The sequence below is a fragment of the Alligator mississippiensis genome, chromosome 1 (assembly GCF_030867095.1).
Source record: "Alligator mississippiensis isolate rAllMis1 chromosome 1, rAllMis1, whole genome shotgun sequence".
Lineage (NCBI taxonomy): Eukaryota > Metazoa > Chordata > Crocodylia > Alligatoridae > Alligator > Alligator mississippiensis.
Window position 1 is genome coordinate 13,996,137 of NC_081824.1, and position 288,358 is coordinate 14,284,494.

The 288,358-nt window shown below is 43.8% G+C and overlaps 2 protein-coding genes across 7 annotated transcripts; both read left to right on the forward strand.

Moving 5' to 3' along the window:
- The first annotated feature begins 85,177 nt into the window (after positions 1-85,177).
- On the forward strand, positions 85,178-208,445 carry CD2AP (CD2 associated protein). Of its 5 annotated transcripts, XM_059729022.1 has the most exons (18): positions 85,178-85,285; positions 114,260-114,420; positions 137,756-137,909; positions 146,082-146,182; positions 153,075-153,195; positions 157,098-157,285; positions 162,678-162,783; positions 171,859-171,953; positions 177,004-177,108; positions 184,733-184,769; positions 185,336-185,398; positions 188,887-189,046; positions 189,849-189,991; positions 199,786-199,901; positions 200,853-200,942; positions 202,869-203,050; positions 204,479-204,542; positions 206,016-208,445. In XM_059729022.1, exons 1-18 carry the CDS (start codon positions 85,282-85,284, stop codon positions 206,055-206,057), a joined length of 1,932 nt encoding a protein of 643 aa, XP_059585005.1. In that variant the 5' UTR covers positions 85,178-85,281; the 3' UTR covers positions 206,058-208,445. The 5 variants fall into 5 exon arrangements, with proteins under 5 accessions (XP_059585005.1, XP_059585002.1, XP_019336114.1 ...); XM_059729019.1 differs by lacking the exon at positions 114,260-114,420 and having other exon boundaries at positions 85,191-85,285; XM_019480569.2 differs by lacking the exons at positions 85,178-85,285; positions 114,260-114,420 and adding an exon at positions 121,751-121,780.
- A 6,179-nt stretch (positions 208,446-214,624) lies between these two features.
- ADGRF4 (adhesion G protein-coupled receptor F4) lies at positions 214,625-240,021 on the forward strand. Of its 2 annotated transcripts, XM_006265334.4 has the most exons (9): positions 214,625-214,786; positions 219,112-219,221; positions 220,585-220,621; positions 220,845-220,999; positions 225,883-226,146; positions 229,426-230,793; positions 231,379-231,420; positions 231,522-231,581; positions 239,313-240,021. In XM_006265334.4, exons 2-9 carry the CDS (start codon positions 219,135-219,137, stop codon positions 239,316-239,318), a joined length of 2,019 nt encoding a protein of 672 aa, XP_006265396.2. In that variant the 5' UTR covers positions 214,625-214,786; positions 219,112-219,134; the 3' UTR covers positions 239,319-240,021. The 2 variants fall into 2 exon arrangements, with proteins under 2 accessions (XP_006265396.2, XP_059585013.1); XM_059729030.1 differs by lacking the exon at positions 225,883-226,146.
- The last annotated feature ends 48,337 nt before the right edge of the window (positions 240,022-288,358 follow it).

Consider the following 288,358-nt stretch of genomic DNA (forward strand, 5'->3'; position numbering starts at 1 on the left):
TTGAAGACTGCCAGCCCATTTCCAAAAAGAGCATAAGAGCTATCCCAGGGATCTATAGATTGGTTAGTCTGCCATCAGTGCTAAGCAAATAAGCAAATGGTTAATTGGGAAATACAAATATAATTAATGCCAGTCAGTGTTGTTTCGTAGCAAGTAGATCTTCTCAAAGAAGCCTGTTATCTTTTATTGACAAGATTACATATCTGGTTGATAAAGGCAGCTGGGTTGATTCAGCATGCATGAATTTCTTCAAGACACTTAATTTACTACCCCATGAAACCATGCATTACATGGAATTAACAGCATATGTTAGATAGATTCAATCCAGCTCACTGACAGACCACAACACGTAGTTGTTAATGGGGAGACATCAGCAAGTGGGTCTGTTACTAGCAGGGTCTTTCAGGGATCACTTCATGGTCCAATGCTGTTCAGTACTTTTTCAGTGGCTGGATGATGATATGAAATCTTTGCTAGTTAAGGTTGCAGATGACACAAAGATTTTGGGGGGTCAGATTGATTGCGCTTTCAGAGAGATCTGAAGCACCTTGTCCTATGACTGCAGTCCATCATAATGCATTTTAACGCAGTCTAGCATACATGGCGACAAAGCGTGCAGAATGGATGTCTGTCTTGGAAAGCAGTAACTTAGAACTTGGGAGTCGCAGTAGGTCTCAACGTGAATGCTCAGCACAGACCTGCCAGGGTTAATATAGTTATAGAAGCAGAGGGATCCGAAATAGAAGTAGGGAAATAATTTTGCTTCTGTACACAGTCCTTATAGGATCACTCCTAGCATACAGGCCAAGCTCTGGTGTCCACTCTTCAAGAAGGATGTTGAAATAGTGGAGAGAATTCAAAGGAGAGCCATAAAAATGGTCCAGGGGCTAGAACATAAGCTTTGCTGTGTTAGGATTAGGGAGCTCAATCTGTTCCGTTTCTCATGGGGAAGATGAAGAGGAGATTTGATCAAAAGTGTAGGTACTTCCACCTGGAAGAGAGGTCTGATTGGAGGGGGAGGGAGCTTTTCAATCTTGCAGACTAAGGCAGAACAAGACCCAAAAGGAGGTGAAGTGAGATCAACTCAACCTGAAAATGAGGCTGTTTTCTTAGCAGGAAGATAGCAAACATAGCTCACCCAGGGAGGAGGAAGATGTGATTTGAAAGTTTTCCAAAATGCATGATTTGATCCAACATCCCAGAAAAAACCCTGCGTATGTTGAAGGTCCGACCACACAATCCAAATAGACCCCAGGCTCATTAGGTCAAGGAGAGATGGCTGAACCAAGCAGGGCAGGCTGATTAGCAGCCAAAGAGGAAACTCCTGAGTAGATGGGGAGCCAACAGACGGGAAGGGGTAGAGCTCCAGGACACATAAAACCAAGGCCTGGGAGCAAGCAGGCCAGTCACGCGGCGCAGGCTGCAGGGAGAGGGTCTCATGTGCAAGGGGGCTGCAGAAGATGGGCTGACCAGTGCCCAAGCTGCCCTGGAGAGCGGTGAGGGGGAAGTTATGGCTTGTGGGGAAGTGGTGACCCAGTGTGAGTAGGACTTTTGTTATACAGCTGTTGTGTCTGTGTTTAGGTTTTGACTAGTGTAGCAGGCTTGCCGTTTGGAGCTTGGGTTGAGTCCCAGGCTTGAAATCTTGCTGTTTTGGTTGGTGGAGCTCATCCCCCAATCAGGAGGCAGCAAGAGGAGTTCAGTCACGCCCCTTTCCTGAGGGGAGGGGGAGAGGAGTCCCTCCTCCCCCCCCAGTGGACCTGATTGAAGACTGCAACACTCATGTCAGGAAAACTTCAGGGGCGGAGCCCTGGAGCGTATAAAAGGAGCGGGGTGCCCAGCATGAGGGGAACGCATCCGGGAGAGAGGAGAGAGAGGAGCAGGGCTTAGTGGAGTTGAGGAGAGCTGCTCAGCAGGGCGAAGCAATAGCCCAGAAGCGCCCCTGAAGACGCTGTTGACAGGGAACGGCGGACTGCTCCAGCAGCCAGGCTCTCGGTGTTCAGCACGGCGCACGGTGTCCAGACCTTGGGAGCTGTGTGAGGCGGCTCAGGTCTGCAACCTTTGGTGTGTGGCCAGAGACACACTGCACAGGCTGGTGAATGGAGTAGGACCTCTGGAGCGCTTGGGCAGCTCAGGTCCTCAACCCCCGGAGCGAGGCTGGGAGCTCGGTGCAGGAGGCACTGCACAGGAGCGGAGCGAGCCTGGTGCTGCACAAGGCAGCCCAGGCCTTTGACCCGTAGCAAAAGGTTGAGTCCAGAGAGCCAGACAGTGCTCGGGCTAATGAGCCAGCAGACAGGCCAAGACAAAGGCCCCAGAAGCCCTGCATAGCGGAGCCCTGCTCCAGGGGACAGCGATACACCTCCCCCCCCCCCCCCAGCAAAAGCCCATCACAGGCGAGACAGCAGCCTGGCACAGAGGACGAGGACCACCCTCCAGGCCTGGGAGCCGTGAGTTGCAGGGAAAAGAGGATTCCCACAGGAGAGGGGACTCCCCCCTGGTTATTTAAGGGCTCCTGAAAGGGGAGGTCCCACTGAGAGGGCCCCCCTAAAGTTACCAGCTTCTTAGTAGGGCTTGGGAAAAGCCCAAGGGCATTGGGGTTTCCCCTCAGGATTGAGTTTATCTTTGGGGTTTATCTGTCTCAGAGCACATACTTACCTGTGACTTACCTGTATCTGGAGCACTGGTATAAGGCGTTATGTTATTTACCCAGAGGGTACTGTTTATGTTACTGGTTTAGATATCTTATAAATATATATATGCATTGTACATATGTTTGTATCCATGCTCCTTTCCCTTGTGATAAGTGAATGTAAATAAATGTGTACATAGTTAAGTCCCCTGACTGCTCTGGCCTGGGTCTATAGGGACGGAGGGAAACTGAGCGCTCTGCAGTTCCCACCCCACAGCACACCTGCCAGCTAACAATCCCCTTCAAGTGGAGAAGAGGAGTATACACCCGAGTTACCTGGGCTACACTAGGTTACTGGAGGACTGGGTCATGGCTATGGGGGAGGCTTGGAGGCCCTGGAGGGGTGCTTCACCGGTCACTCAGTAATGGGCAGCCTAGACTGGAGTCAGGGACCCAGAGGGCTAGCACAAAGTGACAATAGCTGTGATGGACCAGGGCCCCAGAGGGCTGAAGGAGCTAGCCAGGGCCAGGAGAGCCAGTAGAGAGACTAAAGGCCAAGAGAGGTGGAAGCCAGACTAAGGCCAGGGGCCCAGGGGGAAGCAAGCTTTCCCAAAGCCAAGGGCTCAGTGGGCAAGGTGGGTTGCATAGACACGACCAGTGGGCCCACTGGACAACTCAGAGGAACAATTGGAAGGCATGGACATGACTACAGGGATGGAAGAAGGCCATGAATATAAGGCAACTGGTGTCCTGAGGCACTAATAGGGCTAGGAGGTTCATAGCATAATGCCACAGGGGCAAATTGGAGCTAGAGTGGGCTCAGGCTGGGGCCCTGGGGGCAGGCTCCCAAACCCTTATAGATAACATCAAGGCACAGCAGGTGAGGTAGAAAGGAAAGTACCCCAAGGAGCCAGAGTGGGGACAGGGGTCAAGTGGCCACCAGGGGATGTCACAGCCACCCCTGGGCCCTGATCTTGCCACCGGTGACTATAGGAATCAGATGCCTGGTTCCCCATTGCCTCACTTCTTAGATCACTTCCAGTTACTAATGACTACCTGTTACTGTTTGCCATGTTCGGCCGACGTGCGCTGGAATGGGTTAGGAGTACACTGCACATGTAATCGGTCCTATAGGTTTATGAATGATGGTTGCAGATGAAACCGAAGAAAGGAGACTGGGAATTTTAAATGAACTCATCGTTGCCCTAAGTGCTCCCAATGAACCCATTGGCTGGCTGGCTGACTTGATGTATGTTTATAATACTCTGGCTCCAAAAAGAAGCAAACTCTGGGCTACATCCTGTGAGATGTCGTGCTCCCACTGGAATCAGGGGGGAAATGAGGGATCTCGGGACCAAGGAGCAGCGCTGGTCTTTTGGTTACAGATTTCCCGTTAAAATTGTATAGAGAAGCTCCATATCATCTGGCCCATGGGGCTCCCCAGGGGTCCACAAATTGGGGGGAGGGGGGCGGGAAGTGGTGGCACCACTCCCCAACTACCAAATTTCTAGACCCCTGGGGAGCCCTTGGCCTTGCATGCTGGATCAGGCATCTGATCCCAGGATGCAGGGCTGGACTTGGGTGGTGCTGGGCCCCAGGGTCTAATCCCAGTGCAGGGGACCAGGAGGGTGCCAGGCTTCTGGGACCCAATGCTAGCATGTTGGGGTGGGAAAGGATGGTGCCAGCATCCCCTCCTCCCCAGGGATCAATTTTAGCATCCAGGGGTGAGAAGGGGTGGCACCAGGTCCCTGCTGACCAATCCCAGAGGGAGGGAGCCATTCCAGGTACCTGAGACCCAATCCCAGAGCTCAGGGTGGTGCTGGGCCCTAGGGCCTGCTCCTGGCACTTGGAGCAGTGCTGGGTTAAAGGGCCCAGTCCTGGAGTGTGAGGTTCAATCCGGCCCATGGACCAACCCAACCCTATGCATCTGGCCCCTGGGGGCCAAAAGGTTGAGCACCACTGGTATAGATCTTAAAACAGCTGATCTCCCTTTCACAGAAGATAGCCCCATGTTAAATAAGGGGATTTGACTTTGACCCTAATAGTGTGAAACATAGACTCGTAACACTTTGAATGGGAAGGGAACTCCAGATGTCATCTGGACCAAGCCTTGCTTAGAAGATCATCCCTGTCCAAAATGTCCCAGACAAATGTTTGTCTAACCTAAGACTCTCCAATGACCGATTCCACCACCTCTGTAGGGCGTCTCCTCCGGCACTTTACTGACCTGACCGATTAGAAAATCTGTTCTAAATTCTAATTGAAATCTCCCTTTTTGCAATGTAAGCCCCTTCCTTCGTGTCCTGCCCCCTGCAGAAACAAAGAATGATCAAATGGCATCCTGTTTACGGCAGTCTTTTTCATAGCAGAAGACTGCAATCAAATCCTCCCACAGTCTTCTCTTCTCCAGTTCTTCCAACCTTTCCTCCCACATCTTACCTTTTAGACCTTGAATCATTTTTGCAGCTCTCTACTAGACACTTTCCAATTGGTCCACAGCTTTCCCGAAACGCATTACCCCAAACTGGATGTAACAGTCAAGGTCAGAGGTCTCCCTGATACAGAATAATGTTGGTTCATAGCTTGCTGAGAGGTGCCTGAGTTGTTATTACTAAAATCAGTGAGAGAGAAAGATGCCAGCACCCCTGACGGATGCTGGCCTTATTTTGAAATCTGAGGACCTATTTACTGTAGACAACAAAATAAAGCATTTCCCCCATTTTGTACTGAACAAACAAGTCTATGCCTCTCCTGTCACTGAAGAGTTAGGAAAATCTGGGTCATGCATCTAATTCTACAAAAAGAAACAAAAGACCGTTCTGCCCCTGATGGCTCCCCTTTTTATGGATGCTGTAGCAAATCATTGTGTTTCTCAGCTGATTCAAGCACATCATTAATAATGTATTTCAATGACACTATTCTACATGCTGATACTGGGGAGACGGTAAAAGAAGAGCGACAGATAAAACTGCTCTTGGAGTTTCTGTTTCATGCATCAAACTTGTACATTCCCACTTTGCATTTGAGATTTGCTGCAAACTTAATCAGTGGGGATCTACACAGTGCAAACGTTTTACTCATAACACATTCTTCCATCTATTTCTGGTCAGCTCATTTAATAATGATACATGCCACAGAATGGAAAATGTGGTGCTCTACGATTTATAAAAGCCTCCTTAGCACATGTATAATGTAAATGTCTCTAAGGTACTCATAAGGGCCGGGCAATTCCCGTAAAGTGATAAACTGGGGAAGGGGAGAGGCGGGAGGAGAGAGAGAATGGAGAAATCCTTAATGCAAAAGTGGCCTGAGCTATGTAGGCTGGTGAAAACTGGTCTACTGCTATTTTGAATCCACTACTGTCTCTTGTGGTCTTCTTCAGTTGTAAGATCTCTGGGGCAAAGACTCTGTATGGTGTGCAGCACCATGGGATCCTAGTCCCTTTCTTGGATGCCCAGGCACAACAACAGTATACATCATTTCAACGGAGTAATACTTGTTTACACCCATGGGGCTCTGGCCTTTAATTTGGACTGGGTGAGGAACAAGAAAAACAACAAAAGAAGATTTCTTTAAAAATAGGTTGAAAAAATTGTCATGAGTTGAAGGCAGAAAAATGCACAGGGAACCAGAGCTGGGAGAATGGATCCTGGAAAAGAATAAATGTGGTTCTGCTTTGTCTTGGTCAGTATGTGACACAGCAGCTCTCTGAACAAAACTAAAAGGAGAGACATGATGAAGCAAACATCACTGCCATTATCTTCTTGGATTGTCAGGCACAGTCCAGCTGAGGGAGACCGGTTCCTGTGACCTAACTGTTTTCTTCCCAGCATGTCAACTAGTAAATCATCCCTGCATTTACAACAGAAAGCATCAATCCAGGGCAACATATGGTCTAAGAAAATAATTATCCTTCTTTCTGTTCCCATCTGTCAGCTCAGCAGCAGTGATGGGGCCGAATGAAATCTTGCCACTCATTTGGTTTCTAGGGTCTAGTGTTCAGCAAGTGTGCATCCACAGCTCCTTGGGGCATATGTACACATGGGCAAATCCAAGATCGGGGCAGCCCCACATCCTCTTCAGCTATGTAATGCGTGCATGGTGAGCTCTGAGTTCATGGGCTGTTCAGTGTGGCTCCTGCCAGAGCGCTGAGCTGGCATGCTGGATGCAGCAAGCTCCCAGAGCTCACCAGCTGGCCGATGCAGGTCCTACCAGAGCTGTCTGTGGGAGTGGAGGCTGATAGGACCTGCACTAATCAGCCCGTGAGCTCAGAGAGTTCACTGGGTAGGTGCACAACCAAAGCAGGATGTGCCTGCAATACAATACCCCCTGAATATGTAGAGCACCTAATATTTTAAGACAGTCTCCTATCTAAGTGCCAGGTGGGCATTACCTCCTGTCTAGCTCAATAGTCTGACTCCCCCACCTATGCTCATGTATTTCAGGGCTTTTATACTAACTACCAAACACTTATATCACAGAGCACTTTACAAAATGTAAACTCAGTAAGGTCCTCATTCTGCACCCTCTTGATCTATCACTGCCACAACATCTACATGCAGACATTAGTTCAGAGTGCAAGAAGTGCAAGTTGCACTATCCTCTGAGTCACGTGTAGCCTCTTATTGCAGAACCCACATCTCTGAGTGCAGGGATGCTACTTATAGGGGTAGCAAGAGTCTCAGCATCTGGCCTAAAATTCGCACACGGGGTCAGATTCATTAGCAACTTGACCATCATAAATCCTGCCAGAGGTTTCTGAGGTTTCAGGTGAAGGGCAGGCTTGCCACTTGAGTTTCATGGACGCTCAAAAGGAGGCAACACTGGGCAAGGAGAGGCGTGGCCCGACTGTCCACAGTTGAACACAATTCCTTTTTCCTCTTCTGGGAGGCAGTAACAATTGCATGATCATTTCATCACAATCTCTGTTTTCATGGGCCACTGGAGAGAGGAGTCAAGATTGACAACCCTGGGCAATATCACCCACTGCCAAAACAAAGACAATTAAATCTGTCCTTAGAAGAAGAATAGCAAGGGCACTGCCAGCTTCCCACTTTTCCTTGCCAATGTACCTGAGCTCTGCTGTAGAGACGAGACACTGGTTCAGTCTGTGACCGTGATCTTTCACTTCCTGGCCTGGCTGCTGATGCTGTATCTGTGTGCAATGCGGTAGTCACAGGTGCATCAGACTAGGAGCTTCAGACCACTACATCTCACATCGCCGGCAGCAGCTCAAGTTGAACTGGGACTGGTGCCTTTACATATCCCATTACCAATCCCCCTAAACCCACCATTTCCCGAGTTGTTGCTTGTGCTCCTCCTATGGTTGTTCTACAGTCTGGTATAACTGAAATATTTTTGAGCAAAGTGCAAAGTGGGAGGTGCATCTACACATACTATTACCATGTGGCAGGAAACTCCAGTGCATATCACACCAGAGGTTATTGCTCCGAGGCATGCTGTTTGAACACGTACCCAGGACCACAGCACATTGAGCTGGGTTGGAGCAGCCCCAGATGGCAAGGGGGCTGGGAGGTCAGCCTGGCAGCCCAGGGCTGCTCTGACCAGGCTCAATGTGCTGCGGAGGGGCTGGCCAGGGCATGAGGGTGCTCCAACGTGGGGCTAGCCAGCAGGCAGCCCCAGCACTGAAGCACCTTGTGCCCCAGCCAGCCCCATCAGTGTCTACACATGCCTTACTGCGGAGTAAAAAACTCCACAGCAGGGTATTTCCAAGTACTACCCCGCTGTGGAGTTTATTAGTTTCCTGTGGCCTAATAGGGTCTCAAGTGTAGACGCAAGATGTTTTCTGCAGATCTAATTAGTCTACTCTGCAGTAAATGTCTTGTGTAGATGCCCCAGAAATGACCAGATAAAAATAGAGAATGATCTTTGGAAGTTATATTCTGCTAGTACAACACTGACATCTGACTCGAACGCCGCAGGTGAGAGAGAAAAGAGAACGCTTCGAAACAGCTAAACACAAGGAGTGAATGATGATGGCAAAGAGCTGGTGAGCCTGCATGCAAACGCTGCCATCTGCATCCTGATCAGTTTGTTGACAATCTCTGGATTACAACCAAGGGAACTAATAGATTCTGCAAGGCAGATCAAAGGGGCCTCTTTAAGGTTTCATCTCCCCGTGCTCCAGCTGCCATTTTCAAACAAGATGATGTCTGGTAAGTGACAAACATTTTCATTCTGAGATATGTTTCATTGCAGCCCCCTCCTCCTCTGCTCACGTTGTGTACCATCCTGCTAATATGCCACTTCTAGGAAATTGCAGGCACAACACAAGGAGGAATTATATCAGTAATGATGCAGTAGATGGGTAGTGCTTCAGATGCAGCTATTATCTTTTAGATAGATCCAACTCTTCACAGCACATAATGCCAAAAGATCATTGGAGAAGCTTGACAGACTAGTGAATGAGGGAACTCGGCCTTCAGACACAGGACCTTTTGGTCATTATCGTACTTTCTCATTCCCCTATAGCATGGTTGTGACCTTAAGATGGATGGCTGATAGCTGCTAATGGGAATATTCAATTCTCTTTGGGACTGCTCCTTTTTGCCCAGGTATTTTGACTGTTGACACCATCTCTCTCCTCCTCTCCACTTGCTTTGTTCAGAGGCCCAATCTTTTGAGATTATGGATCGGACCAGAGTTGAAAGGCATCTCAAGGGTCGGCTAGTCCAACCCCCTTCACAGCGGGGTTCACTGAAGGTTGATTTTGCTGGACGCTTGTTAACTTTGTTTTGATAAGGGAACTGATTTTCCAGTAGAGCTATTTCATCCAGCCTCCAGGGCTCCCAGAGGGGCCAGGAATTTGGGACTGGGGAGAGCAGGGGCTGGGCCTGTAGCTGAATCCTCAGCTATGGAGCCCTAATGGGCATGTGTGTTGGCACAAGGAGAGTGATAGGCCTGTTAACCTCCCCCACCCCACAACACCACTCACCCCTTCCCTGTTGCCGTTGCTACTACATGCCATGCCACTACCACTGCTCACCCTGGCACTGCCGCTTGCCCCTCCACTGCCGCCAGTTCCAGATGTGACCTGGGAGGCCCCTGGCAGTCTGGTTTCAACCTGAGAGAAGCCCAGTGGTCTGGGTCCAGCCTAGGGGCGCAGATAAGTTTGATACCCCTATTCTGGACAAAGCCAACATGATAGCTCTCATCTATCTGGACTTTTATAAAGCATTGGACTTGGAGACATGTAGATCAAAATTAACTGGAGAAAATGTGAATTGACAGAGGAATTAAAAGGTGGTTAAGGAGTGGCTTTGGGGGAGATAGAAGTGGTTGCAAGGGGAAGTACTGGGCTAGGGGGAGGGTTACTAGTGGACTTCCTCAAGGCCCAGACCTGGGAATGATCTTGTCTATTATTTTAATTAACAATCAAGGGACGAATGGTAGAACTGTGATGATGACATAAAGGTGGGAGGCATTGTCAACAAAAAGGAGGACCGGGATATCATACAGGAATTGCTGCATGACCTTGATGGCTGGAATATTTGAAATAGAAACGGGATGACATTTGGACTGAAGGGCGAATTGTTAAGAAAGTGTAGTAAGGAAAGCAAAGGCAAAAAACCCCCAAACAATTATCAAGAGATGAATGTGGCAAAGGACATTAAAGGCAACAAGAAAGGTGTCTACAACAGATATAAGGAACAGACCAAGGAAGCAGCAGGGCTACTGTTCAATAGTGAGGTTGAGCTGTTACCTAAAGATGCAAAGAAGCACAGCTGCTCCATGACTACTTTGCCTCAGTCTTTACAACAAAAATAAACGGCAACTAGACAGCTAACTGAATTAATATAGACACAGAAGAAGAGCAAAGAATCAAGGAAAGAGCCCCTCAGATAGCTTTAGATGAATTTGAATGGATCTGCAGGGCCTAACACAATTCATCCCTGGGTGCTGGAGGAACCAGCTGAAGAATTGTCAGAGGAACTGTCAATAATATTTGGAGAGTCATGGGTGACAAGTGAGGTCTGGTGGCAGGCTGAGGTAGTGCTCATCTTTAAAAAGGGGTCAGAACGAGGAAAATTACAGACCAATCGGCCTGACTTCAATACCTAAGAATTTAGTCAAGCTAATTATAAAATGGTTAATTTGTAAACACCTGGAAAAAGAAAGGGTTATCATTAGCGGCCAACTTGGATTTATTAAGAAGAAATCATGCCGAAACAACTTGATTTCCTTCTTTCACAGGGAACTAGTTCAGTGGATTAAGGGAATGCAGTGGACATAATATACTTGAACTTTATTAAGGCATTTGAGACAGTCTCACATGACTCTCATAAGTAAGCTGGAGAAATATGAGTAGATAGAATTATCTTTAGGTGGATACATAACTGGCTGAATAACCAAAGCAGAGTAACTATGAATGGGTCAACATCAGAATAACAGGAGGTTTCAAGTGGATTACACAGGAGTCTCTTCTGGCTCTGATGTTGTTTAATATATTTATTAATGTCTTGGATGCCGGACTAGAGAGATTCCTGACCAAGTCTGTGCATGGCACAAAACTAAGAGGCACTTCCAGACACTGGAGGATAGTTGGAAAATAAATATTTTTTTATAACGATTTAAGTTGGTCTAATAAAAGATATCAGATTCACTCAAAGAACCTCATCTGCCTAGATAGTATTAAGGCTCTCAATAAATTGGAGAACTGGTCACTGAACAACCGAATGCAATTCAAGAGAGACAAGAATAAAGGGCTACATCTAGGGAAGAAAAACCAAATGTTCAAATACAGAATAATTGGCTGGATGGTATCATTGCTAAGAAGGATCTGGAGGAGAAGATGGATCACAGGCCCAATGTGAGTCTGCAAATGTGCTTTTGGGCTGCACCAGGAGGAAGTCGATGTATGTTAGACATGGGGGGGTGACAGCACTACTTTACTTGGTGTTGGTCAGGCTTCAGCTGGGGTATTATTTGCCATTCCAGGCTCTGCATTGTAAGGAGAAGATACAGAAACTAGAAAGCAGCATCAAAAGGCAGGCAACAAGGATGAAAAAGGTATTGGAATGCAGACAGGAGGAGGAAAGGCTGAGAGAGAATGATGACGTTTAGGCCAAAGAAAAGGACATTAAGGAGGGGCATGACAGTGCTTTCCACATATTTGAAAGCCTGCCATGAAGAAGAATGAGGACAACTCTTCTCCCTGACCCCAGAGAGCAGGACACAAAGCAATGGGTTTATACTTCAGCAGAGCAAATTTAGATTAAACCCCAGAAGAAACTTCTTAACAGAGGGAGGAAGACAATGGACAAGGAAGCTGCAGAATCTCCATCGGAGGTTTCCAAAAAGAGACAGGATAAGCACCTGACTGGGGTGGTTTAGGAATTGTGCATCCTGCGCTGAGCTGGGGCTTGGACCAAATGACCCTGGAGATTGCTTCCACCTCCATGAGTCAGTGTGAGCGGAGACTCCTTTGCTCCAGATGAAAGACCAGGAGGGGTAGACCGACTTGATTTAAACATGTGCCCAAAAGTTGTATGCAGCCTCCTGAGACCAGAGTTGTTGAACTGGGAAAGCAGAATATATGGGATTGTTTTAGAGAGACAGCAGAAACACCTCCTTTGGTAGGAAGGAGATACCAGACACCAAGCAAGATCGCAGTGTATCACTATTGAGGTTCCTGCCAAGCCTATGGTTCTATGATGTTATAGAGGACAAAGGCACGTGGGGACTTTCAAACATTCCTGCTATAAACTTGGATCCCATTAGTTGGAAACAACAAGGAGGTAAAAAACTTGGGGGGGGGGGGGGAAGGCAGGTACTGGTTGATCATGTAATGATTATAAGCCACCAAAATAGACATGACAAAAGTAATGTGAGGCTCTGATGTACCAGCAGAGATTTCCTGCAGAGAGAGAGAAGTATTAATATCATTGTACACATTGGCGATGCGTAGAGGGTGCACGCGGGCACATGTGCACCCCCTGAGCTTGGCAGTGCAACCCCTGCAAAAAGTGCCACTGACACTGCCGGTGGCGCCTGTGGGTGGCGGCCGCTTGCCCCCCACCCCCGCTGCTGGCACTGCCAGCGGCATCTGCGGGCAATCCCAGATCATCGCTGGCCCCGATCACCACTGGTCGGCATTCACCACCACCCCCACCACTGCCGACAGCACCATGGCTGCCTGTGGGAGCTCACCGCTCACCACCACCATGCTCCTGCCACTGACAGCGTCACCTGCGGGAGTTCATCGTGCGCCCCCCCCCCGCCTCTGGGGGCACACTGCATTCATGTTCGTGATTGTACAAGGCTCTGGTAAGATCTCATCTGGACTACTGGATACAGGTCTGGCTAGCCATGTTCTGGCGAGATAAACTGAAAGTAGAAGAACTCCTTAGATGATCAGGAGAATGGAAAGCCAGTCTTACGAGAGGAAGAGCTTGGATTGTTTAACCAAGCAAAATGAAGTTGCAGGGGATATGACTGCTGTCTATAAATACATCTGGAGGACCAACAGGAAAGCAAAGAACTATTTAATCTAGCGGACAATGTTGACACAAGAACAAATTATTGTAAACTGGAATATATTTAGGCTGTAAAGTAAAAGAAGGCTCCTAACCATTAGAGCAATCAGGTTGTGGAACAGCCTTTGAATGAGTAGAGAAGGCAAAAAACTTAACTGCTTTAAGATGGGGGTAGATGCGTTTAAGAAAGAGACTGTAGGATGTGGCTCCTGCAGCAGGAGGAGACCAGACTCAGTGACCCAGGATATCCCTTCCAGTCCTGCTTTCTTAATGCCATGAAGAATATATGAGCAGAGGCAGATCAGTCCAGAAAACACCAGACCTGTCCCAGTGGCACTGACTCTTCTCACTTTGCACTTCACAGAAACCCTTGTTTGGGGGGCAAAAGTCTTTGTGGGACAGGGGGCTGTGACCTACGATGTTAGACTGAGCTGCATGGCAACTTTCACTCGATTTCTGCTTGGGAACCCCACTGGAAAATGAATGACAGGCTTAGATCTACACTGGTTTCCTCGGGACTGCCTCCATGGCAGTTAGCTTGGCCCTGACGTTGCTCTCAAAATGCAGCTCCCAAGAAGTAGACCTTGCCCTGGTTCGAGTAGCCAGGCCGTCGTGCTCCCTTTGGGCCGGCTGCTTGACATCACACCCACCCACCCCACAACCAACCGGGCACACTGGGAAGGGGCGACCCAGCCCATGTCAAACAGCTGTCTGATTGGCTTCTTGAGCCTCAGGCATTTGCTGGAAGTTATCTGGGCATCGGGGTATCCATGCTCATCCCCCCCATAACTCCGTGCTCTGCTGCCAGGCTAGAGCAGCAGCCTCTACTGTCGCTTGCCTCTGCTCTGTGCTTCGGGGGTTAATGGACTCTGCTCTTTTCCTGGTGTTTCCCATTCCCTCCGTTCCCATCCCGCAGGCTGTCCCTGTGCCAACTGCTTTGATCAAACCCCTTTCCACCTCGTTTATTCTTTTTGCCTCTGGGTATTCTCTATTTACCATTCCTGATGTTTTGTGTATTGCTTTAGGGCCTGCCTGGCTGCTTTTCCTCTGCAGCTGACGGGACCCTGTGATAGGCAAGCTCTGTTCCAGCGGCATCTGTCAGCCGCTGCTTTTCTCTGATGCAGGAATAACCAGCTTTCACCTGCCATCAAGGCTCACAGATGAGGTGCATGGCACTGTACAGAGCAGAGACAGCCCACGGCCTGCACCTCTGTGAATTCTCACGCGCTCCCAGATCCCATGGATGTTAATCAGTGCAGAGATACCAAGAATGATTCCCACCCACGGGGATGTTTTTCTTCTCATGGGACCAGGTGCTGGGGGTAAGTCTAAACCACATCCTCCGCAGGCCTGCGGAGGGACGCTCCCTGGCCTGCCCAAATCTGGAACGTGGTGCTAAAGCCGCTCCCCAGTTGCCCTCAGCAGTTGCTCTCAAGCACAGCTGAGACACAAGCCTCCAGCGTGGTCATTTTGGGACTCTACAAAGCAGCTTCACTGCTCTGTTTTTGGGTTTGGCACATACAAGCACGAATGGGTCAGTGGGGTGTGCCTGAAAGACTCCTGGGCATGTTTGGGATCTGGCGCAGATGCACCCTGAGAGACAAAGCAAAGACAACAGCTGAGACACAGAGCAGTGACCAAACCACAGGAGGAAACATCACTGAGATTTTTGCATTGAAGGACAAGCAATGACAGATGTAACCTAGACTCATACTGAACCTAGGAGCACACAATCTCCTCCTTCCAGGCTGTGGATGGCTCTTACCAATGGAAGGGAACTCTCCTCCATGCCTAAATACTGAAATAAATTAACGTTTCATTGCAGTTTTATGTGGTTTTCTACACTGCAGTATCCAAATGTTTCATGATCTGTAATGTTTCAGGGATGTATTTGGTAGCCGTGTTGGCCTGAGACAAAAACAAATGCAAAAATCTAGAGCTCTTGGTTCAGAGATGATACCTTTTATTAGACCAACTAGGAAATTACAACAAAAACATCTTTTTCTGCAAAAGCTTTAGGGCTCAAAGGACCTTTAAGCCCAAAAGCTTGCAGAAAAAAGATAATTTTTTTTCAATTTCCTAGTTGGTCTAATAAAAGGTATCATTTCTGAACCAAGAGCTCTAGATTTGTATCATTTCTGAACCAAGAGTTCTAGGGCCAATGTGCTCCCCATTTTCAAAAAAGGGAGCAAGGAGGACCCAGGAAACTACAGGCCCGTTAGTCTTACCTCAGTCCTGGGGAAGCTCTTTGAGAAAATTATGCAGGAGCACATCTGCGAGGGACTAGCAGGGGGGATCATGCTTAGGGGCAACAAACATGGGTTCATTAGAGGCAGGTCCTGTCAGACCAACCTGGTGGCCTTCTATGACCAGGTCACAAAATCCTTAGACACAGGTGTCACGGCGGACGTAGTCTTTCTGGACTTTAGGAAGGCCTTCGACACTGTCTCTCACCCCATTCTCATTAAGAAATTAGGTGACTGTGGTGTTGATGTCTACACAGTCAGATGGGTCACCAATTGGCTGGAGGGCCGCACACAGAGAGTGGTGGTGGATGGGTCATTTTCAACCTGGAGGGATGTGGGCAGTGAGGTCCCCCAGGGCTCGGTCCTCAGACCCGCACTGTTCAACATCTTCATCAGTGACTTGGATGAGGGGGTGAAAAGCACCTTGTTCAAATTCACGGATGACACTAAGATGTCAGGAGGAGCGGGCACGCTGGAGGAGAGGGACAGGCTGCAACTAGATCTGTACAGGTTACAGGGGTGGGTGGATGAGAACAGGATGGGTTTCAACACTGACAAGTGCAAGGTGCTGCACCTAGGGAGGAAGAGCCAGCAGCAGACCTACAGGCCGGGGAACTCCCTTCTTGTCAGTGCAGAGGCAGAAAAGGATCTTGGAGTCATTATTGATGCCAAAATGAACCTGGGCCGACAGTTTGAGGATGCGGTCAGTAAGGCTAACTGCACTTCGTCATGTATCCACAGATGCATCACGAGCAGGTCCAAGGAGGTGATCCTCCCCCTCTATGCGACATTAGTCAGGCCGCTGTTGGAGTACTGTGTCCAGTTTTGGGTGCCGCACTTCAGGAGGGATGTGGACAGCATTGAGAGGGTCCAGAGAAGGGCCACCCACATGATCCGGGGGCAGCAAAGCAGGCCCTACGAGGACCTGAACCTGTTCAGCCCCCACAAGAGAAGGCTGAGTGGGGATCTGGTGCCCATCTACAAACTGGCCAAGTGGGACCAGCAGGCAATGGGAGAGTCCCTGTTCCCCCGAGCACTACCGAGAGTAACAAGGAATAATGGCCATAAGTTGACCGAGAGTAGATTCAGGCTGGATATCAGGAGGCACTAATTCACAGCCAGGGCGGCTAGGATCTGGAACCAACTTCCAAGGGAAGTGGTGCTCGCTCCTACCCTGGGGGTCTTCAGAAGGAGGTTAGATAGACACCTTCCCGGGGTCGTTTGACTGCAGTATCCTTTCCTGCCCATGGCAGGGGGTCAGACTTGATGATCCGCTCAGGTCCCTTCTGACCCTACCAACTATGAAACTATGAAACTATTTTTGCATTTCATGAGCTGTAATGCCTTTATCCTCACAACCCCTTGAGAAAAGCTATTACCTCTACCGCCTTTTATAGTCAGGAAACCGAGGGACAATGAGAGCAAGCCCTAGATCCTTGAAGGTATTCGGACCCTTCACTCCCAGTTAAATCACTGAGGGTTGAGCAGTGAAGTACCTTTGAGGATCCCACAGCTCTGGAGCGGCAGCATCTGGTAGACTGACAGAGAGATAGAAGGTGGAGGCTTCCCTGAGGATTGGGACATAAGTCATTTGCTGAGGTCAAACAGGAAGCCTATGCCAAAGCAGGATTGCAAGCAGAAGAGGGTCTCCAGCAGCCTAGGTTAATACTCTGATCCCTAGGCCCCCCTTCTGTTCTGCTGAGATGGCAAGATAAGTACTGGCTGTGTCCACATTGAAGGAGGAGTGTACTGCAAAGATAACTGCTGCTGTATCATATGAAATGCAGCAGCTTTCTGGGGTATGGTAAGGACAAACTGAAGAGTTCAGAAACTCTCGTCCCACGGGATCCTGAGGAATTGGCAGGATTCAGTTGCATTCTCCAAAGTGCTGCGTACACAGCAGCCCCTGGAAATGAAATGGGGCATAAGCTTCATTTGATTTTTAGGGTTTCTTTGGGTCTGCCGGTCCCCTCCTCTAGTTACCATGAAGTCGAGATGCCTTGACTCTTTATTTTCCTCAATTTTCCTGCCAGGGTGAGTCCACCCAACAGCTTGTCACATCGAAATAGAGTCCTCAAGCCTGGCAATCACTCACACCGCCCATGGACCTTCTACTTTGCCTATACCAGTGGTTTTCAACATGTGGTCCATGGACCCCTGGGGGCCTGCGTACTACATTTAAGGGGTCCGTGAAAGATGACTGTGATCAATCAAATGTATGTGAATACCTACACTTACCATTTAAAGGGCCCGTACTTTCATTTGTCATTTCCAAAGGGGTCCACGCCTCCGTTCAAAATCTTTCAGGGGACCACCAATGAAAAAAAGTTGAAAACCACTGGTCTATTCTGATAGCTGGCTCTAGTTAAGGCTTATGCTCCCTGGAGTTCAACATGGAAAGGACAAAGCTTCCTGGAGTCCAAAGGCAGGTATGACTGAGAAGACATACATGTTCATTCACCAAGTTGGTACCCAACATTTCTCTCAATGAGCTCCTGCTCTTGGAGGCATCTCAGTAGATCTGATGCTAGATGTCTGGTTAAAAGAGCCTTCTCTTTTCAAAGCCAGTATACTTTCCAAGGGCTTCTAGCTTCGCGAGGTAGGAGGACCCCTTAGCAGGGTTCACCTGCTTTCTTGTGAGCTGTTACCATACCACCTCACTCTGACACATAATTGTGTACACAGACGTTGTCTTCTGTCCCTGCTACCACCAGGCATGTGCATGGATCTGCCATGTGCAGAGTAAAGGGCACCCAGCGCAGCACACCTCTAGCTGCTGCATGTCCCAGAAAGCAAGGAAGATGCTGCTCCCTTTGGCTTCCCTGGGGACAGCACAGCTGATTCATTTGCAGGCAGGGACAGTGCCAGCTTCTTCACGGATGAATGCTATGGCACTTCTCACATCTCTGGAGCAACAGCATCTGACAGACTGACAGACAGACAGAAGTCTGGAGGCTTCTCTGAACCCAACCTGAGCTCCGAGCCCTTTGGAAGCGTGCCTGGAGCGAATTCGTATGCTCTCGTATCCCAACGCATCCGGCACGAAGGAGGCTATCTGCACAAAGCTAGGAGCAGTTGCATCCAGCAGCATTCATGCAGAAAAGTGTGCATGCACCATGATCCCCCGTGGGACCGTGCACCCACTGCAGCAGGGAATGAGAATAGACTGCGTGGTGGGGTCTGCATGGGGTTTGGGGCACCAGCAGTAACAGGGTGCAAAATGGGTGACCTAAGTCTGTTATTAACAGCTCTTCTCTTCCAAGCCTAGGCAGCCTCTGTGATGTTCCTGACCGAGCTGCCAGGATAAATGGCCTTGCTCACCCACTCCCATTCTGTACACATTAAACCTTGCAGGAGGCAACGAAGCCACAATGGGGGCACCCCTCTCCACCACAGCCTAGCTCTGTTTCCAGGGGGCCTAGAGCGACATCAGGTGAACACCCTGAAGGAGGCTTCGCTGCCTCTTTCTGGGTCTGGTGCATGCAAGGTGCCATGGGCAAAGTGTACTTCTCAACAGCACAGTCGGGAGCACCAGGGAGGTGGACTCAGTGCAGCCAGAGTTCTTGGTTGTACCGAGGCTTCCTTGAAAGAGAGAGGTCTCCAGGCACAGACAGAGATGGAAGCAGGCCTGTTTTTCTTGTAGCTTGTTGCCCACCCAAATACATGCCTGTTGTTTGATGGCTTCTGAGTGGCCGGCTTCTGCGGGGAGCCCCCGGCCACATGCCACATGGGGTCCATGCCTCCTGGGCCATCTGCTGTGCAGACCGCAGGCCATATAACATTGGCCCCCTGATGGGGGAGGCAGAGAGGTTGCCTACCCACTAGGCTTTTATTGGGGCCGTCATCAAGCTACAACCAAAACAGGCCTGTTTCCATCTTCGGCTGTGCCTGGAGATCGCTCTCTTTCAGGAAAGACTCGGTACAGTGCTGAGCAATCTGGCTGTGTCCATAGGCCTCAGTAGTAGCAGCAAGAAAGCAATGGGGAGAACAGAGCCCAGAGTTATTTCATCAGCAGCCGTATGAAGCCTGTGGGCCCCAGTTCCACGGCTCTGTTATATGAACCCAATATGAAACCTAAGAGGAGGCAAGACTTCTTGTGGGTGCTACCTTTTATTGGACCAACTGCATGGCTGGAAGAGACTTATATCCTATAGACAGATAATGTGTAACTTCCCTGTTTAGACAAGCCCTTATCTGGGGCAGATTTCTGTTCGCCGTGTTTCATACTGCATACAGCAGGCAGGGAGTGCAGCCTGGCAGCTAGGACAATGGCTTGGTGTTCAGGAGACCTGGCTTCAATTACCTGCTTTGTCACAGACTTCATGTGTGACATGGGACATGTTATACATGCATACTTCTTCCTGGCTTTGAGCTCGATCAGACCATCTAGCCTGACCTCTTGTATGTCACAGACCCTATAAATGTCACCCTTTTACTCCTGTGTTGAGCCCAATAGCTTGTGTCAAGCTAAAGTAAAAGTTCCCCAAAGGCATCCAGTCTTCAGGAGCTCACGTTCAGTGTCTTCTATACTCAGGTCCCTAAATCCTTCCTGGAGTCACAGCTTTCCACTCAGTAGGCATGGCCTGCTTTACCTGTTCCTACATATATCACTTTGCATTTGACAGTCTGCATTGCAAATGTTGATTGAATGGGCTCAGGTGACCTAGTGATCCACAGCACTTACTAGTCACTCTGTCTTGGAATAAGCATGTATTTCTCTGCTGGTCTGCCATCTGCACATTTTATCAGCAGTGATTTTATAATTACTTTCTGATCATTGATGAAAATGTCAAATCCCTTCGCCTCTCTATGGATCCCTGTAAAATCCCACTAACAACACTCCCATTCATTTGAAGCCCAACCAGCACGTGGGCGTTAAAAACGTCTGCAGGCCTCCCTGAGCTGAAGACTGCTGCTGAGCTGCCAGGCCCATATGGACTGAAGCAGTCACAGCTTGGCAGGGGCTACTACCAACATCACCAGCCCCGCACCCTTGAGGCTGACCCTGGAGCAGAAAGAGGGCTTGCAAACCACAGAGCCGATCTGGAAAGAAAGGGGCCTACCACCTTGCGGGCTTTACAAGAGACTGTAGGCTGCCCTGGGGTGGGTGCTGCCAAGGGGCACCCTTTGGCTTTCCCTTAGACAGGGAATGGGGTGGTATTTTTAATTGAATTGTGCATTTCCTTGTGGGAAAGGGGATAAGGAGTGAGTTTGGAAACAACTGCAGGTGGGTATCGCTTTGGAGAGACGGTAATGGGGGCACTCCCCTATGCATAGGGCAGGGGAGTGGGAGTGGATAGAGGTGGGACGGAACATAAGCAGGGGGGAATTACTGTTTTCTTTTAGGAAAGTATTGAATGTGGGTAGCAAAGAAAATGTGTGTTGGGGAGAGAATGCACTCATTGATCAGGGGAGGGAGGGGTGAGATAAATTGCCTCTAAATTCAAAGGGTTTCATGGGGTGTTTTGCTTTGCTTTCTTATTTTAATATTTTATTCTGCTTTTATTTATTTAATCTTTTATTGTCAGCTGCCTGAGCCTTTCTGGGAAGGGCAGCATACAAATCTAATACATAAATGAATGAGCAAACAACTCAGTGGTGATTCCCGACTGACTGATTCCACGAGCTGTCAGCCAGGCTAATCTCCTCCTGCACGATCCGGATTTCATGTGCCCCAAACATTCGGGAGCCTTCACATCAGTGGTTTAGATTTGGGCCCCATCTCTAACTGCCCTGATGTAAACCTACAGTGCAAACGGCTGGTGTGCAGCCAAAGCCTGGAACAAGGCTGTTGAACATAAGAGCAAACGTTTCCCTTGGCTGCTTTTTTCCCTTCACAAAATGCACTGGTAATCAGGCTGGGCGAGCAGCCGGCGATACGGTGCTGCTGGAAATCTCACACGCGCATTGGTTCCCCTGTTGCTAAGCACTCCCTGATACTTCTCTTGTGGCAGCAATCCAGCCTTTGCACAGCAGAGATGCTCTTATTACATCCCGAACGCTCGCTTGGAGCCACCTACTCACAGCGACATGCTGACCTCAGCTCTTCTGCTGTACAGGGCTGGAGCAAACCCTTCCCCAGCTTCGTTCTCCTGAGATACCACCGGCCATAAAATTCACGGTTTACAGATGCAGCTCCATGCACCATCATCCCCACCAGCCTGATGTCATTGAGTCTGTACCTTTGGTGCTTGATTGGGTAGATCTGCTGCACAAGATCCAGCAGCCATTGGAGGTACCCAACTCTTTTATATCCCAGTGATTAGAGCAGCTGCTCAGGAAGTGGGAGACCCGAGTCTTGGGCTCGTCTCAACCTCTAGAGCTCCAAACCCACATCTCCCAGTGCTCAGGAGATCGGGTTGTCCTGGGTTTTGCTCCCAGAGCTACTTATAGTTTGCCCTAAACCAGCGGTGCCCAACCTTTTGGGCCTGTGACCCAGATGAGTGGTCTGGCATACAGGGTCATGGCTTGATCTGGCACATGGGACTGCGGTCCATTCTAGCATGCGCGGCCAGCAGCGTTCCCTCTAAGCTGTGCGGCCGTGCAGGCACACCTGACAGCATGGCATGAGTGTGCCTGCACGGCTGCACACACCACACAGCTTAGAGGGAACGCTGGTGGCCAGGTTATCTGGCCTGCAAGCCTTAGAAATCAGGGGCAGGGGATCAGTGGCAGTGTTAATTGCCAGCATTCCCTCGCCACCGTTTCTGGACCCATGGGCTAGATCTGGCCTGCAAGCCAGACGTTGAGCAACACTGGGCGCGTCTACACATGTGGCGGACTGCACAGTTGTTACTTGCTTAACCAAGTATTAAATGACTGAGCATGTAACACCTGCACAGTCCCATCACTGCATGGTTATTTTTAGATGCGACTGCACAGTAGTAATGAGCTACTGCGCAACAGCTTGTTACTACTGCGCAGTAGCGTTGCTGTCATGGTTCGTGGTGCAATAGCTCATTGTTACTGTTCTAACTGAACTGAACTAAACAGTTGTTGAATAAGAAGTAAAGCCCTGGACTTTCCTCATCACTCAGCGACAGTCATGCCCTACACATCTTGCATGCCTTCCTACACCACAGCTTCAGCAGGAGGGGTGGGATTGTCCCCGCATCACCTTGCTTCTGGTTCATTGGTTAGTGCTCTCTCCTGGGAGGAGGAAGATGGAGAGTTGAGCACTTTCAGGCTGAGGAAGGCCTAGACCCACTCCTTAGGCAAGTGCTCCATGTACTAAACCAGGGGTATAAAAGATAACTTAGCTTACCATTAAGATAGCTTAGCTTATCATTCAGCCCATGGGGCCGCTGGAGGGGCCAGGTGAGCAGGGGCAGGACCTACTGCTGAATTGCAGAGTATGGAGACACATGCTCACAGCAGAGGGGCAAGTGATGGCTGTGTTACCTCCCGTGGCTCATGAAACCATGGTGGTTAAAGACACCGCCACTGGCCCTGCTGCTGGAGGTGGGTTTGGATATAAAAATGCAAGAAGTGCCAGTTACTGGGTCAGACCCTAGGTTCATCTTGCCCAGTCTCCTGTGTCACACAGTGGTGGAGAAAGGATGCTGAAAGGGAGAGTGAACTGGGTCTGACCAGGGTTTATCCCCCGCTTCTCTCTCACTTGCAGCCTCCAGCATTTAAGGTCTAAGAAGTCCTGATTCAGAGGCTGGATCTGGCCTATGAGGAGCCCTGCAGTCGGGATCCGGTCAAGGTGGGGCCAAGGGAGTTTGACATTCCTGTATAAAGCTATTAAAAGAGTGAACCTGTCCATAGAAAGATGTTTTCACTGACCTGAAATGTTTGACAGCATTCTTACGTTCCACTTTGGCACAACTCCCCCACCCCCATCAAAATCATGGCATTTCCCATAAGATGAAGGCTACTTTCCAGACAGCTCCAGAGGCAGGACTTTCATGCACGAATATTCATGTGGGAACATTTATTTTCAGTTTCCATCAACTTTTCTGCCCTTAAAATCCAGCTGTGGGAATATGTGGAAAGAAAATACCAAGGGGACTCAAGCAGGAAGAGAAAGTCATCTTATAAAGCTGGGAGACTATTTTAATGGCATATTTTTGCTGCGTTCACTAACAATATGTCCTGACCTTTCAAATGAGTCTGTGTGGACACGGCAATGATCCCCTGTACATTGAAGTCCAAGTGATTCTGTGTGTGGGAGGTCTGTCCATCTCAGACGTGATTTTCGGTTGGAAGTTGGAAGCCATGCAAGCAGCAAGCCTCTTTATAGTCAACTGAACATGCTTCAAGCCAAATATTGACAATTTTCTGTGCCTCTTTTGTTCATGAATCTACTTTAAAGAGAGGTATACAGAGGTATTGGATCTTGGTGGGTGCGTCTACACATGGCTGCAAGGTGCTGTTGTAACTGCACCGTCATTTAAGACTTCCTTTTGGAAGTCCTAAACGACGGCACAGTAACAGCCTGTACCGAGCCATGCTGGCAGCACACGGGTTTTTTTCACTGCTATGTTGCTGTTGTGATACACTATAACGGGGGAGCACATCATTATGGTGATGTAGCTGCAGTGTCACAGCTATGGCGGCAGCATCTCATGTAGTGATAACCAGCAATGACCTCGAGCTGAATGAGGACACTAGCCTTTTCTGAACTTTGAAAATATGAAGTGATGCCCTGAGCAGAGGGGAATTCAAAGCACTATAACATTCAACAGGAAGAACATTTTGCAGAATACTTCCATCCTTTTAGACGCTGGGAAAGCCTGGATTCCCTGGTGTCCGGGCTGGATGTGGGTAACAAACAGTTTCCATGATTTCAAAACGCAAATTCCCCAGCCTTATTTTCCCAGGACAGATTTTCTCCAATGACTTTGCGTGAAGCCTGCTGCAAATGGAGAAGCACAGAGAGCAGCATAAGCATTGTACACAGGGTACCAGTTCTACTGAGTTAAATGCTTGTCCCTCTTAAAACGACTTGTATCCCGGCCTAATATCTGTAGAGTGTTGTGGCAGTTAAAGGTATCATGGGTTGCGAGAGAGAAAATACTAAACCTTAGTAAAGAGCTGTTGCCAGATATGAGAAAGGCAAAGCAGATTGGATTCTCTAGAGGCTCCCAACAGCAATCTTGGAAAAGGGGATGATAAAACGCTCTGTTCTGAGTCTTATTTTTTGCTGCATGCTAGAAGGCAGCTGTGAACTTAACCAATTCTGTGCCTGATAAAGGCTATGTCCACACTGCCATCACAAGTGAGACTGCCTCCTGCATAAACACACCTGCACCAGCTTTATCCTTGCTGCTTTGGCTGCCTATAGCAGTGTCACTGGGGCAACATCGGCTTCCACTGCCATGCAGTTTTACCCCGGGTCCCAGGCAGGCTTGTGTCTACATGTGCTGCAATCACCCCTCTGACTGCCGCTTAGATAAATCCTTGGATGAAGTTGTCAGACTAAATGTGTGTGGCAAAATCTGGGGCTGAATGTCAAAAGGATGCAAGTGTCAGGGTGTGCAGCACAAAACCTACTTCAGTGAGGAGGCATTTATTAAAGATTTGCTTTACTAAGGTTTAATATTTTCTCTCTTGAAACCCATGATACCTTTAAAGATTTGCCCCTCAGGTTTCCACTCAGATTGAATCAGACCTTTCTGGGCTTCACTGGTACAGCAGGGAGAGTCCCCCCCCTGCCAGGAACTAGATGGTGTGCGGAGACATCTAGTGACTGATTGCTGCATTGCAATTAAAAATAATATGACTGCACTTGGTTTTTACTCGGCTGCATTGGAGGAGCCTTGTTTTCCAGCCTCACAGATGAATACGAGGAAGGGAGGGTGCACACTATTTATTTTGTTAGCTGTGCGGCACTGGACACAGGTGACTACCGCTCAGCTACCCCAATGTGCGTCCTTCTGAATCAGAAATTTTTAACTCCCATCGCCTTGAGACAAACAAGGTTCTTTGGGTAAATCTGAAATCTTTTATTAGACCAACTCAAATAGTTAGAAAAATTCTTCTTGGCTAAGAACTTTTCCAATTATTTGAGTTAGTCTTGTAAAAGAGATCAGATTTACCCGAAGACCCTTCTCTGCCTATGTCTTTACACCAACATGGCTACAACCTACACCCCATCACCTTTAGAGGTGGCAACTTGGTGCAAGAGCAAGGAGAGAGAGAAAGTCAGTGCCAGAGGCCTAATTAACAAGTTTTTCACCCTGGGAAAAACTCCCCTGGGCCTCTGGTGGGGGAAAGCTGAGTGCTGGAGAGTGGCGGGGAGGGGGAAAGAGTGATAGTCAGTCTTACCTGTCACAGGGACTTCAAGACCCCCCCTGCTGCTACTGCTGTTCCCACACCCAGCTGTGGTATGAGGTTGCACCAACCTGGTTCCTATGGGTGGGTGTGCAGGGCTGCTCCTGCCACAGCAGACTTGGAGAGAAGAGATATCACTCCAGCTGTAGCCCCGAGGGCAGGCCAGGAAGAGTTAAACGCTCAGAGGTCTAGTTATGTGGAAGGTAAGAGACTGTATCACAACTTTTGAGGGCTGTTCAAGAGCATCCTGACTGGATTCAAGTACCATAAGATATCTGAGTGCCTTAACAAGTGGACCCAGGATGAGGGGGGACCATTTGGACTATTGCAGAAAGGGAGACTGGGATTGCACTGGCAGCATGTGGTACTGAACAGGAAAGGTAGGTGCAGCAAAAGGAAAATGCCTTTCTTGCGAAGTCTTTGTCCCGGGATCAGCCCCTCCATAGACAACGTGTCAATGCTGAGCCAGGTCAGAACACGAAAAGAGAAGAAAACTGGTTTACAAGAACAAAAAGATGTTTTTAAAGTACAGGTGGTTGCCATTATTGAAACCTTTTCTAGGTAACAACTGGTAGGCACAAAATAAACAGGCTATTTCAGTATAGGAAGCCAGAAATTATCGAGATAGGACTGGAGAATGGGACCCTGGCTGTGGTCATGGTTTTGGATGTGGACAGGGTCATGTTCAGAGAGGCAGTGCTCAGGGTCCAGCCAAGGATCCTTTTAAACAGAAACAGAGCAGCTGGAAGAGCAGTGCCAAAGATTTCAGGGGATGGTGTTGCTGCTGTGGGGTCCAGGAACTGATAAATAGGAAAATCATTGGTAGGAAGCAAAGCAAAAGAAGCGACATGGTTGTATCTGCCGTGGTTCAGAGTCAGAACTAGGAACAATGGTGACAATGACTCTAAAAACAGAGGCAGGTACATAAGGGCACCCTGTGGGGTTGTCTCATGTCCTACTTACCTTCAGCTGATCATAGCACCCCTTAGGGACAGTTAGGGTTGACCCACTGTAACTACCATAATAGTAGGCACGGAGGGTAATATGTTATCAGACAGTGGAGCTGAAACCACTATGATGGGGTGGTTAAAGGAGGACACCAAATAGAGAAAAATTCAAGGAATAACCAGAAGACTTGAAGATGTGGCTATAGCAGAACCACAGCCAGTACAACTCAAAACCTTACAGAAATAACAGTCTTGCTAATGCCCTAAACTCATGTGACACAAAGTATGTCCTGGAAACACAGAGTGCCCCAGAGGTGTGGCATCCTGGGAGACAGTCTGGGTAAGGTAGCTGGCACCAGTAACGTCCTGGAGCTGCACTTCCAGGAGAATTTAATATGGGATCAGTGTTCAGGAAGAAATCCCTGGGGTCTCTGTGCTAGTACAAATAACGTTCATTTGTGATTTGGCAAACATACAGCCTCCAGAGGAGGGAGGCTTTGCCCGTATGGGACTTCTAGTAAGATCTGGAAAATCTCCCCAGCAACTGAGATCTGGTTTACACCAGACACCCTAGGTGGGTCCACCACTTCATGCAATAGTTAGAGGGAACCTAGGCAAAATCTAAGGTAGGTTGTGGCTGCGTATGAATACTTGCATTTGCTGGACAAGGATCCCTGCGCACACAGGCAGTCCCAGTCCCAGTCCCAGTCCCAGAGGAGCCGGTGGAGCCCATTCAAGAAGTGAGCGTTGCCCTTGTAACTCAAGGAATGGTAAAGCCAACCACTCTGGTCTGCAGCTCCCCAGCTTGGCGAGTCTGGAAACCAAACAATGCCTGTCATTTAACAATTGACTACTGAGCTGTATGAAATGCTTGCTACAATCTCTCCTCAAATGAAGCGACTGTTAAAATCTCTCTTCAAATTAATTGGTTCTTGGTTTTGGGTATCTCACATGGGTTTTCATCCCTACCACTAGTCCAGAATGTCAATGCTGCACTGCTGTTAAGTGGGGATGGATCTAGTGTCTGTGAGAGGCACAAAATCTTGTGGGTGATATCTGTTATTGGACCAGCTGCACGGCAAGGCAAGCTTTCAGGTATCGCAGTACCTTTCCTCCGGCTTCTGGCAGAGGAACAGACACAGCAGAGCAACCTAACAAAGGGAGCAAAACCTTGTTTAAAACCTCATGTGTAAACAAAAACCAGATAAAAGAGAAATTATCAAGTAGCCAACAGGCAGGAGAGATACAGTAAAACCTGATAAAGAAGGAACAAGACTGTTCAAGAGGGTCCTTATCACTTGTGAAGTGCAGAGGTTAACACTGTCAGGTGGATTATATAAGGGACCATAAAGTCATTGTTTATGTTAAGTCCCTGGTACTTCGCATCCTAAGTGATTGCTGTTCCCACGCTTGTCTTGCAAAGGTGCGGAGGTAGATTTCCTTTCAGCGCAAGACCTGCGAGGTCAGACAGCGAGTGATTTTTTTTTTCTGTGAAAAATGTTCTTCTAACTGCAATGTTTCTGTCCTTTATATTTTTTTGGGAGGGTTATGATCATTCACTCTGGTTCATAGTTTTTGTGTGTTTTCACCCACATTGTTGTCATTTGGGGCACATATTCATCATGCGTGGGCACTTTTGTCAGAAAGGTACAAAAATTTCCCAGCTATTTTTCACATGAAGGAGGCACTTAAAAAGTTTTTCGCTCCCAGAACACCTTATTCAGAATGTAGACGTGGTTCTGGTTTAGACACCATTCAAGCAGGAGCTTCAGGAGGATTTGGATGATGTGTTTAACTGCACCAAATCAGCTGGGCTCAAACTTAATGGCACTAAACCCCAGTTTATGTATTTAGTTTATCTGCAAAATCTACAGTTAAGTTTTCTAGGGGTAAATACTGGGTAAGGAAGGAAGGAAAATTGACCACAATTGTTCATGCCTCGTTACAACTCTCGTAACCCCAACTGACAAGAGGGCATCACAGTCTTTCCTTGGCATGATACGGTTCTGTAGGGATTTCACTCCATTGTATACAGAAGTTGCTAGCCTGCTGCATGAGTTAATAAGAGCAACTAATGATGATTGGAAAGACAAACGAGGCTTTCACTAAGCTCAGACGTATTTCAGGAAGCCCTCCAGTGTTAGCAAGCCTCGATGAAACCCAGCCTTTTTTCTTGTCTCCCAACAGCATTGGAACAGTAATAACTCAGAAGTGTGGAGAGCGAGACAGACCTGCTGCTTTCTCCTCTTGGCAGGTGCAAAGTGTTAAGCAGAAGTATGGCCGGTGTGAGAAAGCAGTGGTAACTGTATATTGGGCTGTACTTAAACACAAGTATTTAACCAGGGGACAAATAGTTTTTGTGATGAGCCATCACACACTACCCTAGGGTAAAGTGTCACAGGACATGCCAGCAATGAATGGATTGTGAAGTGGATTATAGTTCTGCAAGCAGAAATCATTAAGGCCGTCTAGCCACTCCCAAGGAATAGGTTTCAGGTGTGTGTAGGAGCTTAGGAATGTGAAGTGAGTATATCAGTTATTTGTCACCTAGCATTCGCAGGAATGCATGAAGATAAAAGTACCAATGGATGAGTCAACAATGTGCCCTTGTTGGATGTTCCCACGAGAATAAGAAAAGACTTTCTCTTGTGGCTGCATGGATCTATCACTGGGAGTCTTCCCCAAACAAACAGAGGCTAAGGAAAGATCAAGTGAAATGGAATGGTGGCCTGAATGGAAGGAAGGTCATATAAAAATCACTTGGACATATGCTTCACTTGTGCCCAACATGATGGTGCAAACCATAAAAGAAGGGGTGTTTTAATGAGACTGGCCCCAGTGGCCCATAGGAAAGAATCCACACTGGTTATACTGGTGAGCTACCTTTAACCTCTAGAGGAAATTAATATATGCTGGTGTTAGAAGATCCATTTTCAATATGGGTAGAGGCATTGCCAACTAAGAATTGGTCCACATTAACCATGGGTCAAAAATCCTTGTGTTTCTGGTGTTTAGTAGATGTAGATTCTGGCAGGAGAAATGGTTTTGTGGTAAATGCAGTTAGGTAAATGCATGAACTGCTGGGAATTGATTAAAGGTTCTACGTTGTCTCGTAGGGCCTTGTTACACCTTCTCCTGTGAGGTGTTGTCTACGTTGTCTCGTAGGGCTGTTACACTTTCACCTTCTCCACGTTCAAATATTGATGGGTGTTAGTGCCAGCCTGAGTTTGGAGCAGTCATACTACAGGCCAGCACAGTTGCTGGCCCCAGCCTTCCCTACCCCACCCGGGGAAGCGTGCTGTGTACCAGAATGCGTGTGCACAGGGGTTCCCCGGGGACAAATAGCAGTGGCACATATTGGGCTGCTGCTGTTTGTCTCCAGGGAAACGTACATTCCCACTCATGGGGATATGTCCTACAAGGTGCTGCTGGGAAGGCCCATGGCAATTTGGGAATCAGTAACCAACCAGTGCCAGGAGACCTAGTTGCTCTCTGAGGCATTGGTCATATGCCTATCGCAATACCTCCTACAAGTTTGAAAGGCAGTTGTCACCTAGGACCGTGATATCAAAGAACCACACAACGGTATTAAAGTAAAGGGGATCTTAGAGACTATCAGGTGGGTGACCAGATAATGATGCAAAATAATATCACCCTTTCCCCAGCACCACATACAGTTGTGGACAAAGTAGGCCCCTCTGTATATCTAGCCTTAAATGTAAGAGAACAAAGGCATGTCTACATGTCACCCTATGGTGACGTAGAAACGTGTTACATCTCCGTGTGGCATACTATGGTGATGTAGTGATCATGTGGGTGGACATGTGATCAGCAGCTACATTGCCATAGCAGTGCGCTCCCCGGCATAGCACGCCACAACAGCAACGTACTGGCGAAATCTAACCATGCACAATGCGCACCGCGCAGTACGGGAGGTTACTGAGTACTTCCAAAAGGAAGTACTAAAGCACGGTGCCATAGCAATGCCACCGTATGGTGATGTGTAGACACACCCCATGTTACCAGATTTGCCCATCACTTTGGGGCGCGCTCATTTATTAGGGGTACGTTTCTAGGGTCTTTGTAATTCTGTCAATGTGCTGCTTATGTTACTTGTGTTTCTATATGGAGCTGTATCTGTCCCTTCTGCAAGTCCTCACCCCCAATGGAGCTATCTTGCAGGATTCCATTTCAATGGGGCTGGGTTCCTCCAACCATTGAATCAGTCAAATGCATCCACACACACGTCTGACCCAGGTGGGTTGATCAGCACGTACAGGCTGACACCCTCATATGCCAGGGATCAGTTCATTAAGGGGACAATAAAATGCAGTTGGACACAAGCACACAGGTGAACAAAATACCTCTGAATCAGGCTGGGTGTCCAGCTGACACCCTCATGGGCCAGCATTCAGTTCATAAGGGCACATCTGAGCCAAACTGGGTCAATAAGCCTGTACAAGCTGATCCCCTTATGTATCTCAAACTCAGCACGTCCCAATCTTTTGCCCTAACTGTCCTAGTAGTGGTAGCCTCTTGCTGAGCAGGCCCCACAGTATTTTTGGGCTTCAAAGGGATCTTTGCCTTGGGTAAAAGAAGTGTTGCTGCAGAGCAAGTGGGAAAGGAGAAGTAGAGAAGGAAAAATATACCTGGTTACCACCAGTTTGACTATAAAACTTATTTATTGCTAAGTACATAGATAATAGCCATGTAAAAACAAACAAAAACAATGACATTATTACCCTGGTTCAATTGAGTATTTGGGGAAACCATACTGGGACCGGGGAATGTACAGCCCAAGATGCCTATTAAATTTTTCTTCTGCTTAGTTCTGGTTAGGTGAGGGTGGGGGGAGAAAAAGTCCTTTGTAAGTCCAGCAAGCTGGGTGCCAGGGCTCCAACAGAAACACAGAGCTGACAGATAACACCCAACAGTAGGTTCATGCCAGTCAGATCAAAGTTCCCAAAAGTAAATAAAAGAGAACCGAGTATTTTTTTTCTCCTTGGGTTTTACAGGACAAGGAATAGTCCTGAAATCCTTTGACCTTGCTGGGATCCTATGACCCCTGCTGACTTCCTGCCCCTGGGGCAGGGGGCTGGACTTGATGATCTCCCGTGGTCCCTTCCAGCCCCAATGTCTATGAAATCTATGAAAGTGGCACCTTAGCCCAAAACTGATATTTGTAACTTGTCTTTCAAGTGAAGTAGCTAATTCACCTGACAAAGCATACTGGGCAAATTCTGCACATGGACTCTGGTATCATGCTTGGTCTGAACTAAATGACCAAACCCTGGCAGACATAACCAGCCCCACAAAAAGGGAACAGAAGTAATCCTAACACAAGAACTGTCTGGAGTGCAAAAGGACCAGAGAATCAGAGAACCTTTGCAGTGACAACAATAGTATCATGGGACTGGATCAAGCATAACACAACTTAGACACAGGAAATAGCAGCTCCAGTAAAACACAGCAAATCTGGAGCTTACAAAGCTAACCCACCAGTCACAATAAAAAAAAACACCCAGGGAAACTTAGTGTTGTTGGCAAATGAATATGCTCTCAGGCAGAGGTTGTGCAGAAGGTATTCAATTAAAACTTATTCATCAACAAATTGTCATTGCAACTCCACATTTGTGACAGGATAAGGGAGGGAACAAGCATATCACAAATAATAGATCTAGTGGTGACCCCAAACAACCTAAAAATAAGACCTGGATTGCTTGGGGGAGAAATGACTTTCCCATGTATAACCAGTATAGTAGAAAATCTTGTATCAGATAAGGGAGTAGATTGGATGCACCAAGCAGATGATGTTAGTACACCCAGGACTGCAGTAAGTTTGTAGTCCCAAAACAATGCTTATTCCTACAGATTGTAGAAAACATGAGTAACTTTTATGAACAGTAGTAATTCCTCCCCTAGTCAAGTAACTGCTTCCCTTCTTCAATTCATAAGCACTCAAGAAAAGGCTGAAAACCTTGATCCCATGACCTGCTAATGGGCTCTAACTATGTCCAACTAAAAATGTTTTGCCAGATGGATAGATATCCCAACAGTTGTGGACTTTACCAAGTATGAGTTGTCCAATCAGTGCCCTATGCTATATCAAGAGTGGTATACAAAGCAAGTTAAAATGGAAGTTGCTGCATGGTATAACTAACTAGGCAAATCCTTTAAACAGAATTACTATACTTTTTTGCATATAGCATGTAACCCCCCCCCCCCCCCAAAAAAAAAAAACAACAAAAAAAAACCAAAAACCAGGCCCACCCCCAAACTGGGATGCATGTTAGCAGGGAATTTTAGCCGATTTTTTTTAATGAAATCTTCCGATTTTCCCTAGCAGGAAGCATCTGTGACCACCTGAGAAGCATCTGAGACACTGCCCCTGCCTTTGTTTCAAGGTAGTTTGCATCATCACAGATCCTCACAAGAGGCGAGAGGCTCCGTACCAGCTATGAACTGCCTGCCCAGAGGAGTTTTCCATTTATTGACCTCTCTGTGAAATCCTATGAAATATGAACTTTCATTTCTACCCAGAGCTTTTACCATCTTTTCTCCAATGCCTGATGGTGTTTGTGCCCAAAAGCTTGCAATTAAAGACATTTTTAGTTTTGTAAAAATCTTGTTGGTCTAATAAAAGATATCATCTCTACTATGAATCTTAATTGCTTTTTGCTCTAGACTAATATGGCTACAACCTGGATACCTGTTAGCAGGGAAACTTTTCTTCACTGAAAAAGTAGCAAGCCTCTTGAGAGATACTGTGCATGCCAGACAGCTGCAAAGATGGGAGAGACCTGTGTTAATCCTCTGACAGCCAAACCTATTGGCTGAGCACCGTAGCTTGTGCCTGAAGCAGCAAGTGATAGAAGTGGTAGCATGCTGATAAGGCTTGTGATATGGAAACAATACTTTATTTACATGGGAATTTATATAAAGAACAACTTAGAGTAAAGAAATAACAGTCTTGCTACTGCCCTTGCAAGGCTCTGGGGCCTAAACTTGTGTGACACAAAGTAAGTCTTCCTGGAAACATAGGTGCCCAAGAGAAGAGATGTGGCATCCCAGGAGACAGTCTGGGTAAGACAGCTGGCACCAGGAACTCCCTGGGGCCACACTTCCAGGGCACTCTGTGTTCCCAAGAGGTCTTATTGTATGTCACGCAGTTGGACATGACTGGAAAAATCAATTTTTCTACACCGTCTTCCAAAAAAAAGGTGCATGTTTTATTTGGGGCCATGTTGCATGTGAAGAAGGAAGAAAATACAGAAGAAAAATAAATGTTTTAGATGCCCCAATGGGAAGAACAGGTCTGGAAACATCTATATGGACCTCTGCAAATACTGAAAGGCTAGACTGAGTGAAGCCATTAAAAAAGAGGAAGATAAAGGAGTCTATTGTTGAATCTAATTGCCACTGCTATGGAAAATGTCCATGTAATGGCCAATAATTTAAAATGGATCAATTTTACTGCTAATAGTATTATATACAAAGTATGGAAGGTAATGATGTATCTTTACCAGTAGCATATATGATTTATGGTAATCAATTAATCACCTAAATCATGAAATAAAGATCTAGAAATGGGACAGTAGTCACAATTAATCAACAGCACTTGGGTTTTAGAGCAATTATAGAGAAAAGGGGTGGTAGCTTTGCAGAGTAAGCACCTATGGTTGGCCAAGCTGAAAACAGCCAACAGGATGAGGCCACAATTGCTGTAAGGCTGGGAAATCTCTGATGGGATGGAAAACCCCAAAAGGTACTTTATGCGAGCAGTGTGGAGATACTAGTCCATAATACCTTAAGCTGGGCACTGAAGATAGCCTTGGGGTTCATCAGGCACCTGTGAAAAATGTCATCACTCTGTAAACATCTAAATAGGTACAGCACCTAACCCGCACTGATCTCGGGCTAACCTGCATAGGTGCTTTTGACAACCCTTTGCCTATGTGGGGCCAGGGCAGACTTCAGAACTGATCCTATTATCTCCTGCTCCTACTATCCTCCTACTATCTCCTCCTGTTATCACCTTCACCAGGAAACTGTCCTAAGTGTATGTTTGCAAGGCTGGTACAGTCTTCCAATATACTAGGGATTTTTTATTGAGACGTTCAGGGCTTTATTTAAAGCCTTGATGTCACATAATTACATGCAAATCTCAGCCTTCATTGAAAACACAAAATCTGAAGCCATTGACCCAAAGGACACAGCCACGTCAAACTGAAAGGGACAGCAAAGAAAAAGAGACTTGCATTTTAGTTAATGATTATGATTAGTTTTAAGACAATTTAATAATCATGCCTGTCTTGTGACTAAGTGCTTGGCTGCTAAAGTTGGCCAGGAGAACTGTAAAAAAAGAAACATTTTCTGTCAAAACTGCAGTTCTGCCGCAATGTGTTTCAATTTTAGAAACCATCTTAATTTTATCAATGTTTCGTTGCAGAGAGGTAGTAAAAAATGAATTTCAGCTATATCAAAACCCACTTTGACACTGCTGAAGGAAACATGATGTCTGTTTTAGGGGTTCTGCTGGTTGCCTGTTAGGGACCAAGGAGAATTTTCTGCTCTTTGATTTATTGTATTTGATTTTTGGGGATACCGTTGTCAAGGGGGCTGGACTCGATGATCCTCCGGGGTCCCTTCCAGCCCTAGTGTCTATGAAATTTGGCCGGGGGGGATATATATTCTTGGTTTTTGTGCTGTCATCCCTCTGAAGCATTGGACTTTAGCCACACCTAGAGGAGCTAGGGTGTGCTTTACTTCACAGGTACTTGACTTCAGGATCTTGTTCAGACATTCAAGATGAAATCAACTGCCAGATTTGGGAACAGGGAGAAATGTTTTCCCTAGGTCAGATTGTCAAGGACTGTGGCCTTTTTCCCTATGGCCTTTTATTTAAAATGTGAAATCCTTCATGAAACAGAGTTCCTACCCTATCCACCGCTTCATCGTCTAGTTGTTTTTTGGTTAAGAGCTGGTTTTATAGGACCATTCCACCAGCATATAGCCATCTTCTGAGATCCCAACACCATGGTATCCAGTACTGCCAGGAGGCCTCTTGTCTGACTAATGACTAGACATAATCCCAGTTTGGAGTGCTGCTGTGAATTCAGCTGCTGGCACTATGGCTGAGCTAACATTGAACTAAAGACAAATATGGCAACCTGGTTCTAAAAATAAATGTCCCTCTGGAGAAAGTAGCAAGGGTTACTGGAGAGCTTTAAAGTATGGCTGGACTATTGCACTATATTTGAATCACCCAGTCCTGCACACAGCTATGGGCAGCTCTTGTTAAAACCTACAGAAAGGTTGAAGCATGATCATAATTGCTCCGGAAATGGAATCTGTCTCAAGGCACAATGCAGATATCTGACCTCCTTTCTATCAGAAAATGAGACGTCCGTTCACCTGGGGTAGAACTGCTTCTTTCGACCTCTGCAATGGGTTGTTTATAGCATCTCCCTTAGTCTGTTTAATAATAGACTAAAGACGATACGTACATTTCTTTGTTTTTATGCTATAGTTTAGCTGGGCAGACCCTACATATTCTCTTTTTTCCTCGGGGGGAGGGAACTATTAAAATGTATTTCTATAATCCTTTATCTTTCATCACAGTGGTACTCAAACACTTAGATGCATTCTAATATTCTCCCAGATGCTGGTTGATACCTTCTGCTGGATAGTTTCTTTATTTAAGAGCTTTTTTTTTTTTCCTTACAGAATAATGGATACCAGAAATAATAAAACATCGCTGTGCTTTGAAAATGATAGAGATTCAGAAATTCATTTTCATTCTGGAAATTCTACAGTTCCGTTACAAACTATCTGAAGCACAAAGATCTGATGCAAAAAGAGCTAAATGTTCAATTTTCTATATTTTTACGTTGTCCAGTACAAAAGGGGCTGAGCAATAGGACCTAATCCTTCACAGGAGCTACAGGGTGCCATTACTATAAAACAATAAAAACAGTACAACAAACAACAATAAAACATTAATTCTCTCAAATGAGCACGTGTAATGCATCACATTGCACATTCCATGAATAACCATATTTCTGCCCATTGCATAGCTGTCCACTTCTCTTTAGCAGGGTTACGGGACTGGTCCTCTACATCTATACATTTTGGAGCCATTGAACATCAGGGTATAAAATGCTACCACTAGTGCCAAGGAAGAATCTGGTTTTTGTGGCCTTGTACCAATGGAGATGTCGACACAAGGTACAAGTCAGAGCAGTGGAGAATCAAACCCGCAAGTCCAGATTCTTAGTCCTCTTCCAGCATTACCAAGCAATCAGCATGGCAGATGACTTGGAAATTCTTGTAAGCGCAGGAATCCCGGGGCAGTAAAGCTGTGACGTAGAGTCAACTTCCTCCACACTGTGCTCACACAGCCCCAAACACAAGAGGACACATCTGAGAAGAGGGCAGAGCAGATTAGTGCCAGCTATTTCATTTTAGAAAATGGCTCCTAATGGGGAAACACAATCTGTTATGCTAAAAACTCAGAAAAGAGGAAAAAGGGAGTAGCCCCTATTGTCCCCTAACTGCTAAGATGGCAACTGGCCTGGTACGAGCCTTTGCAAACTCTTTGCTTCCAGGCTTTCAGACCAGGGACAGCCTGGTCCCTAGAGAATACAATCCTCAACCTTAAGAGGATATCAGCACAAAGACTCTTCAGCGAACCAGTATCTTCACTAGAAATCCTTTAGCAAATGATGCATCCAAGAAGCTCACCTTGCCACAGGGTTGTAGGGGACGGTGGGATGAATTTAAGACAACATCCTCAATAATTATAAGAAATGTGTAATTTTGCATGTATGGAATCTAATTATTGGGGGGGGGGTCATCTTAAATTCAAAGTCATCTTGGATTTGGGTAAAAGCGGTAAATATATGTGCATACCTGCCAACATCTGCCAAAGTCAAGGACATGTTAGCATACATAATTCAGAACTGGCTTACTTTGACTGCCAGTTAGTATTTGTCCTCTCTCCACACTGTGTACACACACAGACCTCCCCCCACCACATTCAATTAGTCCTACCCCCTCAACACATCAGTTGCTAATTAACTTTATAATTCCCTGGGGCTATTCATTCTGCTCTTATACACAGGATAATAAACAGGAAGAAACAATCTGCACATCCCCTCCATCCCTGAAATCAGCTGTGCTCCCTGCATATATATATATATATATATATATATATATATATATATATATATATATATATATGCTCCAATCAACTAAGCTCATCACAGTACCAAGGCACAGCACCCTGGTTGAGAATCACTGCTCTGGACTAAGAATTGAAAATTAAGAGGGATAGGCTTTATTTTATGAATATGCACTCAAAAATAGCAGTGTAAATGTTAGGCTGCAATGTTATATAGTAATGGAGATGCTAAAAACAGTACATTCTTTCTGTGAATGTTCCTTATAATAGCAGCAGGAAGGATTTGAGAAAGTCTGTCTAAATGCACACATTAGCAGTCTCACTACCTAACAGCTTGTATTTTAAGAGTTATTTAAAACTATTCCAAATGGTGCTTAAAATGGGCTGGCAGGGGACTGAAAGGGTTGTGTGAATTAAAAAAAAAAATTCTATCCTAATTGTGTTATTATCTGCCATTTAAGCTATCTGGGGAAGTTCATTAAAACTCCATTCAGGGTTTTGAAAGCAAAAGTCTTTGAACTAAATCACATTAGGACATTTAATCCAAAAAAAGACAAGTTCTATTACTTACAGAAAAATCCTGAAAAGACTGAATTCTGCTCTGTGCTACCTAATTTCTCAGGACCTCTTATTTACAGAAATGATGCTCAAATAATTAAAGATTTGAGGATATTGCTGATTGCTCTGTTTCTGAGATCTGTATCATTAGTCAGAGACTAAGAATGCTATAGGTTTTAATTGTTGTATATATTGTATTAGTTGGATGCATGAATATGGCTTCCTTCCATATAATGTGGACTGAATCCATACAGAACCATTCTGCCATGTAATGTGTCTCAAAGGATAGGAAAAGACACTGCATCATTTTTCTGCTGTTCTTGGGCAAGTTGTGCCCACTTTGTTCTTAGGCAAGTTGTACATGTGTTTGCCCCAGAACAGAAACATCTTGGGATTGGCATGTACACACACCACCCTTCTAGTCAGGGTTTAGCAAGTGGCTGAATGCACTGCACTTTTCTGCTGTTGAGTCAACGATGCGACCCCAGGATAACTGGTCTGTAGCAGGGAACCAAGGGCTCCTCTTACCTTAAGAAAAAGTTTGCAGCAGGCAGCGGAGCAGGACCTAGGTACACCACAACAAGCAGGCTGACCATTTAGCCTAAAGGGAAACCCCTGTCCTTAATTAGGGTCACCTGACCAGAAGGGACTGTGCTCCAGAGCACATAAGCCCAGCACTAGGAGCAAGAAGAGTCAGTCTGGCCCTGCAGGCAGCAGGAAGAGGGGCTCCTGAGCAGGATGGCTGCAAGAGGGGGGCTGCTCAGCACCCAACAAGTCCCTGAGAGCTACAAGTAAAGGAGAAGGGCGACTTATGTCTTGTAGGAAAGTTGAAACCCAGTAAGGGGAGAGTTGTTAGATAGCCAGTGGGCTTGTGTTTATATTCCTATTAAAACCAGAGAACTGAGTGTGGCTATCAGGGAAGGTTTAGAGTCCATGAAGGAGTGCCTGGTGGGCACTTGGTAGCAGGCAGCCTAGCCTGGGGTCAGGGAACCAAAGGGCTAAGGCTGGTGTGATGTGCTAGGCCAAGGCCAGGAGAGCTAAGACCAAGGTCAGACAGCCTAGCTTGGGGTCAGATGGCTGTGAGCTGGTGCAGGCTGAGGCTAAAAGAGCTAAGGCTAGTGGGAGCAGTTTGACTTAGGGTCAGGGACCAAGGGTAGAAGACAGGGGCAGCAGAAGCAACCTGGCCTGGGGTCAGAGGCCTGGAAAGCTGAGGGCTAAGAGAAGGATACAGCCTCTAAGCCAGGGCCAGGGGCTCAGAGAATGAGGCCAAAGCAGGTTTAAGCCAAGAGGGCCAAAGCTGGGAGAGGGATTAGGGCCAGCGGCCCAGACAACAGGAAGAGCCTTGCCATGACCAGGGTCCTGGCAGGCTGATTAGAGTGTGAGTGGAAACAGCCCAGCCTAGTGTTAGAGGCCCAGGAGGCTGCGGCTAGGATAGGGCTACAGCAGCCAGGTGAGGGCCAAGGGTCCAGAGCAGGAGGCTAAGTCTACAGCAGGAAGACCAAAGCTGAGCAGGTGTGAGCCAAGGGGGAATAAAGCCTGGAAAGGGGTGGATGCCTAAAATAGGCAGAAACCAGACCAGGGCCAGGTCCCAAGGAGAAGAGAGCCTTGCCAGGTCCAGGGGCCCTTCAGGCTAGAAGGATTTTTGTTGATTAACAGCCAGGCCCACCGCAGCTCATGGACAATTAAAGAAACATCTGTAAGGCATGGGCATGACTGAAGGAGTGGAAGGCGGCCATGACTAGCCCTTAAGGCAACAGATGCCCTTAGGACACGAATGGGGCAGTAGGACCACACTTCACGTTTGAGGGGAAAGATTGAGTCTGGGAGGGATCCACTGGGTAAATAATAGAAGAAGGCCCATTCTGGGACTCTGGGTCAGCCTCCCTTGTTGTAATCAAATTATTCCATCAAAGGCACGGCAGGAGAGAGGAAAGGGAGGATACCCCGAGGTGATGGAGCAGAACAGGAGCTGTGTGACCACCAGGGAACATCATGACTATCCCTGTCCTGTTACATGGTCAGATGCACGTCCTGGGATCAGGTGTTAAGTCCTGTAAAGCTGTTTAGGATTTATCATAGGACAATGGACCTGGACATCTGATTGCTTGCACTTTGTCCTGGGAAAAAATGGTCAATCCCTACCCTCTGGTTCCACAAAGAAAGGGTTAGTAGATTCAAGGGAACAGTGCTGCGAATGTATGGAGGAGACTCTTTTGCCCTGACCACATGAAATTCCTTCCACTGGGAAAAGAATACTGGCATCTACCATGTGCTAGGGATAGGGCCTTTGTAATCCTAATCCATATCTGATAGATGGGTTTTGGAAGTAAAGATCACTCTCCCATTGGTATGGGTGAAAGGAGGGCTGGAGATAGGAATAGGGGTAATCAGGAGTCCCTACAGGGGTATTTCAGCATTAATCATTCTATTGGGTTTAAACAACTTTTGGGTTTAAACAACTCCCTTTAAAAAAGGGAGGAGGGAGGACCCGGGCAACTATAGGCCCATCAGTTTTACCTCAATCCTGGGGAAACTCTTTGAGAAGATCATCAAGGAGCACATCTGCGATGGGCCAGCATCGGGGATGATGCTCAAGGGCAACCAGCACGGTTTCATTAGGGGCAGGTCATGTCAGACCAACCTGACAGCCTTTTACGATTAGGTGACAAAAGCATTGGATACAGGTGTCGCCATGGATGTAGTCTTTCTGGACTTCAGCAAGGCCTTTGACACTGTCGACCACCCCATCCTCATTAAAAAACTAGGTGACTGTGGCATCGATGCCTACATGGTCAGATGAATTGTGAATTGGCTGAAGGGTTGTACTTAGAGGGTGGTGGAGGATGGGTCATATTTGACCTGGGGGGAAGTGGGCAGCGGGGTCCCCCAGGGCTCGGTCCTTGGGCCCGCACTGTTCAATTTCTTTATCAGCGATTTGGATGATGGGGTGAAAAGCAACCTGTTCAAATTTGCTGATGATACCAAAATTTGGGGTGAGGTGGGCACGTTAGCAGGGAGGGAAAGACTGCAGAAAGACCTGGACAGGTTGCAGGGGTGGGCTAACAAAAACAGGATGCGTTTCAATACTGATAAGTGCAGGGTGCTGCACTTGGGCAGTAGTAACTGGCAACACACTTGTAAGATGGGAAACTCCCTTCTTGAGAGCACAGAGGCAGAAAGGGATCTTGGAGTCATAATTGATTCCAAGATGAACACGGGCCGACAATGAGAGGTCACGATCGGCAGGGCTAACCGGACCTTATCGTGCATCCACAGGTGCATCTCAAGTAGGGCCAAGGAGGTGATCCTCCCCCTCTACATGACACTGGTCAGGCCACAGCTGGAGTACTGCGTCCAGTTCTGGGCACCCCACTTAAAGAGGGATGTGGACAACATTGAGAGGGTCCAGAGGAAGGTCACCTGCATGATCTGGGGACAGCAGGGCAGACCCTACAAGGAGAGGCTATGGGACCTGAACCTGTTCAGCCTTCACAAGAGAAGGCTGAGGGGTGACCTGGTGACTGTCTATAAACTCACTAGGGGGGACCAGAAGGGTTTGGGGGAGACCTTGTTTCCCCTAGCTCCCCCCGGGATAACAAGGAATAACGGCCACAAGTTGTTGGAGAGGAGGTTTAGATTAGACATCCGTAGGAACTACTTTACAGGTAGGGGGGCTAGGATCTGGAACCGACTTCCAAGGGAAGTGGTGCTGGCTCCTACCCTGGGGGTCTTTAAGAAGCGGCTTGATGCCTACCTGGCTGGGGTTATTTGACCCCAGTTTTCTTCCTGCCCAGGCAGGGGGTCGGACTTGAAGATCTACAAGGTCCCTTCTGACCCGACTTCTATGATTCTATGAACTTGTGTGCTCACAAGTGAAATCCTGTGTGGTGAGTTTGGGGGATGGGGGATGGGTAGGAGCAGATGGGGAGCCATCAGATAACTATCAGAAGTAATTAAAAACAGTGGAGGCTTGGAAATAAGCTTTGAAATTTGAATGCTATGGGTCATTGCCTGACTCAGGGGAACTGCAGGGTTTTATTTTTGTTGAGCAAAGCACCCGTTGGAGTGTTTTAGAAAAGAAAGGGAGTTAAAAAGATATAAAATACATTGTGTGTGCGCTAATCCAAATTATACATCATAGAGGAGGAAGTGCCTCAGTTGCTTTTTTATAGATGTCAAGCAGCTAGAAAACAACTTAGCTAGAAATAGTTTGGTCCCTGAACACCAGGAGGTGCTAGTGTTTCAGTAACAGATCTTCATACGGAGAAGCTAGCAGTATCCCAGGGACAGAATCACCAAAGTTCCCTCCAGAAATTTTTCCAAGCTTTCTTGACTTGCTGCATTTTAAAAATAAGAGCCTTTATACCACCTTCAAATGCTTTTACTCAATGCTAATGCAAGTGCTAATTTCTCCTGTGTCTCTTTACCATCTACGAGCATGTGTGTGTAAAAACCCAGAGACATCCATTAGGATTCTTTAGATCAAACAATACAACTTCCTCAATAGCACACTAACAAAAACAGCCCGATCACTCCATATCTGATTTCAGTTGGGTGTAAACATGTTTCTTCCTAACATCAGTCCTGCTGCTTCATTATTTTTCTTACAAAGAGATTATTTAGTGTGAACAATGAAAGGAAAATCCCACTTCCCTGGGACTAGCCATTACCCATAATATAAAACCTCGACCTTTTATATTCATGCGTTCCTATTCTTCTCCTAGACCAAAAGGCTGCTGGAGCCAAACATTCCCAAGAAGAAATGAAAATAATAATTATAAAAAAAAAAACCCCAAACGGCCAAACACTCAGTCTTCTGTCTTGTGCCAGTGCCCTGCTCTCTGCCTGAGTTTTTACCAAGAAATAAAGAGATGATCCAAAACTGAGATAGTTTATCTTTCTAGTGAACCAGAGACTTTACAAAGAAAAGAGAAGCAGCAGCATAGGTGAAAGGGCACTGAGGACCTGTTAGATGTGGGAGGGGACCACACACCTAGGTGCCAAAGTGTGCTCCTATCCCACCTTACTCTAGCCCCTGAAAAACAGTTAATGAAAAGGTGGGTGTGTCTTCCTCCTCCTCAGTGCTTATTTGTGAATCCATCTTAAGGGTAGGGTGACAGTGAGTTACAAAGTAGTTGTATTAATGGACTTTTCAGGACTTCAACAGGGTGTAAGAGCCAAAGCTACAGCCAAGATTGGGGATTTCAATTGAGGTGTGCCTGTGCTCCTGCTAGGAGCAAAACTGGAAGTTCCTGGCTAGAAGGTTTTTCCCCTCTGCTCAGGGTCAGACTGATCGCCATATTTGGGGTCAAGGAAGAATTTTACCCCATGGTCAGATTGGTATGGACTGTGGGGGTTTTGCCTTTCTCTGTAGCAGGCATATGACCCTCTACTCAGGACCTCTTGAGCATATATTGACAACATTTTATGGAAGCAGGACATTGGCTTCCATGGTTCCCCTCCCTTACCTGTGGCAGGTTACGGTGTTAGGTCTGTGTTGTGTCAGGGGTGAGGGAAGTCTTATGTAGAATTTAGTTTATGGTTGTGTGGGATGGGTTGGATAGGGATGATCCTGCCTCAGGCAGGGGGTTGGGTTAGCTGACCTCTGGAGATCCCTCCCAGCCCTGCTGTTCTATGACTGTATGAGAACTGCACTTAGGGTGCATCTACACATGCACTTTAATGCATATTAGCCTATTTTAATATGCATTAAAGCATCACAAGAAAAGTGTTCTTTAACTAATGCATATTAAAATAGGCTAATGTGCCTTTTTCTAGTACCTCACAAGGGAGGTACTAGATTTAATGCACATTACCTATGTTGGCTACAAATGTCCAACTCGGGATCCTTAAAATTCTGGTTTATTAGGCGGATTGAAGCACTGTAATGAAGTTAAATCATAAACCTTGGGGCTGGTCCCCCCCAGACACACACACACACACACACATACAGTAGCAAGCTACAAGAGTCAGGTATACCTATCCCACAGGTGCTGGAGTCTGCCGTCAAGGCTTCCTTCAGTGTGGTGTTATCTTCTAGAAGGGGGTTGCCAGCTGGTCCTTCTGGCTGGACAGGTGAGGTGCTGGTCAAGTTGGAGATCAAGAGGGCGCCGCTGAGGGTCACTTTTCACTGCTTTTTATCTGTCCTTGGCAGACTTTGGTGACTCCCCAGTTTTCAGGTTTGCCCAATCCAGGGGTAGTTGACCCTTGTGGGACTCCCCTCTCGGTGGCTACTGGATGGCATCTGTCAGCCCCAGGGGTCGTCCACATGTACGTGCAGGTTTGGGAGTCCATTGCTGAATTTTGAATAGGGCTCTGGGAGCAGTCGATCTGGAGATATTCATCCCAAAAGTTGGTCCCCGGTGTTGAATAACTCAGACCAGGGCTTCTAGCCCTTGAACAGTGATGTTTAGAGATGTCCCAGTTGCTACATTGTCTTCTATTGATTTCTTCCATTGGTTGATCTGCGGTTTTCCTAGGTGTTAATTTCTGCCTGCTACTGTGTTACGCATTCAATCACTGATTCACTCGCTCTTTCAGAGGCCTGCCTGATACAGGCAAGCAGCAGTTTGACTCCTGCCCTTGTTAACATTGTTACAATGTACAACTTACTTCTGAAACTAAACACATTTAGTTGAAAGGTGAGGAGTATAAAATACAAGCTACAAAAGTAATGCCTTGGCACACAAATAGATAAAAATACCAAAATACATGGGGAGATACAAAATGCACGTATACAAATTTTAAAACACAATTCCTTATCTTAAAGTGAAAGAAAGGGGAAGGAAGAAAAGGTAGAAGAGGAAAAACATACGCATAGACAGCAAAGTCCCACCGTTCACGCAGGTTCCTATCCTGTGTACAGGACCTCCACCTGACACAGGAGGTACACGGTCCCACTAGGGGGAATGCCTTACTGGATCTGGTATTGGCAATGGGGGATGATATGGTAGGGGACCTACAGGTCAGTGGCCATCTCGGGGACAGTGATCACCTAATAATAGAATTCTTCATAAGATGTCGAGTGGGTAAGGTAACTAGTAGGGTGAAAGTGCTAGACTTTAGGAAAGCTGATTTCAAAGAACTCAGGCGATTAGTCAAGGGCACACTGCAGAGTAGGAGTTTTGAAGTGATGAGAGCCCAAGAAGGGTGGCTGTGCCTTAAGGAAATGATCCTTCAGGCACAAAGGGAGACAATCCCGATGCGAGGAAAAAGAGGGAAAGGGGCCAGGAGGCTTCCTTGGCTGACCAGAGAAATCCAGGGTAGCCTATGGGCCAAAAGGGGGGCACATAAAAAGTGGAAACAGGGAGAGATCGCCAAAGAGGAGTATACCTCCTCTGCTTGCGATTGTAGGGAGGCAGTTAGATGGGCCAAAGCTACCATGGAGTTGAGGATGGCACCCCAAGTAAAGGACAACAAGAAATTGTTTTTTAGATATATAGGGAGTAAAAGGAAGGCCCAGGGAGGAATAAGACCCCTACTAAATGGGCAGAAGCAATTGGTGATAGACAGGGGGAAAAAGGCTGAACTTCTCAACGAGTTCTTTGCCTCAGTGTTCCTAAGCGAGGGGCACGACAAGTCTCTCACTGGGATTGTAAAGAGGCAGCAGCGAGGCGCCAGACTACCATGCATAGACCCTGAGATGGTGCAGAGTCACTTGGAAGAACTGGATGCCTTTAAGTTGGCAGGCCCGGATGAGCTCCATCCGAGGGTGCTGAAGGCACTGGCTGATGTCATTGCAGAGCCACTGGTGGGAATATTTGAACGCTCGTGGCGCACGGGCCAAGTCCCGGAGGATTGGAAAAGGGCCAGTGTGGTCCCCATTTTCAAGAAGGGGAGGAAGGAGGACCCAGGCAACTATAGGCCAGCCAGCCTCACCTCCACCCTTGGCAAAGTTTTTGAAAAAATTATCAAGGCTCACATTTGCGAGAGCCCGGCAGGGCAAATTATGCTGAGGGGAAACCAGCACGGGTTCGTGGCAGGCAGATCCTGCCTGACTAATCTAGTCTCTTTTTATGACCAGGTTACGAAACGCCTGGACACAGGAGGAGGGGTGAATGTCACATACTTAGACTTCAGGAAGGCCTTCGATACGGTATCCCACCGAACACTGGTGAACAAGTTAAGAGGCTGTGACTTGGATGACTACACAGTCCGGTGGGTGGCGAATTGGCTAGAGGGTCACACCCAGAGAGTCGTAGTGGATGGGTCAGTATCGACCTGGAAGGATGTGGGCAGTGGGGTCCAGCAAGGCTCGGTCCTTGGATTGATACTCTTCAATGTCTTCATCAGCGACTTGGACGAGGGAGTGAAGTGTACTCTGTTCAAGTTTGCAGATGACACAAAGCTATGGGGAGAAGTGGACACGCCGGAGGGCAGGGAACAGCTGCAAGCAGACCTGGACAGGTTGGACAAATGGGCAGAAAACAACAGAATGCAGTTCAACAAGGAGAAATGCAAAGTGCTGCACCTAGGGAGGAAAAATGTCCAGCATACTTACTGCCTAGGAATTGACCTGCTTGGTGGAACGGAAGTGGAAAGGGATCTTGGAGTCCTAGTGGACTCCAAGATGAACATGAGTCAGCAGTGTGACGAAGCCATCAGAAAAGCTAATGGCACTTTATCGTGCATCAGCAGATGCATGACGAATAGATCCAAAGAGGTGATACTTCCCCTCTATCGGGCGCTGGTCAGACCGCAGTTGGAGTACTGCGTGCAATTCTGGGCGCCGCAGTTCAAGAGGGATGTGGATAACCTGGAGAGGGTCCAGAGAAGGGCCACTCGTATGGTTAAGGGCCTACAGACCAAGCCCTACGAGGAGAGACTAGGGCACCTGGACCTTTTCAGCCTCTGCAAGAGAAGTTTGAGAGGCGACCTTGTGGCTGCCTATAAGTTCATCACGGGGGCACAGAAGGGAATTGGTGAGGCTCTACTCACCAAGGCACCCCTGGGGGTTACAAGAAATAATGGCCACAAGCTAGAAGAAAGCAGATTTAGACTGGACATTAGGAAGAACTTCTTCACAGTTATAGTGGTCAAGGTCTGGAACGGGCTCCCAAGGGAGGTGGTGCTCTCCCCTACCCTGGGGGTCTTCAAAAGGAGGTTGGATATGCATCTAGCTGGGGTCATCTATACCAGCACTCTTTCTTGCCTATGCAGGGGGTCGGACTTGATGATCTATTGAGATCCCTTCCGACCCTAACATCTATGAATGTATGAATATTCAAAGAGGGGAGAGCAAATGCAGGCAAGAGGAAAAGGGGGCTTTCTGCTACACCTAAAGTGCATTAATGAATGTGTAGACACGCCCTTAGGCACCTAAGTGAGCTTAGACTCCGGATAGATGGAATAGAAGCTGGCTCTATATCTCTTTAACAAGGCAATCAGAAGTGAAAGAGAGAAATGTGGCATAGCTGGTTGGAAACAAAGGGGTGTCTTGTGTAACTCTTACTCATGCCCTGGGTTGTTCAACCAGGCCAAGACCTAGGAATGAGGAACATGGTAATGACAATGACTTCCTGTGTGATCCTTGCCAAGTCTCTTCACCTGAATGATTCAGTTTTCTGTCTGTAAAATGGTAATAATTAATGTCACCCACCTCACTGAGAATCATCTATGATGGGAAAAGGTCTCTGAATATGAATACTCAGTGTGAGAATTAATGGAAAGTGAATACTGAAAGGTTTAAACTTTGATTTTTAGCTCATATAAGCCACCATGCATTTGGATGCCTGTTTGACCTTTTATGTTTCTGTTCTTTAACTTAAAAATCTGATGCAATGTGCTTCCTTTCTGTTTTAGAGCTTCTTCTTCTTGTGTTCTTGTTGTAACTGTGGCAGGGCAGCGCGGGTGCCTGAAGGGCCTGAAGCTAGCAGCCGACAGGTGATTGAAGAGAGCAGCCATTTTGGATCTAGGTTGCCCATATAAATAGGGCATTTTGCTACTGGAGGCCAGGCAACAACATAGCCCAGCTGCAGGGCTGCTGGCATCATCTGGAGGTAAGGGAGGAGCTGTAGGGGATGGTCAGGAGGCTCCCAGTCCTGGGCATGACCTAAAACTGCACCCTGCCGGGACTGGGTGGCCTGGTGGGGCTCTCAGTGGTGCAGGTGCCCCCAGGAAATGCCAGGCCAGTTATAACCCCAGTGAAAGGCAGGTAGGGGGCGCCTTAACCCTAGCCTTCACCTTTGGGTGAGTTTGCGTTCCATCGGAGGTAGTTGGGGCCAGGCACAGCTATGGCCACCTGAGCCCTGCAGTGGTGTGAGACCCTGAGAGGGAAAGTTGGGGCCAAGCATGGCTACGGCCACCTGAGCCCACTGGGGTGCAAACCCCCATGGCCCCAGTGAGGGGGTGGTCTGAAGCCCCAAGTGAGAAGGGGCAGAAATTAGGACCCCAGTGAGGGGGTAGCCCCAGTGAAGGGGGCCAAGAGATGTAGCCCCAAGCGAGGGGCAGTGTGGTACCCCAAGTGAGGCAGCAAAGTTGTGGAGCCCCAGTGAGGGGGTTGCCCCAAGTAAGGGGCGGAGATCTGATAGCCCCAGTGAAGGGGGCCAAGAGTGGTAGTCCCAAGCAAGGGGTGGTGTGGTAGCCCCAAGTGAGGGGTCAGAGTTGTGGGGCCCCAGTGAGGGGGTAGCCCCAAGTAAGAGGTGGAGATCTGGAGCCCCAAGCAAGGGGTGGTGTGGTAGCCCCAAGTGAGGGGTCAGATTTGTGGGGCCCCAGTGAGGGGGTAGCCACAAGTAAGGGGTGGAGATCTGGAGCCCCAAGTGAGGGGGGTGATGTGGAGCCCCAAGCAAGGGCAGTAGGCCCAGGTAAGCTTTCGGACACCTGAGACCGAGGTTTGGGCCAGAGGCCTAGTGAAAGGAGGGCTCAACCCCAGAGTGAGAGAGGCGAGTCCTGACCCCAGTAAGTCCTCCACTGCTGGGAGGCTGGGTGTGGGTCAAATGTAAGATCTGGAGTAGCACTACGACCTGCTGCCCCAGGGGGGGAGTGAGAGTCCCCTGTGAGACCCTGGGGCACCAGTTGTGGTGTGAGGTACCCCAGATCCCCAAACCCAGGAAGGTAGACCTGGAGAGAATGTGGGGCTAGTGAGGCCGGAGGTAGAGAGCCCCCTTGACTGGTCCATGCTGGGGCCAGGACCAAGTTGGTCAAAAGGGTCAGGTGCCCACTGTGAGGGGCACTCAGAGTCATGGGCCTGGGATCCTGCCTGGCCTTAGAGGTGAGGTCAGGGCCTGTGTACGGCCAAAGGTCCCCAGCTGGGGACCACGCCCAGGAGGGGACCCAGCTACAAGGAGCTCGGCAGCCCAAATGAAGGTGGCGTAGGCCGCCTGAGTGGGGGGATCAAAGGAGGGTCCTGCCAGGAGAATTCTGGAGCCCAGTGTGGGGCTGGTGTAACTGTTAACATCTGGATGCCATCTGCGAGGCTTGGGCTGTGGTGTAGGGGAGGAACGGAGCCGAAGATAGCGCCCCCTGGCATTGGAACAAGAAACAGGCAGCCTCCTGCCTTATTTAACAACTTATTAATTTTCCAACAAGTCGTGGTGGGCGAGACGGGCGGACGGCGTGCCCAGAGGCTGGTGGGAGGCTGGCGACGACTGGCCTGAGAGAAGCCCACCTCGCCACAATAACCTAGATGTTTTTGTAGAGTTGTGCACAAGTGATGGCTCTTTCCTTTGCTACAGTGAAGTCCTCCTTCATGCAGGTCTCACCAAGGAGTCGGCAAATGAGCAGGTGCCCCATGGTCTGCACTTCACCACATTCTCATGTATTTATGTCACTGGGGGCCATAGCGGAAGTGTTCATATCATGGCCCCAATCGGATTCCAACAAATCTGAGAATTCTGCTAAATACTTTGTCATTAACTATCTCAGATGTATATAATGTTTTAGGTTATATGAATGAAAGTACAAGAATAGCTTTTCTTGTTTCAGGGGTCTAGGTTGTAGCCGTGTTGACCTAAGGACATAGGTGGACAAGGTTCTTTGGGTAAATCCAATATCTCTTTTTTAGACCAACTAAAATAGTTGGAAAAATGATTCTTTGCAAACTTTCAAATACAAACACTTAATCAGGCTGAGGCTGGTTTGTGCCCTTCCTGGATGAAATCGAATTGAAGCCAGAGGCCAGTATGCAAGAATGCCAGTCAGTGAAAATGCAAATTGAAGCAGTGGGTGAGAAACAAGTAGGGAGTGGGGAAGGGGAAAGTAGACCTGGTGATATGAATATAGCTGGTAAATAGTAAAGAGGTTACCTGGGGTATCAGATGTTAGGCAGGTTATAATGTGGCATAAATCCAACGCATGCTTTTTTGTATCCAGTAGGTTGATGAAGAGAAGTTTGTAGGCTCACCCCTTTTCCTTGTGCTATTTAACAACCTCCAGTTTTGTTCCAGGAAAAAACCAGAAGTGGCTAAGTGGAGAGACATGAAAAATGATAAGAAAGAGAACAAATTTAAAAACAAATTTCAGACCTTTCATGAACGTTGTTCCAAGTTTAGCTCTAGCAACACATGGAGGTGCAGGAAATGTGGAGTCTTTGGTTTATCCAGCCTTAATTAGAGTAATTGTTTAATGATAACCTTACATTGCAAGCAGCCTGGAAAAATGCTGTGGTGGCCAAGATGTTTTCCTCCTGTGTGCCTACTAATGCTCCTGGAATGAAATACAATTCTTCCTGTAATTGATACAGACCTTAGAAGTGCCTTTGAAGTATGTTGTCACTGCATCACACTCTGCCCAATACTCCTTTCTTAGTGTGATTACCTGTTTTGTTTTGTTTTTTCCCCTCTAGGAATGATTGACTTTCCCAAATCACCCAGCACTGTAAATACAGAGAGCCCTTCATTTTGCATCAGTACGACAGCAAGGTATTTCTGACCTTTTGTGAGCCAGAAGATGAAATTCTGGGCCCCTTGAAGCCAAAGGGAGTTTTGTCGGTGACTGCAAGGGAACCAGGATATCACCCACAGAATGTGACGGTGTTACCGTACACTTTGCTAGGGTGTAGGGAATCATAGAAAATGAGGGTTGGAAGGGATCTCAGAAGGTCACATCTAGTCCAACCCCCTGCTCAAAGCAGGACCAGCCCCAAGTAGCTCATCCTGGCCAAGACTTTGTCTAGCTGCAGCCACCCCACAAGCTTTGCGCTGGTTGGGGCTGTTCTGCCTCCCTCGCCTCCACCTGCCACTGCCGCTGCTTCCCCTGCTACACTGCTCGGGGTGGGTGGAAAGCTTCAGCCTGGCAGCTTCTGCCCAGTGCATGGAGCTCTGGCTCCAGCTTTTGGCTGCCTTCCCCCCACTACACCTGCAGGGGCTGCTCATTGTGCCGGGTGGGCAGAGCAGCAGCCAAGGCTGAAGCCACAGCTCCATGCGCTGGGCAGAAGCTTCCAGCCACCCAGAGCGGTGCAGGGTGGCAGGAGCAGGAGCTGCAGCTGGAGGTGAGGGGAGCAGCACAGCCCTGCCAGACCCAGCCAGTGCGTGGCTTCCCCTTGCCTCCAGCAGCTCGTCCTCCTCCCGCTCCTGCCCCTGTTGTGCCATTCTGGGTGGTGGAGTGGCTCCTCTGCATCTGCCCTTAGCAGCGCCCACAGGCCGACCCAGCTCAGCCCCACAGCCGCATCTCCAGCTGCTGGCGAGGCATGTCCCTAGAGGCGAGGGCAGGGCCTGTGTGGCCAAAGGTCCCAGAGGGGGCCACTGCCAGGAGGGAAAAGGACTTGGGGAGTTTTGTCACCCAGAGTGAGGGCGGAGTAGACCGCCTGAGGAGGAGGGATCCAGGTGGGGTCCGAATGCCAGGCAGGCATTAGAATGAGGTCCAGTGTGGGGCTGGAGCCACATAGTGATGCCATCTGCGAGGCATGGGACACGGTATAAGGGGAGGTTCAGAGCCGTGTATTATGCCCCTGGCATCAGGGCATTAAATGGGCAGCCTCCTGTCTTGAAACATCTTTTCATTTACATCATCAGCGTGGCAGGTGTCCAGACTGCTCTGGACAGGTAGGCAGGCCAATGATTAAACCAGCCTCGAGACAGCCCTCTGTCACAACCCCCAATAATCGCTGAGTGATTAGGGAAGCAAGAGACCCAGGCTCTAGGCCCCACTAGATTGAACCTACATCTCTCTGACTTCCCAATATAGTGATCCATTGACCATCCCAAAGGTTAGACATTAACTGGGCACCACTGCAGCGTCTCTTTTGAAGCTGGCCCACAGAACAGTCAAGAAAGGGAGATGTGTGGGACCAGGAAGAAAGGAACAAGCCAGTGAGATGGAAGATGCTCTGGAAGGGAAGGGCCCATGGATCCTGCTTTCAGTGGGGCAGAAACTTTCCCACAACAGAGCTTTCTATCCATTTTTTCCAATGGCTAGTAAATGCAAAGAACAGTAGCTTTTCTTTAAAAGGAGGGCTGAAGAGCTGTCTGCATAATGCATTACTTGTGGTGTGGTGATTAGAGATCTGTAAGAAGAGTATAGAGCTATATAGGCTTAAACCTTCACTAAGAAAGGGGGGCTACAATTAGCATTTCCTGGGATAATACCCCCACTACTCCGGCTGTCAGAGCTAAACCATAGGACTGCCCCGTCCCCTATGCTTTTTCCTGGACTTGTGCTCAAGTACACACATGCATAGCTATGCACCTACCCAGTCAGTGCATGACACTAATAAGCGTGCTCAGCCCACCCAAGCACACTTGGGCATGTAGAGGCAGGGCCCAAAACGGCCAAGTTTGTGGCTAGAAAGATGCCATTTAGATGTACAAAGGGATATAAAATTCTGTCCTAAATGGCTGCTATTGTGGCAGAAATCACTATATTCTCCTTCTAACAGCGAGTCACTGAATTTCCTCCCTGCAATAAAAATGAGACCAAGGTCACAACAACTTACAAATAATGCCTGCAGGTCATGGGTTCTGGTTGCTAGACTTCCTCCAAGGCACCAGTTAATTTCCTTCATATGTACTGTAAATTCTTCTTAAAAATAGGAAGTGGTACAAAGGACGGATAAGCATACTTAACAAGTATCAAACAAGTCTGCCACTAGGAAAGAGGGATTTGTTTGGTTAAAGCTTTGGTTTGGGAGTTGAAAGATCTCTGTTCATCGCCTAGTGCTGCCACTGCTTTCTTGTGTGACCCTGGACAAGTCGCTTACTCTTCCTGCCTCAGTTTCTAAAATGGAGATCAGACTACTTCCTTTATATATACGTGGCACAGGTAGATAAGAGACAAGGCGCCTGTCAAGATTTTCCTTAGTAAGGGCCAAGTTGTGTCATGACTACAGAACTACATCTCATACAATCCTGCTAGTCTCAGCGAGGGGGTGCTCTGGGTACTTTCTCTAAGTGTCTTCATTTTTTTTGCTGTCAACATTGGCTTGGCCAGCTGGATGGCGGGTTTTTGTTTGTGCTGCTGTGAGCATAAATGCAGGGCCAGTGGGCCTGCATCTGCTCTGAGGATTTGAGGCAGTTGGATGTTGGTTCCAGCTGTGGTCTCTTGGCATAGCACAATAATATAATTCCATGGAAGTGAAAATGTGCTTATGCCAAACTTTGGTTCCTTGTTTGGGTTGTTCTTTCCTGCTTTGTAATTTAAAGTGGAAAAATGGCTTCAGACTATGTTGATGGCAGGAGTGAAATTATGGTAAAAACGTCCTGATGTATGAAGACAAGGTTCTTTGGGTGAATCTGATATCTTTTATTTGACCGACTTAAATAGTTGGAAAACAATTATTAAGCAAGCTTTCTTAGTAATTGTTTTCCAACTATTTAAGTTGGTCTAATAAAAGATATCGGATTCACCCAAAGAACCTTGTCTGCCTATGTCCTTAGACCAACATGGTTACAACCTACACCCCTGATGTACAAAGGGCATTTTCACAAACAATAAAGGTGTAGGGTACCCCAGAAACCACACAGGAGCCAATAAGGGATTCTCAAAATGTATGTGTAAGGTACTGGGGGTTAGGGTCACAGGCCAGGGGGTTTAGGAGATTGGAAACACACAGGTGGAGACATTAGGATACATGCACTTAAGAAAAACAGAACAGGTGGATAAGCGTTAAGGCAATACACTTACAATAAACGTAACAGGCAGTAAAAAAGGCACCCAGTCGTAAAAATCCTTCAGCAGCAGATAAAAGAACAAGTGGGGACACTAGCAATGTAATATTTACACTGAGGGATCCTTAAGCTCTCTCTCAACTTTGGGGGGGCTCTCAAACCAGCATCCAATCCCTGCTGAACACCCAGTGACCATGCACCTGGCTCTGTGCCTGAGCCCCCACCACTGTGACCCGCTGGATCAGCTGTGTTGCACAGACAGGTTCCCCACTTGAGCCCCGTTGCTCTGGTTTGCTGCATCCATCCCGCCACAGTTTTCAGACTTCATATCTTGTCAGCTGTTGCCTTCCAGGAGCAGTGCCACTGTAGTTCCTCAGTCTCAGCTACTTGTTTCACGGGCTGCAGCTGTACAGGATCAGTCCCACGGCAGCCCCAGCATCTCTGCTGCATGACATGCCAGCTGCAGCCTGCTGCTCCCATGCGCTCTCTTCCCTGACTGTTGATCCATGTGCATAAAAACCAGGCTCCCTCTGGCTTCCTTCTCCTTTTCCCAGCAGCTTGCTAAAAAATGGAGTCTTGCTGCTGTTGCAGTCCTTTACAAGGGTCATACTGGGCCCTTAAGGCATAGTAAGTCTGGATAGCAGGAGTATAGATCTGTGCATCCCCAGAAGAAATTCTGGAAAGTGTTTTGTTACTTGTCCTCAGTGGCACTCAAGTCCAGGACCATCAGTGCTATGATCATGAACTTCCACTACTTGAGCTAACAATATCAGCCTGAGAACTGACATCTTTAGAAGCTTCAGGCTCTTAATTTTTGCAGTGAACCAGTTACTGCAGAGCAGATACAGCCCTTCACTGCACTGACATGGGCTGCCTGGGTACAATGCCTCCTAGCCCTCTTGAAGTGCAGTCGCGCTCCTATTTCTTAGGATGTAAAATTCACCCCCTTAGAGTGCTGCCACGGTATAGCCATGTCCTTCTCTTCTCTTCCTTGGATAAGCTCCTGCGCTCAGGACAAGGTAGGGATAAATGTTGATCAGGACACAATCATTTTCCCCATGAAAATTTTCATTTTTGTTCTAAACCCCATTTTTGAACCAAAACTTTTCAGCCCACTGTAGGAAGAATTACAAATGCAATGGGCTCCTATGTCCTGATGCCATCCTATAGCATAGACACAACCACAGGCTAGCTCTACTCCTATTTCTTGCCTGCCAAATCTTGGACCTGTAGAAACCAGTGTCTTCCAGTTGGCTTCATTGGAGTCATGACTTGGCCTTGAACATCTGTTTTATATCTGTATCCAGACACCAAGGATATGAATGTAGTATTAAAACCTGACCAGAACAGCATTAAATGACAAAACCAGGTTTTCATTCCCGTGCCCATTGCAATAGTGTTCACACACAACCTGGAGCGAGAGAGAGCTCTGTCATGGCTTTGTTCTTGCACCATCTGTGATGTTAATCAGCTAACCTCTGATTTTAGGAGTTCATTTATCAATGGAGCAGGCAGAAGGATCACAGATTGATTTGTTTAGGCCCAGTTGATAGGTACAAAATTCAGACTTTGGAGCCAAATCCTGCTCATTGGGTTCACATTAATCTAATAGGCTTCAAGCATTGTTATTGTGGGGATTTATACCTTGAGCGTATTTGTTCAACGTTGGACTCCCTTTCCCATTTTGCAGTTTCAGTGTCAGAATTTTCCCTTCTCTACAGTCACTTACACCTGCAGTAATCCTGTTTAAAACTGCTACCAAATCAGAAACTGCAACTTGTGGACACTGGCAGTGACATTTTACACTCTCTTTGCACTTATTTAAATGTCTATGGAAGGGGTAAGAGAGGGACCTTCCATGTCATGGTTTAAGTTAAGAGGAGGCAGCACCCAGAGAGCAGAGGACTAGCATTTTAATACATAAACCCTCTAATGCTCTAGCAAGACATTTCTTCTCTCTTTCTTCACCCTGCTATAGATCAACTTCAGAAAGCTGAGACTGGTATAGGGGGAGGAACAGATAGGCAGATCAGAAGCAGCTGCCATGAGTTACCTGGCCTACAAAAGTCAAGAAGTGTCCTCTTCTGTGCTCACAGTTACCATGTGTTATGACCTAGGGAACTGTGCTTAGGGCTGGGAGTTGTAACCCTTGGTCTGCCACCTGTATGGCCAGGGGTAGAACACAGCCATACCAGGAGGATAGCAGCACTGCCTTAATTGATTATTTAATCAAGACATGCATTCTTTTTAATTGTGATAAAAGGTGTCTATCTCAGGAAAAATACTATTTCTTCTAAGAAAAAGTGAGATGTGACTCAAGAGGGTCCTGTGATGAAATATAGCACTTACCTGAAAGTCACCAGGAAGAGAAAAGTGCAGGGACAATGATTAAAGAAACCTCCAACTCCACCAAATGTGGTCCTTTTCCTCTTTATTTATGTACACTCCCCAGTAAATTTTCTGAACTCTTGGAGTGAATAAGATGCAGCTGTTTTGGGCTAGATTCTAGTCTACCTGTTAGGCATAAGTAGATTTAGTCACATAAGTGTGATTTATTTCCACCCAGCTTAAGTGCCTAAAAATTCATTTAAATTCAAAGCACCATAACCTGATTTTCAGGATTGATTGATGAGAAGGAGGAAGAAGACCCACCCACCCTTTGTAATCTCACTTAGGTGCTTCTGTCCACTTAAGAACGTGCCCATTTTGGATCTCTTTTTTTTTTTTTTTAATCAATGCCGTCCATACAGAAGCTGGGCTAGGGCTTTGTTCTCTCTTTTGGCCTCCTCGGTCGCTGATCAGTGCAGTACTTTAATCAAAGTCTCAAGCTCTCATTGCACATCTCTAAGTCACTTGGCTTCCCATGGTTCTACTGACATAAATATCAGTGGAGATATAGCAGAGCCTTTTGGAGGAAATTAATTAACTAATTAATACCTTCCCTCTTTTGGATGAACTCGGGAAATGGCAATGTTGATGAAAGCCAAGTTTGTGGGTTGATATTTAGCTGTCTAAGGGGAAGCAGATACCTGGCAGTTTTCAAATTCTAATTATAGAGTATGGCTTTCTCTGCCCTTGTCTGTGTGCTCTAAAAAGACAGCACTATTTCTTTTATTTTAATGAGATGGTACTGTAATAATAGCTTGCAAATATTTTTCTCTTGAAAGCAATTATGAGTTTGTCTTAAGAGTTGAGCAAACTCTGGAGACATGTTTATTCTGCAAGTACAGACACTTCGTTTGAGAATCAGGTTTGGGTTATAAATATTTAAAATAAATGATTTGTTGCGCATGTATGTCTTTGAGCTGATGCATCTAACACAAAGAGGCTAATCTGAACATAAATTTAGAGGAGGACGGAAGTAGGAGGCTTTGGGAAAAGAGTACTTGTGTCTGAAGCTCAGCTCTTTGCTACTGGTTTGAGTCCAACCTGAAATAACAGTGCCAACAGTTGACTGTTTCATTATAAAAATTATTTACACCTACAACTTTAGCTTCATGCTATCAAAACACAGTACAAAGTAGGGTCAAATCTTGTTTGCTCTCCTATGTGAAAAGCTCCAAGAGGATTAAATCTACTAATGAAACTGCTTTCATGACTGCAATTGTCTTTTCAGTGGAAGTTGCTATTGCACGTGCACTGTTGGCAGATGCTTCAGTCTGATGGAGAGCAGAATTTTGGGGAAGCCATTCTCTAACTATATGCGAGGCTGGGACTTCTAAAGCTAGATCAAAGAAAGTTCATTTCTTTTCTTCAAAAGCTAATCTCAGATTTTTCTCCATCCCTAGAGATATCCAGGTTCTGCCCCTGGAGATTGTAAGATGTCTGGCTTCACAGGGAATGATACTACAAAGGCTGTCTGATTATGCCTTTTATTAATCGTCAGTACTATCCAATTCACCTTTTTTCTATTTCTTTCTATAGCACCATATGAGCACTAGCACTTTACCAAAAATCAGTTGGCTCCAAGGAGCCTGAAATTTAAGAAAGAACATGGTGCAAGAAGTAGGGTTTGCCATTCCTTTAAATGGGAATGGGATCAAGCCCATAAAAATGGGGAGGGATAACATCAAAGAAGTGTAGGGCATGGGACAGCATGCATGTGTGGGCTGTTTTTTTTATAACACATTTAGAAGCCAATGTCTCCCCTTACCATCTTTTATTTCATTTCACCTGGATAGGATTTTCCTTTGGTCTCATTTTCAATCCCAACAAACGGATACTCAGAGTCTGATCTGATTCCCACCAAAGTCAATGAAAGTCTTCCCACCAACTTACATGGGGACTAGCATTGTGCATTTAGCTTATGTCTAACATCCTGTCTGGCTTCTTCCTAAGAGCTATAATCAGAAGCTATTATATTAATTGGGTGTATAATCTACCTACACAAGTTGGAGACTCTCAGAGCCACAGAGTTCAAACGTACATCTCCTTTCTTTGGATGGCAGGTTGGCCGGATTCACCACGATGGGCCATGAGCTTTCTGCCACTCTGATGATGCACAGCCTCATTGCATCACAAAACCACTCAATGCCGGGGAATTTGATGGGATAACACCAGAAAGGAAAATGGCTACAAACTAACTTTCTGATGATCTGGTAACAAATCCGATGACTTGCAACCACCCACAACTTAACTATCTGCTACATCTGAGCTCTCCCAATCACAAGACCTGCTGTTTGTTTTCCTCAAGCACAAGTACAACATAGGGTTGCAGTCAAAACTCTTCCAGCTCATAAACGAAAGGTCTCATAAGTAATGAGACATTTGTGAACGGCTTCCTTGTCACGCTGAAAGGGAGATATTGACGTGGATAGGCCTGTTATATAATTTGCAGGAAGTGCTTTTGGCAGCCTTTCCATTTAGTCTTTGTGACTATAATTTTGGCAGCCTTTCCATTTAGTCTTTGTGACTATAATTTTGGCAGCCTTTCCATTTAGTCTTTGTGACTATAATTTTTTTTTATTAATAGCTGTTGTAGAAAAAAAACACTGGGGCACAAAAGGCACTTTGTCAGCACAAAAGAAGACATGCTCTATCAAAGCCAAATAATGTTACTAGATTTTGGGAGCAGAATGCATCTCTTGGAGAATGCTGCTTTATATTTCAAAGCAGACAAAGGTTTGGGTTTCTACATCCGCCTTCTCTATTGAACTTACAGGGCTAATCTTCTTTCCCTTACCAGAATCTCCCTGTGTCCTCTTGAATTATCATTCCCCTTTTGATCCTTTAATAGAGTTTGTTAAAAACCTGATTGTCATGCCTGTACACAGTGCATGAACCTTATAATTTCAGCTGTAAGCCGTCTTTTTGTTATGGTTTATATGGCATTTAGCACAACTTGGCTTTGATTAGAGCCCCTACATGCTACCCGACACAAATAAGCAATAACAGCAGTCCTATTTTGAGGGATTAAGTGGAACATAATTGGTATAGAGGATCTGTGTTGACTCTGTGGGGGGTAGATATTATTCTGGAGGCTTTGCTGTCATTTTCCAGAAAAGGCATCTTATTTGTTTGCTTTGCTCATTTTGGCAGCTTCCGCTCCTGATTGGCCTTCAGTTCTTGTGCTCAGACTCTTGGCTTTACGTATTTCCTTTTATGCCAGTCATTGAGTTTGGAAGTCCTTTCTGCTCCTGGTTCTTCATTGCCCTTCTTCAAATCCTCTCTTCAAAACTGTTATTCTCTATGTCTCATAGCCCTGTCCAGACTATGATCCTGTGAATTGTCCCCGAGAAATATGCTATGAGACCAAGGATTTTGATCATGTTCAGTGATGCTTAAATGCTGCTTTTTTGAGGGCCTCACCTGAGATACTCTAAAAGAAGTCTGATTTTCAGAAAGCAAACCCCCCCTGAAGCTGGGCGGCCAAAAACTGAAGCTTTAAAATTATTTACAGTTACTGAAAACATAGGCTACTCAGGCCTTGAGTAGGTTTTTTAAGTATCGGGTACATAGGAAGTGCTACATAAGCGAACAAATTGTAGACATCAAAGGAAATCCACAGGATTCATAATATAGATACAAAACTGTATAAAAGCCTCTTCCTCATAAACTGGTACGCCAAAAGTCTCTACAGATTAAGTTATATGATGACAAAGTTCAGATGCAAATTAAGAGCAAAGGGAGAGTAAATGAGTTGTACAAAACAAACAAGGAAACAAAAAAGATATGTTTTTTAGAGGAACATGAAAATAGATGGAGCCCTGAAGCTGCTATATATAGGAAATGGGAAGCTGAAGAGAAGGCTTTCGCTTAGTTTTAAAACAGTGGACAGGACAGAGATGCCTACATCTAGTCTGAAAAAATTCTATAAAAATTGCTTTGTGGATTTCTGTCTGTGTCGGCCTTATTTTTAGGTGGAGCATTCTTAATTTCTAAATGTGATTATTTTTTTCTAATTGCCAGTCCTGCAAACTCAATCTGTACTCTGAAAATTAAGTTCTTCATCTCGTGCACTGCACCATCATCTCTTATAAAAGGCAGACCCAGGTCTTCCAAGTTCTACATTAAACATTAGCTAACCCATTCATCAGGGCACATGGGTAGAGATGCAAAAGAAGGAACAGAATCCAGCTGTCTGTCTACCCCTTAGTTTGTTGGTTCTTCAGGGCTAAGAATTACACCATAGCAATAAAAATTATTCAAATGAGCAAATTTCCTGAGGAAAAGCTGCTATGTAGACAAAATCTGTAACAGGAAATGTAATTAGGTTTCTAGAAATGGTTTAGTGGGTTCAGTTCAAGCACTGAACAGGCAGTGTTGACTTGCTTCATAGATTTACTATTAATTTTCCACGGGGCTATGAAGACAACGGCCAAAAGGATCACTCCAGTTCTTTGATGTAGAGCCAATGGAAGTCTATCAAGGATGACATCTGGAAGCCAGCATTGCTTTTATAATGTTTGGGTGTATTAGGCATGTATCACCAAGACAAATACACTAGATCACCAGCTATTAGTTACTTGCAACTCAAAAAAAAGGCTCCTTTGGTTTTGAAGCAAATATCTACTTCAGTCTTCAAGTGACTTAAATACCCGATGGCAAGGCAGGTGCTTTATAACAAGGTCAGACCATCTGAAGTGCACAAATGGCAGAGCTCTTTGAGAATAAACTGGTTTCCCTAAAGTCCCAAAGCAGCCATGAAACTGCTATGATTCACTGATCTGATTAACCTGAACAATTCATTGCAGTTGACTGCCTGGTTTGGAGAAGTGAACATAACTTTCAAAAGTGTTCAGTTTGAACTCCATCAACATGATTGCAGCACTAGCCAGTGAAGTCACAGGGCCCTGCTTCTTTGCCATATGTGAGCATGCTTATTGATAGACCTTATTTGCATCATATAATTGGGTCCAGAAATTCATCCCTGAATTCATGCATGAATTCTTGTGCATAAATTGTTTTACACAATATCTTGCTAGCAGTGTTTTAACTACCCCCCAGTTGGCCCCAGGAGACTGGACAGGGACAGGATGAAGATGGGACCTTGCTGCCCTACCATAAGACAGCGCAGTAATTTTAGCCAACCCTGAATGCTGTGGCTGTGTGATGAGGTTGTTAGCAATATGTACACTGGCTGGTTTAAAACTTGCTCAGCTGTCTCTATGCCAGAAGGCCATTGCTTCTGCAGTCACTTCTGTGACCACAGTGTAGACAAAACCTGTACCTTTTTTCACAGTGACATTTAACACAATAAATGTCCTTTCACCTTCTTTTAACTTGGCTCACAAACAGCCAGGAGCGTAATTCAGGTAATCTGGAGTCTATTATAGAAATCAGTAGGTCCATTACTTAGTAACATATATATGCCCTATTATTTCTGGAATTGTCCTTGACTACTGGTAGCCAATGTGATGTTTTTAGTAGGTTAAAGTGTGTTTGGACTTCATGCTGCCACATGAGAAATGTGAGCTTTGTAGGTACAATTAGATTTTGATAAACTCTTTGCCCTACATATATATTTTGTTCCATCCTCAATAGCTAGCACCACTCAGATATAAGGCCGTCCATTTGCAAACATCTGGAGGAGGAAAGGCTGATCACAAGTAGCCAACATGGATTAGCTAAAAACAAATTGTGCCAAACAAATTTGATCTCCTTCAGTAAAGGACATAGCTTGGTGGATGGAGGGAATGCACTGGATATAGTGTACTTGGACTTCAGTAAGGCTTTTGACAAAGTCCCACATGACTCTTTTACAAACAAATAGGAAAATGTGGGCTAGAAAAAACCATTACAAGGTGAACAGACAATCGGCTCAATAGCTGCAAACAAAGGGCAACTATGAATGACAGGTTTCATGTGGAGGTCCATAAGACTATGTCCTGGGTCTGATGTTGTTCAATGCGTTTGTTAATATGTTTGCTGTTTAATGTGTTTGGCTGGTAGAACAGAGAGCATCCTGAGCACATTTTCAGATGACATGAAACTGGGAAGGATTGCAAATACACCAGAGGACAGAAGCACAATTCAGAAGGATCTCAGCAGATTGGAAAGTTGGGCTGGAGCTAACTGGATGAAGTTCAGTGCTGACAAACACAAGCTTCTACACCTTGGGAACAAATCAAAAACACAAGTAGAAAATGGGTGACAACTGGCTGGATGGCAGCACTGACGATCTTGGGGTCCTGGTGGATGGCAGACTCAATGTGAGTCCTCAGTGTGGTACACTGCAAGAAAAGGCAAATACAGTTTTGGGCTGCATAAACATCCTGTGTAAAACCCAGGATGTATTAGTGCCACTTTACTCATCACCGGTTAGGTCTCAGCGAGAGTACTGCGTGCAGTTCTTGGTTCCACATTTTAAAAAAGACCCAGAGAATTGGAGAAGGTCCAAAGGCAGACAAGAATTGTGATAAAGGATTTGGAAAGCAAGACATATGAGGAGCAATTGAGAGAAAACAAGCATGTTGAGCTCACAGAAAGGGCAACTTAATGGCTGCATAATAGCAATCTTCAAATACCTGTAACCCAGGTGTACCTGGTTGTGTATTCCCATCTCCAACTGAAGGGAGATGCTGGCAGGATAGGTGCGCTGTGGGGGGAAACCTGCTGGTTGCATGCAGCTTCCCTCCTTCCCCTATAGAGAGCCAAACCAGGACACTATATAACTTAACTATATACAAGTTTATTAAGATTTACAAAACATTAAGAGATGAATGCATATATATGTTTGTGTTTTTATGTATATTTACATATTCTATAAGACTATTACCCTATTTTCTCTATGTACATATATACACATCATGAGGGAAAACAGGTAAATAAAAAATAAATACTTCAGTGGAGGATCCCAGCTGAGCCTCAGTAAAAGTCACACACTCTAACTTTTATCATATTATAAATTTACAAATATAATGATACACAAAATATAACATACAATATTGAACTCCATTTAAATTTAAATTGACTGGCTTCGCTTCGGGATCCAGCGCCACCTGCACCAAGTCTCCCTGGCCTTGTGCCAGGAGTGGGAGACCCAAGCTGCCTCATATGGCTCCAGGGGTCCTGGTCCAGATGGCTCAAAGCTCTGTTGAGCTGCCAAGCAGGACTGCTACTGGCATGCCCACCACGTATCTGAAGGACTACCATAAAGAAAAGGGAGAACAACTTTCTTCCTTCACTGCACAGACACAGTCCATAGCATTGGGTTAAAATTGCAGGAAAGTAGGTTTAGACTGGATATCAGAAAAAAACTTTTTTACCATTAGAACAGTGAGGTAGAGGAATAAACTGCCCAGGAAAGTTGTGGAAGGCCTTCTTTGGACCTGTTTAAGACGAGGTCAGATAAACATTGATCAGGGATGATTTAGGGGCTGCAATGCCAGAAATGTGCTCTGAAGACTGAGCAACAGTTGGAAGCCTAGAAGACCCTCATGCATGCATCACTCAGAGACCATGGGAAGAGCTCTGCAGCCTAGAGCAGGTGGAAACTGGAGAGACCTTGCTCAGCAGCAGGAGAATGAAGCAGGACTCCACAAATGGCTTGGTTATAAACTGAAAGAGCTGGGTACATTCAGGGGCAGGGATAGACTGTCAGAAAGAGGAGTCCTGGCTCTCCAGTTAGCATGTATAATGTGTGAAGCAGTGTTTGCATTCTCCAGGTGGCAGAATGGAGGGTGTTTGGTTTTTTCCCACGCTTCTGAACATTTCTGGTTATCGTTACCATATGCTGCCATGGCGCTACTGCAGAATAGCTAGTTCTGCGGCTAGTGCTTGCATCTAGCCAGTCTCCCGATACCTTTTCTCTGGCAGTTCATAATAAGTAGCTTACCCCACCTGAGGCTCTCTCTGCTGCTCCTTCAGCTCTTTTATAATCTCATGGCCACATCAGCATGGACCAAAACAGTTTTTGCCTTCTTCTGCAGATGTAGCATGGTTTTCTTCTTTAGATGCCTCAAGTTTATTTTAACCAACTACATCCTGTTCTTGCAGTGGCAGGGACATTGACAGTACCCTCTTCCCTTGTTTCACCTGTGACAACTTTGGGTATTCTTGGTGATTTAGGGCATTGTGTCTAGTAGTTATATGAGAGGTCTGTTCATGTAGTTTTAAGAAAAGGATTAGACAAACACTTGTAAGTAGATGGTTTCGGTAGGGATGATCCTGCCTTGAGCAGGCCACTGAACTAGATGACTGCCTGAGTCCCTTCCAACCCTACTTTTCTATGATGTTGTGTTTGTCAGAATATATAATAATGGCTTAAACAAGTCATTTGTCAACAGGAACATAAATAGTAGTGGATGAGTTCATAAACAAGTATATGACGTGGCAACTGTATAAAGGCAACCACATGTACATTTTAAATGCACATCTGCTTTCATTAATTAAAGAGCAATGGGAAATAATACATTCTCTCCAGCACAGAGAGGTGTATTTGGCTGTTACAGGTAGATGCTTCAAAACTTTCTACAGTTCATTGCCCTTGGTTTGAATGTTGAGCACTTGATCCTCCTGTATATAATTCTAGGTACAGACTTGGGAATGCTTCTCAATGAAGAAGTTGCAAAATAGATAGATAGATCAGGGTCTGGATGTTTGCATTAGATCAGGGTCTGAATCTGTTTTCTTTTGTAATGAAGGAGTTTTGCCCTAAACAACTCTGGCAATTATTTTGGGAGGAGGGATGCTTACTGAGTTTTGGCAAGCCATTGAGGGCTGCTTGACAGGCAGTCCAGGGCAGATAAATATTAATTTTATAAATTTTTTAGGGGCCCTGTGGGCTGGATAGAATGGCCTGGTGAGCCGCATCTGGCCCCCAGGCTGCATTTTGCCCACCCCTGGTCTAGGAAGTGTAGAGAAATGCAAAGATGAATTAAATCTGACTCTGAGCTGTCCTCAGTTCAGTAATGATGAAGGTTGCAAAAAACCTTTTACACAAATGATCTGATGTGGCACAGAGCCTGCAGGCAGGCAGAATGAAAACCAGATCTACTGGCCAAATGCTGACCCCTCCTTACCTGGAACTGGAGCCCAAGAGCACCGCAGAACTGCTCAGGTACCAAAATGGGGGAGGTGGGAAAGTATGTAGAGATGTTAGAAAAAGATGTCTGGAGGTGAAGTGAGGTCAAAAGCTAAATCTTCTCTCCCCAAGAGCCACATAGGAGTCCTAAGTAGTAGAAGTGCCCAAAGGCTATATTATTCATTTTTTTTTTATACTTACACTAACAACCTGAAAACAGTATCTGTCCATACACTGTAAGTATATAGGGCATAATTAAAAAGAGCACTTCACCATAATTAAAGTGTTGCAGTGCAAGTCAGAAAACAACAATTCTGATTCATGGAGATTGGTGAGGTTCTGGTAGAAACTGATTTTTTTTTCCAGAATTTCTCAGCAAATTTCAATTTTTTCTCTTTGTTTTCATTACAAATCTAAAAAGAAACAACTTTTGAAAGACCCATTTCCCACAAAACAGAACCTCCAAGTTTGGATTAATTTAGAGAGAGGGTCTCTGGGGTAGGAACTAGAACCAGGACTGAGACCGGGGTGCGGGAAAGCCTTCTCCAGTGGCAGTGCAATCCCAGGAAGGAGGGCTAATGAACTTCTCCACCAAGAGGAAGGGCTGCCCGGAGGCCTGAGCAGGAGACCTGTGAAAACTGCTGCCCAGAGGTCAGGGCACACTCAGAGGCAACTGGTTTAATACTTGGTAAGATTGGAGCATTGTAGCTGTGGTGATACAGAAAATGAATGAGAGGTAAGGGATTTGGGGGATATCTTTTATCAATATCTTTTATTACACAGTTGGACCAAAAAAAGATATCACAAAAAACCTTTTCCTCAACATTCAGTAGCAAGAGTTGCAAATTGTCCCTGTTCACTTCAAGGGGTTGTTAACGCAGAAGCCTACTAATTACAGCTAGTAACAGCTGTTTACTGCTTCCTTGCTGATTATCTTAGTAGGAACATCTACCTCTCCCAGAATCACGAGGGGGTTTGGGGAGCAATGATTCAGTACTCCATTCCTCCCTTTCCACTCCATTTCCTCTCTCTTCACCATAGTTTGTTTCCTGCCCAAAGTGTTCACAAATAATGCAACAACCCCTTTTATTATGGAAGTGGGCTATTATTTGGCCTGGAGGGCCATGTAGGGAGTTTTGATGAACTCCCCCCCAGGGGCAGGCGTGGAGTCGGGGGGCTGGGGTGCTGACCTGAGCTGGCACAGTGGTGGGAGGTGGTGCAGATCCAGCATGATGGAGGGCAATTGGACCTATCCAGAGTGGGTAAAATTCTCCATGGAGACTGGCCCGGGACCCCCATAGGCAGGGTGTGCTTGGCCTGGCAGATGGGATGAAGCCACAGGCAGGCGGGGAGCAGTGTCCAGGAGTGGGCTGGGACTGGGGGTGGGACTAGGATCTGCACAGAGATTTTTTTTTGTTGCAGGTTCTCAGTTGGTTTAATAAAAGGTATCATTTCTGAACCAAGCGTTCTAGATCTTTGCATTTCTTTTTGTCTCAGACCAACACGGCTACCAAATACATCCTCAATAGAGGGAAAGAATCACTTCCCTTGACCTGCTGGCAACACTCCTACTAATGCAGCCCAGTATGCCCTTGGCCTTCTTGGCAACAAGGGCACGTTGCTGGCTCATATTCAGCTTATTGTCCACTGTAACCCCCAGGTCCTTTTTCTGCAGAGCTGCTGCCCAGCCAGTCAGCCCCCAGCCTGTACTGGTGCAGGGGATTCTTCTGTGCTACATGCAGGACTGCCTATGTCCTTAGACCAACACGGCTACAACCTACACCCCTGCTACATGCAGGACTTTGCCCTTGTCCTTGTTGAACCTCATGAGATTCTTTTGGCCCAATCCTCCTTTGTCTAGGTCTCTCTGAATCCTAGCCCTACCCTCCAGCATACCTACTACTCCCCTCAGCTTGGTGTCATCTGCAAACTTGCTGAAGGTGCACGCTATGTCATCTTCCAGGTCACTGATGAAGATATTGAACGAAACTGGCCCCAGAATCATAGAATCATAAAATCATGTAATCATAGAAATTAAGGGCTGGAAGGGACCTTGAAAGATCATCAAGTCCAACACCCCTGCTCTGGGAAGGAACACTGCTGAGATCAAATGATCTCATCAAGATGTCAGTCCAGTCTCCTCTTGAGGACTTCCAAAGTTGAGGATTGCACCACCTCCTTGGGAAGTCTATTCCAGATTCTGGTCACCCTTACCGTAAAGAAGTTCTTCCTTACATCCAACCTGAAACCATCCTCTAACAGTTTATGGCCATTGCTCCTTGTCTTCCCCTGAGGTACCCTAGTGAACAGTTTTTCTCCCAGCTCCCATACTTATAGACAGCCACCAAGTCCCTCCTCAGTTTTCTCTTCCCCAGGCTGAACAATCCCAAATCCCTTAGTCTTTCCTCATCAGGTTTGTCCTTTAGGCCCTACACCATTCTTGTGGCCCTTTTCTGGACCCTTTCAAGATTCTCCACATCTTCTTTGAAGTGTGCCGCCCAGAACTGGACACAGTACTCCAGCACTGAGTAGAGAGGAAGTATCACTTCCTTAGCCCTGCTCACAATGCATTGGCGAATGCATCCCAGGATGCTATTAACTCTGCATTACATTGGCAGCTAATGTTCATCCTGTGATCAACCATAACCTCAAGGTCCCTTTTAGCCATTGTGCTGTCCAGGACATCTCCTAACCTATATTCATGATGCTGGTTACTTTCCCCCAGATGAAGCATTCTGCATTTATCCTTATTGAACTGCATCTGGTTCAACTCCACCCACCGTTGCAGCTTGTCCAGGTCTGCTTAGATCTGCATTCTATCCTCTAGTGTGAATGCTTTCCCCAATAACATAGTATCATCTGCATACTTGGCGAGCTTGCTTTGCACATCCTCATCTAAACTGTTGATAAAAATGTTGAACAGCATGGGGCCAAGAACGAAACCCTGTGGGACGCCATTGGCCACCCCCCACCAAGATGATACAGACCTGTCCATTAATATTGTCGAGGTTCAACCCCTTAGCCAGTTCCCAACCAACTTGACCATAGACTCTGCCAGCCCACAGTCTCCCAGTTTTTTTATAAGAGCATCATGGGTTACCATATGAAGGCCTTTTCAAAATCTAAGTATATGACATCAACCACATCTCCCACATCTAAGCAGTTCATTACTTGATCATAGGAGTAGATAAGGTTGGTCAGACACAACCTGCCCACAATGAAACTTTGTTGTCTAGCCTTCAGCATCGTGCCTTCTGTCAGTATCTCACAAATGGATTTCTTGATAATTTTTGCCAAATTTTTACTTGATATCAAGGTCAAACTGACTGGTCTTTAGTTTCCTAGAACCTCCCTCCTCCCCTTCTTAAAGACTGGCACCACATTGGCCCTTTTCTAGTCTTCTAGAACCTCTCCCGAGCACCACAAATCTTCAAATACCTTTGCCAATGGTCCTGCAATGACTCCAGCCAATTCCCTCAGCTCTCTTGTGTCTAGTCCATCTGGTCCTGCCAACTTGAAGACATTCAGCCGCTCTAAGTGCCCCCTTATCAGTTTGACACTGACCATTGGTTGTCAGTTGAACCCCCTGCATCCATCCAATATCCGATCAGGCAGGTAACCACCATTTGTATGCAGGAACACCACCCCCTGATCCCTGGGGCACTCCACTTGATACCAGCTGCCAGTTAGACATCTAGCCATTGACCACTACCCAGTGAGCCTGATGATCTGGCCAGTTTTCTATCCACTTTACTGCCTATTCATCCAACCCATACTTCCTTAAGTATGCACTGTCCATCAGGACCTCATCAGTTGAACACTTGTTCACAGCCAAGGAAGCAGGAAGCAAGCTTTTCCATAAAAATGATGCATCTGACTGGACATGTTTATACTTCCTTGCCAAAGTGTTTCCTGATTATACTGACAGTACAGCACAGGGTGCAATTAATGCTATTTAAAGTAAGAAATGAAATAATGACCTTGTTTCTGGGATGGAAATCAGTAAAATTATAGCCAGGATACTTTTTTTTTTAAACACCTGACATTTTATTAAACTTGATTATTTCAAAGGCACCAAAATGTACTTTGTGTGGGCTGGGTCGACCCTGGGCCCTTTTCGTTGCTGTGCATGCGGGCTGTGGCCGGCAGCCTGGGCAGGCTGGGTCGGAGAGGGCGGGCGCTGAGCTAGAATTAGGCACAGACACGTAACGGTTGATTTTAAGATTGTTTACTTACACCGAGATGGTTGCGGTGCAGGTTGAGAACTTGCTTGAGTTGCGGTTACAACAGAAAACACGAACACACGTGGAGTTTGCAAGGCTCCACGCAGACAGAACATGAACAATCACGTGGAGCTTGCTAGGCTCCACACAGACAAACTCCGGATGTCCAGGACAAGTGCGCATAAAACTCATCGATATGTCTTATAGTAGGCTCCGTTCGAAGACGGGAAGAGGTGGGCGGTGGATCAGGCCGCCAAACTCCTCTGAGCATCACACAGGGTTTCTATTACCCTGCCGCGCACACCCAGAGTCCCCACGAGATGGATGAGGAGTCCTCTTCGGCTTGGGCGGAAACTGCTCAAGCCTCTTATACGGCTAGCAGGCCAATCGCTAGCTGCCACGTGTGAATAATTTAGCACTAGCCAACTGCGGGCCACGAATTTGCATACGACGAGCGGGAAATCTTTGCACCGTGCATTTCTGTGTTGCAAAGAAAATGCACCCTGCAAAGATCGCTGCAAAGTAGCGGGAACACTTCCCTGCACGCGGGTTCTCTGCGCAGCAGAACTCCACCGTGCAATGAAGCTGTAAACCCACGGGGATAATTCTTAGTTCCGAAGCACACACAAAAAAATCAGACCTTTGGGTCATGACACACTTGAGAAGAGCTATAATCCAAAGGGATGAGTCATGGTATGGGTAAATAGTACTCAGAGAGAAGGCAAATCCATCAAGGAAATTAGGTCTAGTTAGTATCACTCCACCCTGGCTAGTAGGGTGGTGGCATGCTAATCTAAAAGCATGAAGCGGTAAACTTGTATGCTCACATTCCTTTGTTCCGAAACCAGTAAACAAGATTGCTATACTGCAAGTGTAGCATTTGTACTTAAGAAATGCAAACATCTAGAACTCTTCATCTAGAAATTATACCTTGTATTAGACCAATTGAGAAATTGCAAAAAATTATCTTTTTCTACAAGCTTTTGGGCTCAGACCCTTCATCAGGCTCAGGGAAACTTCAAGATATTTTTAAAAAAAAAATCAATAAATACTTAATCTCCAGGGGCTCCAAGGAGTTCCTGCAGCACATCATGGAAAGGAGTATTGCTCTGGGTTTATATCCTGCAGTATGTGAATTAAAACACCAGACACTTCTATTTTAAGATAAGTTACTCTTGGTACTTCCTTGAACCCAATCAGTTGTGTAGGATCTATTCTATGGCTTGTCTCTATTCTGTTTTGCCCAAGGAGGACTATACAACAACAGCCCACACTTGTAGGGAACAAATTAGAAAGGCTAAGGTGGTGACTGAACTTAGATTAACAACGGGAATCAAGGACAACAAGAAGTCCTTCTTTAGGTATGTAGGGAACAGAAGAAAAACAAATGGGGCCATTGATCAACAATTCAGGAGAGCTGGTTACTGACACTCAGGAGAAATCCGAACTCCTGAATAACTACTTTGCTTTGGTATTTCACTGGGCCAAGGGGAAAATCTGATAGGGTTCAGAATGAGCAGGGCAGGAATGACCGCCTCCCTACTATTGATGTAGAACTGTTGTGTGATCAATTAAAGAAATTAGACATATATAAGTCAGCAGGACTGGATGAACTCCATCTGAGAGTGCTGAAAGAGCTGGCCGAAGTCATCATGGAGCCCCTGGCAAAACTCTTCCAAAACCTGTGGTGCTCCCGAGTGGTCTTTGAGGACTGGAAGAGGGTCAGTGTTGTATCCATCTTCAAGAATTGGAAGAGGGAGGACCCAGGTAACTATAGGCCAATTAGCCTAACTTCTCCCCCAGGGAAAATCCGGTGAAAAATCATTAAGGAGTCTATCTATGATAGGCTTGCAGAAGGTAGGATTTTGAACAACAGCCAGCATGGCCTCATTGCAGGCAGGTCTGCTCTTACCAACCTCATCTCCTTTTACAATCAGTTAACTTGCCACCTGGACAAGAGAGAAGACGTTGACGTTGTATACCTTGACTTCCAAAAAGCCTTTGATCTGGTGTTCCACAATGTTCTCATGAGAAAATTGAAGGATCATGAGCCTAACTGTGAGACAGTTAGGTGGGTAGGAAGCTGGCTGCAGGATAGGACCCAGAGAGTCCTAATGAACAGATCTGTGTCATCCTGGTGAGAAGTGGGCAGTGGTGTCCCACAGGGGTCAGTCCCCAAGTTATGGGGAAGCATGGTCATGCTTGAAGATAGGCTACAGATACAGGCAGATCTAGACGGGCTGGCAAGTTGGGCGAGTTGGAACCAGATGAAGTCACTGAGAAATGTAAAGTGCTCCACCTGGGGACAAACAACCCCCTGCACACCTATAGGCTTGGCAGCACCAAACTGTCCAACACCATGAACAAAAGGGACTTGGGGGGAATAATAGACTATTGTATAAATATGAGCCGGCAGTGCAATGCTATTGCCAGCAGGGCAAATAATACTCTGGCATGCATCAATCAATGCATCTCCATGAAAACCAAGGCAGTGATTCTTCCACTTTACTCGGCTTTGGTGAGACCCCCAACTGGAGTACTGCATCCAGTTCTGGGCACTGCACTCTAACATGGTAAAGCTTGAGAGAGTCCAGAGGAAGGCCACCCATATGATCAGAGACTTGCATAGCAAGCCATACGAGAAAAGGCTGAAGGACCTGAGACTCTTCAGCCTGAAAAAGAGAAGGCTGAGAGGGGACTTGGTAGCAGCTTACTGCTATATTAGGGGAGTACATCAAGGGCTCAGTGAACAACTATCCATCAGGGCACCCTTGGGGAAAACCAGGAGTAATGACCACAAACTCCTGGAAGACCATTTCAGGCTCAACATTAGGAAAAACTTCTTCACAGTTAGAGTGTCCAGACTAGAATAAGTTCCCCCCAGAGGTGGTGCAATCACCTACCCTGGAAATCTTCAAGAGGAGACTGGACAGTCACCTTGCTGGAGTCATCTGACCCTAGCTGTCTTTCCTGCCTGGTAGAGAGGGCAGGACCTGATGATCTTCCAAGGTCCCTTCCAGCCTTATAATCTATGAATCTACTTATAGATAGGCCCTTACTGAAGTCACGGCAGAAGTGGGATGTACCGCAGGTTCCTTTAATCTTGCATGTTCCCCCATCCACCTCTCCCTGACCTCCACACTGATTGGTGGAGGGGCCCTGCTTGCAGCTCACTCCTGATCAGTAGGAAAGTGAAAACCACAGTTTTAAACATGGTACTGTTTTTACCTCCCCACCAATCAGCAGCAAGCAGTGGGGCCACCAGGGCCCCTCAGCCAATCAGCAGCAAGAGGCAAAAATGGTGCCACATTTAAAACTTCAATTTTTGCCTCCCCAAAAATCAGGAGTGAGCCACAAGTGGGGCTCTTCCACCAATCAGCATAGTGGGGGCGTGAGGGGAACCAGCAAGATTAACAGAGCTGCAGTGCATCCCACTTCCACCGTGAATTCAGTATGGCCCTACTTATATAATCACAGAGAAATCAGGCTGGAAAGGACCTCTAGAGGTCATCTAGTCCAGTCCTCTGCCTGAGGCAGGATCATTTCTTCCCAAACCATCCTATACAAACCATAATCTAAACTCTACATATATCATGTTCTTTTTAACTTTTTAAAATCCATGCATATGTTCTACCAGTCTGAAATCTTAGAAGTTTTCTGTCCTGAAAAGTGTTTAATAGACAGCATGAGAGAAATGGCTTCCAAAGTTGTTGCATCTGAGTGATCCATCCATTATATTTGTTCAGTTAGAAAAATCACAGTTTTACTAACTCTTATGTCTCTTGGAAGCTAAAAACTTAAAATGGGTCTACATGTCTTGTGCATGATCTCCAGTAACGAAGATACTATAGGTCAAATGTTGCCCTTATTCTCTATGATGCAGCTAGCTCAGTTGCAAACAATGCCCTCAACTACACATCCATTGCAATCCCACCAGACTATGCTTAAGTATAAGTGACAGCATCGTTTGAAGACAGAGGATGCATGTACGTGTGCCTCTTTTAAGTGGGTTTAACCTAAAATCACCATTTTTAAGGTGCATTAAGACTGCGTGTCTACACATGCATGTCCTTAATGCATATTAAACAATGGTGATTTAAGGCTACGAGAGCCTAAATTTGATACCTGCATAAGGCAGGTATCAAATTTAGGTGCAAATAGCTAGCCACATGAGTGCATGTGTAGATGTGTTAATGCGCATTAACATGGTGTGTGTCAAAAGGATACACACCACGTTAATGTGCATTAGTGTATCTACATGTGCACTAATGTGACTTAGCTATTTGTCCCTAAATTTAATGTGCCTTAATGCGCATTAGCGTGTCCACATGTAGATGCATGCCTAAATCACCATAATCCATCTTAAGCAAAAACACATTGAGTTTAGGTGCATGTAAATACATGTGTTGACATGCCTAGAGACCCCTATATTTAGACCCTAGGCCTTCGTGCAGGTTTTGCACTAATATACCTATATACGCAAATCCCGGGCATAGATGTGCTGCATTTAGGTAAAGCAGGACTGGTGCTAGTGCTATTGAAGAGACAAAGGGTGCCTGATCCTCCCTACCCCTGCATAAAACAAAACAACAAATACTTTTCAGTGACTTGTGTTTCTGCAAGCCCCAAAAGATGAGGCACACAGCTGTGGATTAAGTCAGATGCCTGAGGAAATCATTAGCCCCTTGGCCTCTAAAGACGGGATTTCTTTGTTCTAAACATTAATATCAGGAAATCCCAAACTTTGCCTGCCAGAGGGGTTAGTGCAGCCAGAAGAAGGGGGTGGCTCAGCTGCTGCTTTCTAGACAGAGAACGTGGGTGTAAAGGAAACCCCCAGCCTAGCCTGCTTTTTCCGCTTCTGTTTCTTTTAGACTTGAATTAATCCATTGCAGCAACTTTGCATTCCAGCCAAACTGCCGGGTTTAGATACCCTTTTCTTTTTAGATCCAGTAAAGTGTTTTTAAGTATACACGTGAGGTCAGGCTGCTTGTACCGACCCATGGACACTTTATATTTCTTATCAGCATCTATAAACAGAAAGAAGGTTTTCTCCCTACTTTTTACAGCTTTGTATTCATTAATGTCAATAGCTCTTTATGAATGAGCCGAATTCTAAAAAAGAAACTGAGAGAAAACATAGGAATCGTTTTCATAGGGATGACTGCTTTAGAAATTGTTATTAATGGACTCATGACTGATTAATCTTTTGATATCTTTATTTTCAGATCCCACAGTTACAAGTATTCCTGGTTCAGGTAACAGGTGTCCAATAAAAGGAATATTTCTGACACTTCATTTAGAATTTGAATAGTATTTAATTTTTTAACAAGCTATTTACCAGCACCTGTTAATTTAACATTATAAACCCCTTGCCCGGTGGAATTAACTACACATCAGAGGTGGAAAAAGTGAATCAGAGAAACTAGAACTCTGAATTTCCTGATTCCTAATCTGGTGATCAGATGAACAGGCCATTTTTCAGTTATCATTGAAATAGTTTAATCTAAAAGATTCCAGAGACAGTTTTTATACTTTAATGAGGTTTTCTATAAGACAATAGATGCTGGTTGCCACTAAAACAAACCGAAGAGAAAATTTAAGCATATGCATGACTAAGTTATTCTATAGTTAGTATGGGATTAATGGAAAGGCATGTTAGCATTCTTCCGAAGAAAGAACTTTATGGAGGTCTCAGGATGAGAAAAGAAGGAAAAGACTAGCTGAACAAAAAAACAGTCTGAGAGTGAGGAAGGAGAGTGTGCTTGGACAAGATGGCTGGGACAGGAATTTATAGAGGGACACAAAGCAAGAAGATTGGGAACTACAACATGAAGGACTAGGACAAACAATGATCAGATGAGGAACTGGCAGAGACTGGTACTGGGAGGGCAAGGAGACTGGGACTGTGAAACAGGGCAAGAGGTTTGGGGGAGTATCTGTAAGGGAAGTATTGTGACTGATTGGGCAGAGGCAGGAGAGGGAACGACACTGAGAGTGAGAGAGGAAATGGAAGAAAGACAGGTGCTGAGTGCCAGTGTAAAAGCGGAATGTGAGTGGATGGGTAACGAGAGGCCGCGGAGAGGGAGAAAGAAAATGGCGAGGAACTAGGAAGAAGGAAACTGATAAGGCAAGGATGCTGGGGCTGGGATCTGGGTGTGGGAAGCTGATTAGGATGAAGAGTCCAGAGGGGCATATTTCACATGCATTAACATACAATCTTTATTTATGTGATCACATCCTGTTACTTACCACAGGACTCCTGCTTCATTCAATGTGCAGGATAGCCAGTGGTCGTTTAATGATGACCTACTTAATAATTTGCAACTATGCTTTGAATGGCAGAACCTATATTTTCCAAAACATTTTTCTGGAAATCAGATGCATCTATCCTTTTTCAAACTCAACTGACTTTGGAATAGGCCAGCAGAGGGAGTCCAGCCTTTTTCAGCTAAATGGAAGTATTTGATTTTGTTGAACGCTTTGCCCTGCAACACAGACCTGTCTTTTTAAATAATGTAACATTGCCTAATAGAAGTGGTATGAACAATGAAAGGTCAGCATTACAGTCAAGACGACTTAACTTCTTGGTGCTAGGGCCTGTATACTCCCAGAGCAAAGTGCGTCTCTGCCTATGGTTGTTTTGAAGTTACTGTTATGAAAGATGAAGTAGAAGCACATTTTTCTGATAGCTAACCTGGGCTGGTGTGTTTTGAAACAACCCGGATGATTAAAGAGAAATATTCAGTTATTGCATCATTCTTGCCAGTGCCCCAAACCATATTTATGTTATTACTCATAAAACAGGTTTTATTTTGGGGGTGAGGTGGGGGGGAAAATACTCAGTTTTTACATTTCAGAAGTTTTGAATGCTCTGCATGCAAGTTCCATAAATGAAGAAGCAACTGAGTCATTTCAAGATTATTGTAATTGGGAAAAAGATTGCATACAGTGTTTTTGCATGGGCTTAGCATGAAAAGGTGCTACTAATGTTTTTTGTTTTCTGTGGGGCAGGAGAAGGGATATCCTTAGTGCTAGCAATTTGCATAATTCCCACCTTGTGTTATAAACTGACTCATCAATTCTTATGCCAGTCTCTCGTTTGCACATCTTGTAATGAAAGTTTGAAACCTGGAAAGGATAAGCTGGAACGGTGGGCAGAAAGGAACTGGATGCAGTTCAATAAGGATAAATGCAGAGTGCTTCATGTGGGGAGAAGTAACCAGTGACATGAATATAGGTTAGGAGGAGATGTCCTGGACAACACAATGGCTGAAAGGCATCTTGGGCTTATGGTTGATCACAGGATGAACATGAGCCGCCAGTGCGACGCTGTAGTCAACAGAGCTAATAGCATATTGGGATGCATTAGTTGATGCGTTGTGAGCAGGCCTAAGGAGGTGATACTTCCTCTTTACATGATGCTGGTGAGACCACAGCTGCAGTACTGTGTCCAGTTCTGAGTGCCACACTTCAAAAAAGATGTGGAGAATCTTGAAATGTCCCAGAGAAGGACCACGAGAATGAAGGAAGGTCTGGAGGACAAACTTTATGAGGAAAGACTGATGGATCTAGGACTGCTCAGCCTAGGGAAGAGAAGACTGAAGGGGGACTTGGTGGCCGTCTATATGCATGTAAGGGGTGAATATGAAGAGCTGGGTAAAAAATTGTTCAGTAGGACACCCCATGGGAGGACATGGAGCCATGGCCATAAACTGTTAGGCGATGGTTTCAGGTTGGATGTAAGGAAGAACTTCTTTATGATATGTATGACCAGAATCTGGAATAGACTTCTCAAGGAGGGGTGCAGTCCCCAACCTTAGAAGTTTTCAAGAGGAGACTGGACAGACACCTTGCTGGGGTCATCTGATCTCAGCAGTGTTCCTGCCCAGAGCAGGGGTGTTGGACTTGATGATCTTTTGAGGTCCCTTCCAGCCCTTAATTTCTATGATTCTATGAAATAAAAAAGCAGTACTTGCATTGGTATTATTTTCCATTTTCTTACCTGCCAAGACCTCTGGACAAAATCAGTGGAATACAAATTCCAGTAAGTTTAACATACAGTGGCATACATTCAAGCACAAATCATTTGAGAGTGCCCATTATCTTATTTTAAAAAATGTTGATGTAAGCTCTAATATGAAAGGAATTCATTGCATATATTTTGGCAGAGCCTATGGTATTTGAGATGAACTCAGAAATGCATATACATTAAACACAGACAAATAATAATACAAATTGCATTTTATACCCTTTTGCACTGATATCAATGACTACATAAAGTACCAGGAAATGAAGAACCAGTCCTCTTGTACTCTCCTAAAAACCTATAGGAAAGGTCTGAATTTTCAAAACAACATACACATATTAGCTAGTTAATTCTTACAACATCCTAGTGAAGCACATAACTATCAACCATTTACAGATGAGGAGGGTGAGACCCAGAACATGATATATGTAGAGTTTAGATTATGGTTTGTATAGGATGGTTTGGGAAGAAATGATCCTGCCTCAGGCAGAAAAAATTATGACTTGAGTTTAGTATTTAATGACTGCATAATGTAATGGCATGTATTGCTAAATGTGATATCAGATATAGGTTACAGGGGAAGTGGAGTTCAATGGACACGAGGTTTAACGACTGGTCTTGACTGCGACTTTTGAGGCATATGTTGTGTGTGATTGCTAACTCATATAGCTCTGTGTTGCTATGAGCACAGAAGCAGATTCCTGCACTTTTGCAGAACTCAAGGTGATGAAGTTTGGTGCAGACACAGATGTTCAAATAACATAAAGTGAAGCAGAGTGAAGGGGGTCTAATGTACATCAGCTTCTTTATAGTTGTCTGTGGGTTGTTCTACTCTCAGTCTCTAGAACACCTCTTAATATCTGTAATGGCATGCACTATGGACACTCGTCTTTCTGATCTGATGAAGTGAGCTTCATCACACAAAAGCTTTTGTTCTCTTTCTCTGTGTATTATTTAGTAAGTCTATAAGGTGCATATCTACCCTGCCTTCACTTATCTTTTTACCCTTACTGTAACCACCAGTTTTTCCCATAATAAATGCATTGTCCTCCTAGATCAGACCTCTAGTTCATTTAGCTGAACATTCTGTCTCTGGCAGTAGCAGCTCCAAATTCCTGGAAGGAAGATGCAATAAACTGGCAGGAGGCAGATGGAGTATAATCCACCCCTAACAAGGTACATTTCTTAGCATTAAAAGTTATGCCTCTGGAGATTCATAGATTAAAAAAAAGCCACTCTCTCTTTCAGTCTTTGCTGGCTTGCTATGGAGCTAACCCAGGGCAGGGGAATTCTTTCCCAGGCCTTTGTGGTACAGTTCCACCCTCAATTTGTCACTACTACAGAATCTGCCCCAAAATGTTGTCTCAGGAGAGGAAACCTTATGCCATGATATGGATGATACGTCACATGTTGACCTAAATCCAGGCATCAGATTTTAACTTTTGTGCTTGTGACTCTTTTGTTGAAATCCAAAATAAAAAAATAAATTTATATATATATATATATATATATATATATATATATATATATATATATAATGCCCCCCCCCCCCCAAAAAAAAAACCAAAACCAAAAACAACCAACAAACAAAACCTAGCATCTGGAATTTGTTGACATTCTTATTAGGCTATTTTTATCCGGAAATATTTCATTTTGAATCATGCATGAAAAGATGTTTGCAGCAGAAACATCTGTGTTGCTTACATTTTAAAGGGGCCTGCCATTTTATATTCTCTAAACTTCATCAACATCACATCATACGTACTTGTCTTTCCAGAGCCAAGGTGCCTATTCTTTTCTAAATCTGTTTAAATGACAAAAGGTGTCTTTCACTGCCTCTGAGTTTCCACCAAAAACACAGTGGATGACAGCTGCAACATGGTCTTGAAATAGTGCCTTTTTTACAAATAAACCTCATCTAAAATGTTACCTGCAGAGTGGATGCATCTACATGTGCCATTAATGCACAGCAATAAATTGTGGAGCTTATTGCTCTGCAGTTTATTGCTCCCAGGAAGCTCCTGGGCCCGTGGTTTACATGTGTACCTGGACTGCAACACATTGACCTGGGTCTCAGCAGCCCCAGCTAGCCAAGGGCCCTGCATCCTGGGGCTGCTCTGACCGGGATCGGTGTGCTGTAGTGGGGCTGGCTGGGGCATGAAAGTACTTCATTAAGCAGCTAGCTGGCAGCCAGCCTCTGCACTGAAACACCCTCATGCCCCAGCCAGCCCCATCAATGTCTACACATGCAATGCTGTACATGAAAAACTCTGCAGCAGGGTAGGACTTATATTTACAAGTCCTACCCTGTTGCAGAGCTTATTAGCTTTGTGTGCCCTAATAGGGGCGCACATGTTGGTGCTGAGATGTTTTCTGCACACTTAATTAGTCAACCGAACAGTAAATGTCTTGTGCATACACACCTAGTAACAATAAGGCCCAACTATGGTCAAAAGAGGTCTTGAACAGAAATCTCTTCGGTGTGTGAGAGAAATACTGGCAACATTACTCTGAGGGTCTCTTTCCAACAGAATGACATCCTCTCCTTGGCAAACTCTATCTGGAAATGGCTTCAGGTGTGGGTCCTGGCCACCCTAGATTTCAGGCTAATCACCAATACCTCTAAGGTATTGAACTGAAACTGAGGATGGGTCCACAGACAGATCCCTAGCATAGGGGATGAGTCCCCATACTTCTCCCAAGTCTAGAAATGGTGTCCTCCTGGCCCAGTACTCTGCATCTTATACAATGTTAGCACTATACCCTTAGTCTAAAATAGCTTGCTAGGCAACCAGGATGGTTGTTGAAGAAGGAAATATTGATGCTGATGGATGGCATAGAGAGGCTATTGGGAATTTAATTTTGTGTGTGTTGCCTGGTCTGCTTTAATTGTTATATTTCAGTATGTAGCTTCTTCTTTTTGGGTTTAAACATTCAGTTTTTGGCAGAAATTGCTGGAATGTTAAAAGAGATTCCTTTTGTGATTTTATAAATTTGAATTCCTGGTGAAAAATATTTTTTTATTGGAGTTGACCTAATAATTGTACTTGACTGCGGCTACACGAGCGGTGTTGTTACTGCACAGTCACTTAGTACTTGCTTGACTAAGTACTAAATGACAGTTCAGTAACCAGCATTACTGTGCACTACCATCCCTGCATGGGTTTTTTTAGATGCTACTGCACAGTAGTAATGAGCTACTGCACAATAGCTCGTTACTACTGCACAGCAGTGTCACTGTCACGGTTCATGCCCGGCGATGGTATGGGGCCATAGCCTCTCGTGTAGATGCGTCCTGTGCCACCAAGTCTTTGCTTTGGTTTAGTTAATCTAGCGCCTACAAGCTGTTCTTCCATGATCATTTGAGGGAATACGGTGGTTGTTTTGCCTTAGGACTTTTCTGTTTGCCGACAAACAGAGAAATGGAAGAACCACTGTGGGAGTGACTGGAATAGGAGAATCGAAAATGAGCTCATAAAGAGGAAAATCTCATATTTCAGAAAATGCATGTGGAAGGCCAGGGCAGGTAAAAGAACCAAATGATAAGTTATGGAAGCAGTTGAGAATATTTTTTTCAGTTTCATTCTCCCCTCTTAGTTTTCAAATTTCCAGAGAGGGAACTCAGAATTATTTTTTGGGGCAAACAAGTCTATGTTGGAATAGCTGGGTTACTACTGGGTACAATGCTTTTGTGTCATAGATGACTAGATGAGCACAAGCCTCTTCTGTCCTTAAGATCTATGAAATGAGTGAATATTTTTCAAAGAAAATCACAATGCTAGATGCAACCAGCCACATAATAGTACAGCTCTCACACTACTACACATAGTCAGGGGTTTTAGGAATGTAATTGTTCCAGAAGCTGAGAAAATCACTCACGGAAACAAAAAGCTTAATCCTTATCCAATGAACAATTTTTACAAATGCAAATCAGTAGACTTTCTACTGATTTTACACTGCAGTAAAAGGAGAATCAGGCTCAGGGCGTTCAGTTTTCTGAGGCATTACCTGATTTTATATTGTAGTGGGCCCTGTGTTATTATAGGAAGGGCAGGGGAGCTGTTTACAGACATATGTCATGGCCCTTCTTGGTGTAAGCTATGATCTTTGTAATATAGACACCTTGCATATATAAGAAGGAAGCAATAAAGAAGCTGAGGAGGAAAGTCAAGGAGCTTAAAAGTATATGCATAGGAGATTGCCTGATATGGTATTAATTATGTAGAAATACTCCAAGTAATTTTCCCCCATGCCTCCTTTGTTTTCAAACAATCTTCCTCAAAGTTATTTACGTTTTTAGAGTGAATAGTGAGTGCATATTGGTTAAAGGTGCCAGGTTAGCAATCTCTGCAAAGTGGCACTTTACAAGATGCAGAAACATGCCTTGCCAATGCACCTCCTGGAAGGACATCATGTTCAGTCCCTGGTTTTTCTGTGAGATCTGGCAATGGTAGGTGTGATGGAGCGGTCTCCTATGCATAACGTAAATGAGGGATACTCCCTGGGGCACTGTGGGAGTAAACAGGTGCAGGGTACCCCCTAAGGGAACAAGAATCTCCTCCACATTGGGTCAAAAATGATGTGCTTCTTTTGTGGGTGCATGGGCAGTGGAGGAAAGGAGCATCTCTTGTGGACGGTTGCAAGTGGAGGGATGAGCAAATTCTCCTGAGCGTGTGTGTTTGCAAGTGGTAGGAGGGAGCTTGTGTGTGTGTGTGTGGGAGGCGGGAAGAGTTTCAGGGTGAATATCTCCCAAGTATATGTGTATGCCTGCATGTCTGAAACAAAGAGAGACTCTTTCCCACTGGAGGTGAACAAATAATCCTCTCTATATGGCAAGAGTATTCCCTATGTCGGGGTCAGGAGGGTTATCTCCCCAGGGATCTGTGTCCCAGAAAGAATTTGTACAGTGGAGGTTGAATGTGGAGCAGAGGACCTCCCTTGGGTGTGTTTGTGTAGTGGGGTTGTGGGGAATATGTCCCCCACAGGGGTGGATCCAGGGGGGGGGAGTGCAGTGGTGCAACTGCCCCCCGATCTGTGATTCCCACTCCATCTAAAAAACTAATTGCCTGGGAGGGGAAGTGGCATTTCTATTCAGGCAGCACTGTGGAGTCGATTGACTTCATGACTCATAGTCTGATTTCTGCTAATCTCTTTACTTCACAGGTGTTAACAATCCTCTCTCCTTTTTAATGGTCCTGATGTTCCACTTTTCAAACAAACCTTTTTTCTGCCATTTTGCTGTTGGTTAGCCATGTCTCTCTTTTATCTCATAGCCCTGCAGACTGTTTCATCTATAGATAAAAACCTTAACTTAGGTGTGGTGATATTATCTCAGGTGTAGAAATGGCTGACAGTGAAATACTGGAGGCACCATCAAGACATACAACAAGACAAGATTTTGCTGTATGAATCTGAATGAGAGATGTGCTTTTAACTACAATGGCCTCAGGACTAAAGAAACAACGTCTTTTGATTATTTTTTGCTTAGTTTGTATTTTTTTTAACTTAAACTAGCAAATTAGTGCACATTCCAATACAGTTCTGTTTGGTCTTTGCTTTGTTCTTAAACTGAATAATTTAGCGCTAGCCCCTCTAGCGTATTAGTCAAGCTTCTAGTTCTCTTTAATCAGAGAAAAATGTGTTGCGCTCTACGTGATGATGTGCCGCACAAGCCACACCTCCCTCCCCTTCCTTTTTCAAATCCCAGATCGGCCCATAGTCCTCAACCTATGTGAGTGTGTGCAAGGGAGTTGTGGGGGAATGTGTCCCCTATGCACGTGTGTGTGTGTAGGGGGATGATGGGGGACTATGCCCCTATGCACTTGTTATTAGTGTTATGTGCACTTATTGCACTTGCAATTTGTCCCCTGTGCATGTGTGTGTGAGGGAGTTACGAGGGAGTATCTCCCCTATGTGTGTGTGTGTGTGTGTGTGTAGGGCTTAGGGGAATTAGCGGGGGATATGATTGGTGTATGTGGGAATGAGGAGGGAATACATGTCTCGTGTGTGTGTGTGAGTGTAGGGGAATGATGAGGGGATATATGTACTGTGTGTGCTTGCACATGTGTGCGCATGTGTAGGGGAGCGATGAAGGAATACATGTCTCCTGTGAGTGTGTGTGTGTGCATGTATGTAGGGGAACGATGAGGGAATATATGTTGTGTGTGCACGTGTGTGCATGTATGTAGGGGAACGATGAAGGAATATGTCTCCTATGTGTGTGTATGTATGTGTGTGTGTGCATGTGTAGGGCAATGATGAAGGAATATGTCGTGTGCACATGTGTACGTGTGCGTAGGGGAACGATGAGGGAATACGTGTCTCCTATGTGTGTGTTATGTGTGTGCATGTGTAGGGCAATGATGAAGGAATATGTTGTGTATGCACGTGTGCACGTGTGTAGGGGAATGATGAAGGAATACGTCTCCTGTGTGTGTGTATGTACGTGTGTGCACATGTGTAGGGGAACGATGAGGGAATACATGTCTTCTCTGTGTGTGCACATGTGACCGCGTGTGTAGGGGAACCATGTAGGAATATGTCTCCTATGTGTGTGTGTGTACGTGTGTGCACGTGTAAGGGCAAGACGAAGGAATATATGTCGTGTGTGTGTGTGTGTGTGTGTGTGTGCGCGCGCGCGGGTAAGAGCACGACGAAGGAATATATGTCGTGTGTGTGTGTGCGTGTGTGTGCGCGCGCGCGCGGGTAAGAGCACGACGAAGGAATATGTGTGTGTGTGTGTGTGTGTGTGTGTGTGCGCGCGCGCGCGGGTAAGAGCACGACGAAGGAATATATGTCGTGTGTGTGTGTGTGTGTGTGTGTGCGCGCGCGCGCACGGGTAAGGGCATGACGAAGGACTAGATGTCCCGTGCCCATGTGCACGTGCGGCAGGAGAACGATGAGGGACTATCTGCCGGGTGTGCGCGCGCACGTGGAACGGCAGGGAACTCTTTCCCGCGCGGGGACATCGCGGCGCATCCCCCCGCCCCCCATCCCCGGGCCGAGGGCGCGCACGGATTCCTCCGGGGGGCGCAGTCAGGAAAGCTGCCCGGCCCGAGCTCTCGCGGGACTTGGGCGAGGGGCGGGGCGGGGCGGGGCCGAGCCGAGCAGTGCCCGCCCGCATGGCGCCGCCGGGCGCGGCCTGAGCCCCCGCCGGAGCCTGCAGCGCGGCTCGCCGAGCCCGGCCGGGCGCAGCATGGGTAAGGCGGGAGCGCGGCGCCGGCTCGTCCTCCACCCCCCCCCCTTCCCCTTCCCGTCCGGGCCCGCGGGGCAAAGAATTGCATGTTTATCATCATCATTATTAATTAATTAATTCATTAATTAATTCTTTCTGTGTCGCAAAAGCTGGAGCCGGTGTTGCCTGGGGGGGTGTTGAGTCTAACAAGGGCCCCCTGGGTGTGTGTAGGGGTCGGGGAGGGGGATCAAAGCACCTCGAAACACTTCAGGACCGAGTTGGCGGTTCAGGGCTGGACGGGACCCCCGCCCGGGGCACCGGGGTTTGTTATGGGGGGGGGGTGTGGAAACCAGCGCGTTGTCGTGTCCCAAATGGACGTAGTCCCCGTTTTGTATTTTGCTTTTCTTTGAGGCGGTGGCGGGGCTGGGGCGTGAAGCCGAGGGGCAGTCGAGGGTGCTGTGGGGGGGGGGGGGGTACGTGCAGGGGTCCCTTCCAGCCCTAACGGTTTGCGAACGCGCAGCGTGTGAATCGCCCGGCACGGAAAGTGTCCGCCAAGCTGGAACGAAGCCTGAAGGACTTCTTGACCGCGTCTCCTCGCTGCCTGGAGGGAGGGTGTTTGTGCCCGAAAGCGTGCAAAGGACCACTGGTTTTCTGACGATTTAGTCGGCGTAATAAAAGATACCGCGTCTCCCCAAAGAGCCGTGTCGAACGGCGTCTGAAGGGTTCAGTTAAAGCTGAAACAACGTGCGATTGCTCCTGACCGTGGCGGTGGGGATAGGGACAGGGACGGGCTGGCGGGGGAAGCCGAGCAGTAAATCCCAGGGAGCAACTCTAGTGAGTAGGATGTGGTTTTTAGGAGGGGAGGCTGGAGATTGGATTTAGGAAGGAAGGGACGAGTACACGGACGTTTTCAGAGATCTTGGCCATTTTTTTTGTTTGTTTCAAAAGCAGTTTATGGTCACATGAAGATATTGACTGATAAAGTACTAACTGGAGGAAGTAGTCTGCTTTGTAAGGGCAGCGGGCTCATTTTACTTTTAAGCCTACGTTCACCGACTTCTCCTGTGATGGTAGCTTTAATATGTGCGTGTACAACGACCAAGAACTTTTGTAGTAAGCAGGTTCAAATCATGCATTTGTAACCGTGGACAGTGATCAGATTTGTTTAACATCTGCATGCTAGCGGTTTTTTGTTTGTTTTTTTTTTTGTGGTGGCGAGGTTTGTCCTGAATGCAGTGACTTAAACGCTGGTCCCTACTCTTGAAGCAGTCCTTGTCTGAAAAAATCCCCCACCCCCATATTAATCCCTCTTTTAACCACCCTTCATCCACAAATCCTCCTGTTGTCTGTCTGCTCACCAATTACCTTTCTGCACGCTCCATTAGCTGCCCTGTTGTCTCATGTATTAACCTGCTAAATAGCATAATCTTTGGGGAGAGGCTATGCCTTGTGTGTTAGCAGTGTAAGTGTACATATTGCTTTTTATGTTAAATGATTAATGTTTCACCAGCAGTATGCACACTCAAGTGAAAGCACACAGTGTGTTTTGGACAGATTTTTTTTCCACATAAGAGGAACTGTGATTTAACCACATGGAATGTAGCTTAAATACGGTTATTGAAATTGCACACTTTGGTTATTCGAGCTGGACTTAATAGTTATATTCCCCGTGACAGCCTAAAAGCGAGTGTCTATTATCTTTTTTTTCCTCCTTTAATCATTGACTAAAACTGTTTCCTAATACCTCTAACCTTTTGTTGCTATTTTGAGAATAGATTTTAAAACATCCTGTATTAGATCCTGTTTTTCTAGTTGCAGAGATGTTATATCCACTGTTGTGAATAACTTCTTCCTGCTGTGTGCGAGTTTCACGAATACTTACCTGCTTTTGAGATGAAGTTGAAATTATGATGACTCTTGCAGGTGGGAACTGGGCTATTGCTCTGATCTATGATGTCAGTTTGTGATGCACATAGTTTGTTTTTATCCATTAACCAAATAGTGGGATACATTTACATATTCCTTATAGTCGTTTAGGATGGATGATTTGGTACGGTTTTGTTGCAAATTACCACTCTTGTGTCCCACTCCAGATTGGCTATATCTTAACTTGCAAATATAGTATTTACCCTTGGCTCAGAGCACAGCGATTTATAACAATGCTGCAGCAGGCTTTTGCATGCATGAGTAAAATATTTAGACTGTTTGCAACAGCTTTATGAACACCTGGCACTTTATTGCAGTAGTTGGAGGCCCCTTTTGTAATAGGGCTTCTAGTTATGCTAGTGTCTGTATGAAGGCATGTGAATGTATGGTCCTTTCCTCACACAACTTTTAGTTGAAGTGTATGGGAATGCAAACCGCAGGGTAGAAGTGTGGGAGGGATTTACTTTGTGTAAGTGCCTGAGTGCTTGCTCTTGCAGGGTGGCATGTGGAAGGCAGAGTGAAATGGCTCCATTTTCAATAAAGGAAGACAGACACTTGGTTTAGCTGCCATTTAGGAGAGGGGCGAGGGTGATGTCTTGTATCGGATCAACTATGTAGTTAGGAGAGAGTAAGAACATGTGTGGCTTGTTCCCACCAGGCATCTGGTGTATGGTAAAGTCCTGCCTTTTTTTTTTTTCCATAATAGTAAATTGTTTGTAGGTCTGTACCCCAAGGTGACACATGCCAGTTTGTGTGCGTGTGTTCCTATATTTTGGGGGATTTGTGTGTAGGGAGAGATGGATTTGAAAGGCCTTGAAGTTTGTGGACAAGAAGTTCAAATTTGCTAAAGTGGAGGATTTGAGTCAAGGTTGATCATGTGGCCCAGAAGATGATCTTAGCAGCTGTATTTTGAATGGATCTGAGTGTATTTTGGAGAGGTGCGTGAATGTGTCATTACTCGGAGCTGGACAGGGTAAGGTTACAAAAGCTAAGATGCAAGTTGATGAGAGCCCCGGAAGAGAGTTCTGGCAGTTTAGACAGAAACAACAGGATGGATCCTGAAAATGTGGCAAGATTTGGGTGCAGCCTATTGTTAAAAGGTAACCATTGGTTTATTGGCCTGAATGACTGGAAGGATGATTGTACTGTATGCAGCGACATGGAACATGCTGTGCTGTTGAATTGCTTGTAGAAGTGAGAGAGATTTGATTAGGCATAGCCATCATAAATCATTCCTTCATTGGTTACATTGCAGTTGCACCGTTCAGATACTAACTACAGTTATAAGTTAAATGGTACTGAAGCTTTAAGGCACTTTTCTTCAGTTCCCTGGAGAGTTTTCTCTCTCATATATCCCTCCTCAAGTGATTTGGCTGTAGTACTGTGTGGTATGCTTTGTTTAGTTTTCCCCCATTTATACCCAGTGTTTAAAATAAGTGTTATATTGCCCATGTATACATAGTAGAATTATTTATTACTTATTACATCTCTCAAAGTGTGTACTGAGTGGAGTTGCACAAAGCACTTCACCCCATAGTTCAAAATGTGCCTGAGGCTGACTTAAAATTAGCATTTGAAAGAATATTTGGGAAATAGTTTGTACTTGCATAATTTGGCTTGTGCTATAGGTGCATTAGAAGAGGTTTAGTGATGTTTGCATGTGGAATCTTAATTTTGTCATGTTGAAACCTGGAATGTTTAAGCCTATTAGTGTGGGAGTTAAAAATAGTGTTTTTGCAATGGCCTGACTCCACTACTGTTATCAATTAGATTTCCATCAGTGATATTAGTGGCAATTCACTTGGATGCAGTGGGTTAAGCCATTGTTAAGAACTTCTGGAAATCTTTCCTTGTGCTTCATTGACAGGTAGAAATGTTAGTCCACAAAGCATAATGGGATGAAAAACATTGTATAAATACAGGGTAATAGTTGATAAGACCAATCTCACCTGCCTCTTTCCTTTCTGTATATGCTTTGTTCACTATATACATTGTAGTTAAACCAGGCCTAATTATATTCTGATTCACAGCATTTAGGACATCTCCATTTCTATTCTGTTTCTCCTCAGTAAGGCTCTTTTGCATTAAGTATTTATTTGGGAACCTTTGTAATCCTTTTATTTGAAACATTGCTTGCTGTTGCTCATTGATGCATTGTTGACAACATAGTTGCTTTCTTGTAACTTTGGGTAGCGTTTGCAAAACTGACATTTAGTGTTTCTAAAACTTACTGCAAACTGAACCCCAGGGCTCCGTCCTCTGGCCCGCACTGTTTAGCATCCTCATCAGCGACTTGGGATGAGTGGGTGGAAACAACGCTTTCCAAGTTTGCTGATGACACTAAGATGTGGGGCGAGGTGGACACACTTGAAGGGAGAGAGAGGTTGCAACTAGATTTAGACAGACTACAAAAGTGGGCAGATGAGAATAGGATGGGGCTCAATGTAGACAAATGCAGGGTGCTGCACCATGGGAGAAGGAATCCACAGCATACATACATACAGGCTGGGGAGTTCCCTTCTTGAAAGCACAGAGGCAGAAAGGGATCTTGGAGTCATTATTGACTCCAAGATGAACATGAGCCTCCAATGCCAGATCGCAGCCAGCAAGGCCAGCCATACCTTGTCATGCATCCAGAGGTGCATCTCGAGTCGGTCCAGAGAGGTGCTACTCCCCCTCTATGCAACTTTGGTCAGGCCTCAGTTGGAGTACTGCGTCTAGTACTGGGCGCCTCAGTTAGAGTACTGCGTCTAGTACTGGGCGCCGCAGTTGGAGTACTGTGTCTAGTACTGGGTGCCGCACTTCAAAGGGATGTGGCCAGCCTGGAGAGAGTTCAGAGGATGGCCCCCTGCTTGGTGAGAGGGCAGCAGGACAGGCCCTACGAGGAGAGACTGAGGGACCTGAACCTGTTTAGCCTCAGCAAGAGGAGGCTGAGGGGTGGCTGCCTACAAGCTCATCAGGGGAGATCAACAGCAAATAGGCAGAGCCCTTTTCTCCCCAGCACCACCTGGGGTGATGAGGAACAGTGGTCATAAGCTGATGGAGAATAGGTTTAGGTTAGAGATCAGAAGGCAATATTTTACAGTTAGGGTGGCCAAAATCTGGAACCAACTTCCCAGGGAGGTGGTCCTTGCCCCTACGTTGGGCAAATTCAAGAGGAGGTTGGATGATCACCTGTCTGGGGTCTTGTGAACCCAGCATTCATTCCTGCCTGTGGCAGGGGGTCAGGCTAGATGATCTGTTCAGGCCCCTCCTTACCCTAGCTACTATGAAACTATGATTTAGATATTAGCTGTTGGGGTAATTTATATTAATATCCTGTACAGAATGTTAGCAATTAAGAATGATTTGTTATGGATGTATTTGATCTGAAGAGCTCCAGCACAAAACCACCATAAAGTTGCTATGAGGTTATTCTTGAGTCCTTTGTCATCTAGGTGGCACTACTGATAGCCAGCCCCAGGGATGCAGTTGATCTCCAAAGGCTAGATTTTTATTCTGATAATATTTATCAAGGTTAAGCTTCAAAACCAGGTTGAATACAATTTTGATTGTAAAAGGGCCCAGGCTTGATCATTTTACTTTTATTATAGGCTCAAGTTTAATTCTGCAAAAACTGTTAGTGTGGATTACTACATTACAGTTACTTCACAGTTAATTAATTCTTCTAACATATCTATAGATTTATTCTTTGTTTCCAATATGCTACTCGTTTACTTATAATAAGTTTCCTCTTCTCATGAATAAGCTGGACAGTTTCAGATGCAGAACAAATTGCCAAATGAAAAAGTAATGGGCCATCTACACTAGGGCCCCCAGTGAGCTGTGTTGGCAGTGGTGGGTAAAAGTTTGCTATGACAGACAGGGCTTATACAGTCAATGGTTGTATTGAAGATGGTTTCTTAGAAAACGGGACATTGGCAGCCAGCATTCATAGTAGTCAATAGCAGATAAATGTTGAGGAGCCAAATTACCATGAGTACGGATAGAGAAAAGCCTATTTGGATTTGGACTGGTAAGGGAAGATGTATATGGGCTGGTCTTGAATGCATTCAAGAATCTGGAAGGGACTAGGATATGACTTTTTGGTACTGTGACGAGGAGAAATGCAGGTATGTCTATTTTCTTCATTTGTGGTGTTTTTTAACAGTGCCTTCGATAATAATACACTTACCCACAACTTGCAAGTTATGTCAGCCTGTCCTATGTGAAAGAAAAATGGTGCAGTGGGATAGGACCAGGGGATTGTGAACCAGGGGTATGATCCTTTAATGGCACTCTTCTGTATATTTAAGCCAGTAAGTCTCTGAAGGGAAAACAGTTGTCAAGGATTGTGTATGTTTAAGTAATGGAATAAGGGAAGTAGATGTGGAGACAGGCCAGTAAACAGGTGTCTGTTTGCTTCTTTATTTTGTCCACTAAAAATATGAACATACTTCAGAGATTCTGGAGTTGTAAATTGCTGAAGCAGTTAACCACACTTGTTATTTGGCAGTGTACTCCTTTTCCAAAGCAAGTATCAACAAAAAAAAATTACAAACTGGGATGGTGTTAACTTGAAGTAAGTCCAGGAATGTGTAGTTGGAAAGGTATTTTAACAAAGAGCACCACTTATTTGGGTGACTGGAAGGTTTTTATCAAGTATGTAATAACGCTTTTCTTTGAAAACTTTGCCTTTACTTTAGATAAAAGTCATCCTTAACGATTTCTCCTTGTTTTTACAATTTACGCATATGATTGTGCTTTGTATATAATCGGTTTCCCCTAAATGGAAAGATCCTTATAAATAAATACGGTAGACTGATATATGACCAGTTTTTAAAAACTTTTTTCCTTTTGCACTTCAGTAATTTCCCAAAAGTACATTATCATCGGTTGATGTAACCATTTAAAATATATAAATTTACAACTAAGTAGTCTTTATACTGATTTGAGGCATCCTTTTGCTACCTGAGGGCACACTGTAAATATACGTAATTAAACGGGATCTGGGTTTTCTGTTCACAATAGAAAAATGTGGTAAAACCAGGAATTTCTCCTTTGAATGAGAAAAATGTGGGTTATACCCCTTGCGGAGCTCCAGCGCTTGGGGAAGCAGGAGGAGGGTGGTCAGCCAGGGAGCGCACGTACACAGGCACATGGCTGCCAGGTAGCCTGTAGAGCAGCTCCCTCAGGTAAGTCTGATGGTGGGGGGAGAGGGGATTGAGGCCCCCCCCAAAGTGGGGGAGGGCGTTGGGCTGGGGTTCCTGCCCAGCCCAGGTGGTATGTGGGGCTTGGGACCCAGGTGTGACTGCAGGACACAGTCTGCACGGCAGTCACGGCTGCTTAGAGCTACAGGGCAGGGGTGGTGGTGTGGTGGTGTGGAGCTGCAGCTGGACCCATGTCCTAGGGAGCGAAGTGGGCAGGGAGAGCTCTGATTTTTTTTCCATGATTTAAAAAAAAAAAAAAAAAAATCCAAAATGAAACGCCAGAATTTGTAGGTATTTAGAAAGAATTTATTTTACTATAGTGATTGAGGCACTGGTAGGCTTCCAGATTGCTTTAAAATTGTAAGTATCAATAAAATGTTGTGTTTGACCTAGATAGATACATAGATAGATATAGTGCTGTTTTGTTTTAATAGCAGATTTGGGTTTTTTTAATTGGAGAATTTGCAGTTTTTCTTTTCTTTTTTTTAGATTGGATAATTTGCAGTTTTTAAGCGGAGAAAACCAGGACCCCTGGTAATTAAATGGCTTAGTATTTTGAGGTTCTTACCAATTTTACGTTTTTGGTATGTGAAAATAGTAAATAATGTAATTAGCTTTCTGTTTGTCACTGTTTGACACAAAACATTAGGCTAACTTTAATTATACACAAACTAGCATGTATAATTTACTTTTAATTAAACAAAACAGTCTTTGATGTTTTGCAGACAAACTTTTTACCAAATCTACGTCATGTTTTGAACAAACAATATACTGAAATTTGGGGCTAAATGAATTCATGGAATGAGCAATTATTTCATCTTAGTCTGGAAATTTTCAAATATCCTGAAGTGTAAGTCATTGAAAATTAAGTTCCTATATGCCTCTCTTTAATAATATAGGCAGTTTCTTAAGTTCCTAAGCTAGACTTTCAGTTTTGAAAATGAGTAGAGCTCATCCCCTGCCCTCTTGTCTCTTCTTCATACTGAATATTAAGAGATTTGAAAAGTTAAGGGTTTATAATACTTTGTATTATAAGTTTTTTGTTTTTTTTTTAAAGTCTAAGTGAAATAAAATGGGCAATTTTTTTTTTGAGGAGGAAGGAAATATATATATATATATATATATATATATATATATATATATATATATATATATATTAAATAAGGACTGCAAACATAGATGATTTTTAAAAAACAAAACAGGTAAGCATATTATGTGAAATTCACCCCCTCCCACAAATTTCAAGATTTTACTTTTAATTAAAACATATTTTGACCAAAGAATAAAAACATTGAAAACCTTAAAATACCTTTGTGTCTTTCATTCCACCTCCCACCCACCTTTCCCCTTCTTTGCCATTGAAAAAGTAGCAAAACAAAAATTGAAATGCATTGTGTGATGTTTTGTATAAATTTCCTGTCCACACCCCATCTGCTTTCTAGAACTGTTGCTTATTATATTAAATAGAGCCATAGCATTAGCTTTATTTCTTCTCAGTAACACTCCACCCAGTAGCCAGAATGTCTACTTTCTCTAATATCAACAAATATTTTTGGTTTAGATTGCATTTTATCACTCTGGCCACACAAAAATGGCTTTCTTTAAATACACACTCTCTCACTATGGAATTCTCTGTTTTGGCTGTTTGAAAGACGAAAAATAAGCACATGTCATCAAAGGTCGTCAAAAGGATTTTGAAACCTTTTGGTCAGGTGTTTTTGAGGTTTTTTTCCCTGAATGACCTGACTTTTCAGTACTTCTAGGTTCTGAGGCTTTTCAGTATTCAGATGGTAAGAGTACTCAAAATACTTCCAGATCTGTTCAAATGAGACCAAATGACTTCTTTTTGTGGTTAACTGAGGTACACTACAAATAATGAATCATAACAATATAAATAATACGTGTTGGGTGATTTAGGGTATTAAATATTTTCTGAATGAAATTAACTGACTGCTTGAATTACCAACTCAAGATTTTGGGTTAAGCTTCCTTTTAATGGAAAGCTTCTTTGAAATTTTGATCAAACTTCCTTTGGGATCTGGAGAGGTAGTGCAGGGATGTGCCTGTGTATCCACCAAAGAACTGGAACTTATCTCTTAAATATGGGTCCTTTGACTTTACATTTGGTATTGCATTTGTAAGCAAGTGAATGCTTGATTTCTTAAATTTAGGTAAATTTAGTTCATCTAAGCATTATGCTTAAAAATTATGAAAAATAATTTAACTTGATGTGATCTTCTTAACTGTGAAGTTTCTCCTTTCTCCTCAGCTCGCCAATGGTTGACTGGCTTTTGTGGCTCTATCTAAATTAAGGGTGCTCAACCCCTAGTCCATGGGCCAGATCCAGCTTGGCAGATCCAGATTTTATCTGGCCCATGAGACCCCCACAGGGGTCTGGAAATTTGGTAGTGGGGGAGTGGTGGCACTGCTCCTCTGCTGCCAAATTTCCAGACCCACAAGAAGCCCTGGGCCCCATGTGCAGAGTCAGGTGTCTGATCCTAGTGTGCAGGGCTGGGTGGGTGCTGTTCCATGCCCCAGGACCCAATCCTGGCATGCGGGAGCAGTGCCAGGCCCCTGCATCTCATTTCTAGTGCCTTTGGGTGGGAGGGAGTGGTGCCAGGCCCATGGGTCCCAATCCTGGCATGTGGGACTCAGTCTAGCCCATGTGCTTCTCGTTTATCCTAGGGACCAAAAGCTTGAGCATCACTGATCTAAACGATAACTTAATTTTTAGTACAGCAATAATTTAATTGATTTTTTCCATAGAGAGGCTGACCCAACTGTTCAGCAGGTGCCCAGAGTGTGCTTACTAAAACAGGGAAATGTTGACATGTTTTGAGTCTCTTTTTGCAACTATATCTGAAACCTGTGACTGAACTTCAAAGAACTAAAATCTTGCTTTAACAGTTAGGGTCTTATTAGGAACACATCAGTGTACTGCAAACCACATCAAAGTTTTGTTCTGCCTGCACTGTTTACAATAAGTCAGCACACTTTTTTTGTAAAAGTTTCTGAAAGGATGTTTTTGCAGGTTGCAAATCAAACCATGCAGTGTAATTTCTGAAGAAAGGAGGATTCCCCAGCTACATGGGTTAAGGAAGATAACAAGCTGCTGTGATTTCATAAGGTTTGAAATGCAGGAAGAGGGTAGTGGTCTGACTTTTTTTTTCCTAAACACATTTTAAACAGAGTGCATAGAGAGCCTCTCATGCCTAACATCAGTTGAATGTATCGTCTGTGAGATTTTATGCTTCTGGTTGCTGGCTTCTCTAGGGTTAGATTTTCAATTTTTTGAGGGTCTCTTTGTTCAGGTAGTCTTGTAAGGCTTGTCTTCCTGGTTCCCTTTTTGTTCAGCAGTGTGCATGCCTTCTGAAACGAGATCCTCTTATAGGTCGCCTCTGTGCCACATCAAAGAGTGTTTCTACATTACTTTTGCCTTTGGGGCAGTTCTGCTTTGCTGTATCATTCAGATCTGCCTTTCTGAAGTGGGGTGTCACTAGGCTTGGTTCCTTACCTCTCCAAGTTTGATTGGCTTATTTTGTTTTGGTTCATTTAGATGCCTAATCTACTTAAACTAGACAGTTATAAGACTGTTTTAAGCTGAAGAGTTACCCATGCTGTCTTTTGCAACAATTTTAGTAAAGGTTTCAAGTAAGATACAGATTTCTAAGAATGAAAGTATGATTAACCACGAACCATTGGAATGAGCCACCAAGCAGAGGCTGTGGTTTCTATATCTTTTGATATCTTAATCAAGAATGACTGCCTTTTGGGAAATCTTGTTTTAGTTGAATCTGATCTGATGATCCCCTTTGGCTGAAGTTTTATGAATATGTGAATCACTACATCAGGTTTTTCTATTAATTAACTAAAGAAATAGAAAAAAACCCTGATTTGGCTGATTTGCCCAGTAGGGGTACATTTATACTGATATAAAGATGTTTTTGTCCTGTTGCCAAAACTGCCTCCATATCAAATGATTGCATAGATCTAATTAAATAATTTATTTTATATTAAATTTTAGATTAAAGCAATCAAGAGTGCTAAGCTATATCTGGTTAATAAATATTCAATTTTAAACTGATGCACTTGTCCTAGATAAACAAGGCTATAGTGAGCACAGTGCCTTCTACACGTTATTGTTCTTAACAGTAGCCCTGTCTCTCTCCTAGTAATTAATAGATGTTTATTGTTATTTTTAACTACAAACTTAATGCAGCAGAGCTAACTTATTTAAATCATTCTAATGTCTTATAATATTTCATTAGGGCGAAGTTCAGAGAGGCCTTTGTTAAGGTCTAATTTAATTGCAGTGAAAAGATGAGAGAATACCAAGGCAGATTAGATTTACAACTATGCTCCAACCTTTGAAATTTTGTTTTTGCATGGATTTCCAGTGAACTTTGAGACGTATGGGGGTATATATCCTAATCTTTAACTGTGGATTCTAGAAAATGGCAGGCTTCTTTTTTTTAATGGTTTGTGCTTCAAATACAAAATAAAAAAAATATTGTCTTGATTCTTACAAAACTGCCTAGCATTGGGGAGAAAGGAATCAAAAGGGTTAGATCCAAAAAAAAAAAAAAGACTTATAAGGACCTATTCAGAGTTGAGGTGCCTATATTCAAAACTTATCCACAAAAACTGCTCAGCTTTTGCTGAGCCTTGAAGATGCACACAAACTCCCTTCATCCCTCCCTGTTTGCCTGTAAGGTTTCACAGGTAACAAGTTGGTTACACATACAGCTTTCCCAATCTGAGTAGCTTGGCTCTTAATTTTCACCTTAGCCTGATCAGCACCCGCAAATTCAGTGCTTCCTCTTGTGATGTGCAGAAAAGATTGCAAGTTTTTTGTTGGCTGCAAGAGCATGAGCTAATGTATGAGTATAGACCGTACAAAGCCTGACTGGAACCTAGTGGACAGGACACTCAGCTGTGAAATGGGAAGTCCTGGATTCCAGTTCCTGCTTGCAGAAACATTTCTGTATTTTGCATTTGCCAATCATTGGATAAAATACAGATGTTCAAATTGTTGCTCAGATATTGATTTAAGCAGTTTAACATTTTTTCTTGAATTGCTTATTGTTACACTTTCTTAGACAAGTGAATGAACTGATGTTATGGGCAAATGCAAACAAATGTAATTACATTGGCTAACTACTAATAAAGGTTTCCGAAAAGGTCAGTCTTGAGAAATTTGCCATGGTGTATAGGTCTGTTGGTGCAGGTCTTATTCTTCATAAAATACTTGATACAATTCAGTCATCCCATGTCTCCCGATCTAGTTGTAAGTCCCATTACTCATGCAAATCAAACCTCAAATTTACACTGAAAAGCTGAGGTTCTTTTCTTTTGTATAAAAAATATGACTAGATTAAATTTATAATATCTACAAGCCTAGATTGTTCTTACTGATGATGAACGTTGTGGCAGGACACATCCCGGCTATACACAACCTTAAAAATATGGAAATAATACATGTCTGTCTTTCTCACATAATATATATAGCCTGCAGCAGTGTTGATGATTACACTCCAGTGCTCCAAAAGATTTACGTGAGGCATGTCAATGGATACTAGAAATCAGTATATCAGTATACATCTTGGCTCATTATATTTAATCCTGTGTGCAAAAAAAAAAAAAAAAAAAAAAAAAAAAAAAAAAAAAAATTACATAGACTTTCTTTGTCTTTGTATAGATAGATGAACATATCTGTGTGATCCATTTGGTGAGTTTATATTTCTGTAATGCTACTGTGACCTCTAACTTGGAATACCATTGCCATGCTATAACATAGGATTTTAAAAAAAATTCCATTTTCATTCTTCACTCTTTCATTTAGGCAGTCAGAGCATGTGGATTTAATGTACTTGGCACTACAATGTGATAAAGTTTGTTTCATAGACGTTCACAGGTTAACAGAACATAATTCAGACTACATCTATCAAATTAAAGGTACCCATTGTATGAAACTGGTGCCTGGAACACAGTATTACTATCAGAGAGCTGCTTATGGTTTTAGGTTACAAACTATATAAAATGGTTTAAATGCTGTGGTTTGTGAGGTTTTTGGCTATTTTCATGCTGTCATAATTGGTGGTAATTACACGTCCACTTGTACATGTAATAAGTAGAGTTCTATTTAAATGGCGCCAGAATGCGCTGCTCAGCGACTTCTTTAATCTTGCTCTTTTCACTGCACCTTTCCCTTCCTTTGGCCATTGATTGGTGGAGGGGCCTCGGTGACCTCACTGCTTGCTCGTGATTGGTCAGGAGGCAAAAACCATGGTTTTAGATATGCTGTAGTTTTTGCTTCCTGGCTGATGAGTGGCAGGGCCACTGGGGCCCTTTAGCCAATCGGTGGGAGGCAGAAACAGCAGATAGTTGAAACCATTTTTTTTTTTTTTTTTTTTTTGCTTCCCAGATGATCAGCTGAATAAGACCTGGATCAACAGACCTATACACTATGACAAATTTCTCAAGGCTGGCCTTCTGAGAAACATCAGGAGCAAGTGGGAGGGCTGCCGGGGTCCCTCCACCAATCAGTGCTGGGGGTGGGCAGGGGGTGAGAAAAGGAGCTGCTGTGCAGTGCACTTCTGGCATGATTTAGGTAGATCCTTTGTAATAAGCAGGCCAGTAATAAGAATAGCGTGAAAAAGGTCCAATTACAGTATCAGTCGACCTTGGAGTAGTGATTCTCAACTAAGGTGTCATGGCAAGGTGGGGTGCCTCGGGATCCTTGCCGGGGTGCCATACAACATTAGCACTGTTAGATGGACAAACGTGATTCACAAAATTAAACCTAAGAGTTTTCAAATAGGAATCCAGAGTGTTTAAAAATATTTTGACCTGTTGGGGCCTTTCTGAGTTCTTGTAACAAGAATTTTTCTGTTATTAAAAAGAGAGTCTGAATTAAGAGTTGCCATTTTCCAAAGGGTATCTTGAGTCTGAAAAGGTTGAGAAGCACTGCCTTAGAGCAGACCGGCATTGTATGTAACTACTCTAACAAATAACTTAAGAATATTGCTGTGTTTTTAAGATTTTGCATTAAATTGCTGAGAATTGCAGTTTTGCTCATAGATATGCAAACCTCAGAAAGCTGCTTCATTGCAGGTTAGATTATTGAAATGTGTTCCTTGTGACAGTGTCTAGGGGCAGACTGGGGATGGAGTCCCATTTTTTTTAGGCATAGTAAAAGTACAAATTAATAGATGCTTCCTGTCTGGGGAGATTTTTATGATATAAATAAGACTGACAAGGCAGAGGAAAGGGAGGTGATGCACAAGCAGAGAGAACAGTAGGAAAATGCAGTGTCATGCTAATTGCGCACACTTTCTTGTTTTTTGAGAGGTTTTATTTAGCCAGGGGTTAGCTAAATAGAAGTACTTGGGAAGGGAGATGTGTGCAGAGCAGGTGAGGATGAGGAAGGGGGGGTGTGGGAGTGAGGCTGAGTGGAGAGATGTGACTGTACGCAGGCTCACATTTGGTTATTTCAGCCTGCAGGCCTGGGTAGAGCTGCCTGTTCAAAACATCATGTTAGAACATGATTTTGGTGCCATAGATTTTGTGTTTTCCGAATTAGTTGTAGTTCTTCAAACGGTTGTTCCCTTTTGGGTAATGTCCAAAAGCAGAAAAATTGGAAACAAGTCAGGTTTCTGTCTTTTTTTAGCTAGGACATTTAATTAAACCATTTAAAAAAAAATCTTTATGGAGCTGCTGATTCTTTCATTATTTATTTATTCTGGTGGATAAATAAATTCTCTGGGGTTTTGTCGAATCATTGTTATTGACAATAACAATATAAATAGTTGGGGGTAAAATATTGCCATCAGTGCCATCCAGTAGGGAGAGGTGACCTCTTTAAAATTGACAGGTTTATCCAGAATTAAAGTTATGAGGTAAATATGCAAGCTAACTGATGTGTCATAATTGAAGTTCAGTATACTGAACAGTTGTTTCTTGCAATGATTTTAGTGTAAAACTCTTAACCTTCGTTCCACGTTTCTCATATATTTACCTTCAAACAAATAATTATTGACATTGATGACCAAATGGGATGTGCTTAAGACTCGAGAGTACTTGTTTTGCTGGCCTTCCATTAATATATTAGTCACATTTCAGCACCAGATATAAGGAAGAGTAAGTGGATTCATTCTGAAAATTGCCTCAAAGCATTAAATACAATGACAAAATACAAATATTCTTTTAATTTTTAATGATGAGTTCTATAACACGTATTCATTAAGTATTAATACCTATTCCAAAGTATGTTATTTCTATCTCAAAGGCAAAAGCAAGGTTTCACAGTCATAAACCAACTGTTTACATTTCTTGCTAAGTAGAAAATAAGGAGCAGCCTTTACTATAAGAGAAGGGGAAGTTGTATGCTCTGAACGTAGGAGCAGAATCTACTGTAAGAATGTAAGATTTTTTTTTTCGAGAGATCTGAAAAAGAGGAAAATGTCTCAGTGCATGAGACTATCATTGTAGGATGAAGACTAATGAAGACTAGAAATGCCCTTAGATGAGACCCTTGGCATCCCGTTTATGGAGGAAAGATGATGTTTTATTGGGTAGCTGAAATACATACAATTTTGTGAATTAAGAGGTAGTTTTTCTTCTCAGATGAGGCATAACCAGACGTTGTTTAAGCTGAGCAGAATAACTTCTGTTTTCTCCTGTTCTTATATCCTCCTTTCTTGCTAGTAGTTGACAACAGAGAAGAAAGTTTTTTGTGTTTCCATAAACCATGTTTTCTCTTTAGATGGAGGAAATAATTATTTATACTGCATCCTGGAGGAAGCTTGGAATACTTTCTCTTTTGGTCTCTGAGAAAGAATGAAATACGAGAGAACAGCTAGGGGCAAGTAAAAGAAATTCTGGCAATTGGAGGTCAGGGAGATGTTGACTGGGACCACTAGTGTAGATGAAAAAAATAAACCTGTTCTCTCACAACAGGAAGTAATGGGAAGCATCAGACTTTACCAGATGGCTTAGGACTTTTACCAGGATGGCTTAGCTTTTCAGTGAGTTCTTTGCATCAGTATTCCTTAATACTTAATTCCAAGAGAGGTGGTACTATCACCTAACTTGGAGGTCTTCAAGAGGAGCCTTGACAATCAACTGGCTGGGGTCGTCTGACCTTGGTCCTCTTTCCTGCCAGGGGCAGGGGGTTGGACACGATGATCCATTGGGTCCCTTCTGACTTTATAATCTATGAATCTATGAGTTGATACTGCAAATATTTATTCCTATGATTAAGTTTACTGTAAGTAGATAACTTTTGAATTCAGACGGGTTACCTACATGTGTAAGCATTTTCAGGATGAGATTCTGGTCTTTTAAATAAAATGAGATTGGGGACATTAAATTAATGGTACGATTTGTACCCATTAAGTGTATCAACGATCACTTTTAGACTGTCAGTATGCATTTATGTACCTGTGGCCATTATTTTATTTTGCACCACTAGTTTAATCTTTTTAATCTATTGTATGTGTACAAAAAACACTTTGAAGTGTAGAAGAAGGTGAGTGTGAAATGAAACATATGAGAAACAATCAGTGGATTCAATTATATAGATAGATATATATATCGGTCTATAAATAATATTCACAGTAGCATGGAAGTTATAAACTCAGTTAATATACTAGTTAGGACAGTGCCTTCACTTGAGCAGTAAGAAACATTTGCGAGTATATTTTGGGACTTTGAACACTTCCAGTCTGGGAACATTCAAAGCATTGCATCACTTCTCTTTCTGAAGACTACGAGAACACTTTGTGCATGCTCAGTGTGCTGCATTTAAATTTCCATAATTTTGTTTCAAAGCTAGATTTCTGCCAGCAAGGCAAAAAAAAAAAAAAAATACTAGTTGTCATTCAGAATTAGGTATGTGCCAGCTATTAGGTCTTTTTATCAAAGCATTTTTTGTGTTTTCAGAGTGTGAAAGAAGCCTTCCAGTGCTTTCTTGTCAAACTGGAAAGAGCTTTTTGTTCACAGTTACATAACTTATAGATTCTTACTCTGTGAGTCACGCTTGCTCACTTTCCTTTATAACAAGATAAGGACATCTTCAAAACAGAGCAGGGGACTGTGGCAGTTTGGTAATGTGGTGTCAGTGCAGAAAAGGAGAGAATGGCTGATGTAATGCAACTGTGGATACAGATTTTTTTTTTTTTTTTTAAGTTCCTAAAATGTTCGGGCTAAGACTGGAGGGTGGTTTACTGGAGGGTGAGCCCTTGCTTCCGTTATCCCTGCTGTCAGAACTACGTTGGCAGAGCCCAGAGCGTGGACGCAGTGTGGGCTGATGACCACTTTTTCTATTAGTGTAAATGCTGCCAACCTCTCCCCCAAATGATTCGAGCTAAGCTGACAAAAGCATTCTTATCTGGAGCTATCAGCATCCAGAAGAAGAGTTTACCAAGGTAGTTGTGCCAGTGTGATCTTTTCACATAGATAGCTGACAGCTCTGTAAAAACGTTGTAGATTAAATCTGAACGCAAAGATTTTCAAGTGGAAATGTATTTTTGACCTTTCCTAAGCCATTTGAGTTGGGGATACTATAACAGAACTTAAGGAGAGATTGGATGGAACAAAATCTTATTTATATAATGCTTTGCATTTATGAACTCTTGGTGAGTTATGATCTTTTTTTTCTTTTTGTTCTCAAAAGCTTTTTGGCCTGGCTCCGCTTCAGCAATTTTTATAGTTTGCTAGCATTTTTGAGTCTCCCAGAATGGTTTGGCAGACATGCTGTGAAACTTGCTCAGGAAAAGAAAATGGAGAGGCACAAGGTGACTGCTCCTTCAGTTAAGGGAATATGACCAAGTTGTCTTAAAACACCTTGCAGTTCGCATAATCTCTAGGATCTTTGGTTTCCTATGGATGTTTTTTATCTTCTGTATAAGGAAATTGTGATGGGACCTGTCTAGCCTGTAGCCCACCCCTGTTGCAGCGCCACCGCTGCCCGCCCTACCCTGAGCACAGCGCCAGACCAGCCCCTGTCCTCAAGACTGCAGCAGGCAGCCCGCCCTGGCCCTGTTCACAAATCTGGTGGGGCCCATGCCCCCCCATGCCTCACCCAGGGGTGCGCGCAGTGGTGGGGAGCTGCCCTCCTTCCCTGCGCCCCCTGGGCAAGCTGCCCACAGCTCTGTCCTGCTCCCTGGGTTGCATGCACTGCCCTGGCTGGGCAGCACCTGCCCCTGCCTCTACCCCACTCCCTCCCTCACTGTGGGGGGCCTTGATCTGTGCCCCCCTATGCCCCTTCCCTCCCCCATGCCTCTTCCCCCTACAGAGTTACTCTCTGTTCTCCAAGCTGCCTGGTTGCATTCCTGGCTGTGTGCATGATGCAGCTGCATGCATGTGCGTGGCATTCATCAGTGACATTATTGGCTACACTGGCCAAAAAAAGCTGAGTGCTGATGATTTTAATTTCCCGGTTATCAGTGCCAATCCAATATGTCACTGATGTATTGGTGCACCTGTAAAACATTCAGCTGGAATTCTCTTCCCCCCAGCTGATCTGATGAGTGACCTTCAGAGTGTGCCATAGGGGAACACCTGCTTTTATTAGGTTTTTCTTTAAAGAATTTTGACAGTGGTTTTGATTGATTGATTGATTTTGAAGAGGTTGACTTCTGTAGTTAATATGATCAAATTGATTATTTAACTCTTAAATTGCCTGCTCCAAAAGAGCACAAGATGCACATTTTATAAAATGTCTTTTTTGACTTGTGTCTTTAGAGTTTGCTTATAAGCATGTCCCAGCCTTCTGTGCTGCCTCTTTTTTTTTTTTCTATCCTACTACAGAGTTTCTTGCCAGCTCTGCTGAAGGCAGCTTGAAAATGCTTCTCTGAGTTAGTTATGATAGTAACAATTTTCAGGGTATGCTGCATTTTATGTCACTTCAGTAGTCTGTGTATGAGGGGAAAACATGTGTTCTGCTTTAATATAATTTGGTGTAGTGTAGATATCAGTGTTGAGTGTCATTGTCCATCTGGTTGCTGTCTTAATTTCTCCAGTTGGCATTTAAAATTAGTTACACCCAATAAAAGACGGTGAGAAAATAGTTTATAAAATTGTAAGTTGTTGATGCAGTCTTCAGTATAAAAATGCCAGGTAAAATCCAAGGTGGCTTCTAGATGGAGCAGCTTTGTATAGTAACTTTAACCAAGGCTCCTTGGATTAAACTGTCTAGCAAATAGACCTCTTTGTTTTTATTTCCTTTTTTAGGCAGGCTGTCCCTGAAACAGGAAGCACTGGCATAAGCAGAAAATACTTGCGGTAGAAGGATACTGCTATTTGAAGCCAGTGACATGAACAGAGGAAGACTGGCAGACATCCAAAAAAAGTAGAACTTCACTTAACCTGTTTTATCATTGAGTCACCCAGTGAATAGATTTGGCTAGGGATCGTGGTGTTAGAGACCTGATGGTTAGGAGCCTAGAGGCTCAGCAGTGGAAAGTTATTCTTGGGAGAGATGTCCAGTGGTTAAAACTAATTTGCCCTAAACTTGGCTAGCTACTGTACAACTGCGTGTCAACTATGAATGTAAAATGAGATACGTGAGAAACCTCCATGAATGCTTCAGTGGGTCAACTGTCCGAATCGTAATATGTCTAACCCCTGAAAGAAAATGCATCGGTGCTAGTGAATTAGAGTACATATTCTAGATTCCTAATAAAAATGTATAAAAATTAAATTTTGACAGAGAGAAGAAAGTAAAGACTTAAGAATTGTAGACCAAATAGATAAAAGAAGTTAAACTTCCTGGTTTGTGTACCCTACAAGATACTCTACAGCAGCGGTTCCCTATCTGTTTTATAGGTACTGCCAGTGGTACGCAGGCAACCTGTCAGTGGTATGCGTTAACAGATTTATTATTACTTTATATGACAAAAATTTGCTGGTGGCACTTAAAAGTTGTATCATTTTAAATTGGTAGTGCACAATCTGTCAGAGTTTGGGAACTGCTGCTCTACAGGATACCCTACACTGTTGGGTATTGACTTCAGTGCTGGAAAAAATAACGGAGCTGTCTTTGGGTCCAACTCCCCCTGAGATTTGGTGGTAATGTCACGTTTTTGCGTTGCATATCAAAATAGGAAGTTGCCAGTTGTTTCAGTGCTGCTTACTAGACTGAGCCCATCTAAGAGACAAAAGTTGATGTCAAAAGTTGCCAGAGCCAAAGAAGAGCTTGAAAAGTAAAGTGGCAAAATTTATCTTTGAGTTGGAGATGGTTTTCAGAAAAGAAATAGTCTGAAGAATAATGCTCTTGAAATTCACTAGGGGGTGCTACTGAATCTTTGATGGTTAATACCACATGCTGTCACATACATCTGGTATATTTGTAACGTAAATTATTTATTGTGTTGTGGGAAACAATATTGTTCCCTGCATAAGCATCTTGATATAGTATTGCTTTGATTTAAAGGGGCATTGATATGAATCTCCCTTCTGTTTGAATTTTTGTATCTGGCGACAAAAGAAAGGATGGGAATGGAAGATGCCTACTTGGATACAATCCTTTCCCCATGGTTGTAATTATATATACAAAGTTTGAGGGTACCTAAAGATGCACAGTGAGCTGTGCTTGTGCATTCAGCTGGTCATAATGGATCCTCTCTGGGGTGAAAGGATAGCTTGGTCTGTGACCAGATTTCTCCGCCCCCTGCTCGCCTCTCTTTGCCGTCAGAGTGGTGGTACTGTTGTTGTATACTAGTGTGAAATTGGACCTGGGCTTAGTTCTTACCCTCATTGGAAGTATCGGAGGTTACGTTCGAGTGTCAGTCACAAGTCTGGAAGGAGACCTCCTCAGTCCTTGAATCCAGTCCCGTGCTAGTAGAGGTTATCATGTTGTTTATAAAGTTGTCAAGTTTCATCTTAAAACTAGTTGAATTGTCTGTCCCCTGCACCCATCTTGGAAGCTTGCTCTAGAGCCTCACTTGTCTGATGCTTAGAAACCTTCTTTAATTCCTGTCCTAAAATTGCTTGTGTTCAGTTTGCATCCATTTGTTTTATGCCAAAGATGTCCTTAAGCTTAAATATTGCTCGTGGTGTGTGTGGTTAGGATTTGGATGCTGCCTAGCCAGCATTTCTCAACCCGTGGACCACAACCCAGAAGTGGATTGCAAGAATATTTCAAAGGATCGTGAACAGCAGGGTAGAGGGGTTGCAGGAAGGTGCCTGCCCCTTGCAGCGGGAGAAAGGGGTGGGAGAGAGCTGCATGGCTGGGCTGGTGGCACTGGGGTCCATGCCCATGCTTGTGGGCGCAGGGTGGCCGGAAGATGCTGCTCAGGGGATGGGAGGGGTCATGACCAGGCTTCCTGGTGTGGCGCGGCAGCCCCAGCCCAGGGTGGAGGTGGGGCGGGGGTTGCCACAGGCCTCTCCTCCCTCCAGGCTGTGTTGGGGCTTGACTCTCTCTGCTGCCACGTGCATGAGCTGGAGCTGCTGCAGCCACCAGGCTTCAGCCCTAGCGGGACAGGGGCAGCTGGAGGGGTCGGGGCAGAGGGCTGTGGCTTGGGAGTCAGGGTTACCAGCAGGGCTGGTAGGGGCAGGGGGCTGCTAGTCAGGGGTGAAGGACACCAGCTTGGCCCAGCGGGGCAGGGGACTGGGTGTCTGGCCCTGGCAGGGCCAGGGTGGTGTGGTTTGAGACAGGCCATGGATCTTTGCAAATGGGTCCCAGTAGGAAAAAGGAAAAACCACTGCTCTAGGCCATCTATCAGCTGCTGGGTGATAACTACTTTTGATAACTGCCTGATTCTAGTAGCTGTCCCCAACCTATTATTGTTCTCCCAAATTCCCTAGTGGTGATAGGAAATAATTCCTCTTTGTCTCATTTATTAAGAAAGCAACAGTCTTCCAGCTAGTAGTGAGGATTTTCTTCTTTAGGTGAGCAATTGATGTATGTGTTTAAATAAAAAAGCAAATAACTTTTTATATATAAATAGTCTCTGAGATACAGGAGAATTGAATTCAACTAACTGGTCATTTTTTTTATTTAAAAAAGAATCTTGATGATGCTTAATGTTTTACGTATCTGGCACATCCACATGTGCATTAACGTGCTTTAGTTAATGCGCATTAAATCCTGTACCTTCATTGTGAGGTACTAGGAAAACGCGTGTTAGCCTGTCTTAATGTGTATTAACTAAGGAGCACGGTTTTTAAATGATGCTTTATGCACATTAGTCTATTTTAAAGCACATTACATAAATAGCATGGCCTCTTAAGTGATGCTTTAATGCATATTAAAATGTACATGTAGACATTTCCCCTCTGGAGGAGAACTGGGTATTAGTCTAACAAACACAGGTACTTAAACACTTGTGAAGTTTTCTCTTTCTGTTTTGTATTATGAGACAGTGATATGGTAATGAACAGCTCAGACTAGATTATGCAGTATTAGACCACATGTCAATATTGGTCTAGGTTTGATTACTTGGCAGCAGTACTGCCCTGGGTTATCAAACAAGCGAATGGGGTTTCTGCTGGTTGATGAGTGCAAACATTCCCTTTATGCTTAACTACGTGATCATGTGTAGATCACAGTTCCTTATCTAAAATATTGTCCTTTTAAATATCTGCCCATTCAGTATATAACTACAACTTGGAACAGAAGGGTTGCTTGTGATATGGCAAATCTATTATTAGGGCATCTTGTTTTCAGAGTAATGGAGTAGAGAAGGCGGCCCCACTAGTCCTTACTTGTGTGGGGCTTGGCGTCACAGCAGGGTAATGGCTGATTAATAATCTAGAAAGGGTTAAAACCCTTTTTTCTTGTTTTTGGTGTTTAGTATTCATGGAAATGCTTTTTTCATTGCAAGGTCTAGACTACAAGCAAGTGAGCACTGGGTTACTTTCCTCCACAGTGAAAAACACTCTTCAGTGACCATATGTATAAACAAAGCACTTATATGAAGGCAGCTTGGTCTGGAATTTGTGTATCTAATTTGTGGGATTTTGGGGAGTGCGGGGGATGGATGGGCACACAAAGAGGGAAGAGGGAAGGGTGGAGGCAGGCATTTTCCTTTGCAGTCTCGCGTCTGCTTTTGAGTCAGTGTGCAAGAGAGGTTTTTGGTGCTCAGCACTGGTCCTGTTTCTTGAGGCTAAGGCAGGGGCAGGCAATTATTTTGGGCGGAGGGCCGCTTACCCAGTTTCGGCAAGCTGTGCAGCAGTGGCCATACCACAAATAGTAGCCTGCTGTTGTTGAAAGTTACTGGCTACTGTTCTGTGATATTTGTGAAGATTTTAACTGCAGGTATGAGGACGCGGAAAATTCAGCACAAGGATTTTTCCAATATTCAGCTTAAATTCTCTCAGGGGAGCTGCCAGGATGCTCTAGCAGGTTCTCTGCATGAGCCTGGCTTCAGCAGGAGTCAGAGTAGTTTCGGGATGATGTTTGATTAAATGCAGAGGATGACTGATATCATGCTTGGGTTCAGTCGTTCTTCTCCACCAGGAGGGAGGAGTAGGCAGCAGAAAATCTGGTTGTAACAGCTCTATAGTAGTGAAGAGTTTATCTCTGCCTGCACCTTACAGCCCCAACCCAGCTCCTTTTGTGCATGTCAGTTCACTGGATCAGCTGCCAAACTCTTATGGTTTACAAGGAGTAGAAATAGGAGACCAGTAAACTGAATTTAGCTAAGCCAGCAGAAAGTGACATCTTGGCTTTGATTAAATTAATTTTATTCACTTTAGTGAGCATGTGTTCACCTGGTCAGGGCATTTGGTTTTCTTGTGAAGTCTTAACAGAAAGGCCAACAAATAATCTGTTTTCATGGGCACTTTAAAGCCATGTGCTCTAGAAAAATTTCATTAATAGTGGATTCTTGCTCTGCTCCCTGGCTCCCATTCCCTGCCTCCCCTCTCAATTTAAATTCCTCTTAATTTAATTTCACTGACTGGTTTGGCCAGTATTTCTAAGCTTGGGTGCTCTAAGGAAGTGAGATGCCTGAATAAGTTGTTGTGTGTGTGGGGGGGGGGGGGGGGGTGTTGGTTTGTTTTTTTTTAAATCAGGATATAGCGAACCCTCCGCTCCTGCCTCGCACTTCTCTGAATCCTACCTGCCTCTGTTTATCTAAATCAAAACTTTTTCTACTCTGTTCCATGTAAATTCTTGTATTGTGCTCCTCTTTGTATTAATGAGGCACTTTGCAGCAATGCTTTCCTGACATTTGTGTGTTCTCTTAGCCTCTCCTCTCCTTCAACTAGGAACAGCTGCAGTGTAGTATCTCTTTATGGTAAGGATGTTTTTAATAAAAATATCTTTGGCTGGTCTCTCCTAGTGTAGGAAGGCCAGGCCAAAGAACTGAACCTTGTGCTTGAAGTAGAAAACGGTGAGTTTGGTGGTGGCCCTACGGTCTTGGACCAGGCCTCGAGGAAGTTGCATCTCTTTTGTGGGGAGAATTTCATTGTGGCAGAAGAGTGTGGTTGTCATCCCAATTTTTTAGATGATCTTTTAAACCTCCTGGGCCCAAGGGGAGGGAACTGACTGATTTGGCCAGTATTTCCAGTCAGTTGAAATTAAACAGAGGGAGGGAACCCTTTTGAAGACAAAAGGAACAAGATCTTGAAATGTTGTGAGAACATTGTAGAGAGCAAAGGATAGGTTCACTATATTCTTGGTAGTCTGTGTTGTGGAAGAGGTGTACTATAGGATCTCAGTAGTAATTGCAGGCCTGTGTTAAGTCTGAAGATGGGCAGAAGATAAGGCAGGGTGGCACTGCTAAAGACCTAGCTGGTTCATAGGGGCATGAGCTTTTGTAGGCAGCAGCTTTGTTAGATGCTGTAAGTGGATGAAGGTATTAGCACCTGATAAGCTAGGCTGTTGCATAGGGAAGCTCATCCCTCCCTGAACCAGTTAGTGCCTAAAGTGGCAACATGCCTTCTCTTCTGGTAGCACTAGTAGCATGAAGGCTTTGTACTTGGGTGTATTATACTGCTATAATGTGGCTCGATGGTGGTAAAGATGTGCATGACTGCAGGGCTGGCCCATCCTATCCTGCAGAACCTGTGGCCACAGGGGGCCCGGAGCCAAGGGGCCATGCCCTGCTCAGCCCCTCCCGGCTGCACCATGTTTAAAGGGCTCGGTGCAGGCAGAGAGCCCCTTCCTGGCTTAGCGGGAGAGGAGTTCCCAGCTCCGCTCCCACCCTGGCCCTGGCCCCAGCCCTGGGGAGGGAGGGAACCTAGGCGTCCCCAGCATGTGCTGCCCCTGCCCCCTGCAGCACAGCCCATGTGCATGTAGCCTGGCCCTGACTTATTTTATTTCAGTGAGTTTATACTGCAAGTAACCATGCTTTTGATTTTTCAGTGGATCGAGGGCCGCAAAATTATCTTGTGCAGGGGGCCCCAAAAAATTGTGGACCAGCCCTGCATGACTGTGTTGTTTGTAAGGATGGGGTGGAATCTGAGCCAGAGTTAATGGAGAACGGACTCACAGATGTTGCTATGTGAGATGTTAGCAGCAGCTCCTTACCGCTTCTGAGTTGTGGGTTTCATTAACCTTCAACCAAAGGGAAAGTGAATCATAGCTGTAAACTCTAGACTGGTTTCTTTTGACCACAGACATTAGCTCTTATCTTTTTTTGGTTAAGAGACTGCTGTTTAGTCACAAGCTGATGTCATCCCATCACTACACCATTGTGGCAGTACTGGTATGGTCATGTTTGCTGAAGGAGCCGTGGAGCTTGGTCATCTGTGTATGGCTGGCACCTTGAGTTCATGTTGTCTGCTCAGGTCAACTAGGGGCTGAAGGTAGGTGTCAGAGTGGAAAATATAGAGTGTGTTTGTGCGAGTCCCCATCAGTTGGAGGTCTAGAGGCAGTTTCTTACCATTGTTTTTTGGGTGTGTTCCTTCAGGAGAAAGGACTTGAACTATTTTAGCATGTTTTCCTGAACCCTTCTCAGCTCTTTTGGGTGAGGCAGCAGATTTTGGCCATCAGTGGTGAGTGAGAGCAGTGTTGCAAGTTCCAGAGGCCTGGGAGGGTGGGGGCGAATTGAAGTTCCTGGCTCCAGGTATCTCAATGAATAAATAAAAATTGTTGTCTGTGCCTTTGTGTCTCTGATGCCTGGAGGAGTGGGGTAGATGGGAGGGGCTAAAGCTTTTGTTTTTAATAGGGTGGAGTTGGCTGTGTAATGTTTTTAGTTGCTTACTGTATATTTTACAGTAGGTGAATTCATAGAATCATAGAAAATGGGGGTTGGACGGGAGCTCGGGAGGTTGCATCTAGTCCAGCCCCCTGCTCAAAGCAGGACCATCCCCAAGTAGATCATCCCAGCCAAATTTTGTCGCAACTAATTGGCATAGAGAAAAGGGTGCATCGTGGGCATAAATCAGTAGAAAATACTTTTAAAATAGCTTTTGAAATAATTAAAGAGTGAAGGTTTATTGTAGTTAGGTTAGGATTGCTTGCTCCAGGGTCTGAAGTTGAGAAAAGGCTGGAGAGCAGGCCGTTTAGACCATGGTACCAATCTTGTGTGTATTGTGGAGACATAACTTCTCCTATGCCTGTCAACTCATTTGATTGGGAGCGTTGAGCATCCTCTCTACTGTAATATGTACATTGAAATACAGGCATCATAGTACTCAAGATGACTTTTTAAGTCTCTTCTTGATAGCATCTGCAAGGGAAAGGGTAGAAGAAAATAACCATTTAATAATGTTTTTCTTTTTGAGGTGCAGGTTTCTGAACTGGTTAAGCTGAATTGTTTGGGAGATGACATCCTTCCACTTAAATTGTAGTTGATAAGTGACTATTGTCTGCATGACCCATGGCTGTCAGAAATTCCTGTCTAGTCGGCAGTATTTCATGTGAACAACTGGGGGGAAGAAGGGAGACAGGACAATTTAGTGTAGTAGCAGAACTAAAAATCTCTCAAAAACCCCCTATTGTGCTGGCTTTAGGCAGTTTAGTTAGGCAGGAGAGAGATGTTTGGTAAAAGGAAGTTATACAGTACCATAAATATTAAATGGATGTTCAGCAGTTTGCGTCAGGGCCATGTCGTTATGATAATGACTAACCAATTGCCCGTCAAGAATGACAGGGGCGGGGGCGGGGAGGAAGTAGAGGGGTTGGGATGGAGTGCCGCTACCCAACGCCCCATGCCACCCTCCGTCCGGTCCTCGGCTCGGCTTTGGAATCACGGCAGCGTTCCCCCATGCTTGGAGCACTCTGATTGGCTGTTTGTGTCAGCCAGTCAGAGTGCGAATAAAGCGTTACAGACAGACAGACGTAGGCTTTTATAATATTAGAATTATAGTTCATCTTTGGTGAAGTTGACTGAAGAAAACGTAAGATGTTAAAAAGAAGTTAAGCCTTTGTTTATGGGATCCACCTGCATCTCATTCTTCAGCTGTTGGTTGTATTCAGGAAACAGCATGCCAGATCGGATCATTTTACAGTCCCCTGTGTATTTGTGGCATCAGAATGTTTAGTTCCCTTTTTCATTTAGCTTCCTCTGACTTCACCTGCAGGCAGTAAAGGGAGAAAGCTCTGCAATTAAAAATGTATGTAAAAGCACTTTTGCTAGATCCTAGTTAGGAATTAAATTCCTAATTTAATTCGTAGGTAGGAGTTAAACTTGTCAGTGGAAGAAAATCTAGGTACTGGTGTTTAACTGATATAAAATGCACTCATGTCACTTGTGGCTGGTTATAAAGTGTGTTAAGGGGAGGACCCAAGCCAGTAGAAAAGGTGAAATGGAAAGGAAAGTCTAGTTGTTTAGCTTTCCAGTGTGTTTTTCCAATTATGGGTCTTATCTCCTATTCTGCACGTGTGTCTTGAACTATAGAAGAAACAGAGCTCTTGTGGTATGAATGCTTTGTCTGGTAGTTGGGTTGACTGTCACAGCTGATCAGCATGAAAAAATGAGTTTGGGTTAGAAGAATTGGTCTCATGTAAAAAGAAATTTAAAAAAAATCCTAATCTCTTTATTGGCAAACAAGATATTATTCTTGTGCAACAGATGTATGCAAGTACATTGCCAGGGTTCCTATGACTAAATTGTGTTTGTTTTGAATTGAACAAGTTGAATCTGTTTTATTTATTCCCTTCTCTCCCCCATGTCCAGGTTGGTTAACTTTAAATCTGGGGAGTTGTCTTTTTGGCACTTTCTTAAAGAAACATTTAAAGGGTCCTTGATTTTTGCACACAGAATTCTCCTTGTCGTATCCTTTATAGACAGGCAAGTCAGATCCTGAAAAAATTGGCTTTTTGTTCACAAAAAAACACGTGTTAAATGTCGTCTTATTTTTCAGTGGATAGAGTATTTTTCTAGTAGATAGAGCACTGGGCTGTATTCCTAGCTCTGCTTTGCCCTATTAGGTCACTTTAAATAAGTCCCTTGGCCTCACTGTCCCAGTTTTTTCTTGCCTTTTAAAATGGATATGGTTATACTAACCTCCCTTATAAAACTCTGAGATGTACAGATCTATAGCTGGCCTAGGTCATTGATTTTTCAACCAGGATGTCATGGCACCCGGTGTGTCTTGAGATCCTTTCAAGGGTGCTGCAGAGTGCCATGCAGTATTAGCACTACTAGGTGTGCACACGTAAGCCCAGAGATTTCAAATAAGAATCCAGTGTTAGAAATGTTCAGACCTGTTGTGGTTTTTCCGAGTTGTTTGCAGCAGAATAATTTCTCTTTTTCTTTTCTGTAGTCAAAAAAAATAAGTGCAAAACGAAGAACTTGCATTTTCTGAGGGGTGCCTTGAGTCTAAAAAGATTGAACTGCTAGCTTAGGTATTATATATAATTTATCCCAAGGACTATTTTCTTATATATAAAACCCTTTAAAATAAATGCAGTGCATAAAATCAAGAAATTTCACATTTCCTTATGTGTCTAAGTTAAGCCGTTTTTTTTTTTTTCTTCCTTTTCTCAGTTGACTACATCGTGGAATATGATTATGATGCAGTGCATGACGACGAATTAACGATCCGAGTTGGGGAAATCATCAAAAATGTGAAAAAATTAGAAGAAGAAGGATGGCTAGAAGGGGAGCTAAATGGGAAAAGGGGCATGTTCCCTGACAATTTTGTAAAGGCAAGTTCTCTGTATTAACTTCAGTCTGCTCCGCTAGCTTAGGGGCTATTTTAACCATATAATAACGTAACAAGATTTGTATTTATGTTGTTTTATTAAACAAATTATTTTACTGATATTATTCTTTAGGTTTCTTTTAAAAAGATTTACTTTCCCTCCTCATGTTTCTGAATAAAGTTAAAAGTAGTTACAGTACTGTTTATCCATGTTTGCTTTAATACTTTTTAGTACTTGTCTCATCACTGAATCCTTAGCTCTTCAAGGCTTATTCGTTTTCTGGCATTTTTACTTGTGTTATAAAACATTTATCGTGGTACTATGAAGACATGTTTTAAAAAAATGCTTTATTTGTGCTATTTGGCTTTAAGGGAGAAGACAAGTGCCTAAGTGTACTCTGAGTCATAAATATTTCTTCTAAGTAAAGTATTTTTTGTACTTTCAGTGTTCTTGAAAAATCCATTTTTCAGGCTTAACTGTTTCTTTCACTTCTGTATGTCTTAGTCTGATGTATTCCATGCAGTGATCTTTACTACTTCTTTCTTTTAATGCCCTCTTGATATCTGAAGTTTGCTTCATAAATTACTTCATTAGGTGCTTTTTAACCTTTCTGAGCAGCTCTGAGGGATTCCTTGGCTTAGCTTTCCTAGTTAAAATTATGATCAAAGAATATAGACAAATTCCCTTTTTTATTGTCTTATGACTTGTATATTACCATATTTACTTGAATCTAAATTGATCCTGAATTTAAGACAACCCTCCAATAATTAGTTTCTTTGTATGGGAATTTTATAAATTTGTTATAATTTACCAGGTATAGAATCTAACTATCAGAGGGTCATCTTGACTTCTTCACCTTCCCATTGCTGCAATAGGGGAAAATAGTGACTGGGAGGAGATCAGGTGACCCCTTGCCCTTTGCCCTCCACTCCTTCCCCCTGCCACTGGCACCAGGCCCTCCCACACAGCTCCCTACAGCATCTGCCTGTCTCCTCTGACTCCCCACAACCCCCCTGCCTTCCTTTTTTGCTGCTGGATGGTGCTTGGGCTCTGTTCCCTCCTGGAGGACAGCATGTGGAAGCTCAGCCATTGCTGGCCCATATAACAATGTCAGTACTGCTGTCTGGCCAGTCAGGGCAGACTTTCCATGGGCTCTGTGCCTGGGAGGGAACTCGCCCCAACCGGAGCCACGCTGCTCTTGACAATAAGGGAGAAAAAGGGAAGTGGGGGGGTGCAGAAGCTGCAAAAGGCCAAAGTGGAAGGTGATGGGGCAGGGGGCTGTTGGGCATCTGACTGGCCCAGACTCAGGCTCAGGGCCACAGCCACAGCAGTTGCCTGCTTCCCCCACCCACACACCCTCCTGGTCCCCCATACAAATCTAAGAAGAGGGGCTCCGCCTCCCCCCCATGCTGATCTGGGGGGGACTTCATCTTAAATTCAAGTAAATATGGTCTTTTTTACACACAAAATAAAGACTTGTAATATCCATCGCTACGGCAATTGACTAGCATATAATTAACTGAACAATTGACTGGCATAAAAACTTACGTACGTTTAATAAAATGACATTTGGGTCACTTCTCTGTAGTTTGTTTATTCATTTATTTATTTTTTGAAATACTGAAACATTGCAATTCTGTATTTTCTGCTTAGGAGTTTTTTTTCCATTGGAGATAATTTGTTATTTAGAAGTGTGGGCTTCTTCCCCTCCACACCGCATCTGTTCTCTTTGTTTTTTTCTTTTTCTTATATAAAGGAAAAAGCTAAAATCCCAAACACAATGATTTGGGGTAACCCCTATCTGTAAGGTTAATTTGGGTAAAAACAGTTGTTTTCTGTAAGTACAGGTGGCCACCCTTCAGGGATGTTTTATTAAATAGTAAACTTCTTTTGAACCGAAAGTGCTTTATAAGCATTAATGAGCTTACTTTCCTCTGTGGGGTATTATGAGGCTATTGTGATCACTGGTCTGATGAGGTTCAAGTGACTTCCTGGTGTTATACAGGAAGATGGTGTTAGAGACAGGAATAGAAACCAGGTCTCTGCTTGGTCTTGTGGCTAAACCTCAAAGACTGTTTTCTTCCTCACTGCAAAGCAGAGATTACTTAAGGTTGATTTTGTTCTATGTTTTCCCAACAGATCCATTTATTACTGTTCTATATGTGCCCTATCTTTACATAGGCTTTTTATTTTTCATTTGTGGGTAGAGTTTTTATTTTGGATATTTCACTGCATTTCTGCCATTAAATATTGATGTAGCTGGTGTAGTGCACCAAAAAAAATCTTCCAGCTGTATTAGGTCCTTGGAGAAGGAATGAAATTTGATTTAAATTAAAAACAAAACAAAACAAAAAACCCCCAAAAACTCACTTCTCCCAGAGCCCCCTACTGCCCTTTAGTTCTAAACATTTCAATATATGGCTTACTGGTATTTATGTAGAAGAAGCAAATGTTCTGATTTAAAAGCGTGTCTTAGTAGTGCATTGTTATTGGTGGAGCCCATGGGCATTTGGCATAGGAGAGCTTCTTTCTTACTGGCTTACTGTGGTGTAGGTGGTATATAAGGCCATTTGCAGGAATAAGACCAGGTTAATGCCCAGCTTGGAGGGTTAGGGCTAAAGATATACATTTATGAAGTTTTCCTTTTATAGACTGCATAAGGCACCAGACTTCAGCTTCCTGTCCTGGCTCTGCTCTGAAGAGCACTGCTTCTCCATAGGGCTTGGGGGAGAGGTTCTGATTTTTCAGTCCTTTCAGCTATTGGTCTCCTTGTCAAAGATTGGCAGTAGATGTGCTGTCTTCCAGGGGAGGTTGCGCCTTCAGGGGATAGTGGTTTAGCTCTACTTGTGACAAATTAACTGCCTCCTTTAGGATGTTTTTAAACTTAGAATTCAAGTTATAGGCTGCTGTATGACCAGGCCATCAGATAGCAAGCCAGCAAGTAGCTCTCTTAGGAAAGAGGCTAGCAGGGAAAGCCTTCTGCATGAGATCCAAGGTCAGAGGGAGAGGACCCTAAACAAGGGACCTTTCCACATCAAGTGGGCAGAAGTCCTGGCTGGAAAACACCTGCTTACATAGAAAGGGCAGAAATCTCACAGGGATGAGACTTTAGGAGGGGACCAGACAGTAGGATTGGTTTTCTCTTAACGTGTTGGGTGGTTTGAGGTTGAACTTTAAACGAATCCTTGAAAGAACTGAAATTCTGCTGTTGTTGGAAGTTTTATTTGATGCTCTGACTAGCCAGTAAGTTGATTCGCTAGGTGTCACTTCTGTTTTGGCGGTGTGCGCTTTGTTCTGGTAGGAAGTAGGGATGTAAAAGGTTAAACATTTTAAATAAGTACATTTATACCAGTAATGCATCAGGTTACTATTCTGTATCTTTTCAAGTGCTGGCTGCTTTTAGACAAGTTGAAAATAATTTACCAAAAAGCTTGACTTGCGTCAAAACATCTGGAAAAAGATGTGGATGGGGGGAAAGCAGTTTCAGCTCTGCTAGCTGTTACCAGTGCTGTTAGTTCATCTGTCTCGTTAATCGTGTCAACTTGGAGGAAAAATCCTACCCTCTGGCAGCCAAGGACAGTTACAACTGTTGCCATACAACATATGGCTGGCCTGAAGAACCACCAAAATGTCATTGGGAGGGTTATGGCTGGGTTTTTCTTCAGTGTGTTGGATGCCTCAGATTGTGGCTGCGTAGTCATCGCAGATGAAGTGGATCGTAGTGGTGTGTGCAAGTTTCTTTGCTTTCCCCCCGTCCCTCCCTGTCCACCTCGCTCTGGTCTCATGATGTGGGAGGAGAGTGGCATAAATATGTCACGAAATTGTCACGCCTAATAGCTTTTACATCAAAACCTGTGATTCTTTGCTGCTGAGAGCATGGGCAAAGGGTGATCAGCCCATTCAGACTCAAATGTAATTGACCGTTAGCGTGTGGATTATTAATGTATTTTTGGGCTATTTTTAAACTCTTACAAAATAGTAGGGGGTGTGGGGGGTGTGTGTTGTAAGCCAGGGGTACGTGGCCTGCAGAGCCTCTCTATCCAGCCCATCAGGTGGGCACTACCAGAAGTTGAGGGGCATGGCCTGCTGCAGAATTTGGGGCCCTTTGGCTTTGCCAGACGTGGCTATTGGTGGGAAGCATGGCTCACTGCTGCTGCCCCTAAACTCTCTCTGGGGCTCACTGCTGCCAGTGGACCCCTCATTGCTTCTGCCAAACCCCTTTTCCCACCCCCGTAGTGGCCACTGCAGCAGCCCTCATGCCCCAGGCTGGATCTGGCCTGCAAGGAGCCTTAGTAAGCTGATAAATCTAGTCTTCAGAGTTTTGCTAAAGATTAATTCTGCTGCTCTATACAGACAAGAAAGTGAATTATTATGTGTTGTTTTGGAACATTTGTTACACAGGAAGTGTTGCTGGAAATCTTGTTGCTATATTGTGGATGCTGCTGAAATTTGGAAAGAACTTCCAGAAACTTTATAGCAAGAAATAACCAGCAGCAAAGTTAAATTTCAGGTAGTAAAGTAGTGGGTGGATCAAGGACTTACTCTACCTCCTTTTCTTGCCAATATTCTTAACACAGAGTAGTGACTTCCACCAGTTCAATGGTGCAACTTAAAAAAATATATATCCTCAGCAAACATATACTGTTTGAATATGGTTCATCTCTGGTTGACATGATTAATGGGTGATTTAATAGACATCCATGTTATTTATTCTGCATGCCTCTTTAGCATCTGGGCATCTACCCTGGTGCCACGTAATACAGCAGCAGTCTTTTTGTAGTCAATCAAAGGCTATGGAAATAGGTTTTAGTGTATTTAGGTGCATCTTCTACCCTTCTCTTTAATCCAACATTGACTACTCCAGCTGTGACACGTCCATCAGTTTTTGTCATGTTTTCTTTTTAGACGGTCATCAGAATAGGCTGGTTCTTAATAAATAACTCAAAGCAGTCAACCACTAAAGTCCATCGCACGTTCTGGGGAAGAATGAGCGTAGAACCCCCAGCTCTCTTCAGTGAAGCTCAAGCAAATGGATTGTTACGGAAGTATTTTGAAGTTTTCTACAACATTTAGTTAAAGATGCATCAAATGAGCAGTGCACCCATACAAGTTTTCAAGTTTGTTTCATTATCTTCTAAGTTGCCGTATTTTCTAGCGGACAATAAGCTATCATTATCGGTACAGAATTATAAATATTCATAATTTGAGAGCTGAGTTAATCAGAGCTCAGGTAAACTGAATAAAATAGGAGCTTGATACCATCTAAGTGGGCTTGGTGGAGAATGCTGATCAAGGAAGACACGTGATAATGTCTGCTAGATTCAGGCCAGGTTCCAACACTTGTGATGACTTTGCTGATTCTTTGTATCCAGTAGTATAGACCCTGCATCCTGTGCAGGGTCAATCCCCTAATACAGAGTTTCCTAACCTGTGGTATGTGTACCCTTGGAAGTACACAAGACATCTCTGGGGGGTATGCAGGAGAAATTGTGTAATGGCAGATTTAATTTTCATTATAATAATCATTGGCACTCAAGGGGTTAAAGCATATGTTTTATGGTAGGGGTACAATGGCAGCTGATGCATCTGGAAGGGGGCATGCACTATGAAAAAGTTTGGGGACTTCTGCCCTAATATATAAAATATGGTGCAATTTTTTTAAAGTTTGACCTTAAGGGTTAGGTCAGTGGTAGACAAAATGCAGCCTATGGGCTGGATGCAGCCCACCAGGTCATTGTATCTGGCCCACAGGGCCCCTAAAAATGTTAAAAAATTAATATTTATTTGCTCCTGGCTGCCTGTCATGCGGCCCTCAATGGTTTGCCAAAACTCAGTAAGCAGCCCTTTGCCCGAAATAATTGCCCGCCCCTGAGTTAGATGGTTTCCCCCTTGTTCTTATATACGGTAGAAGAAAATCAGCCTTTAATTCCAGTTTTTATTACTCACTAACTCAATGTGTTATTTTATTTATGTTTTAATAGATTATACTATATTTATACTTTAGCCTATACTGATTTAAATTCAGATTTCATTTTTAAATGCTTTATTTTTAAAAAGGAAAACAGTTATAATTTAAATTAAAAAAAATGTTTTAAATTTAAAACAGTATCCTTGATTTTTTTTTTTCCTTTTAAATCATTGTGGTTTTTTTTATTCACCTCACTCCTAAAACAGACTTTTTGAGTCATTGTATTGGAATATTGCAAATTGTGTGTTTTATTTCTGTCATTCAGTTTGATCTGTGCCTGTTTCTCTCTTATGATATGAAATAGTGATTTTTAAAAAAAAGATTATAACTCTAAGCATGCTTCATTCCATGTGTGAGGTTGTGGACTTTTGTTTTGTTTTAAAAATTGCATGTTTTTATTAAGAAAACCCACCGCGGTACCTGGGGCAAGGCTCCCTTCCCCCACACATACATACAAACACAGCATGTGAAACTAGGCTGAACAGGAAGATGGTGAAAGCATGTATTTGACTACACTACATATAAAAAGTCAGTGGGGAAATCTTTTCTCCTCTGTTTTAACCTCTCATTTTAGGTTCATTGTAACAACAAAGTGTTTAAAACCTGCATTTTGCATATTGGCATACAGGAGAGCACACACACCCATAGACTCTCTGCCCGACAAAGGGTGCTTGTGCCTGAAAGCTTGCAAAGAACAATTTTCCAGCTACTTAGTTGGTTTAATAAAAGACTTCACATCTACCCAAAGAGCCTTGTCCGCATTTCAAATTCTGACACATTAGTTTAACTTGCTGTCCAGATAGCATTTAAAAATCTCCGAAGATTTGATTAGTTTATTTTGTACTTGGCTGATCTAGCACTTGGCATTGAAAGAAAAAAAAGAAAAGCCGTTTGAGAGAGCTGCTCAATACTTAAATATTGTAGCAGAAGCAGCCTTGGATTTTTATTGTATCCATGCAGATTAATAAAGCAGCAGAAATCCACCTAGCTTGACTGTAAGCTCAAAGCAGTTGTCTGAAGGAGGGAGGAGCAGTGGGTAGGCTAATTAGCTGCTTCCATGAGTTAAGGTAGGAAACTTTTACTGAATACTTCCTGGTGGTACTTTGACTATTTAAACATACAGCTTTTTTAGTGTGTGACTTGGCTATGCAGTTTCACTTTAGTAGTTTGCTCAGTGGAGCAAAGATCTGTACCAGAATTAGGCTGGGGGAAGAATGTTTTGCCAGCCCAGGTGTGCACAGCTGCTTCTACCAGCTTCGGACTAATCCAGGAACCTTTTCAGGTTAACGTGTGAACTTTGCTCGCTACGGCACTTTTCTTCCTCCCCCAAAATAAAAAAAAAACAAACAACCCAGCAGCACTGGGTGTGTTCAAGCAAGTATGTCTTTGGACCTGGTAAGCTCTTATTTCTTTATCTCAGCACTCTTAAAATTAAAATTGTTACCGACTTGTACTTCAGTGAATTTCAGGTGTGATAAACTGCACAGTCATTCTGCTGTTCTTGTTTAAATATATTTTGATTGGAAAATGACTTGATCAGATGTTTAATGTCTTGTTCAGAACTAGGAAATGGTTGTCAGCGTTCCGGCTCCTTGCTGTTTGCTTTGTTTTGTTTCATTTTGGTTTTAAATGTTTATTCTCCTTGATTTGGTTTGTAGTTTATGTAAGTACTTTACATTTTCAGTGAGTTATGGTGTCGGCCTGAAGCAGATTTTATTTTAATTGGGGAGATTTATTGACCTTTCTAAAGAAAAGTTGTTTGATCTCATTTTGTGGTCTCACTTTTAATGAGTGATTTTAGAATTACAATAATGTAACAAACTTGACCTGCTGTTTTCTCAAACTCTCTGTATTTTTTGCATCTTAAATATCCTTTTATTTTTGGTATCTTATCAAATCTTGGCAGGATGCTAGTCAAAAAGACAAACCTAAGCTGGAAAGTGTTTCCAAGTATAATGTCTCCTCTGTAATTCTCCTTTTTAAAAATAGAAAATTGAGCTTACCCAAAACTTTAATCAGGATGTCTGGGATCAAGAGAGATGATAAACATGCTGGCCTTGATTATGACATTTTTCTGGATTTTTTTTTTTAATCTATTTTTTTTTTTTGAAAGTTAGTTACTATGACAAATAATTAAAAAAAATCTTTAAGTGATGTACAAAAATTCTTTTTCTTAATTACCTTTTGCTACATAGATATATATATATTCAGGGCCAACCCCCTCTAAGGTAATTCCCTGATTATTTTTTAGCAATCTTTGCTGTGAAGCAGGGGGACTTTCCTAAATGCTCAGATGTGCACAGCTTGTTTATAATCCTAGGTGGAGCGCCCCATAAAGATGACAACCGGGTAATAATACCAATGGAATACAGCCAGATGAATACTTTAGGGTATTTTGTATAGTTGTGCAGTACTGGCACAGAGCTCTGAGAGAGACAGAATTATATTTCCAGGATCCAGTGAATTGCATTTTGTTTGATTTACCAGGAGAAATTCCTGATGACATCACACCGGAAACATAGCATGTCAACAATTGTGGGCCAAGGGCAAAAAGCCAGCTGTGTTGCAGAGTTTTGCCAGCACTTTTTATGCTGAACAGGGTTTCTCTCCCTCTTCACACCCTAGTAAATATACCTGTGCTGAGCAAAGTCTTTAAGGTAGACTTTGTTTTATACAGGTGAAAGTATACTTTTGCCATTGTAAGCGATCTGGCTAGGTATTGTTATATATAGCGGGTGAACACTATGGCATATGCTTGGTGGCAGTGTTACTGCAGTAGATAAAATTTGCATCAGATCAGCCTTCTGCCTGGGAACTCATTATTCTAACTAAGTGGGGTAGGTGACTTGCAGTGTGCTATTTTTATCTTTCCTAGTCTCACTGAAGCACAAGCCTGGCTGTTTCATTAAGTGAAAATATACATGGTAGTGTTAGAGTTTGCGTTGTAGCTATGATGGGCCAGGAATTATGTGAGGTCATCTGATGAAGTGTGTCATAGGGCTGGAAGGGACCTCCAGAGGTCATGTAGTCCAACCTCTGCATTTGGAAGCTTGTCCAGCTGTCCCAAGTATGCCTAAGAAATCCTTATAATAATATATTAGCATAATATATAATATATAATAATTCCAAATCTGGAAATATAGAGGGAGAAATGATAGAAAAACTCTGTGTACCACGCTGTGTAGATGGGTGGGCAGGTGCTGAGGCTGCTCTGAAGCTGTTCTACAGGCTCTGGATGTTTCCACACTTCTCCGCAGAGCTCACATTTAGAAAAAACTCCTGCTGATTTTTCTTGCAATAAGTTTTCACTGTGAAATGATCAAATGCCCGTTTCTGCTGTCTCTGAAACAGTCACAGCTCCTGCTGGGTTTTTCTAGGAGCTCGGGGCCCTCTCCCAGTTCAGGCCTCTAACAAGCATGGCATATAACAAGTTAATAGTTTTCATAAAGTTTTTCCTTAGGCCAGGGCTACTGCGTTAAGACCCGAGAAGCTGTCTATGCATTTTGTATGATGCTGCCATTATAATGGCTGTACTCCTTACATGCAAGTGCCTTTTAATAATAAGGCCCGCGGCTGTTCTGATTTTCTCCTTCCCACACCTGAGACGTGTGCAGTACTGATCTATATTAATTTTATTATCACCATTGGGACAGTTGTGGTGCAAGTGAGGTTTTTACAACATGATCTGAAACTAGTAAGAACTGAGGTCCTAGGCTAGCTGGTAAGAAAGTTCTGCACTTTTCACTCATGAAATCAGCAGTTTCATGTTTTCTTCCAGTTCAGGTGGCTGAAGGCAGAGCTGTGTTGGTAGACTGCTTTTTTCAGGTTAGTTGGGAAAAGCAACTGGTTTTGGTTTTGGTTCTCGTTGAGGTTCTTCTTAGAAGCCACCAGGCACGGTCGTGACGTGCAGCAGGGAGGAAGCACAATCGTCGCCCTAGCAGTGCAAGTCCACAACATAGAGTTGCTCAGTAAGCAGTTTGCTTGCCTACTCTATATCACTTGTAAACTTCTGACAAGTGGAGCTATTCCCAGTAAATGACAACCTCAGTTGATTTAAGGTCATCTGCACCTGGTGTGGTGGTTCTCAACCTTTTTAGACTTGAGGCATCCCTTGGAAAGTGCCACCTCTTCATTTTCACTCCTTTTTTGCGTATAGCCTTTTCTATTGTACGGAGCTCAAAGACCACAACTATGGATTTCTGTTTGAAATCTCTGGGTTTAGCTTGTGACTTGTGTTTATAAACTGAATCATGCTAACATTGCCGCTGTTCTGGCCCCTCTGCTCTGTCCCTGCCGTCACAGTGGTGCTCCGCCACACTGCCGTCTCCTGTCTGGAACCCTTTTGGAGCACCTCTTGATATAGACAGTCATGTCTTTTAATACTCTCTATGTGGTAAAAGGTTTGGGACAAAATTTATAGACCTTCAGACCGTATATCAATTGCCTTCAGTACTATGGCCGCAGCTGGACCCATTTTTGGGGGAGTGAAGTGGGCAGTGGGAACTCTAATTTTTCCATGATAAAAAACTCAACTAGATTTAGACAGACTACAAAAGTGGGTAGATGAGAATAGGATGGGGTTCGACATAGACAAATGCAGGGTGCTGCACTTTGGGAGAAGGAATCCACAGCATACATACAGGCCGGGGAGTTCCCTTCTTGAAAGCACAGAGGCAGAAAGGGATCTTGGAGTCATTATTGACTCCAAGATGAACATGAGCCGCCAATGCCAGACCACCGCCAGCAAGGCCAGCCATACCTTGTCATGCATCCAAAGGTGCATCTCGAGTCGGTCCAGAGAAGTGATTCTCCCCCTCTATCCGACATTGGTCAGGCTGCAGTTAGAGTACTGCATCTAGTACTGAGCGCCGCACTTCAAAGGGATGTGGCCAGCCTGGAGAGGGTTCAGAGGATGGCCCCCCGCTTGGTGAGAGGGCAGCAGGACAGGCCGTACGAGGAGAGACTGAAGGACCTGGACCTGTTCAGCCTCGGCAAGAGGAGGCTGAGGGGGGACCTGGTGGCTGCCTACAAGCTTATCAGGGGAGATCAACAGCAAATAGGCAGAGCTCTTTTCTCCCCAGCACCACCTGGGTGACAAGGAACAATGGTAGTAAGCTGATGGAGAATAGGTTTAGGTTAGAGATCAGAAGGCAATATTTTACAGTTAAGGTGGCCAAAATCTGGAACCAACTTCCCAGGGAGGTGGTCCTCGCCCCTACGTTGGGCAGATTCAAGAGGAGGTTAGATGATCACCTGTCTGGGGTCTTGTGAACCCAACATTCATTCCTGCCTGTGGCAGGGGGTCAGGCTAGATGATCTGTTCAGGTCCCTCCTGACCCTAGCTACTACTGTGAACCCAAAATCGAATGCCAAAATGTAAAGGTATTTAGAATTTATTTTATTATAGTGATTGAGGCATGGGGAGGCTTGAAAATTGCTTTTAAAATAGTAATTATATCAATTAAACATTGTGTCCCCAGGGATATATATATTGAACACTACTAGAAAAAACAACCAGATTTAAAAAAATGTGAATAATGAATGAATTGCTGAATTACTAGACAATTAACATTTTTGCTCAAGAATTGGGTCAAGCAACTGCATTAAAATAGGAGTATGAGAACAGCCAGCTGGGTTCACTGGATGATCCGAATGAGGTGCGAGATGTAATTGTCTTCTGAAGTGAGAGATTGGGTCATAGGACTTGTGATGACTCCTCCAGTCTCTTGTACCCAGGAGCACATCCTGTAAGCACCTCCCCCAAAGGATCTAACCTTACCACATACGTGACTTCCTTACATCATGGAGTCTTACCCCAACACTTAGTTGTCTTCTCCTGATTCTTTTTATATTTAGGAAAACAATCAGCCTGCATCTGAAAGTTGGGATAGAGGTTCATGCGTTCAGCATCGTCATTTATTTAAACGTTTGCATTAAATTCAGATTTAATTTTAAACAGGTTACAGGAGATCCTCACTATTCACAGGTTCAGCATTCATGGTTTCAAATATTCGTAAATGCCAAACCAGGAGCTCCTTGGAAATCTGCGCTTGCTGCTGCCGGGCTCCCACCACCACTGCCGCGCTCCCACTGTCACCAGAGCAGCTGTACCCCCCCAGCTGCTGGGGGCACTGAGTTCTTGAATGCAGACAGCATTCATGAACGCAGTGCCTTATTCGCAGATTTTGCCATTCGCAGGGGATATGCGAATGTATCCCCTGCGAATGGCGAGGGTCACCTGTAATTTTAAATGACAGTGAAAAAAACCAGCTTTAAACAGCAACAACGAACCGGTGGCTACTTTGCTTTGCTTTTTTTTTTTTTCTCAACAAAGTTGAAAAAAAAAAATCAGTTCTACCATGGATTATCCATGCTCTTGTGACTTTGAAAGTAGATCACTGCAGTAAACTCTCACTAAAGCTTATACCATGAAACCAGGGCCCTTTCATCATTCCATAGCAAAGCTACACAATTTCCCTAAAGAAGTGAATCTTTCATTAGACTACTCTGTACATGCTACCCTTCCAAACATGGGGAATGTAAAATGTCAGCAAACCGGTAAGTCTGAGTCTGTCGGCAGTCTAACATTAATGTACAGACAGCTTCCATATACAGAGTGAGATGTTGACCATGAGCTCTGAGTGCTTATATCTCAACATTTCCCACAAAACATTTGTCAGGATGTTTCTGCATGCCCTCACTTCCAAGTACATCTTGTTTAGTTTTTCACTTAACTTATTCATGTAAGCAGAAAATGCAGCATACCTATGCTGTATGATTTTTGGCTAATCCAAAGGTTTTATATTAACTTTTTTATCATATATGCAAGTTTTCCTTATTAATACATCATAGTTTTTATTATATCTATTTGTGGTGTCCGAGTTTTGTTACTGCTTTTACATGCACATGCTTATCTGTGTATGTGTAGTGTTGCTCAACTCTGATCTGACTTTGTCACACAAGATAGGTAGCATGAAACAAAGAGGAAAAGGTACATAGAAAACTTTATTCTTTAACCAGCCGTGCCAAAAAAATACCTGCCCTTTTGTCCTTCCTTATCGAGGCTTTTTTAATAATGGTTTTGCGTGATTTTATGGCTTTCTATAATACTTCTCTTACTGCTTGTTCTTAAAATAGGAGTATACCGCAATGTAGGGGTGTGTTTCTTGTGATTGATTACTAAATGTTCACTCCAGTAGAGGAGTATTTTGATCCCAGGTGAGGTGCGATTGCTTGGGTCAGCTCAGAAATATTTCTTAATCGCGGCATTGTTTTCAGTATGTCTCTCCCCTTCCATCTCCCACCTCTACCAAAAAAGCCAAAACAGAACTCCAAAACAAAAACCCGACGCATGGACCTCATAAACTGACCTACTGTGTAACACCAAACACATCAATTATGCCAGTTGTAGGTATAATATATTATTCCACACGTTTAACAAGTCACCTTCTAGGAAATTAAAAAACTGAAGTGTGCCTGGGAGCCATGTTTGTTTGGTTCCCCCCCAATACTTAACCACAAATTGTAATAAACATAGGGTCAACATTAAAAAAATGAAAAAGTTCAGTTAAAGTTGGATGAGGGTTATAATTCAAATGTGATAATGGGTGATGATATATTGGGGAACTGGCTGCTAGACCCTCTAGCTGCTGTTTTCCAGACTTTGTAAAGAAGATTTTTTTTTTTTTAAATGCAAGAAGATTAAAAAAATAATAATAATAAGTGACTCTACCAAAATATTTTCAGTCTCGTTCCTTGCTTTAAAAAAAGAACAACGTTGCTCCTTTGAATGTTAAAGTCCGATATTGCTAACTGTGCAGCTATAAAGTAAAGGCTCTTGTCACCTGCTATGAAGTGGGTTTAGGCTCAAACAGACTTGGTGTAAAGACTTCTGTACTTTAAAATACATATCAAAACACACTTTTTTTTTTTGACATTTTGGTTTCAACTTAATCTTTACCATTGCCTTGAACTATGAGAAGCCAGCAATTTTAAACCATTCCTGTGAATGTCTCTGCCTGTTTGCAAAGATGGAGTATGATTCTTCAAATGGTTTTTAAAATTTTTAGTGATTTGAGTGCGTCTTTTTTAAGTGTTTCTGGTTATTCTGAATCATGGCTAAAAGCGGCCTTGTAAGTGCATATTTATATGTCTAAGGTCCAGATTCTCAAAGGCCCATCTGTCTGATTTTATGCAATGCAAGGCATTTTTTTGTGATACATTTAATTGGACCAGATTGGAATTCACAATCCCAAATTAGGGGCTTGTGCTCCCTTGTCATGCCCAGCAAGAGAGGCTCTGAGAGAGGATTTCGAACAGCAAATAGGGAAGAACCAAGGAGAAAGGTGTGGGAAATCCTCTGCCTCTCTCCAAATGAATGTAACCAGTTTGGGTCACGCTGGGCCCTCAAGGAGGCACTCCTTCTGGTGGAAGGTCTTCGACTAGTCCTCAAAGTGTAACTACATTGGAGGGCATGTGGGATGATTGTGTTCAGCCTCTAGTTTTGATAACTTTGATTTACAAATTTTTTCATTCCCACCAGTCCCTTTGGTGGGTTGTTCTGTACTAGCCAGAAGTCTAGACCCCATGTTGTTCATAGATTTTTTTTTTTTTTTATTCATTAAATGCAGGAAGTGTTTGAAGCAGGGTGGCAGAACCCAGGTCTGCTTTCTCTCAGGTGAGTCCCCCATCCCTGGGCTTAAGGGCTCCCTCATTCTGGCCCCCATGGATCTTGAATCCTTTGCTGCAGTATGCCATGGCTTCAGCAGGCAATATAGATAATCCTCCTTTCCAAGCCTGCTGGGAAGGCTTTTCTGAGAAGGCAGTTTGATCTTCCTTGGCCCAAGATGGGCATCAAACCCAAGCCCTGGGCAAGCGCGTAAACTGAACTGTATTATGCAAAAGGTTACTCCTTTTACTGCTAGTTTGTGCTTCTTGAATGAAGCTGTGGCTTCTTGTGCTGAAACTGAGTGTGAGAGATCATAGCCACAGAACACAGAACCGGGTTTAGGCATGATGCTGAGACGCTTAGCTCTGCTAAGGTGATGATATATTAGTGACGTGGGTACCTGCAGCCTTTCAGGCACCTAAGGGGTTAAGTCATGGTTTGGGTTATACTTGCAGGCCTGTGTGCTTAAATTGAGTTGGGCTGCAAAGAGCTGCACAGAACACCTGTGAAGACACTTAAGCTTTAAAAGCTGCCAAGGCCTTTAACTTTCCCAAGCATTAATAGAGGACTCGGGACTTGCACTGAGACCCAGTTCTCAAAAGTTAAAATGAGTCACTGCAGTGTAGCAGAAGAGCTGACACTTCAGGACTGCTTATGCAGTCTCTAATGCATGTATTTTGTTTTAGAGGCAAACAGGCAAGAGTTTGGGAAGGCCAGAGGATTGCTTTGCTCTTGCGTTTCAAATGCTGCACTGATACGCATTTTAAAGAAGTTAATAAATATAATCAGTCTATAGTTTTATGTTTCCCAAAGTCTTGTATACCGTGTTTGAGGTGTGCCGTACGCACTATGAAAAATGAACTGAATTTCTTAGTAAATGATCTTTTTCTCTCTGAGTATGAGGTGCTATGGTGTTTTAATTGTAATAACCAAAAGATTGTCCTTCTACAAAATGCTTCTCATTTTGTGTTTGGCATGGTCTGATGATATTTGAAACATGGCATACATAACATTGGAATTCACTAGGTTTGATTGCCTGGAAGTTTCCAAGGGGCCAGTTAGCACGAGCCCTGACAAGTTGGACACAACTTCTGCTTCATTTTGTCTCTGGGTTTGCCATCCCAGAGACCACCTGCCTGTGTCCGTTATGTCTCTTGCGCACTCTTGTTCCTGCGGTTTCTCAGCTCAGCATTTTTCTCACTTTGGCTCCCTGTAGTTGTGAAACTCATGCAAATCACTACAACCTTAGTATTAGCCAGACGTCTAGGACCTTTTTATAGCTTTTTTGGTTTTGAGCCTAATGCATTGAATTAAATATTTGCCTTGGGGTGTGCAGATGTCAGAGAACGTGCAGCTGTTGGAGTAGGTTTAAAAAAATAAAAGACCCCTGTGTTCCCGGCACTCAATCTGTGTTCAGTTATTCATTGGTCAGTATCTTTTTTTTATTAGCAAATCATTCAATAGACTGAAAATTGTTTTGTAATTTGACCTTAAATTAGGCAAGAAGGTGACCCATATCTCTACATTTTTAAGCAGCTCAGGAGTATTCTGGCTTAGCGTGCGCATTTCGTGATGCTTTTGGAGTCTGCCGTCAGCTGCTTCTCCAAAGCACCGATTTTCTGTTTTAAAGATCGCTTTAGGATCTATCGGAAAGTATGCTAGGCCCCAATAATATCTCTTAGCTGTACTGCGTGCTGGGCTCTAGATTGATACAAACCTAGAAGACCTCCTGGGAACAAGTAGAAAGAAACAACAGGCCAGCTAAGTTTTAGGACCCCACTTATACTAATTTCTCTAAGCTAGGGGTTCTTTACCACTTAGACTCAAGGCAGCCCTCAGAAAATGCCAGTTCTTAGTTTTCTCTCTCCTTTGATTACACAAAAATAATAGAGGAATTGTTTTATTGCAAAGAACTCAGACCGCAAGGCGCCCTGAATGTTTTGAACACTATATATCTCTATTATTTGAAATCTCTGCGTTTCTCTTGTGAATCATGTTAGCACACCCAGCAATGCTAACAGTTCATGGCTCTCTACAGCACACTTGCAAGGATCTCTAGGCACCCCGGGTTGTTGCTGCATTCTGGTTGAGCATCACTGCTCGAAACAGGGGAGCTGATATGGTCTGTGTGTGGGCAGCGTTGAATCTTTGGGTTTTATTTACGGGTACTGTACCCAGCACTCAAGATGGACATCTATAGTGGCAGATAAGAAATAAATGAGAACTCTGCCTTGTGCGGTGCATCTTTTTACTTCCAGCACTCCCCTGTTCTTCCCCTATCTGATCAGTAGTCTTTGGATGCCTGTAACTAGAATTTGAGAATGGTGCATCCTGTTGAACAAGGGACTTATGAAATGTTGTAGGAGGGAATCAAAACACATAGCTGAGGGACTTGGCATGATTGAAATCTCATATGAAAGCTGTTCAAACTGTATCATGTTTAGCAACTGTATTGTGATTTAGGACACAAAGAAACACTTTTCAAATAATCTCTAGCATTGTTGATATAAATTTAAATCTTTATTATGGCATGTGCAGGCAGTCATTTATTTTTGTATTTCCTGGAATTGATTTTTTTTTTTTTTAATAATAGGTTTTGCTATATCTGTATGTTATACTCGAGTTTTCAGTGAAAGGGTTTTATAGACTTACACTAAAGATAGAAGCTTCCTAAAATAAAAAGAGCATCTATTCCCTTCTGCATTTACTACCATCTGCAGGAAAATAGAAACTTGGGTTGAGAAAGCAGGTTTAATACTCTTGTCTCCATTATTGCCTAGTGAACTTCAAGGTTGTCACTTCATAGATTAATCTTGTTCATCAATTTTGTGTTGCTCTGTTCTGGCGTGCAGGAAATACTGTGGTAAAAGATACCTGAACCAGGTTCGAGCGTTGAATTTTTGTGGAATTTCCACCTAGACTTTCCAGATTGCAGGGTGTTTCAAACTGCTTGAGGACTTGTAATAAACCTGAATATTAATCCAGGCCTGCATTCAATTGGACAGAATGGGTGTTTTTTTTTTCCTCTATTTTAAAAAGATTTAAATATGCAAGTAGATCTTTTTATTATAAAACAAAGAATTGATTTTGTTTCAAATTTGGTAGGCCTGATTTTTTGTTTTGTTTTTTTTAATGATCAGATAATCTGGGTATAGTGGATTTTTTTTGTAGTAAGCTAGGTTATCATAAGTATAATATAAATGAGTAAATATCAATTTGAATATAATTTATAATGTGAATATATTATAGGAGTATTATTAAACCTATTGATAATTCATTGTGAGGAGAGTTTTTAGGCTGAAAACTCTCCTGCAAGATCAAATGGTTGTGGACTGGCTTAAGCAGACTTTAAATTCTTTGTGAGCAAGGAACTGTGTGATTGAACTTGGATAAACTTTTGGAATGGGTGGTGTGATGGGTTAAGAAATTCTTGGTTCAGCCATCAGTTTGAGAGACGCCCGGAATTGGACATTGCAGTCCCTGTGTTGGTAAATGTCTGGTAATCCCATACTTTGGGGCTTTTGCTGGTCACTGGATGAAATTTTTCTTCATCAATTTTTTTTTTGGCTTTTGAGGGTGGTGGTAGGGGTGGGGGTGTCTTGTTCTTCTCCGGGTCAGATCCATTGTCAAACTTGGGGCCAGGAAGGATTCCCCCTGCCTTCCAGGTCAGATTGGCAGGGACTACAGTGTTTCTTGCCTTCCTCATGCCACAGGCTAGATGGGGCCTGTTGCTTTAATCTACTGAGCATGTATTCATAGATGGTAGAGTTGGAAGGGACCACAAAGGATCATCGTGTCTGACCCCCTGCACCTGGTGGGAAAGAGGACCAAGGTCAGATGACCCCAGCCAGGTGTCTATCAAGCCTCCCCTTGAAGACCTCCAAGTTAGGTGATAGCACCACCTCTCTTGGAAGCCCATTCCAGATATTAACCAACTACTTCACCGTTATATTAGTGGTTGGTCATTGACAATGCCTTTTTCACCCCTCCATTTACCAGCGGCAAGTCATAAGGTGCTCTGGATGTTTCTGGTAATGTGAGTGTTAGAAGTGGTGACTGGGAAATCTTTGGCCAAGTGGTTGCCTGATAACACAGGGGACTGGACTCCATGGCCCAGGAGTCCCCTTCCAGTCCCATGTTGCTATATCTGTTTCAAGGGAGCATTGTGTGTTGCGTATAAAAGAAATTTGGAAAAAACTTGGAAAGCAGTCACTCCCAAACTGAGATTTTTTTTTTTTAAGGTCAGTCTTCTGTCTGTGCTGAATTTATTCTGCTGTGTTATAAATATGTAAAATCTGTGTTACTAAGGGAAGCACTGATGCAGTTTTTAACGGTAGGGTTGGCGTAATATTTAAATTTCCAGCTCCAAATAACATTTTGTTCTGCTTTTCTATTTCTGCTAAGTTGGAGATGTTGATAATTTGGTTTACAAGATTCTGAGGCCTAGAAATCCCTTGTTGATACTGTGGTAAAGCAACCCACCATCCTGGATATAGTCATAACTTTTTGGGCTATGTCCAAAAGGATGTCTGAAATAGAACTTTTAGGTCTTAGATTGGCATCAGGTCATTGTGCTTAAAGGTGCACCAGTATATTGGGCTGATATTGGATCAGTACCAATATAAAGAAAATTGGCTGTGTTGGAAATCAGCCTGATGCAACTGATAATTTGGCCAATACATACTCGTGCGCATGCACAGCTGCAGCACAGTACGTAGGTGGCGAGGAGCGCAGCTTGGCAGCATGGAGAGCTGCACGCAGCTGGCAAGCTGGTTGTGGTGGAAGGGGAGGGAAGGGGTGAGGGGGGGCAGATTAGCACCCCTTACGGTGATGGAGGGACTGGGGCTGCCCAGCCAGAGTATGGCAGGGTATGGGACGGAGCCACAGCTCATTGAGGGGGATGGCTTCTGAAGCTGTGCGCATCCCCAGAGGGCATGGAGGGATGGGTGGGAGACCTGCAGTGGTGGGCTGGAACTGGGGCTCTGCTGAGCTCTTCTCAGCAGGGGCTGCGGAGGGGGCTGCATCCACCCTAAATTTCACTGTAGCCCCGCTCCCAGCTCCGGGGTTGCTCTGGGCAGGTGTTGGCGCTGGGAGTGGGGCTGTGGTAAAATTTGGGGTGGCAGCAGCCTACTGTCTTATCTCTGTTTTTAAAGATGGATGAAGAAGCCTGTCTGGGGTTAACACTCTACTGCAGCTTGGACATGTGTTTCCAAATGGAGTGGGTGGCGCTGGATCTTAGTTCTGCCCCAGCTCCAGATCACGCTGTCATTGATGCAAAAGCACAGCTCCAGCTCCAGAGCAGCTCCCTGCCCAGCCGTGCACCCTTCCAGCGCTGCTGGGGCTGGTCTCCATGGAATCCCTGGCCCCGCACTGTCACGGCTTTGCAGCTGCTGGGGTCTCCATGGAAACTGGCTGCAGCAATGCAGGTGGGGGCTGCTGGGAAACCGTCTGCCAGGGGACTTTGCCCGCCCCTGCTCTACAGCATCATCAGCATGCAGCTCGATGATTGAGGTCAGAATGGTGTTGGTTTTGGCCGAGTTGGTTGAGGTTAAAGAGCTTAGCTACCATCCAGTTCAGCTGCGCTCCAGCTAGAAGTTTGCTGGTGGTCGGATGTAGCATTGCGGCAAGGAATATCAAGAAGAGTGTTGGAGCGATGACACAGCTTTGCTTAACTCCTGTTTTAACCTCAAGAGGATCTGTGATGGATCCATGACTGAGAACCACCACTCTCATATCATCATGGACCAGGCAGAAAATGGTGACAAATCTTAGTGAGCATCCATACCTAAGAAGGATCCTCCACAGTGGTGGCTGACAGTCGAAGGCTCTCACGAGGTTAAAGGCGGCCATGTACAGAGGCTTATGCTGTTCCCAGCATATCTCCTACAGCTGGTGAGCTATGAAGCCAGTCAGTTGTGCCTCTAGATGCCCTAAACCTACACTGAGGTTCCAGGAGGAACTCTCCAGGAGGTGGAACGAGATGGTTCAGGAGGATTCTCACAGTGATCTTTGGTGGACAGCAAGGCGATTCCCTTGTAATTTCCACAGTTGGACCCATCTCCTGTCTTGAAAATTGTCACAATAATGGCATTCCTGAGGTTGTCTGGGATTTCCTTCTCATTCCAGATGGGGGCATGAAGCTGTGATGAAGGCATGAAGCTGTGATGTGAGCTCCTCTCCCCCCTACTTGAAGATTTCAGTGGGGATTCCATCTGCTCCAGATTCCTTGTCGTTCTTCATCTGCTTGAGGGCTTTCCTGACCTTGTCAAGGGTTGGAGGGATTCCAAGATCATCTCTGACTGGGTGTTGTGGGATGGAGTTGGAGAGTGCTCTTATACAGCAGAGTCTCAGTTGAAAAGGTCTTCAAAATGCTCCTTCCAATGGGTGGTGAAGGCTCCCCTTTCTTTGATCAGGTCCCCCTCCATCCTTAGGTCTCAAGGGGGTTTGCCTCTGTGTGCTCAGACTGTAGGTGGCTTAGGTACACTGAAGGAAACCATGCATATCGTGGACGTCAGTGAGATGTTGAACCTTGTCTTCCCACCATTTGTTCTTCATATCGTAGGTCCTCCTTTGGATCTCTCCCTTGGCTTGTTGCAGCTTCAGTTTCGTTTGCTTGGAACTGGTGTTGTTTTGCCAAGCGCAAAAGTCCTTGTGCTTGCAATTGATCGACTCCTGAATCTTCTGGTCATTTTCATCAAACCAGTCTTGATGCTTTCTGGTAGAGAATCCAAGTGTTTCTTTGCAGGTGCTGATGATGGTGGCCTTAAGGGCACCCCACATGTAGCTGACATTTTCCCATTGTTAATTGGAATTCACTACTCTTTCATTGAGGCACTGGCGGAAGAGGTTTTGCTTGCTTGTTCCTTGAGTCCTTCATCGTTGATCTTCCGTTGGCATTACTTCTGCTGCAGCTGTCATTTGGGAGCCAGTTTGAGTGACACGAGCAAGTGGATGAGTTGATGACCAGTCCAGCAGTCATCAGCTCCTAGCATAGCTTTCATGATGCGGACATCTTTGCAGTCCCAGGCATGGACGATGACATTGTCAATCGGATACCAATACTTAGATTGTGGGTGTTGCCATGATGTCTTGCTCCTGTTTTTCTGGTGGAACAGGGTGTTGGTGATGGTGAGTCCATTTTCCATGCATTTGGTCAAGAGGAAGATGCCATTGGAGCTAACCTTTCCTACTCCTTCCTTGCTGATGGTTCTGTTCCAGAGATTAGAGTCTCTTCCAACTCTGGCATTGAAATCACTGAGTAGAATAAGTCTGCCTCCCTCTGGAACTTCACAAAGGACTGGGGCAAGGTTGGCATAGAATTCCTCCTTGGCTTCATTGGTGCCCTCAAGAGTCGGGGCATACATGCTGATGACAGTGGCAATGTCGACTCCCCACCAGTTTAAGATGGAAAGTCATGAGGCGCTTATTAATTCTGATAGGGAACTCATTGAATTAATTTATGAGTTCACTCTTAAGGGCAAAACCAGCTCTATGAAGTCAGCGTTCTTCTTTCATATACCCTTTCTATACCCTTCCAGAAGAAGGAATAGTCACTTCCATATTCTTTGAGCTGTCCATCTCTTGCTCGCCGTGTCTTGCTCGGCGCAGCTACATCAGTGTTGTGGTGCCTGAGTTCTCGGGCCATGATTGTAGTGGCACTCTGGGCATTCACTATTAGGGTTCTCCATGAGGGTCCTGATGTTCCAGGTCCCAAAAATGATGATGTGTCTTTGCTGGTCTTTGACTGCAGTAAAGGTGATCCCACTGAATGTGGTTATTCAGTCAGGAAGAAATACAGGATACTGTATTAGACAGGCCATGTTTAGGGTGCCTTTTCTAGCCCCCTCCCCATGTGGGGTGAGCAGAGTGGATCTTGAAGAGGGCTGTCACAGTTACAGCTGCCGAATCGTCCTCGTCTCGTCCAAATGCTAGGTGACCTTGTAGCTACTGCCTTCATGCCAGTTCATGACTAGGATCTTTCATATCACATAATCTTGCTTCTGTTGCCATTAGGTGGCTGCCAAAGGGTTTGGGGAATGTATTGGAAAAGTGATTTTCATGGAAGATGCCTGTGCCTGACTTCTTTTATTGTGGAGAAGCTGCTGCCACATCGGCTTCCATGGGCCTCTTGACAGAATGGGACCTTAATGCATTGGCAAGGAGACCAAGACAACTGGGGATCTTGTTCTGCTGCAACCTTCGTTCATTTTTGCAGCCATTTAGATTGTAATGGACTTGTAGACCCATGGCTTGGGGTTGGGCAGGCTTATTTTAGGCATTTAACTGTCATTAATACAAAGAAAAAGTGTAGTCAATAGGGAAAATGTTTTAAAGCTTTGCTTTATCCAGTATTTACCCTGAAACACTGAGAAGTTCTATAGAGACATAAAATATATATAATTCCAGTAATTTCAGTAGTCATTGTTTAGTGGTTTGGGTCACAGGTAAGAATTCACAGCTTCTGGTTCTGACCCCTTAGTTCACTGAATGCTTACATTACAACACTGTAAAAAAGTTACATGGTTATGAAGCATTCTGATGTGTTTGGATGAAAGATGCTATAACTAAAAGTTGTTTTTTTTTTTTCCTATACAGTACTGTTTCATACTGGAGTACTGGGCTACTTAAGTCTGCAAGGGTATGGGGTATCTAAACTTAGGTCTCGGTTGGATTAACATGTTTGACCTTCTCTTTTCTTTTAGGAAGTGAAGAAGGATGCTGAACCCAAGGATGACTGTTTGCCAGTCAAGAGGGAGAAGCCTGGAAATGTTGCGAGCCTTGTGCAGCGCATGAGCACCTATGGGCTTCCTGCAGGAGGAATTCAATTCCATCCCCAATCCAGAAGCTTCAAGAAGAGTATGTAGCTTTCCTCCTTTGAATTATATAGATACCTAAGATCAGTGGTTCATAGCACTACTTTATTCAGCGTAGTACTGCGACTTCAGGTCCCAAAGGAGATTTGGAAACAAAGGAGTAAACCAGGCCAAATTCTGCTTACAGGTATGGGCACAAAGTTTATTTTGGTTTTTGTCCTCTTCATATCGGAAGGCAAAGTTTGGCAATAAAAAATTTGTGATGTGATGCATCAAAAGAGGATTCTGTGGCTTTGCCGTTCTGTAGTTTTCAAGTGTAGTCTTCCAGGGCACCTATACACGAGCACATTAGAGCAGCCTCACTGCTGTAATTACAGTGTGTTGGAGCAGACTTGATTTAATCAAGTCTGCTGGACTGTGGTAATTGCTGCACTCCAGCAGCCTCCATCATCTTGTGTATCAGCATCCCCGCTCTCCAGAATAGCGGACGGGGTGCTTTATCTAAAGCAGGGGCAGGCAATTATTTTGGGCGTAGGGCCACTTACCCAGTTTTGGCAAGCTGTCGAGGGCTGCATGGGTAGCCCTGCCTCTTGACAGGTGCCCTGCCCCCTGGTCACCATCTTGGGACCAGTGTCCCAATGTCTTGGAACCAATGTCCCAGGGCCAGTACCAGTGGGGCCCAGAGTAAGGGTGCAGGCTAGCAGGGGTCTGTGGAGCTGGGCTGGGCTGCACCAGCTGGGAGAAGGGGAAGCTGGCCTGGCTCTATAGAGCCCCTGCTGGCTGGGACCCTGTACCCCTGTCACCCTGCTCTGGGCCCTGCTGGTGCTGGCCCTGGGACACTGGTATGGGCCCCAGGCTTCTGCCCTCACTCCCAGTGGTCCCCCAGCCCCATGGTACAGGTCGGGGGCAGCACACAGCACTGACCCCCTGCTCACCCGCAAGGAAGGAGCTGGTGCAGAGCATGGGGGAAAGGCACCCCCTCGCCTGCCCTGTGGCCAGCGCTCCCTGCTGCAGCTGCTTGCAGCCCTTGCGGGGCTGTCCTGAGTAGGCACAGGCAGCCCCATGAGGGCTGCGAGTGGCTGCAGCGTGGGGTGCCGGCCCCAGGATGGGGCTGCTTTTCCCCTGCACTCAGCACCAGCTTGTAACCTGCCCCCGCTGCCAGCCTGGGCTCCGTGCTGACTCCGGGCTCACCCATTGGGGCTGTGCTGCAGCAGCAACAGCTACTCAGAGCGGAAGGAAGCGCGAGCTCCGGGTGCAGCAGCAGCAAACGCTGCCCAGTGCGGCAAGCGGGGGGGCCACAGCTGCTGCCATTGTGGCACAGCCCTGTTTGGTGAGCCTGGAGCCAGGGCAGGACCCAGGCTGGCAGCAGGGGCAGGTTACAAGCTGGTGCTGAGCCTGGGGGGGGGGGAAGCGGTTCCTTGTCTGCTCTGTGGCCAGCACCCCACATTGCAGCTGCTCGCAGACTGCATGGGGACTGAGAGTGGCTGCAGTAGGGAGTGCCGGGCACAGGGTGGGGGAGGGGTCGCTTTTCCCTGCACTTGGCACCAGCTTCTTACCTGATCTTCCCGTGCTGGGGCAGCCACGTGGTCCCAGGCCACATGGTTCAGGCTGGAGGGGTGAGGGCGGGCAGGCCCTGCTGTTGCAAGAACCTGCCAGGGCTTCCCTTGGGTCCTACTGCCCCTGGCTCCTGTCATCTTTGATGGGAACCAAGGACAGATACGTTTTAATTTTCAACATTTTTTTAGGGGCCCCGCAGGCAGCCTGCGGGCTGTATTTTGCCCACCCTGATCTAAAGCTTGTTCGATGAACTTTAGAAAAAATGCCCCTGCCACCATTTTGAAGTGCAGGGATACTGATGCATGAGACTCTCTCCCAGCACTTTTAATTAAAGTAGCTCTTGGACCTGCCCTAATTATCTCCCCCCCCCGGAGGATGTGTATAAATTCCCCAAGTAGCTAGAGAGTAGGGAAGTTTGCTGGCCTAGCTAGAATGGTGATTTTCCTGCAACTTTTAGGCCAATGTAAATAGTGCATGTGCTATAACCTATTCCTTGCAGATGACAGTAGAAGTAATCAGACCAGATATTGTTGATTTTTGAACCTTTGTCAGAGGATGAGTTCTGATCAAATTCATTTGCCTTTCCCTAGGAATATCTGTTTTAGCTGAGAAAAATGCTTTTTAAAAAAAAATTTTTTTTTAAGGTACGTCATGCCCAGCTAGGGTTTTTTTTTGTTTTGTTTTAGTGGGGGCAGGGGGATAGGGGCAGGGAAAAGAGTCCATCCTATGAACTGTCTTGAAGAAAACTAATCTGTGTTTAATGCCTTCCTGCCTGGTAAGTAACTTACTGGGTCCCTAAGATGATTTCAGAAGCCTGAATCTTCTCAGAGGATGAGGGAATTGTACCCTTACAGTGGCCGTTTTCTTTCTTTCAGACATAATTTGGATCAGGAGGAAAACTAGATAAAGCTTTAAGCAGCTGCTGTAGCAGCTTGCATTGGCTTGTTCTCCTCTCAAACTTTATTTGATCTGAGGACAGAAACTCAAAAGTGGTGTTGTACCTTCACATCTGCTTTTCACCATTAGAACTGGCCTCTGAAGTGTCTGAATGAGAACTGCAGTACCATGCTTCTGGTAACTAAGAAATGTTTCTAGCATCCATCATTCTTCTTGCCAAAGAAAATCCAGTGCTGTGTGATGGGGCAATAAGTTGTTCTCTAGTTCAGGTTTACCTAGTTGGGTACGGTTGTTAAAGCCTTCTTCAAAACACTGAGGAGTAAGGTGGGGTTCTGTAAGGCTCATTAAGTAGTATGCTTTCTGTCTGAAGACTGATATGAGAAACAGGGTGGGGGTTTTTTATTAATGTATTATTGATACGGAAAGTTCTGTGCATATTTTGGGGGCAGACTTGCTTCTGTCATTAACAGATATTTTTGCGCGGTCTGTTTTGTATACCATGTGCTAATGAGTTTCTTAATGCATCATTGAAGCTTGCTTCAAACAGGCAGCACTGTTGATATCCTGAATTCAGCTGCTATTTCCAAAATTAAGTACTTTTTTGCATGTGAGAACAAAGATGTTCTATAACAACCAGCAGGTTTAGAGCTAGTTATCTTGTAGAATTTCCAAGGTCTTTTAGGGTACGCTGATTTTTTTTTTTCCCCTTCTAATTGCTGATTTTAATGATTCAATCAGGAAACCTGAATTTAACTAATTGATTTTTAAATTTTAATTTGCCTTTGCACTTGTTAATTGCCCTTGATTTAGTTGTAGTTTGATTCTGGGGGGTTGTGTATTTTGCAGCTGTTTGCTCAATAAGATATTCAGTGTATTTAAGTGTCTATATAACAGGACATGAATACATACAGATTATTTTTATTGTTTCACTAAATCATAAATGACCCTTCCTATTCCCTAGATTGACTTTTTTTTTCTGATTAATGTCAAATTGCGTTTAGATGGAAATTGGAATGTAATTTAAAAGAACGGAAAAAGCATTTTAAAATGTTAGGGTAACTGTGCTGGATACTTTTTAAAAAAGTTTATCAAAGTAGGTGTTGAATGCAGATTACTTTGTTCAAACAAAGTACCGTTTGTAGTTTGGAAACCAACCTGATTGTTTCTGGTCACTGTACCCTTTAAGGTTTCAGAATTTAGGAGATCTTATCCTCCCCACCTTCTCTTTATTCATCGATTGGAAGAGGAAAATCAAGCTTTCCTGCTTTCCCCATTCAGTTTTTCAACTTTTAAGCTAAATTGATTGATTAAAATGAAGTTAGAAAATGTTCTCTGACCCTTTTCAGAAAAGCCGCTGTCGTCAAAAAACTTGTTTGGCACCCAAACAAATTCTGATTCCAGGTTTTTAGCCAGTGGTTTCTAACATGCTTCTTGAATATTTTAACTTACTGAAATGTTTTTAATAATGTGTAGTACATTTGAGCATTTACTACATACATTGTCATAATGTCAGAAATAATTTTTAAACAATTTTAAGCCTTAAGATACTTTCATAATTTCAGAAAATATTTTTTTAATAATTTATTTCTAAAATATAATTGAATGTCCTATTTTAAAAAATGAATTTTATTAAAATTCTCTCTGGATTAAATTTCACTTTGATTTTAGTCGAACTTTTCTGCCAGTTTGATAGGAACAGTTTAATCCCCGCAGTTTTAGCCAGAGTTACACTTGGTAAACCTGATGCCTTTTTTCCTCATCCTTTACATATATATTATTCCAGTCACTCTGTGCAGGTGAGCCAGTCTTCTCGTTCGTTTTCAAGTAAGGCCATTTCCCTCCATAAATCAGACGTTTTACCTTTCCTTTTATTTATTTGTTTCATTACTTTGAAGTGAGCAGACAGTTCATTGTTCAAGTAGTTACAGACTGTAGTTTCCTTTTCAGCTTCTCTAGGCCTCTGCAATCCCTCCCTTTTCCACTGTATTCCTGGCTTAGAGTCCCATCTTTATTGCCAGTTGTTTAGGAAAGTGACTTAATGTTCTCACCAATTTTTGCGGAGTTGAGGCCGTTTGGGGTTTTTTTTTTTCAGCATGAGGGGCCAGAACTGCAATTAAAACAACTGAGATTTAAAATGGTAGGTTTATTTTGATCTCAGAAAATTCTGCTTGTTCTATTACAAAACTATGTATATTACTCTTTACGTGCGTTTAGGACTCAGGTGGTTTTTTTGAGGTCATTGTCTTCTGCTTTGCTATATCCTCCCTTCTGTAGGACAGCCAGTCTTGTGATTTTTATTTTCCTTTGGCAGCTGAGTTCCTCTAAAGTCACTGAAGAATGCTGCTGCACAGTTTTCTGCAACGCTTCAGAGAGATGCCATTTTTGCAACCATTTTGAATGCTACAAGGACAGTACTACTTATGTAGGTGGTCATTAGCACCTTTATTTTAACTAAAAATGTTTGATATCACTTTAGTTTTAGTTATTTTACCTTTTATGGTTGTTTTTAATGTTCTTCTCATAAGTAAATTCTTTAACACAGTGTCTTACCAGGCAGACTAATAGATATGGGGACATTGGTTAAAAGGCTTCCTGAATGACTATAAAAAGAATAAAGAAGTGAAAACACTAATTGGCCCACATACAGATTTGCTGAATGCTTCCACCTACCAGGCTCTGTGACCCTTGTAACAGAAATATTTTTAAACGGCCTGGTAATAGGGATCAAAGTCACAGTGTCTAAGGCTTTGCAGCCTCATTATTTTATAAGTGGTTTGGATCTTGATTCCAAGAATATACATCTAGGACTGTGCCAGTCTTTCAGGCCACAACAAAGAACCTCTAGTTGTCTTTATGGGGCTTTGTGTTGCTCTCTTCAGCAGTATCTCTGCATGGTGAGACCAACCACATTTCAGTGAGGAAAGATTGTTTAATGTTTCAGGTAAAAAGCAGAAATGCAAGATTTTTCTTGAGTGATCAGCAGTTTCCACTCTCTGCTTTCTGTTTTCATTTTAAGTGTTCTTTTAATTTTGCTGACTGCCTAGGGACAGGGATAATTCAGCTTTTCTCCAGGGACAGTAGAAGAACATTCTTTCTGAGCAATGGCAAAGGTGTAGCATCCATCGGGAAACTTGGAAGCTGGTCTCTTCAAGCAGCAGGCAGAAAGCTGGACTCACTTCCTCTTGATTCAGATTTCCTTAGGGCTGAGCATCCTTACACTGCATCTGTACAATTACCTAGCATTGTTGCACGGTCTTTGAAAATTCCCATCCTACTTCTTAGATCTTGTCGTTGCAAGCGAGGCTTCTTTTCAGTGGTGCTAATCACCTGCCAGTTGTAACCAATTTTACCACTCGTTTGAACACCTTAGTCTTGCAGAAAACAACTTTTATTTGCAAGACTGGCTGAGGGTCTTTCTCACTGAATTGCTGTCATTGCAAAAGCACCTTGTTTATAATTACAGCTTTTAAAGAGAGGTCATAATTGATGATTGCTGGTATGCAGTTGCACCTGTTCGGGGCAGGGACATATTTTAAAATAGTAATTTCATTCTATATGCATATTCATTTATTGCTTGTTTGTTATATTTGTCTTGGTTCAGGTAGGTCTTTGGGGTAAAGACCTTGTTTTCTACATATTGCTGTCTCTCTTAATTTGATGCATCCTGAGCTGGGAATTGGATGCTGCTGCTTTATTATGTAGTCAGTCAAAGTTAATCTAATTCAGCCATCTCAATGCTACTTTGTTGAGAGTGATGAGGTGTAGCAGTCCTCGCTCTAAACTTCTGACTTGGGATGCTACTCTTAAAAAGCAGGGACCCGGGTTTTCCATATCCCCTGGAAAAACAGAAGAACATGGATTTCCCCCTTTACCCGAGGAAAACAGATTTCTCATTTTAATGGAGAAACCTATGAATTTTGCACTCTTGCTTTCTGCAGGCTGGGAGAGTTTAGCCTGCAAGGGGCTGATGGGGAGAGGGAGGAGGGCAGTCAGGCAGGGGGCCATATGCACATGGATACTGGGCAGCTTGGAGAGCAGCTCTCACAGGTAGGGGGCAGGGGGGCAGTTGAGACCTATAGGGAGGGAGGGAGTTGGGCACGGCTGGAGCTTGGGGGTTTGGGGCCCAGGACCAGAATGCATGGCTGTAGGGCTCCAGCAGGGAGCAGTATAGGGCTGGGGGCAGGAGGGTGGGGCTCGCTTCCTGCTGCTGCTGTCCGCCATCCTAGGAGTGGAGGGAGGACCTGTGTCCCCCCAAGTCTGTGTGCAGGGCAGGGGTGGGTGCAGCAGTATTGGGCTCCCCTCCCTGCTGCCCTCCCCTGTGGCTTCTGTGGGCCAGTGGGCAGGATGTGGCGCAGCAGGGCAGAAAGGGGCCTGGCAGGCTCCTTGCTGCTGCGAGCTCCATGCTGCCCTGGCAAGGCGTCCCCTGCTTGCCCGGCAGCAGCGGGGGCAGTGGCATGGCGTTGTGCCCCTTGCTGCTCCAGGGCACTATACATATATAGTGGCCTTCCATTTTAATCATGGGTTTAGGGTTTTTCATCAGAGAATCTGCAATTTTTTTATTGGGGAAAACCATGATCCATACTAATAATACACAAGGATCTATCTTAAGAGTGTCTGACCCCTACTCCAATGTGTTCTAGCTTTAATTAAAGCACCCATGGTACCATTTTGAAGTGTGGGGATGCTGAATATATGTGACGCTGCGGGTGCTTTAATTAAAACAGTCACTGAGAGCTGCTTTAATTAAAGCACTCCCCCACCACCCTGGAACACATGTAAAGACTGATTGATTGATTTTTTTTTTTTTTTCAGTTGACTAAAATCAACTTTTAATAAATGGTAGGTGGGTAGAGTAGGGCCAAAGGGGAAGTGCTTTCCTCCTGAGAGGTAGAAATAGAAGGGTAACCAAGTAGAGGAGATGTGTATTTAAGAAACAAAGACAATGCGTTTGCTATCTATAAATCTGTACCCTGATATTTTTGTATGTTGCTTAACTTTTGAATTGTGAGCTCTTTCTGATAGTGACTCTTTTTCTGTAGTGGGCAGTATTAGAGTACAAATAGTATGAGTATCCAGCAAGGTTCAAAAGTTTCCCAACTATTAGCTGGAAAAGTTCTAGAATTATAAAATGTAGTTGGAAAGAAAATATTGTCAGTCCTGTTATCACCAGATTCGTACCTAACAGCGTACGTTTTTGGACTTGAAGGTGACACGTGTGTGCAGCACAAAACACAAAATGTGTCTTGTGATTATCTTGGGGGAGGGTGTTTTATGGGTAAGTCTGTTCAAATTTAAGAACTTGAGGTACAAAAACATGTATAACTTTAACTTAAGAGGAAGCATTATAGAGAGCTGACAGCTGTTTTGTTTTGATTCTTGCTGACTTCATCAGGAAATAGCTTGAAAATGTTGTACTGGGTGCTGATCCATGACTCACTTATGTCAATAAGTTTTTTTTTTTTTTAATAGTGCAGTGGTAATTGGCAGTGCTGTGTTTACTTCATGGTAGTTGGCACAGTTTAAAGCTCACAAATGGAAGCAGTCTTCCCTTCTTAAGGTGCATGTAAGCCTAGCCAGCTGGATTTTAACTGACATGTAAACAAGTGGAAAAGTGAAAACCAAGGGATTGTTAGTGGGCTCTTTGGGATAACTTGGGTGTTAAGTTCTCTTTTGCTTCTTGAAAGCGTCGAGTACAGAAGAATAAATACAAGCTTATTGTAATGCCTTTTACTTATGTGTTTTATAACATCCTTTCCTCCAGAGTCCAAGAAGCGGCAGTGTAAAGTGCTGTTTGAATATATCCCGCAGAATGAGGATGAGTTGGAGCTCAGGCTTGGGGATGTTATTGACGTTAATGAAGAGGTAAGTTATTCTAAAGAACTGACCACCTCTTCGTTTGGCCAAGAATTTGAAACCACGTTTGTCTGAAATATCTGACTGACCTGGAAGAAGGTTTAAAACATAGCAAGGGAGGCATGGTTTTCTGGTTCCAAAAAATGGTATAGAGGTTTTCTGTCTCGGGAATAACAACTGTTAAATTAATAAAGGGCTGGTATTTTGGGGAAATATTGCAAGTTGATAAATTATTAAAGGAAATGTAATGTTTACAGTAGTAAATCACATTCCATTCCGCATGATTTTCCTGAAGACCTTTTAAAACTATTTTTATGGCCTATATTTATTTTTACCTTATGGTCATTTAGCCACAAGGTTATTTGACTGGTCACCTGTAAACTTACGCTCTGGAACCAAGCTCTTTTTTAAAATTTTTGAACCTTTTAGAGAGATCGAAGCAGCAACAAAAGCATGGTCAATCAAACCTCAAACCATTTGTTAAGCGTTATTGAACATCATGAACTTCTTGCCCCAGGGCATATTGTTTGTATTGGCTCCCTACCGTAAATGGAGCTGCCTTGATATTGAAAACTTTGGCTGTAGCTACCTTAGAGAATATTTCACACTTGACAACCATATCCTCCTGTGACCAGCTGTTTAACTTGGAATCAAACTGTCAGCTGTAATTGGGAGACTTGTAAGTGTGAGAAGAGCGGTCTTTCAGAAACAACTGAAACTACAGGAAGAAATCTTGGAAAAGGGAAGATTGACCCTGGAAGTAAATGCATTTGGAACTAGATGTAAAATTTAGTCTTCCATGCCACTTACTCAAGTCTACATAGCGCAGTATTTTTGGCTGTTTATTCTAGACGCTGGGAAGGAAGGAAGGAAGGAAGGAAGATCTATTATTGCTTCTATTTTTAACACTGGGAAGGCATTTGGGCAATACAGTAATGGTTGAGGGCTTATGACTGCTCAGGTAGAAACTAAGTATGTGTTGCTTGCTAGGTAGTTTGATCTGGTTCCAGCTGTTCAGACATTTGGCTTATTACCATTCTTTTGTCTTGTAAACTGACAAGAAGGAAACATTTTCATGCTTCTAGCTGGTTAGTATTAAGCCATACTGCTCTCTACAATTTCTTTATGATAATTCAGAATAAATTTAGCAAATTCTTTAAAGAAATTGCTGCTTTTAAAAATGGCTTCCAAAATTTACTGATCCCTCAAGAAACCTCCCCCCTTTCCTTTGATCATGAGCTGCGAGGATTTAATAATTCATTCAGTTTAAATAGGAAAACAGGGTTTTTTAAATGCCCAGGCCTATGCTGAGTAATTTGTATAATCTTCCTATTGTCAATCCCTTGCTTCCATACCTCATTTTTACTCTTTGTTGTCTGCTCATCTCATCTCATCTCATCTCATCTCATTCATGTGCAGCAGATTCTCTGAGGCAGAACCCTTGTTTGTAGCATTAATTATTATGATTGCTGGTAGTTATTTGTATTCTACTTGCAGCTACAGGTCCTATTCAGGCTGAGGCTTTATTATACTAGGCATTGTACACACACAGTAGTTGAAGGCAGTCCCTGTCTGGCAGAGTTTACAGCCTGAGAGCAAGCAAGATATGGATGATGACAAAGCCATTTGCCAAAAGTAGAACATACTTATTTTTTTCCAGATCTCCATTTTCATAACAAACCATTCATTTTAATCACTTGAATCCAGCTGCCAGTGAAACGTATTTGTTCTGTCTAGCTTCTAGCATGCTTTGGGAGCTATCAAACAATATAAGGTAGTAATCCTGTGAGCCCATATTTTCTTATTTCTTTCACTGTCAGAACTGATATTTTATAGCATGTGGCCAGTGAATAGCTTAAGTTGCTATACACCTGGTTTCTGAGCAAAATTTGAGAATACAATAGATCCTTTTATTATAAGAATTGTCTGCCTGATTTCTCATTGATTAGAGTTGAAGTAAACTTATTGGCTTTGGTCAACAGCTACCCTGTATAGGCATCTAACTTCTTATCGTGTAAGATTAGTTTTCTTAATAGGTGCCTGTGTAATTTTCCCGGTGGTAATTATGTATAGATAGGACTTAGTGAAAATGAAGTGAAGTGTGACTCCCTCTTGTGGTCACCATTTACTTTATGGTGTCACTAGAATAAAATTCCATGAGTCTTGGGTGATGGGGAATAGGCTTGGAAGTCTGCAGAGGTCATCATACCTTCCTGACCTTTGGACAGAGAGACTTTTTTGGCTTCTTGGAACTAATTTCAACATCCTGTAACAGACTGTGTCGTGGGCAATCTTGCCTAGTGGGTAGACCACCAAAGCCAGGCCAGAGTCTGAAGCAGAGGTCCTGGGTTAGGAAACAGACACCAAGGCTGCTTGCAGACGTGGGAAAGAAAAACAACAAAAAACCCCCAGCACTTTAAACTCGATGCACTCCTGCACCAAGCCCAGGACATGCCCAGAAGAGGCAGTGCGTTAGTTGTACCCAGCCTTCCCAACGTCCGTAGAGATTGGGCACTTTAGTGAGGAGCTTTTGGCACTTTTATCTATTAGCTGGTAGAATCAGCTGTAGCTAAAAACACCCAAAAAGCCCCACTGAAGCGCCTATACAATGTAGAGTCTGATCAAAGTAACGTGCTGCTGCTTCTGGTAGAGGGCATCCCCCTACCCCCCGTCTGTCAGCACCCCAGGTTACCAAATCTAGTGGCAAGGTCTGAATCTCAAGCTAAATTGAAGTTCAGGAGTCAGAGAATGAATTACTAAATCAAAGGGAAAATCCAAAAGCCAGAGTTCAGGAACAGAGCAGCAGGGTCAAGATATCAAGGGCATGTCCTGATGAGCATGCAGAGCAGTTTGAGGCACTGCAAAGCACACATGGTGCATGTGCACCCAGTTGCCCCTGCAGACCACATCTGGTGCATGTGCACCCAACTGCTAATTGCAAATTAGCAGTGCGGTGGGGTTTTTTGGACACTGGGGAATCCTGGTGTAAAAAAACAAAAAACAAAAAATTGCTGCTGAAAAAAGCAGCGTGGCACATGCAGCAGCAGGATGCACCACCAGAAAGGGAGCCTGGGTGGCCAGAGCCATGCTCTGGTTGCCAGCCAAGCTCTGAGCGGCTGGCTGAGCACTGCTGCTGCCCCCAAGAGGCCCCCAGGACCCCAGGTAAGGCTGCTGGGGCCAGCACAGGTGCTGGCTGCAGCCTTCCCTATCCCACCTGAGTTATGTTGCTACATGCAGAAACACGTATGTAGGGCACACCGAGGGACAATTAGCAGTGGCACAAATATGTGCTGCTGCTCTTTGTCCCATGGGAAATGCAAGCATCTCTGGACATGCGCTTCTCAGGATGTGCCCCAGGAGTACTAGATTGTAGAGGCTTCCAGCACAAACTGTTGGCTGTTCTGGAGTCTTTTTGCCACAGCTGGAACTAAATGGGTAAGTTGCTCTCCCATCAGCCAGTCAGAAGGTCCAGACAGTACCCAGCTGGAGTTAGGTTAGGACTGTCAGTCAAAGCCCCAGTCCCGTGTGGCTCACTAGGCAATTAGCCCAGGTTGGACTCGTTAGGGCCCCTGACACATGGTCTTAGTTTAACCATGTATCTTATGACTAGGTAATAATCCTATATCTTGAAAGAGGCAAACATTTAGCCAAGGAAGTTAGTGCATTAATGATGAGCAGGGATCTTGATGTTCTTGGTTTAAAAATCCCACACTGTCTGATAAAAATTCTCTGATTAAAACCTCCAAATCTGCGTTTTTCCATGATTTTTTAAAATGAAACGCCACTAATACATATATAGATATCTAGAGAGAGATGTAAACTATGTATCAGTTGAGCACAATGTTTTATTGGTATATTTACAATTTTAAAGCAGTTTGGAAGCCTACAAGTGCCTCAATGATTACTAAAATAAATTCTAAATACCTATATATTCTGGGTTTGATTTTGGTTTTTTTTATCGTAGAAAATCAGAGCTCCCCCTGCCCCTTCACTTGCAAAAACGTGGGTCCAGCTGTGGCTGTTGTCCCCTTACCCCCAATGCTTTGTGGTGCTGAGCAACCCATATCTGCCAGTGCCATGCCTGTGCCCATGCCATTGCCCATCACTTCCAGGTCAGAGCCATCCCCCCCCCCCCCATCCTGCTGATACCCCTCACTCCCCACTCCTAGCCCTGCTGGTGCCCCTCATTTGCAACCTGCAGCCTCCAGCCCTGCTGGAGAAGGCCCCCAGCTGCCAGGGCTACAGGACTGAGACCAGGGTAGGGCCTGTAGCTGGCTGCTGCCCATGCCATTTGTGTTGCAAGGTCATGTATCACTCTCCAGTTGTTGAGCTGGGCTTTTCTCATAGCACTCCACAGCAACATCAAGGTTTTTTCTGGAAAAGAATCTGCATAAATGGGAAGGAATGGTTTCCTCAAATGGAACAATTTATGACTTTGTAGATGCTTTTCTAGCATTCCACATGTCTAGAAATATCAATTCCTCTTCTAAATCAACTTAGTTTGATGTCTGACAAATAGATATACTATATTTAGCACAGAAATCTATTCTAAAGTGTTTTCTGCTGTATCCCTTGCTAAATACAGTGCTTATGGGTGGAAACTATAGATGGCTCTTTTTGTAATTTCGGTATGTGTTTCATGTAATTAGAAAGTAACAAGGTTGTGTGAAATGGGAAGTAAAGCCTTCAAATCTCATTTTAAAGAATAGATACTCCCATGTGTACTTACTGGCTCAATAGGAGCTTTTACCTCTATCACAAGGTGATAGTCAACTGATAAAAATTCCTTTCGAAGTCCTTTATGTTTCTCTTAAGAAAAATACACTTTTTTTTTTTTTTTTAGCATAAAATTATCAGTTATGTGAAACCAGGTCAGTCAGGAGGCTTGGCCTCTATTTCTTCTTGGCATGACTGTGAATTCCTTGTTTGTATGGTGGTTTGAGATGCTTTGAAGAAAGGTGTTTAAATAAAATTCAAGGATTTATAAAGTCAACAATGCTTGTAAATGTATTGGATTAACAGGATGGGCTATCAAAGCCCTCTTTCCAGTAGAGAGAAATGTTGGTATATTAGGAGTCCCAAGAACTTTTATTTAATGAAGCTATTGGATTCTAGCAACTTTTTCACTGCCATCCTGAGACAGGTTCATAACAGCTCTTAAACCTTCATGCTCTAACAGCGGCAGACAGTCATTTGAACAGAATACATTCAAAATGAAATTTTTCAAAGCTTAGTTGATTTTAAAAAAATGTAATCTAACTTAAATGTTTGGTGCATATCTTGTCCTTTTTCAGCCCTTGATTTTGTGTAAAATCTTCACCTCATCCTTTTACTGTTGCAAGCCTCTTGCTCTCACACTGTAAACATAGACAATGGGCACTTGATCATTTGAAAAATCTTTACTCTCTTAAAATCATCTAACAGGACCTTTGTATGAGTCGATTTAAAAGTCTTTAGCTATGACTGAAAGAGATGAATTAAAGGAATCTGTAGAATAATAGATCATTGCATTCAAAGTCCTGACATGCTTGTTCCTTTTGAAGTGGTGATTGCTATTGTTTGATTTGGAGTCTAAGGGCAGTCTAGAGCTCCCCTTTTGTGCTATTTCAGAAAATGAGGTTGTACACATCCCTTCTGTAACCAGAAGATTTCTCTTACAGTTCTGACTTGTTTCAGTGTGCAAGGATTACGCAGTGTCAAATGCAGAAACCTTTAGGGGACTACAAGTGCACATAGGATGTGCCAGTTGGTAAATCATCTGGTATTCTTAAAAACAGGTCAGCTGTAGTAGAATTGTGAGTGAACCAGTGATGGAGAAAAGCCTAAATTAGGAACGTATTTCCGCTTTCCCAAAATTCACCATCTTGTCATGCAGCCCTGTCTGAGAACCAGGAAGTCTTTGGTAATAAAGACAATCCAACTTTTTTCAGTAGCTGTGGCAATTTTGTTCTCTGTATCCTTCTATTAATCCTTAGTTAATCCTTCTATTCCCCTAAAGAAAATGGGCATCTTGTGTTTAAAAAGTATGTCCTTTGGTCATGCACATTGACCTAGAACACAATGCTAAAAAAAGAGTATGTGAACAACTCTTCTCAGAATATTTGCTGTTGCTTTCTGGCCTCCTACATAAAATGGACCTTCATGCCACAAAGAAAAACACCCAAAATCTAGGGTTTTTTTGGAGTTTAAGTAGTAGTACTCCTTTATACAGGGACTCTGAAAATTAGTTATAAATGGCATTCATAGGTATGGCTCTTTCTTCAGGATCATAAAGCTTTATCACTCATATAAGTCCAGCTGCATTTAGTTCTGGTCTGACTTTACAGGATTTCTTTAATGATGTAAAGATAGTTTAGCTGAATTGTGGAGTATTATAAAATAATAAGTACATTAAGAATTGTGTGGTCATGTGTGATAAAGTTCAAGAATCTGGGGACATTATTGTGCACCAAGAGCATCTAGTGGGTTTAATGCCTCCTTCCCAACCGTGAACTAGCAAGTGTCCACTATTCAGTAGTCAGTTTAATACCTTTCCCTTTCATTACCTGTGGATCCTTGCTCCCTGTACGTGTGCCTGTGGAATTCTTCCTGGGGGGAGAGGGATCTGTCAGCTGAAAGTAACATTTTTCTGCTCAGCTGGGATAAATTGTAGAATGATAAAACACTTCCTATTCATCCTTCTTTGTCCCTGCATATTACGAGATTTTTCTCCTAAAAAAAAATGGCACTTTGAACTTTTTTGAAGTTATTTCTAGCTTCTTTTAAGTGTATTCACAATATCTCATGATAGACTTATCTTAAGCCCTGCTCTGTTTACATTACTCTGGTGAGTTATTAAACTGGCATTGTCTTTTTAGTTGTCCCCTGTTTTATTGGTAAAGTGTAAAATACCTTTTTACAGGTAGAAGAAGGCTGGTGGAGCGGAACACTAAATGGCAAGTCAGGATTATTCCCTTCCAACTTCGTAAAAGAATTAGAGTTGACAGATGATGGAGAAGCACAAGATCCTGTGGATGACACAGGTATGAAAGCTTTTTATGTAGAATCCAGTATGTAATACCAGCAGCAGTCACTTGGGCCCGAAACTTAGTTATGAAGTTACAATAATAGAGGGAAAGGTGATAGGTTTTTTCGTTTATTTTTTAAAAAAATTATTATTGGATATATCTAATAAATTAACGGCTTACTCTTCCTGCTCCTTCCCCTCACTTCCATCCTCCAGCACTGCAGTGCAGACCTGGGTTTTCAGGCAGGCTCAAGGAAGGCATCGTGGGGTGCCTCCAGGTCTCCCTAGTGCCTCGCTTCTAAGACTGATGTGCTTAGAACAGGAAAGGTTTGGGTAAAACAGATTTCTTCAGCAGTATAACAGTACTTTGCCACTACAATGCCTGCATACCTACAGATTGCAAATTGCCCCTATGCCTTTGTAAAACACCTAAAATACTGTTAATGCACATATAATTTTCACCTGCTTGAGACCTGAAGTTCTGCAGCATTTGGGCCTATGATGTACTTCTTTCATATCGGGAAATATTTTTCTTTCAGTTCCTTGCTTCTGATTCTGACAAGGTATGACACTGCTAGCCAGCACTAGGGGCCAGATCCTGCTTCATCCATTAGATGCTTACATGTGATCCTAATTCCCCCTGTTAGAGTCCCTGGAAAAATGTTAATCCACCTACTTTTATAATATGTCATCATCACCTTAGCTTTAGGACTGAGTCACAAAAGTGCTTCAAGGAGGAGGAATCCTTCCCCTGCCCCAACATTAACTGTTTTTTCAGGAACTTGAGAATGGTGGTATAGGATCTCACTTAAGTGCCTTGGCCAATTTACATGCCTAATAGGTGGAACAGGGTGTAGCTCTGAAGGTTTAATCTGAATTTACTTGGTTTATAAGACTAAAATAATTGTGTGTCAGGAAATTTGAAGTACTTTGCATGAAAGAGTGACTTACATAGGTGGAAAAAGAGGCCTTGAATTGTCAGATCACAATGAACATGAGTGGTCTAATACTACATCCTGGTTGCACTGTCTTGTATCCTTGCCGGATTGCCCATCTTATTATTAGAGATGTAGCAGCTAATTTCTCAGATTACTTCAGGATCTAAGTAGCTTTAAACCTGGATAGTTGAATCTTTTGTAGTTGTGTGGCCAGAAGAGCAAGAGACATAGACTGTAATTCAGAGCTGGAAAATGTTCATAGCTGAATTTTGATTGGGATGCCAAGTAAGTGCGTGTTTTACAGAAAAAGGAAATGCCTTTGTTTGTTCTCCTGAACTGATTTAGGGTGGTTTGGTCTCCGAAGGCTTTACAGCATGAAGGAATGAAACTTCCTACTGTGCAGTTGCTCAGTGTCAAGCACAGCAAATAGATCCATAATAAAAATTGATTTCAAGACCTTGCTTCATTTAGGTGGTGATCAGGGAAAACAAAGTGTTTAAAAAGCCCCGCTGACTATTTCTGGTACCAAGATGCCCTGAGCTCTTTGTCTCTGACAAAATTGTGCTTAAAGATGAAAGCAAAAATAGGCTGACAAGGAGAAATATTTTTTCTAGTTCTGCATCAATTCTGGAAATGTTATTAGGAGCAGTACAAGTAGGGAGTACTGCTTGGGAGTATAGTCATAGAAAAGTACGGCTGCAACAGACCTCTAGAAGTCATCTAGTTATGCCTCCTCCCAGAGGCAGGATCATCCCAACTCAAATCATCCTATACAAATCTACTGTCTAACCTCTTGGTAAAACTATTGTCAACCCAGACACAACATACAACATCCTAATCTCCCACAGGTAAAGCCTGGAGGCTGCAGCAGCCAGCATCCTGCTGCAAAAGTTGTTAAAATAAGCTTGAGAGATGCCAGAAAGAGGGCCACAACCCCTGCTACAGAGGAAGACAAAACTGCTTACAGTTCATATCAGTCTGATCATAGGGTAAAATTCCTTCCTGAGCCCATATACAGTGATCTCTCTAACCCTGATCAGAGGGATAGGAGCCTCCAGGTTTTGAGTCTCGGCATGAGCATTAGTACATCCCAGTCAAAATCCCACGATTTAGGGGATTTTGAGCAGCCCAGGTACTAGGTGAGGGGCTCTCTCTCATTAGTCAGAGCTAAAGATGCCTGAGTTGGAGCACTGACTGGTAAATTTACAAAAGCCATGTTTTCCCTTGGCAGTTCTTACTGTGGATCAGAGAGGCTTGTGGGTAACTTGAATTGACAGTCCATTTGCTGACAGTAGGTAGCCGGGGCCTGCTTTTCAGCAGCTCTGAATGCTAGCATTGCAGTTGCAGGTGCTGAGCTGCTCTCAAAATCAGGTGCTCAATGACCGTTCTGCCTTGCCTTGTTGAGCGGTGTTAATTTTTACTTTCCCTGTTGGCCAGAAATAGCAACAGAGCGCCAAGACTACAGAGAGATGTTCTTTAAAGATAGAGACCAGTAGCCTGGACCTTTTATTGTCAAGGAGGCAAAGAGGGTTTGTATATTTGGCAGGGCAAATGCTGAGTTTAAGGGTGGGTGGGGTGGAAGAGAAGTGGCAGCAGCAGCTGGGTCCCAGCACCAGCCCATCTTAAACCTGGGCTGGGTCTTGCTGGCCCAGCTCTAAGAGAAGTTGTGCCCCACTTTCCTAAAACAGTGATTCTCAACCTTTTTAGACTCAAGGCACCCCTCAGAAAATGCCAGCTCTTGGCTTTCGCTCAGTTTTGTCTGCCAAATAATAGAACGATTCTGTTACAGAGAGCTCAGGCTGCAACAGGTGGCATTTTGGTTCCTATTTGAAATCTCTAGGTTTATCTTGTTTGCACGCCTAACAGTGCAGCACCCCGTGGCACCCTGGTTCTGAACCACAACTCTAGAAAGAAGGCAGGGCAGGGTGGCATCTTAGAGACTAACTTATTCAGAAACGCATAAGCTTTCCTTGGCAACAGCCTACTTCAGATGCAATGAATGGACTTGCAGAGTTGGAGGACTAAAGTTAAATTGTGTGAAGGATGTTTGGTCTATAATTCAGCTTTCTGGTTTCAGCTAATATATTCTTTTCTTGCATGCTGCAGGTGGAAAACAAGCTTCCCTGTAGATATTAGTGGGGTTTTTAAACAAAATGTTTTCAAACAGCTCCCAAATACTTGAATTCCTGAGCATCTGCTTTATACAGTTCAGTGACTTTTTTGTTATGGACAGATATGCCCCCTCCTCCTTTATTTAAAATGATGGGCTAAAATGTAAGGCTGTGTTCACACTGTAACAGTGGTTAAAGCTAGATATCTCAGTTTGAACTAGATGATCTTGGTGTTGCAGAATAGAAATACAGCATTAAGACAATTGTGAGCAAATTTAATAAATGTGGATATTTTTACTTTGTAAAAAATCTCCAATTATTTTTGTCAGTTGTCCAGAAGAGAGAATTTCTCTCTCTCTCTCTCTCTCTCTCTTTCTCTGCTATAGAAGTATGGAAGAATTTAACTGTTCTGCAGTAATTTTTAGTAGAGTCACTGCATCTGGTAAAAGCAGTAATGTACAACTGTTTTGGTATTATGCTGAAATAAAATACTGGGTCAAAGAGAAGGCAGGAGCATACCTCTGAGCTGGTGGAATATATACAACCGATGACAATAACGGATCTTATTCCTTGGCTGATGTCCGAGATGCCAAGCCAAAAATCAATTATCTAATCTGTTGATGGCTGAGAGCTGCTGGTACATTTTGTGCAGAAATAGTATCATAGCAAACTGCCTTGAGGTTTTTTTAGAGCTAGAGCCCTGATAAATATGTATCCAGCAGAAGATGTGGGAACGTCTAGATGGTAACTGCAATTTTAACAAGTATTTGGCAAGAGCAGTGTATATAGGCATTAACAGAAAAGATGATCACTGCGATTTGATTTCCAGAATACCTGATGACTATAAATACTTTGTTACACTTTTTCAGAGTCTGTTTTCACTGGTCCTACCTCACCTGTGGCCTCCCCTGGGAATGGAAACGAGCCTGCAGTTGCATCAGTAATGCAGCCAAAGAAAATCCGAGGCGTTGGATTTGGAGACATCTTCAAAGAAGGTTCGGTGAAACTGAGGACAAGATTATCCAGTAATGATTCTGAGGAAAAAAAGCAAGAAAAGGTTTGTAGTAGTCCATGCCTGAGCATGGCTTTTGAGCTTATTTACACATTATGTTTTAACTTTGAATAATTTATTTTCATCTTTTAAGGAAGTGGTAATAATACTTTCTATCATAGCATCACAAAATGCTTCAGAGAGAGAGAGAGAGATATTTATTGAAGTTGCAGCAAAATAGGTTTAGATTGGCCATCAAGAAAAATGCCTTTGTTGTCAGAACAGTGAGCAGCGGAATAGACTGCCTCGGGAGGTTGTGGACTCTCCATCACTGGAGGTGTTCAAGATGCAACTGGACAGCCACTGGTTGGGAATGATATAGGCATAGCTATGTCTATGTTCTGCTGTGGGTAGTTTTCATACTTCTTCACTTTGCTGGTTGCTGAATGGGTCTGGGAGGGATTCCCCCTTTTCTGTTGCATGTCAGATGTGGGATTTGTAAACTTTCCTCAAAGGCATTGGATGTTGGCTGCAGCCAAAGCTAGGGATTTTGACTGGAGTGCCAGTGTTCTTGTTGGGACTTTAAGCCAGAGGTTCCTGGCTAGAGGGTCTTACCCCTCCAGTCAGGGTCTGACCAATTGCTCTTTTTGGAGTTGGGAAGGAATTTTATCTCATGGACTGTGAGAGGATTTGACTCCCTCTAGCCGGGGGTATGACCCTCTACCTGGGATCTCTGGAGTGTATATTAACAACCTTTTACAGAAGCAGGACTGGTGCTGTGGTTCTTCTGCTTTACCTGTGACCTGTGTTGTTGCATTATGCTGTGTTGTGTCCAGGTTAATAGTCATTTTACTAAGAAATTAGATTATGGATTTGGATGGTTTGGCTAGGGATGATCCTACTTCAGGCTTGGGGTTGGACAGGATGACCTATAGAGGTAGCTTCCAGCCCTACTTCTCTATGAAATCTATGATTTCTGTGATTGGCACACTCAGCATCTATATGAAGTGGGTCAGCCCCCCATTTTTGCAAAGGAGGGGCCTGCACAAAGAACCTGTCTAATATTGATCTGTACCCGAACCAGAAAAAACCAAGACAAACAACACAGAGCAGTCTTTCCTTTTTTAAATTAATGTGCTTTTCAAGTAAATATAAAAAGATAACATAGCACTGGTGGATAACACCCATTCAAAATGATCTGCCTAAGTTTTTAAAAGGGAATGGAAAAGAGGAAAAACAAACTACTTTGCTTTCTAAATCCGATGATTTCAAGAGCTGTAACAAGCCACCTTGCAAGCACAATTCAATAGATACTTTGCATATATTGCTCTAGTTCTGCCAAAACTAGCAATAAGTGAATGAAAATTATTGTAGTTAGTCTATTTGACCTAATATTTCTAGGAATTTATTCAGGAGGCAAAGATTTCTTAGGGTGATATCTTTTATGTAGTTTAAATAAAGTTAGGCAAGCTTTCAAGTGCAAGGCATTCTTCTTCAGGTCTTTGATCACGCCTAAGAAATTCTTGCCTCTAATAATTTCTGAACTATTACAGATACAACATCATTTTTACCCTACAGGCTCTTATTATACTTCCTAATTTAAGCAGCAGAAATAATGAAAACAGACTTTTTTTTATAAGTATTGTTTTGTACTTCAAATACCTATGCAGCAACAAGTCCTTTTTTTTTTTTTTAAGTAACAGCTCTGCTGTATCACAGATTCCCCATGTGATTGTGGACAAGAAGCTTATTATAGACTAGGGTGTCAAACTTGCTTTCTGCCCTGGGTTGCATCCAGATCATGTATGCCCCCATAGCAAGAGCTGGAGGCTCTGCCACTGATGCTTGTTTTGTGCTGTGGTGGCAGCTCTGGCTCCAGGTCCAGCATGGGGATGCAACAGCAGCGGAGCTGGGTCCACAGCAGTGGGCAGAGCAGCTGGAGGGTGACCTGGGTGCTGTCAGCCCTTGGTCACCCGCCTACTACCTATCGCTATGTCTACTGGTACCTGAGGACCTTGGGTTCTGTGGCAGACCACTTCCCAATTTCTGGTGGCCCGCTTGTATCCTGATGGACTGGATACAGCGGCTCCGTGGGCTAGATCTGGCATTTGGCCTCAGTGATACCCCATATCTGCAAGATCCATAAGATGACTGTGCCTTGTGTAAGCTCAGTTTTTTTTCCCCATCAGTTTTCATTAATGCCATGCCCAAGATCTTGCTGTCTTTTTTTCAGTTTCATTTTGTGTTCTTTGTTTGTATTATAAGAGGTGAACAGAGTGCCTTGTCTCCCTGCACTTCAGTTTCCTAAGGGGACAGGCAGATAGTAGGCAAATACTTACAGTTGCATCTGGTATGCCATTGATTTCAGTTTGAGATTTCTGCCACTGTTCATTAGCGACAGGCTAAAGAAAGCAACTACTTTTTTTTAGCACTTGAAGAGCATTTTGGAATAATATTACCTTTGTTTTTCTTTACTTTTAATTCAGAGAAAAGCTTGGTGTAAAATGCCTTGTTTTTGCCCATCTCCCAAGAAGCTGGGATTAAAATATTAAAGCTGTTCTTTCCATCCTGAACTGTTGTACAGAGTATTGCATAGTTTACAAGAATCATTACATAGTTCTGATGCTCCTGAGACGTTTATAGGAATGATCTAAAGACAAAAATAGAAACCAGGAAATGCAGTTCAAGTTGACTAAACTTATTTTAACCAGTCTCTGTGCTTGTAATAGGAATTATTTGTGAGCCATTACAGTTTTGTATAGTTACCATTCTAGCTGAAATTTTGAGATTTGATTTTTATTAAAGCTAGTCATTTTCTTGCAGAGAGAGATTGGTTCTTCAGTCGTGTACGGAATGCACTGCTTTTTCTTTCCAATTTATGGGTGTAATTGTTCCATCTGAAATGTTTTTACGATTAGTTTATAGGAGCTAAAGAAACTTTATGCTGTGCAAGTTCACTGTATACGGACACTCAAATACGTGTTAGGAGTCTTGGCAGGCAAAGTTGTTTGAGTAGATGTGATCTCTTTTATTAGACCAACTGAGTAGTTGGAAAGAAAATTCTTAGCAAGCTTTCAGGTCCAGTCACCCTTCTTCAGGCATAGGGAGTTGCTGTTAGGACTCTCTCTTTCACACTTTTTACGTACTGGGCTTATTGAATAAGCTGTTATAGGCTGTTTCTCCCAGCCGGTAGGACAAAACTAGGAAATTAAGTGAGAAAATAATTTGAATAATTTACAGACATTGAAATATAAACGAGTTAATGTTTTTAGGTGGTACGTAACCCAACCACTTACACTTAGAATTGTCTTAGTATAATATTCAAGTACTGACCAGAATAGAAGATTGAGTATTTGAGTACTTGATCATTCAAGTACTTAAGTACTAGACTGATAGAAATCTGAATTATGGGGGATTTACTCCTAAAATATTGTGATCTGAAAGGGAGAGACAGATAAATGAAGGGAGTTTTTCAAACTGAGTTACTCTGAGTGAGGAATAAACTTTCATGAAGACTTCAGTAAGATGTAAAAGATTATTTAAATTTGTACTTTGATTCATTTTGTCACTAATGCAGTGGTTCTCAACCTTTTTAGACTCAAGGCACCCTTCCATAACTTTCATGAATTAGTTGACACTCCATTTCAAAAACTAATTTATAGTGCTTACCTGCTGTAGGGCTGGGAAGGAAAGAGGAAGAGCAGCTGGCAGGGAAAAGCCTGCAGTGCAGTGAGTGGGGGAAGGAGAGTGGCTGGAAGGGAAGAGCCTGCATGTACCTCTTTACTGGAGCTTGCCTTTATCTCACTTAACCTCCTCTCTCCTGCAGCTTTAGGGGCTGGCTCAGCACCTACATTGAGAATCACAGTCCTAATGTATTGCTTGGGTGATGGTATTGGTTGGAGGTTAGCTAGAAAATGTTAGAATGAGATGAGGCTTTTTCACACATCACAAGATCCACATGTACAGGAGCTGTGATGTTTTTTTTAAAACCTACAGCCTACTTCTTAGTGCAGTGTGGCAAAATATAAGCCAGGATTTAACTTCCTGGCCATACTTTCTTATGTATAAAAATAAAAAAATACAACCTACAAAATTCCACCATCAGTTTTAATTGGATATTATTTCTATACTTCCCCTCTGATTATGGCCATGTACTCTTAAATTATTCTTATTTTGGAGGTGGCTCTATTTTAGCAATGGGTGGAATGACTCCTTTATATAGCAAGTTGTGATAGGCTAAGGTAAATGTCAGCTTTTTTTGTGCATGTTTCTTCTGAAGCCTTTTGGACACCTGCTGGATGACGCACTTCCCCTAGGATGAATGCAAACCAACCTATGAAATCCAGGGTTAAAGTATTAAGCTGTTTTCAGAGACCAATTTAAAATCTGGGACAGTTCTTTTTAAACGAAAGGAAAAGAGCCATTGTCCCTTGCTCACATGAATTGTCTTACTCTTGTGAGTAGTCCCGGGTCTTCAGTAGAATTACTTGAGTGAGCACCAATGTTGGATCAGGTCCAAAGTTTCTAGTTCAATTGAGTTGCAACTAGAGCTTGCTAAATGTGGCTGAAGCATTTTCTCTCCCATCAAGCTCAGTAAATCTGAAACTTTCCAATAAGTGGAAACTGGAAAATTCATCTTAGTGAGATGCTAGCTTAGGAAAATGGGGACAAATTTAAATGCCTGCATGAGTGTTTGTCTAAACAGAAACTTCAGTCTGGTGTTTCTATCCATATTGGCTGGCTGTTGTCAGACAATAGGAATGAAAGAAAGGCAAGATCTGCTGCTCTAAAGTGCTGTTAAAAACACTGGAGTTCTGCAGAGCTGCTCCTTTTCCACTTGAGGACTGCCAGGGCCTAAATCCATCTCAAGACTGACATGCAACAGAGTGAGATTTCTTGGCTACTTTGTCTAAATCAGAAGCAATGCTTTACTTTTAGCCCATGGACAAAATTATTGCATCAATGGCCATAATGTTATAACTATAGGATGGAGGTATAATGAGAGCTGTCGGCTTCTGCGGTGGTCTTTTGCCTGCTTTCTTCTTGCCTTGTGGACGTTGGTCCCAGCTAAAGCAGTGTGGGGCTGTTCTCAGACTTTTAAAGATTGATTTGAAGGGGAATTGCTGAACAAGAAATCATCCATAGACCGGATTGTGTCAAGTATGGTTTAAACAGGGACTGTGGATTTTTATCCCATTACCTGGGTTAGTTTCTAGTGATCTCTTTGTTCCTATGGGTTTACTGCTTGTTTGATCGCCTCTGCCAGCACTGCTTGCCTTCCCTCCATTATCTTCTCTGTTCTGATTTCTCTCTCCTCCTTATGCTCTGGTTTCTGCATATTCTTTCATAGCATCTGATGAAGTGAGCACTATTTCATATAACCAGAACATGATGCCAAAATTACAATAGCTGTGGTTGTTTTGACTTGGGGGTTGTTTTTTCTCTTTCATTTGTCTAGCCATTACCTAGCCATTCCCCTGGACCAAAACTCAGCCATGCTTCTAGTGTAATTAAAGCAGAAGGTGCACCAGAGGTGACAAAAGAAGCTGAAAGTAAGTCAAAAGGTAAGATGAATACATGTGTTTGCCTCTGGTTTGCTTTGTGCTTTTTTGAAGTGCCCTGTTATAGAGTGAAGTAGCAGAAATAACTTGTTCTATGAGAATCAAACAGCCTTTTGGGGAACAAAATCCAGGGCATAGTACTTGTTTCCCCACAACCCTCTGGGGGTCTACAACAAAAAGTAGACGAAACCACTACCAATTCTGATTGCCTTCTTACCTTTGTGGCCAGTATAAATTAGCTCTTCTGAATTGCAGTGTCCTGTGAGTATGGTGCCAAGCAAAACCGTTAGCAGACATAGCTGGATGCTGCCTAGCACCAATATGGGATTAATTTTTTTTAGATTTGAGGCAAATCCAGTTTCTGGGGCACAATCCCAAAATTCAAAGTTGTGAATAGTTGGCTGCTTTAGACGAAGCCTTTCCATTTTCTGTCTGTTTAAAAATTATATCTAGTAGTTTATATAATGAGATGTAAAGATATACAGATACGTGATAGAGTAGAAAAAAAGATGCATAATACATTTAATAAGATGCTTTCAGCATTTCTTAACAAGTACGACCTTGTTTGAAGTAGGCTTATCCACACTTTACAAAGGAGTGGAAACTAGTCAGAGGATTTAGTGAAAGCTTGTCTAAGTAGAGAAATCAGTATGCAGAGTATGAATTACAGCGCGCTGTCTCATGGTAACTTTCTGTATAAACACACAGCACCTGCTACCTTCCTGCACAGCCCATGTAGTAACAGTACTTGGCCTGCTATAAATTTATACCCTACCTTATTTCACACTCACTCTCTCCATATAGATGAGTCCTTATTTTTTTTCCAAGTTTTGTCAGTATTAAATTCAAAGTATCTTCAGATAATTGGATTCCAGCTGTAATTCTGTCAATGTAAGTGTTCTCACTAAAAATACAAGGCATCATCTAAACAAAATTGGGCAGATTTAACTAACAATGTATTTTTAAACAACATTAAGCCAGTCCAAAATTATGTGGGCATTTTTCTATATCTGTTTAAACCTTGCTGCCTGCAGTTTAGTACACATGTTCATTTTGCACTGTTTTTACTGTAGGTTTATTTGAAGGTGTGTATTTAAAACAATTAGCTAAATTGGTTGAAGTGTGTGTGTGTGTATAAACATCCTTATACCAAAATAAGTGGGTTATTTTAGTTCAAGCGAGTCATGTTTTTAAGCAAACTTAAACAAGGACTGGTTGGTGTATTGGAGCATGACTCTAGCTGAACAGGAAGTGACTTTCTTTAGCTGACAGTTATGTTAGTAAAAGCCTTCATGCAAATGAGGTTTTGGTGCACTAGTTTTGTTGAACTGAATAGGCTGTAGTGGTGTAAGTATTTTCATATAGGAATGACTACAGCTATTCTAAAACAGAGGAAGGCAGAAAACCCCAGAACCCATATCGGTCTGATCATGGGGTAAAATTCCATCCCGATCCCAAATGTGGCAATTGTGCTGACTGGGGAGGGGCAAGACCCTCTGACCAGGAACCTCTGGGTTTTAGTCCCATTATGAACATGGATACACCCCAGTCACAGCCCACGAGCCCTCACACACAGAAGGGGAGGGAAAATCCTTCCGGGCTTCATATGGCAATTAGCAAAGCCCAGAAGCATGGGAAATAAACTAAATACCTTCTATTCTGCTCTGTACCCTAGGTACAGCAGGCATAAATCCATGCATCACACCCTCTGACTGGACAGCTCGAATTCTTGTTTCTGTATTGTAAACTCATCCTAGATGCTTTCATCTTTCATAAGTAAGCCGGTGGTGGAGCTTTGCTTTTATTCTCTTGTTGCTGAGCACGGTCCTCTCCAACATCCACCAGCTCTAGCTGCAGAGCTCTTCACTATCTCCCAGCGATCTGTTTTGGGGTGCTGGGGCTGCTTCTGGGCTTTTGCCTTTTGCTCTTCACAGCAAACTCCAGACATTGCTTCTCCCCAGTCATCCCTGCCCAATGCCAATTCAAAATCTTCCTGATCCAGTGATGGAGATTCCACAATTTCCCTAGGCAATTTGTTCCTTTGCCTCGCTGCTCTAATATGAAGAAGTTTTTCCTGATATCCAATCCGCTGCAACTTCAAGCTACTACTTTGCATCTTCAAGCCATTGGCACACATCCTGCTTTCTGCAGCAATGGAAAAAAAACAGATATTCCCCTTTTCTTTATGGCAGCTCTTCAGACCATTTGGAGACTACTATCATGTCCCCTCTTAAGTGCCTTTTCCGTAGGCTGAACACAGCTGTTTCTTTTAACCTCTTGTATAGTTTGGCTTCCAAACACTTTTATCTCCTCTTTATTTATTTATTTCTACCTGTCTGCCTGCCTTTAACACTCCAACTTCTCCACTCCCTTTTTAAAATATGGAGTCCAAAAATGCACACAGTACTCTGCTTGGCCCTGGTTAGGTCTGATCTAAAGAGCCACTGTTGCCTCCTGTTTCTTGCACTGAATGTTCCTATTGATGCAGTCCAAAACTATTTGCCTTTTGTGCAGCACTGTGGGCACATATTGAGTCTGTGATCCACCAGGACTCCTAGATCCTTCTCCATAGTGCTGCCTCCATAGGCTTTTACAGGCATTTGTCACCCATTTTGTATTTATGCTTTTGATTATTGTTCCCGAGGTGTAGCACTTGCATTTGTCAACACTGGCCTTTATCCTGTTGGCTGTAGCCTAGCTTTCCAGTCCCTTGAGATTTTTCTGAATTGTGCTCTCGTCTGCCATTGCGTTTACAATATTTTCCAGTTTTGTCATCTGTAAATTTGCTCAGGAGGTAGTTATAGCAGTGTCCAGATAATTAATAAACATGTTAAATAGCACTAGGCCCCGGACAGACCTTTGTGGGACTCCACTTGAAATTTCTTCCCATCCCGACTTGGATTCATTTATAATTTCTCTCTGTGCATATTGATTCAGTTCTCTCTCCACCTAGTAGTAGCTTTGTCTGGCCCCCAGTTCTTTGGTTTGTTTATGAGGTCATGTGGGACTTCTGTGAAAACCTAACTGATGTCCAGATACAGTATATCCACTGCATTCACCCACCTAATAACTGTCAGAGATGGAGATCAGGTTTGTTCAGCATGATTTGTTCTTAGGAAATCCATGCTAGCTGCTTGTGATCAGCTTTTTCTCCTCCAGATGCTTGCAAATGATGTCATCCAGTAACTTCCCAGATATTGAAATGAGGCGGACAGATCTGTAATCCCCAGGTCCTCCTTTTTGCCTTCTTTAAAGAGAGGCAGTATGTTGTTCTTATATCTAGTTTTCTCGTACCTCGCCTGTCTCCCAGGACTTTGTAAATATTATCATCATGGGCTCAGATATCTTCTCTGCCAGTCCTTCATTACTGTGGCATGAAGTTCATCAGTCCCTGATGACTTAAATTCATTCAGACCTATTAAAACTCTGTTTCTTTTGTAATCTCAACCCTCATTTTATCGCTTTCCTTATCCATATAACTTTTATTAGGCGTCTGGATTAAGCTTAATATTTGGAAAGACAGGCAAAATAACTATTGAGTAGCTCTGCCTTCTTTGCATCTTCTTTTAAGAGCTCACTCCAGCTATTTAACAGTGGACGCACAGCTGCAGCTGCCTTGGTCTGTCTTTCTGGCCAACGTATTTACAGAACCTCTTCTTGTCTTCCACTTTCCTCACCAAGTGAAGCTCATTTTTTCAGTTTTGTCTCCCTGGTTTTGTACCCACAAGTCCTTGCTGTTCCCTGGTCCACTTCCTTGGTGACCTGCCCATCTTTCCTTCTGCTTTTGAGGCATCCTAGAATCAACTTCTGCAGCCACGTTGGTGTCTTGCCAGTTCTTCTTGTGCTTCTGTTGTCAGAATGGCTTCTTGTTGCGCTTTCAATACTTTAGAAGTGGCCTTTAAGTTTCCAGCCCTCCTGGACCTCTCTGTCCTCCAGTCTGTCTTCCCATGACACCATGCCTACTATCCCTGAGTCGGGTAAAATCTGCCTTTTTTGAAACCCGGTGTCTTAGTTCTGCAGACCTCATGTTTTTGCCATCTCAGGATCATGAATTCTATCATCTTGTGATAGCCAGCTTCCAAGTTTCCCATCACCTTCTCATCCTTCACCAATTCTTCCCTTATTGGTTAAGACAAGATCCAAGATAGATGATCCCGATGCCATATATACTGCTTTTGGAACAGAAACTTTTGCTCCACATAAAATGTTGGCCAAGTTCCTAACTTATGTTGCCTGTATTATTTCTGTAGCAGATATCTGAAAAATTGAAGTCTGCCATCAGCTATTATGACATAAGTTTTAGATAATTTTGTCATCTCCTTGAAGAGCGCCTCATTCACCTCTCCTGATTTGGCAGTCTGTAACTTTTGTCAGGCCCCACTATTATATCACTACTGTACCTTTTCTCTTCGTCCAAATACATTCCAGTATACTACCTTGTTCCTCCTGAACTGGGGAACCAAGTATGTGTATTTTTGATATATAAGATGTAAACACCACACTTTCTCCCAACCCTGTCCTTCTGAAACAGATTATATCCCTCAGCGTTGATGTTCCTGTTGTAGCTGTCATCCCATCAAGTCTCTGTAACATCAGTAAGATCGTTGTTCTTTTCATGTGACTGCCAGCTTTTCTTGCCATGTTTCTCGCCTGTGGATGCATGCATTGGACATATTTTGTGTTTTGACCTATTTGTTTCTCTCTTGCATCTCTTATTGGTTTCATGTGGCCTGTGGTCCTTTCACTGAATAGAGCTGCTGGTTCTGGTCCTTTCCCATCTGGATTTTTTGCTTTGACGCTGGAGAGTTTTGTTTTACTGTTTCCCCTGAAACTCAGTTGAAAGCCCTCCTTACTAGGTTTGGCCAGATGATGCCTAAAGACTGTCTTTCCAATTCTGGTCAAATGGATCCTGTTTTCTGATAGCAGTCCTCCTCCACAAAACATCTGCCCATTCTCAAGGAATCCAAAGCCTTCACGTCCACACTGGTCTCAGCCATGTGCTGACTTCCATGATGCAAAGGTCTCTGCTGGGACCCTTTACTTACTACTGGGAGGATTGCTGAGAACACAACTTGTGCTCCAAGTTCCTTAATCCTTTTGCCAAGAGCCTCAGAGTTTCCCACGATCTACTCAATGTAATTCCTGTCATTATTGTTTGTGCCTACATGGCCAAGCAGGGAAGGGTAGTGGTTTGAAGGATGGATGAGCTTTGGCAATCCTACCATGACATCCTTAATACAGGCTCCAGGCAAACAGCACACCTCCCAGGACCCCATATCCAGATGACAAATTATATTGAGAGGGTGCTGGCCCCAGCAGCTTTACCTGGGATCCTGGGGGCCATGGCAAGAATGCTGGCCAGCAGCTGGAGCATGGCTCTGGTCGGCCAGGCTCCAGTTTTGGGCAGCAGGCACTGCCACCATGTGCACCACTCGGCTTTTTTCAGCATGTGATTTTTGTTTTGTTTTGTTTTTTTTTGACCTTGAGCTCTTCCAGGGTCAAAAGATCCCCCCACACTGCAAGGTACCAGTGCAGGAACGCCTGCATGTGTGGTGCTGCAAACAGGTCTGTGGCAACACATACTGCACATCCACACTCATCTGGTTGCAGCCTTCGCGTTTAGTTCATCACTTAATAAAAAAAATCAGGTCTCCTTCAAATATTTAGTTTAGCAGTGGTTTATTTTGGTTCCTGGGAAGTCAGTTTTGGCTTTCATTGCAAGTACGTACACAGCTTTTTTTAAAGAAGAAACCACAACTTTACTTTGTTTTCAGTATAATCATATTTAAGTACAGCAGCTGTGGCTGCTGCTACTGTACTTTTAGTCCTGAATCTGTAGGTGCTTTTTAGTCTTTGAAGTGCAGCTTAAGTTTACATAACACCGTCTTTTCATAGTAAAATGCTAGTTACAATACAAATTCCTGCAGTAAATATACTGTAAATAACTTAAGTACTGGAACATTTGGGTAATAAAAATCTCTGACTTTTTGACCCCCTGCCTAGAAAAAAAATGGCAAAATGAAATTTTTTACATAGGCATTTTTGCCTTTTTACCCCCTTCGGAGGGGGGTCACTTATTGGTCCCAGGTTTTGCATATCATGTGTTTTCAGACGAGGCAGATTTTGGCAGAGTTCAGTAAGTGTCTCTAACTCCTTTGTCTTGTAGGACATACTTCTCAGGTCCAATTCCTTGTCTGATGCTTCTTTGGGATGTGATTCTGAACTACCTGGCTCTCCCCTTTTTGCATTTCTTTTTTCTAATGATTATTTTCTCTGGAGTTTCACCTCTGTAGACACTGATTTACAGTTTGATTTTTGAGGGAAGCCAGAGGCAGGTAAAGTGAGGAACACAGGCTTTACAAGGAAACCTGCAACACCCATTTAATGCTCTGATGCCATCTCTGCCAGTAGCAGATCTAGGCAAAAGCACAAGTACTTGAATGCAAATCTTTCCTCAGGTGTTTTGGAGTGGAAGGAATTAATGCAAAGACCTTCTTGCTCAATTTCTTATAGTTTATTTCATTTTTCTGGTATTAAAATGGCTCTGATTGAATTAGACAGTATATCTCTCTCAAACGTATCCTAAAATCAGAATAATTGAAATGAGATAACATGACCCGATCCTATGGTGTGTGGGCTGCTGGATCGAGCCTACAAATTAATTTTTGGCTGCAGTGATTGGTGGCAGAAATTTTGCTGCTGAATTGAAAACATGGCGCTAGTAGGGGCAGCGGCAACTTCATGCAAAGTGGAGGCCTGTCTTCTGAGTAAGATGTGCTAATTTTAGCATTCCACTCCATAAAGGTTTTTGACCCCTGATTTAAATAATTGATTTTAATTACAAGTTAAATCAGATGATGAAACCTTGCTTTCAATCAATTTTAAGCTTGATTTGCATTTATACTTTTTTCCTAAAGAAAGGTTGTGTCTCATTGATCAGCAACTGTGAAGACATGTTGATTTGCAACTACCTATAACCATAACACTAGATTGGTGTGTTTTGCTAATCACAGATATACTACATACACAAGCAAAGAATTGTAGCTTAAATTCTTATTTTTGCACATTCCAGTTTGTTAAAAAATGGAGAAAGCCACTTATTTACTAGACCTTTTTTACCCATAATTTGTGTGATTTTGCTTTTAGATTTGAAATTCTAATTCAATTACATGGAGAAATCTAGTGTGTTACAATTTTAACTAAGTAAAACTACCTTAAAATGTTGAATACATAAAGAAAAAAGTTCATCAAAAATGTTTTGTATTAGAAATGATTTAATTAAACAAAGGATGTTTCCTTTCTAGTTATTAAATTAAACTTTTTCCCCCTGGGACATGAGACTGGAAAAAACAAAACAAAACAAAAGTAGGGAGATGCAGAACTTGCCTGCTTGGCTGGAAAAAAGTGACCCATAGGAGCAGAAGAAATGAATCAATAGCACAGTAAATCTCAACCTTTTAGAGTCAGGGGCCCCTTCAACACTTCTTTGAATTTGGTGACCCCCCAGGTGAGAACCACTGCCTCAGCTGACCTCGGTGGTTCTCAACTGGGGTGACTGCTGCTTCAGACAGATGTAGCGTCAGACAGGGAGGGAATGGTTATGGCAAAAGCATGCACCCTTACCTGCACTGGGATTATCTGATGAACCTAAAGCAGTCAGAAGCTCTCAGTCCTGCTGCAGCCCTTCCCAGTTTGATCCTGTGTGCTCTTCCCCAAAATGCTATAGCCACAGCTTTTTCCCTGTAGCAGTTTTACTTGGTGGCAGCAGCAGCTGCTGCGCCACCCCTGAAAGGATCTCATAGCTCCTTTTGGTTTCTCTAGCATACCAGTTGAAAACCACTGTAACAGTATGATAGATTTAGGCTGTGGGCAAATACACATTTTACCCATCTTAAAAGGCCAGGCATGGGGAATGCCTGCTTGGGAGCATGTATGTACTGTTAGGCTGTAACTATTACATCTTAATGATTCTGTAGCGATAAATATTAGTTAAAATTACACTAATTTTATCCCTGCTTCATTCTGGAGTTGGAATGTTTGTGCTACAGTTGTATCGCTGCAGAATCCTGGAGATGTAGCTGTCACATGGTGTCAACTTATAGCTGCATCCCTTGCTATCAATACAGTTGTTTCACCTATTTCTGCTTTAGTGTGTATATATATTTATATAAATGTGTGTGTGCATGCATATATAATGTGTGCATGCACACACACTTTATTTCTATATATATAAAAATGTATAAGTGCGTGTGTACATACACATGCACACACGCACATATGTGTGTGTATATATATATATATATATATATATAAAAACAAAAATAAAATTAGTGGTATGAATTATGGATGTAAATATAATTTAAAAATTATCCACTTAACCAATATAATTAGAGAAGGTTAAATGGTTAACCACTAACTCATAACTGGTTAGAGGGTGTGGATCCCTGGACTGGTGCCTGCCCTGCTCTGCTGTAGGTGAAGGGCTACAGCTGCCTGCCTGTAGTAGCGTGGGGACCCAGTGACCCACCCAGAGACGGATGTTGCTGGGAGCTACTCCCCAGGGTGGCAAGCCCTGCTAGGCAGCACAGCCCGCGTGGAAGCCACGGGTGGCAGCAGCAGACAAGGGACTTTCCCAGCCCACTGCAGCTACTGGGGCACTGGGAGGGAGGGAGCAAACTAGCTATGGGTACTAGTTGTCCCCCCCTGCCCCCTTCCCCTTCCCTCACCCTCCTCACTTCTCCTGCCTGCCTGTCCTGCTGCCTTCCTGTTCCTGAAGCACCACACCGCTACCCTTCCCCGCCAGTCTGTTTTCCGTGTTAAATGTTCATCGGTAATGCATTACCAATATAAATATACTTATCATTTAAACGTTTAATCTTTCCCATCCCTAGCATGAATGTCATGCTGAACACTTGTAAAGTATTCCAGAGTTGGTAGCTATACTAGAGCAGAGTATGATTGTAATAGCACTTGACACTTTTCTGAGCTGTCTTTTTAGACAAACTGCTAACATAAACTTTTTCATGCAGCAGGTTCGAACGCTGCACTAATGTAATCATAGTACTATTTTTGTTTCAGCCAAGGAATATTGCAGGACAGTATATGCCTATGAAGGTTCAAATGAAGATGAGCTTACTTTTAAAGAAGGAGAGATTATCCAAATAGTAAGTAAGGTAAGGCTTTCACAGTTTTTATCTGTGTAGTTGAAGTAATTAATATTAGCACAGGAAGGTCTCTTAATTTCCAGATCTGTTCTGACTAATATGTTTTGTTTAACATGCTGCTGCTGTTTGGTTTTATTTGAATAGACCGGAGCCTATGCTGAGAGGTATCCTTGGTTGTCCTTACAATGGTGTGCTAAAGCAGTGTTTTTCATCCCATGGGTCACGACCCAAAAGTGGGCTGCAAGAATCTATGAAAGGGTTGTGAACAAACTTCAAAAAAATGGATCAACAAATGGATTCTCCTTTAAAAAAGAAAAACATGGGAAACCTGCTAAAGGTTATAAAAGCAGAAAAATACTACTTTTTTTTGGTGTGGGGGGGTCCAATTTTCATTTTGGCAAGTGTTTCCCTCATAACTTTTTTGAGGGAGAGAAAAGCTAAGAAAGCAGGGAGGGTGGGGGCATTTGTCCTAGTGAGCTTTTTTTTTTAAATGAAATAGCTTAATTCTGCACTTAACTATTGGAATGTAGTATTTTGATTTAAAAGTATTATACTTCCTTTCTTGGCATTCATCTTCGCTTAAGCTCCAAGTGTATTAGAAAACATTTGGGATCTGAGAATATGATTTTTTTTTTAACATAAGTGGCTTATGGTGGACAAGCTTTGCTTACCCAAGGAATAAGATTTATTAGCCTAATTGTTTGATATTTGTGTGAGACGAAAAACGTCTTGCTAAGGTTAAAGTATACCAGTTACACCCCTGTTCCGTTTTGCATGTTTTATTGTAACAAAGATGACAAACCCTCTTAAGCAAGGGCTGAAATTAATTCGTTTGTGTTTAATTGTCTTCACTTACATAATTTCCTTCTTTTTAGCCACATTTTACTAGCTGAGATATTGGAGGATTTTGTCTTAAGTGAAAAATGTAAACATACTAACTCTTATAATAATCCAGATTTCATATTAATATTTGACATTGACAGAGAAATACCCTTTCTTTAAAAGGATTTTCAAAGTTTATGCCAGGCTACAGACAGATACTGTACTTTTCCCAGGATAATGCATTTTATCCTGCGAAAAAGTAGTTTGGATGTCCATATCCATTGTCCTGGTGATTATGTATGGTTTATTGGGTTGGTTTACTCCGGGACATCGCAAAATGTGTCTGAACAAGTATCCCAGGATTGCATCATTGAATCAATGGCATAAAAGCAGCAGTGTGTTCAGCTGCTCACTAGACCCTGACTAGAAAGTCACTGTGTGCACACTAATCCTGGAACATTTCTGTTCTCGGACAAACACAGGCACGTTTAGTTTAGGGATGGGCAAATGAAATGTCTGTTCCTGGCTCAAGAGATACTGACAGGTCTTTAATGAAAAAATCAATATAGCTATCACTATGATTTTATTTCATTATGAATACAACTTAGAAATAAATTGTAGCAGACACTTAACTGATATCTTTTAAGAGGTCCTTTCCCCAAAGAATGTGCTGTTCAAGCAGATAAGATGGAAAAAAGGTGAGATTGGTGCTGTCTGGCCTTGGATAAATAACAGCTGATCTGGAGCGGACCCAGGAATAGACGCCCTCTACCCAGTCTTCTGAGTCCTAGTCCAGCCATTTTCCCTGCACTGCTTCCTGAGTCTAGATTTCCTAAAACCCCTGTCACAATGACTATAACTCAGTCCAGTTTTTGCTCTTCCTTAAAATGCTTTGGCAAATCTTGTGACATTTTAATATTGATAAAAGTTGCACTTAAATAACCTTTCTATTATTTTTTTCAGTCTACCCATGTTTATTTTCCAAATGAAGCAAGTGGTTATAAGTTAGCAACTTAATCAGGATACACCTAATTTCTGAGCCATTTAGAACCTCACATACCACTATTGCTGTACATTTTAAGAAATTAATTACCAGAGTAGATGAAATTTTGTTTGCAGTAGATAAAATACGTCACCTCTATTGAAGAAAACCAGTACAGTTGAAAATTTACTGTGATTGCCCCATATCTCAGTGCTTGTGTGTCAGATTTGTAAAGATGGATGCCTTTTGTTTTGTATGTCAGACCTTCAGTTTCTTCGAGAGTTGCTTAAGGGATTCAGTTAAGGAATAACAAGATTTAAAAATTGTACTCACTTCATTGTGCTCTTATTTGTTACTGTTATGCCCCTTCCTCCATCCTATTTAGTGTGTGTACAAAGTGGCTTCCTTTTTATTTTGGTTCTTTAATCAGATTGATACACATGATTGTACTTGTTCAGTTCCAGATGTGGGCTTGGGGCCCTTTGTGTCACAAAGACCATCATTTTATCAGTTCCTGGCATTAAGAAAACAAAAGAATAAACTCCTCAAGATAGCATGAACTACACAAAGGAAGTTAAGGGAGGGGAAGGGGAAAAAGTGAAATAGATTTGTACATCTTGCCAGTGTCAGTTAATATCTGCCAGGGGTAGATAGTAAGTCAGTTATGCAGTTGAGATCTAATGAATTTTATCATGGATCCCAAAAAAGGACATACCTTGCCATGTCAGACATGCATAGCAGGATGCACAATTTTGGGGATCTGGGATAAAATTCACTGGATCCCAATTGTGTGATTGGTGTGCAATGTCCCTGATTCCGGACTGCCTGCATACCCTAACATTCAAGTACTAGTCCCCAGTGCTGCCGCCCCTCCTCCCCTCCAGTGCTGTTTGAACTTGTGAGTGCCTGGGATCCTGATCCATGTGCACTGTCTAGTTTGAAGCCCTGCCACGTAGCCTGGTGCATGGCTGTATTGCATGGTGCCGCAGTGATGGGAGCCCATCAACTCCTCATGGTCCAGCACCTTTTAAAAGCCCCACCATGCTGCTCTGCACATGGGACAGCAGAGTTAAGCTGCAATTGTGCTAGTGTGGGGAAAGCTCATCATCTCCTGTCCCCTTTTCAAGTCCTACAGGCACAGCTGCATAGCAAAGCTTAACATGCCACATGTTCAAGTTAAAGCACCATATAAACCAACCACAGAGATGTTCTATATAAAATGTGGAAATCTTTCCTTTCTGCCTAGTTTTCTATTTTATGGCACAATAAATTGAACATGTGACATGTTATAGTTTGTGTGATTAATATATTAATTGTGCGATAACTGTAACATGTCAGGGGTCTTTGATTAAAAAAGACAGAGAGAGATATTAAAATACCTGGAAAAGTATTGGTATCCAGGTTGTAGCCATATTGGTCTAGAGGCACAAGTTTTGATTCCTTTTTCCTCCTGGAAAAAGTGTGGGCACCGTATGAAATGTGCACATAAAATATTCTCTGGCCTTTAACTGACTGCAGTATCAAAACATTTGTTATGAAATGCACAAGTCTATCAAGTAACCGTTTTGTGCTGTAGGTAGTACATATTCTGTAATTTTTTTTCCTGGAAAAATCGTTCAGTAGGGCTATGAACAGGGAAAACGTGAACTGACATTTGGATATGAGGCAGAAGATATTTTCTCGGATGCCTAAAACTGGAAACTGCAAAAAAATTAGTAGGTTTCTCCCAGCTTTCTGAAGCAGCTTATATCCTAATATAATTTTTAAATTGCTGCATTGACGGTGGTTGCTGTGTTGCCAGAGGAAACATATCGGTTAGTGCCAAGACTACCTCCTTACAGTGTGGAAAATAATGTCCAAATGAAAAAATTCTTAACTCTGTTGGAAGATAAAAATACAAATTAGGTTGACAAAATGTTTTAGATTCATACTAGATTAAATGAAAAATGTATGATTAAATATCTAAAATCTTAACTCTTACTTTTTTTAGTTCCAAACTTCTCATCCTTTTTTATCATATGGTTTTCACGGTCTTGTTTTTTCTTTCTTACTCTTTTTTCACTCCAATTTTAAAATACTGTGTTAAGTTTTATGAGTTGACAGAAGTCACTAATTTAGGTGCTTAGAATAGCTCTTTGTGTAGATTATAGCTAACCTCCAGACTTCAAAATACCCAGTGTAAGATTGATGCAATTAGAAAGCTAAATAGAGTTATTTCTGTATACGTAACTTGTGCATGCTTAAAGAGTAGTCACCTGTGTTTATTTTATTTCGTTTTTTGTATTGCTGCTTCCTTTAGTTCAGTGTGGTTGTGAATTTTGTGTTCTGTATTCTCTTATATTTGATTTCCCTGCCAGGCCCTAAGCTTGTATTGCTAGAATGAGCCAAGTGTTACTGTCAATACAAAGACATTTCAGTAGTAGTTTATCTAACTTGTATAGAGTGGTGACCCTTCTAACTATTGGTGTGGTATATTAAATAAGGTCACTAAAACCGAATAAATCAGTTTGTGTGCAGCAAGCCATAGCAGTATCTTATAGATCAGGTTTGACAAATTGAAGCAATAGTCCAGGGGCTGGCAATTATTTTACAGGCAGCCCAGGGCAGGTAAATATTAATTTTCTAATTTTTTTAGGGGCCCTGCGGGCTGGATAGAGTGGCCTGGTGGGCTGCATCCAGTCCCTGGGCCACATTTTACCCACCCCTGCCATAGTCTGTCAGATGTGTTTTTTGTGACTTTTACCTTAATGGAACAAATGCATGTGTTTCATTCTGTCTACCTAGACAGAAACACCCATGTTTCTCTACTAAATGCAATGAATAGTCAACCATTCTGAGAATGGGAATTTTCAGTGCAGTTGTATAATATGTCGAGTCTGTGCTTTATACATGAATTTCCTTTTTGTTTCTGTTCACTCTTCCCTTCCAAGTATATACTCATACACTAGACTGCAACTCTGTTTAAAAAAAAAAAAAAAAGAAGAACTTGGATATTAAACCATACCTTTTTTTTCCAGTCTGTCAAACCTTTTGTCACTCAGTTTTCCCAAGTAAATTTTAATTATTGAAACAGATAATTCTTCCTTTGAGATTTAGCTAAAGCATTAGTTAATGTTGATAACAACAATTTGGATTTCATACTGGTATAATAAATACTTATGCACGCATTTTTTCTGTAGCTCAATTTTTTCCATAAAATTAGTAGCTGTTGAATAACACTGTCCAAATAAAAATGATACTCTTGTTTGTTTTTAGGATACTGGAGAATCAGGATGGTGGAGAGGAGAACTTAACGGTAAAGAAGGAGTCTTCCCAGACAACTTTGCTGTTCAAATACAAGAGTCTGATAAGGACTTTCCTGTAAGTTTGGGGGATTTTTTGTATTATCCTCATTTTTCACCTCTTTCCCTTCCTTATCCCAAAACTCTTATCATGTAGTCATTTGCCAGACATATAGATACAGAAGAAATATGCCTGATATAGTTCATCACTTCATAATGTAAATACTGTGGTGCCATTTTTGCCATATCTTCAATTAAGCATCCAAGCTTCCCCTTTACTTTTAATTAAGGAGGGCAGTATTATGTAAAAAACTTCAGTGTAAAATATGTAGTCCGTGAACACTTCTAGATCTCCAGTCTTCCAACTGAAATGTGGTGCTCAGATTTACTTGATCTGTTTAACATGGGCAACTATGATCTTTAAAAGGAAGAAGCTTTCCTGTACTGTTATTTCTAGTCCCATTTTCCTAGTTTCATAGGCATTAGGGGGCTGGAAGGGACCCCGTGAGATTGAGTCCAGCCCCCCTGCCAGAGGCACGAAGTCTGCAGGGATCGGATGATCAAGTTGTGGAGTTAGCACCATATATGAGACAATGCAGTAGTTACATCATGTTCAATTGTTGTTTTCCCAGGCCATGTACAGACATTCACTTTCTTGTGGGAGAGTTGCTGCTCTCCCAATAGAAACCATGAGTATGTGGACATTCAGGATTTTTCTCCCAAAGCAAAAAGGGCTGCTCTAGGAAAAAAATAACCTAAATCACTCCTAAGAGAGTTTCTCCTGGGAGAGTGAATGCCTGTGTACATTTTCTTCTGAAAGAAGCCACAATGCAATTTTTCAGCATCCCAGGGTGCTTTACTCTATTCTCCTTCACCACCACCCCCCTCCCCCACACCCACTCCAGGAGACAGGGTGTTGTTCCCTGGACTTTGCTGCTCCAGCCAAGCAGGGAGCAGAGCACATCCCTTCACAATCCCTGCATTATGAGACAGGAAAATGCAAGCTGACTCGAAGCAGTCTGGGTCAGCCGTTTAGGCTGCCCTGTACACTGTTGTCATCTGTCTCAGACAGACTAAGAGAACCTGCCAAACACACTGAGATGTGTGTGCATGGGTCCCCTGGTTGCACAGCAGCAGCACTGCAACCTCTCTGCCTTTCAGAGGCTTAGCATTCTAGTGTCTGTCCAGGCATCTCTGGGTATGTTTTTCTACCAGCAAAACACGCCTGGGAGAATTCTCCCAGGTTATCTGAATGTGTGTACACAACCCCACACTTCATTACTTGAGCACTGGAAGCAGGTATGGAATTATGTAGACATATTTCACATACGAGTATAAACCTGGAGTTATTCAATGTCAAAATAAATAGGTAGGTGTTTCTCATGCAGATGAGTCGTTAGGCTTGGGTGGACTTTTGCTGTGCTTACAGAAATATGAAGCCAGTATGGTGATGCCAGCTCTGCTTTTCTGTTGTAGGCTTTGGGGGCAGAATCTTACTTATTTCCAGTCTCCGGCAAACAGGAGTAAATAGGATGAAATTAGGCATATACTTAGGTGATGCATTTAACTGACTCCTTTGTTCTTGAAAAGCAAAATGGGCACTGACATCTCAGGTCTCTTTTTTTTCTTTTTTCTGTAACACACTCATGCAAATCCAAAAGAACTTTGGTTGAACAAAAGTGGAGGCACACATTCATTCAATAGTGCAACAGGTACTGAACCCAGCAATTGCACATGGCAGAACACGTGATTTTAAGATCAGAGATCATGATCCTAGACTCCCTCTGCATCAGTAAGTTGAAAGCCAGGTGATCGCAGAACTGGTATAGTCCTGAATCATGCATGGGCAGGCAGCTGATTTTTTTTTTTGTTGTTCCCAGCCCCAGGACTACACTGGAGTTTGAGATGCCATTGCAATCTAGGCTTGGGACTGGAAATGAGCTGATTATTGGTCTTAGCCCTGGGACCACACCAGAGTCCATTCCAGACCTATGCACTGGAATGTTAGAAACCTGCATGTGAAGGCCAGCTGTGCACCCTTTTTACTATACTGGCATTCTGAGATACTGGGATCTGAGAGAAGGTTCCCTGATTCTGGGTCCTCATGGGCTGGGGATGTCAGAGAACTGTGTTCAGCTGGGCTGGGGAGCCTCAGATTGGGGAACCTTTCATAGATTCCTAGATGTTTGGGTTGGAAGGGACCTCAGTAAATCATTGTGTCCAACACCTTTCCTTGGGCAGGAAAGACTGTTGGGGTCAAGCGATCCCAGTCAGGTGAGTGTCCAGCCTCCTCTTAAAGACCCCCAAGGTAGGGGAGAGCACCACCTCCCTTGGAAGCCCATTCCAGATTCTGGCAACCCTTACCATAAAGAAGTGCTCCCTCATATGTAATCTAAATCTGCTGTCAGTCAGTTTATGGCCGTTGTTCCTAGTTACTCCAGGGGGTGCCCTGGTAAACAGGGCATCTCCTATTCCATGCTGTCCCCCCGATGAATTTGTAGGTGGCTGCAAGATCACCTCTCAGCCTTCTCTTGCGAAGGCTGAAGAGATCCAGGGCCCTCAGTCTCTCCTCTTAGGGCTTTGCTTGCAGGCCTCTAACCATATGAGTACCCCTCCTCTGAACCCTCTTGAGGTTGTCCACAACCCTCTTGATGTACGGCATCCAAAACTGGATGCAGCACTCCAACTGTGGCCTAACCAATGCCGCGTATAGGGGAAGTATCACTTCCCTGGACCTGTTTGTTATGCACCTGCTAATGCATGATAAAGTGCGTTTAGCTTTACTGATCATTTCGTCACATTGATGACTCGTGTTCATTTTGGAGTCTACTGTGACTCTGAGATCCCTTTCTGCTTCTGTGCTTCAAAGGTCCTCCCCCAGACTGTAAGTGTGTTGGTGATTTCTTCTCCCTAAGTGCAGCACTTTGTACTTGTCTTTGTTGAACTGCATCCTATTCTGTTCTGACTACTTTTCCAACCTGTCCAGATCCAACTGGATTCATTCTCTACCCCCAAGTGTGTTAACCTTACCCTAATTTGGTATCATCTGCAAATGATGGACAGATGTGCTCTCCATCTGTCCATTTGGACAGAGTGCTCTCCACGCCCTCAACCAAGTCCTTGAACAGTGCAGGTCCAAGGATTGAGCCTTGTGGGACTCCACTGCCCATATCTTTCCAGGCTGATACCAACCTGTCCACCACCACTCTCTGGGTGCGACCCCTAAGCCAATTTGCCACCCACCTGACCATGTAATCATCTATGTCACAGCTGCTCAGCTTATTTATGAGAATAGGATGAGATTCCGTATCAAAGGCCTTCTTAAAATCCAAGTAAATGACATCTACCTTAACTCCTGCGTCTAAGCATTTTGTGACCTGGTCATAAAAAGAAACAAGGTTAGTCATGCAGGATCTACCTACTATGAATCTGTGCTGGTTGCCCTTCAGCATTATTTTTCCCACTGCACACCCACAAATGTGATCCTTACTTTTTCAAAGGTTTTCCCACAGATAGAGGTGTGACTAACAGGTCTGTAGTTAGCCAGATTCTCCTTCCTCCCCTCCTTGAAAATAGGGACCACATTGGCCCTTTTCCAGTCCTCTGGGACCTGACCTGAGCACCAAGAGTGCTCAAACAGCCGTGCCAGTGGCTCTGCTATGACACTGGCCAATTCCTTCAGCACCCTTGAAATAAAGAGCATCCGGGCATGCTGGCTTAAACACATCCAGTCCGTCCAAGTGTCTCTTCATCAAGGTGATGCTACCAGTTGGTGGGCTGGTGTCCCTTTTGTGCCTGTCTCTGATCCAGTTGGGAGATTTTGTCCTGATCCGTGTTCAGGAATACAGAAGCAAAAAATGTGGCTTTGCATTCTGACCCACAATACCTCAATTTGCCTCTCCTCTGATCCCATCTTGATTATGGAAGATGTTGCTCCTTCACGTAGAGAGCCACATCTCCCCCTTTTCTCTCTACTCCATCTCATCTGTACAGCATATAGCCCTCAATGCTTACTGCTCCATCATGGGTAGGGTCCCACCAGGTTTCATTTAACCCAACTAAATCAAACTTCTTGTTTGCAAGCAGGAGTGTGAGTTCCTCCTGCTTGTTCCCCGTGTTCCTAGCATTAGTGTAGAGACATTTGAGCCCCCTGATGGGTGCCCTTGGTACCCCCTGTCCTGATGCCCATTGGGCTTCTTAGTACTTACTTGGGCTATTCCAGCATATGGCTCGTGGTTTGTTGATCATAGGTTCTCACTGTGTGCATCCCCATTCCCTGACAAACCTAGTTGAAAGCTCTGCATAGGAAATCAGCCAACCTGGAAGAGAACAGACTCTTACCTTTTGAAGAAAGATGAAGGCCATCATATTCCGTGTCGGGTTGCAGGCAGCCCTGCAACTCCACAGGACCCAACACCCCAGCCCAGCTAACAAGTTTCTCTCCACTCGACACGCTGAAAACAGGGTGCAGCCTCTGGACACGAAGAGCTGTCAACCAAGCCCTGCCATGTGTCCAATTTAAGGCATGATGGAAACCAGCCATAAACATATTCCATAAAATGTGCAAAGGTTTTGTGGCTGATTTTCCATTTTGTTGAGCCACTAATTGCCTGAACTTGTGGCAGGGTTACTGTTTATGACATGATTAACAGGTAAACTGCATCTTAATTGCATAGAGCCGTAGCAGTACAATTGCATGGTAACTTGAAAGTTTTTTTTTAAATTTTACGTATTGTTATTATCTGGTAACTGTTAACTTTTCTTGCTGGTCTTCTCATGCCTATACACTTCTATTCTTGACGTAGTGTTTTGGCTCTGACAAGCACATTAGTGTAGATAGCAAAATATTGCATAAGCCATAGAGCAACTTAAAAAAAATATGGAAGCTGCTTATGTTAATTCTTAGAAGGTGATTCTAGGGTCCTTATCCCAGAATATCACCACTCGGGTTTCTTGTCAAAAAGTAAACACAAGATTCATAGATTCATAGATGTTAGGGTCGGAAGGGACCTCAATAGATCATCAAGTCCGACCCCCTGCATAAGCAGGAAAGAGTGCTGGGTCTAAATGACCCCAGCTAGATACTCGTCTAACCTCCTCTTGAAGACCCCCAGGGTAGGGGAGAGCACCACCTCCCTTGGGAGCCCGTTCCAGACCTTGGCCACTCGAACTGTGAAGAAGTTCTTCCTAATGTCCAGTCTAAATCTGCTCCCTGCTAGCTTGTGGCCATTGTTTCTTGTAACCCCCGGGGGCGCCTTGGTGAATAAATCCTCACCAATTCCCTTCTGTGCCCCCGTGATGAACTTATAGGCAGCCACAAGGTCGCCTCTCAACCTTCTCTTGCGGAGGCTGAAAAGGTCCAGTTTCTCTAGTCTCTCCTCGTAGGGCCTGGTCTGCAGGCCCTTGACCATACGAGTTGCCCTTCGCTGTACCCTCTCCAGGTTATCCGCATCCTTCTTGAAGTGTGGCGCCCAGAATTGCACGCAGTACTCCAACTGCGGTCTGACCAACGCCCTATAGAGGGGAAGTATCACCTCCCTGGACCTATTTGTCATGCATCTGCTGATGCACGATAAAGTGCCATTGGCTTTTCTGATGGCTTCGTCACACTGCCGGCTCATGTTCAACTTGGAGTCCACTAGGACTCCAAGATCCCTTTCCACCTCTGTGCCACCCAGCAGGTCATTCCCTAGGCTGTAGGTGTGCTGGACATTTTTCCTCCCTAGGTGCAGCACTTTGCATTTCTCCTTGCTGAACTGCATCCTGTTGTTTTCTGCCCACTTCTCCAGCCTATCCAGGTCTGCCTGCAGCTGTTCCCTGCCCTCCGGCGTGTCCACTTCTCCCCATAGCTTTGTGATATATAAGCTATAATCAAAATAATTGGTCACAACTCTCTTAGTGTTTGTTTTTAGCAACATTTTCAAATACCAGACTTTAGTAATATTACCAAATTTAATTAGAATGATGTACTTTTCCTGCAATCCTATTATTGACTGATTGAGTTTCAATATGCTATCTAATGTATGTAAAAAATACTTGTAGTCAGACAGCTTTTACCTCTGCTACTGAACCTCATTGGCTTGTTTACAGGTGATGTAAATATTTGTAACTCATCCTGATTCCTGATCTAATAGACTGCTAAAAGACGTGGGGGAAAAATATTCAGCTTGGCACGACCCCGCACTCAGCACAGCATAGCATATGCCCAGAAGAGGCATTGTGTTAGTCTGACCTGGGGAGCTGGGTTGAACTAACATGCTTCCTTTTCTGGTACAGCATTGGGGAGTTTCAAAGGGGTTTTTTTTTTTGGTTTTTTCCACGTCTGTCAGTGCCCATAGAGACTATTAGAAAATCTTTAACAAAGAAACACCTTTCAGTATTAATTCCTTATAATTGTATTTTTAGATCCAGTTTGAAAAATACTGAAACCAGTGTGAAAAAATGGAATGTTGTATTGTAGCATCAAGATTGCTAATTGATGGCCTAGATCCCACCCTTCATATGTAGAAGGTGGAATCATTCTGAATCCATAAGTAGGGTTTTGAATCAGATTTGTTTCAGTCCTCCTACAGACTGCTGTATACACATGCTGTGGTCTTTAATGTGGCTTGGTTCAGAAGTCCATTTTCTGTTGTGCAGCTTTAATGATCAGGGGCATCAGTGGTAACTTTAACCCATTTTTCTTTGTGGAGTAGTTAGAAAGAAACCAGCCAGATTCTGTAAGTCGACGTTGAATTCTGAAACTGATCAGTTATCTACAACACCATCTCCCCTATCAAATTTGTTTCTTTCAGATAATGTTGTAGCCATGGTGGTTGAGAAATTATGCAAGAGGCTATACTTCAGTTTACTTAAAATATTTTAAACCTCTGAATTCAAAGTATTTAGGCTTCCTGATTTAATTTGTTCTTTTCTCTTTCCTTGAATATAAGCAAACACAACGGTTCAGTTTTAGTTAATTTTTGGGTTCTCGCGCTTTGAGGTTTGTTTAAAAAAAACCCCATAGTCATTCATGACTTTAAAGCTGAAATTATAGAAAGAAACTATTTCTTTTAATTTTACCAAAAAAAAAAAGTTTCTGGTAATATTTGATCTAATAGTCCTTTCTCATCTTACCTGGTTATAGTATAGATGGTGTTAAAATGGTGTTTTATACTTATTGTCAATATTAAATGAGTACGATAAGAAAATAGCTTTGGGGCTTCTCTTCCTCATTTTTTTCTTCTGCAGATTAGAATTATGTGTGCTGACCTCCTTTGTCAGCCACTTTTGAGGTGAAAAGTGCAATGTATGGGCGTTTATACATGTGCTCTGGAAGGAGAGAGAGGGTGGGCATTTTAATTATAGAGAGGCTCCAAGAGCTGGTCTAATTAAAGTGCCTCGAATGTCTTGTGTATCAGCATCCCTACGCTGAAAAAATGGCAGCTGAAGCTCTTCAGCACGGGGCTGCTAATGCACGAGACACTGGAGTGTGCTGGAGCATGGTAATTACCACGCTCCAGCAAACTCGATGAATCCTGTCTACTCTGATGCACTGTAAATACAGTGGGTCAGAGAGCAGCCTCGCTGCATGTATATAGGCGCCCTATGAGTTATGTACTGTTTGCCTGTATGTAAGCCAATGAGCAGATAGCAGTCTCTCGTTTTGTAAAAGATGCTACTATTTTTCATCTTTTTTTTTTTTTTTTTTTTTTTTTTTGCAGAAGCCAAAGAAACCACCACCTCCTGTTAAAGGCCCAGGTATATAAAAGCTGTGTCATTATAAAAGTACAAACTTAAAGCATAAGACCCAGTATGATGGGCTATTGTAGAAGTTTCTCTCAGACATGGATAACTGAGAAATAATGTGTTTGCACACTTTTTTTAAAAGGAGTGTATTCTAATTTTACTGTACCTACATAAACATGGGTGATGGATACGGTGCATTCAGAATGCTGTGCTGATTACAAAAGGTTTTATTGGGATGAGGTTTTGAAACTACTTTCCAAACTAAAATATCGCTTTGCATTTATGATTAATACAACCACTTTAAATGAACAGTAACTAATAACACATTCCATATCCTACTGTTCCTCTTGTTCAGCTCACAGCTGACTAAACCTCATTCCTGTCCTAACTTAGAAATATTGTAATACTTACCTACATTTTTCTGATTTTAAATAAATGCCTATAAACTTCACTGAGTTTCTTGGATGGAAAAGATCATATAAATACAGATAATTGTATATTTTTAGAGAATGACTAAGATAATTATACCTGTTTATAAAAATGGCTCTTGTTTCTTTTTTTTCTTTTTTTTTATTCAGCTCCAAAGCCTGACCTTCCAACTGGAGAGAAGAAATTCATTTCTCATAGGTCTGAAGAAAAAGGTAAGACCAGTTTTCTTCTTTGCAAAATTAAACTGAAGTTGTTTCAATGAATGATATAATATTTAGTTTTCCCCTGTGTTTTCTCTGAACCTTAGTTACTTCTAAGACATTTTTTAGGCTTGGAAATATGAGTATCTGTTACAACTTTTTATAGCTGCATTATCCACTTGGTTCAATGCAATTTTATAATAAGTATGAATTTGTAATTATGAACTGTAGTATTCATATATTTAAATAAACTTCATGAAAATTTCAGCTGATCTTACATAGAATGTTTCAATCAAAAATGTGAATGGATTCGTACCATTTCTTCTGTAACTATAGACATAGTACTCTTACGACAATGTTCTAGCGTTATTAATTTGTAGAGGGGCTATTATGAATTCTAGACTTCTAGAAATAACGTTTTACTGTTAATGAATGTCTTATCTTTTCAGTCCCCTCTCCCTTTTAAACTCTGACCATATTTCATTTGCATTTAACTACTGAAAATTGTGCTCACTTATTAACTTGACATTTCAAACAATATTTAATAGTCCAGACCAAATATAATACACTTTTGAAAGGCTTAGTTTTGCACACATAAATAAGGAAAGAATGGCTCATAGTTAGGTTGCTTACCATGACAGATAGAAATGGCAATGTCTCAGGTTCCTTTAAATCTACTTCCCGAAAGTAGCTTGAAAGAAGAAATGCTAATAGCATAACAGCCTGACCATCTTTATAATAGTAATCTTTTTGCGCAAATAATAAAACATGGCTTTTGAATGTAGTCCGGACATGGTTTTGAAATGCATGTGTAGAAGGAAACATGCTTTGTTTTCTTTCTGTCTTGCATTGTTTTTATGATATAGTTTAACAGATATATTCTTGAGTATTCCACGTGCGTTAAAGTTAGCCATCTTGCTTCTGGCTATTATTGTATTCATTTATTTGATTTTTTTTTTTATGCTGTTCTCCCCAAAATAGGCTCAGAGTGGCTTACAGTAAAAACAGGTAAAATAATAAAACATTAAAACAGTACCCCAAAGAATACCCGGAACTTAACCCACTTCCTAAAAGCCTGCCTAAATGAAAGTCTTACAAAAGTGCTATTACAGAACAAATTATTTTTCTTCCTGGAGGATGAGAGTCTGCCTAAATTGAAGCAAAAGGAGAGGCTAGGGCTGAATTTGATTCATTGCTTGTTTAAAGTAAATCTGAATCAATATGTGATATAATTTTAGGTTGAATCTATTAATAGCTATAATATTAATTTTAACATTTATTGTCCAATAGTGACAGAGGAATATTCCAGGAAACAAATTAAACTGAACATCTTTAAAATTTTGGGGAACTTAAATCCTGCATTTTAAAAGTAAAGCAGAGTGCCATACCTTTGATTAATAAAGAATAAAATAGGTGAAATTCTTTGCCTATATTTAGCCAGGTGTTATCTAAATCATCATAATGGTCACCTTTTGGCTTTTAAAAGTCTGTTTATTTCAGTAGAAATAGTCTTTTGCTGCTGAAAAAAATGTAAGTACTTACTGTGGAATATTAAATTGTCATGAAATAAACTCTATTATTGGGCTAATACAGGTATTGAACTGTAAACTGTATTATCAAAAGAACACACGAGACAACCTAACTGAACGGGAATAGATTAACAGAGACTAAAAGCACCACCACTTCAGTGAAATGAGGAAGTGAGTCCCCATTACCTGTCCCATTGCCTGACAAAGGGTGTTTGTTTGTGTCCGAAAGCTTGTAAAGAACTTTTTTCCAACTATTTAATAAAAGTCTAATAACAGATATCGCATCTACCCAAAGAACCTTGCCTACTTCAGTGAAATGGCACTCAGTACATTGTTTATCTATGGTAATTTTTTGCCCTTCGTAAATGTCATCAGTATTCCTTTCCATTACGTAGCAGTTATTTTTAGCCAGCCTTTATTTTTTTTTCATTTTAAATTTAAGAATGCCAAAATGACCGTTAGAGCATAGACTGCCGTGTCCTACAACATTGTCTGAATCCTGTGTTGAGGTGACCTGTAATAAAGAAAATCAATTTGAAATATTAAAGCTATTTGATGAGAAAATACATATCAAATTTGATTGTAAAAAAAAATCAGATTATCATGTTAATTGAGAATTATCACCCAACTACTTTGAACGCTTTGTTTTTAGTAGCCCTTGAATAACAATTATAACACAAGAAATTATTATTGTTTAGCACCACCATGTGGCTAAACTGTTTAGTGTCCTATTATATCAATATTACCACTCAGTATGAAAAAAGCAGTGATGGAGACAAGATGCTAGTAAACTGCATCTTTCCACTGTAGTATCACAAGTCTTTGGAAATTAAATTAAGCAGGATTTGTAGTGAATTCCCGCTTCGGAGACTTTACCCAGGTTCTTCACGGTCTTTGTTTATCTTCATAATGCTGTTGCAGATGTGGCATTGTTATCTGCTTTCTCCAGACAGAGAACTGAGGTCAGGGAGTCAAAGTGAATTGTCCAGGCTGATGCAGGAAATCTCTGAATTGAACCATTGTTTCCTGTGCCCAAGGCAAATGCCCCAATTCCTGGAACACCTCTCCTGAAATATGCTATGTAGGGTTTGATTCTGTGACTAGTTACATACAAACCAAAAAACCCCCCATTTTATTGTTCTGCGAAGCATGTCTGTTAGGGTATTCAGAACCCAGTTTTAATTCTGTCTGCCTAAGGGCTTCAGTAAATCACTTAAATTATGTGTATGCCGCTTTGCCATGCTCTTCAGCATGCTGCAGAATAGCGTGTGTCATGCCTGGAAATGAGGCAGAGCTTGGAGGGCACTGTCTGCTGTTGCTGTATGCCAGAGGGGTTGTCCCTGGCATGGTGTCACCACTTCATATGCCCGTTTGGTGTACGCAGACCTAAAACACGTGGACAGTGGAAGTTTAGTTGTCCTTTTAAGTTTTTCACACGTGTTTGTATCCAACTAGTGCCATTTCATGTGCGTGTGTGTGAATTTAGGGTCCTTATTCCAAAAAACTTAAGCCTAAATTCAAACAGAAGCCATCCTCCACAGATTACTTCTACTGTACTTTGCTGACGACATGAAAAAATACAGATAGGCATAAGGGCAGAAATGAGGAATAATTGGATAGGATAGATGCTAGAGGTAAAAAGGATATTTTCCTCTCCACATGTCCCTGCATCTGCTGTCATCTGCAATGCAGTAATTGATTTTGTACAGAGTTTCTTACTGTTGATTCATGTTAGTTGCTGTTGACCCACTATTACCAAAAATGTTGATGAAGACATTTCTTTAATGTTTATGTTCAGGTATATAATTTTGCATGTGTAGATTAGAAACATGAGTGCCTCAGAGATGCAGTGTAAAGTCTTCTGAATGTCTCCCGCTGCTCGCAAGCAGCCATTTGTGATGAAATGCTAGTCGAAATTAGAGGTTACTCTAAATGTCTGTTAAACATTATCCTGATGCCTTATTTTGACAGATGACAAAGCAGCTGTGGAACAGAAGCCTTCTAAGCCAGTAGCTCCCCAAGTACCACCCAAGAAACCTATTCCTCCAGGCAAATCTAATAACTTACTGAGAGCAGGGATTTTACATCCGAAACGACCAGATAAACCAGTGTTGCCACCTCTTGTGTCCAAGTCAGTATATTTTCCTTTATTTTTAAGCACATATAGTGAATAGATTTAATTGACTTTCTTTATCTTCTTTCTCTATTGTTAGAAAGGGTGAAATTAGAAAGATAAATATAGTCAAAAGTCTATTATGAACATTTTTACCAAAAGGTTTTGAGGGGTGGGAGCTTTAAAACTTACCTCCGAATAACTTTCAAGCGCAGAAATAATTTAAAGGTGCTATTCAGTGCTCTTTTCTCTTGTTGCATTGTAGCGTTGTTTTGTGATATACCCTTTTTTTTTCCCCCTTGGGCAAAGGGTTTCAGTTAGTTTATACAGAGTGCTTTGGCCCAGAGTATCAAAGAGAAGTAAACATATTAAGATACAAGTAGTTCTCTTGATACAAAGATATGGGCAAACAAACTAGTTGCCACAGGGCAAACTAGGGCATGAACTTTACAGCATGTCATTTGGTCTGTGATAACTGTGCCTATGAGGGTCTTACTCTCACAGCAAATGTCGTAGGTTATTGCTCAATGGAAGTGGTACAAGACATTTGATAGTCACCATAGGGTAAGATTGTGCCCTTGGATAGTTATCGCAGAATAGCTAACATGCTGTAAAATCACACCCTACGTTGCCTTGTGGCAACTTGTTCATACCTTTTCATATGTATCCAAGTCTAAAAACCAATCTGAAAAAAATGTTGAAACTGGGTTTTCAAAAACTAGAGTATTCTACTGAAAATTGTCCCTTTTTGCTTGTAATCCTCAACACGTTTTAATTACGTTATGTTGTGTTTAGACTGGACCTCATTTTGTCATTACAGACCTAATGGGGATGTGGTTTCCCTTCGACCGAAGTCTGACATTGAGCCAGTACTGAAGCCAAAGTTAGATTCTGAACAATTGCCGCTTAGACCAAAATCAGTAGAGGTAGATTCAGTTGCAATAAAGAGCTCTAAAGAACCAGGTAAGATTAAAAAAAAAAAAAAATGAACACACTACTAGAGAGTATTTCCAACTCATCCTCTTCTTTTTAGATTGGGATAACCCTCTAAGCATCAGTATAAATTATTAAGAGAATACATATTACACATGTAATTTCTCTCTCGTACAAATAGTATGCTTATAACGTCTAGCTTTTTCAGTCAAAAAAAACTTTTCATCACCAAGCTAACAACACTGAAGTAATTTAAACAAGATAATTTTTTTCCTTACTTGCTTATCATCTGCTCACTTCCTGCTGCTTTGCATCTAAAGTAACTTCTTATATAGGTTAATTAAAATGATATTTACATGTTTTTTACTTAATATCCTTAGTATTCACTACTGGTATTCCAGGATCTAGTTGACACCTTTTGTAGCTTGATGCTTTTTAGCAATTTAAAATTTGGGGACATAGTTGCATTGTGAATTTGAATATTTTATAGTCATGAAAAAGAGCTGTATCTTGTTAAGTACACCTTTATCTTAACCTGACTTACTTTCAGTTCGCCCCCTCTTTAGTGAAAAGTTTTACCACTGGCTAAAACAAAGCACATTTTGGGCAGACACCATGCAAACTTCCCATGCAGTTGCTGTACTAATATTTCTTCAATAACATACCTGATCTCACCCTGTTTGTGCATTGTATTCAGAGGTTGCCAGTTGTACCAAATTGAGTGATAGCCCCTTTTTCTTTTGGGCAGGTATACATTTCTCATTTATTTTGAGAATGTTACATTTTTATTTTATGTGCGATTTTACATTGCTTTTTAATACTGGCCCCTGGATGTAAAACTAATGCATAACACCCTGGGCCACTGCATCTGAAACATGACTTTTCAACACCCTTTCGTCCCCTCCCACACAAGGAACCCATCAGAATTCAAAACTCTTATCACACTTTGAGAGAGGCTTGTGTAGATTTAATTTGTTGCACCAGATGCTCTCATGGAAACTGCCTGAAACAATACTAAAACTATGATTTTGTTCCTGTGATCTTTGTTTTCCTGATGCAGAGGCGCACAGTCACATGTAGGAGAACACTTTATCACAGAACAGCCGCTCGCTTTCTGACCCTGCTATCTTGCATGTTCAAAGGGATTTTACAAAACACCTTCCAAAGATGAGCCTGGGAGCAAAAATTCATAAGCTGGCTGGGCTAAAACCCAAGGATTTAACACTGATACTGATTTAGTGGCATATAATCTACCTGACTCCAGAAAATCTTTCATCGCACTGCAAGTAATAACTCTGTCTTGAAAGGTCCTAGACTTCCCCTAATCATGCTATCATTTCTTCTGTAATTTGCCTGTCTGCTACCCCTGGGAACTCCTCTTCTGCAGTTTCACAGGCCTGCAAACTGTTTTTAATCTTTCACTATGTCTGCTTCTGCCTCTGACCTGAAGAGGAATGCAGTTGATCCAATAAAAGAGATCACCCACTGAAATCCTTGCCTCTGGCGTATTTCCTGGACCCTTACAGCTACATCATTTAATGTATTAAGCATTCTTATTGGCAAAGCTTGTTCTGTACAGAAGAGCCTGAGAACATAATATCAGGATTTGTATCTTAGAGTCCAGCAGGGCTCAATGCAGGTATTGCCTGTCTTTTGTGAAAAGTAGGAACTTCCCCCTACCAGTGATAAAGTGCTTTCATTTTTTTTTTCTGCCTGTAGAGTCATCAGATGATAAACTTCAGGTAGATTGTAATATGCCATGAAGTGTCAGTATCAGTGTTCAGGCCTTATTCAGCGTATGAATTTTTGTTCCTTGCCTTTTTGAAGGTGTTCTATAAATTTCCCTTAACCACTAACATAGTGAGGCCAGAAAGTGTGCGGCTGTTCTGTGAAAAGTGTTCTCATACACATGATTGTGTGTCTGTCTTTTTAATTTTGTTCCTTTGATCATTCATTCTGGTGTGTAGTTTTAGTCCAGTTTCACCGACATTGTTTTAACGAGGGCACAGGGCAGGGCACTGGATAGTGATTGGCAGACAGCAGCTGCTGCGTCAGAAGAAAGATTTGTGGGAGAGGTTGATAATGTCAGGATATGCCTTTTTTTGTTAATCTTTTATGACCCATGTGGTTCCTCTGAGCTTCGAGAAGGTGGTGATACATAGTTGCCCTTGGACTCTCCTGACTCATTCATGTTTAACTTCAGTTCATTACTCATATTAGCAGGTTTTTCAGCTCCTTGTTCAGACTGAGGAGGTATTGGTCGTAGTGACCCCCACATTCCTAAGATACTGAATTTATTTTCTGTTTCCTGGAGGGTGCAGTTTGTCATCTTCCTGCACGTATGATATTGATTGTGGCAAGGATAAGATCTGGCAGGCTGAGATACTGTCCAGAAGATAAGTGATTAGCTTAGGGAGAAGATGGCAGACTGTTAGCCTCTGGTGGTATGTACACCTTATGTCTCTTGAGCTTTCCATTTGGGATCTTGTTCTAGTGGTCCCTTCTGCTAGATAGTCACATCGCAAGAGGTGTTTTGCTCAGAAGTCACACTACATATCGCCCCTTTTCCCGCCAGTTGACAAGGGGCAGTGCAATCTCTGGAGGTGGGTTTGGGCAAGCAGTGTAGGCCTCACTTACCCAAACTGGTCCCAGGAGATCCTAGGAGTGGGGCTTCCTTTGCTCACTCAGATCTGCCTCTGGGATCTCCAACCCCACTTTCCCTGCTTATCCAGATAGTCCTAAGAGATTCAAGGGTGGAACTGGGTGTGCAGGTCCCCACAGGGAGGCATAGATTCACAGATGTTAGGGTCGGAAGGGACTTCAATAGATCGAGTCCAACCCCCTGCATAGGCAGGAAAGAGTGCTGGTATAGATGACCCCAGCTAGATGCCTATCCAACCTCCTCTTGAAGACCCCCAGGGTAGGGGAGAGCACCACCTCCCTTGGAAGCCTGTTCCAGACCTTGGCCACTCGAACTGTGAAGAAGTTCTTCCTAATGTCCAGTCTAAACCTGCTCTCTGCTAGCTTGTGGCCATTATTTCTTGTAACCCCCGGGGACGCCTTGGTGAATAAAACTTCACCAATTCCCTTCTGTGCCCCCGTGATGAACTTATAGGCAGCCACAAGGTCGCCTCTCAACCTTCTCTTGCGGAGGCTGAAAAGGTCCAGGTTCTCTAGTCTCTCCTCGTAGGACTTGGTCTGCAAGCCCTTGACCATACGAGTTGCCCTTCTCTGGACCCTCTCCAGGTTATCCACATCCCTCTTGAAGTGCGGTGCCCAGAATTGCACGCAGTACTCCAACTGCGGTCTGACCAGCACCTGATAGAGGGGAAGTATCACCTCCTTGGACCTATTCGTCATGCATCTGCTGATGCACGATAAAGTGCCATTGGCTTTTCTGATGGCTTCGTCACACTGCCGGCTCATGTTCAACTTGGAGTCCACTAGGACTCCAAGATCCCTTTCCACTTCCGTGCCACCCAGCAGGTCATTCCCTAGGCTGTAGGTGTGCTGGACATTTTTCCTCCCTAGGTGCAGCACTTTGCATTTCTTCTTGTTGAACTGCATCCTGTTGTTTTCTGCCCACTTGTCTAACCTGTCCAGGTCTGCTTGCAGCTGTTCCCTGCCCTCCGGCATGTCCACTTCTCCCCATAGCTTTGTGTCATCTGCAAACTTGGACAGAGTACACTTCACTCCCTCGTCCAAGTCGCTGATGAAGACATTAAAGAGTATCGGTCCAAGGACCGAGCCCTGCGGCACCCCACTGCCCACGCCCTTCCAGGTCGAAACCGGTGCATGGGGCACCATGGTCCTGTGCCTCCTTGCCAGAACCATAGTGGGCTTCCCCTGCTTCAGGAGACCCTCTCCTGGCAATCATGGATGAGTCTCTAAGTGGGGAGCAGTGATTTCCCCGCTTGTGGAGAGGTGCCTCAAGATTCCCTGGAGTCCTTCCCTAAGTGGGGAACGCCAGGTAAGTAATCTAGAGGTTTGAGGAGTCCTTAAGCGCTCAGAGCAGTTATCCAGGGTGGCTGGTGAATGCAGTCAGCTCGGACTGCCCATACTTTTCTGCTGCAGAGCTCATAGAAGTAGCAATGATCATACTGTCGTGCTACAGAGCTCATAGAAGCTGCAATAAAGCAGCAGAATCTGTTACTACTTTTAAAGTCTATTACTACTGGCACCAGTGTTTCAGAATTTGCATTGTCTGTCTGGTGGGTTCTAGGTGGATTTTGGGGTATTGATTATGACCTACAAAAGCCAGATGGCTTCATATTTGCCTAAAACACAATTACAGTTTATTCCCAATCCTGAGGCAAATTGGAAATAACCCGTTTGCTGACTTTCAGGATATGTTGCCGAAGCTTATGTAGGGGTAAAAAGGATTTTTGCATTTTTGTATTTGAGTTAGTTTTTTTTAAGCTAAAGTGGGAAAACTCCAGCTTTATAGAGTGAAGGGATGGAGCTTTTGATACTGCTTATTGTATCCCTAATACTTTCGAATTCTCTTTCAAGATTACCTGTAGGATGGAGGTGAAATTATTAACTGGGGGGGGGGGGGGGGTGTTAACTGCCTATCTTGAATAAAAGTAGCATAAAAAGAAAAATTAAAAGATTTTGCCTGGAGTTAGCAAACACCAGCAATCTTTCTTGGAAAAAAACTTATGGGAGTAGTATGGCACCAACCTATGAATGTCGATTCAGTCCGCCAATTATCTCCTGGTTGGCTTGGCCTGTACTGTGGCAATAGCAGGATCAGGACTTCAAACTGTAAAGGAATATGCACAGTCCGTCTACTTTCCATCTATGGAATCATTTTCTTTGGCAATACTTCCATATTCTAAATTCCCTGAGCAACTTTAAATTGCTTTCTTTAAAAAATAATTGACCTAACACAAAATTATTGTCGTCCTCTAAAATGTAGAATTTTTTGCCTTTCTAGTTTAAAAAACAAACAAAAAGCAAATTAAAAAACTTGCAAAGATGAATTTTGCCTAATCTAATATAATAGGTGTGGCCTCATATTGAACAAATACGCTTGGCTTTACAGATGGGGAGGGGTAGGCCATTAAATATTTTTCAAACTTTTTGTAAAATTTTCCTAATAGTTTTCTTTAAGTGTTTTTGTTTTGGTTTTTTTTTGGTAACCTGGGATGTAAAAGATTTTATTTGTGCTTGCTTATAATAACTTGCATAACTCATTTGTGGTTTTAATGCAATCTTTCTGTATTGGTAAAAATTGTAAATCATATGATTGGAGAGTGTGTGTGTGTGTGTATACTTCTGCAGCAATGGAAAGTACTCCTTTAAAGCCACAAACACTGAGTGAGGCTTTACAACTGCAAACATTTCAGTTATCTGTGACAGACTCCATTGATTAATAAATGTCACGAGTCCTAGTAAATACAAAATACAGCACAGCAAAGCTGTAAGGCTGTAGTTGCAATGTACTGATGTCAGATGTTTTTCTCTGGGTTATGTGATGCAACAACTTGCTGGGTGGCTTCTCTGAAGCAAATGCACAAAAAATGAAGTTTTACCAAAATAACTAATACTTTTGTACAGTCTTGCTGCTTTGTAGCTATTTTGCAAGTCCCAGCCTTATTTCTGACAGTTTAAGATTTCAGAATAAAATTGATTTACATTTGATCTGATTTGTTTCAGAGATACTGATCTTAGTGGTAGCTCTGAATGTTCAGCTCTTGTGAAGATGAAGTTAGACCAGTTCCAAAGCAATGGTTGTTCCCTATCACTTGTTGAAGATTTATTTCAAAATTGCAATAGATGATACCTCTCTTGGGTAGAGTAAAGAATATAATGGATTGCAAATAAGCAGTGATTCTGTTTGAATCCAGGAAACACATTTAACATAGGCAATGCTATTATGCTGAACATTGAAAGCAATTCTGTTCCTTCTACAAATGTTTCTTTTTCCTGCTTTGTAAAATAATTTTTTTTTTTTGTTCAGAATCTTTTTTCTAGACATTCCTCTCCTTGACTTTTCTTTCCAGATTTTGTTTCCTATCCTGTTTGCCATGTTTCCCTTCTTACGTGTCAGGAAATTACCCTACCCTTCTCCATTTTGGTAAGATAACGTTCTATAAGGAAATCCATACGCTGTATGCCATACCAATATATGCATGTAGCCTTTTCTTCTAAGCAGCACACAGTTAATTTTTCCTTTGCAATTGTGTATACTAAAGTTTTTTTGTTTCTTTCTTTTTACTTTCATCTTACAATGCCTTTCTTGTTTGTTTTGAATGAAGATTTTCCTTAGGTACTAAGAAACAATTTAGCTTCAAATGTATTTAAAAAACAAACAAACCCCAAAATGGGATTTTCTTGAAGAGAGCAAATATTTTAAAATCATTTCAGCCTACCATTTGAGGCACCAGACATATCTTTTTGTAAGAGATTATAGTTTAATATTGTGTTGAATGGGTTTACACATGAATGCACACAGATTATTTGATTCTCAAATGTGTTATGCACACTGGGAATTTTTTTTCAGATTTTTTGATTATTTGGTATATTAAATCTTGGACAAAATCTTCATAAATTGCCCAATTGGCTTCTTGTTTAAATGATATTTTGTTCAAAAAGTGGTTCAATTTACCCTTAAAATCCTCTAGTTTAGTTTATAAATATGTTAAATATAATACTTTATTTAAGGGGATTTCCCATACTTAATTGTCGGCATGAACTTATTTTGGCATAGTTAAAATCTCAATATTCTGGAGTTAATAATGTATGCTCTTTACTTATTTTTTGATCCATTATGTTTATTCTCAGTAGGCCAAGAGAAAAGAAGGCTGTGTATATCTCTGTTAAGAACATAAATGTTCAATTTATCTTTTCATGGTGGTATCATTAGGTGTAGCTAATGTTTTGAGCTGCTGAACCCTAGTAACTATGGCAGCTCGAGTTACTGCTACTTCATTCATGTCTCCTGTTTTTCTTATACTGTGCTCCGGTTCTTCAGACAAATGGAGATGGTATGTTAAGCCCAACCAGGATGCTTTTGGAAGTTTACTAGCAGAATTCACCATATACAGTGTTTCAACCTGCTTCTGGTCCCAGTACAATGCTCAGATCCAAATTTAGATTGCAATAGAAACCTACTGGGTTGCTTTGTCCGTCACAACCACTCAAGGTTAACGGATCCTTCTGATCCCTCTTCCACACTGCCAAAACCCTCATCCATTTTTGAGTCAGCCAACTTGAAGATTACATGATAATTGGAGCACTTTTTGGCACTCTGTAGCCTTCTCTTTGGTAGACAAAGTCTCAAAAGCCAACAGTGACTGTAAAAGGGACCCTTGATAAATAAGCTATTAATGATTGAAACCAACCCCAGTGTAAGTTCATTGTGAAATTCCCATTGATTTCAGTGAGGTCTAGATTTCATGTGTTCATAGGTAGGTTTAGATCAAAAGGTGTGTGTAGGGGGTGGAGACCTAAAACCACTAAACACCTTGTATCAAGTAACTGCACTCTCCTTCCTGTACAAAACTAACAAGAAAAAAAGGTCACAAGAATGAACCAGTGAAGTGAGTGCCCTGTTATTTTTATTGTGATAGCAGCGTGTTGGCTCAGAGCACTTTGCTCAGGTGTGACAGCTGCTCTCCTAAAGAGCTGACACTCTTAAAGCAAAAGATCAGTTCTTAGCATTATTCCACTGCTTCCATGATGTACCACGAGCACTTACTTGCATTCACACCTCCCTCCCAGGCTCTCCCAGTCTTCCCCTCCACCCCCAGCTCTTGTGAAACCTCTGCTTATGGACCCTTCTCCTGCTAGCGACACAGCTGACTGCTTTGGGGATATTTGTGCCACCTGAGCAGTCCACTGACAAATAAACCCTATCCACTCACGTATGCCCGGGCCCCAAGTTTAAGCTTGGGGTGCTTTGGAGCTGCTCCTGCACATGTGCACATGTCCCATTACCATGATTGTAGCCTCTCCTGGGGTGTGTGCTCAAGCCTGCCCCTAAGCTCTCTATACTCCCTGATTTACAGACCTGGATGCAGATGAGGTTTATTTCTTGGTGGCATACCCAGGCTTGTTCAGGGAACCCATCTAGCCAGGCCCTTGCAAAACGCATGCCACCTTGCTGCACAGCATGTAGGGCTTGTGCTGCATTAAACTCAACGCAGAATGAGTTTACATCCCTGCATTTGCCCCACACACAGGACATTTACCTGAGAGAGGAAGAATATGTAAATAATACTTCTATTTTCCTTTTGTTCCTCATTACAATAATCCAATAATACATAACTAACTGGTTTTATTTTTTTAACCCAAGTTTCTGCTCTGAGATTAGACGGGCCACTAGGAATATGAATATGCTCCCTTGATAACTATTGTATTTGGATGACTATGGTAAAATAAACCCCTTTTTTCTTTCACAGTCATCCTGTCCCCCTCAAACTTTGCCCCGTGAATCAGCCCCATTGCTGTTCTATTTTCACCATTCTTTTAATCCTCCCCACTTAACCTCTCTTCCATGTTTATTTCCCTTCATTTGCCAACAGAAATTAATGTTTACAAAAGTGATAGATGCTTGCAATTCTCATTGTAGATTTATCAGGTAGCAGAACTAATGGTAACAAATGCATTGACTTTCTAAGGAAATTAGTTCTTGCTTAGCTAACCTATAAAAATGTAGTTGTTTTTTTTTTTAATGGAGTAGGCATATCTATGCATCTTTCATAATACATCACATGTAGTACTCTAGATCTTTATAGTGATGATGTCTGTATTTTTTTATAAACATATAAACTTCACCGCAGTGTAGTTAGTTTGGTAATTATTGTGAACTATTTTACACGTGGGGAATTTAAGGCACTGAAGCTATTAATCTGTAATCACCCAGCCGGTAAATTTAGTTTTAATTATTTCCACTCTTTACCACTCTCAAGGTGTCTTGTTCAGACTAACTGGCTTTGTCCTAATGAGTTTATGCAGAATTAAAACTTATTTCAAGGGACAAAATAGAAGGAGCAAAAGAGAAACATTTTCTTTCTCAGATGTTGCTTATGTAGAGGCATAAGCATAAGGAGACTTTTCAGAAATGACAAGAAATTTCAAGTAGTTGACTATGAAAGTAAATAGAATATTTTAGTATAGACTTCATGGAGATTGGCTGTTTGTAGGTAAGTTGTTGTATATGAAGAGACTGCTTAAACTGTAGATGAGAGCTAAAAGGATCCATTTTCCCCCACTTGTTATTGAAGCAAATTTAACATGAGTGTGTGTATGTACCACTTATTTTATTGGTTTTTCTTAAGACTTTTAGTAGTGGCTTAATCAGGCAGCATTGGTTCTTCTATTTAGAGGCTTCAACAGATTGTGATTCACATACTTAATTTAAAGCGTATTGAGATCAGAAAATTAACTCTCCATAAAATAATTAATTAAGCAAGCCTGAAGTTGCGTAACTAAACATTACATATTCCAAATTTCCTTCAGAAGCATTTTGAGAGATTTAACTGTTTTTTCCTCTGCACTCAGGTCAGAAGTCTGTCAGGCAGTCTTACCACTTCAACTACTAGTCTGTTGGGAATATGGACTGAATTCCTTTACCAGTCATTGTATTAGCTAATAGAATAAAATTCTCTCAAGTTTTTTGTGTAAAAATTGTCTTTCAGACTGATTTTAAAAGTCTGCAAGAGTTGTTTCTTACATCTCTTGATAGTACGTTTGAAAGTCTTTTTGAATTACATTTATTCCAATAAGTTGTCTCCTGTTTGATTTTAAAAGAAAATGTTTATACTTCCTGAGAGTGTTTGCATTTAATTGGGGTCCCTTTTCTTATCCTTTTCTAGATCTCATAAGCTTTGATGATGTAATAGCTACCTCAAATAATCTATCGCACCCTACTGCAAACAGACCGAAGATGCCTGGCAAGAGGCTGCCTACTCGTTTCAACGGCTGTAATTCTGTGAGTGCATCGACTGTGTCCTTCTGAAGTTAAATTGAGGGCTGATAATTTCCAGGGAACAGAATTGCATTGGGCAGCGCCATACAAATAAAGCTTTTACTCACAGAAATGAGTAACTACCTATTGTGCCAATATACGTGCAGAATATTGACAAGGAAGTAACGCTTCATGAGTGTTGCTTTAGAAATTTGTTGTTATCTGGTTTATGCATTGCAATTCCAATAGTGTCTGTAGTGCATAAGAACATGGACTCTCCCCCAAAGAACTTACAATTTAATGTAAATCAAAGCTGTCCCGTGTCTGAGCAACCAGGTGTCACACAACGTGAGTTCATTGGCATCCTTCCACCAAGCTGCTCCATACAGCAGGCCTTCCCCCCCCGCCTTTGCTGTACTGCATTGCGCAGACAACCCAGGCGCCCTAAGCTGTGGACTCTGCCCCATGGGCCATGCTCCACTGCCCTATCCCTAAGCTGAAGTCAGAAGAGAAAAGGGGAACCTGGAGACCCTGGCAGCAGCAGCTGTAATGTGGGGGACTGGGGCCTAGATAGGAGCCCACACCCCTTGCGAGATGTGGGTGACCCTGATATCAGTTATCTGTTCAGATGCACAGCATGTCAATGGTCAGAATAAGATCAAGTTGGAGTGGAAACCTGGTCACAGAATATTTTGTTTTCTGTTTATTTTTGTGGCGTTCCATCAGTTACCCTGCAGGAAAGCCTTCGATCTGCTGCCTTTTCTTTTAAACACATTTGTACTTGGTGTCGGTTTCTGCAGTGCCTAGTGGAGAACTTTACTGCCTACTATTTAAAAAAAAAATGGTAGAGGTGGGAGTTAGGAGGTTAACAATAATCTAGAAATTAAATGAAGGTCATCACTTGTATTATCAAATGTTGTAATTTTTTTTTGTTCCGCAAGCACCTTCATTTAGTATGTATACTTTATTTACCAGCCAAGTCAAAATGTGAGCACAGAAAAAGTTGTGAAGGTCCATAAGGAGGAGGAAGAAAGTGCCAAGCCTAAGCCATCTGAAATGAAAAAGGTATGAAGTGAAAATGTTTAGAAAGACATGCCAGTCTGTTAGTGCTGCCATTCAGTTTATGTGCACACTGGGATATTAATGCAGCCATTCAGATTGTAGATATTTGCCTTCAGGCACAAGTGCCCAGTGTAAGTTTAGATACAAAACTGCATTGTTGGGCACTGATATGTTTAACCTTTGGGGAGCATGAAGCAGTACTTATAGTTGCTAGATAGTAACCTGGATGTGTGCTCTGCCACCTGAACTCACAGCTGTAGAAAAGCAGGGCTGAACAGTAAAGCTGTGTAGAGGGGTAACCTCTCTGGAAGCTTGCTTAGTACAGTGTTGGCAGAGTTCCCTTCCACAGTAGCTCTTTACAATTTCAATGTAAAAAGCCAGAGCTGGTTTTCTAAGTAGCTGGAAAATACTCCTGATGCCAAAAAACCCAATGGCAGAAGGACTAGACTGCCAGTGCAGCAGTCAAAGAAAGGGCTGCGTGTTACCTAGAGAACCAACAAAAAGAAGTCATAGTATTGTGCTAGCGCCTGAGCCCAATGCGTCGGGACACCCTTGCACAAGGTACTGTATGAACACAGAACACAACGATGGTCCTTGTCCCAAAGAACACACCGCGTAAGGGAATCCCTGTATTGTGAGGCAGCTCTAATTGTGTGATTCCTCAAGCAGCTGGCATGTTTGGAACAGGGTGCCTTGTGATGCAGGAAGAGTGGGTGTGACATCACAGCCTCTCTCACTGGTCTCTCTTTACCCAGCCTGTTGCTCTGAACTTTATCCTTCTACCAAAGAAAGGCCTTGGGTTGGTTTTGTCCTTCTTTCTTCTTAGAGCTCCAGCTAGTGGGCCAGCAAACACCTAGAAAAGGAACCTGTCCCCAGTTCAGAGGCTAGTTTTTTATTGGGACTCCTTTCTGGAAGATACCCCCTTAGTATGGAAGTATTGTTCCTCTAATTATCAAGTCTTCCCTCTGGTGGAAGCCAGCACCTTCAGGGAACTCTGTATCTTCTCACCCAGTGTCATTGATAGTTGTTACATGTGCTCCCTACTTGACGTGAGCAGCATGTGCGTGACCTTTAAGGGAAAGGTTGTGGGCCTCATGAGGAGGCTACATGTCCGTGTCCCAGGGACATAGGACTAGAAGGGGCCATCTGGTCCAGTCTCCTGCATTTGCAGAGAACTGTTTACCCAGCCCTCCTCCCTCCATCTCCCCACAAATCACTAGTCAAACTCTCACACAATTGAGATTGGGTGATTACATAGCGCAGTTCCTTGACCACAGAGAATAGCCTATGTCATGCTCAGGGATCCTGGTTTTCTCTGATTTAAAAAAAAATCCCCAATTTTTAGTTTAAAAAACAAACAAACAAAAAAACCCCCAAATCTACATTTTTCCATGATTAAAATGAAACACCACTATGTATAGGTGTATATATTAGTGGTGTTTCATTTAAATCGTGGAAAAAGTGGATTTGGGGTTATTTTTTTAACAAAAAATTGGGGATTTTTTTTATATCGGAGAAAACCAGGAACCCCATGTTGTAAGTGAGAGCACTGGCCTGGTCCCTCTCACAGGAAGGACAGGGAAGCAGTTGCAAAAGATCTTTTCTATAGATGATTTTGGGGGCGGGTCTCTAGATCACACTGAAGTTCCAGCACCTGGTGGGGCTGGCCAACAAGGTGTTCTTTAATTTGGTGCACAGACAGTTTTGTAAAATGGAAGGCTCTTTCTCTTGCACCAATTTAAAGAGTGAAATTCTTTAATTATGCACATGTAGCATATACTACAGTAGCTGGGGTTTTGATGTGGACATTTCCTTATGGGTTTTTATAGTAAAAAAACGGGTGGAAAATAGTTTGTGGGGGAAGAATACAGTTTGTCGTCACATGAATACATAGAATGTTGTTGTTAGCTTCTTACTGATTTCTTTCAGCCATCCGTGTTGACTTCACCTTCATCTTCATCTCCAAGACCAAATTCTTTCATACTCAATGCTGCTGCTGCAGAAATCAAAGTTAAAGAAGAAACTGATGTTGGGAAAAATTCTGTGGAAGATCTCAGGGCTCAGATTAGTGAGTTGATGAGCATCATGGAAGCACTGAAAAAAGAACATGGGTAAATATAATTTAACCTTCGGTTTCGTATCATCTTTTTCTTCTAACTACTATGTTTTATAGAAGTTCTCTTTTCTAGCCACTCCTCGACTAGTGCCACGATGCATTTTGCTTTTGAAATTAACCCAGCAGGTTTTTATAACAAATGCATATTGATTTTTTTGCTGAAAAACAAGCACTGTTTGAGTTGCGTTCCAGCTCTTTTCGCTTTTGTACTTTTCTATTTCTTTTTTCGTTCTTTGTTAGAAGCATGACATAAATGGTTAATTTTGTTATGTTTGCTTACAAAAACTCTTAAGATTTTTCTCAAAGGTGTAGGGTCAGAATCCAGCACAGTATATGGCAAGTCATATTTGTGGTTGAGGAGCCCAATGGGCAAAGCTAACGTCAGTGGGATGATACTCGAATGCCAAGGAAACTTAATGATAATGCAGCACTGTAGAGTTTCAGTTGGCTCTCACTATCCTCCATCTTCCACCTCCCTTGATCTAAACCATCTCAGGACCAGAGTGTGCTCAGAAGGGAGCAACCTCTTGCCTGTGGCACATGAGGGACCCAGTGCTAATTCATTCTGAGATGACTTGATTCTGGGTCAACATTTCACTTTTTTTTAAACAGATGACCAGTGTATTCTCCATCGTTGGAAGTTTTTTTGTTTGCTTTTTTTAAAGGCAGCTTAGATAAACACTTGTCTAGTGTGGTTTTGACAGGGAAGCCTTTAGTAGGACATTGGACTAGATGACCTCTTGAGGTCATTTCCAACCCTATGTTACTACGATTGTGTGAAGACTGGCCAAAAGGCACAGCCTCCCCAATTTTTAGTTGCATAACACTGACGGGTTTTTTTTAACTATGTGCTTGATATATACTGTTAAGTAAAGTGATTTATGCAGTGAACTGAAAATTTGTGGAAACTGAAGCATTCTAATGTTCATTCCGTTCCTTTGGAAGGCAAAGTAATTTGTGTCTGTATAAAAGACTATTATAATCAAGGTGCAAGGAGATACTGTGTTCTCATTCAAATAATTTCATACATATGTTTTATTATAGCAGTGTGTACACCCAGTTGCTTGGAGCCTAAGACTTTAGTTAGCAGTTCTTTTGGGGTACGGTATGTTGCTTTGTCCCTGTACTTCCAGCTATGGGCATAAAGAGAGGCATGGCTCCCCCCATTTCCTTCTCATTACCTATGGGAAGAGTGTGCGCCTCCATATCAGCGGTAGCTCTTTTTTTTTTTCTTCCATGCAGCTATCGTACTCCACAACTCCAAATAACTAAATAGCTGTTAATTCTACTTGGGGGAGGGGGCTATGTGCATATATACAGATAGAGTTTATATAGTTATCACTGTTTTCAGTTCTGAACACTAAGATAAAGATAATTGTATGTTTTCAGTCATGTATTTTAAATTTTTGTTTTAAATTTATAGGAAAGAACTGGAAAAACTAAAACAAGATTTGGAGGAAGAGAAGGTGATACGAAGTAACTTGGAGGTAACTATTGGGATGTGCATGCTGTCCTCTGACTAACTGGCTAATGGATGGCTTGACAGCAATGCTTGACCTTCTCTAGAGGTTTTCTTAGTACAAGCCTGAGTGCTTGCCCAGTTAAAGCAGCATTTTTTCTTATCCTTGACTTTTTTTCTTTCTTTGCATGAAAGATTTTGTAGTAAGGACTTACAGCTAGAAAAACACAAACTTTCAAGTGTAAAGTTAGAGATAAAACACAGAGTACCAATCTGGGGGAAGAGTTATATAATATCCTACTAGATTATGAACATGCTCTCTCTTGGAGCTTCTTATACAGGCAGCTCCCAAATAGTAGAACTAACATTTCATGAAACACCTTTTAATCATATGGTGATGGGAACCCAGGTACTCTAAACAGCTGAGAAGTTTTGTCCCCATGTGCTCCTAGAGTGATAAAAATTGACATTTTAATCTGGTAAAAAAAAAAAAAAAAAGGAAGCTGACTTATGAAAATGCTGGCACTTTTCCTGATTTCTGCTGCCCCCTTCCATCCCCTGATGTTCATAACAACATTTTAATGAGCTATAAATGAGTGTTTCAGAATAACTCAAATAACACCAGGTTGTAGTAGCATATCTGAACTCAAGTCTTGCTTCCTTCCCTGGTTTCCCTTTCATGCTTTGAGGAAAAACTGGCAGGAGTTTTACAGGGAGAAACTCTGAGTGCATATCACCTCTGAGTCCTGTATTGTGAAATAACTAGTATGTGTTCATCATAAATATTTATATGTGGTCTTTCGTGATCTTATTTTTGGTAGGTACAAAAAGGATGATAGAGGAAAATAGTCTTCAAGTTAGCAAAAATTGCCTTTTTGCAAATTCAGAGGATGTTCCCCAAATGTCACTGTTTAGAATATAGCCCGGCTTTTGGACTTCCACTGAAATCAGTGATGTTACTGCAGATTTGCACTGTTGTAACTCAAAAGAGAATATATATTTCAGAATCCTTTAAAAGAAAGCTATAAGGCACACTTGGCAGGAAGGGGCTGTGCATGATCTGGTATTAGGAGACGAGTCTGAGATGCAACACACTAGCTAATGTAGCCTGTGCAGGAGTCTGCTGTCAAGCAACTGAGTCCACCGAACAAACATGTTCAGCAGGACACATTACTTGGAGCCGTTTAGTCAAGAAATTTTACAGTACAAATAAAGTAGATCCTGTTAAATGAATTTTGGAAGCCTTGGCTATTTAGGTGAGAGGCAGAGGCCAGCAGTTTAATAACAGACAGAAAATGTACATATTTGTATAGCTATGCTCTTATTAAGTTGTTAAATTAATGTGTTTTAATAGGTAATTACAAAAAAAGAATTACAAAGAAATTACAAGGAAAGAGTTGCAAAGAAAATTGATGGATAGATTCAGATTTCATTTAATTGAAGGTACTGCTACTGAATTACAAATTATTTCTTTACTCATAATTTCTCTTTCTTTCTATAGGTTGAAATAGAAAAGCTGAAGAAAATGGTGATGTCTACATGAGCTGGCATAGACTCGCTGTCCGTTACTTGCTAGGAATCCAAGTCAAAATACAAAAAGAACTGTTTTTTTACTTAAAGAATAATGCTGGTTTTAGAGAAGAAAAAGAGTAAAAAGAATATAGTCTTGTATTCAGAGATGGAAGAAAAGAAAATGAATAATGATGTAATTTTTTTATTTTTTTTTTGCCAATATCGAAGAGGCCTTATTTCTTACTGTGCTGGAATCGCAGACCTATATTTTCTGGTTTGCTTGAAAATACTACTGAATCTGTATAAAAAGGAGAGGGAGTTCTTAATAGATTTTTATTGAATACTTGTAGTGTAATTTTTAAAGAGATCTATACTATAAATAGGGTGATTATATCTTTACAAGTAATCTGTAAAATAGTCTATTGGGAGGGATGGAGTAGCCTTATAGTAATTGTAGTCACTACTTTTTCCCCTACACACAAAAGGGAATATATGATATTTGTATATTATTTTTTAATTTTTAGCATTCTTACCCAGGGTTACTCTGTTGTGCCTGTCTTCAGTGAGTATTAATAATATGCCATTTTACAATTTGGGTGATAAAATAGGAATTTGTTAATGCAATGAAGCAAATGGATCACCTATGCATAGTAGTTATAACAGTCAAAATATTTTCTTAGCGAACACTTTGTCACTTGCACTATAGGATTCATAAAAGGGATTTATGATTGAATCACGGGACTCTGCTAAAACATGGATAATTTCTGAAACCATAACACACACAAAATCTAGAAGCAAGGCTAAAATCCATCCTTAACTCAACCTCTTGTGCCTAGATATTGCAGCACGTACAACAGCACATGCAAAATCAGCCTTAAGCCTGAATTACTTGGCTTTTGGGTATTGAAGTCATCACAGTCTCTAGTGGGTTTTTTAAGTAGTAGTATTGAGAGATTTTTATAAATTTCCTTAAGATGAAATGTGACTTTCACAGTCTCAGGCCTGTCTCATGCACATGAACACGTAACTTCATACAATCTTTACAATGGGTAGTATTTTCCCGAGAGTGATGCTAGATAAAATCTCTCTGGACTCTTCTACAAATGAGTGTTATTCTTGCCATAAACAACATATTAAAGAAATGTGTATTTTCACATGACTGATTAAAGCACCTCCTTTTGACCTCGCTGTCCTAACTCCGATGCAATATCTCTCTCTTATGTATTTCCCCATAGAGAAAAAAGGTTCAAAACCCATGAGTCACATGATGCTTTCACCCCGGAAGGAATTAGTCTCAGAATGGTCAGTGTTGGAAAATAATTCCCTGCTCTTTCTCCCCACATCTCATGTTTTATTCATGCTGTCCACATCTGGTATAGAGCTACACTGTTCCAAGCTTTTTAAATAGGAAGGCTAATTAAACACTTTGCTTTAGTTAAGCAACAGCCTTGGCTGTCATTGATGTAGCAGAATTTAGGTGGCAAAAGCATGCCCCGTAGTTTGGTAAGTTCATCAGAAAGTAGTCATGATTGGTAAGAGAACATTTAGATTTCTACTTCCAGAAATATGCATAGGCATAGTAATAATGTAATACATCACTTCAGCAAGAAAACAAGAGCATAATAACTTGTGGAAACACTTTTCCATAATTGGCGCACAATAAATGGCAAATATCTAAGAGTAAATTGAGTGATGTTGGACCATAGTTGTTGATTTATGTTTGTCATGAAATCTAATAGGATATAATATATATACAGGTATTAGGCTATATTTCCAAGATGCATTGCTAATAAGCTGATTCATTATTAATTATTAATTGTCTAGATGCATCATAAATGAAGACTTGAGCCAGATCTTTATATCCAGGAATAACATGCAGCTATAGTGGTTCTATCACACACTAAGCTTTTTTAGAACTCTTTTACCTCTCTAAGTCTGATGATGCAAAACCAAGAAATGAACATAATACAATAGAGTATTCTCTATTTTACGAGCTCTTCACTGTGATCAGAGCATAAAATGAATCTTGCGATAAATTGCTCTATGATGATTTTATGTCTGCATTTAAGCTTGTAGCAGACAAGCAGTACAAGACAATCAGTTAAATCAGATATGAAAGGTGTTAATTATTTAATGGCCTTTTTTTTTTTTTTTGCTGTAGCAATAAATGACCAAGTGCAATGACTGATTTAATAAAAATCATCTTTTAAAAGCTGCTGCTATGAGTGTTTTTAGCCATAAAGAAGTTGCCCTAATATGTGTCTGTCTTTTCAGTGGTTAGCATTGTGTACCACACCAGATGTGGTAGGGTGATAAAGTACAAATTCCTTAAAGCATTTTGCTTCACTGACTTGTTTACAGGTGCTGTAAAATGATGCATGTTATCAAAACTCCAGCAAATAAAGTCACTGTTGGAATACTTGTGCATTTTTGTGCATTTGGGAAGGTTTGTGTTTGTCTGGAATTATTACAATACAAGCTTTGAAAAGAAACAACGCCTGATGCAGTTCCTTTGAAACTCCTTCCCCATATCTCAAAACAGGGAGCAAACGTTCAAACCATTATGAAATCTTTATAAAGGTATACATTTTCTTCAAACGGTAATCACTGAAAATGTACTGTAATCTCTGCTACACAATCAAATTTTTCTTATAGTTCCATACTACAATAAAAATATCAAGGAGGAGAACAAGATGATGCTCCGTCATGATTGACATGCATATGGGTTAAAATGTCCTGTGCAGTGTGTGTGAGACGCTACCTCTTTCATGCGGTTTTGGGGACTTCAGGCATTTGCATATTAAGGGAAGCACTCTACCTAAAAAAAAGGATCTGTCTTAATAAGTTGAAAGACCACACAGACCACTCAGTGAGGTCAGAGAATCGTTCATATCTCTGCCATCACTTGCCTGAAAGGTAAGGCTGCCTTTAGTTTTCTTGCATTACTGCAGTATTCACTTAGCTTTAGCCATTTTTCTTCAATCCTTGAAGTTTAAAATACTTTCCTGCTGTGGTCTGGTTCCTAGCTAAGAGGGAGGAAGTTCAGCCAAACACTAGATGGGAAATTTCTCCTGTGAGTGCCCATCCCCTTGCATGCTTCACAGTGGGTTTTTTGTCCTAGCAGTACCTGTATAGCTCTGCCTTTTCTTGTACTTTGTCAAGAACATAGAGGCATGCACTTCCTGCTCCTCCGTTCCTTTTGCCTGCCTTAGATCAAGACTGAGCTTCTGCTGTCTGGCCTAGGCTTTCTTTGGCATACACCCAATTTATGAACCTGACTTATTTTTATTCCTCCATTTTCTTCCCTACCTTTCTTAGAAGTTCTTGCCCACCTGCTGTGGAATAGGATCATGAAACAGACTCACTGTAACTGGAATTAAACTTCTTTCCTCTGAATTTAGGCAGTGATTTGAAAAAAATGGTTTGGGATGTATCCTTGTTCAACTGAGTTGTCTTCCCCTAATTAAGAATGAGGTTCAGCATGTCTTTGTGTATCTTTTCTGAGCCTCAAAAATCACCTGCACTGGGGTGCTGGGGCTGTGAACAACAACACTAAGAAATGTACACAAGGGTAGTAGGAGTGTACACACACACACACACACACACACACACACACACACTCTCTCTCTCTCTCTCTCTCTCTTCCCCCCCCCCCCCCCCCCCCCCCCCCGATATATGGCTTATTGACTGAGGTGCTCTGTACTCAGAAATAGTAGTTCTCAACCACGGACTCATGATCTGCTCTGTGCTCCTCTACCCTTACAATTTCCTTCACTCCATGCAAAGCCTCTCACAGTTGGCCACCCTCATAGGGAAGCGGCACAGAGCCTTGTGTAAGTAGTTCAACCTCTTGGCAGAGGTAGCCTACTCATAGCTTTACACTGAGCCAGCTCTACAGCTTTCTGTGCTGAAGCAGTGTAGCAATATGAATATTAAGTGAGGTCAGCCTCACCATAGTTGTCCCTGTGGCCCAGCTGCAGAACAACTGCCCTAGGATACCATTCCTGGAGATTTCCAAACTTGAAACATTTAAGCCAGGCTGCTGTCTTCTACAGTGTTGCTACTTCTAGATAACAAGAAGAGCACACCAGTATACTGCAACCAGCAAACAGGCTGAAGACATCAGTCACCAGGTATTTAGAGGCCTGCTGGTGCTGGGAAGAAATGCAGGAAAGTCTCCCATCTTCCTCTTCAAAGTGTGACTGAAACAGGAAGGGAACCCAACAAATTTAATTACATTCTTGGATTCTAGGTCCTATGGGGAGTTTTTGATAGAGCTAGGAGAAGACTTTGTTCAACATCTCTACTTTTAGTAAGCTAGCATTCCAGTTAACGCTTTCCATTTAAATATGCGTTTAATTTTTGTAGCTTAAATTTGTAATGCATGCATTTTTAAGGATGCGGACTGACTGCTCTCTTTTCTGGACTTCCTTGCAGTGTGCAGGGAACCTTTCATCTTTATTCGTAGTGATATGCTGTATATCTGATCTTGGGGCCCCTGACCTTAGATCAGGCCTGTTGGAGGTGAATAGCTAAAAGCCAGAGACCCTGCAGTTCCCAACATCCCCAGCCCCAGAACATTCACCAGGAATCCAGGTGGATCCAAATTCTTGGAATCTGGCTTTGGATTGGAAACTTCACTGGTGTTTCACGTGGACTATTACAGGTTCAGCAACCAGCATTTTCAATGCTGTTTTGTTGGGAATTGTCTGATCGCTTCCAATTGCAGTATTTTTAAGCATTTCCCAGATACTCATTCAAGATGGGATAGTCTGTGCCCCAGAAGCCCAAAGTCTAATAAAGTAAAGGGAAGGCAGCATATTAGGAGAGGGAATGGAAAGGGATTTTTAAAAATGCAAATATGCCAGAATCTGGGTTTGTTGGATTTCTGGTTTAAACATGTTCACGTTATAATAATGCCATATGCCTCGGTTTTCCTGACTAGCTTGCACCTGGGGAAAGGACGAGACTAACTGTTTGGAAGAAGAGCCTGCAGGGGTGCCCTGTTAGGGGCAATGAGCTGACTGTGCGCAGAATGACCCAGCAGTGCAACAAGTGGACTCCACGCTCAGCACTTAAAGAGACGTCCTGTTGTTTCTGGTGCCACAGAGGGACTCAAAAGTGGAGACCATCTTGAAAAACAGAGATACCCAGAGACGAGGAAGAGAGAGGCATGACTCCATTTAACAGCTGAGGCTGTTTTCCCTGACAAAGTCTGTGTGATGGCCAGAACCAAAAAGATTAATAAGCAATAAATATGTGCTTCTTGGAGGCATTTGGAATTTTCGCCTAATATAAAGCTTGTAAGTTTGTAACCCGCCAATGTAACTTGCCTGTCATAATTTTAACCAAAAGGATAAAACTGTTTGTGGAACTGACTGGGCCCCAAAGGCGAAGCTATAGCTGCAAGATTAGCCGACCTAACAGTTTTTGCTCAGAGTTCAGCCTTGATAATAAAAACGGATCCAACTGCCTGGCACATTCCAGGAAAGCACGTCTCAAGAAATCATATTCAAGAAAATCTAAAAGGGTTGAGTAATGTTAATTTCAAATCTAAAAATGCTGCATTGTAATTTGCTTATTGGATAAACCCAAGTCTGGGTAGTAACCTTTTATGATAATTTTTAACACCTTTCAATCCCATAGGGTAACAGCTATAGGGAAGATTGTGAGTGGCTCTAAAACCAACAGATTAGCATAAAAGTAGGTATAAAAAACGTACGCATCAGGTGACCAACAGGAAGGAGGGAACAGAACAGTCATTACTATTCCAAGCCCGGGCTCCGGACTCCCGGTGTGAGTAAGGATCAGATCCTGCTCAAGGGATCTTCCTTGATAATCCCTCCGACAGCATCGATCGGGGATGCCTGACTTCGCTGGAATCACTTGGCCCGCACATGGCTTCGAGGGACTATTGATAAGTTGCCAACCCATGTCTATCTATCTGTTGTTATTATTTACTATTAGCTCTTTATTATTGCATTATCTGCTTATAGCATTTATCTTTCTGTTAACTGCTGTATGTGTAAACTATAATAAATTTGCCTTTGCTTCACTCCCAACTCTGCCTCCTCGAGCCTGAACCAACAGCCTGGTGGCTGATGCAGTTGCAGCACCCAGTCAGCCTGCAACTAAATTCATATACTCACAGTGCCCAGCTGGCCTGTGACAAGTCTACCTGCGAGTTATCCTGGCTTTTTGGGTCCAAGGATACTGCCTACTGTATTGCAGTTGATCAATAAAGATTTCTGTTGGTTGAGAAGAGCTGCCTGCTTTCTTGTATATGCCTTTGGGTGCTCTCCATCCCCTTAAAGAGAGAGAGTCTTTCCTTGAAACCCAAGCCACAGGGTAGGACTGTGGAGGCCAGGGAGGTTGAAGGCTAGAAAGCTTTGACTCAGTCCAAGGTACCAGGGGCTCACCCTCTCTGCAAGCTACTCCAGGGCTGACTTCAGAGGCTGCTCTAAGAGACTAATGTTGGGTCCCAACCCCCCCGCTGTCTCAACCTTCAACTCTTACTTTTGTAGGTTGTTTACATTTTATGGCTTATGCAATTTTCCCCAAATGATCCACACAGGAGACTATTTTGGTGGGCATCACTCCCACAATACACCGCACAAAGCAGCTGACTGCAGGCTTCCACCACACCAATGGCTAAGAGTGGATTTACCTCACATAAAACAAATTTTTGGAATAAAAAGGGTCATCGCATAAGAGCGAATTCATGAATTCATGCATACAGAACCCGCATGAAGTGAGGGAAACCTGTACCGCCTTTCATTTTTGCCATAATTGACCTCACATTGTTAAATTTTAATTAAAAATTGTTAACCATTTTGCTAATGTGTTCAATAAGAAGGTAGGAAGCCCTCCCCCGCCCCCCTTTCAGGAAAAACTGGCTGTTTAAGACCCTCCAAAAAAAAAAAAAATGGAATTTAGATCTCACATTTTCATAATCGGCTTCATTCTTTTGCCCAATTGCAATAATCCCATTTTGGGGCAATTCTAACTAAAATGGTTGTTGCTTCCTAGTTTGCCTCTAGGCAATAGCTAGGGGCTAGGCTGGCAGGGGCTGGTTAAGACACTCTTTTGGAAAGCAAGGGATAAGGGTTTGAGCCCCCGTAGGCTGAGGAGGGCCTAGAGCCAATGTTTCCCATTTCCTGGGCTAGCTCTTTAACCAGGCTGGCCCATGAAAGGCAGACACTGCCACCACTGCTGAAAGTGGCCACGCTACTGCAGTCTGGCAGAACTCGGTATTTCCAATGCCTCACCTGTTCAGAGTTTGCTTAATGGCTTGGGTCCCTTTGGGTATTTGGCAGGGGAGCAGCTAATTTGAGGATCCCAGCCAGACTTGGGTTAGTTTAATGCCAAGCTGCTCAACCTGGCCAAGATGACAGCAGTTCTGAACATATGCAGAAATGGATCTTGAAGCTCCTGGCAAATGTATGTGCCTATGAATCTGGGCATCCAAGAGTGCTGGCATGAGGCTTTAGGCACCTTTATCCCTGGTGCAGTCTAAGCTCCACTAAGTTTCATTTTAGCTGCACAAAGCCCCAGGATCAGATTTATAAAAAGGCAATTCTGGGTGAGCAGAAGGTTGTCAGGGTGTCACCCCTTTACCATTTGTACATACTGCAATTTCCGCAAGAGCAGGTGCAACGTGCGAGTCACCTAATCTTTTTGTGCCAAAGTTTCTGTCTCGAAATAATGGAAGCAACTTGTTGCTTTCCTAGGAGCCCCTTAAATTGGCTGAAGTACTCTTGTGCCACTGTAAAGATGAGTAGGGAGGAAGGCATTGTTAACTTCATGATTTGATTTAGAAGCAAGTTCTTTGAGTTAAAGACCAGAAGAGACCAGTACATGACCTAGTCTAACCTCTTGTATGCCGCAAGGGGTAAAATGTCATCCAGTTCCTCTTCTATTGAACCCAACATCTTGTGCAGTTTACTTGAGGCTGATTTGCTGCTGGGCAAGCTGAAGGATTATTTGTATTCGTATCTCCACTTTACTTGTTTCTCACCTTTACTACCTACTATTGATGTTGGATACAAGCAGGATTACATGGAAATTATTCATATAGGTACACCAAACCTGCCTTCAGATCAATAGTATAGAAACCAAGCCAGGGCAGAGGTATAACTAGCATAACTTCAAGGAATCCTGTTAGTGGTATAAATCCATTGAGAGACAGACATTTGTGACCCATATCCAGATCTCAATACAGACCCCGAACTGGGGAAAATCCTTTCAGCCAATTTGATGCAACTTTATCCTGAAACTTTTTCCTTTTCTCCATCCAAAGTCCAAATGTCCTGACACGAAGTCTTTTTAGTCCATCTCTTAAGACAACAAAAGTTACCAAAGGCTCCTCCTCCACTGTGCTCCAAGGGGAGTGAGCATCAACAGCCCCAGACAAGGGATCTGTTTTTATGGCCTCTTGACAAACGAGGTAATGCTGTGATTTCTGTAGGTGTGCGTGCAAAGCATGTTTTGCAAATTATATGCCATCTGATACTATCAAATGTTGTGTCATCCTAAAATCCCCGTGTTGTACTAGTCCAACAGGAAACACATGGGTTCTGCCTAAGGTGTTTCCTTTTGGAAAGCACTGAATCAGCAGCAGGAGCAATACCAAGGGAAATCAGTAACAGACGGGGCTAGAGCAAAAGATGGCAATAGATGAATGGCTGGGAACCTAGCTGTGACATTGGAGAATCCCCTGTTATCATCACTACGTACTGCACGGCTCTGGCTTCAGAAACAGTGAGTATGACCTCCAATTAACCCTTTCGCATAACACTTGAAAATGATTAATATAACTCCCTGGAGCCGCAGGCTGGGTGATTTCCTTGGAAATGAGCTAAAATTATAATAGCTAAATATATAGGCAATTATTGATATTTTTCACAGTTAATTGCTCAGTCTCCACAATCACCTTTGTAGAGGAAAAATTCAAACCATCCTGAAAATAATTTAATATCTTAGAAGATCATGCAAGATTAATTATTTGTGCTGTGTATCCAGATCACATCCAACTGAAGATCAAACCCATTAACATGCTGGAAGATGGTTCTGAATTTCCTGACGTACCCAAAACATGTCAAAACAACTGTTTGTTCTTTAATTTTTTTTTACCTTGATTGTAAATAGCTTCTGTTCCCTCCTCCCCGCCCCCATGTCAGAATTTTATATGCTTCTGTAGAAAAGGAAGAGATTCAATAAACGACCTTCCTTAAAATTCATATCTGTGTTCAATCCAAAACTGACATTGCCGAAAAATTCAACAGTTCAGCGTTTAACCCATTTAAAGTTAAAGCTCTTGCCACAGGTCTTTAATTTCTATTTACTAGTTATTGAGACTTCAGCTGAGGTTGCACCGTGCAAACATGTTATAGCTGCTTTACAAGCAACACCTGCACTTTTGGGGATTTTTTAATTTAACTTTTATCTTAATGGCCCTGTCAGGCCCTAAAAATGCTGAATAATGATGCATAGTATAGATGATACATACATTTTTGCATTAACTTTCTTTTAAAGAGAGGGACTTGTCATGTGACATGGGATTGCAACTTGGAGCAAATGCAGTTGGAATGTGGATTTATTTTTGTAGCTGGTCGTATGACATGCTTATAGCAGGGGCTTCTTACTTTTCATACCTTGATGAACACGGGCCTGTCTCTGATTTTACCATTAAAATAGTACAGAGTCAAGGTTTTATAGGCAATGTTCTACTTCAGTCCTTGCAGTGTTCTGTGGCAATGTGGTGGTTCAGAGATATCTGTTACATGACTCCCCTCTCTTAGTGGAACTGCTTCTGATGATAGGCCTCAGGCCTTCGCCCCTCTCAAGGCTGGAATACCACGATTCTCCCATTTCCAGGCTGGATCCTCAAGTTGCAATATTTTGCGCTGAGAGTAGTTACTCACCAGGCCTTACTGATAAGATTATAATAATATAAATAAGAGACCGCTGCAGGAGAAGGAGAGCCTGAGGCATGTCAAGAGACACTGCAGTGGAATTTCTAAATTGAAAAATTTGCCCCAAAAAATCAAGAACTACCAGTTGAAATTTTTCCTGGGGTAAAATAAACCTTCCCTGTCATGGGCAACTGGTACCTCCTGAGTCGGAGGAGGGGGGGCACTTGTCCCCCCCAGCAGCCTGTCAGTGACTGAGGGGTGGATCCCCCCACGGCTGATCCCACCAACCCGCAAGTGGCAGAAACGCACCACTGGCATTTCCGGGTGCACCGCTGTCACTTCTGGATGAGTGCGATTGGCTACGGGAGAACCACGGGGATCACTTCTGGCACCCCACTCCCCGGTCAGTGCTCTCGGGGGGGCACCAGTGCTCTTGCCTGTCCCCCCTGCCTGGGAACGCTGACTATCAGGGGGTGCACCAGTGCTTTCAGGAGGTGCACGCGCACCCCCTACACTTCACCACTGCTCCCTATCCTGCTATACAGTCCTTGCATAGACGCTCTTCATCACCTGTGAATTTAATCTAAGGAGTAGTGTCCCCAGTTTCTTCTGTGTCAGGCAAAACTGTCTCTTTCCTTTGAAGAATCTAAAGGAAATGCCAAGTTAATATTGTTTTCATTCCTTTATGTAGGAAAGAATGGGACTTTCGGCTTACAATATGGCTTATTTGTCACGTAATAGGATTAGATCATTTTCAATTAAAATGTTATATTATGTATGAGCATGCATGTACTAAACTAAAATGTGGGTGTTTGCTCTTTACCTTAAAGGGCTGTGATATGTTGCCATGTTGCTTGTTTTTGTAAACATGTGTTGGCACAGAAGAATTTCGACATGTTCCTACAGCACTAAGTATTTGAATAGTTTCCACCATGACTCAAGTAACGCAAATGAAATTGGTCAGAGCTCTTCAGGTGCAGACAGAGCATAGTCTGAATTTGTACTCCCTCTCAAATTTCACACACCTACAGATAGCAGCCCTAGGTGGAGTTACCTCAGCGATTAAACATGAACTGTGCAATTAAAAAAATGATGAAGCAAAATAAATGTAAAGGGTGTTTTCTTTCATAGTCATTTTTAAGGCTGAGGGTACACAGGGAAAAGTTTATGCAAAAGAAAGCAATCTGTAGGCCCCTGTAAGGAAATAATTACAATTCATTGCCCAAACCCCACATATTTTTGTGCAAGTTTGGGCTGAACAGAATAGCAGTTTCACTCTTCAGCAATATTGTTCATACAGAGCCCTCCTCTGTTCTGCCCTTTCTGTTTTTAGTCATATTCTTTCCATATGAAAGGCATCCATTAGCTTTAAGGCAGGAAGATCTTCTCCTTTAGTTAACTAAGCTTTGAAGCACTTTATTAAAATTCATACTTAGAATGAATCTTCTGTACAGGTGGGAGGAAGTAGGGAATTGGCCCCAAAATTCAGGCTCTCAGTCCAGTTAGTATCCATCCTTACTCTTTCACACTTTGATCCATAGATCTTGTAATCTATTATTATATGACCTTACAATATAATTTCAGAGCAGCTCCTTGAAATGTGGCTTGCATCTGCCATATGGGTCTTTCCTTTAAACATAACTGACATTGCAGGTTGTTCCTTTGCATTGACTTCCTGTGTTGGATGTTTAGTAGGGCTGTGTGAAACGGCACTGTTCCATTTCACCTTGAGTTTCGAGGTTTCAACGGAACAGCATTTCGTATCGAATTTCATTTTGATTCAAAACAGCTGTTCCATTTTGCTTCGTTGAAACAGTCAGGCTATTTTGACTCTGTTTTGACGTTTCGCTAGATCTGCCAGGGAAGGGAAGCTAGCCCAGCTGGGCTGATTTCCCCATCCCCGGTGTTGGATCGGGCGGGGTGTGAGTATTCAGCCCAGCTGGGCTGATTTCCCCATCCCCGGCGCTAGATCCAGCCGGGGGCAGGAAGTCAGCCCAGCTGGGCTGACTTCCCGCCCCCTGCCCAATCTAGCACCAGGGATGGGAATCAGCTCAGCTGGACTGACTTCCATCCCCAGTGCTATGGTCGAAACATTTCAACTTTTGAAACATTTTGAATAGCCTCATTTTGTTTCGAGGCTATCACAAAGCTCTTTGTTTCATTTCAATTTTGCTGTTTCAATCTTGAAATGAGTCGAAACAGTGTCAAAATGAAATGGCTGGTGAAATTTCGCACAGCCCTAATTTTTAGCTCATTATTTCACTGAGTTAATTTTCTGGCACATGGTTTAATCTGCTTCAGACAGTTGGTAATACAAGTTGTAGTATCTTGGAAAGCTCCAGCTCCCATTGCTTCTGCTCTTGGACCTGACTTTGGATATGATTATGCTATTGGTGAACCATCTGGTTTTATGCAATTCATTATTTTCCCATTTTAGGGCTCTGCTGGATTTTCCCCCGCCAGCACATCTACTTGCAACATACTTACATCTGAGGCAACCGTGCTTTTACTAAGGGCCAGTAGGCTTTGAGAAGGAGACACAAGGACTGAATGCCATCAGATGGTGCAAAGCTTTGTCAGAGATATCGATCTTGCTTCAGTCTAAGCTTGTTTCTCAAATATAATTGCATCATGTCACTGAAGGCCAGGCCTGTTCTCTATTGGAGCCCAGATTTCCTGACTCCCGAAGTCATGATGTTTATTAGCATTAATTATGGAGTGTGAATCCTCTTCACCATGTTGCATTAACAAGATTTTGTTAAGTTCAAGGGACTTTACTTTTATATTCATTCCACACAGAGACACTCCTCATCAGAGATACCCAGGGACAATGGCAAACAAATATCATGGAGAAAGCGCTTGGGCTGTATCAGGCCTGAGGGCCCTAACTGATGACATGTCTCCATATACACCGCACCATGTAATTACCAGGAGATTATTAATCAGATAGCTTTTTCAGTGTTGACCAAATTTTAAGGAAAAAACACTTTTTTCAGGCAATATGTCCTTAGAAAGTTGCTAATAAATAGTTTTCAAATAATTTGTCTAGTAACAACTGAGAATGGTAAAAGAAAAACCCCAGAACTGGTGTAGGCACCCATTTTCAGTAGTAGCTAAAGACATGATTTGAACTAATGATGTTAATATTGGATTTTAAATGTTTTCGTCTAGGGGAAAGCAGTAAATGAACGACGATGCCAGCAGGGCTGATGCCATTCCATTGCCTGGTTCTTCTCTTAGCTCTTCAGTTCCTTCCAGCTGAACTTCAGATTAATTCAGGGGTGAGTTAACTAACAGGAAATGCTATAACTGGAGACATCAAGGCCCCATTTCTAGGCAAGCAAGTGCTCTGCATCTTCTTGGCCTCTCTGACTTCACGGGGCCTCCAAGAAGGTGGAGAAATCTGCAAGGTCAGGACCCAGGTTCCTAATAAAAACTCAGTAAGGAAAATATATAGAGATTTACTGTTGTATTTTTACATTTGGAATTGTTGAAAACTAAATAGTTGTCTCCTCTGACACACCACCACATATCAGGCTGATCACTTTGGCTGGGAAAGGATTTGGGTATGGAGAACTCATCTCAAGCATGAAACAGCATTACTATTTTGGGGCCCTAAAAAACTAGTTATCCCCTTGCCAGACCTTTATGTCCCAGAGCTTTGTTATATTCTCCAGCATAGCTGTGCCAGGCACCAATGCTGAGGAAGTTTGTAAGAAAGACCTCAAGGAAGAGCTGTATACAAGTGACTATGATCTGTGTGGTCTCTCTGAAGTTGGGGGAGGTAAGAGAATTTTTTTCAGGCCCGCTGTAGCGCTAGTGGAAATATGAACTGTATTCTTCAATAAGTTTTCATACCATCAGATAGCTCTGGACATTTTCTGGATTCAGTCCACTATCCCAAAGCAAGAGCAGGTTTGGAGACAGTGTGCAAAGGGCCAGATTATTGAAGCCCTTACTTGGCTCTGGAGACTGGTTAAGTTTCCTCTTCTCCTGGTTTGGGGAAATGGGAAGGGGGCTCTTTGCTCAAAGAGCAAAGTGGTTGGAGGGGAGTGGAGGTTGGAGAGGGGCAGAAATGGAAAAGACAGCTGGCCAACACACAAGACATCTTTTCCAGGATTACTGTGGTGGTGTTCTCCCTTGATAGGCAGTCAGCAACAACACTGCTATAAGTTTCCTCTGCCTCATGGCTGTGCTTTCAGGAGTGAGGTCTGCGAGCTGCATCTCCAAGATAGATTGGCTCCATCATCCTCTTTTTCCTCTGCTGGCCCTGCAATGGTGTGTTGGCTGTTATCCTGGAGAGAAGAGATACCTACTAGAGCTGCAATAGTGTCATACAACAAGTGGGCTTAAAATAAGATAGCGTTGAAATTCAGCATGTACAAAGTGGGAGTGGGGGAGGGGAGGGAAAGACCAGTGAGCAAGGTCTGGTGGACCATTAGCTCCATAACTTGGTCAAGGAAGGGCTGCTTCTCCAAATGCACTGGTTGGTTTGCATTCAGAGTGTCCTACAGTGGTGAGCCTTCCCCTACTTCCCTGGGAAATCTCTTCCACCATCTCAAGCAACTCAACTCACTATCAGGAGGCTTTTCTTGATATTTTTATTTCAACTTAAATTTTCCCCTCTTCCTAACTGTTTTTCAGGTTATCAATAAGGAAACAAAGAACCAAAGTCAAGCAGGTACAGTGTAATAATTATGCCCCTTCTTAACCCTTCCCAAATATCAAACCTACACCAAAATAAGCACGGAGCTTATGAGAACCATCTAACAAGTTTGTCAAGGTGTTCAATGGAAGTCAAACAGGAGTTATTGGGCACTGGGGCAAACTCATGACTTTACCATATGGATCAAGGTATCCTGCCAGGCCTCTGTAGCCATCAGTCTTTGCCTGTTGTTTTCTAGGGGTATGTACCAGTGACTGTGGAGTTAGTGGTGCCATTTGCTCTGAACCATGCGGTCGTCTCTTCCGCGGGGAGAGGCTCTTTATGTGCCGGGATGGAAAGTGGCAGAAAACCACAGATTCCTGCGCAAACCTGGATGTCCAGTCACTCTTTGAGGTAATGTACCTGCCACCCTTCCGCTCTGCTACTGGCTTACAACTGCTCTCAAGAGACCCTTGTCTAGACTTCTCTTTCCAAAACTCATGCAACAGAATGAGTGATTTTAGCTTCAAAGCCAACCAGGACACTTTTATTTTTGATAATTCAAACTTCTTGTAGCCTTAGAGGCATATTCTGCTCCTATATATGTTGCACCAACCTCTTATTTCCAAGAGACCAAGCAAAATTCTCCTCCCACAGAATGGCCTATAACTGCAATTTCACAGCATCTGACAAAGTAGGCTGCTGCCTCTTATCCAGTGCATCTCTATGGTGGTACCTGTTACCAATAGGATTTCTTTTTGCCAGAGCCACCCAAGGATTGACATGACAACTAGTGCAATGTGGTATCAAGTGAACTTTAATAGTAACCCCTAGTCAAGATTACAGGTTTCTTCCCCATAATACGACCTGACAGGTGGCTCCTTAGACATTACAGCAGCGACCTTCGGGGGTACCAGGCCTCGGGTCCTCCACTGAGTGTGTGAGATCTTAGCTTCTGGCTCCCTGCTGTTCGAGCAGGGACCCAGCAGCTGCAGCCCTGTTCTCCCAGGGTCACAGCGTGCTACACACACATGTTCCTTTGTTTGACCATTACTTTTATGACTTTTTCATCTGAAATTGTCTAATCACCTGGCACTGTGACAAGCATACCTTACATGGAAATGGTTGCTCCTTGCTCGCCCAGCACACCAGTCACATGTCCCAGAGCCACAGAAGGCACGGTGCTCAATTTTGGTGCTTAGTTCTGGGGAGGCCTCGACTATGGCTAAAAAGACTTAGCATTACTCAATTTGCCTGCTACAGTACCCTGTCCTGCTTTCTACCTTCAGACTAACATGGCTACCTCTTTCAATTCCTATTGTTCAACTCCTATATATCCTACCCACCCACCCACCACCCAAACAGATCTTAAAACATATCAAGGGGCCATATGAATTCTAAAGTAATCTCCGAACCCCCCCTCCCCCCCCCCCATGGCAGCAGTCACTGTTTCTTTCTGATCCTATTACAGATCCCAGGTGACTTTCCTTTCTCCACGGTCCACCTACAGTTGTTAATTTTATTCTTCCTGCATCTGGGGATCCCTTTTTCTGTTTCGTTGTCTTTCTTGAGTCTTGACCGAAGGGGAATGGTGGAGGGCTATGCCACTAATAAGCCTTTGCTCTCTGAGCACTGTATCCAAATATTTGATATCCTTTCATGTTTCTTCTCTTTTCCCCCTTCTTACGGATATTGCAATGTCCCCTGGGAGCCCCAGTCATAGATCAGGATCCTGTAGATCAGCTGTGAAATAATAGAACAGAAAAACAGTCCCCATCCAAAGGGGCTTACAATCTAATGGCTTGTCTACACAGGGGCTCTCTGGAAAGTCTTCTCAGTCTTCTCTTCCCCAGGCTGAACAGTCCCAAATCCCTTAGTCTTTTCTCATAAGATTTGTCCTCCAGGTCCTTAATCATTCTTGTGGCCCTTCTCTGGACCCTTGCAAGATTCTCCATGTCTTTTTTGAAGTGTGGCGCCTAGACCTGGACACAGTACTGTACTCTAGCTGGGGTATCACCAACACCGAGTAGAGGGGAAGTATCACTTCCTTAGGCCTGCTCTGCTCACGACGCATCGACTAATGCATCCCGGTATGCTATTAGCTCTGACTACAGTATCGCACTGGCGGCTCATGTTCATGCTGTGATCAGCCATAACCCCGAGGTCCCTTTCAGCCATTGTGCTGGCTAGGACAACTCCTTTTAACCTATATTCATGTCACTGCTTACTTCTTCCCAGATGAAGCACTCTGCATTTATCCATATTGAACTGCATTCCGGTTCTGTTCTGCCCCACTTTCCAGCTTGTCCAGGTCTACTTGGATCATTATCTTATCCCCTAGCATTACTGCTTTTCCCTATAACTTAGTTTTGTCCACAAACTTGGCCAGCATGCTTTCCACATCTTCATCTAAATTTTGATAAAGATATTGAACAGCATGGGCCAAGAACCAAACCCTGTGGGATGCCACTGGCCACCTCCCACCAAGACCATACAGACCCATACACCAGCACTCTCTGGGTTCAGTCCCTTAGCTCCTTTCCAGACTGTGGACTCTGCAGCCGACAATGGGTGACCCCAAGAAAACATGTTCGTTTAGGAGGCACTGGTTTCCTGTGTGCACTAGTTATTATAATGACAATATTAATTACTTTAACTCTCCCCTGTCTCCAAAACACTAACTCTCCCCAGTATCCAAAATATCAACTTATAAATAATAATAATAATAATAATAATTATAATTATTATTAAACTCAGGCACCTATTCAGCAGTTAGCGTAAACTCTTAGCAATCTAATAAGCTACACCAGAGCACTCAGTTTTTGGTTTTGTGTCTAATCATGTTTAAGACACCCCAAAAGTCCATCAACCTGCAACCCATCCTCAGTATAGCACTAGCATTGAACCCCATGTGACCAACTTCAATGTGATGCTGCGGCTAGTAAAGCAAGCAAAATGCTGGCTTGCATCCATAGATGCTTCTCTAGCAAATCCAGGGACGTCATTCTCCTGTTGTACTTGGCCCTGGTGAGGCCACAGCTGGAGTACTACGTCCAGTTTTGGGCTCCACAATTCAAACAGGATGTGGAGAAGCTTGAGAGAGTCCAGAGAAGAGCCACGCGCATGATCAGAGGTCAGGAAAACAGACCTTATGAAGAGAGGCTGAGAGCCATGGGACTCTTCAGCCTGGAAAAGCACAGGCTCAGGGGTGATCTGATGGCCACCTATAAGTTTATCAGGGGTGCTCACCAGGATCTGGGGGAACGTCTGTTCACCAGAGCGCCCCAAGGGATGACAAGGTCAAACGGTCACAAACTTCTCCATGACCGTTTCAGGCTGGACATAAGGAAGAACTTCTTTACTGTCCGAGCCCCCAAGGTCTGGAATAGACTGCCACCAGAGGTAATTCAAGCACCTACCTTTTTTCATAGATACATAGATGTTAGGGTCGGAAGGGACCTCAATAGATCATCGAGTCCGACCCCCTGCATAGGCAGGAAAGAGTGCTGGGTCTAGATGACCCCAGCTAGATGCCTATCCAACCTTCTCTTGAAGACCCCCAGGGTAGGGGAGAGCACCACCTCCCCTGGGAGCCCGTTCCAGACCTTGGCCACTCTAACCGTAAAGAAGTTCTTCCTAATGTCCAATCTAAATCTGCTCTCTGCTAGCTTGTGGCCATTATTTCTTGTAACCCCCGGGGGCGCCTTGGTGAATAAAACCTCACCAATTCCCTTCTGTGCCCCCGCGATGAACTTATAGGCAGCCACAAGGTCGCCTCTCAAACTTCTCTTGCGGAGGCTGAAAAGGTCCAGTTTCTCTAGTCTCTCCTCATAGGACTTGGTCTGCAAGCCCTTAACCATACGAGTGGCCCTTCTCTGGACCCTCTCCAGGTTATCCGCATCCCTCTTGAAGTGCGGCTCCCAGAATTGCACGCAGTACTCCAACTGCGGTCTGACCAGCGCCCGATAGAGGGGAAGTATCACCTCCTTGGACGTATTCGTCATGCATCTGCTGATGCACGATAAAATGCCATTAGCTTTTCTGATGGCTTCGTCCCACTGCCGACTCATGTTCATCTTGGAGTCCGCTAGGACTCCAAGATCCCTTTCCACTTCCGTGCCACCCAGCAGGTCATTCCCTAGGCTGTAGGTGTGCTGGACATTTTTCCTCCCTAGGTGCAGCACTTTGCATTTCTCCTTGTTGAACTGCATCCTGTTGTTTTCTGCCCACTTGTCCAACCTGTCCAGGTCTGCCTGCAGCTGTTCCCTGCCCTCCGGCGTGTCCACTTCTCCCCATAGCTTTGTGTCATCTGCAAACTTGGACAGAGTACATTTGACTCCCTCGTCCAAGTCACTGATGAAGACATTAAAGAGTATCGGTCCAAGGACCGAGCCCTGCGGGACCCCACTGCCCACACCCTTCCAGGTTGAAACCGACCCATCCACTACAACTCTCTGGGTGTGACCCTCTAGCCAATTTGCCACCCACCGGACTGTGTAGTCATCCAAGTCACAGCCTCTTAACTTGTTCACCAGTATGGGGTGGGATACCGTATCGAAGGCCTTCCTGAAGTCTAAGTATACGACATCCACCCCTCCTCCTGTGTCCAGGCGTTTCATAACCTGGTCATAGAAAGAGACAAGATTGGTCAGGCACGATCTGCCCGCCACGAACCTGTGCTGGTTTCCCCTCCGCATAATTTGTCCTGCTGGGCTCTCGCAAATGTGAGCCTTGATAATTTTTTCAAAGACTTTGCCAAGGATGGAGGTGAGACTGACTGGTCTATAGTTGCCCGGGTCCTCCTTCCTCCCCTTCTTGAAAATGGGGACCACATTGGCCCTTTTCCAGTTGTCTGGGACTTGGCCCGTGTGCCACGAGCGTTCAAATATTCCCGCCAGTGGCTCTGCAATGACGTCGGCCAGTGCCTTCAGCACCCTCAGATGGAGCTCATCCGGGCCTGCCAACTTAAAAGCATCCAGTTCTTCCAAGTGACTCTGCACCATCTCAGGGTCTACGCATGGAAGTCTGGTGCCTTGCTGCTGCCTCTCCACAACTGAGGCAAAGAACTCATTGAGGAGTTCAGCCTTGAACCTTGAACGCCTTCAAGAGACATTTGGATGTCTATCTTGCTGGGATCCTATGACCCCAGTTGATTTCCTGCCCCTGGGGCGGGGGTCTGGACTCGATGATCTTCCGAGGTCTCTTCCAACCCTAATGTCTACGAAATCTATGAACTCGTCTAATTCTACTTTTATGATTTATACTGCAATTATACTTGCATTATACTTTTTCCCTAGAGGATCTCTGTAGACGGATCTGTCAATATTGCCGGAGGTCACGTTGGAGGGAGAGAAAACGTAATAAATATGAAGCCTGGATTTGAGATAAAACTTCAGAGTGCTACCGCACATAGAAACAGGAGCTGCCTGGCTGACTTTTCATGCATAGTCCCAGATATCCTCTCCTCCCCAGCCATTCCGGGAAACATTGTGAACATAGTGATGCTGCTAAAGAACATTTCCCTGAAGCTATCCGAGGATGTGAACAGAGCAAAAATGCAGGTATATCTTTATAGGCTTAAGAAGTCAAAGTGTGCATCACCAGTCATAACGAGTGTCATAACTGTATCTTTTGGATACACCACCAGATAGAAGGGATTCTAGCTGCCAGCTTCCTTCAAATGCTTCTCAGAGAGAAATTACAATTACAGTTCATTTGCTGCAAAAGTGATGCAGCATTCTCATGGGGTTGCAGGCACTTTGGAGGGTAGGAGTAGAATTTAAAAGGATCTTGACAAGTTGGAGAACTGGACTATAGACAACAAAATGTAATTCAGCAAAGACAGGTGTAGTGTACTGCACGCAAGGAAGAAAAAACTAATGCACAAATACTGAATTGGGGCCAACTTTTTTGGCTGGCATAGCACAAAGTAAACTTTGTACCACCGCCAGGTGCCAGTCTGATCCCCTTCCCCTACCCGGTCTGTAGCTCTGTTTACTCCTCCCTGCCCAATCTGCCACTGTGTTCCCTGTTCCCTCCTCAGTCTGTCATTGAACCACACACAAAGCCTGCCCTTGGTGCAAGTTGGTCACCCCTGGGCTAGGCAGTACAGCAATATGATACCGCCACAACAAAAAACGTGCACTTTTCGGCTGCATTAACAAGAACAAGACCGGCAGCATGATGGTACTAGGCTACTAGATGCTGGCTAGGACTCACCTGGCTTATTGTGTAATATCCTAAGTTCCACTTTTTAGGAAGGACATAGAAAAAGCTGGAGAGGGGATCCAGAGGTAAGCAAAAATGATAATAAAGGGGTCAGGCTAATAGGTCACATGAAGAAAGGTGAAGAAAACAAGGTATGCTTAGTTTGGAGAAAAGGAGATTAAGAAGGAACATGGTAGCTGTTTTCAAATATTAGGGCCTTGCTATACCTTGTGCTATGAGACACACACGTGTTGATGGGTGCTAGTGCTAGCTTAAGTTTAGAGCAGTCACACGTTCAGGCTAGCAGGGGCCTGAAGGACTGAAAGAGATGCATCCAAAGATGCCTCTCAAGCCGGTACAGAGAAGTGATACTCCCCCTCTATGCGACTTTGGTCAGGCCGCAGTTGGAGTACTGTGTCTAGTACTGGGCACCACACTTCAAAAGGGATGTGGCCAGCCTGGAGAGGGTTCAGAGGAGGGCCACCCGCTTGGTGAGAGGGCAGCAGGACAGGCCCTATGAGGAGAGACTGAGGGACCTGAACCTGTTCAGCCTCAGCAAGAGGAGGCTGAGGGGGGACCTGGTGGCCATGTACAAACTCCTCAGGGGAGATCAACAGCAAATAAGCAGAGCCCTTTTCTCCCCAGCACCACCTGGGGTGACGAGGAACAATGGTCATAAGCTGATGAAGAATAGGTTTAGGTTAGAGATCAGAAGGCAATATTTTACAGTTAGGGTGGCCACCAACTTTCCAGGGAAGTGGTCCCCGCCCCTACCTTGGGCAAATTCAAGAGAGGGTTGGACGATCACCTGTCTGGGGTCTTGTGAACCCAGCATTCATTCCTGCCTGTGCCAGGGGGTCAGGCTAGATGATCTGTTCAAGTCTCTCCTGACCCTAGCTACTATGAAAGGTAAGAATCTCACCCCCCCCATCTAGGCTCTCTCCCTGCCACCTGGGGCCCCCCTGGTACCTCCCCTCCTGGCCCCTGGAGCTCCCCTTACCCCCTACTCTGTGACTTGAAGCTGCCTGCACTGTCTGTGCCAGAGGAGCAGGCAGGCAAGGGTTGACCACTGCTGCTACTGGCCACCTTCAGCAACAAGTTAGTGGGTGAGCGGGGGGGGGGGGGAGGAGGACAGTAAGTAGGGATCGGGTGGGGTGATAGGGAGGCCCAATGCAGGCCAGTAGGGGAAAGGGAGTGGGTGTGGTGTTTAGACTGAAGTGTAGCCTTGAGTGGCCCCACCTTCGTGTAACATGAGCTGGGTAACGCGGATCAGAGAAAATCCTGCCCTGGAGTGGCGTCACTCTGAGCCACCTAACAAATGCTTAAAACCAGTGTCAGGTGTCAATGTGTGGACAAACCAGGTGTTAAGAGCTCCAGGAGCTGCCCAAGATTACCACATAATGTGTTCCTTAAGAAGGCTGCCATGAAAAGAGCGAAAAACAACTCTTTCCCCTTGCTACAGAAGGTAAGGGCACAGCAAAGGGTTCAAGCTGCTGCAAAGCAAATTGAATGGAAATTTCAGGGAAAACGTCTGTACTATCAGACTAGGAGGACAATGCAACAAGCTGCCCAGGGACTTTGTGGATTGCCCCTTACTAAAGGCTTTCAAGAAGAGGCTGGATAAGCATGGCCTGGAATGATTTAGGAATAAGACATCCTGCATTCATGTAGGCTCTTGGACTTAGATGACCCCAGAGGGGCCTTTGAGGTTTATGAATCTGTATACAAGGTGAGAATCTTTTCCTCCAGCTGAAAGGCTTCAGGGAGGTAAACCTACTTCATTTAAAAATGAACCCACCAGTTGCATGCAGCCTCTTGAGGCCAAAAGTGTTGAAGTGGGGGAGCAGAATACGAAGGAGGTGGCATTTGGGGATAGGTCAGAGCAGGCTAGTCTCAGAAATGCCCCCCCGAGTTGTCTATTGAAGTGGCACTCAGCCTCCACCCAAGATCAAAGATACTCTGTGCAAATAAAGGGGAGACCTTTACAGTGGGATGGAGAATTGACTTGCCCGGTGTCACCGAATAGACCAGAAGCTGAGTGAGGAGTAGACTAAACTCCCACTACAGCGTTCTCTCCATTACAGGATGCTCCGGACCACGAGAGGGCCACGTTAGGGTGGAATGACAACTCCCTTATATGACTCCCTATTTTGGGGGCAGAGGGCGGGCTGAGAATTAGTCTGAGAGTTGGAGAACCTCAGGTCACATGTTCCCTTTATAGCAAACAACCTCCCTCCTATCTCCACCCTTATCAAGTCTACTTCTTTTTTGGTGCTTTGGAAGAAGAAGAATGTAATTGCAATGTATCAAACTACCTGCACCAGAGCAGGCACTTTCAATCATTTTTATGATGTTCAGGATTGAATTAGGTGCTAGAGAATATTGTTTTATTAGACCAGTAGCACTATCATTGTGCATTATTCCCTAAAATAACTCTAATGACACAATAGTCTGTTCTTTTTCCTAAACAAGGGCATTAGGAATGAATGTGTATAATGGTCTTCCAAAACCATAAAAGTACAGGGAAATGTATGTGTCACTATTTCATTCAAGTAAATGGGTCTTCGAACTTGGCAAAGTACAGATGGTGCTTTCATCATGAAGAATAATTGAACCTATTTTCTGTGTTGCAGAGTTACAGCAAAATAGCCAACCACGTTCTCAACGCTTCCATAATTTCAAACTGGGCTTTCATAAGGGACAAAACTGCCGGTTCCATATTACTGGATTCAGTGAATTTATTTGCTGGGAAACTGCTTATAAAAAGTGGATCAGAGAGTATACCAGAACACTTCATGTCTACCAAGGGTTCCACCATAAATAGAAAAACCCCAGGGCAGAGGTTTGACTTCTCCATGAGGTTTAATAATTCAAACAGCGCTATTGCTGGGAGCGTGTTCATTCCACAAGAAGAACTGCTGAAGATATCCACCCCTTCCCATGCCGTCAGTGTTGCTTTCCCCACGCTGGGGGCCATTATGAAAGCCAGTCAGTTGAACGATGTTCTTGTGAATGGAATGATTTTATCAGTAGCCCTGCCAGAGGAACTGCAGCAGATTTCACTCACTTTTGAAAAGTTCAATAAATCAAATAACGTTATGGCTCGCTGCGTTGGGTGGCATTCAACTGAGAGGAGGTGGGATGAAGCCGCTTGCAAACTGAAGACTGATGACATGAATAGTACCGTTTGTATCTGCAAGCATCGTCACCACACATTCAAGTCCTTTTCCATTCTTATGTCACCCAACACAATAAGAAATACTGTTCTGGATTATATTACATTTGTAGGTTTGGGCATCTCTATCTTCAGTTTGCTCCTGTGTCTTACCATTGAAGCTGTGGTCTGGCACCATGTTACAAACACAACCATAGCCAAAATGCGCCATATTTGCCTTGTGAATATAGCTGCATCGCTTCTGATTGCAAATGTTCTGTTTATTCTGGCTGCGGTTACATATGATAAAGTCAAAGACTATGCCACCTGTGTAGCTGCCACGTTTTTTGTTCACCTTTCCTACCTCTCCCTGTTTTTTTGGATGCTCGCTCTGGGCCTTCTGATTCTTCATGGATTGTTAATAATTTTTCGGAAGATGAAGAAATCTGCATTCATGGCTGCAGCGTTCTCTATTGGATATGGGTGTCCTTTGATCATATGTGTTCTCACTGTTGCCATTACTGAACCAAGGAAAGGCTACATTCGGGATGGTGCCTGTTGGCTCAACTGGCATGATACTAAAGCCCTTCTTGCCTTTGTTATACCTGCCCTCATGATTATTGTTGTGAATCTGATTGTAGTGGTGGTGGTTGTGGTGAAGACTGGAAGATTCGCCATTAGGGAAGGTACAAGGTCGCAAGATCTGAGCAGTGTCACCCGAACAGGCAAAAATGTTGCACTTCTGACACCTGTGTTAGGACTGACATGGGGGTTTGGATTAGCCACCATTGTTAGATACGACTCGCTGGGATTCCATGTTACATTTGCATTGCTCAATGCGCTCCAGGTAAGCACAGCATTTTGCAGAGAGCATCTCAGCATTGTTGGGGGAAGAGAGAGAGAGATTAAGGATGGACAGATCAACAATATAAAATTTGCACAGAGCAGATGGCTTGCAACTTGCAGTCGTATAACAGCCTGCGACAGATTTCCATCTCCCATAGCCCACTGACAAACCCTGTGGAGTTGAATGGAGAAATCTAACCATTTTCTTAGTAAAAAGGCAGTTGAAGAATATGAAAAGGTGCATGCAGTCATTTTAAACTTGCATATTATGATAGGTGCTTGTTAACTGCAGTAATGTTGTATCATGGGTGCTAGATTTAAAGATCAGATAGCCAGCACCTCTTCTGGAATTAGTCAGTGTAGATGCACAGGAACAGTGCCAGTTCATATTATTTCCCTCTGAATGTAAAGCTTTCTTAGCTTTTGGGGGGTTATTTTGCTGCCTAAATACTAGTTTATAAAATCTAAGTGGGAAAACAGTGAAGTTTTGTGTATCTGTAACTGAAGTAGCTTTCTAAAAACAGTTTTAAGAAAGAGTCTGAAATTCAATTATTTGGTAACCCTCTTGCTGTTGATAATTTCCTAGGGATTCTTCATCTTGCTGTTTGGGACCCTTCTAGACAGGAAGGTATGGAGTCACTTTGACATTCATCTGTTATTTCATGAATAAGCTTTAATGGATTAACTTTTCAAAGGGTTTTCTTATTTCTTATTTTTCTTATTCTCTAGACAAGAGAAGCCCTGAGAATGAGATGCGTCTCAACAAAACGGAAATGCAGTATAACAAAGGTAATGAATTCTTTCTCAGCTGTAATGGCGTGATCTACAGTTTCGTAGTGGCTCTCCTATCCATACAGATAGGAAAAGAAGGTCACTGTAAAGACATCCCTGGGTAAATAATAATACCTTTCTCTTGTACATTTTTTTTCATCTGAAGATCTCAAAGTATTTCACAAAGGAGAAGTGAGTATAATGAACCTTCATTTTACAGATCAGGGAAATACGGCACTGAGAGGGCAAATGGACTTGTCTAAGATTGCCCAGGGGTACAGTAGCAGTCAGGCATAAAATCTCTGCCTCTCCTTAATCCACCTGACCACAGTCACCAAGGGAGGAGGATCTTGTACCGAAAGTGAGCTCTTGTGGCATGCCAGACAGTGTATGTCCTGGGAGGTGTGAGCAATCTGTGGTAAACTATGGAAATCTCTTGTATTTATGGATCATGACTGGTTACTGCTCCATAGAGGACAATCAGCACCTGGAAGAGTACCCTGGTATGAACAGGAAGCCAATCCTCCTTTAAAACACTGGGTGTTGTGCATTAGTAATAGCTTGATCAGCCTGGAAGATGAATGGCTTTATTCTATGTGAATCTTGTCTCTATGGGGAGCCCTAAATATCTAGGGCTGTATCTACTGGGTGTATCTATTGCAATGCAGCCTTTGTTAGGATGAAGGTGACAGCACTTCCGATTACCCCAGGAGAGAAATCTCAGAATAAGGTGCTGTACCCATTTTGAGCCACAGTGGTAGAAACTGGCCTTTCATGCTTAGCGCTTTCGAACTGTGGCTGTCTTTTCTGTTACTCAATGTACAAAACATTTTGCCATGCTCTTGAACACTGGGATGGGACTATCACAATCTTGTAAAGGGTGGGCAGGGTTGTTATTGTGGTCAGGGTTGTCAATCAAGACTTTTTTTTTTACTGACAATCTATGAGTGTTTTACTGACGACAAAACTTTTTTTAATGACACACGCTTTTGCTGATGTATGTTTTACATTAGGTAAATATAACTCTTCTGCCAGGCTCTGTCCTGCTGCCAGGCCTCAGTTAGAAGGGCAGGGTTAAAATTTAGGGGATTAACATCAACCATAGCAAAAAAAAAAATTTTTTTTATTGCTTCAGTCGAAAGTTTGCCATAAATTTTTTTCTTGGGTTGGCAAACCTGTGTGACTACAGTGATGATTTTACACTGTGCTGGTTCCCTGCAGCCCCCCACCCTGCTAGAGGCTATTCACCTTGATGCCCCCAACAGCACCCTGCACTATGCTGCCTCCGCAGCCCAACCCCCAGCGTTGCCTTTGCTGGCTCTGCTCCCCCTGTTCCAGCATAGATGTGGGGGTCCTATCTGTAACTCAGAATATTGTAGGTAGCCTGGGACACTGCAGCAGCAGCATATAGCTGAGACAACTCTTCTTGCAGGGTGCTGTGCTCTTGCCCAGAAACCATGTAGTGCTGTTGTGCTCCATCTATCTGTATTTCAATCAAGCTGTGGCTGCTTAGTGTTTTTACTAACAGCTGAAGTTTTGTTTTGTTTTTTAAGGACTTTACTGACAGCCATTTCAGCCTGATTTTATTTTTTTTACTGTTTGTAAATTTACTGATTGTTGGCATCCCTAGTTGTGATGGGGGTGAGAAGATATCATCAGTAGCCCTCAAAGCAGTTCTCCAGCAAACTATTTCAAAGGTTCAAAACCATTTCTTTGTGACACACTGCTGTATTTCCTGGCTAGCTTAAAACTTGCAACATATCAGGTCTGTTAACTAAAACTCCTTTAGCTCAAGCAATAGACTTGTAGATTTTGGAGCCAACACATCTTGGGTTGTTCCAAAATGAGGCTATCCTCCAGACACACTAATGACCCTTATTCTGTTACTACTATCAAAGTTGCTTCATTGGTGCAAACATGGCTAAAGCATGAGTGTGTAGAAGAGGTGGTGTTTTGGTTTCTATTTTAGATGCCACTTTTATGACTTGATAAATATAAAATATATCCATGCAGTTGTTTATTTGATTGGTGGCAATGCATACCTTGAGCCTGTTCTTATGGCATTTTGGCACTGATCAATATTGGGTGTTTGGTTAAAGATTACCCTATGAAGTGATTTGTCAGGGACTCCGAGTGCTTTCTATAACAATGTTAAACATTTTCCTTGAGGCATGTAACTGAAAATATTCACATGATGAAATGATCACTCTTACTATAATAATAATAATCATAATAATAATAATATTATCGTTGTTGTTAGGTTCTTTGAGCTACTTTTGGACATTGACCCTGTCAGTTATCTGTGTTTGGTTTCCTCAGGTCAGGCTACTATTAGGTGTTGTATGCAGGCTTCACAAAAGAAACCATATGGGAATTTATTTCTAATATGGAATGTGTTGTCCCATAAATGAAGAGGTTTTATGAGATGTACACCTACCTCAGTGCTCCACTCTCAACACTGGATGCTATTTATGTCTGCAGGAGAGAAGGGAATTTGTGGTGATGTATTTAGAAACTGGGGAAAAAAAATCCATGATATTTCTGTCCCGTCAGAAATGCCAAGGTCTCAAAATCTGGTTTCATCCTCAATTGAGAGATTTTGTTGGGGTGGTGGGAAATTCACATATTCTTTCCTGGGAACATAGGTTCAACGAAGTCACTATGTTGATAAGTTGATATTGCTGTGTTAGCATTTTCAGGCTCTTGCCTTTTTAAACTTCTGACTTGCTCAGGTAGAGAGGTCTAAAGGTTTTTACTCTGCTTGCATTGGGGGCTCCCATTTTCTTCTTGCTATTTCACAGTAGCTAGAGCCAATTAATGTGATTCAGTTAATAATTCCCTGGGAGTGGTGCTGCTGCCCAAGCAGTTCTGCTGAAGCATCCATACTTGGAAGTCACTGCCCTTCTTCTCACCAGTGTGTTGGTTGGCCAGTCAGTTTTGATTCAACTACCTTCATGCCATGCTGGAAAATTTTCCTCCTGAGATAGTGGATCCTGTTTACAGTCCCATGTGGATGGCTGCAGAGAGTTGTCTGATAGTCATGGGTCACGTTGTACTTATTTCCACCAATTTAATCATTTTAATAGATGTACATACAATATATATTTTTAAATGCACTAGCTCCCTTCCACCCCCATGTGTTTTTTTTTGCCTTAGCGAAAATACTTATAGTATTGTGTATTATAGGGCCCTCTTTGCAAACCCATTCGATTCGGATTCAGATTCGGCCCAAATCAGGGACAGCGATTCAATTAGTTGATTTGGATAACTGTCCCTGATTTGATTTGGCCGAATCTGAAGAGTCGATGCTGATTTAGAGAATCAGCGACTCAGCCATAGACACAGCTTTAAAAGTTTTTTCTACATACCTCAAGGTACCAGCACGGCTCATGAACACTGCAATGTTGGGGCAGATGGAGCATCCCACAAGAGTGGTCCACTTCCAGATCCACTGGGGACCATGCTGCCCCCCCCCCACCAACATTCCCCCCCCGGTTTGGTGATCAGCTGTGGGGGGGGGGACCCCAGGTGCCCCCCCCTAGACCCGGGAGGCACCAGTCACCGAGCTAGGGCACTCCCCGGCAGACCCAGAAGTGGACCAGATGTGCTTCTGGTCCACTTCCGGGTCTGCTGCTGAGTGCGCTCAGGAGCCCCCCGAACTTCTGTGGGACACTCCATGCGCCCCAGCATCAGAGCATTCATAAGCCCCTGTTACCTAGAGGTACATAGAAAAAACATTTAAAGCTGTGTCTGTGTCTGAATCTTCAAGTCTTTCTGAATCGATTTGGAGGGTTCTGATTCGATTTGGCAAGATTAAAGGATCCTCTGATTCGATTCGGATTCAGAGATAGGCCACCGAATCAGGCCAAATCTCTGCTGAATCGAATCAAGGACTGAAGCTTTGCACAGCCCTATTGTGTATACAATGATATTGCAAATGGAATTTGTGTCCACCATCTTTAGAATAGGGAATTCTACCACAACTGCAAATATCTTGATTAATGATGATAAAAAAGGGAAATATTTCAGGTTGTTCTAGGTACCATACATTAAATGAACTTCTGCAGCAACAGGAAGCCCAAATTTCAAATCAGACAAAATTCTTGGGGTAGAAGGAATATCTTTCATTAGACCAGCTAAATATTAGCAAAACAAGTTCTTTCTTTGCAAGCTTTCAGGCCCAAGCTCCCTTCCTCATCCATAGGAGAATTCAAAGATTGTAAAATCTTTGAATTTTAAGTGGTGCAATCACCTACCCTGGAAATCTTTAAGAGGAGACTAGACAGTCACTTTGCTGCGGTCATCTGACTCCCAGTTATCTTTCCTGCCTAGTGCAGGAGGCTGGACCCGATCGATGATCTTCCAAGGTCCTTTGCAGCCCCTTACAATCTGTAAATCTATGAAAACTTCCCCCAGGTGAACTTGCATTTCTACCTGGGGGGGACCTTTACAATTTTTCTGTTTTCCCATGGCTGAGGAAAGGCGTTTGGGCCCAATAGCTTGCAAAGAAAGAATTTTTTTTGCTACTATTTAGTTGGTCTAATAAAAGATATCGTTTTTACCCCAAGAGTTTTGTCTGCCTATGCTTTTAGACCAACACAGCTAAAACCATTAATCTTAAAATTTCAAATTGCACACTTTCAGATCCTCAGTTATGAGACTTTTATAGGATTGTCTGCCTTTTCCATAGTTTCTTAAATGTTTTGTAATACGTTACATTAGGTGCTTATTTTGGAAATTGCAGTAACAAATTGATATAATTTTCCGAATATTCTTCACCATTTTAGAACCATTAGTTAGATGCTGCATATAGCCCATATACATAATTGATTACCTGGGATTAAAGAGAGTGTGAGAGAAATCAGTGTATGAGCCTTGATGATGGCTTGGAAGGCTCCTTCTTCAAGTTCATGTAGTAAATCCTGTATCAAAATCAGATGTACCCAGGGTAAACATAACACTACAAAATGGAAGAGATTAGCTAGGCTTGGTTTTTGTTTTTCTCTGGAGACTGAGATGTTTCCTGCTGTGTGAATGAAGTTTAGATTCAAACAAGGTTAACATAAAGCTGCCATAAGATACGCTTTGGTGAAATTGCCCCAGGGTGTTAATTAGGGAAAGAGAAAACACTGTAGGCAGTTACCCTATTTTCATACGCCTAGACATCCTAATAGTCGTAGTTTATCTTTCTATCGGAGCAGCTTATGTTCTACAGGACATTGTCTCATGCCTGAAGAGACATTCATGACTTCCTTTGGGAGATTAGCTGGGTGGGAAATTGGTTTCCCAACCTAGAAAATACTGGGTGATATACCAGTAAAGAAAACTGTTGAAGACCCAGGTGCTTTCAATGTTCTTCTTTTATAAAATAGCTATAGAGTGGCGATTGGTGTACTTATGTGAGCAACCAAGGCCTATTCCAATGAATTTTACTTTATGCAAAGTGAAACGCTTTCAACAGGATAAGTTGAGAGAGATCCTAGAATAGTAACTAGTCTCAAGATCAGAGCACTCAGGATATGAATGTTTCAGGTGCAAAGTCCTGCTCTTCCCAGTTCAGCTATTTGGGGTGGGGAAGAGCACCGTGTAATTTATGTCTGCTCAATAAATAATGCTGCTACAGGAAGAGAAGGGCTTTGAACTTAGATTTCCCTCAGCTTAGGTGAGTGTTTGACCACTGGGCTGCTTGCTATTCTAGCATAAGTCTCTCTCCCCCTCTCTCTGGTCTGGGTAGAAATCCTGTGCTGGAGCACAGATACAAGTGTTTCATTGAAATGGGTCTGCTTCTGCCAAAAAATGTGGGTCCTCATGAGAGTTTCTCAATTAAAACCAATTCAATCATCTCTATTCTGCATCTTATTTTGCCACTGTTTGTGCACACTCTGTCCAGCCCAAACCTACTTTACTACTGCCATGTTGCAGTGGTTATCATCAGGGGTCCTGGTTTTCTGTGTTTAAAAATCACAAATTCTCTGATTTAAAAAAGCCCAAATATGCAATTAAAATGAAATGCCTCTCTCTCTCTTTGTGTGTGTGTGTGTGTGTGTGTGTGTATATATATATATATATATATATATATGTATGTGTGTGTGTGTATATATATGTGTGTGTGTGTGTGTATATATATATATATGTGTATATATGTATGTGTGTGTGTGTACATATATGTGTGTGTGTGTGTGTATATATATATATGTGTATATATATATATGTGTGTGTATATATGTATGTGTGTGTGTGTGTGTATGTATGTATATGTATATAGGTATCAGCTTAACATAATGTTTTATAGATATATTTACAATTTTAAAGCAATACAGAAGCTTCCCAGTGCCTCAATCACTATAGCAAAATTAATTCTGAATACCTATACATTTTGGCATTTGATTTTGGTTTTTTTTATCATGGAAAACCAGAGCTCTCCCTGGCCCCTTCACTCACCAGGGCACAGTGGCACTGAGCAGCCCTGCTACGCCCGTGCCTTGCTACTGCCATTGCCCCTCACTCCCCACCCACAGCTCCCCAGGCCTCTAGCCCAGAGGGGGCTTCCAGCTGCCAGGGTTATGTGGCCAGGGACCCAGGTCTGCAGCCCCCTGCTCCCTGAAGCAGCACCCAAAGCCTGCCTGCCATCTGCAGCAGGTGGTGGCTGCTGCGGCTCCTCTCCTTCATGGGTAGCACGGCCGGGGCAGAGCCCATTGCAGGTGCGGGAGGTGGGCATGTGCAGGCTGCTGCTGCAGTCTGGGACTCCCCACCCTGGTGTCCTCCCTGGGGCCTCCACAGCCCAGTGGGAAGGACCCAGCACAGCAAGGCAGAGCAGGGCCGGGTGGGGAAGCTTGGTATTGCTGCCATGAGCCCAGCGCTGCCATGGTGAGGCACCCGCTGCCCACATACCTGCAGCGGGGCAGCGGTGCAAAGTTATGCCTCCTGCTGCTGCTGAGCAGAAACTCTGCCAGCCTGCAAGGGAAAACCTTCTTAACCTGTGTTTTTCTCCTTTAAAGGAGAAAAACCAGGTTTTACTGTGTTTTTTTGTTGCAAACAGAAAACCTGGATCCCCGATTATCATCTCAGCTTTTGCTTATCCAAGCTGCAGTTACGGCACTTTTGCATACCTCCTCTTTATGCTTTCAATGCCACTCCTGAAGGTCAAGTAGCATGAGGGAATGTGAAGGCTGCAGAATTCTCCACATCGTTTAATCCATCTTCATAAATCAGCCTTTAGTTCTTTATAAGTCATAGGGCTTATATTAATATTAATAAAATGAGGATGTCTTATGTAAATCAATTCCTGTAGATTGAACGGGAAAATCCCTGGTGATGAGTTTACACACAACAGTTTGCTTGCAACAATTTTTTTCTGTTGCATAACAAAGTAGCAAAGTCATCCACTTCATCTCAGGTATAAACACAGCTTGAGTCATCAAAGCTGGACCTGATGCACAAAGAGACATATGTCTTGTGCATTTAAGCATTTAATATAGGATTCAAAGTGGGATGGGTCACACAGATCTAAAGTCTGGATGGTGAAAGCTTTACAGTGAATTGGCCAAGTTGTCAAACCTTAAGCATTTGGACTTAAGTCCGTCTTTAGTGTCTAGGCATTCAGAAGAATATTTTCCCACGGGGTGAATTTTTCTGTGTCTTCACACCGAAGTCGCAGCTCCCGCCTTCCTGCTGCCCCCTCTTAAAGACAGGATACTAGACACAAGGAGCAGTGCACTTGATCTGGTGTGACGATCTCTTTCTTCCTAGAGCTAACCTTGGACCAACGGCTCCAGTGAAGCTGCACAACAAGAGGAAGGGAAGAGCTGAAGGCACCAATATTGTACAAACCCACAAGATGCTGCTGAGAAAACCCCAGTGAAAACCTGCATGACCATCAGAGTGTGTGCAGCAGAAAGCCTTTAGCAAAGGCAGACGAGAAAAGGCCCTGCAGCAGGCGTCAGGGGTAGAAGATGGGACCATTCTCGGGAAATGCTGCTGCCACCCCCAGGCTGAGAGACAGTGAAACTTGGAGGTGGTTTCACACCTGAGCTCAAACAGCTGCCCGGCGGGTTTGTCTTTGCCACTCTTTAGAGGCATTCGTGTTTGCTTTCATGTCAAATGGATTGAGAAACATCCCAGTAGTGAGCCTGGGGGTCTGCTAGTATGTCTGTACCCAACATGGAGGTACTGGAATTATCTATAGATGCCTGTTCAGCCATAACTTGCTGAAAACAAACTTCACTCAGCTACCTGTGATGAAAGCAAAAGTACTGCCAGGCTTCTGCTAGTTGTAGAGAAATAGGGCTGGCATGGACCTTGAGAGGTCATCTAGTCCAACCCTCAGCTCTGCTTGTGTCTATGTTAAAATGATTGTGTCCAGCGGAGGGCATACCTATTGAGAGAGTGGGACAGGAAGCTGTTGTCCTGTCCTGTGAAAAAAAATTCAATTAAAAAAGGTTTCCTTCTTTGAGATGAATCAGAGACTGAGTTTTTTTTTTTGCTACCCCACTTCTTCTAGATGATCTGAATAGCCAGTAACCCAGTAGGTAGGACATTCACCTGAACTGGGAGAAACAGAGGCTCAAATTACCAGGTTAAATCCAGCAGAGAAGGGATGGGAACCTGTGTCTCCTGACCCAAACCCCAGGTGAATGCCCTATTGACTGGCTACTGGCTATCCTACTGCGGGTTTGTCTCTGGGCTGCATTTGGATCTAGGAAACCTCTCCTGAAGCTGGTACGTTCCTATAAAAAGTTTCAGTTTTGACAAACGTGTGTTTTGTAACCAAAACCAAAAATCCAAACTGGAAGGTCCCTTCCAGCCCCTAACAACTATCAAACTATCCTGACCAGTTCTGCTTTTACAACTCTTATACCACAGCGTTGTCCCCAGTTTACATATGGGGAGTTGAAGCACAGGGTGGATTTACTTGCAGGAAGTGTGCATCTGAGTCAGGACTTGTATTTGGGTCGCGAGTGCCAGTCCAAAGCCCTGTTTGCTCAATCATCCTTTACAAGGCACAGGCCAGCCTCACTCTCTCACCTGTCACCCACAGGATCACTGGAGGAGCATTTGCATTTGGGCCTTTTGCCTGAAGTTGACTTGGTTGCTGCTGCAGTTATTCTGGAGAACGGAAAAATCATTTGTATTTAGTGAAGAGTTTAAAATGAGGGGAATCCCCCTTTGGATGTGAGACCTCAATTAACTTCACGGTTTAATTAATAGGTCCTCAAACTCAGAAAGAACCAGCACGATGGTTCAGTCTGATTTCCTGCAAACACAGGTCAAAGCCTTCCCCAGTGCTTCCACCATACCTTGTGGGTGAACTAGAGCAGCATTTCTCATCCTGGGGGTCATGACCCAAAAGTGGGGTGCAAGAATATATGAAAGGGTTGCAAACAAACTTTAAAAAATGGGTTCTCCTTTAAAGGAGAAAAATGTGGGAAACAGTGGCTTTTCCCTTGCAGGCTGGCAGAGTTCCTGCCTGTGAGGGGCTGCTTGGGGGTCCCCATGCCCCTACCCTCACCCCCTCCCTCCCCACACACTGGGGGTGTGGGTCAGGAGTGAGGGGCACTGGGTCAGGATTGGCCATTGAGGTTTACAAATGGATCCTGGTTAAAAAAATAAAAATAAAAAATGAGAACCACTGAACTAGAGGATATCATGTGCGTGTGGGACCTTTAGGAACAAGGATATGAAGGGAAAGGCTACTTATGAAGGCAGCCAGGTAATCTGTTCAACATTGGTTTTGCTCTTCTATGCAGCATTCGAGTGAAATGCTGACTTTTTGCATTCAAAGCAAACACAATATATTCTCTTCCATTTGAGAAAAGTCCGCTAGAAAGTGTTCACTGTCTTGTAACACCCGGCACTCAACGACTTAGCAGTGAAGTATCCAGCTGCCACCTAGTGGTGATAAACTCTCAGCTTCGAGTATTGATTTTACATATTAATATAGTGTTGGAGTGCTGCAGCTGTGATAGTCCAGGAAATGTGAGAGGCAAGGATATTTTTAGAGAATTATTATTTTTTTTTTTATTTGACCAACTGCATGGTTGGGAGAGATTTTTGGATAAGCTTTTGAGCACAAAGTACTCTCTCTCAGGTCTGGAAAATGGAGCAGAAGACACAGCTTGAGCTAAGTAATGAACAGAGCAATAACCTGTAAAAAAAAAAAAATCCATGTGTAAGTAAAAGCATATTCTGCTAAAAAGAAGGGAGCAGAGTTGTAAAAAGAGCAAAGAGACATTATCAAGACAAGCTGGAACACACCTGAGATGCAGTAGGAAGGGTAACCTGATAAGTGGGAGAGCAAAACTGTTCACGGGGGAAGAGGTCCTGGAGTGTAGCGAGATTAGCAGACAGATTATAATGAAACAAAAGGTTAATATCTGTTTTTTGGGTGGCCAGGAGATTAATGGAGACGCATGTTCCTGATTTGTACAAGCATGGCTACATGGCTTTTTCCATCTTGCAGTTTCTGTATCACAATAGGAGAGTGGTAGCTGGGAAATACCTTGAGGAGAGCATGAGGCTACACTGCTGCTACCCACATGTCATAGCGGGGAACAGAGATGCCGGTGATGCTTTCGTGTTTGGCCCTTCAGACCTCCATAGGCCCGCTGAGGCCTTGTCCTATTCTCCTCCTCCTCACCAAGCTGGGATGTTAATGCCTCACATCCTGCGTCAGAGAAGAGAAGCTTTCTGGACTGTGAATGGACTGGAAGACAAAGGGATGTTCTTACCCTTAAAAGAGGAGCCACCATTGGATAACCATTTTAAAAAAACCCCAAAAAAACAAAACCCCAAAACTTTGGACATTGTTTCACTTTCTGCCATGCCCCAGGACATGTGTTTGCATGTGCACATATGTGAATATAGATGTATAATAAATAATAATAATTCAGGAAGAGTATTAGATCCAGTGGAAGTTCCTTCAAGAGGCATCATAAGCACACAGAATTATCTTTACAAAAGTGGAGAAAGATGAGTAGCAGGTGATAAATGATAATGGCCAGCAGCTGGGACCTTTCATCCAGGGATAGTTTTCAAAATAACCCAAGGTCCTGGGAGTAGCTCTAGTGTGTGTGAGACTATTCTCATTTAAGCCCCCCACAAAGTGTACTGAGATGAGATCCTTGAAACTCATTGACTTTCAGGCTGTTTGTAAAGATTTGGGGTCCTTTGCTGGCTCACTGAAGTCCATGGTGATGGCCTTTTTTACTTTTAGACCCGGTGGGACTAGCTACCCTACCAGATTGCTTATCCCTAACACCTAGACTGGCTGTCTCCTGGCTCGGGATCTCTGGAGTATCCGTGCATAACAAAAATACATTTGCTGCTCTTGTGGTCTTGCAAGCACATTTGTAAGCATAGCAAAAGTATGTCTGAAAGCAGAGATGGGAAAGCCCTACGTAGCAACTAACCCAAACACTTAGAGAGAGCCAAGCTAGCTATGCATTTCTCTACCATAACTATGGCTTGCTCTGGGAGAAGCCCTATTTTGCTCCTCCACAAGACAGAATTGAGTCCTCTACTTTCCTCATCTGTTTTTAGTGGATTGGCCAATGGACCTCCTCGTACTTTAGGCTTCTCTCGTGCAGTATTTTTCATCCCAGTCTTTGAAGTTCATTCCTCAATCTCCTCTCTGCTACCTCATTTGCTTCCTTCATCCTCTTCCCCATGTCATGGGGTTCCTCTTTTCTTTCCCCTGTCTCTTCCCACATGTCTCTTCCGCAGATTTCTACTTTCTTCTCATGTAGTTTTGAATGTAGTTCTTCCTTGTTCTTCTACTGCCTGTATCCTAGTTTCTCAAGGCGTGGATTCAAAGCCAGTGGTTGCACATGGAAGATGGTAGGGGACCAGTGAATATGAGGAAGGGGGAAGACGGGCCCTTCTTATCCAGCAGCAATAGGGGTAGATGCTAGAGGTGACTATTCTGATTTCATTTTCTTGGGACAAACATAGAAATCTAGCATAGATCAAAAGAACCCTGTCCAACCTAAACTCCTGAAATGTAGAAAGAAAAGCTTGAGTTTTTCAGCACTCATCTCAGGAATAGAAGACAATCTTCAAGATTCAGGTCTGATATAAACCAAAAAGTCTGGAAGGCTTATGTGAAGTTTTAAATACACATTTTCTTAACCTCTTTGTTTTGGGCATGAGACTGGACTCTGGTTAGATCAGTCTTTCGTTTTCTCTCCACTGTTCATTTAGGCCAATTTTAACATCCTTTCAGTATTTCAAGTGGCACGGTCTGGTTAAAATATCTATTAAAAAACTGATGAACTATCCTGTTTCATGTTGCAGAGTCAAATAAAGCAAATCCAAGAGATGTTGCAAAGGAGCCAATTTATTAAAGCTAATTTTCATTTTCAAGGTTAATGCAGATTCCCCTGAAATGGCGATTCATTTTTTTCAGATTGCTTCTCTTTGATGAGAATGGACATTATTTCTGCTTTCGGCTTCCCTTGAAATGGAGCAATTCTGTAAAATGTTGGAGCTGAAAATGCTGCAGGGGAAGGCTTGTTTCTAAACCAACTGCTTCCATTTTACAGACAGAAACCTTCCATTGGCTTAACGTTTGAAGGTTTACTTTCCATTCCTACGTGTCAGATCGAATTTGATTGGACAGTCTTCCTGGTTTCAACTCCTGTCGTTCCTGTTCTAAACAACGGCAGGCACAACTTCAAGCTCAGGGGCAGTGCAAGTGTTCATGGAAGGTGTCGATCTGTTCTTATCTTATCCATGCCAGTTCATACACTGCTAATTATTCCAGATACATGCTGAGATCAACCTTCTCAAAATATGAATAAATGTCCTTAGGCCACATAATTTTCTTTTCCCAAGCAGGTAAATTAGAATTACTCTCTATTTTTATCTAGCAATACTGAATTCCAATGGTCGAATGATTTTTAGGTTGATTAAACATCACTGTTAGTCATAACCTTACCCCTGGTATAATACATGTACATAAAATTGTCTCTTTCTTGTTCAGACTTCTCTAGCACTCAGTGCTGGATCTGGTCATACTTTTGCCTTCAAGGTTGAAAGGCCTTCCACTTTGAGAACTCTCTACCAGGTGTAGGGACTTCCAGACAGTGTCACCTCTTCAGCCTCTTTTGAATAATCTAAATATCTAAATATATATAATCTATATATATAATATATAATCTAAATAATCTAAATATGCTGAGCTGCTCTCTTCTCCTAAAAGATACAGTTTGTAGTACGGATCTTGTATTAATCACCATTTTCTTTTTGCCAGTGCCTTCTAATTAGAATTTCATTCTTCTGAGCACAAATGTCACTGAGCAATTGGTTCCTTTTTCCTTTGAAGATTGTATATGAAAACGGAGCAAAAGAAATTGGGAGATAATCTAAAGCCTTGACTTGCAAACACCATACCTTCTCAGAGAGAAATCTAAAATGCAGACAGGGGAAGATCCAATTGAGGTACAATTGCATTTCCCTTTGATTCATATTCCACCCAAACTTTAAAACCAACTGCCTGGGAGAGGCAGTGGCATTTCTATCCAGGCAATGCTGAGAGAGTCAGTTTACTTCATGGATTATTATAGTCTCCCGGATTTCTGCTAATCTCTCTCTACCCTACAGGGGTTCATGCACCTCTGTACTTTTAATTGTCTTGATTTTTCACTATTCAAGCTATCCCTTCTTCTGTAATTTTGCTGTCTGTTAGCCGTTCCTGGTCATATCACTTTTCTGTGTCTCAGCCCTGCAGACTGTATTAGCTCTAGTTAAAAATCTTAACTCAGGTGTGGTAGTATTAAGTCTGGTGTAGAAATGCCTGATTGCATTTGGAGGCACTCAAGCATGGAGCATTGGAGGCACTCAATTCAAGACAGTCAAGAAGGCTAGAATCTCTTTTATGAATCTGACTAAGAGGCATGCATTTAACTATAACGACTACAGGACTAACAACACAATATTTTTTGACCATTTTGACTTAAATGTTGCCACAGTTAACACTATCGCACCTGAGTTAAGGTTTTTGCTAGGTAGCAGGGTGTGACACTGTGGGAACTGGTATGGGGGTGCAAGGGCAGTGCCCGCTGGCTGCACCACATGGATGCAGAGTGGGGCATGCACCCTCTGCCCACTCTCCGCATGCCATGCCCCTGTGTGCCCATGAGCCAGGCCCCCCTGCATGGGGAATGCCCGCTGGATGCAGCTGTGGGGCATGCACAGCGTGTGGGCATCCGGCATGGGGGCATTCCCCCACCCTGCCCCACAGGAAGCGACTGCCAGCTGCAGCTGCAGGGTGTACTGGGTGGGGGAAGGGAGGGTTGTGCAGCCACAAGGTGCCAGGTGGGGAGCATGGGGGTGTCCACCGGCTGCAGCATGCAGCCACGGTGCATTCCCTGCATCTGCCCCCCATGCGGCACCCTGCGGCCGTGCCCCAGGTCCCATGCGCGTGCCATGCACCACACCCTAGGGCCGTGCCCCATGTCACACAGCTGGCAGCTGTTTCTCCTGCCATAGCTGCTCCCCACGCTGTGCCTCTTAGGTGCATGCCATCCCCTGCAAGCCCTGCGTCCCACCCCAGGGCCACTGCCCATTCCACACAGCTGCAGCCGGCAGGCACTCCCTGCACCACACCCTGCAGCCATGTCCCACCCCCTATGGACACCTGCATGGCATGCACCACACTGTGTGCACCCCCACAAATACCCACGTTGCACACCCCTCCATGCGCTGCACCCTCCCACACCATGCCCCCTCCACACCACAGCCTGTGGGCACTCCCCATATTGTGGCCACTCCCTGTGCCATGCACCAAGGCCCCTGCTCACCCCATGCCACACCCTGCGGCTGCTGCCCATGCCATACAGCTGCAAGTATTGCCCATGTCCCTACACCGTGGCCGCTTCCTATGCCATGCCCTGCAGTCATGTGCCACACCTCCTGCTGCAGCCATGCACCACATGCCCCTGCACCACACCCTGGGGCAACTCTCCATGCCATGCAGGCACAGCCTGCAGCCACTTGCCACACCACACCCCCAACACACTGCATGCCACACCTTGGGGCTGCTGCCCATGCCATGCAGCCACAGTCAGTGGGTGTTTCCTGTGACCCCACACCATGGCCACTCTCCTCTCCCTTGGTCATGTGCCACACCCCATGCCACACCCTCCCTGTGCCACAACCCAGGATTGGCTGCTTTCCATGTCTTGGCATGTGCCAACCCCGCCCCCCCCATGCCCTGTGTCACATCCTGGGGCCACTCCCTGCAGCTGGAGAGTGGTCCCTGGGCCGTGCCATGCCCCACAGCCATATGCCACCCTGACCCTCTCCTGCATGTGGAGCAGGGCTGGACCCAGAGTAGCAAGGGGAGTGGGACACGACCCAGAATGATGGCAGGATGGAGGGGAGTAGGGCAGGACCTGAAGCGGCAGCAGTGGGGGGGAGTGGGGCAGGACCTGAAGCAGCAGTGGTGGGGGGAGTGGGGCAGGACCCAGAGCAGCAGCGGGAGGATGCAGGGCTGGACACAGGTCTCTCTTCCTGCTCCTTCCTCCTCCCCCTCCCCCCCAATCATTCATGATGGTCATTTTTCTAGTATATTATAATATATTATTAATAATAATAATAATATATTTAATCTGTTTAGCTCTGAGAACCTTTAACTCTTAGGTAAATCGCACAGAAACCAAACAAAGTAATATGAATAGAGCAATAACATGGTACTGTCCTGCTAAAATCAAGGATGCATTTTTTGAACAAAAAAGCATTCATAACAGGCAATTTTGGCATTTTATAAAGTTATTATACATGAACATTCCTTTCTTAAGTTGATAACATTCTTTCTATGGCACAAGACATGTCCCAGCCATAAATCAAGCTTTAGTTCTAGCTACAAAGTTTCAAACAAGATAAAATAGCATATGTGTTGAAGAGGTCACCAAGATGCTAATCTAATATCATGCAAACTTTGTGTGGGACATGACACCTTCTGGATTACCAGTGAAAAATGTAAACAGCTCTGGGGAATGATGATGATAACCAGTATCAGTGGTACTCAACCTTTTGGCTCTACAGGCCAAATGACTGGCCCAAAGCTTCTCTGTGGGCCAGTTTGGGCCATCTTCAGGCCAGATTGGGCCCTGGGGCCCAGCACCCACAAACCAGGATTGGATATTGGGGGACTGACATCACCCACTCCACATGTCAGGATTGCAGCAAGATATGCTGGGCAATCTGGTGGTTGTGCCAGAGGAGAAGGCAGACCTCTTTAACAAATGCTTCGCCTCCACTTTCTTGTGCAGGGACTGGGACTCCCCCACCGTGATTCAGGACGGACTTGAGGGGAAAGCCTCAAGACCTAAGGCTGAGGAGGACCAGGTTAGAGTGCTTCTGGAGGGGCTCCACGTGTTCAAATCAGCAGGTCCAGATGCTCTCCACCCCAGGGTGTTGAGGGAGCTAGCAGGGGTTATTACAGGGCCCTTGGCATGGCTTTATGAGTGCTTGTGGTGCTTGGGCCAGATGATTGGAAGATAGCCAATGTGGTCCCCATCTTTAAAAAAGGGAGGAGGGAGGACCTGGGCAACTATAGGCCCATCAGTCTTAGCTCAATCCTGGGGAAACTCTTTGAGAAGATCATCAAGAAGCACATCTGTGATGGGCCGGCATCGGGGATGATGCTTAAGGGCAACCAGCATGGTTTCATTAGGGGCAGGTCATGTCAGACCAACCTGATTGCCTTTTACAATCAGGTCACAAAAGCATTGGATGCAGGTGTTGCCATGGATATAGTCTTTCTAGACTTCAGCAAGGCCTTTGACACTGTCTCCCACCCCATCCTCATTAAAGAACTAGGCGACTGTGGCATTGATGCCAACAGTCAGATGGATTGCAAATTGGCTGAAGGGTTGTACTCAGATGGTGGTGGTGGACAGGTCATATTCGACCTGGTGGGAAGTGGGCAACGGAGTCCCCCAGGGCTCGGTCCTTGGGCCCACACTGTTGTTTTTTTATCAGCGATTTGGACAATGGGGTGAAAAGCAACCTGTTCAAATTTCCTGATAATACCAAAATTTGGGGTGAGGTGAGCACGTTAGTAGGGAGGGAAAGACTGCAGCAAGACCTGGATAGGTTGCAGGGGTGGGCTAACAAAAACAGGATGCATTTCAATATGGACAAGTGCAGGGTGCTGCACTTGGGCAGTAGTAACCGGCAGCACACTTATAAGCTGGGAAACTCCATTCTTGAGAGCACGGAGGCAGAAAGGGATCTTGGAGTCATCATTGACTCCAAGATGAACATAGGCTGACAATGTGAGGTCATGGTTGGCAGGGCCAACCAGACCCTATCGTGTATCCACAGGTGCATCTCAAGTAGGGCCAAGGAGGTGATCCTCCCCCTCTACGCGACACTGGTCAGGCCACAGCTGGAGTACTGTGTCCAGTTCTGGGCACCCCACTTCAAGAGGGATGTGGACAACATTGAGAGGGTCTAGAGGAGGGCCACCCGCATGATCCGGGGACAACAGGACAGATCCTACAAGTAGAGGCTACGGGACCTAAACCTGTTCAGCCTTCACAAGAGAAGGCTGAGGGGGGACCTTGTGGCTGTCTATAAACTCACTAGGGGGGACCAGAAGGGTTTGGGGGAGACCTTGTTTCCCCTAGTGCCCTCCAGGATAACAAGGAATAACGGCCACAAGTTGTTGGAGAGGAGGTTTAGATTAGACATCCGTAAGAACTACTTCACAGTCAGGGCGGCTAGGATCTGGAACCAACTTCCAAGGGAAGTGGTGCTGGCTCCTACCCTGGGGGTCTTTAAGAAGCAGTTTGATGCCTACCTGACGGGTCAGTTGAGCCCAGTTTTCCTCCTGCCCAGGCAGGGGTTTGGACTTGAAGATCTACAAGGTCCCTTCCGACCTGACTTCTATGATTCTATGATGACCTGGTGCTGCACCCTCCCTCTGCCCACACTCTGGGATCAGGCCCTGGTGCCCAGAATTACCCCCATCCAGCCTTGCATGCTGGGATTGGGTGCTAGATCCACCATGAAGAGCCTGGGACTCCCTGTGGGTTCAGAAATGTAGTAGCAGGGGAGTGGTGCTACTGCTCTCCCACTACCAAATTTCTTGACCTCTGGGCCAGACAGCATGGTGCTATGGGCCAGATGTGGCCTGCAGGCCAGAGGTTGAGCACTCCTGCCCTATAGCGTTCAGTCACTTCCAAGGGAGAAGTGATTAAATATGGAACAATAATTTTTAAAAATCCCTTAAAGTGATTAAACAGGGAATGTCAGTCATATTTCCTGGAAAGAACAAAGAAATTCAAATTCAAATGGGATTTTTGAGCATTTTGCTTAATTTCCAAATAAATCTTTTGTTGGACCAGCTCTGCTGATCTGCAGGGGGAGGTCTGGGCTGCTCCAGGCTGCCCTGGAAGATGCAGCACCAAAAGAGCAGCTTCCTCTAAGAGGAGGCAGAGGATGAGGGGAGTGGCTGAAATCCACACCAGGCACCCCACCAAGATCCTGGTGGTGGTGGTGGTGAAGCGGCTCCAGAAGGAGAAGCATCTGCCAACTCCCAATCAGAGTGAGTCCCTGGTTTCCCAGGACCTGTCTGTGTCCCTGTTCATCATCACCCTGGAGCCACATGCATCTCCCTGACCTCCATGCAGGCCTTCTACTTGCTGCTGAACAATTGAGGCCTGCCCAGTCTGACCATGGCCATGGGGGAGGTGGACTGTGACAACCGGGGTGAGAACAGCTTCCTCAACCTGACCTATGCCTCCCAGGTCATATTTAGTGGCTGAGCACCCCCACAGCTGTGTGGCCCTTAACGTGCCTGCTGTCCCTGGGTCTCGGGGGATGGCCTCACCCTGGGACTGCAAACCACTGTGCAGTGGGGAGGGTGAGGGAGGCTTTTAAACTCTGGCATGAGCCCAGCAGCTGCCTGGGTTTGCTCCTCCTCAAGGGCTTAGGCTGAAATCTGTACCAAAGCCTGCTGGACTCTGCTCTACCCACTAAGCATGAACGTCACGTGCCCCCGGAGGCTGGGGGGTACAGCAAGCTCCTGCAGGTGGCAGATGTGCTGTCGGTGGAGGGAGCATGGTGGCGGCAAGCAGGGAGCTTCCACAGGTGGCCACAGCGCTCGCTGTTGCAGTGGGGGGTGGTGAGGGCCGACCAGCGGTTGGCGAGCACCTGCAGATGCTGCCGGCTGTGTCAGCAATGGGGGGGGGTGGAGGACGGGGGGTGGCGAGCAGTCACTGCCATCAGTGTCAGTGGTGCTTTTTGCAGGGGGCGCACATGCACCTCCTATGTGGTGCCAATGCCTCTAAGCAGCCTGTCCTGGCCTGCCAAAGGGCATCGCTCCCTTCCTCTGTCCTGGCTGCTGCATGGAAACTTACTGCTGGTTTCCTTTTTTAACACATCTGCTCCTATGGTAGGATTTGTACAAAGGCCCCTTGGAGACATGCGTCTGTTCTCACTACTCTTCTTAAGCATCCAAAGGCCTGAGACTAATATTCCTTGGAATAAAGAAGTCAAAATAATTTTACTGGAGTTTCTCTCCCCTTCATAGCCCTTAGAAAATTTTTCCCCATTCAAAAAAATAGAGCCACCCAGCCAATAGGTATGAAAGGAATTAGGAAAGCAAAAGTGCCAGGTGGCATCACCATGGAGGAGGAGGATTAATATTCTTGAGGTGTCTTAACTGTGTTTTCATACTTTTAAGTTTGGTTTCTTTTACACATAACCCTGAATTCTGAATTTTCTGGGTCTCTAATGCCAGAAGGTAATTTTTTGGCTTTTTTTTTTTTTTTTTCTAATAAGGGTAAAGGAGTTCAACAAATATTAAAAGGGATATTAAAAAAATAATTCAAAGCACCTGTCCTGCAACTCCCCCCCCAACAAGGGTCCCAAACTGAACAAAAAATGAAGGCTAGATCCATTTTAGAACATCATCCTTCCCCATTCTATCCGCTCTTCCATCTAGCTCTTGTAACCGTCACACTTCTCTTTTTGGTTTTCATTTACTGGAATTCAAAATAATGGTCAATCTAGGAAAACGCAGTATAAATGTTTCTAATGGGAAATGCGAAAGGGTGATAGATAAAACAATCAAAATGATTGACATTTACAACATAGCTATTAACACTAAGGTCCCTCTGGAGGCACAGAGCATATTGTAGAAGTCATGAGATTACTCCAAAGAATCTAAGAAGCCAGTTTCAACCATTTATTTTTTTTGCCTCATCATATGACCTGTCCTTGAGCCATGTTAGTTATTTTCAGTTCTTCAAAACAATGATTTATTTATTTGAGTAAAGTTAAGCCATCTTCTGCTCATAAAGTAGTTTCACTAGCTAGGAATAATATGACTTCTGTATAAATTATTTTTGATAAAAACACATGACTAAAAGGAATAAATTGCCAGTAGTACACATTTTTTTCCAACATATCAGAAACATGGAATAAGCTACTACCATGCTTTATCCTCAATAAGATTTCAGCCAATTGCTTTCCTGCTGCTAGTAGTAATTTAGCACATATCACTTGTATCCCCCACTGCTGCTACCCAAGCTGGGCACCCCATGTAGCCATTCCCTGCAGCACCACCCTGCCCCAGCTGGAGCAGGGCAGAAGCAGTCACGGAATCATAGAAAACGAGGTTTGGAAGGGACCTCAGGAGGTCACATCTAGTCCAACCCCCTCCTCAAAGCAAGACCAGCCCCAACTAGATCATCCCAGCCAGGGCTTTGTCAAGCCAGGCCTTAAAACCCTCCAAGGATGGAGACTCCACCACCTTTCTGGGAACCCATTCCAGTGCTTCACCACCCTCCTAGTGAGAGAGCTTTTCCTGCTATCCAACCTAAACCTCCATTGCTGCAACTTGAGACCATTGAGCCATTGACCATTGAGACTTGTTCTGTCATCTGCCACCATTGAGAACAGTCTAACTCAGGGGAGGGCAACTGTTTTGGCTGGAGGGCTGCTTAAAGAGTTTTGGTGAGTTGTTGAGAGCCGCAAGGGTAGCCCCGCCCCTTGGCAGGTGCCTCGCCCCCTGGTCATCATCTTGGGCCTCATGAGTAACTGGTGCCTCCTGATCCTGGGGGGGCACCAGCGGAAGCTGCCAACAGCGGTGGCCTTGTCGGGGGGGGCACTGGCCCTACCAACAGCATCAGTGTCAGCCATCGGGGGGCACCATTCCCATTGGGGGGTAGCATGTGCACCCTCATGCACCCCCTACCAGTTGCGTATGTTGGGACTGGAAGTCCCGCCCCCTTGACCCTCTGCAGTGCCTCCCCAATGCCTACTCCAGACTGACCCCAGCAGGAGCAAATCAGCTAGACGTGGGCATGCTGCAAGGCTGGGCTGGCTCTGTGCTGGGCTGTTTTTCTAGGCAGCCCAGGCGGTGCTTCTGGCCCCAATCCCATGGTACTGGTAGGAACCCACACGTAGCCCTGACTTGCCCTGTCCCTGCTGCATGCTTGCTTGATTGCTCACACTGAACAGCTGCAGCTGGGCAGAAGTATGCTCGGTGCAGGAGAAAAGCAGCTCCTCTCCCTCACCACTGCTCAGTGCTTCCTGCAGCAGGTGTGGGTAGCCTGTGCTGGGCTGCCCTGCAGCTCCACCGCTGTCACCGTTGCCTCCAGGCTGCCCCACGGGGCAGTGCAGAGGAGCTCCAGGGTAGTCCAGCGTGGGCTCCTGGCAGCTGCTGCAGGAAACGCTGGGCAGCAGCGAGAGGGAGGGCCCACTCTTCCCCCTCACCAAGTGCACTTCTGCCCCACCAGCACTGCTGTTGCTGCAGCTGTTCAGCGTGAGCAGGTGAGTTCACAGCAGGCACAGGGCAGATTGGGGCTGTGCGGGGGTCCCTACCAATATCGTGGGGCTGGGGCCAGGGCCAGCAGCAGCCGGAAAGAGCTGCCACTGCCTGGGCTGCCTAGAAAGGCAGTCCAGCTGTGGACCCCCCCCCCCCCCCAGCTCTGCTGCATGTCCATGGGGCGGCAGGATGTGTCACAGCAGGATGGTGCCTGGGCCAGGCGGGACCGAGTGACCTGACATGGGCTGGACAAAGCCTCTATGTAGGCCGGATCCAGCCTGTGGACCATATTTTGCCCACCCCAGTCTAGCTCCGTCCTCTTTGGAACCACCCTTCAGATAGTTAAAGTCTGCTATCAAATTCCCTCTTGGTCTCCTCTTCTGCAAACGAAATAAGCCAAGTTGTCCCTGTTCTCCAAAAACTTTCTGGATTGCCTGTGCACTGCTGTATTGCCTTCCCAGCATATGTCAGGGTAATTGAAGTTCCCCGTGACAAGAAGGTGATATGATTTGGAAACTTCTGGTAGTTGTCTGAAGAAATCCTCATCTCCCTCATCCTCCTGGTCTGGTGGTTGAAGAAATCTTGAGGCCAGCAGCACAATGGGGCCTCCTTTCCTCTCCTGCTCTCTACTGGTCCTTATAGGTGTCCTACACCAGCCTAGGGCTCCAGCCACACCTTAGGCTCTATGGGAAACCCTGGTGTTGGGGACTGGAGCTGCTAGCAGGTGAGGCACACTGAGGAATGTGGGGTGCAACTGTACTACTGCACGTCCCCTGGATCCATCCCTCATCCCCACTATTATTAATTTGTATTTTGGTAACACCCTGGATTTCCAGTCATGGGTGATGATCTCATTGTGCAAGGTGCTGTAGCAACACAAAGCAAGAAGATACAACTAGATACACCTGCCTTATACACCTAGTACCTATAGTACCAGGAGTGTAGTACCTATCGTAGCTATGTCAGGTACATCTGGAGCCCAGTTCCCCAGATGGGAAACTGAAACAGGGGCATTGAATTGACTTGACCAAGACAAGAGAGAATAGTTGCAGAGTTTAAAAAATGGAGGACTAAAATGTGCTTATTAGCTTAAGATTTGTGGGTTTTCATCATTTCTAAAAAATAGACCATAAGGTTTTAAATGCCTGTATCTAGATTTGGGGCTCTCAGGAGGTAGCTCATAGGTTCATAGATGTTAGGGTCGGAAGGGACCTCAATAGATCATCAAGTCCGACCCCCTGCATAAGCTAGAAAAAATGTAACTCCTTCCTAAAGGATGACTAGTTTAATGGCAGTGTTAAATCTGCCATTCTGGGGAATATATCCAAGATATTTCCATAATTCTGAGCAAACTTGGGTGGGGCTGTTCATGCAATTAAACAAGCGCTTACTTAATCCCATAAAGAAGGTTTATGTTAGTGCTGGGATTACACTTTCTGATAATCTGACTCCCCAGTAGCTGGCATTCAGATAATTTCACTGCACTTCTCTCCTTAATATAACTCCTTTGGGTTTCCAGGGATGGGGTACTCACTCAGATCTCTGCACCTTTGGGGTTTTGTCCTCAAGTCAGCATTCAGCAGAGACCGTTGGGGTAATAAACAGCTTCATCTTTATTGGGAAATAGGACTCAACAACACACACACTTACAGCTTGCAGGGAGAACCACACACCATCCATCTCCACCCACAGGCCTCAGGGGGAAAGCTGGATTTTTCCACCACAGGCCCCTTAAAGGTGCATCCCATAAACCACATCCCCCTTCTTTACTCTAGAATCCTCCTCTTAAATAGTTGAATGTTCATCAGTAGCTACTTTAACTCAGAACGTTTCGGGATCATGGAGCCAGAGGTTGCTAGCACTTGGCTCACTGATTGGGTCCAGCCTTTACTGCTATCCCATTACATAGTCCTTGTACTTTTCAAAGGCAACTTCACCACATGTCCACTTTTAGTTTGCATGGTGCCATTGGGTGTCTCTGTAGGTACTGATGGATCCTCTGAAATGTAACAAAACTCTTGCTGTTGGTGGTCCGGTTTTACTTCTGATGCTTGTTCTGCTGCCGTCTCTTGACGTGCATCAACTTGTTCTGCTGGTACTGATGAGTAATCTTTCCTTAAGTGTCTTCTGTTTCTCCTGTAGACATCACCGCTGGGGGTCTTTACCACATAGGAACATGGTTCCTCCCTTTTTGCCATAATGGACGCTGGTATCCAACCTGTACTTGTTTGCATCCTTACTTTTTCCCTCTGTCATAGAGATGGCAATAATGCAACCGTATGGTCATAGTGCATCTTTTGGCACCTTTGAAGTTTCCGCAACTTGTGGGAGGCATTCGATGGTAGTCTAGGTGTTAGCACCGCCATTGTAGCAGGGAGGGTGCCGCGCAAAAGTCTCTCCATCAGAACCTGCACTGGAGCATACTCAAGGCCGGTGATGGGCGTGTTCCACAGATTAAGTAAAGCCAGATATAGATCTGAGCTGTCCTGCGAAGTCTTCTTAAACATCGATTTGATGGTTTGAACCATGGGTTCAGCCTGACAATTGGATTGTGGATAACCTGGACTAGAGTGGGTGATGGTTATGCCCCAGTCAAGTGCAAATTGTTTCATCATATGACTTGCAAATGGCATGTGATCACAAACAATTTCTTTAGGTATGCCATGGCAAGCAAATGCAGACTTCATTTTGGCTATTACCATGCTGGCTGTCTTGTCTGACAGATGCAAATCTTCAGGGTACTTAGAGTAATAGTCGACTATTATCAAATAAGACTGTCCCCTTAGGTAAAAAATGTCCACTGTCAGTTTTAGCCAAGGCAGGTCTGTTATCTCATGTGAGATCATGGGCTCTTTTTGAGAACTGGTGTGCAATTTGCAATCCATTGCTCGATGTGGGCATTCATTTCAGGCCAATACATGATTTGTTGAGCTCGTGCTTTCAAGCTTTGTATGCCTTGATGGGGCAAGTGAAGCAATGTCAACATGTGGGTCCTCACACCATGTGGAATGATAATTTTTGGCCAGTAAGGCTTTAGTTCAGGTTTAACTTGTTTTTGCCTGCTTGGCCATCCATTATGATGCTGGCCTCTAAGGGCTTGTAGTTCCTTGTCAGCCTTCATGTGCTCCTGTAACTGCTGGAGTAACTGGTCACTGAGTGGCTCTGTTTGTCAGACCATAAGCTACCTTTTCTGGGTGGAAAAGATCAGATTCAGGGGGAGAAGTAGCTCTAGAAAGCATGTCAGCCACTAACATGTCTTTGCCTTTGGTTGTAGGTACTGTTAGGGCAATTCTATGGATTCTTCTAATAAGGTCTTAAGGTAGTGCATGCCACCCTACCAAGTATTGGTGGGTCAACATTGTCTGTTATAGAAAAAGTTAAATTGGATTAATTAGCACCAGATTTGCAGTGTCCAATGATTGCACCTTTTGGTTTCATGCATGCACTGCCAAATGCAACTAATGTAACATGAGTTTGAGTCTTGCATACTTTTCCTTGCAAAGCCTTTGGTACATCTACTGTGGGACCAGGAACGGAAGGTGAATGGGGTGCACTGGGAGTGGTTGTTCCTCAAGGATATGATTCTCAAAGCACAAAAGAAAACTGTTCCCATGAAGAGGAAAGGTAGCAGAAGGGCTGGCAAGCCCTCCTGGCTCACTAGGGACATTGCGGTCCTCTTGAAAAAGAAAAAGAGAGGCGTGCACACAGTGGAAGGTAGGGATAGTCCTCAAGGAGGACTATACAACAGTGGTCTACTTTTGTAGGGAAATTATTAGGAAAGCTAAGGCAATGACTGAGTTTAAGTTTGCCAAGGGAGCCAAGGACAATAAGAAGTCCTTCTTTAGGTATGTAGGGAGCAGAAGGAAAACAAATGGAAGCGTGGGGCACTTGCTTAACATCTCAGGACAGCTGGTAATGGACACTCAGGACAAAATTGAACTCCTGAATGCCCACTTTGCCTCGGTATTTTGCTGGACCAAAGGGAAAGACAAGTGAGATAAGGATCACAGGGGGCATGGTGGGAATGATAGCTTTCACACTCTGGATGCTGAGTTTGTGCAATACCAATTAGAAAAGCTAGACATTTATAAGTCAGCAGGATCGGATGGACTCCACCCGAGAGTGCTGATGAAGTTGGCTGAGGTCATTGCAGGACCCCTGGGAAAACTTTCAGAAATCGTGGCACTTGAGGGAGATCCCTGAGGATTGGAAGAGGGCCAACATTGTGCCCAGCTTCAAGAAGGGGAAGAGGGAGGGCAACTATAGGCCAGTCAGCCTAACCTCCATCCCAGGGAAAATCCTGGAAAAACTCATTAAAGAATCTGTGTGTGATACGCTTGTTGAGGGTAGATTCTGGACAACAGCCAGCATGGCTTCATCGCGGGTAGGTCTGGTCTTACCAATCTCATCTTCTACTAACAGGTCTCTCGCCAACTGGACATGGGAGAGGTCAACATTATATACCTAGACCTCCAAAAGACTTTGATCTAGTATCCCACAATATCCTTGTGGAAAAATTGGAACTTTGTGGGCTTAACTGCTCAACAGTTCAGTGGGTAGAAAACTGGGTAGCACCCAGACAGTTCTCATGAACAGATCTGTCTCGTCCTGGCGAGAAGTGGCCAGTGGTGGCCCTCAGGGGTCCATGCTTGTACCGGTGGTTTTCAACATCTTTATCAATGATGTGGATGTCGGGGTGAAAAGCTCGCTGGCCAAGTTTGTGGATGACACCAAGTTATGGGGGAGCATGGTCATGCCAGACGACAGGTTGCAGATACAGGTGGACCTGGACAGGCTGGTGAGCTGGGCAGACTGGAACCAGATGAAATTTAACACTCAGAAGTATAAGGTGCTCCATCTGGGGGCAAACCATCCCCAACATACCTACAGGCTCAGTGGCAACATTTTGACTTTGACCATAGCTGAAAGGGACCTAGGCATAGTGATTGAGCATCGCATGACCATGAGCCGGCAGTGTGACGCTGTGGCCAGCACGACAAACAACATGCCGGCATGCATTACCCGCTGCATCTCATGCAAAACTACGGAAGTGATATTCCTACTGTACTCAGCACTGGTGAGACCGCAGCTGGAGTACTGTGTCCAGTTCTGGGCGCCGCACTTCAACAAGGACGTGGAAAAACTTGAGAGAGTCCAGAGAAGAGTCACTCGTATGATCAGGGACTTGCAACACAAGCCATACAAGGAGAGGCAGAGGGACTTGGGCCTCTTCAGCCTAAGGAAGAGAAGGCTGAGAGGGGACTTGGTAGCAGCAAATCACTACATCAGGGGAATACATCAAGAACTCAGTGAACAGCTGTTCACCTGGGCACCCCTGGGGAAGACCAAGACCAACAACTACAAGCTCCTGGAAGGCCGCTTCAGGCTCAATTCCAGGAAAAACTCCTTCACAGTGTGCCCATACTATGGAATAAACTCCCTCCAGAGGTGGTGCAGTCACCTGCCCTGGAAATCTTCAAGACTGGACAGTCACCTCGCTGGGGTCACTTGCCCCCACTTGTCTTTTCCTGCCTGGTGCAGAGGGACTGGACCCGATGATCTACAAGGTCCCTCCCAGCCCCTTACAATCTATGAATCTATGGAATAGTGTTTGCTTCTACTCCAGTATCCAAGTTAAAATCAACTGGCAAGCCAGCGGTCATCACTGTGCTATACCAGGCATTCTGGTTATCAAAGGTCCGCGAGTGCTGCTTTGCAGACATTGTGCCCATATACAGAGTACTGACTCCTTTTGCAGACTTTGGAGCCTCTCTCTTTGATTTGCACATTTTTGCAAAGAGGTTCCCTCCAGAGCATTTGTAACAAGTTTCTCCAAAAGCTGGGCAGGATCTAGGCTTGTGTGTGCTTCCACACCTTTCGCAAACTTTGCCTTTTGCAGCTTGATGGCCCTCCTGTGGAGCAAACTTCATTGGGGAGTTACTTTGCTTTTGCAAAGTGCTCTGGCAGTGTTGCTGTTGCTCAGCTGTATGCAGGTTTGCTTCTGCAGACACAACTTGCGCCTGGGCACTTGAGAGCCTTTGCCCTGCAGATATCTACAGCCTGTGCTAGGGGGAAAGAAGGGTTTTCCAGAAGCCTTTACTTGAGTTTGCTGTCAGTTATGCTGAAGACAATTTGTCCCTCAGCATAACATCCACAGCAGGTCCAAATTCACAATCCCGTGCTCTACTTCTGAGCTCTGTAACAAAATCATCTATGCCTATAGCCTCAAAATGGTACCTTTCAAAAACAGGGTTTTTTCTGGGATCACAGTAGCTCTTGAATGATGCAAGCACCTCTGGAAGGGTTTTGCTATTAGGGTCTGCAAACACCCCTTGCACGCTGCTGTAAACTTCTAGGGGTTTATCCCCCATGCAGTGAAGCATGACTGCAATTTTATAATCCTCTGCCTCTTGCTTGGCCTTTGTGACTGCAAGGTACAATCAAAGTTTCTGTTCCCATCTCCTCCAATTCTCCCCAAGATTTCCAGTGAAAGGCAATGCTGGTGGAGGTTTGAAATGCTCCATTTTTTTTTTTTTAATGAAAGCTGTAACCTCCTTAATGAGGCTGCTGGTAACTCCTTGGAGAGACAGGTCACTTCTGACACCATATCATGTTAACACTGTGTCCTTGGGTTCAGGGATGGGGCACTCACTCAGACCTCCATCCCTTTGGGATCCTGTCCTCGAGTCACCATTCAGCAGAGACGGGTGAGATGATAAATAGTTTCATCTTCATTGGGGAACAGGATTCAACAACACACACGCTTGCAGGGAGAACCATCCACCAACCAACCCACCAAAGGACCTCAGGGGGAAAGCTGGACTGTTCCACCGAACGGCCCTTAAAGGTGCATCCCATATACCACGCTTAGACCTTGTTAAAATCTCATTTGGGGCCGTTCAATGGAAGTGTTGCCAGGGAGGGGATTTTGGTGTATGTATTCTGTAACAAAGAAAGGCAAGGACTGATTTCTACGACTCTTAAAGTCATCAGAGGTTTTTGTCAGATGTCATTCTCATATTGTGAGACCAAGCTTTTACTTTGGAAAGAAAATGCTCTTCTGGTGCAGGACTAAAAGTTTTCTGAAAAATCTAATTATCGCCAAATGACCACACGGTTTCTTAGCCAGGGCTGTTCCATGATTGGTGCATATCATGTCAAATAAACAAATCATACCCAGACTTTACTTGCATCTCCTCGAACAGAAGATCAGCCTTTGAGGACCAACCAGAAGATGGGCAACAAGGTCAGCTGTAGCTTGGACTGACAAGAAAGGATAGCTCACAAACCCACTACTCTCTTTAGGGGCTACATTTACAGTTCACTAGGACAGCATAGGTAGCTATAGAGAATTTAGGAGCTGAATTTGACTGATCTGTTCGAGTCCTGCTTTAATTAACAGTGAGAAAGAGAAGATCATTTCATTATATGGGAAGTACTATTTTAGCTATATTTTAGTCCAAATCAGGAAGGCATACTGCAGTACAGAATACATATGCAGCTTCCTATTTACTATGTCTTTTATGGGTCATTCTCCCTGCCTTCGTTCTCTTCCCTTTCCCTTTTTTCTCCTTTTCTCTTTTCTCCTTCCCTTTTTATTTCCCACTTTTTTTCTCTCTTCTTCCCTCCCATCCCCTGCTGGATGCAGTCATTTTTGCCCGCGAAGGACGAAAGTACATTATGGGTCACCCCCAAACAACCATTTACAGGAGGACCCCGAACAGTAACAGACTCTTTTATTCAGGTCATCCCTACTTCCCCCCCCCCGGCTTTAAACTTTTATTTTCATAAAGCACATTACTAATATTCTCAGGAATCTTGTAACGTCTCCAGAGGTCAGAAACAAGCCAGCTATTTGTCTGATCTTCTCGCACCATGTATGTTGGGTTATCACTCTAGTCGGGATGGTGGTTTCTCAGTAAAGTGTCTTGCATTCATCAATAATATAGTTCCATAGCTACTTTGCATGAATTATACATTGCAGAAATCAGTGTCCATTATTATCTATAACCCAGACTTCTCTATTTGGCAATCAAGAAGTACCTGAATTCCAATAGAGCAGGGACCCGTACGGCCCCCGCAACCTACCTACCAAAATGTAATAGTTCCCTACATGCCTTTGCTTTTTATAAAATTGAAGAACTCTCATCTCTGTATCAATATACATAATTATATAGGGATGCCAGGCTCTCAGAAGTCATAACAGTCCCCATGTGTGATTTTAAAATGTTGTCTGTAAAATGTTTCTCTGTATCGCTGGAATCTTATGATTTACAAGCTTCTCTCTATCCTTTAAGGTGTCTCTCGCCACCCAATTAAAAGTTTTTGGCTACTTACGTGACTTTGATAAAGCACTTTTTATAAATGAATGTCAATATGCTTGGCACATTCACACATTCTTGTTCTTGACTGAACAGCCATTGAAGGTGCAAATGTAATGGAAGTTGTTATTTGACCACAATAGTTTGGGTTTTTTTCCCTCTCATCACAGTGTTAGTACTGACCCTGAAGGAATGTATAGAGTGACTTCTGAGGTTTCCTTTTATGACGTAGTTCCCACTCCACTTCAGTAGCCAAAACCATCTTCCTGTGAGAAGTCCCAAAGTAATTTAAAAAAAATAAAAATCGCATATTTAAGGAACAGAAATTAAAAGAAAATCCATGTTTCTTTATCACCTGTTCATTGACCAGTGCTGTTAAATGGAGATGCGACGTTTTCAGTGTGAGCTTTATTAGGGCTTATTCTTAAATATATAACCCCTTTTGTTAGCTCATACTACATGTTCTGGAGAAGAATTAAGAATCTATGAATAATACATAATGATTAAAACTTATCGCCATGTTAGCTGCACATCAGCAAGATTTTTGCAAAAAAATTAAAGATTTTTTTTTTTTTGCAAAAATCTTGTTAGTCTAATAAAAGATATCACCTCTGTCCACGAGCCCTGATTACTCTCACATATGGCTCTTGTTGCCGTTATCATTAAACAGAATATAATTTCTGTCACTGTTTGAACTTCCTTTCGCCATGCCAGACATCGGCTGATGGTAAAACCAGGGCCAGTCAAAGTATTGGTCAACTTATAAAATGATTAACTTAAGCAAAGTTTCTAGAACAAGGGTGCCAAAATCAATGGCATGGAGCTAGTTCATGGGCTGGATCAGGCCCACAGATCCTCCCCCACATCCGCAGGCCTGATGGCAGCACCTACCCAGGCCAGTCAGGGACACCAGCCTGTGTGGGGCACAGCCTGTGACCCCGCTTGAGCAAGCGCTCCCAGTGGCAGAAGGGCAGCACCAGGGGGCAGATCATGGCCAGAGATACTCACCATGATATTTGCAAGGTCTCACTTTTCAATAGCCACTAGAGTGTAGTTAACGTTCCCCAATGCAATAATTTGCTTTACTGTAGTAGTGTTAGAGTGATGTTGTAGCTGCGATAGTCCAGGAAATATGTGAGATACAGGGATTTTGTGGGTGATATCTTTTATTGGCCCAAATCCTTGCCTTTCCTGAGATACACATTTTCAAAGGTCAGATCTGAAATCTAAGTTCTTTAATATAACAATTACTTTCAAATATTCATTATGAATTTTGCCTTCTCATATCTGGAATGTTTGTCAAATGATCCTGATTTCTGGTAATGTTTATTCACAAAGTCAGAAGTATTCATTTAATATTTATTATCAGCTTACCGGATGTTCAAAACCAGTTTCGTTTGATGATTCATTACTGTTGCTGAATGGAAGGTGATCGAAGTGCGTTTCTCTGTTTACATGACTGAAACTCTTGAGTTGAAAGAACAAAGACTGGTTCAATGTGTGTGTCTAAAATGCTTGGTGTGTCATCTCACATTTTATGCTCTTATTGCTACACAGCCATCCAATTCAGACTAAAATGTGCTGGAAAGTTTTAGCTGATATCTTTATAACCCCTCCTCCTCCCCTTCCTTTACAACTTGTGCCTCATTTCTCTTTAGGAAAAAATGTCACTGATCTAATTATATTAACATTTTCAAGGCAATTATCTGAGCGTGAAACTTCATTAGAATAATTGCTCAAATATACTGATCATCTTGAACTTGACCAAGAATTTAGTGGGTACTATTATTACTAGCACTTGCAATTTATCGGTTAGATAAGATGTTATTGGATTTTACAAGATCCTGAAAACTATGTGGCACAATAAAAATCTGCAACATTTTGCAACAGGAGATGATACTACACCTTGGAAACTCCTTAGATTTTTAGGTCTGAGCTACATGTCTCCAAAAGTACAGTATAACCTCATAAATCTGGGTATCAAGAATCCAGAATTTTTGAAAAACCGGGTCTTTTAAAAAAACCCAAACACTTCATCAGGGAGTAGCAGTGGCCAGTCTCAGAGCAGTGGGTGGGGGAGAAGCGTGCACGCAGTGGCTGCCAGCACCATCCATTACCCCACGCTGCCACTGCTTTGAGACCAGCTGCTGCTAACCCCTCCACCCCACAACCCTGCTTCGTGACTGGCCACCACTACTGTGTGGGGTGGGTTGCTCTGGATTCTTGATTTGGTCTCCAACATGCTGTTTCTGCTGCTCCCATTTTTCAATCTCCTGTTGTCATCATGAGGTTTCAAAGTACTGAGATTTTTGTAGCACACTTCATCTGCTTGGGGTGGTCCTGCGTGATAGTCTCCCACAAGTTGATGCCAATGTTGCATTTTTTTCAAGTTGGCCTTGAGGACATCTTTGAAGCACTTTCTGCCCTCCTCTTGAGTGTACACCTTGACTGAGCTGGGAGAATAAAACTTGCTTCAGGAGTATGGAATTGGACATCTGGTTGATGTGGCCAGCCCAGCAAAGTTGATGTTGGATGATTGTCACCTCCATGCTCATGGTGTTTGCTTGTGAGAGGATACTAATATAGATGTGTCTATCTTCCCACTAGATTTGAAGGAACTTCTGCAGGCAGAGTTGATGGTATTTCTCCAGCAACTTGATGAGTCTCCTGTATGTTGTCCGTGTCGCAGCACCATGCAATAAGGTGGAGATCATGACTGCTTGATAAACGATGTGCTTGGTTTCAGATCTGATGTCGTGATCTTTGAACACCCATTTCCTCAGCGGTCCCAAGGTTGCACTTGCATTTTTAAGGCAATGTTGGATTGCTTCATCGATGTCAGCCTTCTGCAAGAGATGGCTTCCAAGGTACAAAAAATACTCAGCATTCTCCAGAGTCTCACCATAATTCTGAATTCCTAGGGCTGGAGACTGCCTATTAAGAGCTTGTTGATGGAGGACCTTAGTCTTCTGAATGTTGTGTCAGTCCCATTTTCTTGTATGTCTCGGTAAAGATGTTGACAATTACCTGAAGGTCTACTTCTGGATGAGAACATGCTACAACATCATCAGCATACTGGAGACTGACGATTGAGGTCAGCGTGGTCTTGATTTTGGCTCAGAGTTAGTTGAGATTAAACAGTTTACCATCCATTTGGTAGTTTAGCTCCACTCTGATTGGAAACTTGTTGGTGCTCAGATGTAGCATCACAGTAAGGAATATGGACAAGTGTTGGAATGATGACAAAACCTTGCTAAATTCCCATCTTAACCTCAAAGGGATCTATCATAGATCTGTTACTGGGAGCCAGTGCTCACATACTATCATGGAGCAGGCAGAGAATGGTGATGAATTTCACGGGGCATCTGTACTTCAGAAGGGTCCTGTACAGGGTTTCTTGGTTGATGGAGTTAAAAGCTTTTGTGAGGTCAAAGAAGGCAATGTAGAGAGATTTTTGTTGTTCCTGGCATTTTTCATGAAGCTGGAAAGCAATGAAGATCATATCAGTTGTGCCTCTTGATGCCCTAAACCTACACTGAGATTCTGGGAGGAGCTCTTCAGCAAATGGAAGGAGACAGTTTAGGAAAGTTCACGCAATGATCTTTCCTGTGGTGTGCACCAAGGTGATCCCTCTGTAATTTCCACATTTGGACCTGTCTCCCTTCTTGAAGATTGTCATGATCATGGCATCCCTAATTTCATCCAGGGTTTCCTCTTTATTCCAGATCCTTAAGATGAGGGCACGGAGCTGCGACGTGAGCTTCTGTGCCCACTGCCTGAAGTTTTCATTAGGGATTCCATCAGCTCCAGATGGCTTGTTATTCTTCACCTTCTTGATGGCTTTCCTTGCCTCATCAAAGGTTGAAGGGATTCTGAGATTGTTGTTCATGAGAGTGCTCTCAACTCTATCCCACAACAACCCATCAGAGACAGAGTCTTTATTGAGAAGGTCTTCAAAATGCTTCTTCCAAAAGGTGTTCATGGCTCCCCTTTCCTTGATCTACTCCATCCTTGGGTCTCAAGGCGGTTGGTCCCCTAGTGCTCAGACTGTAGATGGCTTTGATGGCACTGAAAAAAGCACATATCATGGATGTTGGAGAGGTGTTGAATCTCTTTCACCTTATCTTCCCACCATCTGTTTTTCATATTGTAGGTCCTCCTTTGTACCTTTGCCTTGGCTTGTTTATAATTCAGTTTCTTTTCCTGGGAATTGATGTCATTCTGCCAAACACATAGTTTCAGTTTCATAGTTGGTGGGGTCGGAAGGGACCTGAGCAGATCATCAAGTCCAACCCCCTGCCATGGGCAGGAAAGAGTACTGGGGTCAAACAACCCCAGCTAGGTGTCTATCTAGCCTCCTTTTAAAGACCCCCAGGGTAGGAGGGAGCACCACTTCCCTTGGAAGTTGGTTCCAGATCCTAGCTACCCTGACTGTGAAGTAGCGCCTCCTGATATCTAGCCTGAACCTACTCTCAGTCAACTTATGGCTGTTATTCCTTGTTACTCCCAGTAGTGCTCGGGGGAACAGGGACTCTCCCATTGCCTGCTGGTTTCTCTTGGCCAGTTTATAGACAGCCACCAGATCCCCTCTCAGCCTTCTCTTGTGGAGGCTGAACAGGTTCAGGTCTTGTAGTCTCTTCTTTCAGGGCCTGCCCTGCTGCCCCCTGATCATGCAAGTGGCCCTCTTCTGGACCCTTTCAATGCTGTCCACATCTCTCCTGAAGTGCGGTGCCCAAAACTGGATGCAGTACTCCAACTGCGGCCTGACCAGTGTCGCATAGAGGGGGAGGTCTCACACTTGCTTCACACTTGACAAAAGGGCTTACACTTGCAGTTGACCAACTCTTGGATCTCCTGGTCATTCTCATCAAACCAGTCTTGATGTTTCCTGGCAGCAAATCCAAGTATCTCTTCACAGGCACTGAGGACAGTGGATTTGAAGGCACCCCAAGTCCTGCTGACATTCTCCCATTGTTGTCACTTGGAATTCACCAGTTTTCCATTGAGGCACTGGTGAAAGAGATCTTGCTTGATTGGGTTCTTGAGTCCTTCAATGCTGATCTTTTATTGGCATTGTTTCTGCTACAGCCATCTTTTGGGAGCCAGTTTGAGTGACTAAACCAAGCAGGTGAGTAATCTGGCTGTTAAAATCGGTTTTAGTATACATGGGTGGATCTAGGCTATCCAAAAGGAGGCTGTGAGTGATGTGAGCAGCACTGCAGGGATGGCTTGCATCTTCTCCTTCCAGCACCCCTCACCCACTGACAGACCATTCCCCAGCCCACTGGTGAGGCATCCCCTGTGTGTCCAGGAGCAGCAGAGATAGCAGCACAGGTTTTTGCCCCTTGCTCCTGCCAGGCAGGCAGGGGGTGCCTTGCCAGGGTAGGGCTCATAGCAGCAAGGAGGTTCCCCACCCAGTCCCGCTCTGCCCTGCCACACTAGGTCCTGCCCTCGGGGCCACAAAGGCCCCAGGGAGGGCAGCAGGGTGGGGATGGGGGTGTGTGAGAGCACCGTGGAAGTGGGGCATGAGCACACTACTGCACCCCCTTTGGATCCACCCCAATTAGTACAGATTTCTCTTTTCTACATTCTCTCTTTTTGTCTTCCATCTGCAAGTTATCACAGTCACTGTCAGCAAATGTCCAGCAGGGCTACGTGAAATGGCTGTCTTCCGTTTTGGTTTTGGATTTGGCCATTTCTGAGGACACTGATTCATTTTGGTGTTTCAGATCACCGTTCCATTTCAATTCAGGTGAATCTGGTTTTCAGTTTTGACATTGTTTCAGTGATTCAGCCATAGGCTATAATGTGGAATCACTGAAATTCATATAACTTTGTCATTTCCTGCTTGATTTGGATGCAAATTACAGGGACAATAGCCCCTTCTGAGGGCATGCATTTTGCCAAGTTTCAACAAGATAGGTGTAGGGAGTTTTGTAAAACAGCACCTCAAACTGGTCAAAGCAAAAGTCATGTCACCTGTGTGTGTTAAGGCAAAGCAGGATGTAACTAACAGGAATGGTAGCCCCCTCTGAGGCCATGAAGTCTGCCAGGTTTCAAGGAGATAGGTGCAGGTGTTTCTGTGAACCCTCCCCTCAAACTGTTCAAAGCAAAACTCATAACATGTGTGACGTTTTGTGTGTGTGTGTGTGTGTGTGTGTGTGTGTTAAGGCGCAGGAGGATGAAAACAGCAGGGGTGGTAGCCTGTAACAGGGGGCCTTCCCTGTGCCAGTTAGAGCTCTGCCTGCTCACCTGTTTCTGGGCCAACTTCCCACCCCCTTTTTTCCTGCTATGCCTTGATGTAAAACAGAGTCAGATGTTTCCCAGGCAGGAGGCTGCCCATTTAAGTGTCTTGGGGTCACTTCCATTCCACACCTCCATACGTCCCCTTACACTGTGGCCCATGCCTTGCAGATTGCATCCTTCACCCCCTCCAGCTGTGGTCCCCTCTCTGGGACCTTTGGCTGCCCCTTAGGCCCTGGCCATGCCTTCAAGCCAGTCAGAATCCTGAGCCTCTTGCTCTGGGCATTCCTCGCAGTGGGCCTTTGGCCTCCACTTTGCATCCTGCCCCAGCACGGACCAGTCGAAGGTACCTCTGATATCTTTTATTAGATCATACTGAATAGTTGGAGAAATATATCTTAGCAAGCTTTTGTGTTTAAAAACCCTTTGTCAGGCTAAGGAAGCATCTAGTTGGTGTGTGTATGTTCTTCCTGGATGGAATGAATAGTGAAGAAGTCAGAGGCTGGCATGCAATGCAGGCAAGAAGGCCAGTCAGTGAAAATGTAAATGGAGGTGTCAGGGGGTGCATGACAGGCTGGGAGCGGGAGGAGGGGAAGGGGGATGTAGCAGGTAAAAGTGAAGAGGTACTTGGGGAGTCAGATGTTGGCAGGTTGTAGTGTGTCAGAATTCCACTGTCTATATTGAGTGCATGAGTTTCTGTACCTAGGAGGTTGATGAAGTGCACAGTTCATTGGCTCGTCTGTGAAAAGTGGCTTGTAAATTCCAGCAAGCACTGAACCTCGCTAACCTCATCACCAGACGCCAACTTCCCACAGCCCAAAACACACCAAATGGATCCAGACCATGCTGTGACATGACATGCAAAACCTTGGAACATACTAATCCAATCTATTACAGACAAGAATACCCAACTACCTGTGGGGGCACATTTCTCACAAGAAAGCTACTCTGTCTCCAATTTCTCAGGCCTGATCCTCAAAGGGAATTTACAAACCACTTTTCACAGACAAGCCTATGAACTGCACTTCATCAGTCTCCTAGGTACAGAAACTCACGCACGCTATATAGACATTGGATTTATCATCATATATAAATCAACACACATTTTTCTCCAGTTAAAAATAAACCAGGAGCTTTACTAATATGCTGGGGGCCTTAAACTGTACTATCCAGTTCAAGATTGAAGTAAAAACAAATTTCATTTATATGTCAGCGAAAACCGGCTGACATATAAATGAGAACAATATGCAGGACTGTGAAATAGGAGCTTCATTACCAGGAGCAGCTGACAGACAGCAGAGTTGTAGAACAAAGGATAGCTTGAGTGGTGAAACATCAGGACCGTTAGAAAGGAGAGAGAGTTGTTAACACCTGTGAGATGAAGAGTTTAGAAGGAATCGGGTACATTGTAAAGAGCCATGCAGTCGACTCTCTCAGCACTGCCTGGCTAGAAATGTTACTGCCACTGCCACTGCCAAGCAGTTGGTTTTAAATTTTGTGTGAAGCAGGAATCAAAGGGGCGGTGAAAGTGCACCCCCTGAGATCCACCCCTGCTTGAACAACCACACTTTTCTATTCTTCAGTCAACGGAGCTGTCAGTTAAAACTAGCTAAGGATCTAAGACAATGGGCCTGATTCTCATGTGCACAAAGGCCCTTCTTACAGTGATCTTTTAGTGTGTAGGGGCTTAAGTTGATTTAAATTTACTGCCAGAATGGTATAAAGGAGGCTTCATGTAAATGAGAAACCAGGCCAAATATGATTAGTGGATTAATTTAATTTTTATAATTAGAACCTAAACTCTCCACCAGTGAAGATGGCAATTTTACTAAAAATGTGAAATTTTGAGTGTTATCCATTTCCCTCCTTCGCCCCCCCCCTCCCCCCCCCCCAAAAATAAAAAAGGATTTTCTTTCTTTAGTGATATGGGATTGGAAACACAAAGCCCACACATACATGTAACGGTAGATGATTCAACAATTTAATTGCTCAAGTATTCATAGGGGGGTTATTTTATTTGCTAAAATGCTATGCTCTTTGTAATACTTCTCTTTCTCTCTCTCAATGGCTTCATATTCCCTTTTACTTCTCCTTTTGGGTATTATCATTGGCACTGCTTCAGTAAGGCATTTCCTTACACTTGACAAAATGCCATGACAAAATAACACCTTACAGAAGGCAAATTCCTGGGGACAGAGGCTGAAGCACACTGAAGTGCTAGCGGAGGTTTTCACAGATGTGAGAAAGTTTCCCCTAAAATTGGGAAACTTGTTCATTTTAAAATAAGCAAAATAAAATTGATTCTGAGGTAACACACCAAGCAACTGCAAACCTGTCATGATAACTTTGGATTTCAAGGAATCCTTTCATGCTGTTTCAAGGATAGCAGCACTGATTATACATACACAAAATAAAATACAACGTACTCTATATATAAATCCATATAAGTGTCACGTTACTGGACATTAGGGCTGTGCAAAATTTTGGCAGCCGTTTCATTTCAGAGGTGTTTCAGCCCATTTCAACACCTGAAACATTGAATCCAAAATGAAATGGAAGGCTCCAAAACATCTCCGAAACAAAATGAAACCATCCAAAACATTTTGGATGTTTCAGAATGTTTCGGAGGTGGGCTTGCGGGGAAACAGAAACTCGGAAGAGGGAGGGGGAAAGGTGGGGGAGGACTGCTCTGATATTGACTGTGTAGCTGGCAAGTGAGTGTGATCCTTCCCTGAGGTCCCTTCCAATCCCAGTGCTCTGGGGGAGTGACAGAGAAACAGCATATAAGGCTGTGAAGCCTTTCTCTGTCTTTTGTGAACTGTCTGTCTGGAAGCACCAGCACTGGCTGGCTGCAGTGCCTGGCTTCCTAGTCTGTCTCTTGCTAGTCTCTTTTTGGAAACACTTTTCCAATATATTACAGATAGAAGATATAGTAAGCAGATAGAAGAAGATATAGTAAAGACAGACAGAGAAGATATAGTAAAATAAGCAGATAGAAAGAAGAAGATATATATAGTATGTAAAATGAGCAGATAGAAGAAGGTACATTGAACAGAGAAGATATATTACACACACACACACACACACACACACACACACACAAATTTTCCAGCACAGCAAACGTTATGAACTGTGCTGGAAAGGCAGGTGCCAGTTAGGCAGGATCCGCACCCACACCCCAGAAGCAAGGGAGCAGTGTAGTGTGGGATCATTCTGAGGTGACAGATGATCCCAAGTATGCTATCTGCCTGAAATGCCAATGCAAGACCAGTCATGGCAAGGACGAGAAACACTTCAGCACCAGGGGGATGCTGATGCATATCAGGAGGCACTACCCCCTTGCCTTTGGTCCTCCTCAGCCTGGCACCAGTGGGCACATGCCCAAATGGAAGTCCTTCTCTCACTTCAAAGGCCCCATCCCCCAGAAGCAGAGGCAGGTCACCTTGGACTATTTGGGGAGAGGCAGGGACAAAGGAGGGAGCGCGTTTCCCAAGGCAAGCGAGGTCACCCAGAGCACTGGGGAGATGCTTTCTCTGGATAGCCAGCCCTTCTCCTTAGTTGAGCAGCCAGGGTTCAGGTGACTCATGGCACTCGTGGCCACCTCATACCACATGCCCGCATGCGCCACCTTCAGTAGGACGGTGGTGCCCTCCCTGTATGAGGCATGCAGGGCGTACATGAGGTAGGAGCTGCACAAGGCAGGTCTGCAGGTGGCCTTTACACCTGACCTTCACTGGAGCAGCTGAGGTGGAGATCACGCCTACCTCTCCCTCACAGGGCACTGGTGTGATCAATCAGGCTGACAGTGGGCTCTCCACCACACAGAGATGATGGATGAGTCCCACACAGCAACGGAGATCATGGGGGCCATGAACTGCTTGGTGCAGGGGTGGCTCGTTGGACAGGGTGAGCTCACCTGCAGGTTCTTTGTCACTGACAATGGGGCCAATATGGTCAAGGCCGTCCATGATGCCAGCTTTGAACAAAGGCAGGGAGGCAGAAGGGCAGAGGAGGGGGGGCGTGGAAGAGGGGGATCCATTCTCCCATTCTAGCACTCCATTCACCAGCCAGTCTCCTTCACTATAGGTGCTGCCAATGTGGGCCAAGGGCATGGCTTCCATGTTGGGGTCCAGAGGCACCAGACCCCAGCATTGGGCAAGTAGCACAGATGCCTCGATGGCTACTTATCTTACCATGAACGTGGAACCACTGCTCTGTGACCCCTCGGCCTACTGGGCAACCCCCAGCCAGATGTGGCTGGCTCTGGCCATGGTTGCCTGGGAACACCTGTCCTGTCCACTGACCAGTGTTACAAACAAGAGGGTGTTCAGCATTGCTGGTAATGTAGTGACACCCCACCCCACTTCCTTGGATCCTGGTTTGGTGGAGCAGCTGGTGTTCAAGGTGAACCTCCCACTGTTGGGGTTCTCCAAGCTCCAGGTATAGACAGAGTGAGTGCAACCCTCCACACTCCGTCGGCACCTATTTTCCTTTTAATTAACACCCCCCCCCCATATAATGCCCCACTCTCAGAGTTGGAGGCAGTACTCACTGTATCACCAGCCAGCAGAGGAAGAACATCGCCTACTGAGCTTTTTTTCCAGGATGAAATTGGAGGTATGGGCTGGGATTATGGGGAAGGGGGAGACGCCAGGTACCTGGGGAGTCAGATGTCAGGCAGGTTATAGTGTGTCATAAACAGGGATCCTGGTTTTCTCTGATGAAAAAATTGCAAATTCCCTGATAAAACCCCCCAAATCCACAATTAAACTGTAACATCATTATATATACCTAAGAATCAATTGAACACAATGTTTTATTGATATATTTATAATTTTAAAGCAATTTGGAAGCTTACTTTTGCCTCAATCACTATAATAAAATACATTCTAAATAATACCTATACATTTTGGTATTTGATTTTGGGTGTTTTTATCATGGAAAATCAGAGCTCTCCCTGCCCCCTTTACTCACAGAATGCAGGTCCAGGCCCATCATTCCCAAACCACAGCCCCCTTGCCCTGCTCTTGCCTTTCATTCCCCCCCCACCTCACAGCCCCCTGGACCTGCTGCTGCCACTCACTCCCCACCCAGAGCCCCCTGGCCCTGTTGGTGCTCCTCACCCCCCCACCCACAGACCCCTGCCCCCCCTAGCCCTGCCAGAGTGTGCCCCCAGCTGTCAGGGCAATGGGTCCAAGGATCCAGGTCTACAGCCCCCTGCTCCCCCCAGCAGTGCCCAAGCCCCAGCTGCTGCCCACAGGAGGTGGCATCTGCTGCAGTGGAACTGAGTGCACAGCCCAGCTCCTCCTCCCCCATGGACAGCATGGCTGGAGCAGAGCCTGTGGTGGGGGGAGGGTATGGTCTGCCCACTGCGGGCTTAGGCGGGGTGGGGGCCAACTTTCCCCATCACTGTGTGCACTCCTGGGAGGTCAAATGGACTTGTGCCCTCCAGATCTGTGCACGGGACAGGTATGGGAGTGAGCTGCCCACTCTGGGCTTGGGGTCCCTGTTCTGCTGCCCTCCTCCTAGGGCTCTACCATTCTACAGACAGCTCTTTGCAAAAGTGCAGAATCCACATGTTTCTCCATTAAAATGGAAAATCCATGTTTTTTTTGGGCAAAAGGGGAAATCTTCAGATTTTTTTTTCATTTTTCCATGGGAAACAGAAAACCCAGATCCCTGATTATTATGTAATCGGTGACAAAAAAATTCTGGTGAAGTGTAACTATGCTTGATATACTCCAGCTGTATAAGAAAACACACAAAGTTGTGGGAACTCACCTCTAGCTATAAGTCACCATTTCTTCCGAATGATAATTTAGCTCATATTATCATATTCATTGAAAGGTCGATGCTAGACGTATCGCTAGAGGCAAAGACAAATTTTCCTTCCCTAAGTAACTTGTTTTATATGTTGGGTTAAATTCATTGATGCTGTTCATTGCAACTCCTGCCCTTCATTTAAGATAGTAGTAAATTTTCATTTAACCCATAGATTCATAGAAAAATAGGGCTGGAAGGGACCTGATGAGTCATCTAGTCCTACCCCCTTCTCAAAGCAGAATCAGCCTTGTCTAAACCATTTCAGCCAAGTGTTTCTCCAATCTGCACTCAAAAGCATCCACTGATGGAGATTCTACCTCTCAAGATAATGTGTTCCGGTGCTTTACCATTCTCATAGTTATAAACCGCTTCTTAACATTCAACTAAATCTCCCTTGTCGCAGCTTAAGACCATTACTCATATCCCACCCCTTATGGGCACTGAGAATAATTGCTTAGAATCCTTTTTATAGGAACCGGTTTTCTATTTGAAGACTCATCAAATCTGCCTTCTGTCTTCTCTTTGTCGGACTAAATGATACCAGTTCTTCCAAATGTTCTTCAGACATTATATTTTCTAGACCTCTAATAATTGTTTCTTGCTTTCTTTTGGAGTCTTCCCAAGTTGTCCATATCTTTCTTGCAGTATGATGTCCAAACTGAACACAGTACTGAGTGAAACCTCACCAGTACTGAACAGGGTGAAATTATCACTTTTGTGACTTCCATATGACACTTGTGTTAATACATCCCAATATGCTTTAAACTTCTTTTGCAACACTATCATACTGTTGATTCATATTCAGCTTGTAGCCTGCCATAACCATTGATCTCCAGCTCTGAAAAGAACAAGCTGTATACCACTTACCAAGTTACATTACTCACACCTGACATAGAAAATGGATTTGAAACATGGCAGAAAACAGGCACAGACTTTATTGACCTCACGGCCACCTATGACCCTGTGATTGCCCACACAAGTTAGGGTTCTGTTCTAACTCATGGCACTTTACAATAACACCATTAGTTAGAGCCCCTGACCCAACAGGGTTGGGTTGGGACAGGGGTGCTGAAGCCAGCCTGAACAAGACCTGGCCAAAAGGTGGTGATGCTCAAGCAGCCTTCAAGCAGGCTGCAAACTGCCACTCGCCCCAGCCCCAGCCATAGCCAAGGTCCCCCAGCTCTGGGGCTTTCAGTGTGGAGGGGAGGAGGAAGGAAAGGGAGCTGCTGGCTGCTGAATGGCCAGAGCTGAGGGGGAGGGGGAGAATGGAGCCCCCTCACTTCATGGCCCCCTCCTCCAGTCCCAACTCCCTTCATCTCTGGCCATTCAGCAGCTTAGGAGCTCCATGCTGGCTGCTTTGAATGGTTTGAATGACCAGAGCTGATGGGGAGGAGAAGGGAATGGAGCCCCCTCATCTTGCAGGGCCAGACTGGCTCCCCCCAGTGCCCCAGCTGCGGTAGCTAAGGGGGGCCTGCAAGGTGAGGGGGCTTCAATCCCCCTCCACTCTGGCCAGTCAAAGCAGCCAGGGAGCTTCCTTTCCTGCCTTCCCCGTGATAGTCCAGGAGTAGTGATGGGCTGGTAGCACCAGGGGCAAGTCATGCCTGACCAACCTGATTGTCTTCTATGATGAGATAACTGGCTCTGTGGAGTTATCTTTAGCTACCTTGGATACCTAAAGCCTTGCTAAAATCAAGCATTGGATATGCTCTCCAATAATGTTCTCACAGGCACGCTAAGGAAGTATGAGCTGGATGAATGGACTGTAAGGTAGATGGAAAACTGGCTGGCACATTGGGTTCAAAGACTAGTAATCAATGTCTTGATGTCTAGTTGGCAACCAGTATCAAGTGGAGTGCCCCAGGGGTCAGACCTGGGGCTGGTTATGTTCAATGTCTTCATCAACAACCTGGAAGATGGCATAGAGTGCACCCTCAGCAAGTTTGCAGATGACACCAAGTTGGGGGAGTAGTAAATACACTGGAGGGTAGGGCTAGGATTCAGGGTGACCTAGACAAGTTGGAGGATTGGGCCAAAAAGAATCTCATGAGGTTCAATAAGAACAAGTGCAAGGTCCTGCACTTAGGATGGAACAATCCCATGCACAGTACAGGCTGGGGGCTGACCAGCTGAGCAGCAGCTCTGCAAAAAAGACCTGGGGATTTCAGTAGACAATAAGTTGAATATGAGCCAGTAGTGTGCCCTTGTTGCAAAGAAGGCTAACAGCATCCTGGGCTGCATTCGTAGGAGTGTTCCCAGTTTTGGGTCCCCCACTACAGAAAGGATGTGGAGAAATTGGTGAGAGTCCAGTGGAGGGTAACAAAAATGGTGAGGGGGCTGGGGGACATGACTTCTGAGGAAAGACTGAGGGAACTGGGCTCATTTAGTCTAGGGAAAAAGAGACTGAGGGGACTTAATAGTGTTGACACCGTATTTTAGGAACCCAGCCCCTATACCTTTGTTCCGGGCGAGCACAACCCTCAGACCAACCACAACCTTTCCATTTAATAGGCAAATTTATTGAGACAGAGTGATAACAAAAAAGTAACAACACAAACAGTCTCTGTATCTACCAGTCCTAGGGCTGTCATCAGAGTCAAAGTACATCTGGTCAGGATGCAGGCTGAGCTCTGAGGCTCTCTTTCTTGCGTGTCAGCAGTCTGGAGGTGGGATGCTGAGGCCCACAGCCCCCCTCCAGTGGAGTGCATGAGACAGGCTGCTGGTTTGCCCTCGGTCCATGGTGGACCCTTCCCAGGGGATGGGGACCACTCTCAAGGAAGAGAATGAGGGACAGGGAGGGACAGACACAGGGAGGGACCCTTTGTTAATCTCAAGTCTCTGCTTGTGTATTTTCCTTCTTCCTTGATGACTCCTGATGACTCTTTATTTGTGGCTATCTCTGGCTGGTTGTCTCTTTACGGTCACACCTCCACGTAGCCTTCTGGGCCCTCTCCTAATTTTGTCTGTTCCCCCAAAACTGGGACTTAGGCCCCTCTGCTTTCTGGGGCCTTGTAGCTGATGTCACTTATCTTGTGCTATGGGACAGTACGGTACATATTTCTTTGGTTCCCAGGCTGTTTTCTAGACTATGTGTCCTTGTTGTTTTAGACAACCTGTCTGCCTTGAGGACTGTGATCTCGTGTTATTGCATGCCCCACTTCATTCTTAGGCTGTGTGTCCATCCATTGGCCTTCTTGTGCTAGACAGCCTGTCTGCTTTCAGGGCCATGAGAAGCTGTGTGTATGTCTCCCAAGCTCTTTAGAAATCCATTTAACCCGTGGTGCCCATCTTGACCCCTTATAATGCATATATCAATACCTATAAGCCAATTCCCAAAAGCAGGCCTTTAAATCCCATTTCTAAGCCAACAAATAGCAGCCTTCAACTACCTGCAGGGTGGTTCCAAAGAGGATGGAGCTGGACTGTTCTCGGTGGTGGCTGATGACAGGACAAGGAGCAATGGGCTCAAGTTGCAGCAAGGGAAGTTTAGGTTAGATACTAAGAAGAACTTTCTCACTAGGAGGGTAGTAAACACTGGAACGGGTTAACCAGAGAGGTGGTGGAAGCTCCATCCTTGGCTAGAAAAAGCCTTGGTTGGGATGATGTAGTTGGGGCTGGTCCTGCTTTGAGCAGGGGGCTGGACTAGATGTGACCTCCTGAGGTCCCTTCCAACCCTAACTTTCTATGATTCTGTGACATGGGGTGCCAACCTCAAAGTGCTCAGATCAGTTGCAAAATATTGTGCTTCTATATGGTTCAGAAGTCATCACACTAAAAAGCTCAACACTATACTTAACAGTGCACTGAGACTTATAACAGGCTGCACAACTTACACAAACACAGATATATTCCCTATACTTTCGGGTATTAGGCCAAGTGATGTAAGAGGACAGACCCTAATATCATTACTGGCATGAGAGGCAAGAGATGATAAAAATCACCCGTTCCATCAACTGTTAACTGAAGACCTGAAGAAATGGAGGCTTAAGAGGCTTGGAAGTTGTAAATCATGTGTATGTGAAGCCCAAATGCTCCTGGAAAAGACAGGATACTGAACCAAGCCTATAGGCAAGCAACCCCATGGGAAAGGCCAGACCCATTCCTACTGCATTTTATACCAACACCAAATGAGTTCCCCAGTGGGCATGACTTTGACACCAAGCTGAACAGACTGAGAGCTGGATACGGATGCTTCAAAACAACACCTCCCAAGATGAACATTTTGGACACCCCCCTGTGTGAATGCAAAGTCCAATAAACAGAATAGTGCTTATTTGAAAGCTGCAATCTTTACAAATGCCCAGAACGGGGAGATGTAATTCACACGTTGAGTGAATGGCTCATAGATTTGGAAGCTTATGTCTGATGCCATGAGAAAGAAGGAGATACCAGCAGGTCATTTTCTGTAGCAACCTGAACCAGTCATTCTCCATTTTGTGTTTGTGCTTTAGATTAGTCATCCTTAGGTGCAATACTTTGCATTAGTCCTTATTGAATTTCATCCTATTTAATTATAATATTTTTTTTCCCAATTTATCAAGGCCATTTAAAATCTTAACCCTGTCCTGCAATGTGTCTGCAACCCTACCCAGGCTGGTGTCACCTACAAATGTATTTCTTCTGAAGTGCAGTGCTTTGCTTGGAAGGTTAATCGTCTTGCTTAACTCAGTCACAATGCCGAGTCTAGGGAATGCAACAAATATGGAGAAAGATTTTTCTGGTTATCAGAAGCAATAGCAGAATGTCTTAAAGCACGGCTTCCCAAACGTTTCCTCAGCATGACCCCATTTATAACCTCATTTCCTCAGCATGGCCCCTCACTCCTCCCTCTCAGCCCCCCACCTTCCCAGGTGCTCCTCACTCCTGACCCACAGCCCTCTGGCCCTGCCAGTGCTCCTCACTCCCAATCCACAGCATCCTGCTCTCCACCCGGCCTGCAGCCACCTGCCCTCCCCACCCCAGCATCGCCCGAGCCCTGGCTGCTGCCTGCAGGAAGCAGCAGCTGCTGAGGCCGCAGCACAGAGCGCGGCTCCCCATCACCACACCTGCCCCTCCCTGGCGGGTGGCATGGCCAGAGCAGAGCCTGTGGTGGGGGGCAAGGATGCAGGCTCCATGCTGCAGGCTTGGGGCTCCCTGCCCTGCTGCCCTTCCCTCCGGCCTCTGCAGCCCAGTGGGCATGGCCTGGCACAGGACACAGCAATGTGCCAGGACCCCATCCGTTGATGTTGTGACCCCATTTGGGGCTGTGACCCCCAGGTTGGGAACCACTGTCTCAAAGGCACATGGCTTTTATCAGCTCCATTAAGGAGATAAAAAGGTGAGGACTGTTAGAGGTCGTGACTCACTTAAAATCATTTGAGCCAGTGGGAGATGTATTTGTCCTCCTTCCTCTGAGTGCCCAGCATAGTGAGATTTCTGGGGGAAAAATGCCCAATTTTAGGCAATTTGTAGTTTATATCCCCTCTTCCTCAAAATGCCATCCAAGGGTTTCATAGTTGTCAAAAGAAACTATTTGGAATCCATTTATGTGTCAAGAGAAGTAAAAGGTAGTCAGGAACTGATATGCTTTCTGGCCATTAGAAGATGAAGCTGTTGTTGAACCTGCTGTAGGGTTTATGATGTAAAATCCAAAAGCAATGCTTTCATGAAAACAGTGGCTGAAAGGATTGCCTGTATTTGGGGATTTTTTTTAAAGGAGATATGCTGAAACCATTCTGAAATTTTAACGCAGCTAAGATTCAAACAGGTAGTTGCTTGTTTTACATCCTGTGAGAAGGGGTGAGAGCTTACAGGTTGTCCCACTAGCAATTGATCCACTTGATGGCGGGGAGAAATGTACAATGCGAGTATGCAAAAATGGCATCCTGCCATCCTCAAACAACTCAGGATACTTAAATTCCAGATGCCATCCTTACGGGGTGGGTGGGGGGAGACAGGGACCAGCGTGTGTGGTGGTACAGCCATACCCTCTCCTTCCACAGTGTAGCACTGTGAGCTCTCCCACCCCTGACCAGTGGGACTGGGCAAGGAGCAGGCACAGGACAGGAGATCTGCCTGCTGTTGACATCTCTGACCAAGCTTGACATCCCATGCAAACCACCCCTAGGCTGGAGGGGAAAACCTAAGGGTACTGGGCAGGGAGGAGGTGCAAGAAGGGGGAGATTCACTCCTGTCCCCAGCTGAATTGGCATTTTGCTAGGCAAATCTTTGACCACTGCAAGAAGTTCTCTTTGATAGCCACTGTATATATACATAAATATACATGTCAGTGCTGCCCACATGCCACTGTCAGCAAAGAGAATAAGATAAATGTCCCACAGGCAGATGGTACATTTGCTTAGCTGTCGAACCAGTCAGTGGGATTCATAAGTGAGCAGTGAGAACTTTATCTTCTTACCAGGACTCATAGTAAGATGATATCTTTTATTAAACCAGCAAGATTTTTGCCAAAAAAATTCTTTAATTGCAAGTTTTCGGGCACTAACACTCTTCATCAGGCATTGGAGAAAAGATTGTAAAAGTGCTCCTGGGTAGAAATGGAAGTTCATATTTCACAGATTTCACAGAGACGTCAATAAATGGAAAACTCCTCTGGGCAGGCAGTTCATAGCTGGAACGGAGCCTTTCACCTCCTGTGAGGATCTGTGGTGATGCAAACTACCTTGAAACAAAGGCAGGAGCAGGATCTCAGGTTTCAGCTTTCTGCTTGGGAAAATACCTTCTTATCTGCATTTTTGAGTTTTCTCAATGGCTTTGAAACTGCTTCTCCCAAGTCTTCTGCTTAGTGGGTGTGATGGTGGTGCTTAGGATGCCTTCTCTTACCCCTCTAAAGTCACCCAACGAACCGTTGGTACCCCGACTTTCTGCCTGCCACGTCTTGGATGTTATTATTCTATATTCGAATTTTTGATGTCACTAGTTGGAAGGGTTGTTCTTTTGTTGTTTGTTCTTATTAGGTCTCTATTAGAGGTTCACGGGCACTATGGGTAAATTATCTCGTTCAGTTCTCTGGATATTTGCACGCACTCAACAGTATAGATAATTGTAGTCTGATTCAGATCAAAACTTGTCTTTATTTTTATCTTTTATTGTTCTGTACAACTTTCCTCTACTTTCAGGCATAAGCTTTTTTATTTATTTTTTAACCTTATCTATAATATCAACTTGGTAGTTCTACTTCTATAATGCTCTTATGCAATAGCTATTAATTTGACTGAATGGATCTTAGTATTAATAAACAAAGTCTCTTTCTTTCTTGTCCATCTGTGTTTCCATTCCTGTTGCGGGCTTTTATCTTCAAACCCTGCTATATACGCTTCCTTTACTTTGTCGGTATATGAGTTTTTATGGTTTTATGCTTTTATCCCATGCTTTTATCCTGTGTGTGACCGATGCCTCGAATCCTCTTGATGGACAATCAGATGCCATCTCCGAGTCTGGGATAATAATCTGTCACATTTGCTCTTTTCTTTTCTTTAGTTTCTTTCTAGGTCGGCAGTGTAAGACGTGTCGTGTGGACGCATCTTTTTAGGGATCTCTTCAGGGATCTGCCTCTCACACTCAGAGTTTCGTTCTCCCCCTGATGCTGTGAGAAGTCTTCAGGTAAGCTGCTGATCCCCTGGGGATCCTCTTTCTTCCTCTTTTTCTGTTTTTTTCTCAGCTTTTTTTCCCTGCTGAAGCTCCTGTCTTGCTGCCTCACTCCTATCTTGGAGCTTCTATGCTAATATGGTAGAGGCTCTGAATATGGTAGTGGCATTCCTTGGGTCTTTTTGCCACAGCCGTGCTCGCTCCTTCACTGTGGGCATTTATACAGCTTGATTCAAGATTAAGAACCTTTTTTTACTACAAACTACAAAACGTTTAAAAATACCTAAACGTGAAATCTTGTGTTGCGATTAGGTGCTACCTTGGGGCAACATGCAAGGATGACAGTTAGCATTGCCGATAGGCAGGGGCTGAAGCAGGGATGAAGGATCTTTTTATGATTCTTTTGATTGTACTTCTGTATTTGTTTGGTGGGATTGGGGAAAAAGTGTATTTTTTGGTACAGTCACTAGCCCTCTATAGGAGAGGGGGGCTGAGTTCTTTTGAAAACCTGGTCTTTAACTTATATCTCTGCTTCTGACATACTTTGCATGAACAAAGATAAAAGTATGCAAAGTCATTTAACATGTCTACATTGCCAAAAACACTGCATTGTATTGCTCTTCTGTAATGGTGTATATGACTTATGAAACTCCTGCTTCACCAGTGGGGCCATGCCATTGAGGCAAGATGGAAGGGTTTGGGGAGGGATGTTAGGGGAGGGGGAGGGATCTCTTTTAGGGGTGAGGTGGGGAGTGGGGGTGGGGAGTGAGAAGAGATTTATACCTAAATGTGAGTTGGGATTGGGATTTGCCAGAGGATTTGCTCTTAAGATTGATAGATATGGAAGCAGGAGGGGGTGATGATGTATTATGGAGTTTTCTAGTTTTGGTGTGTCTTCTGGGGAGTCTGCTGCGGTTGTTTGTCATTTGCTGTGAGCTGCTCTGAGCCTTTTTGGATAAAGCAGGATATAAATCTAAATAATAATAGTAATAATAATAATAATAATAAGCACATCTGAGTGTAAAATTATAACATGTTTTCCTTCCCTTGCTTTCCAGGCCTTTGCTCACCTAGCCATTTGATAGACCATCTATCATCTTTGGGAGCTCATTGTAATGCAGGCATGAGTAGAAATGAGTAGTATCTCCTCTTGCCTTGATGGTCTTGCCCCATTGGTGAAGCAGGAGATTTACCATGCACCATTGATGAGCAGCAATACCAGTACAGTGCTGTTGCAATATAGACATTTATTAAAATGACTTTGCATGCTTTTCTCTTACATGGTTCTGTGAAGTACATCAGAAGCAGAGAAATAAGTTAAAAGCCATTTTTTTACAAGAATTCAGGCCTTGCTTAAAAGAATGGGAGCTCTGTGGGCAATGGACTCTTTTGAAAGTCCAGCCACCTAATTCAGGAGCTAAATAAATACTGAATACAGCTGATCAAACTGGTGCTCTACTTCTTTTTTGTTTGTTTTTTGAAAAGACATATCTTTTTTGTAAAACAAACAAACATTTTTATACAAAATGAGAGTGACTATACTCAAAATGAAAATTTAAAAAATTATACTTTCTATATTGGTGGTCAAAAATTGCACTCCTAAATGCTCTTTGTCTCGCTCTGCCTTTCCTTATTGCTTTCCATGCTTTAATAACATTAGATGGAAAAAGTCAGTGTTGCTTTGTATTGTTTTTATCACATCTGAAGAGCTTTTTCTCACTTCTAAAAGGGAGTTAAAAAGTAAGTGTTATTTTATTTTTTTCCAGGGTCAGTCACACTTTCAACACTAACACTTTTAAAAGGTTAGTAGTGCTTTCTTGTGGAAACGGGGAGAGTTAAAAAAAACCCCAGCAACCCCCACCCCCCAAACCCCCTAAAGACAATAGTATTTTTTTCTGCTGTTGAAATGAATGTTTGGTTTTTTTAGAATAAAAATCCTTATTTTTCCACAAAAATAGTTAAATAGTTAAAAACATTGAAAACATTTTTGTTTGTGTTGAAATCCTTTCCTTTATTGCAAAGTTTGGAGCCTGGTATTCTGCTTTTGTAAACTATAGGAAATGTTGCTTGTAAATATATTAAAGAGAAGGAGACTTTGGGGAAGTGGAGGGAAGTAGTCTGAGGGAAAAGGGAAGAGCTGGGCACACAAACTAATTACTGTGAGTTAAAAGGGGACTGGCCCCTCCGTGTGTCAACTGCTGTGCAGTAATCACTCAGGGTGTGTGAAACAAGTCCTATTCAATTCAGATTTGGATTCAGCCCAAATCAGGGACACTGATTCGATTTGTTGATTCAGATCACTGTCCCTGATTCGATTTGGCTGAATCCAAATCTGAAGATTTGATGCTGATTCTGAGAATCAGTGATTTGGACATAGACACAGATTTAAATGTTTTTTCTACATACCTCGAGGTACCAGGCATGACTCGTGAATGCTGCAATGCTGGGGTGCATGGAGCATCCCACAGGAGCACGAGGGCACCCCCCGCGTGCTCAATGATGAATCCGGAAGTGGACTGGAAGTACTTCTGGTCCACATCTGGGTCTGCTGGGGAGTGCTCTGAGCCTCCCCTGCCCCGGCTCGGTGACCAGGCTCAGGGGGACCCCGGGTGCGCCCCCAGACCCAGGAGGCACCAGTCGCTGAGCCTGGGGTGGGGGGGGGGGCAGCACACTCTCTGGTGGAGCGGAAGTGCTTCTGGTTCATGTCTGGGTCTGCTGCCAAGTGCACTGGGGAGCCCCCCGCGCTCCTGTGGGACACTCCATGTTCTCCAGCATCGCAGCATTCACAACCCACCTGGTACCTAGAGGTATGTAGAAAGAACATGTAAAGCCGTGTCTATGTCTGAATCACCGAATCTTTCTGAATCTCTCCAAATCGATTCAGAGGGTTCTGATTTGATTCAGAGAGATTAAAGAGTCCTCTGATTTGATTCAGATTCAGAGATTCGGCCACTGAATTGGGTCGAATCGAATCAGGGACCGAAGATTCGCACAGCCCCAGTAATCACCCATGTGCGCACTCTAACTCCATAATAAGTGAAAATGAATCCCTGGTAATCCTGGTAATCACTGAGGTGTGAGCAACTCAGGTTTAGTTTTCACTCACTCTAAGGCAAGAATGTACATGTGTTTGGTTAGTGCTTCTGCACAGGGACTCCCTGCCTCCTTTAACAGTGAGCCATGGCTTTTTTGTCATCTCTCTTATTGGACCAATTGTATAGCTGGGAGAGATGTTGGACAAGCTTCCAGAGATCAAATGCCCTTCTGCCAACAACAATCCAGCCCTATCACCTCCATCAGTAGTACTTCCTAATATAAAAAGTCAGGAGAATGAGCTTATAAATTCAACGCTACGCAAATAAATAAATACTGTAGGACAACATTCAGGTGTATGCAGGAGATTCCTTTGTGGTTTAAATTTGTTTTTAATTTTATGAAACACTATTTATCACAGATTTTCATGGAATCACTTATTTTCCCTTCCCTTCTTGTAAGCTGTCAGATTCATATCTCTGGAATGCATCCTTCGTGATGCAGGTAAACTGCATGGTACAACTGAGAAGAAAATGTAAAGTACTACCAGCAATTTAATTCCAAAACAGTAATAAATGAGCGTGGATAATAAGTGGTAAATTATCTAATCATTATAATGAAGCAGTGTGCCACTGTGTGCCAGATTTGAGACCTCTAATAGAGGATTTCTTTCCAAGCTTTCTAAAATCCACATTTATATCAGAATGTCTTGAAAGTGACTGTACCGCATAGGAATCTAGGATGGAGCTGGAGCTCAAGGGGTGAGCTGGTTTGAAGCAAGGGATTTCTAAGATAAAGGCACCTTCAGAAACATAATGTGTCATAATATGCCATCAAAATGTTGCAGTTCTCATGGCTTTGTACATACAGGCCCAGATCCTGCTCCATCTATTATGTTTAAGTGGATTTAGGCACCTACGTGCAGGGGCAGATTCAGGGCAGTTACACCTGCATTCCACCACTGCTGTCCCTAGCAGAGCCCAGCACCCTGTGCACCCTCTCCCTGCAGCTGGAGCCCCACCGCGGGATTTGGCAGGAAGCAGGCACAGGAAAAGGAATCTGTCCACTGCCACCTCTGTCCCTGGCTGACCTGGGCATGGGGGGAGCCCCAGAGCTGCTCCTTCCCTTCTCTAGCCATGGGGCTGCAGCTGTGCAGGGTGCCAGGATCAGCTGGGGACAGCAGCAGCAGCAGTGGCAAGTTGATTTTTCCTACACCTGCTCCCTGTCACTTCTCCATGACTCCTGCTTCCCAGGAGCAGGAGCCTGAAGAGTAAACCTTCCCCTGCTGCCACCCACTGTCCCCAGGTAACAGGCATTAGGAGAGTGCCAGAGCCACTCCTTCCCTGCTCCAGCTGGATAGCAGGAAGCAGATGTGTGGTGTGCTGGGCTTGGGTGCAGCCAGCAGTGGCAGTAGGAGGCAGATTCCTCCTTCCAGCATCTGCTTCCCTGCAGGGGGCACCCAGGGTGGATGCAAATGGGGAGCAGGCATGGGGCTTTAGCTTGCCCATACTGCTTCTCTGTTCTGCACCAAAAAATAAACAGTGTCCCAATCTCCCATCCCATTTATACCCAAGCTTGGGGAAAAGGTAGCATTAGGTGCACCCTGAGTGCTGTTCACAGGTCAGACCCCTTTGAGCCATCTACTCTGTGTAATTGCCAGGCTTTGGTGCATATGGAGCAGGCGTGAGTGGGTGGGCCTTGTCCTGGGGTTGGCACCAAGGCAACATAGACATGACCTAATTGCCACAGGGCAGGGACCAGGGCTACATGTGTTTCTGGACTAGAGAAGAGCCTACTGTGGTAATTTAACAGATGATGATTTTTGAAAGTATCAAACAGGGGATAGTCCTCCAGTTCCCATCAAATTTCAGCAGGAGCATGGTACCTAATTTCTTTATGCCAGGGTTAGCAAACTCCTGTTGGGTTGCTGGGCCTGACCAGGATGGATGCTCTGTGTAGCACCCACAAGCAGCACAGGGTATCAGTCTGGGTCACTGCATGCAACCCATGCCCTAGACTCCCTGTGCTGCATACAGCTCTGGGGCCAGAGCATGGGGTCAGTTCAATGACCCACTGCCTGGATTTGGTTCCCAGGCCATATGTTTGACAACCCTGCTCTGGGCTCTTTTGAACATCCCTGCTAAATGGTGTTAAAAGAATTAAATCATCTCTTGTGGAGTTTTTGCTGGATAAAAAAAATCCCCAAGTTAAAATATTTCAATTTCTTCATCCTGAACATAAGGAATTAAGGATAGCAAAGGGGCTTAATGAAAAGGTGGCATGAGCATGGAAATAAATCTGTCCTTCTATGAACATTAGTTTTCAAAGGACATTGTGGTAATTTATTGCCTTTGATTTGTAGAACAAATACTATTAGTAAAAATGATTATGCTCTATAATTGCATTCTTATCAGTAAATGTTTTGGGTTTGGATTTCTGAACATGGCTTAAACCCATTGGAGACTATCATCTTTGAATTGTAGTGCCATCTACAAGCCCTTGTAATTCAAAAGGATCTCCAGTGATAAGCACTGTACCGAGAGAGAACCAAAGGTTTGTCCCTCCTCCAGTGATTCATAGTTTGATGGCCAGAAGAACCATTGGAGGCATCTACTCTGATCTCCTGTGTACCATAGGATTTAATTCATTTACCACTGTTTGGGCATAATGACTTATTTTCACTTGAGCGCATTTTCTAAAAGACTTCAGACCCTGCTCTGAAAACATAGAGAATGCACTGTTTTTCTTGGTAGGTCGGTGCCTGAATTAGCTTAGGACTGACCTGTCTTATTCTTATTTTAATCTAATAGGGAAAAATTACCAGAAGTTTCTCTGGGGAGGCTACAGAACTGGGGGGAATAGTGTGGAATTTGGAATACCATTTACCTGCAGATTTCAAAGAGTTTCAGACCAGAAAAGAACATTTGATCACCTAGTGTGACCCTCTATATACCACCGGCCATTACATTTCATTTAGCTATCTCAGTCCTCAGCAGGTACAACTTTTGTGGGTCACTGGCAGAAAAGAACTAGACTCAATGGTTTAAGCTAATCTGTGGTATGATCATTCCTTTACTTCCTTCCATGCTTATGAGTAAATTCAATACTGGACCTTCATTTAGCTAGAGGAGAGGAACTGATTTTGGAACCCCAAATTGGTAGAAGCATAGGTGCAAACAATTAGGATTTGAGACCCTCCCCCCCCCCCAGTCTTTGCTCTAAGAAGCTTGGGAGCAGTACAGCTACATCACCAGAACTTGGAAGGTCTCAAGCATGACCAATGACCACAGAGTGGCCACATGCCTAAGACACTGCTTTCTCTATAGCGCTGTGCTTTCAGCCGAGTGCCAAGAAGTTGTCCCCTACAGAACATACACCTTTAAAGGATCTCAAAGCAACAGAAAGAGGATCTCTTTTTAAGAGGTCTAGAGGTCATCTAGAGAAATGAGCGTCACTATTCAAAGTGTATTCTGAAGTGGTGTAATTAGACACAAGACCTATTTGTGTAAAAACAATTGGACTTCTCTAAGGCACCTAGCCTTGAGGACTGCAACCAGCATCATGGCACCTTTTGGTATGTCCCAAGCCCAGTGCTTGTACGGTATTTATTTCCTCTGTTCCGTGGTATAACATACTGCCATGTGGCCTTGCTCTGTGCTTGCTGAATAACTCATCCTGGCATCTATTTCTGAATGAAGTGGAGAGTATATCACAAGAGCAGTTTGTATGATATTTGCATTGTATGTGCAGGTGATGTTAGCCTTCTGCTCAAGTGTGTGAACGTATATGTGGGCTAACACCTCTCGTACACCAAACATTTAGCCTGACTATATGAATTGGCTGGAAACTCACTGTGAAGTCATTTTTATATGCTGCCTTGGCTAATAGATGTACATGTGTATATCAAACTGGCAGCCATGATATTAATTCCACATTTATGTGAAATAAGATGTTTTATATTGCATCTATTATGCATTGTAATTTTCTGCCTCTGGCATGCTGCCATTCAC

Bases quoted from the DNA above. Each gene is read 5' to 3' on its own strand.
- ADGRF4 (XM_006265334.4), top strand. From the start codon at position 219,135: ATGCCAGCAGGGCTGATGCCATTCCATTGCCTGGTTCTTCTCTTAGCT. The intron at 220,622-220,844 runs GTACAGTGTAAT...GTTGTTTTCTAG, and splicing joins AAAGAACCAAAGTCAAGCAG to GGGTATGTACCAGTGACTGT. The intron at 226,147-229,425 runs GTATATCTTTAT...TCTGTGTTGCAG, and splicing joins TGAACAGAGCAAAAATGCAG to AGTTACAGCAAAATAGCCAA.
- CD2AP (XM_059729022.1), top strand. The intron at 189,047-189,848 runs GTCAGTATATTT...TTGTCATTACAG, and splicing joins TTGCCACCTCTTGTGTCCAA to ACCTAATGGGGATGTGGTTT. The intron at 200,943-202,868 runs GTATGAAGTGAA...GATTTCTTTCAG, and splicing joins AGCCATCTGAAATGAAAAAG to CCATCCGTGTTGACTTCACC.